A 288358-nucleotide genomic window follows, 5' to 3' on the forward strand; every position below is an offset into this window, starting at 1 on the left:
TTTCTGGACTGGTCACTCTCTGTATTAAATCTGCATGTTTTGCATACAATTTCTCCATGGAGTCCATTTTCTTCCATATCTCAATAAAAAGGACATTAAGTTACTTGCCATTTCTACATTGGTGTGTGCAAAGTGATAGACATATGTCCACTGTTGGGTCCTCATTTTAAAATACTGCTTATAGTTTACAAAGCCTTAAATAATCTCGCTCCATCCTATATTTCAGAATGTCTTTCACCTTGCACTCCAAATTGTAACCTTAGATCTTCAAATGAGTGTCTGCTTATTATTCTGAGAGCTAAACTTAAAAGAAGTGGTGAGACGGCCTTCTGCTGTTATGCACCTAAAATCTGGAATAGCTTACTGATAGAAATTCACGAGGCTAACACTGTGGAGCACTTTAAAAAAACTGCTAAAAACTCATTATTTTAACATGGCTTTCTCATAGCTTCATGTTAGTTTAATCGTGATACTCTATGTATGCATTTAATTATCAATATCATTCCTGGTGGCTAACCCCTACTTTCTCTGCTGTTCTTTTTCTGGTTTTCTGTATTGGCGATCTGCACCACCACCACCCGATCAAAGCACCATGATGTCCCTACATTGATGGATTAAAGGCCAGAAGTCCACATGACTGTCATCATCAAGTTCTTCCATGTGAACCCTGACCACAATGAGGACTGATTGAGGTCATTTACAGTTAGGTCCATAAATATTTGGACAGAGACAACTTTTTTTTAACTTTGGTTCTGTACATTACCACAATAAATTTTAAATGAAACAACTCAGATGCAGTTGAAGTGCAGACTTTCAGCTTTAATTCAGTGGGGTGAACAAAACGATTGCATGAAAATGTGAGGCAACAAAATCATTTTTTTAACACAATCCCTTCATTTCAGGGGCTCAAAAGTAATTGGACAAATTAAATAACTGGAAATAAAATGTTCATTTCTAATACTTGGTTGAAAACCCTTTGCTGGCAATGACAGCCTGAAGTCTTGAACTCATGGACATCACCAGATGCTGGGTTTCCTCCTTTTTAATGCTCTGCCAGGCCTTTACTGCAGCGGCTTTCAACTGCTGTTTGTTTGTGGACCTTTCAGTCTGAAGTTTAGTCTTCAACAAGTGAAATGCATGCTCAATTGGGTTAAGGTCAGGTGACTGACTCGGCCATTCAAGAATTTTCCACTTCTTTGCTTTAATAAACTCCTGGGTTGCTTTGGCTGTATGTTTTGGGTCATTGGGCCGGTGTTTCATGATACAGATGGACAATCAATTTGACTGCATTTAGCTGGATCTGAGCAGACAGTATGTCTCTGAACACCTCAGAATTCATTCGGCTGCTTCTGTCCTGTGTCACATCATCAATAAACACTAGTGTCCCAGTGCCACTGGCAGCCATGCACACCCAAGCCATCACACTGCCTCCACTGTGTTTTACAGATGATGTGGTATGCTTTGGATAATGAGCTGTTCCACGGCTTCTCCATACTTTTTTCTTGCCATCATTCTGGTAGGGGTTGATCTTGGTTTCATCTGACCAAAGAATGTTTTTCCAGAACAGTGCTGGCTTTTTTAGATGTTCTTTAGCAAAGTCCAATCTAGCCTTTCTATTCTTGAGGCTTATGAGTGGCTTGCACCTTGCAGTGCACCCTCTGTATTTACCTTCATGCAGTCTTCTCTTTATGGTAGACTTGGATATCGATACGCCTACCCCCTGGAGAGTGTTGTTCACTTGGTTGGCTGTTGTGAAGGGGTTTCTCTTCACCATGGAAATGATTCTGCGATCATCCACCACTGTTGTCTTCCGTGGACGTCCAGGTCTTTTTGTGTTGCCGAGTTCACCAGTGCTTGCTTTCTTTCTCAGGATGTACCAAACTGTAGATTTTGCCACTCGTAATATTGTAGCAATTTCTCGGATGGGTTTTTTCTGTTTTCGCAGCTTAAGGATGGCTTCTTTCACTTGCATGGAGAGCTCCTTTGACCGCATGTTGTCTGTTCACAGCAAAACCTTCCACATGCAAGCACCACACCTCAAATCAACTCCAGGCCTTTTATCTGCTTAATTCGTAATGACATAACGACGGACTTGCCCACACCTGCCCATGAAATAGCCTTTGAGTCAATTGTCCAATTACTTTTGAGCCCCTGAAATGAAGGGATTGCATTAAAAAAATGCTTTAGTTGCCTCACATTTTTATGCAATCGTTTTGTTCACCCCACTGAATTAAAGCTGAAAGTCTGCACTTCAACTGTATCTGAGTTGTTTCATTTAAAATTCATTGTGGTAATGTACAGAACCAAAATTAGAAAAAAGTTGTCTCTGTCCAAATATATATGGACCTAACTGTATGTTAGGTAGAATGCCAAGAGGGGGTTGGGCGGTCTCGGAACCCCTGCAGATTTTATTTTTCTTCTTCAGCCTTCTGGAGTTTTTATTGTTTTTTCTGTCTTCCCTGGCCATTGGACCTTACTTTTATTACTTTTATGTTAATTCTTCTTCTTCTTTCGGCTACTCCCATTAGGGGTTGCCACAACGGATCATATCCTTCCAAATCTTTCTGTCCTCTGCATCTTGTTCTGTTACACCCACCACCTGCATGTCCTCTCTCACCACATCCATAAACCTTTTCTTAGGCCTTCCTTTTTTCCTTTTCCCTGGCAGCTCTATCCTTAGCATCCTTTCCTAATATACTCAGCATCTCTCCTCTGCACATGTCAAAACCAACACAATCTCGCCTCTCTGACTTTGTCTCCCAACCGTCCATCCTAAGCTGACCCTATCCATCCTCGTCACACCCAATGCAAATCTTAGCATTTTTAACTCTGCCACCTCCAGCTCTGTCTCCTGCTTTCTGGTCAGTGCCACCATCTCCAACCCATATAACATAGCTGGTCTCACTACCGTCTTGCTGAAATCCGTCTGTCACAAATTACTCCTGACACTCTTCTCCACCCATTCCACCCTGCCTGTACTCTTTTTCACCTCTCTTCCACAATCCCCATTACTCTGTACTGTTGATCCCAAGTATTTAAACTCATCCACCTTCGCCAACTCTACTCCTTGCATCCTCGCCATTCTACTGACCTCCCTCTCATTTACACACATGCATTCTGTCTTGTTCCTACTGACCTTCATTCCTCTCCTCTCTAGAGCATATCTCCACCTCTCCAGGGTCTCCTCAACCTGCTCCCTACTATCGCTACAGATCACAATGTCATCAGCAAACATTATAGTTCACGGGGACTCCTGTCTAATCTCGTCTGTCAACCTGTCCATCACCATTGCAAATAAGAAAGGGCTCAGAGCCAATCCCTGATGTAATCCCACCTCCACCTGGAATGCATCCGTCACTCCTACCGCAGACCTCACCACTGTCACACTTCCCTCGTACATATCCTGTACAACTCTTACATACTTCTGTGCCACTCTCGATTTCCTCATACAATACAACAACTGCTCTTGAGGCACCCTGTCATATGCTTTCTCCAGGTCCACAAAGACGCAATGCAACTCTTTCTGGCCTTCTCTATACTTCTCCATCAACACCCTCAGAGCAAACATCACATCTGTGGTGCTCTTTCTTGGCATGAAACCATACTGCTGCTCACTAATCATCACCTCACTTCTTAACCTAGCTTCCACTACTCTTTCCCATAACTTCATGCTGTGGCTCATCAGTTTTATCCCCCTGTAGTTATTGCAGTCCTGCACATCCCCCTTATTCTTAAATATCGGTACCAGTACACTTTTTCTCCACTCCTCAGCATCCTCTTACTTTCCAAGATTCCATTAAACAATCTGGTTAAAAACTCCACTGCCATCTCTCCTAAACACCTCCATCCTTCCACAGGTATGTCAAATGGACCAAAGACTTTTCCATTCTTCATCCTCTTCATAGCTGTCCTTACTTCCTCCTTGCTAATCCGTTGCGCTTCCTGATTCACTATTTCCACATCATCCAACCTCTTCTCTCTCTTGTTCTCTTCATTCATAAGCCTCTCAAAGTACTCTTTCCATCTGCTCAACACACTCTCCTCGCTTGTGAGTACGTTTCCATCTTTATCCTTTATCACCCTAACCTGCTGAGCATCTTTCCCAGCTCAGTCTCTCTGTCTAGCCAATCGGTACAGGTCCTTTTCTCCATCCTTAGTGTCCAACCTCTCATACAACTCATCATACACTTTTTCTTCAGCCTTCACCAACTCTCTCTTCACCTTGCACCTTATCTCCTTGTACTCTTATCTACTTTCTGCATCTCTCTGACTATCCCACTTCTTCTTTGCCATCCTCTTCCTCTGTATACTCTCCTGTACTTCCCCATTCCACCACCAGGTTTCCTTTTCCTCCTTCCTCAGTCCAGATGTCACACCAAGCACCCTTCTTGCTCTCACCCTTACTATATCTGCTGTAGTTTCTCAACTGTCTGATAATTCTTCACCACCACCCAGTGCCTGTCTCACCTTCTCCCTAAACTCAACCTTCAAGTCTTCCTTTTCAACTTCCACCATTTGATCCTTGGCTCTGCCCTCACTCTCTTCCTCTTCTTGATCTTCAATGTCATCCTACAGACCACCATCCTATGCTGCTTAACTACACTTTCCCCTGCCACTACTTTGTAGTCTTCAATCTCCTTCAGATAGACTCTTCTGCATAGGATGTAATATACCTGTGTGCATCTTCCTCCACTCTTGTACGTCACCCTATGTTCCTCCCTCTTCTTAAAATACGTATTCACCAGAGCCATGTCCATCCTTTTGGCAAAATCCACTATCCTCTGACCTTCTTCATTCCTCTCCTTGACACCATACCTACCCATCACCTCCTCGTCTCCTCTGTTCCCTTCACCAACATGTTCATTGAAATCCACTCCAATCACCACTTTCTGTCCCTTGGGTACACTGTTCATTACTTCATGCAACTCACTCCAAAAATCCATTGCACACCCAACTTGTGGTGCATATGAACTAACAACATTCATCATCACACCTCCAATTTCCAGCTTCATAATCATAATTTTGTCTGACACTCTTTTCACCTCCAGAACACTCTTGACATACTATTCCTTCAGAATAACCCCTACTCCATTTCTCCTCCCATCCACACCATGATAGAACAATTTGAATCCACCTCCAATCCACCTAGCCTTACTCCCCTTCCATTTAGTCTCTTGCACGCACAATATATCAACCTTCCTTCTCTCCATTATATCGGCTAACTCTCTCCCCTTACCAGTCATACACTGCAGTGGTCGTTGTTAACCTGGGGCTCGACTGAGCCGGTATGGAAATTTGTATTGTTGTCTGCATATTGATTTGGCAAAATTTTACACCAGATGCCCTTCCTGACATAACCCTCCCCATTTATCCAGGCTTGGGACCGGCACGAAGAAACACACTGGTTTGTGCATCCTCTGTGGCTGGGTTTTATTCTATGTTAATTAATAAAATAAATAACAAAATAGAATTAGGGAAGAGTAAAAAGCTTTTATTCTATGTTAGTTACTGTTCCCTAATTCTATTTTGTTATTTATTTTGTATTTTTTCTCTTTCTTCATTATATAAAGCAGTTTGAGCTACATCATTTGTATGAAAATGTGCTATATAAATAAATATTGTTGTTGTTGTCATTTGCAACAGATGATGAATCTGCCTCTGGGTTTCCCCTCAGTGTGCTGAGATAACAAACCATCTCAACTGGCTCCAAAAGATCTGGCACAATTTCATTTTCACACTGTCACAGAGAGTGAGTGGAACCTATAGCCCTATATAGTAACCTCATTGTGCCCATTTGCACCTATGATCTCACTGTTTCAGTCAAAAGCCTTCACTGAGAACCAGCTCCAGCTTCACCATCCTGTGCAATGCCTACAATACACCAGCCTCTGCAATTCACTGGTCAAGTTCACTGCCTCCATGTTCACTTGCGTAAAAGTAAAAACACTGAGATAATATATGTATCTGCTTGTGACAACTGGGCTCACTGAAACTTACCTTTTGCATAAAAGGTGTGAGGTGATCTCATGTCAAGCAGGGACATCTGCTGGCTGTTCCCAAAACAGTTTCACCACCCATTTGGGTCTTGAGGTTTATCCAATTATATCTCATTCTAACTGAGGATATTCACCAAAAAGTAATAATCAGTTGACAGGATTGCAAAGATTATCATTGAACTTTGTCCGAGATACAATACTCTGTTTGTGATAGACAATCCATGACTATCACAGGAATTCAATAAGAATTTCAATTAATTAGACAGTATACTCCAATCGCACCTCTCTGTGTATCTTTCTGATTTCCCTTTTGATCACTGATGTCTCACATTCATACTAAAGGGTCAGTAAACATTATTTTTTGAGAGCTCAACCCATTCTAAAAAGGTTGAATTCTCTGAATGAAAATTGGGTACAATGGCACAAATAGTCAAAGCTTTCCTCTTTGTAACTCACAGATGTATTGAAGCAACAATCCCTCCTACCAGGATTTTGCCAGGAAAGCATTACCTCCTTATTTAAGACCCACTATAGGAGTCAAATCTTTCTGGTCTTTACACTTAGACCAATTTAAAATGATAAAAGAGGAAATTCCAAAAGCACAAAGTTTGTAACAACATAACTATAAGGAGCCATGAGGTCTCCGAAAACAGCAAAGTCATAATCTCTGGAGGAACCCTTTTGAGTCATTTTACAAGTAAAAAAAAATAAATTCAAACACCTACCCCAAAGGCAGTTCACAGACACATAAATGCCAAAGAAAAGTCATTCCCAGAATTTACCATCGCCCACCAAATCTCTGAAAAGGTGATGCTTTGCTTTATAGCCTCCAAGGCAAAACTGCATTTTCTTCTTTTCCTTCTTTCATTTTCAGGGGTTGCCTGTGAGTCTCAAAATGTGAGAGCTGCTGATTTTGGTTTGACCAGCTACACCCCCAATGCCCCCTGCACTACATGACACATTAATATAGACATTGCAGTAAAATAAGCATAAGAATATATCAAGGCAATAGGGGGAAATGTCAAAATTAAGGGTAAAATAATAAATATGGGATTATAACATTTAAAAATGCAATACTGAAATGTGGGTTCTGAGATTTAATATAAATTCTTTAGGGCTAAAGATACTTCATGGTGAATTGAAGGGAGTAAGCAAGACTTCAAAGAGGGAGGAGAATTTATTACAGTTGATTCCATCCTAGCAAAAGGTCAGCAATAGAAAATCAACGTTGTATAACTATATTAGTTTTATACAATTTTGTTAATGAAAAGGATATTAAATTTATTTAATTATAGTTTATTGTTGGTTTTTGAACAGAAGAACAATTTTGACTAGAACTTCAAGTCCCCAGAACTAAGCTCAGCAGCATGGGTGACAGGGCGTTTTCATCGGTGGCGCCGAGGCTGTGGAATGCCCTCCCTGATTACCTGAGAGCCCCACAGTCGACTGAGGCCTTTAAGCGAAACCTAAAAACTCATCTTTTTAGAAAGTCATTTTGTTAAAGTATTTTATAGACTCTTCTGTTCTTTTTTATTTTATTATTCTATTTTTTACTCTGTAGCACTTTGGGATTGCTAAAATATAAAGTGCAATATAAATAAAATTTATTTATATTTTATTTGTTTAGAAAAAACCTTTCAGCCCACTATATAGCTTTATGAGTGAAAAATTCACAAACAGCAAGAAAATAACTTTAACTTGGTGGGCTTGAAATTCATGTGTTAACTTTGATACTAATTTAATCTTTGGTCATCTTATTTCTATACTATCTCAGACTTATTCTTTCCATAATTATAAAAAGCACTGCACATTTTGGTTTATTTCTTTCCATTCAGAATGTAGACCACAGCAGAAGGCAAAGTCTGTATTTAAAGGGCTCCAAAATTTTGCAATGATCTACTTGCCAGTATTAGAGATGCCCCAGAGGCCTCTGAATTTATGTAAAAGAGTACAGGATTAATGCTACTGATGCTACCATTCATATTGCCTTGCAATAATGTCTGCAGTCATTATGATTGTTTGGTTACTTTATGATTTAATCTTCAAGATCATCTTATTCTATCCTACATACTATAACTATTTGGAACCTTAAGAACCTTAATTCAAAATTAGCTATGTATACTGATATACGACCACACGGTCCAGTCCTACTCCCCGGAAATTACCCTCTATCTGCCACAGCCAGGTGTTACGTGGGTGTCCCCTTGGCCTAGTCCAGCCACTCGGTTCCTCAACAAAGAGGATCCTGAAAATGGAATTGCAGCACATGGCTGAGGTGCCATAACTGACGCTCCCTTACAATGCAGGTAATGTGCCTCATTTGGGACTCTGTGAGCAAACGCTAATTTGACACAAACTCAAACCAGTGGTACACAAGGATTCTCCAAAGAGACACTGTACCAAAGGAGTCCAGTCTCATTAATTTGCAGTTACATAAAATTCATGATATAATCATATTGTAAACTATACTGCTAACATAGGAAACTGTTATACCATCTCCTCAGAATACCTGTCTGCACTGCTTACAGTATGTCACACATGAACACCCTAGGATAACAATGTTCTTTAGAAAACGTTTATCTATTGCAGACTCTGAAGTAAAACTACAGTAATCCCTCGCTATATCGCGCTTCGCCTTTCGCGGCTTCACTCCATCGCGGATTTTATATGTAAGCATATTTAAATATATATCGCAGATTTTTTGCTGGTTCGCGGATTTCTGCGGACAATGGGTCTTTTAATTTCTGGTACATGCTTCCTCAGTTGGTTTGCCCAGTTGATTTCATACAAGGGACGCTATTGGCAGATGGCTGAGAAGCTACCCAACTTACTTTTCTCTCTCTCTCTCTTGCGCTGACTTTCTCTGATCCTGACGTAGGGGGATTGAGCAGGGGGGCTGTTCGCACACCTAGACGATACGGACTCTCATCTAAAAATGCTGAAAGATTATCTTCACGTTGCTACCTTCTGTGCAGCTGCTTAGTGAAGCGACATGCTGCACGGTGCTTCGCATACTTAAAAGCTTGAAGGGCACGTATTGATTTTTGCTTGTTTGTTTTTCTCTGTCTCTCTCTCTCTCTCTCTCTCTCTCTGTCTGCTCCTGACGGAGGGGGTGTGAGCTGCCGCCTTCAACAGCTTTGTGCCGCGGTGCTTCGCATACTTAAAAGCCAAACAGCCCTATTGATTTGTTTGCTTTCTCTGTCTTTATGACAGTCTCTGCTCCTGATGCACACTCCTTTGAAGAGGAAGATATGTTTGCATTCTTTTAATTGTGAGACAGAACTGTCATCTCTGTCTTGTCATGGAGCACAGTTTAAACTTTTGAAAAAGAGACAAATGTTTGTTTGCAGTGTTTGAATAACGTTCCTGTCTCTCTACAACCTCCTGTGTTTCTGCGCAAATCTGTGACCCAAGCATGACAATATAAAAATAACCATATAAACATATGGTTTCTACTTCGCGGATTTTCTTATTTCGCGGGTGGCTCTGGAACGCAACCCCCGCGATGGAGGAGGGATTACTGTATTTGTAAAGATTTATGTAGTTTTGTGACTCCTGCTCCTTGAAGCTCAACACCCAGTGACAGTTTTCAGGAGGCTTGATCAATTGTAACTTTTAATGTAGTGTTGCTTTCTAAAACTTTTCAATCCTGCTGTACTAAACTACATGTCCATGTTTATTTGATTCCTATGCTTCCACAGAGCAATATTTTTATTGTTGATTTTATGTTCTATCCAAGCTCCTCTTCATGTATGCCTTTAATTTATGCTTTTTTAACCTTTACTGTTCTTATCTATTGTTGTACTTACAAATATTTTCTTGATACATTATTGGAATTGTATTTATTATGTAAAATACCCTTTTGATGATGCATTATTTAAACAGCATTACAGACTTTTTAAATTTTAGATCCTCCAACACACTTAAAGGATGTTTGGTATTTTTCACGTCAAAGCTATTTCTTCACAATCGTGTTATATATTAACTTCCCACATGAAATTGTGTTCTAAGCATTTATATTAAAAAAACAGCTAGTTCTTGTGTTTTGAAATGGAGCTCTCGGGGCATGAGATCAAACATGAAAACAATTTTTTTTTAATTTACCGAATACATCCACATTGAAGAGGCAAAGAGCTTGATTTAAGAAAACATGTATTGCACATTTTTGAGAAATACTTGTGACAACAAAAATATCGTGGAAGAAATACATTTTATCACTAATAGCTAATTGTCTGTGGCCTCTCCATAGCTTCAGGCAGCATATTTTCCTTTTTTTGCCTTTTCAATTCTGTTTCATCAATGGTTATGTACTACTATGGTTTGTAATAAATAGTGGTCTTCACAAAAATGTGCTGCATGTCTAATACAGCAGCAAAGCTTTCAGTATCCTTTGAAATCATCTGATCTGGTATATATCTGCCGTCAAATAATAGTTATCTTATGTGATTCAAAATGTAGGGGATGCAGGGGTACATGCATACTCAAAATATTTTTTTCTTATTCCATGTGTATTCATATCATTCTTTTTATATGCAATGCTGGTGTTCATACTGAATCCCATACAGACACGGTGGTTTAACAGCTGGTGTGCCCCATTCCATGTTGCATCGATTCTTCCAGCTACAGCCTTGTGCAGTCTTGGATCAGTATGAGCATCAGACAAAGAAAAACAAGTACTTATTGTCACATTCTCATTCATTGTCAGGCCTGTTATAAGCATGCTACCTTAACGCACTACACTCTTAAACTGCTTCTTCCACTCTGTGCTATATTCTCTTTTCTCCATGTGAAAGCTGATGCAGGCTGCCTACTAATATTGTAATGCCATTTTCAGTGATTTTATATATGGTTCTACCTAATTGAAATTTAGAACTCTGGAACCAGCAGGGTGGGAGTGGTGATACTGGCAAAGGCTACCTTTTGCCTATTACATTCTGCATTATTACATTTTCCATTGACTACAGAGTGAACTTCACATTGAGTGGCAGCATTGCGTGTGCTTGCCAAACATGCTTATAAGAATTCCATTGTGCTTTTCTACATAAGACAATAAATCTGAACTGAGACGATTTCACTACATTTCCCTTTTTAACAAAGCCATGGATTTTTGAAAGTGTCAAGGCCACCCGCATGTCAATGCTATGTTCACAATGCCAATCAACACTCAACAATGATATACTTTCTGAGGGGTGTCACGTGCATGCATAATTAAAACACAGGAAATGAAAAAGGCAGATTAAGAGGTAAGAATAAACCATGATTAAGCAGGATGAAGCACCACAAATCAATTATCAAATTTTATATCGTATGCTGATTCTCTCTTGCTGAGGATATATTAATATAAGAGCGACATCAAGACAACATTTTTGAGTGAATAAAATAGTAACTTTTACTGTTTTTTCCTGGTAGACATTCACTTAAGCTCATAATATGATAAGGTCATTCTAAGTTGTGAGTCACAGCAATTTAAATCAACTTTATTAAAATAATTAAATCCTACTGAACACCACTACTGACCCACTTCCTTGTCAATAGAGAATTCTTAAGCAATATCTATGTATCCATAATCGCCCCCTTGCTGCAGATGCATTCTATGGGCCATGACTGAAGTAAGTGAAGCATGACAGAATTTGCAGATTTATCTATGATCTTCTTCATCACACATAGTGAAGAGTGTGGGTGACTGCAAGTGTGACTTTTGTTTGGTGATTATAGTCTGTATTTACAGGCGTCCTCAGAACTGAGACAGCAATTCACTTCTGGGTATCAACATTCATCCATCCATCCATCCATTATCCAGCCCACTACATCCTAACACAGGGTCACGGGGGTCTGCTGGAGCCAAACCCAGCCAACACAGGGTGCAAGGCAGGAAACAAACCCTGGACAGGGCGCCAGCCCACCGCAGTATGAACATTCAATAATCTCAATAATAGTTCTTATAGACAATTTCTCAAGGAAAATTGTATATGTCAGAGTAAACGGTGACCCTGGCCCTGAAAGATTGCCATGATGGCAGATGAAAGGTGAGGTGAAGCACAGAGCTGAATCTCAAAAAAATAGTTTTTTTCCTTAAAATGACATGAATATGCTATTTTACAATATGTCAGCAATCTCAAGACGAGGAATAATACTTAATAACACTCTTGGCTTGAAAAAAAAGATGCAGGTTTTCAGGCTTTTGTTCTCATATTTAGACTAGTGTCCCTTGAAACCCATTTTAAACCACAAGAACAGACACAATATTATTTTAAATTTATAAAAAATGCTTCACTTTAGAAAACAAATTCTTGTGCCAAATAATGGTTGTGAACAAGTAATTTTGTCTTGAAAAATGCCAAACTCATACTTTAATGTATCCTTTGAAAAAACTGCAACATCAACAGCAGATACATCTGAAAGAAACATTGAGAGAAAAGTAACAAAGTGTGAAACAGGCTGAGGGCCTTGGCACACCAACAACTACTACACAGTCTGCTACTAGCCAATGTCCAGTCATTGGAGTACAAGCTGGACGACATCAGAGAAGGGATAAAGTTCCAGCGAAACATTCGGTACCACAACATCTTTTGTGTAAGAGTAGGACATGTCTAACTCCATCGGTACCAGATCATGTGATTCACCCTGCTGAATCTCTCTTCATTTACCATATGGGCAGAACAAAGGTGTCCAAAAAATCAAAAAGAGGAAGTGTATGCCTCATGGTCAAAAACAAGTGGTGAGACAGCAGGAATGTAACAGTCTTATCACGTTTCTGCTAACCCAATCTGGAACTCCTGACGATTAAATGCAGACTTTCCTGGAAGTTTACTTCGGTCATTGTCCTGGCTTTGTGTATTCCACCTCAAGCGGACACCTACACTGCTCAGATGGAACAGTATGAGACACTCAATTGCCACCAGAATGATAACCTAAACAATACCCTCATTGTGGCTGGTGATTTCAACAAGGCAAGTCTCAAAAAGGTAATGCTGAACTTTTATTAGGATGTTATATGTTCTACCAGAGGGGACAGGACACCGAATCACTGCTATACTCTGTTTAAAGTCAGGAAAATCTAACCATGCCACCATCTTTCTTGTTCCCAGATGTAAACAAAAGTTAAAACGAGAAGCTCCACTCTCACATATGGTTGTGCATTGGACAGACCAATCAGAGGCCATTCTTTAAGACCTGCTGACTATTGCTGAATGAAATATATTCAGGCACAGCTCTGATGATGACATCAATGTGTTTATGGGAAGGTTGACTTATTATGTTGGATTTCTCTCAAATGAGATAATATCAAAAGTCATCATCAGGACTTATCCAAACTAGAAACCACGGATGGATAAAGCCACAGTACATACGTATTTAAGGAAAGTGTCTAGAACTACATGATGCCCTGTTAATTCTCTTATATTAAGTTATTAAGTTGTTTATTTATTATGTATAGTGTATTTAAAATTGTATTAATGATTTTTGATATTTATAAAGTTATGTTATTGCCCTTTTATATTCTTCTTAAAGACACATTCATTGGAGTTGAGCAACTAAGCATTTCACTGCACATTGTACTGTATGTTTAATTTGTATGTGACAAATAAAATTTGATTTAATTTAATTCAAGCATATGGTAGTGTGCCTATCCTTGCTGTATCCTGAAACAGCCTTTGACAGGGTGCTAGTGACATTTTGTGTTTATTATATTTATATTTGCATTATATTATTATATTTGTAAATATGGACATGTCTATGGCTGTCTCAGTAGAAAGCATATGATATGCGTTGTAAAATTAAAGTATTTTCAACCAATAAAGAAGCAAAAAGAGCTGGAGCCTATCCTTGATGTAATAATACATGTGAACCATCAGATGTGAGACACCAATGTCAGGTTGCCAATCAGCCTATCAGCAAGTTTTTTCTGGTGGCAGAAAAAAACTCATGGTGGGAGAACATGCGTAAAACACCCTAGATGGGAATCAAACAGGTGTTCCAGTACTGTGGGGAAACAGTGATACCTGCCATAGCACTGTAACACACTTGTTAGCTCTTTTACTTCAAGTCAAGTCAAGTGGCTTTATTGTCATGCCATCCATACGCAGTATTGCACCATACAAGTAATGGCACGAAATAATACTCCCCAGGAACACAGTGCAACACATACATGAACAAAGGACAAGAGTAAGACATGTGAAAAACTACCTTAAATTTATAAGCAAATAAATGAGTAGATAGTAATAAACTGAAATAAATAGCAATAAATAAATAAATGAGAACAACTAATAAAAGACAACAGTAGCAACAAATGTAACAGCTGTACTAGAGGCAGATGTGAGAGGACCAGGGCAGCACAGAGTTCAGAGTCCAAACATTGAAATTGTGCACTGGTTTTCAATAAAAAAAAAAAATATTCACAGTCCAGTTATGGATATAGCAAATCACTCTAAAACTTCTTTAATAGGTATTAAACCCTAGCCTGTTAGTGGGGTAGCTAGTCCAATTATTTTATGATGTAGGGATGTCAGAAATGAGAGAGTGTCAACCTGATACAGCACAGTAACAGCAATATTTATGCAGATTACAGTGATTTATCTAAAGGCAGTACCATTACAAGGTCAATCGATGTTTTAAATGCTTTGCATATCAAGGTATTTAAAAATAAGGAAGCAACCTTTATTACCAGATTCAGATCATTCATTCATTCATGACTACATTTGAATAGCCCAAATAATTTAAAAAAGCTGGTCTGGAAAGGGGTTACAGAACTCAATATACACAGAAGCAAAATGAAGAAAGGCAGACACAAAATGTATACCCACATCTGTCTCAACCATCAGAGATCTGCTTCTCTTTAAAATGTTGTCTCTATAAACTGGCCTTGGACTCTATAATTGTCAGGCATGCAATATGAGGCACCTTACATAATAAAACACACAGCCCAAGTTATTTAAAAGGAAGAAAGACAGCAGACATGCAGACTGCAGAGAATAATTTCCTATCCGTTTTATTACTTCAACTGATACCATTCCCTACAAAAGGTGTAATATAAAAATGACTGACAGAGTAACCAATAATTGTAACCAATGACACCATGATTAGTGCTGCTGTCTCACAGCTCTGTAGTGCCCTTACCATTATTATATAATAAAGTTCTGGATTTCAAAACCTTGTTAAACATCTTCAAGAAGTGCATCTTTGAGAGTCTTTTTGATTTGACTGAATAATGTGAATTTAACATCTCCCAGAAGAATTTATTAACAGATTCAGAAAAAATTGAAATAGGATCCATTCATGGTGAAATATGCACAAAGGTTTGTTAGCTTTGCTACTATTAATGAAGGTTTCCAAAGTGTTTCAGCACCTTTGGTGTACCTGTCACAACCCTGACAACAAAGTCAACAAATATTTATTGGTTATCTGAAGCTCAAGTAGCACGTAAGACTGAAAAAATGTTGACTTTGAAACTTATTATTTAAATAGATAGACTTGATGCTTCCTTTTAACGAGAAGGTAGACTGGATGCTGGTGTTGATGTAGTATTTTTCCTATGTTGGATCCAATGGGCAAAATAGAAAGAAAAAATGAAAATGGGAAAAAAGAAGATAATTAAAACAAAAAATGGGTGAAAATGCAAAAGAAAAGGCTGTAAATACAAAGAAAAAGTGAAACTACAAACAAAAATGAAGAAACAGAAACTCAAAAGACACAAAAAATTTGTAATAATATATATGTGGGCAAAAACAAAAAAAAAGGTTAGAGCATACCAAAGGATGAAATTAAGTAATCGAGAAATAAACCAGGCAACCAGAAACCATGGGGAAATATGTTAATCAGAAGTAGAAGTCAAAAGAAAGTCAAAAGAACCAGGAAACACATCTAATGCTAGGGCCTACTTGGAAAACAAGCTAACTATGCTAAGAATATCGAGATATCGTTTCATTCACCGAGGGATAGTGAGTATTGTGACTGTGACCATATTTATAGTGTCATATCTTATGTGAGCAATGTGGTCACAATGTTTCACAGAGTGCTGCCTAAACAAAAAAAAAACAAGATGATAGCAAATTAAAACTTTGCCAAAAAATCAAAATGAAAAATAAACCACAAAATAAGAATTCTTGAGTCCCTGAGTCAAAAAACCATACATTGAAAAACATGTATGAGACATTTATATTAAATAAAATGTGAACACAATAACAAAAAATGAAAATGCAAAATAGAAAAAAATGCTCTTCTTTAAAAAACAAAACAGTGACATTCTTGAGGAATTTATTGTTTTAACTGCAGAGTATAGTGCCTAAAAGAGTACTGTATAAGTAAACACAGCTTCCATGATTTGTGATTATACCTGTCAATCCATATTCTTTAGCAGATTCCATGCACAAGTGAAAATCAACTAAACCTGTTACAGAGAAAATATAGAAAGAATCGTGGACAAACTGAGACAGTCAACTGGAATGTTATTTGCCCTGATGCAACATGGGAGTTTGTAAGGAATTAAACAAACACCTACCCTAAGCAGAGTTCTCCTTAAACACCTTCTACAGTTCTTCCACTGAAATATCTCCTCTTGAGTTTATTTTTTTCTAAAGACAAAAGGGGTATCCAAACATTATCATAGAATCTTGGGGAGCCTATTGTTATTGTGAAAGAATTGGACAACAGACAGGAATCAACCTTGGATGAGGCAGCATTTCGTAGTAAGGTATCCGCACATGCACATACACACAGATACAACGCACAGGTCAATTTATAACTGGTTTAGGACTTGTGAGGAAACTAAAGTACTTGATTGAAATCCACAAAAATTCTGTATAGTTAGCAATCAGCACAGCAATTATTCCCTGAACTTTTGGACTATGGGGCAACTGTGACAAACTGTGACTGTGCTGCTGTTTTTTCATTCAGCTAAAGTTTGTTTCATACAATGCTGCTTTTATGGGGCTGGGCCACCTCTAGAATCATTTTAACAGTTTTGTTTTAGTAAATATCTCTGCATTAGCTGTAAACACAAATTAAACACCTTGCACAGGGTAGCACAAAATGTCATCAGTAAAATGATACCAACCTGAATCTTGCTGCCTTATGTGCATTTTTTAACTAATAAATCAAACTATATATATACCTAATGTAACAGAATCAGTAGAGCAGGTTTGCACAAAAAAAGAAGTCAGTTTTCTTTGTGACAGGCAGAAATAAAGAGACTAACTAAATGACAGGTTGTTCAAACACGTCCATTATGCTAGTGGTAGGAATTTGCTGAAGGCTCTCTAGGCTCTCTGTGTCTTCTGTTAAACTTTAGACCAGTCTGAGGCATTTTATTACAGCAATACAGCATATCAATTACACATGGTAATGGAAGGGTTAAAGTCCAGCTGTCCACAAAGCTAACATTTTCTTTTTGCCTTTAAAGCTTTGGCTTAAAGAATGGAAGGCTGGACATCTCCAGTGGGTTTTATTCTGATGGGAGTATAGCTCTGATTTACCATTATAGCTTCAATGCTGCATCCGCTTGATAACTGACCTCTGGAGGAGTGTCAGCAAAATACTTCTAATGTACAATGGCAGCAACTTGTTTGATGTTCCTGTGTTGCAGAAATATTTCCTGTATAATCCTGCAAGTGATCTCATCAGTAACCTATTGTTATTGTTGATTTAAGTTTGCACAATGCTTTGTTCTGACTTAAATATAATTTTATTTTATTTTGATTTACTTACTAAAACAAAAACTTGGCTTAAATAACACAAATATTTTAGATGAATAGTGAACAAAGCAAAAACTATTTTAGAAAAATGTAATTTTAATTCTGAATTATTGGTATTGCAGTCACTGCTAATTTTCCCATAAACATGTAGTACAAAAATATTGAACTTACTAAAAAAGAAACTATATCTTTCTATTATAAAAAAAATCTTGGAAGGAGACGAAACGTGACTATCAGAGACGCTTTCACATCCTACGAGACGAGTCTTCATGCCAAGCGATGTAACTACGCCCGGGGCTGGAAGCCCCATGACAGAAGAGCTTATGCAAATAGATTTGGAAAAGTCCTGCATGGTTATGTCAGACACATTTCTTGTAGAGAGAAAGAAACGATATTCACTCACGGGTAGTTATACATTGCGTTGTCACGATGTATGTCCAAACACAGAATCAAAATTCAATGCAATATTGATGAAAAGGTACAAGCGAAAAGAGATTGAATATATCAACATATGTGATATTACAGAAGTGTGCTGCACAAGATGTAGATCACGCGGCACAGCAGCAGCAGCAAACCAGCAGCTGATCGAGCAAATAGGAGGTAAATAAAAACCTGTATTTGTTTCCCATTGTATCACCGTTTAAGAGGGGGTTTCGGAGGAGTGACCAAATCTCCTTAGGTTGCGTTCAGCCCCCCTTCTTCACAATGCGAGCAGCAGAGACACGAAGTGGCTGGCACGTAGCGCAGGCTTTATGGTCGTGCGAAGCGAGCAGGGGGCAAAGCCCCCTAGTATATATATAAAATTGTTTATATAGATATAGATAAACATACACATGCACACACATAAATATTTATATGTATATATACCCATATGTAAGAGAACAGCATATATACACTCACCAGCCACTTTATTAGGTACACCTTTTCAAACGCAAATATTTAATCAGCTAATCACATGGCAGCAACTCAATGCATTTAGGCATGTAGACATTGTCAAGATGATCTTCAGAAGTTCAAACTGAGCATCATATTGGGAAAGATAGTTGATTTAAGTAACTTTGAATGTGGCATGGTTGTTGGTACCAGACAGGCTGGTCTAAGTATTTCATAAACTGCTGATCTACTGGGATTTTCATGCACAACCATGTCTAGGGTTTACAAAGAATAGTCTGAAAAAGGGAAATATCCAGTGAGCAGCAGATCTCTGGGCAAAAATGCCTTGTCGTATCAACAGTTAAGGCTGGTGGTGGTGTAATGGTATGAGAGATATTTTCTTGTCACACGTTGGACCCCTTAGTACCAATTGGGCATAATTTAAATACCACAGCCTACCTGAGTATTGTTACTGACCCTGTCCATCTCTTTATGACTGCAGTGTACCTATTGCCTGATGGCTACTTCCAGCAGGAAAACAAACTATATCACCAAGCTCAAATCACCTCTCACTGGTTTCTTGAACATGTCAATGAGCTCACTGTACTCAAATAGCTTCCACAGTCGCCAGATCTCAATCCAATAGAGCACCTTTGGGATTTGGTATAACGAGAGACTCACATCATGTACAACTGACAGATCTGCAACAACTGCATGATGCTATCAGGTCAATATGGACCGTAATCCCTGAGGAATGTTTCCTGCACCATGTTCAATCTATGCCATGAAGAATGACGGCAGATCTGTAGGCAAAAGAGGGTCCAACCCGGTACTAGAAAGGTGTACCTAATGGCCAGTGGCCAGTGAGTGTATACAGTATATACTGTATATATACACATGTATGTGTGTGTGTGTGTGTGTATAGATAGATAGACAGACAGACAGACAGATAATACAGTATCTATCTATCTATCTATCTATTTTATTCATGATATTTGTAATACACCAAATGGTTTAAATTCAGTTCCTTCACTAAGTTGTATTTTAGCAAACTCATCTATTTTAAGAGGTCTGACAATGTTTAACAGGTGTGTAATAAGGTAGGAATACTTAACTATCCTAAACCATCACAAATTTCTCAGTTTCTTTTTTCTGCTTCCTGCAGACTAGAGCAAAATCACAACTGCAACTTAGTTTGAAAGTCTACTCATGGCCACCCAAAGGCATGACATATCTAGAGAAGAAACTGAAAGGCAGAATTCAGTGCTGCAAGCTATATTTTCTGAGCTGGAGACCTTGGACTTACCGTTAGGCATAACTTTCCGGTAGGTGCGCTAATCCGCTCCATGATGTGTGCTGTGTTATACATTCTTCACTGTCATAATATCTGAACACTAACAGCTGGATTGTTGATGAACTACCAAAAGAAAAAACTCATAAAATGCGTATGTAACGTGTATAAGGTAATGATTAAGCTTTATGTAATCAGTGCCTCTTGTTACAAAACTTGCCAGTTAATAGTAGATTGTTTTACTTTGTTCTTAGCAAATGTTTTCCAAATACTTTGGAATACTGTACACTGTATTCCAAAGTATGTAAGTACAGTACTCCATTATTTGAACCCTCTTTCTCCACTACTGGTTCATGGGGAGACAAAAGGCAAGAAATGACACAGGGCAGGGTGCAATTCAATCAAATGGGTAACTCAGCCACACACCCATACCTACTAACTTTTGAACAGCCAAAAGGATATAATAATGCAATGCTATGCTACCCATCTAAGACAGGTTGGAATCTGAGTAATCAACGTAGACCTCAGCATTAAGGTTTGAAGTGCACCATGCAATGTGTATGTCTCTGTAAAATGCAATTTGGTATGGGGTTCGTAAAAGCAGTGTTAATGTTTGTGATGCACCATCTTTGGAAATGACAGAGACATAGCAACTGGATGGACACACAGACCAACACACACAAACTTATCCTTTAATTATGTGGATTGTATATGAGTTTTTACTTTGTAATAACTATACAAAAATCTCTTTTTATTTTTGTACACAGAGCAGCATAATTACACCAAACAGAATCTATAGCAGATTAAACCATATGAAGATATGATACCAAAGAAAGGTTTCAGCCGTAAATAATAAACATCCATAAAATATTTTTCGAGAAGAACAAGCCTTATTCAACCAAACTGTTTCTCACTTGCAATTGCTTAATGATTCTCAGGGATGGTGCAGGCTAAAACCCCTACTTGGTCAATGAATTTATTTAGTTTACATATTATTTCATTTATATATTTCTCTGCGCATTCTACTTTCATTCTGTATCAAAAAGACATACATGTGAAGGTAACAGTTGACTTGGGATATAAATGGTGGGTGTGTGTGTATGTGCATGTGTGTGGGTGTGACCTGCAATGGACTGGCAGTTTCTAAAGGGATGCTTCTTGCCAGGTCAAATTTATTCTGTTAGGCTCTGACTAATAATGATTCTAAAAACAGATTAAGATGGTTTAGTAAATGGATAGATGGATAGTATTTCTTGAACAGCACTGAGTCAAAGCAAAAAATCTGTATTCTTAGGAATTGGGAAATATTTCCTCCTTGATTCAACTACATTGCAGTTTTATGAAACTAATATGTTTGTCACTTTCATACTATATTAAAGTCATGTTTGCTCTGTTAATCATATTTTAGCACTGTGTAAATAAAGATGGTTGGATTGATCATTTGATTTAATGCTAATAAATAAAAGGAGATCATTTAGACTAGAGGTCTGATTGTATTATCTAATAGATTAAGTCTGAGGTGATTCTGAAAAAGATGACAGATTATTTATGTCAACAGAATAATATGACAGTTACAGTACTTACAGGAAAAACAAAATATTTAGCCTAATTTGGCTATAGCTGCAATAGCTTTTGGTACCCTGGCATTGAATGGTCATACTTGTGAATACATCACAAAGAGTTAAGACATCAACTGCAAGTCCCTCCAACTGAGAAAGGCAAATACAAAACTCAAGGAGTGATAAGTGCTGTTTTTTTGCTTAAAGCAACAAGCTCCCTCTCTCCAAACTTCCAGTCCTAATCTAGGCTTAAATTGAGTCCAATTAGACTCACATGAGATTAAATAATTATGCTGAAGCCACTGAAAAAGTACAGAGTGCACTATAGCACTTCTGAAAACAACAACAACAATGTATTTCTTGTGTAGCCCAAAATCACAGAAGGAACACTTCAATGAGCTTTAACAGGCCCTGTTTTTGGCACTCCACCCAGCCTTGACTCTCTAAGAAGACAAGAAAAAAAAAACTTTGTAGGAAAAAAATGGACAAAACCTTCCAGGTAGGTTGGGCATGCAATGGGTGTCAAAAAATTGGGTAAATAAAGTACACAAAACAGAACACAAGTAATCCTCTTCACAGAGCTAGATGGCCAATTTGTCACTGCCACCTAGCATACAATAGCTACAAACTACTTTGTTCATGCACAGCACTCCTCATGAAGTGCAGGCACAGAGTGCTGTGACAAATATTAAGGCAAAATGCAAGAAACCTGCATGTTCACTTTGTTAAACAAGGGATAACCTTTCACAAATTGTTAAAGAATGTGGGGCAAACAGAATTGATAATTGGTAAATTCTGCTTAAAACACACCTATTCCTTTAGGTACACTTTTCACTCTTGCCTAACATTTTGTAAAGTGATTTTTCTTGTAGGTACTGTTTTAATGCCAACTGATAGCTGGAGAAAATTTGGCAAAAACTTATTAATGTTAATCCCTCCACGAATTTGATTAAAGTAAATGTTAACAACATCCCATCAAACACTAATATTCTGACTTTTATCCTTTCCATTTGAGATGTTGGAAGTCTTCTAACTGTAGTGTGTTTTGTGTTTCTTCATTCCCTTAAAGATATTATAGTAAAGTAGGAATAGAAACTAGAACTGGAAATATGAAACTTGCTAAATATGTTTCTCTATAATGGTTCGGGGACAATATACATGATATAAACACCTACTATTTATGTTTTCACAGATATATTATCCATCCATCCATTTTCCAACCCGCTGAATCCGAACAGGGTCACGGGGGTCTGCCGGAGCCAATCCCAGCCAACACAGGGCACAAGGCAGGGAACCAATCCCGGGCAGGGTGCCAACCCACCGCAGGACACACACAAACACACCCACACACCAAGCACACACTAGGGCCAATTTAGAATCGCCAATCCACCTAACCTGCATGTCTTTGGATTGTGGGAGGAAACCGGAGCGCCCGGAGGAAACCCACGCAGACACGGGGAGAACATGCAAACTCCACACAGGGAGGACCCGGGAATCGAACCCAGGTCCCCAGGTCTCCCAACTGCGAGGCAGCAGCGCTACCCACTGCGCCACCGTGCCGCCCCAGATATATTATATATATAAATAAATATATATATATATATAAACTGTATTTAGTATAGCTACCGCTTTTGAATCCTAAGAGTTTATTCACCCTTTTCTGAATTTCTTTCTTTCTTGTTTAACTTCAAATTTGTTTACTTGAATAACTATGAACGGTTTACCCTCAGATCCGTACATGGTGACTCCTTTAACTGTTCACCTTTAATGCATTTTTTTAAATTAGTCAGCCTGTCAGAAATTTTTCAAGTCTTTTGGAAATGTGATTTTTTTTTCAATTATTAAATGGTGAAACACTTCCTGTTGAAGACCAGCCATGCGGGAGTTGTCGTTGGTCTGTAAAGAACAAGGCTCCATCTGTACAAAAATGTAAAGAATTATTAAGGATGTTCAATTTAAAACTTCGCTGAATTCATTAATGTACTATATATGGTTTTATAAGTAATCAATTCCAAGTGTTTTATAATAGAATTAAAGTAAAACCAGTATTCTTTTTCCAAATTTACAGAATATACATGTTTACAATAGATAAGGTATTGAGAGGGGAAGGGAGGGATGTTAGAGAGTGAACTGATGATTTGGTGAGTAGTGAGGGGCAGGAAGTGTTCAGGATTTTCCTGTTTTCCATTAAGAGCACCTTCCCAATGCAATACCAAAACTTTTTATACAGTTTATTACAAGACACCTATTTGAAAATCACTATAAAGATTTCTTTATAGATCAGCATAACCAAACACTATGAAGCTGACTTTGGACATATGAGGCATGCATTTCAGATTGTGCAATGTTGTTAACAGACTTGTTCTTTGTTAAAGTTATCCATTATAGATAAAGAATACAACACACTTGCCATAGCCTTTGCTGGGAGCAATATGGCCTGAGAACTCTAGGATTATTACCAATACTAAAATAAATAAGAATGGAAGAAGATAAAGTTTTACAAAATATGCTGTGATATTTGCCCGGACACCACCAGTCGAAGACCACATCTTTATACAAAATATACTCTTTATTTTCTTCTCCACAACACAAACACAGTCCTGCACAACTCACAGTGCCTCTAGCCCCAGTCACCCTTCTCCTGGGCCTTCTCTCTCCTCGTCCCTGGGCCACCTATCCTCTCTCTCCAGGAGCTTCATCCTGCTCCTACTCCCGACTCCAGCTCTCTGATAGGAGGGAGGCGGCCTCATTTAACCTCACCCGGATGAGCTCCAGGTGCTCTACCTGACGTCACGTCCTGGTGTGGCAGAAGCGTCAGGAGAGCACCTGGAAGCAGTCCGGGTGACCCTGGAAAGATTAACGTCCATTGGCGTGGCAGAAGTAAATAAGCCCCGGGCTCCATGAGGCTTGGGGCGCCCCCTGGCGGTGGATACGGGCTTCCACAGACTTGAGCCTCCCTACTCCCCTTCCGTGGCCCTCTTCTGCTCCAGGGCGGTTGCCCCCTCGTGGCCCGGAGAACAAATATGCCACCTCTTGGTCCCTCCAGGTGTCCCGGCCAGGTCTGACCCCCAGCCATGTACGACAATGCCCCAATCAGGCCAGAGCAGTTTGTAAATCCTAATTCATATAACCTTTGCTATATATTGACAGTTTGAGACCCCATGTACTATCAACTAAAAATACTTGGAAAGCTATTGTATGTATTTAGAGTATGACTTGTAAAAACTGTTAAAGTGAAAAACTACATATAAAAACAAAACATTTATTTTTAAACTTTATACAATTATTAAGAGCAGAGACTCTACATGCTTCCTTCATATGCTTACTTTTTAATTTAGGTAATGCTTTATATACTGTTGAAAATTATGTTTTTTGTACTAAAATCATACAGTAGTAAACATCTCAGTGTTTTCTAACAAATCTGCCAACCCTCTGTTGCAAAGAACAAGTAAATAATGTTGCATTTGATAAGCTACACAATATATTTTCATTTTCCTTATTCATAATAAATAAAAAATTATAAATAATTAACAAAATAAACAAATGATCAGTCTCACTGCTTTTGTACTTTTTATGTTTAAGCTGCATGGCCTGATTGTTCACTAATAATAATAATATTATTATTAATAATAATAATAATAATAATATTAAAAGGACTTGCTTACTGTGCTGCCACATTTTAAAAAGTGTTTTTTATCAGTTATCTGCACAAATCAATGACAGAAAGCATCTTAAGTTAATCTGACATATGATACACGATCAAATTATACTTGTATATTAAAATGTTATTTAGATAGCAGATTTAGTGTTTGACATTTTTTTAAAGTGGATATCCCAACGTGCCTCAAATCCTACTACGTCAAATCCTCTAAGATGAAGCCGTAAAAACATAAAAAAAAAAAACTCCTTAAGAAAATTTATATTTGATAGAATGCACAGTGGGGTCTGGATGGTCTTTTGGCCTGGAGCCCCTACAGATTTTGTTTTTTTCTCCAGCATAACTGGATTTTTTTTTTTTTTTTCACCTTGGTCAACTGATCTTATCATTGAATGTTACTTAGAGACCTATAAAACCAGTTATATATTTAAGGATTCTATTTGTCTTAATTATATATCTATCTTATGTAAATGTGCATTATTTATGTTTGGATACTACGAGGGACATTCAAAACGTTTCTGCACTTTTATATTTTCATTGGAAATGGTGAAGGCTGTAGGAGTAGTAATTGGGCATTAAAAAGTTGTTACAACGTTGGGAAAGTTAAATTACAAACGAAGGTGACAATGTAGAAAAGATGTAATTTATTTTTGAAATTCTTAATAAGTAGAGTTTTAAAAAAGTGCGGAAACATTTGGAACGTCCGTTGAATTTATGGACTATTATTATCTAATTTTAATGTTTTTCTTTGCATGTAAATACTTTTTTGACATCATATGTATGAAAATGTTAGAAATAGATGCTGATGTTCTAGTGTTTTTGAATTTATTTTAAAACTATATAGCATTTTTGTTGTTAAACAGAGACAGTCATTAATAAAACAGTAGCATGACCATAAAATAGTATATTAAAATCTGACAAAAATACTGATAACAGTATATATTGAGCTTATTAGATGGAATTAGATGGAAGTGTGCAAGTCAGAAAGTTAAAAGGGTTGAAAATAGTTTTGAAAGCAGTTAAATACATTGTTATTTGCTAAGCACTGGTTAGAAACTGTGAAATCTTTAAAGGAAAACAAACTACTGTTTAATTTACAATACAGTTCTTTCTCTTTCTGCTACTAATAGTATCATTTTAGGAGTTCAAAAGGTACATTCACTTTAATATAAAAATGAACTTCATTCCTGATGTTTGAACTTGTCTTGTGAAGTCAAAAATGCTTCATTTTTAAAAGGACTTGTATATCTATTTTGCCATTTCTTATTTTATTTCAGGCTGTGCTACCTCAAAGAGTATTAAATCAAAAACCTAGATAATAATTACCAGTTTGATAAATACATTGAAAAACTCAAAAAAGATGGCATCAAAATATTAAAAATATTATTATTACAGTAGTAGTCATTAAAATCTGCCTTGGTATAAAATAAGTTCTATTGTGAAGTATATTCACATGCTGATAAACTCTTTTTATTTTATAAATTTATAGTAACACATAATTCGTCATCTGACTTTATTGTCAGATGCCACTTCTATCATTATTAATTATTCATTAAATGCATTACTACTATAAAACCAGAGTTATACTACAAGAATATTATTTTCATATTTAAAAAACTATGTATAAGTAAGTTAAAACTAACAAATATAATTAAAATATAAAAGTAAATTAGACAAACAATAAAACAAACAGAAAGAAGTGGATATCACTTAACACAAAAACAGAAAATGGGCAAATATGTATGAGGGGGTTCTTAAAAGCTGGCTTGTTTATTTGTAAGCTGATTCTATAGCAAAGCAAAAGTCCACCACTGTTTTAATTTATATTTTAGTACAGTAAAAATGTATGTTCAATGGATTATAATAATTATGTCACTTCTAAATATGTTATTAAATTTACAGTAATAATATTCTAGAAATAAACAATCCATAAACCATGGCTAACACTACAAAACCCTCTAAAGCATTAGCAAGGACGACAACTCCATTTATTATACCGACTAGCACTTTAATTACAGTATCACTGGTAGAGGACTCCTGTCCTAGCAGCATTATGCCATTGACAGAACATGAATGACAATGGATGTATGTGTGATGGTACCCTGTAACAGACTGGAAGCTTATCCAGGGCTGCTCTGTGCTTTGGGCTGTCAGGACAAGCTATAGCAACAAGGGATCTGTATGGGAATATGTGGGTTCCCAAAGTTATTTTGTGACGTTCATGTATTTTTATAAGAAAAAATAAGAGTGAAAAAATAACAAAATAAATGCATTTATATCCATCCATCCATTTTCCAACCCGCTGAACCCGAACACAGGGTCACGGGGGTCTGCTGGAGCCAATCCCAGCCAACACAGGGCACAAGGCAGGAAACAATCCTGGGCAGGGTGCCAACCCACCGCAGAAATGCATTTATATTTCTGACTAAATTATTCCAATACAGGTAATAATTTCAAGTAATATAATAAAATTAAGAAATCATATTGACATATTTAATTGATGGAGCATAAAATATCATTTCAAACATCAAGCCGTGCTAAGGGGGCATGCAGCAGAACTAGTTATAACCTCTGCCTCACAGTTTGTGGGAACTTATTTTAAATCATGGCCCAGTCATTCAAATGTCCTGGCCTAGTGTGCCTACAGACTTTCTCTTGGGTACTCTGCCTTCACAATACACTCACAGATATGTGGTATTTTTAATCTAGAGACTGTAAATTAAGTCATATAAGTGGCTATATATGAGCACCTTTATTCTATAATGGTCCACAACTGACTAGTACCTTAAGGCCTCCTTCACCAGGATGGGGCTCCTATTGACCTTGCATTAGAAAATAAATGAGTAAGTAGGGTTGTTAGGAGTGATGCTGCTAATGTTCAAAGACCTTGGTCTAAGCAGCTCAGCCTATGGCTAGGTGTATGTCTTCCTTACAAATTGTCCCCATGAAGTTCATCAGCATTGACATTCTGCAAGGCTGCTGCCTCAGCCCATTGCTATACAGTCTAAATACTTACTGACTGTGTAGCAAAGCATGAGGGCAACAGCATCATCACGTTTGCAGGTGACCCCACTGTGTGTGGCTTCATCAGCAACAAAGGAGGTCATTGTTTACTTCAGGAAGAACAATGGCAATCACACTCCACTCCACATCAACAGCTCCCACTTACAGACAGTAAGTAGTTTCGGGTTCCTGGGTGTTCAGATCACTGACTACCTTTCATGGTCTATCAACACCACCTGCAACCTCATAAAGGCTCAGAAAAGGGTCTTTTTCCTGAAGAGGTTAAAGCACTTTGGTGTGGAATCCAAAATACTAGTAAACTTCTAGTAAACTTCTAACACTGCACTATTTAAAATAGTCTGACTGGATGCATCTAGGTGTGGTTTGGTAACCTGCTTGCTAGGGTCACAAGCTCCTCCAAAAGGAGTATCTGAAGTGCTTTAAAACTCATTGGGGCTGACCTTCCCCAGCTTCATACTATCTACTTCAGCAAATGTCTGAGGAGGGCTGAATCAATCATCTCTGACACCAGCCCTCCTGTTTATCCCAGTTTCACTTCTGCTGACTGGTAAACATTACCAGAGCCTCACCACATGCTCTACCCGCTTCAGGGACAGCTTCAACTCCAAGGATATAAGATCACTGAAATCTTGTTAACCTAACCTTACCTGCCAGGTACTGTCCCCATCTGCTGGTTTATGTGTAATTCTACTGTTTGTTACATGTGTACTGCCATTTGCATGTTTCCCTCTACAGTTTAATATAATCTATATGTCTGTACAGCTGTTTTGTACTATGTACATTACGCCATTCTTCTGCTAATTGTATTTATTTATACACCAATTTATTGTCTTATTACCTGTATATACTTCCCTGCAACCTCCAATTCTGGCACAAGAATTTCATTATGTTTTAGCAGTGCATGTGACAATAAAGAGCTAAACTAATCTAATCAAGTCTGATTTACTGTGTGAGATATGGACACCCCCATCATGGATGGTCCCTGCATTGAGACCAGTGGTGCTGGCTTCTGCTCCCCACAAGTCTGTACTGTAGTGATAATATCAGTTTTGCATATGGTGAGGAAGTAAGATATACTGTTAGGACTCAGGCATTCCTTACAATTCTCCTTCAAATAATTTGACCAGTCATTGACTACACTTCTACGGAAAATATAACTGAAAAATATGTGGCGTGACTGTGCAGTGCATAGTGCTGTGTCATGTGCCCAGGATCCTGGCTGTAAATTCTGCACCTTCTCAATGGCTGTGTGGGGTTTACATGATCTCCTCTCTGTGTACATGGGTTTCTTCCCACATCCCAAAGACTACACGTTGGATTATCTGGCGATTCTAGTGGCACTGTGAGGGCGTGGAACCTGCAATAAATTCCTGCGCTTTGCTCAGTGCTACTGAGATTGAAAGAAATAAAAGGTGAATCGGATGAAACTGGTTTGAAATAACATTAAAAAGGAACTTAACATTATAACAGCAATATAGTTTCGTCGGCTATTAAAAGTGCCGCACGTTCAAAGTGAAACACGGTGAAAAAAATTTCAGATTCAGCAGAATGACCTATGTCTCCTAAACTTCAATTTACAGATGTTAACAAACCTCGGTCGAGAAAACAGTATCTTTATTCCAATACAGGATTTGCATCCCACCTAAAGTTAGCGCCCATGCACAGCTGTATAATCAGGAGGCAGAACCGTTTACGTAAGCATTTCGTTCAGACTGTGCAGCTACTAAGCAGAGAGGCTCCCGTACAATCACTTCTCACTGGACAAAGCACTGCCGATTGTCCTCTCCTAACGAGTCCTCGGGCGGAGCACCAGATGGTGACGATGACATCCCCCGCATGCCCAACACCTGCTGGACGCCGCTGCAGCGCTCGCGCCGCACGGAGTGCCTCGTGCGCCCCACCTGCCGGCCACTTGCCGCCACAACCGCATTCCCCCGCAGTGTCACTTTGTCACCGACAGAGCACAACAAACATGGCGGAGACCGAAGCCCTGGAGTACATCACGGAGCATGAACGCATCCTGCAGGAAATTGAGAGCACGGAGACCGCTTGCGTCGGCCCCACGCTACGGTATGAAGAGAAGGGTGTTTGACGAGCCGTCTCGTGGGTTAATGGCGATTGTTGTACAGTTTCCGCGGGCGTGTTTTTAATTCCTTTCCGACTCTTGCTTTTATTTATTACATATATAGGCAGGCCTTTTGTTAGCGGATGCTGCACTTCACTTCATATTACAGGTTGCAGCGGGCACAGACTTTCCTCACTTCCGTATTTAATACGCGTGGGCAGATTTATAAAAAAGGAAGAAAGAAGTAAACCCCCGCATCCCCACCCCTTCCGAAGCAAAACAGCTTAATTATAAATAAAGGTAACTAAAAGGACAACAGCAAAGCTACCTTTGCTCCAGAGCACTGCTGCTCTTTCGCATATGTGCCGCTGTAACGCCGGTCGCAGACAGCTGTCTGTGCTTCGCAGAAAGCCTTGTCTTGTTTTTGTGCCCTGCGACGATGGCCCCGTTATTCTAGACTTAGCTAAAACGTCGTCATTTTATAATGGAGTGATAATTGTGTCCTCACGTGCCGCCTGCATTCCTGGTTGTCACTGTGACATTGGAAGTGGGTGTGGCTGCAGGTTCAAACGCCTCAAGGTTGCTACTTATCTTAGCCGTGAACGTACCTGCGCCGGGATGGCAGTCACATGATCACGAGCCCTAAGAAGACCTCGCCTGCTCGATGTCAACGAAATTAGGTTAACGTGTGGATATGTAGGCCAGCCATTTCATTAAGTGGGACTGTGATATGGAGATCAGAGGTAGGCTGGAGGATGGGGAGAGTACACAGTGAAATAAGTGGCACACTAACGAGGATGCGCTCACCCCCTGAAAATAGATTTCAGTATGATGCAGGTAGTAGATTGAGATGGCGTGATGTTTGGTAGGTCAGTAGTAAGTGTGTCAGTCATTCAGTCAGATAATACAGTTCACCAATGGATACAGTGAAGAGAATATGTGTGGCAGAGTGCTTGATGTCAGATAATGTATTTCAGCAAGCGTATTATTAATAAGAGCATCGGTGGCAAATTAGTGAAATTACAGTACCATAGCTCATTTTAATAAGTGGTAGAGTGACAATGTTGTCGATAGTAGATTGGGCAGACTCACTGTCTAGTAATTCTTTTCTGTAAGTAATTGGGTGAAATAAGATATTGTATTTCAATATGTAACATAGTGATGAAGGGGTTAGTGGAAGATTGGGGAGAATCACAGTGTCATAAATCATTAGGGAGGATCAGTATACGTTATTTTAAGTGGTACAGTATGGATGTTTGTAGCTGATTGGAGTGACACTCTATAAAAATTGTTTCACTAAGCAAACAAGTAGGGATTGTTGGGGAGACTCACTGTGCCTGTAATACATGCCACTAAGTGGTATGGGCTTACTATACTATAATAACTTTTGACAAGTAGTATGCCAAGAAGAATTTCCATGTTGTATTTTTTTTGTTCTTTATTTTTCACTTTATACAATTTCTTGTATTAGTAATTTGTAAGTTTTTGCATACCTCTTGGGGTCAGAGCTTGTGGTCAGCCGTTGTACAGCACTCCTGGAGCAAGTGCAGGTTAAGGGCCTTGCTCAAAGGCCCACCAGAGTAGGATCTCTTGTGGTAGTAACAGGGATTCAAACTGGCAACCTTCCAGATACCAGCACAGATTCTTAGCCTCAGAGATACCACTCCGTTGGCATTGCTACCTGTTACCAAAATCCATCTCATTAAGTGGTATAGTAAGGTATTTGTGGATAAATAAGAAGCCTCATTGTATCATAATATTTTATTCAATTCAGTTTAATTTGTTTAACAAGTTCTCAGGTAAAGGACAGCATAGTACAGTATCAGCACAGCTGCCTCGCAAACAGGAAGTGGAGTGGAGTTTGCATTGTTTCTCTGTATCTACAGGGGTTTCCTCCAGGTATTCCCGTTTTCTCCCACAGTACAAAGATATTCAGGTTTGGTGGATTAGCGATGCTAAATTGGCCATGTGTTCTCTGTGAAATGGTCCAGCATCCTGTCCTGGGATTGTTCTTATTTTGTGCCCAATGCTTGCTGGGATAGGCTCCTGCCTCCCTCCCTGCAGCCATGCTTATGATGAAGCAGGTTTAGAAAATGGATGGATGAGTGGATGGAAGGTCATCAGTAAGATGCAATTAAAAACTTTCCAAATTACTATAGATAGTTTTTACTCAGTAAAATAAAACTGATAAACTGAAATGGAGCATAATAATATATGCTCATTAATATAAGCATTATTATTACAGTATGCTGCGGTGGGTTGGCACCCTGCCCAGGATTGTTTCCTGCCTTGTGCCCTGTGTTGGCTGGGATTGGCTCCAGCAGAACCCCGTGACCCTGTGTTCGGATTCAGCGGGTTGGATAATGGATGGATGGATGGATATTACAGTATGTTTTTTTAAGTAGTAGTTTGTGATGGAAGTTTGGTTTCTGCTTAGATGTGATCTATCTATCTATCTATCTATCTGTCTGTCTGTCTGTCTGTCTGTCAAAACACTAAGGTCTCTGTGTGTCTGGTCCCTCAGAGCAATGTTTGGTCAATTTTGCTTTGGTGATATGGTCAAAAGAGGAGGTATGAGTGTGAGACACACAAGGTGGGGTAAAGGCATGTGAGTCACACATAGAGAGTCGCCTTGAAAATCAAAGTATAAAAATGAACAGCAGGTGAGTAAGGTGCCTCAAAATATAATCTGAGAAGCAAGCTTTACGGGAATGTGATCGAGAGAGGAAGTGCCGGACAGGAGAGGTTCAGACACAAGGTACACAAAGGGCAAGAGATGGGAAATATTTTTAAATTTATTCTATTACATGGCTAGTGAAATGTAATTCATTACACTAGAAAATGTAAATGCCATACAGCTGAGACTCCCTATAGGATTTTACTAAGTGGTAGAGTAAGAAATATGCCCATGGCACAATGGTGAGAGGTAAAATTCAAGTGTTTATTTCATTAAGTATTTATAGTAGGTATTATGTCAGTAGCAGATTGGAGAGGCTTACTGTACCAAAATTAATTTCACTAAGCAGTACAGTAAAGGAAGACAACTGTGGCAGGTTGTGGAAGTTCACAGTATCATAATATCATTTAATAAGCAGTAAAATAAGAAAGGTTACAATAGATAACATTCTCAAAACATCTTAACTCAATACATGATTTTAAAGGGGGAGAGCCTGTCCTTGCAGCATTGGGTATAAGGCAGAGACCAGTCCTGGACAGGGCAAAAGTCCAGTATAAAACACATTCATGGGCTCAGGGCCAGTTTTTTTTTTCCCAGTTAACCTAACATACATTTCTTTGGGATGTTGAAGGACAACTGAGTACCCTGAGTAAAAACACATGGACACAGGGAGAACATGCATACATCACATAGACAGCAATTGGGCACAGGAATAGAATACATTATCCTGTACCCATTGAGTAGGATCACTAACCAGTTTTCCTCCTTGCCACACTGGAGGAATTTGATCCACCATAATTCATTATACAAGGTGTCTCACTCTGTAAAAATATATTTCACTAACTTGCTATGTAAGAGGATTATTTGTGGTATATTGTGTAGGCCTACATTTCTATAATTTGTTTTACTAAATCATACAGTAAAGTTGGATGGCTATACCAGATTGGTATGGGGCTCATTATACCATAGTGTACTTTGCTGCATGGCATAGCAAAGTGAATGTCTGTGCCATACTGGAGAGGATCTCTTTAACATACACTAAGTGGTATAGTAGGTTAGGTTTTATCTAATGCAGATTGGAGAAGAGCACTGTGTAATAATACATTTCCCTAAGTGGTACAGTGTGGGAAGTCCTATTATGTCATTTTTAAATCTATAAATATAATGTAAATTTGACTGACTGACTCACTCACTTACTCATCGACAAAAACTCAATTTCCCGTTTATTTAAAATGCTGGATATTTCAATGTATCAGTATTTAGGGGTAAACCCCATCACAATAGAAAAACTAAATACCCCATCCATCCTCTTCCGCTTATCGAGGTCGGGTCGCGGGGGGCAGCAGCTTGAGCAGAGATGCCCAGACTTCCCTCTCCCCGGCCACTTCTTCTAGCTCTTCCGGGAGAATCCCGAGGCGTTCCCAGGCCAGCCGGGAGACATTGTCCCTCCAGCGTGTCCTGGGTCTTCCCCGGGGCCTCCTCCCGGTTGCACGTGCCCGGAACACCTCACCAGGGAGGCGTCCAGGAGGCATCCTGATCAGATGCCTGAGCCACCTCATCTGACTCCTCTCGATGCGGAGGAGCAGCGGCTCTACTCTGAGCCCCTCCTGGATGACTGAGCTTCTCACCCTATCTTTAAGGGAGAGCCCAGACACCCTGCGGAGAAAACTCATTTCAGCCGCTTGTATTCGCGATCTCGTTCTTTCGGTCACTACCCATAGCTCATGACCATAGGTGAGGGTAGAAACATAGATCGACTGGTAAATTGAGAGCTTTGCCTTACGGCTCAGCTCCTTTTTCACCACGACAGACAAATGCATCACTGCGGACGCCGCACCAATCCGCCTGTCGATCTCACGCTCCATTCTTCCCTCACACGTGAACAAGACCCCGAGATACTTGAACTCCTCCACTTGGGGCAGGATCTCGCTCCCAACCCTGAGAGGGCACTCCACCCTTTTCCGTCTGAGGACCATGGTCTCGGATTTGGAGGTGCTGATTCCCATCCCAGCCGCTTCACACTCAGCTGCGAACCGATCCAGAGAGAGCTGAAGATCACGGCCTGATGAAGCAAACAGGACAACATCATCTGCAAAAAGCAGTGACCCAATCCTGAGTCCACCAAGCTGGACCCCCTCAACACCCTGGCTGCGCCTAGAAATTCTGTCCATAAAAGATATGAACAGAATCGGTGACAAAGGGCAGCCCTGGCGGAGTCCAACTCTCACTGGAAACAGGTTCGACTTACTGCCGGCAATGCGGACCAAGCTCTGACACCGATCGTACAGGGACCGAACAGCTCTTATCTGGGGGTTCGGTACCCCATACTCTCAGAGTACTCCCATAGGTTTCCCCAAGGGACACAGTCGAACGCCTTTTCCAAGTCCACAAAATACATGTAGACTGGTTGGGCGAACTCCCATGCACCCTCCAGGACCCTGCTAAGGGTGTAGAGCTGGTCCACTGTTCCACGACCAGGACGAAAACCACACTGTTCCTCCTGAATCCAAGGTTCAACTATCCGACGGACCCTCCTCTCCAGAACCCCCCGAATAGACTTTTCCAGGGAGGCTGAGGAGTGTGATTCCTCTGTAGTTGGAACACACCCTCCAGTCCCCCTTCTTAAAGAGTGGGACCACCACCCCGGTCTACCAATCCAGAGGCACTGTCCCTGATGTCCATGCGATGTTGCAGAGACGTGTCAACCAAGACAGCCCTACAACATCCAGAGCCTTGAGGAACTCTGGGCGTATCTCATCCACCCCCGGGGCCCTGCCACCAAGGAGTTTTTTGACCACCTCGGTGACCTCAGTCCCAGAGATGGGGGAGCCCACCTCCGAGTCCCCAGGCTCTGCTTCCTCATTGGAAGGCATGTTAGTGGGATTGAGGAGGTCTTCGAAGTACTCCCCCCACCGACCCACAACGTCCCGAGTCGAGGTCAGCCGCGCACCATCCCCACCATACACAGTGTTGACACTGCACTGCTTCCCCCTCCTGAGACGCCGGACGGTGGACCAGAATCTCCTCGAAGCCGTCTGAAAGTCGTTTTCCATGGCCTCCCCAAACTCCTCCCATGCCCGAGTTTTTGCCTCAGCAACCACCGAAGCCGCATTCCGCGTGGCCTGCCGGTACCTATCAGCTGCCTCCAGAGTCCCACAGGACAAAAGGGACCGGTAGGACTCCTTCTTCAGCTTGACGGCATCCCTCACCGCCGGTGTCCACCAACGGGTTCGGGGATTGCCGCCACGACAGGCACCGACTACCTTACGGCCACAGCTCCGGTCAGCCGCCTCAACAATAGAGGCACGGAACATGGCCCATTCGGACTCAATGTCCCCCACCTCCCTTGGGTCATGGTCGAAGTTCTGCCGGAGGTGGGAGTTGAAGCTACTTCTGACAGGGGGCTCGGCCAGACGTTCCCAGCAGACCCTCACAACACGTTTGGGCCTACCAGGCCTGACCAGCATCCTCCCCCACCATCGGAGCCAACTCACCACCAGGTGGTGATCAGTTGACAGCTCCGCCCCTCTCTTCACCCGACTGTCCAAGACATGTGGCCGCAGGTCTGACGACACGACCACAAAGTCGATCATCGAACTGAGGCCTAGAGTGTCCTGGTGCCAAGTGCACATATGAACACCCCTATGCTTGAACATGGTGTTTGTTATGGACAATCCGTGACGAGCACAGAAGTCCAATAACAAAACACCACTCGGGTTCAGATCGGGGGGGGCCATTCCTCCCAATCACACCCTTCCAGGTCTCACTGTCATTGCCCACGTGAGCATTGAAGTCTCCAGCAGTACGAGGGAGTCCCCAGAAGGTATGCCCTCTAGCACCCCCTCCAGGGACTCCAAAAAGGGTGGGTACTCCGAAATGCTGTTTGGTGCATACACACAAACAACAGTTAGGACTCGTCCACTGGGGTAAACCCCAATGTACAGGCTCCAAGTCTGGGGGGCAATAAGTATGCCCACACCAACTCGGCGCCTCTCACCGCGCGCAACTCCAGAGTCCTTGGCCCCTCCCATAGGTGGTGAGCCCATGGGAAGGTGGACCCACGTTGCCTCTTCGGGCTGTGCCCGGCCGAGCCCCATGGGTGCAAGCCCGGCCACCAGGTGCTCGCCATCGAGCCCCACCTCCGGGCCTGGCTCCAGAGTGGGGCCCCGTTGACCCGCGTCCGGGCGAGGGGAAAACGGCGTCCAAATTTTTTTATTCGTCATAGGAGGTTATATTGAACCGCACTTTGTCTCATCCCTCACCTAGGACCAGTTTGCCTTGGGTGGCCCTACCAGGGGCATAAAGCCCCAGACAACAGAGCTCCTAGGGTCATTGGGACACGCAAACCCCTCCACCACGATAAGGGGGCGGTTCGAGGAGGGGACTAAATACCCCAAAATCTCAAAATTGCTGTGCTGAGAGGGTGCTTTATGCAAATGAAGGATACAGCAGGAGCTATTGACAGGCCTCGCTAACAGCAGCACTAACCAATAGGGTAGAGAGATGATGAAGATGGGGCAGTATCCTTTACAGGATAAAAGAGACATGATTATGTTTTACATATTTGGTTAGGTGTGAAATGGAAAGAGAAAGTTTGGCTCAAGAAAGATGCAAAGCTCTATAGTTAGCAAGTGCTATAAAACTCTAGTGAGGATACCAGGTGCTGTGGCAGTGAGCGTAGGTGTTCTTTCGCTGATCCTTGGTCCAATGCTGTCAGTTTAAACTTCATTTACATTTACACACACGTCTGCATACTTTGGGTGGTGATGCCCCGTGCTGTCCATAATTATTTCCATAGACATTTGTAGCTGCAGGTTTTAAAGGGTGATCACATACAACTGACAAAAAACATGAAAGTAATACCTGAGTGAATGACATAAACAAATGAAAATAGTAAACATCTAGTAATGATAATAATATATACTCAGATTTCACATTATTCCACTGATTTCCTGTTTCACTTCAAAAGAATCTATATATATAATTCACTAAGCCGCTGACAAGTAGCCACCCATGGAAAGCACGCACCACCAACAAGTAGCCACCCATGGAAAGCACGCAAGACAGCCACGTCCACCATATATAATTCACTAAGCCGCCAACAAGTAGCCACCCATGGAAAGCACACAAGACAGCCATGCCCACCAACTCTAAGACCATTGGAGTACGACGACAACTCGCAGAGCCACGCCCACCAACTCGGACGCGACGCCTCGGAAAACACGCCGTCATTTATGTTCGTTGAGCTACAGTCCACATGCACCTCTGAGCCACGTTGACTTTTCGGTTACGACGCACGACCACGTGCACCATCACAAACTGTTTTACACGCTACATACAGCAATTCGCATCCATGACAAACATGCATCTTCTTAGATGGTCCTGCAGGAGCACGGAAAACATTTCCCCGCCCACCAACACTCCTTATTCCCCGGCCCGTGTCCACCCTCGCTCTCTAGGCATTCACACTGCCTGCTCATGTGCCCGGACGCTACAACTCACCGACCACCCCGTAAGTCGCTTTCATCTGTGCTAGGAGTCCACATGCACCTCTGAGCCATGTTGACTTTTCATTATTCTTTTCGGTTACGACACCCGACCGCGTCCACCATCGAAAACCATGGGAAAGAAACAACGAAGCCCCACCCAGAAACCGCTTCAAATGTATTTCATGGAAACCACACTTCTTTCAATGTTATACAGATTCCTGCATTAGTTAACTGCACGCGCGCTACACTGAATGGATCAACGTGTGTCTACCTGGTGCACAGAGCCGTTGAACCCCATTCGTGCTGGAAACCGGGGCTTGCATTTGTTCCCCATGAACGAGGAATTCCCAGTTAAGTGCGGGTCATACGCTCGCACTGATTACGTCCCTGCCCTTTGTTCACCCAAACATAACAACCCCCCCCCCCACTAATACCATGGTCGGGTGACACAAAACACGGCATCAATCCAGCTGTGAGCCACATTCACTATTCATTTGCCTTCCATTGCCACCGCTTCAAATGTATTTCATGGAAACAACACTTGATTCCTGCATCAGGTAACTGCACGTGCGCTACACTGAATGGATCAACGTGTGTCTACCCGGCGAAGAGAGGCGTGGGTGAGCCGTTGAACCCCATTCATGCTGGAAACCGGGGCTTGCAATTGTTCCCCACGAATGAGGAACTGATTACGTCCATGGTCGGGTGACTTGGTGGATTATATATAGAAAAGCAGCCAGAACTTCAAAGAACAATGAAAAGTCTACTTGGTGCAGAGGTGCATTTGGACTGTACCAGAGACAAAAGCGAATGAGGCGCTGTTTGGAAAATGAACAGTCAGCGTGACTCACAGGTGCATGTAGACTGTGCAAAGACGAAAACGACTCAGGTGATGAGTTGGGGGTGGGCACATGAGCAGGCAGTGCATACTGAACTAGCATGACGGAGGGGGCGGAATGGGCGTCCTTCCCCTCTCCTCCCGTTCCGCCCTCCGCGCCCGAGCGGGAGGAGAAGGCGCGACGGCGGTCCTCCAGTTTTCAGTCACGGACAATTGTATGTTGGTTCGTACCGTGCATTGTTACAATGTTACTTTTCTTGGTGGTTTATTAAATTACGGATTTTTCAAATGTTAATTTTTTCCCTGTGCTTAAAAATCATTAAAAAAGCGGCCTGATTATGCGGCGTATGTTACACCGCGGGTTGGATAGTATCATTTAATAGTTGTATTTGGCAATGGTCATCAACAAAAGCCATGTCACTAGGAAAATCAGGAATTGATCTAATGCAAGAATGTTTTACTCATGAACAATTGTGTATTGCATGTTTGCGAGTAAGCAGCAACAATTACATTTACATTTACAACATTTAGCAGACGCTCTTATCCAGAGCGACTTACAACAGTGCTTAGTAGTCTACGACTGTTCTTCAGTCTTTTTAGGCTAGGATTAAATCTACTGTCATTAAACAAGTTACCGCTGACCAAGTTGTACACAAAAACCATGCTAGAAGAAAAGAGTAAGTTTAGTACAATTTGTTTTTTTTTTTTTTAAGAGAGAAAGGGTAGAAAAAAAGTATGGGGACTTTAGTCCCCCAAGTGCTGTTTAAAGAAGTGTGTCTTCAGACGACTTTTGAAGACAGTGAGGGTCTCCGCTGTTCGTATAGCAAGAGGAAGTTCGTTCCACCACTGAGGAGCCAACACTGCAAAGAGTCTTGATGCATGTCGTCCTCTTCTTTTTAAGTAAGGGTGGTTCGAGACAAGCAGTGCTTGATGTTCTGAGAGAGCGAGAAGTGACACGCTGCTTAACCAGTGCTGATATGTAAGGTGGTGCAGTTCCAGTTTTGGCCTTAAAGGCAAGTGTTAGGGTTTTGAACCTGATGCGGGCAGCCACAGGGAGCCAGTGCAGGTTCCGCAGCAGAGGTGTAGTGTGAGAGAATTTGGGAATATTAAAAACGAGTCTTGCAGCTGCATTCTGGATCAATTGAAGTGGTCGTGTTGCCTTTAGTGAAAGTCCAGACATCAGAGAGTTGCAGTAGTCCAGCTTAGAGATGACCAAGGTCTGGACGAGAAGCTGAGTAGCCTCTGTAGTGAGAAAGGGGCGGATTCTCCTGATGTTGTAAAGAAGATATCTGCAGACCTGGAGAGGTTGCTGATGTGTGGAGAAAAAGACAAGTCTTCATCTAGAGTGACACCAAGACTTCTTGCCGTTTTTGAGGGGACGATAACTGAGTTGTCAAAAGAGATTGCAAGGTCAAGATTCGGAGATGAGTTGCCTTTGATGTACAAGACCAGTGACCTGATAGTTTTATTATTACTTGACTAATGCCTTTATCACCATATTATTACTTGACTAATGCCTTTATCCATGGTGACTTATAATGTTTGAGATACAATTGGTTACATTTCTTTTGTTTTTCCAGTTGGGATACAGGCAGGTGAAGTGACTTGCTCATGGTCACACAGTATTTCTAATAGGATCTGAAACCACAACCTAAAGTCCTAGATGCAAAGCCTTAATCATCACACCACATTTCCTGCCAATAATATTAGCTCTTGGTAAAAATCCTACAAATATTGTTTTCGAAGAAGTGCTTAGTTAGTTACATAGTACTTATGATACACCCAGCACTAAAACTGGCAGTCATTGTTGTTTGGAAGTTCCTGTACAAAGTTGGCTAACACAGCTAGTGTAGTATATTGATAAGGGCACCTATGTTGAACAGGGCAGTGAGCCTGTTTCATAATCAAGTACTTTTATAAAGATGCACAGTAATGAGAGTATGTCTGCTGGACTGGGGAGGCAGATTTTTCTATAATATATTTCATTAAGCACCATAATGTGGAGATGTGTATGGCAAGTTAGGGAGGATTTTTGGACTGTAATACATGTTTGTCAGTAGCATAATAATGAAGGTACATGAGACAGAGTGAGCAGAGTCCTTGGCAAAATAAGTTTCACTGCAAGGTATGGTAATGATAGTGTCTGAGGAAGATTACATTGCCTCAAAAGAAATAAAGAGCATATTGAGTCTATGTAATTTTTTCTTTTGTTAAAACGTACCTAAATGGATTGTTGTGCTCATCGCAATGTTGGATGGGTCTGGTACAGCCTGTCTGCTGTGTTTTCTACAATCATAATAGAAATAAAAGAGCAAAGTTCACATCTTTGAATGTTGCAGTACCTAGGTGGTAAAAGGAAAAGAGAAGGGAGTTTTTGTCTACTTGCCAAAAGAAGCACATTTTGATTTGCATTTTGAATAGTTGTATGAGTAAGCAGAGGAAAATCCAAACACCTCAGTTAATGTTGGCAGAGGTGCATGCCATTTTATCCTGTTTCATACATTAATAGGTACCCAACTGTTTGATGAGATTATACTATTTTGTATTAGCTTACCAGCTGCTTTAACAGAAACCCATTTGTCTGAATGAAGTTACTTTTTCTGAATTTGTTTAGCAGCTGCATACAGTATATCTGGAGTGGCATACACATAAAAAGTACATAGTACAATTTACATACAGTATTTCTACATTTGGAGTAATGTCAAGATAAATGAATTACTCATAATTACGCAATGACTTAGTAATGGTGACTGAACCAACATCACTGCAGTTTAAAGTGCAATTACTTAGCCGCCAGACCACACTGCCTGCATTCTTTTCATGCAAACTATCCAGAAAAAAAAGATGCAGACACTTTCACTTGTTTCTCTGGAAAATGTAATCAAGACGGTTAAAACTCCTTAATAGCACTTATTGTGCTTGCAGATCTTAGCAGTATCCTGTGCTCTGCTGTCGGCAGTTGGTTATCAGCCCACATGTGCTGCTTAATCCTCAACAGTAGATAGTCACCACAAGTAGCACAATTATCTCTTAGCATAATGGCACAAAATACATTAAATATACAGGCAAATGTGATGAGACAGATATCAATCAATCACTCTATCTGTCCCCTTTAGCACTTTTAGAACATGAAATTCATACTGTTTTGTGACAGAGTAAAGGTTTCTGTGTCTTAGATGCAGTGGTTAAGAGAATTTGCTAGGGTCACTAAAATCAAGTATTTAAATAGTACCAGTCTGTGGCTGTGGCTTGGTTACAGGTAGGCTGGCTCCAGGTACACTAAGCACCATTTATTTGTTGCCTTATTGCATTCAATTTGGCAAACAGAGCATATACTATACAGTATATGCCTTTGAGCACATTATGTAGTTGGACTGTATGTTGGAGAGATTTTTGTTTCTTAGGTAGTCTATAACAAATGTGACATATTGGCAAAGATTTCTCTTATTGGCACTCGGAAATCTTCCAATGGCCTTGATAAGCCAGGTCTAAAAGGCATCTGATCAAGTTGCCCGAATTGCCAATATTATTATTACTGACAATATTATCTTAATCCCTTCTAGTTGCCAGGCCTTCCTCACTCTGTAAGGAGAGGGTCAGCTATCGCTGACAATAGCCCCTTAGTATCCTTGCAAAGTCCATCCAGGAAATCATTATCTCTCACATTTATGCTGCCACTCATACCTAATGCTTTTCTGGATTGTGCTATAAAGCAAGGATGGGCTTTAATCTTGGCAGGGATGGATGATCAGTTACTGGGATGGGATGCCAACATAATGGAAACAGGACATTGGTGGGTGGTCATCCTAGCCATAACAGAAGGGCAGATAGAGACTGCACTGCCTTTCATGCATGGTTGTTTGGTCCCCAGATATGTCAGGTGGCAACATCCTTCTGCTGGGACTCCCTTAGGGCTGTTTGGGAGTTGTAGTACTGATGGGTTGCCCTGCAGGGTTCCTGCTAGAAGAAGACTTCTCTACTTTAAGGATATTCCATTTGACCTGGCAGTGGTTCCCAGGTGCAGTGTTGCAGCATTGGAAGTACTCCTGGATCTTGCATAAAAGAAGCTGCTATATATATACAAAATGCATGATTTCCTGAAAATAATTGATCTTATTTTATCAAATTCACATTGTTACTTTAACACAACATAAATAAATGCAGGAGAAAACACAGCTATGTTTATTGTTCTGTCAACATTCACCCACCAAATTTTTCCGACATGGCATGAATCTTTGTTAATACTAATCCTGATTATTTTATTGAGGTGCTATCAAATAATCAGTCCATCAATCTTCCTTTTGTATAATGATTTTCATAGAGCACTCCATCACATTGTGATTTTCAAATAAAAACTAGCTTGAATTAAAGAGTCAGACTTTTTGTTTAGGGTGGCACAGTGGCACTTTGGTGCTACTACCACACAGTTTTAGAGACTGCTACCATGTACAACATGCCCATATCTTGCTTCTTTCAGAATAATTAAGCAAGTGAGAAAATAAGCTTCTGCAATAAGTATTTACCTCTTTTTTCTGAAAATGTAGAAAGCAAAAATGGAAAAAAAAATCATTGTTATTTTAATGGTTGAATAATTACAACCTTAGTATAACAGCAGTGATGTGCTGGATATAAAAAGAAAGTACTGAAAACTAAAAATGATGACTCAAAACTGAAATGACAAGCAGGATCAAAACCGGACTTGCAATACATAGTGGATATACGACCAAAACCAGCAGCAGTCATTATGATGAATGGTTTGTTTAAAATAAAGACACTAGAACATCTCCATAAAGGCCCTGTGTAAAAAAAGCATAAACTGAACATATCCATCCATTCATCCATTTTCTAAATCCCCTTATGCAGAGCTGGATTGTGGGGAAGCCTTTCCCTGCAACTCTCAGTGTGAACACACACATACACACATATACACTTTATTTGACCAAATGCTGTTTCTTTGTGGATGGATAGCCAAAATGAATTAAAAATGTGTTTTCAAATTAGTATGTGTGACCTATGCCTCAGGCAAGGGGAAAGTGTAAAATGGCCCAACCAAAAGGATTGGAGTTAGCCTGTTAGTTTCTGTGGCTAAACAAAGCATATTTCTTGAGTTTTTTCAGAAAGGTTCAGAAGAATTACTCAAGCTTGTGAAACAGATACAGAAAAAATCACTATTAATGTTCAGCCTGTATTTTTTTCAGATAAAAATACTAGGGTGTTGTACAGTGTTAGCAATTATGGATGTAGTGAGAAGTCAAGCAAAATGACACCATTTATTGGCTAACTAAAAAGATTACAATATGCAAGCTTTTGAGGCAACTCAGGCCCCTTCTTCAGGTTTACATCTTACCTGAAGAAGGGGCTTGAGCTGCCTCAAAAGCTTGCATATTGTAATCTTTTTAGTTAACCAACAAAGGTGTCATTTTGCTTGACTTCAGATAAAAATAGAAATCTGAGTCTTTTCAACCCTGCCTTTATTCCATGGAGACAAATCCTTCATATTTTGTCTTGGTTAAAAAGACATTTGATACTTTGTTATTTTCCAGAAGATGGTAATTCTGTGTGATGCACTGTTCATTGTTTTAGAACAAATTGTTAGTGTTAAATATTCCAGGAGGGTATCAGAAGTCTGTTTATATTTCCTACTCAAGTAAAATCTGCTATTTCACCTGCTTTACACTTTGAAGACTTTTCTGTTTATATGCCTAATAAATAGGATATTTAACTTGAAGGCAGATATGTGTGTGAAATACATACCACCCTCCTACTATCTTAGTTAAAGGATTACTCCAAGCTAAAATTTTTGAAAACTTAACTAACAAAGTTTGTAAACAGAAGTGGAATTTCTTGGAGTATATTTTAATGCTGTCTATGTATAATAAGGCCATTTTGTATGTGTGTTTTTTATACACTTTTTACCTTACTGCTAACTAGCTATACCCAGGCTTGAAGTCAAGAGGGAATAAGACATACCACAATACCTTTCTCTTGCTATGGCTGCTAGTTGACCATTACATGAGGCCATTTGAAGTCTAAGGAATTTAAGAAGTTTTCACTTGCTACATAACATAGCATAGCATTCTGAAACCTGCTTAATACAATGTCTGGTTAGAAATAACCTGAAATTCTGTTAGTGAGGCATAACTTGACCATCCAAAAATCAGATTCATCTGTATGTTTGTTCTTCAAGTGTATTTGGCCGTCGACTTCTAAGTGGACAGTAATTTCCAGTTTTATAAGAAAAATAATTTAAAGCTCCATGTATGCTCTTTGGATATGATGGTCCATACCTTTAAGAGATTGGGAATTATGGTCAGGCCTGAGTTTTAATTCTGGTTTTGCAGCTGACCTGAATAATTTAGTTTATTAACAAGCAGTCTACCTTTAATTATTTAGTAAATGAGGATGAAAAATAATATCTGTCATTGACAGGATTGCAAAGATAATTCTCAACTTTTGTTGTATTTGTTGTTCATATTTTTTACCATTATTTTGATGATGCCGTGATTGCTGCCATTTTTTGTCTTTTATTTTTCTTTTCTTCATTATGTAAAGCACTTTGAGCTACTTTTTGTATGAAAATGTGCTATATAAATAAATGTTGTTGTTGTTGTTCATTCATCGTATGCATCAATAGGCACGTTGTGCATCCACTCTGTAGCACATAACATTGTGGCAGACATGTTACAAAATATGGCCTTGCAGTTTCAAATGCATGTGAATTTTGTTACCTCTGACTCTGAGAGACAAGACGTTCCACACGCCTACGTGGATAGGATGTCTCAAATTGGGACCTAAGTGCTGCCATGCAGCAGGCAATGCCTCACCACGACACCAGTTCTGATCCCCGACAGGCCTAATCTCATTGGCTGTCCGATGGTTTTGACTCTTCCGGGGATAGGGCTCCCGACGGCCTTCCCCCATCCCCTTCATAATGTGAGCAGCCTTCCTATGGGTGGCTGTGGCAGGACTACTCCTGCAGAGAGCAGTCATTTCAGAGCTGTGTGAAGTTTTTTTTACGGTGGCTGGAGTGCCAATCCTGCCAACAACCCCCATGACTTCCCTGCAAGTTGAGGGACTGCTTGCAGGGCTGGATGCAGTTTAGCGTTTTTCCCATTTGATTCTGGGGTTTGCCAGGGATGTGTTCATGCTTCTACTATGTTCAATGCTTGCATGGACTGGGTTTTTGGCAAGGTCGTGGGGTCCAGTGGTTATGGGACATATGTTGTGAAGAAGGATTCACTGATTTTTACTTTGCTGACGATGCTATGATCTTCATGGAGTCAATGGCAGTTCTGATCAGGGCTCACAACAGACTGAGCGAGGAGTCTGAGTGTCTAGGCTTGTGAGGGTCCTAGATAAAAAACAAGATCCAGGTCTTTAATGACCTCTTGGGCAAAGCCACAAGCAGTGTTTCTGTCTGCGGAACGAGTGTCGACCTTGTCAAGAGGTTTACTTACCTCGGCAGTGACATTCATATCTCTGGTGACTCTTCCTGTTTCCTGTGAAGTCAGTATACGGATTGGGAGAGCACAGGAGTTCATGAGGTTGATGGAAAGAGGTGTGTGGCACTCCTGATATCTTTGCAAAAGGATGAAGGTCCAAGTCTTTAGAGTCCTGGTGCTTCCTGTATGGTTGTGAGAAATGGATGCTATCCAGTGACCTGAGATGAAGACTGGATTCCTTCGGTACTGTGTGTCTTCTGAGAATCGTTGGGTACCGCTGGTTTGACTTTGTGTCGAATGAGCGGTTCCTCACTGAGTTGTATGTTATGAATGTGATGCGTTTTATATACTCTATAACATTTCAATATTATTACTGAGCTGTTGAGATAATTATTATTACTGTTCTATGAACAGTAATAATAAACTGGTCTATTATTATTGTTCTCTGCTGCAAAAGTACTTGTATTTCTCTAAATCTTGCACTTAAATTCACAAATTTAACAAGGGCTTAATAAACTCAGAAGCACTAGATGCCAAGTAATACTAAAACATGCATATCTTTCTGCCATTTGTATTTGTTTTACGTATGTAACTTATAGTTTATCATTCTTTCAAGCAATGTCAGGTAGAACTGCTATGTCTTTAAGTGTTCATAATGATTTAATTTTCTACATGAATACTGTATTTGAATGAAAGAAAACAATAATTTAAAATGTATTTAAAAAATGTCAAATTTATTAAATAATAAAAAAATATGGATATTGTACATTCTGCCCCTTGCAATCTGTATGCTAATAATTAAACACAAAGAGATGTATGGGATTGTATAATGATGTACTGTGAAATAAACTAAGCTAACAGAGACAATGTAATAGATAGCAGAGCCAACACTCAGTGTGTGACACTTTACACCTAACTTCCTGTGCTGGTTAGGTGCTGCTTCACTTTGCAATTGAATAACCTCTGTAAGAAATATTTCAGAAGACATCTACCCTCTCTTGCACTTTAAGTACAGTCCACCATTAAAGCCTTCAGCCATAACAAGCAATTATAATTGTTTTCTGTTTTTTATTTACAAAAACAAATCTTTTACAAGTAATCACAATCTATTACATTCTTACATATCAACAACTACAGTAAAACACTTTCTCTCATCTCTGTGTCCCAATCATTCCACTTTCCATTCTCACATTTCCATATCAATCTTCACATGGAAAGAAAACTGCCATTAGTGAATTGAAGTGACATAAATGTTGTGTCAAGAATTTATTTTCTAAATACACTAATGTACTGAGGCACTATACTATATAACTTTCCATCCATCCATTTTTTAACCTGCTGAATTCTAACACAGGGTCACAGGACTATATAACTTTTCATTTTTAAATAAAGGAACTGTATTAGGGTGGAAAATTAGTGATGCTCACTTCAGCTTAATCTGCCCATTACTAAAGGTTTACCACAAGATTCATTTTCTGAGTTCAATATACATTGATGCTATTATTTCACCTGTAACACATCATTATGCAGGTGATACTATTCTTTAAACTCATGGGGGCAGCAGCTTGAGCAGAGATGCCCAGACTTCCCTCTCTTCTTTAAACTCTCTTGAAATAATTTCAAATTGATGACACTTCTACACTTAGATTTAAGCACTAGACAAAAGGTCTATGATTTATTGTGGACTGGGACATCTATTATTCCTTCCTTATATGTATGTACAGTATAGCTCATGGAAGACATTAGATTTCACAAATTTGTATCTTGCCCATATATTCCCAAGCAGCGTATAGCATAAAGCAATACAACATCCTGGAGTGAATGCTGTGAATAGATCTATACTAATAAAAGGCAAAGCCCTCACTGACTGACTGACTCACTCACTCACTCATCACTAATTCTCCAACTTCCCGTGTAGGTGGAAGGCTGAAATTTGGCAGGCTCATTCCTTACAGCTTACTTACAAAAGTTAGGCAGGTTTCATTTCAAAATTCAAAGCGTAACGGTCATAACTGGAACCTCTTTTTTGTCCATATACAGTAATGGACGGCAGCTCGCTGGCCGTGGGAGGCGGGGTTGCGGGCGTTGCGTATCGCGTCATCACGCCTCACACGTAATCACGTGAACTGACTGTGAAGGAGAAAGGACGGCCTTATATGGCGTTCGTTTATAAAACAGCGGATAGGCTGTGTAAAGGCAGCTTCACAAAAAAACAGATCCTTAACCAATTGTTATTGGTATATTTTCCCTCAGTTTAAAAAGGTTTTCTTTTCTTCTTAATAAAAATTTAAAAGCAGAACTTCACCGCTGCAAAGCGCGCCTGACTTTATTGAAAAGAAACTAAACTTGCAGCGCCGCCGCTATTCAATGACACTTGCCTAACGCCTGACTTTATTGAACAGAAACTAAACTTGCAGCGCCGCTCTTCAATGACACGCCGCTATTCAATGACACTCGCCTAACGCTTGACTTTATTGAAAAGAAACTAATCTTGCAGCGCCGCTATTCAATCACGCGCCGCTATTCAATGACACTTGCCTAACGCCTGACTTTATTGAAAAGAAACCAAACTTGCATCGCCGCCGCTATTCTATGACACTTGCCTAACGCCTGACTTTATTGAAAAGAAACTAAACTTGCAGCTCCGCTCTTCAATGACGCGCCGCTATTCAATGACACTTGCCTAACGCCTGACTTTATTGAAAAGAAACTAAACTTGCAGCGCCGCTCTTCAATGATGCGCCGCTATTCAATGACACTTGCCTAACGCCTGACTTTATTGAAAAGAAACTAAACTTGCAGCGCCGCCACTATTCTATGACACTTGCCTAATGCCTGACTTTATTGAAAAGAAACTAAACTTGCAGCGCCGCTCTTCAATGACACGCTGCTATTCAATGACACTTGCCTAACGTCTGACTTTATTGAAAAGAAACTAAACTTGCAGTGCCGCTCTTCAATGATGCGCTGCTATTCAATGACACTTGCCTAACGCCTGACTTTATTGAAAAGAAACTAAACTTGCAGCGCCGCCGCTATTCTATGACACCTGCCTAACGCCTGACTTTATTGAAAAGAAACTAAACTTGCAGCGCCGCTCTTCAATGATGCGCCGCTATTCAATGACACTTGCCTAACGCCTGACTTTATTGAAAAGAAACTAAACTTGCAGCGCCGCCGCTATTCTATGACACTTGCCTAACGCCTGACTTTATTGAAAAGAAACTAATCTTGCAGCGCCGCTATTCAATCACGCGCCGCTATTCAATGACACTTGCCTAACGCCTGACTTTATTGAAAAGAAACCAAACTTGCAGCGCCGTCGCTATTCTATGACACTTGCCTAACGCCTGACTTTATTGAAAAGAAACTAAACTTGCAGCGCCGCTCTTCAATGACGCGCCGCTATTCAATGACACTTGCCTAACGTCTGACTTTATTGAAAAGAAACTAAACTTGCAGCGCCGCTCTTCAATGATGTGCCGCTATTCAATGACACTTACCTAACGCCTGACTTTATTGAAAAGAAACTAAACTTGCAGCGCCACCGCTATTCAGTGACACTTGCCTAACGCCTGACTTTATTGAAAAGAAACTAATCTTGCAGCGCCGCTATTCAATCACGCGCCGCTATTCAATGACACTTGCCTAACGCCTGACTTTATTGAGAAGAAACCAAACTTGCAGCGCCGCCGCTATTCTATGACACTTGCCTAACGTCTGACTTTATTGAAAAGAAACTAAACTTGCAGCGCCGCCGCTATTCTATGACACTTGCCTAACTCCTGACTTTATTGAAAAGAAACTAATCTTGCAGCGCCGCTATTCAATGACACTTGCCTAACGCCTGACTTTATTGAAAAGAAACCAAACTTGCAGCGCCGCCGCTATTCTATGACACTTGCCTAACACCTGACTTTATTGAAAAGAAACTAATCTTGCAGTGCCGCTATTCAATGACGCGCCGCTATTCAATTACACTTGCCTTACGCCTGATGAGCCAAGAATTAGGGCGAAACACGTGTCGCGTACTCTTTGCATTATTTGACAGTAAACTATTTTCAAACATTCTATGATCTGCTTCTCACAACTGAAGGCACCGTGGCTGATGTTAGCTGACTTGCTGGCCAACCATGAGCGTTACCTGGTAGGTAACCACCCATACAATCAGTATTTAAACCTTTTATGTTACTTTATAAAGTTATTTTACACAATGTTGAAAAATTAATAAGAAAGCTACATATTTTGGCAGCTGCTGCTTTAATTTTCAATGAAATGAAAAAAGCTCTCCAAGAGAATACCTCAATGAAGAAGAAACAGTTTGCACTAAAAAGGAGAAACCCTCATTTATAAAGGTTTGCTGTAGATGACTTAACTGAAAATAAATGAATAGTTCCTATGTGTATAATACATATTTATCTATTTGACTTATGCCTTTATTCCAGCAACTTGCAACATCTGAGGTACAATTTGTTACATTACTTTTGTTTTTTGCAGCACAGGCAGGTGAAGTGACTTCCTCAGGGTCACACAGTGGTGTCAGTACCAGGATTTGAACTGACAAGCTCCGGGTTTGCTGAAATATTACTGAAGAAAGAAAAAAAACGAAAACGGGCAAATGGGGCTATGCTTACAAATGTCCATCCATCCATTATCCAACCCGCTATATCCTAAATACAGGAGCCAATCCCAGCCAACACAGAGCACAAGGCAGGAAACAAACCCCGGGCAAGGTGCCAGCCCACCGCAGGGCCCACACACACCCACACACCACGGACAATTTAGAATCGCCAATGCACCTAACCTGCATGTCTTTGGACTGTGGGAGGAAACCGGAGTACCCGGAGGAAACCCAGACAGACATGGGGAGAACATTCAAACTCCACGCAGGGAAGCAAACCCGGGTCTCCTAACTGGCACCTTTCACTGCGCCACCATACCACCCGCATACAAACTTAAAAGGTTTAAATAAAACAGAAAGATATACCTTTATTTTTACTTCGTTAACTTGTGGAGGGTGCATCCTGTAGCAAAGCCCTAACTTTTTTCATGAAAGCCCCTTTCAGTCAATAAGCCTTAAAAACAGGTGTAAAGCTAAACTTGCAGCACCGCTATTCAATTACACTTGCCTAACGCCTCTCCTAAGGGGAGATACTGTGGGATCTGAGCATCCGTCAAAGCACCAATCACAGGCCCGATTAGAAAGCGGGAAGCTGTGATTTGTCGTCTCCCTCCCGTGTAACAATCACAGCCCGTGTTACAACGCACTATGTATGTATGTGTATATGTATATATGTGTATGTGTGTGTATGTATGTGTGTATATGTATGTGTATATATATGTTGATATGTGTGTATGTATATATATATATATATATATATATATATATATATATATATATATATGTGGATGTGTATATGTATATGTAGATATGTGTATATGTAGATATGTGTATATATGTATATGTATATATATGTTTACATAACCTCGTTAACACACTACTTCTCCGCTGCGAAGCGCGGGTATTTTGCTAGTAGATAATAATTAGCATACACCAGAATGTCTGATTTGGACAACTCACATACAGAATGCACATTTTAATTCTGATTCAGATGTGTGTTTATAACTGTAATACTGCATTAATTTTCGTGGTACATTTTGGCATGCAAGCATGAGTGCCATTTCCTCCATTTCCATTGCTCAGCAGACTTCAGATATTTTTGATATTTACCTTTGCCTGTTTTTACACATGGCCACGCATACACTGATCAGCCACAATATTAAAGCCACCTGCTTAGTATTTTGTAGACCCACCTTGTGCTGCCAGAAAAAGCTCTGACCTGTCAAGGTATGAACTCCAGAAGACTTCTGAAGGTGTCTTGTGGTATCTGGTAGGTGCAGAACTGTTAAGTCCTGTAAGTTGTGAGGTGTTCTGGAGGAGGTGTTCTGGAGGCACGAGGGGGACCTACACAGTATTAGGCAGGTGGTTTTAATGTTGTGGCTGGTTGGTCTTTATACAATAAACATTTAAGCATACAAGTTACATGTATACATAGAAGTATGTAAGCATACAAGTTATTTATCCGTTTTCTTATTCTTCTGTTGTGCTTACCACCATAAGTGTCATGTGTCCATCCACTATTGATGTGTGCTTTCCATGAATTGCAGGATGTGCTGTTATGGGTAGGAATTTTTATTCTCATCTATGCAAAATGAGGTTTTTGCCTTATCCCTCAGAAATACCTACTGTGTCTAAATTTTATAAAATGATTAATGCTAATTTAGCCATCACAGAAGTTCAAATTTATTTTTTAAGCAAATTAACAGTGAATGAATTGATAGGTTAGTGGCATGATTATATTTTTAAAAGCATACAAAACATACACTGCATCTAAAATATGTGACAGGAAATGCTGATATTTAATAAAATAGCAAATAAAGGCTTCTTATATTTTTATATAAGCCGATGGCAGGCAAATACTTGTTACTTCACTGCTGTATGAATGAACAAGAAGTCTGCAAGCAAATTCAGAAGACAACAAGCAGATTTTTTCTGTGTAAACATGATTGGCGAAACTGTAAATTCTGGTTCCTGTTTGAATTGCTTTTTGGCTCTTTGTAGTTACTTCTCTCAGTGGTTCGTGTTTTTGGTACTGTCAATGTTTTAGCCATTTTGTTTTTAATTGGCACCTGTAATTAATCATGCACCTTTGAGTTTTGATTGTTGCAAATTTCAAATATAGTCAATTGCTTGTGCCTGGTCATGGATTTGTTTGGTTTGCAAAACTGAATCTGCTTTTTAACAAAGTAGTTAGTGGCATGTTGGAGTCCTCTACATCCACTTTGTGGGCACTTAACCCAAGGTGACTCCAGCATTGTTGTCTGATAGTGTCCATTTTTCATTTTTTTTAAAATGTGTAGAGTTTTGTTATGATCCATGCTACTTCTTTGTTTATGGTTATTATAGAGTACCTTGCATTTTAGTTTTACACATACACACATTTACACCTGAAAACAGGCAGAGAGGACATTAAATTTGAAAAGGGTTATTGTCCCACAGCCTAAAATTTATATATATATATATATATATATATATATATATATATATATATATATATAAGTAATACAGCATTTTGTGTATACTTTACATAGAATAATTTTACATGTGTGTAAAAATACAATTTAAACCAATGTATAAATATAACAAAAAAAAATCACATATTAGTCTGCATAACCATTTGAAGCATAAATAACAGTGACATATTAATCATTGATGTTTAATGCAAACTACTATAAATGGGTTTAAGTATATGTGTATATACTTATACTAGCCATAGTACCTTTGAAAGACAGGTAATAGAAAAATTTATAAATAAGCACTCTTTTTCCATATATGTACCTTAAGTGCCATTCCTCTGTATTCTATGTGTGTGAACCAGTGCTGTCTTTCTCGGGCATGTTCCTGTAAAGCCTGTTTCTCAAACTCTGTCATTATTTTCAAGGCACCTTTTTTACCTCCTGTCCAGTTTTACTTTCCGTCTCAGGCATGCCTCATTAGCTTTTACTCCTCCTCGTGTGTCTCACACTCACACATCCTGTTTCGCCACATTACCAAAGCCAAACTGACCAATCACATTGCTCTGAAGGACTAGACTCCGACTTCAGTGTTTTATTATATTTTGTATGTTTTTGTTTTTGAAGTGTATATATTTATTTGTAAAGTAAGTATTAATATGTAGTGAATATTATGAATAAATATGAATTGGTGACTTTTAGCTGAGCTGTACTGTGCATATATGACGAATAGCTTATAAAAATACAATGATCATTGTTACATATGCCTTTAATGTACAGTAAACATGAGTACTGCATGCTTCCACTGAAAATGTCCTATGTTTCAAACTTACTGTTTAAAACCTGTCTCGTATTTTATAGTATATTGTAGTGTTGTGTACTCTGTTAAAGTGCTTTGTGAGGCACATAAAATCAACATTGACTAATTGATTTATTTATTGGTAATTAACTTTGATTTGCCCAAAACATGTGTGCTGCAGGGAGAATAAAATGTCCCACACCTGTATACAACAAAGAAAAAAGTTACTGGACTGCACTAATTAAACAGACTTCAAATAACATGGCAAGAGTAAACATTTTTCTAAAGTAGAAAAACATTGTAACTTCCATTATAGTCAATTGTTAAATATACTTGGCTTTATTTAAAAATTAATATGTAAAATTATTAAATAACAAATCATAGTTTTAATGCAGTGATTGTGTTGTCAAATTTTTATATAATATAATCATTATCTTAAATTAATCTGTTATCAGTGATTATATACTCCTTATGCAGCCCTCTCAATATGTAAGGATTACATAAAATTAATAATAGTTTATTAGTTAATAGCAGTTTTTATATAATTCTGCTTTTTTTAAGTTATATGAATTGTCATGTAGGAAAAACTTCATTTGCCTATTACCCATATTCCTAATTTGAGCCCCTCATTTTTGGCATTAGCATGTTCTCCTCAACTCCATGTGATCTTAAATTGGATTAAGCAGGTTTCAGAATGAGACAAGATGAGATTAAATGTTCTCCTCATGTTCGAATAGGTTTCTTCCAGTGCCACTCATTCTAAATTAAGTTTGTCAGTTTAGCAACAACAACATTTATTTCTATAGCACATTTTTATACGCAAGATGTAGCTCAGAGTTGTTTGCAATATGTCAAAAAATAGTTAAAAGCAAAGAAAAACAAATTTAAATTAAATAAGAATAACTTGGCCACCGCTACAAACTACATGGACTAAGAAACGTATAAAAACAATTTATAAAATTTTTGGATGGAGTATTATTTTAAGTTGTTTCACAGCCTCCTGTTAACACTTGTGAAACAGAGCCTCTATAGTGCCCCCATGGTTTAGGGGGTCAGTATGTCTATGGCCCAATCCTTTGCTCTCATATTGTGTACGTATTGTATTAAGTATATATTTGAATTAGGGTATTTTCAACAGTGTTTTATTGTCACTCATCACATTCAAGAATAGCAAATTATTTTTGCCAAGTGGTAAATAATTAAATAATCAGTAATATGCAGTACTGTAATGTTTGCTGTCTAGGTCATGACATTTAAGTTATAGAGTAGTCTGAGCCTTCACATTATGAAACACACAGTTCAGTGGAGAGGAATTTAATTTACCACTATGTGTCAGTGTTTTTCTAATTTTTCATTATGGTTCAGTCAACTCCTTGTGAGAGGACACAATAATTAAAAATGTGTGTAGCCATTTCCATTAGACTTGCAAGATATTCCCAGCTGAGTAGAATTTAATAATGTCAGACCACCTGATTTATGTAATTTTCAGGTGTTGTGCTCACATATCATCTTCTACTGTTATAGCTCACTGTGGAGTTTTGTTCTTTGATTCCAAACATAAAAGCTTAGAATCATTTTTAGGTTTATAGGATCATTATTGTCTCATGTATAGAGTACAGTCATGACCAAAAGTTTTGAGAATGACACAAGTATTGGTTTTCACAAAGTTTGCTGCTTTAGATCTATTTGTCGGAAGTTTCTATGGTATACTGAAGTGTAATTATACTCATTTCATAAATTTCAAAGGCTTTTATTGACAATTACATTAAGTTTATGCAAAGAGTTAATATTTGCAGTGTTGGCTCTTCTTTTTCAAGACCTCTGCAATTCACCCTGGCATGCTGTCAATCAACTTCTGGGCCAAATCCTGACTGATGGCAGCTCATTTTTGCATAATCAATGCTCGGAGTTTGTCAGAATTTGTGGGTTTTTGTTTGTCCACCCGCCTCTTGAAGACTGACAACAAATTCTCAATGGGATTAAGGTCTGGGGAGTTTCCTGGCCATGGACCCAAAATTTCGATGTTTTGTTCCCTGAGCCACTTAGTTATCACTTTTGCCTTATGGCGCAGTGCTCCATCATGCTGGAAAAGGCATTGTTTGTCACCAAAATGTTCTTGGATGGTTGGGAGAAGTTGCTCTCAGATGATGTTTTGATACTATTCTTTATTCATGGCTCTGTTCTTAGGTATAACTGTGAGTGCGCTCACTCCCTTGGCTGAAAAGCAACCCCTCACATGAATAGTCTCAGGATGCTTTACTGTTGGCATGACACAGGACTGATGGTAGCGCTCACCTTTTCTTCTCTGGACAATGTTTTTTCTGGGTGCCCTAAATAATTGGAAAGGGGATTCAAGGACAAAATGACTTTACCCCAGTCCTCAGCAGTCCAATCCTTGTACCTTTTACAAATATCAGACTATCCCTGATGTTTTTCTTGGAGAGATATGGCTTCTTTGCTGCCCTTCTTGACACCAGGCCATTCTCCAAAAGTCTTTGCCTCACTGTGCGTGCAGATGCACTCACACCTGCCTGGTGCCATTCCTGAGCAAGCTCTGCACTGGTAGTGCCCCGATCCCACAGCTGAATCAACTTTAGGAGACGGTTCTGGCGCTTGCTGGACTTTCTTGGGTGCCCTGAAGCCTTCTTTTCAACAATTGAACCTCTCTATTTTGACTCAATCAGCATGACAGAGTGATGTCCATCCTTGTCCTTGTCAACACTGTCACCTGTGTTAACAAGAGAATCATTGAAATGATGCCAGCAGGTCCTTTTGTGGCAAGGCTGAAATGCAGTGGAAATAGTTTCTGTGGGATTAAGTTCATTTTCATGGCAAAGAGGGACTTTGCAATTAATTGCAATTCATCTGATTACTCTTCATAATATTCTGGAGTATATGCATATTGCCATCATAAAAACTGAGGCAGCAAACTTTGTAAAATTAATATTTGTGTCATTCTCAAAACTTTTGCCCACGACTGTACAGTAAAATTCTTAATTGCATTTGCTAATAAACATGCAATATGTCACCACTCTCCTGTGCCATATTAGTGAACATAACAACCTTATGTCCAAATTTCTGTTTTCCATACCTGAAAAATCTCACAACACGGTTTATAATACTTTCTACCATTAGGAACCATAAGCATAATTCAAATGCTGATGACACTAACCTGAGCGTAAAAAGAGAAAAATCAACAGGTTCTAAAATTGTAACATTGACAACTGATGTATGTTTCTGCATGCTTACATTACAAATCTTTACAGTTGAATCAGTCATTTCTTGGGAAGGACAGAGGTCACTCATATTGTAAACAAGTCATGCTAGCACAGAGGAGAAAGATGCATACTAATTACTGCAAAAAGAACAACAGACTGAAAAGCTCATTGTATTCCTGTGAAAAAAGATATTCACAAACACACTACTGGAGTAAGCTTACTGCTTAGTCAATGTTGTGGATTTTGGGATTAATACAATAAAGGCAATACTGGTAAATAATAGCATTGTTAAAAGAATTCCACAGTTAAAGCAGCCATTGGTGGAGTTGTTAAACTACAGCCATTGTAGTCCTTAGCAAGAGAAGGACTGAACAGCTCTGGTTTGAACAAAGAACTTATCAGCTGTTAATATGAGATAGCAAGTGAGACCAGTAATGCATGCCTGTTTAATTTTTGTAGTTAAGTACTGGTAATGGTGGATTTTTTGGGGATGTCTAATAAAAATAGCAAAAATTGAAATAAATATTTTTAAGGTCTGATTTTCAAGGTGAATTTTGAAAGAAAGAGAAAGTAGTGATTTACACAATAATGCATAATTGATAGGCTTCTTGGTTAGAGTTATTTCTCCACAGTTTCTGGACCCCAGTTCAATTTTTAGATTTAGAATCATTTCATGGAGTTTCCATGTGTTTATAAAGGTTTCCTCAAGAATTCTTTTCACATTCCTTTGACTTGTTTAGGCTTAGACTTCAATTTATGTAGGATTCATTCTCAAAACCAGTAGGTTCAGACCAGTGGTGTTGGAGGCCGGTGTCTATCCTCGCAATACTGGAAACAAGAAGGAAACAAGTCTAGACAGAGTGTCAGTCTCTCAAAAGCTTGCCCTTGTACCCACCCACAGGGCCAATTTAGAATAACCAGTTAACATAACACATACACCTTTTGGGATGTAGGAGGAAAACTGGAATGCCTAGAGAAAATCTAACACAGACATAGGGAGAACATGCAAACTCCACACAGACAACAGCCAGGCATGGGATTTTAATGGTAGGGCACTGGATCCATAAGGTAACTGCGGTGAGTACTGCCCCACCAGGCTGCTCAGCTATGTAACCAGGAGCATCTTAAAATTAATTCTGCATGATTGCATGTGTTTATGTTCAGCAGTAAGCTAGCATTCCATTGAGGCCTACTTCCTTCTATTGCCCCACTTCTGCTGAATAGGCTTCTGCTTTATAGTTGTGACTTAATATGAGCCAATGTGGAAAAGGGATGAGTGGATTGAGAATTGACTTCAAATGCTATTATTTACCAGTATTGCCTTTATGACTTCAAATCCTTAACATTTTTGGTGAGTTGGATTATTTATACTATATACATGCAACTGCTGTAATAGTCAGTATTTTGGTTTATCCAAGATGGCTGGTTGCTCTCCAACGTACCACACACAAATTTCCTTCCTCCTTTATGTTATGAATGCTGAATGCTTTTCCTGATGTCAACCTCCTTCTGTCAGTTTTTATGACACATACAAGAGTGCTGGCCTTCAACTGACTCTATGCCAGGAGTAATTATTTATGGCAATTGGAATTAAAAACCCTAAAGACTTCCTGAGAAAAATAATAAGCTTCACGGTGGCATGAATCTATTGAAAAATTATGAGCTGTGTTAAAATGTAACTTTAACAAATACTGAGTTCATTTTCAGCATAAGATTTCATGAAACAATTCTGCTTTGTTAAAATGTGGATGATTATATCTGTGAAGTTAATCTTTTTATATTTTCCTTTGTGTAGCGTGCCTCAATCAGCAGCTTTATTCTTTTTAAGTTTAGGTTGAATTGGTGGTTTTCAGTTTGTGTGGTTTATGATTGAGAAATTGCATTGTTTCAGATCTCCTAGTTCCCAGTTTTATCTTGTTCTACAGCACCAGGGGGTTGGCAGGAAGGTACATCCTTTCAGTCTGCAGACTAAAAACAGGAAGAAGGAAAATGTGGGGCTGCTGATTAACAGCGAGAGCTTCTCTGTAGAGGATATCCATTAACTCAAGTTCTTGTTATACCTAGCTTATCCTCATATACAATGACAAGAGCATTGTCAGTACATGGGAGTACTGACCCTGGTTATAGGAAGTAATGTTAACTGAAAAACTGCACTCAGCCCTTTCCTGCTCATAGAAACAGGATACTATTAGTGAGAACAATTCACAGGATTTGAGCATACAGGAAAAGCTAAGCAAGTTCAATTTAACAGCATGCCAAGCATTAATAAAAATAATGTATTTCCACTAAATTGTCAATTTCAAGAAGTACCTTAACTATGATTAATATAACCCCTGTTTTCAAATCTTGGGGAAGAAACAGTTAAATATTGTGTAAACCTTTTTAGATATAATGTTGATACTGTCTCTGCTGATTATAGCTAAATTTATAAAGGACAAAAGTAAAGGTTGTTTTCACATTGAAAAAATACTCTTTAACTTCTTTCAATAATTAATGTTGTTCATTTGATCATTACACCTTCATAATGTTTCTAAAAATAAACCTCAAAGATAAGCATATAAAAAAAGACAGTGATAATTAGTGAAACACAAAATCCAAACTTTCTGGAAACAGCTTGTGTCACTTGGAGATATTTTTACTCTCTAGGATATTTTAAAGATTAGAGAGTTTGTTGTACCTACTTGTTTCCTTAATGGCTTGGGCAGAACACGACAAGAGGCAGCCTATGACTTAAACACGGCAGCCATTATTTAACATGTCACCCACTAACTAAAACATTTTTATTTTGTTTAGAAATGTTTCATAGTAGGCACGTTTTACCACATTATCAAAACGTGCCTGTATTAAACTAACCATGATTGTTTATCCACATTATATGGTCTGTGAGTCACTTCATGGGCTGAACAAAGCCAACTGAACAAAGGCTGTGACCCATTTGAACTGCAGTCTGGGACAGAGTGTTGTGCTGTCTTCATCCAAGGCACTACACCATAAGCGTCTGATTAGGAACACTTTCATTGTGATCACCGCTTAAAACGAATGTGTTTCATTTTTTTTTAAATAACTAAAGGCTATAAAATGTAATATCCATCCATCCATCCATCCATCCATTATCCAACCCACTATATCCTAACTACAGGGTCATGGGGTTCTGCTGGAGCCAATCCCAGCCAACACAGGGCGTAAGGCAGGAACAAATCCCGGGCAGGGCACCAGCCCACCACAGAAAATGTAATATTTCAAACCTTAATATACTGTACTATTTTAATGTTACTGATTTAATCGTTCCAGGATTGTGCCGGTTGCTGGTGTGAATTCTATTAATATTTTTCATCTTTGCAGTATTACAGTAAGTGCTGATAGCTGTCACTTATGTTGATGATATAGGAAAGAGAGGACAAGGAAGCAGGTTGTTTCCTTTTCTATTACTATAGGAGCTATGTGCATTTTTTTAAACATGTAATTTTAAAATCTCTTTTACAAAACTACTGTCAATATTGGGTCATTCCATGTAAAATCAACCAATAACCCAAATACTTAGGATTCAAAAAATTCTGAAAAAATTACCAGGTATACCCATGTTAGTTAGGAGAGATACCCTGTACATTTGTGTCGATTTTATCCTGCCTCATTTTTTCATTAAATTTCACAAGTCCATAGCTCAAGTAAACCACCGAGCAGACTCAGACTATGCACACTAGTACATTAATTGGTGTAGTATGTGAAGAAATTAAAACATTTGGCCTAAATGACCCTGCATGGTCAAAGCAGCCAGTTGAAACTGACCAAAATTTAATTTGAGTTTTTGGCTTAGCAATATTTAAGCCTCAGAAACACATATTTGTAACCAACACAGACTTTTTGATTTTTTTTTTCTCTTATTCAGATAACTATATAGGTTTTCTGAAAAAAGCAGTAAACAGAAGAGTAATTGTATCAGGGTCTGAACAGCAGACCTCTCAAATCCACAAAATCATTTTGGATTTCTTTTTCAGAGCACCCTAACGGCATGTGGGTATGTGCAGATAATATTTCAAATATTTTTCATTTACTCTACATTGTCCCATGTTTCTTAAAACACAAACCTTACTTTTCTTATGCAAATCTGTCATATTTATTTTCTATCCTGAACATACGCTGAGTGCGCGATGTGTCAATAATGGTAATAATTGCATTTTCATTCAGTAAGTTATCAGAAATGTCAAACTTTTTTTCATATCAAATGACAGTGTCATATCTCATGTTGCTGACCAGAGAATATGGCCAAAAGTCTAACTGGTACTCAAGAATACCACTGTTACATCCCCACAGAAGATGGCAAACTCAAAGTTAGCTGGGTGTCTGGTGAAGACAGTCAATTGAATGCCCGAATATTCATCACTGAAGCTGCAGCGGAGATCCTGCCTTTTCACAATCACACTGATGGATCAGATGAATCCCTCATATTAGACCAGTGTCCTATTTGAGGCTATGTTGGGTGCATGTATAATGAAAAATGTTGGATTGGTGTGATTCGTGATAAGTGTGAAGCAGAATCAGACATCCTGATAGGTTTCATGCATCCAAACTATACTGCACAATCTTTCCATTTGCCACCTAGAGACGATATTTGTTGGGTGCCATTACAGTATGTCATTGCACTGCTTACTACACCAACATCAGTCAGTGGAAGGCAGTACCATCTTGATCTCAAAGATAAAGATGCCCTACACTCTGCACTTCGATTGAAACAGAAATTAAATGGGTCACATTCTTGTTTTCCCTAGTTGGTCAACCGTTATTGGTTTTTCTTCCAAACCATGCAGTAGAACCTTAAAGAAGACATATAGTAAAATTTAAAGAAAATGGTTTAATATACTATATATACTGCAAAATTCCAACAGAAGTGATTACACAAAAATCAAACAAAAGGTGACCATCGGATAATTTGTTCTTGTGGATTATTTCTTCCATGTTCAGTCATGGCTGGTTAAATGACAGTAACAAGTATTATTATAAAAGCTGTCAGACAGCCAATGTACAATATCTGTACCAAGGTGTAATCATTTGCCTAACATTAGCTTTAATGTTTAGTCAAATACTGTATTTAAAATTTTACTATATGCAGTTATAACTAATTTCCATGAAAACAAACTGAATTTTAGAAAAATATTGATAAATCAAACAGAAGTAAAGAGTTGTGTAAATAGTTATTTCTTCTTTTTTAGGCCTTTTTGAAATTATTTATACATTTAAAATATATTTTTATTTTATTGGTGCAACCTTTTTGAATAATTTAGTTTTGGCTATTTTTATCATGTCTTAACAGCTTTGCATTTAAATCTTTGTTTCATGGTTGTTGATTATTACAAATTCTGGAAGTGACGGGGTCATTAAAACATATTCATTCTCATGTTAGACTGCACATTTGCAGGAAGCACCTGGAGCTGAATTTGTTTCAGTTTGGTGAGGATATAGCTCAATGAGTTTCAAGTATGTGAAAGTTCTTACATATTTATGCTGTCAACACTAGTATTCTGAAAAACAAAATACCATTGGAGTAACCATCTGTGGTCTCTGACAAGTTTTTTGCAACCTTTTATGTATTTGACTTTGAGCATTGTTTTCATTCCTAGTGTTTGACACATTTGTTTTCAGTATTGACTATATACTGTACATATATCTCTGCATGTTAGACATAGGCCTACAAATAATCTGTGTTTGTTCAAAATGGACATATGCTGGCATTTATCAAGTTTGGGTCTTAATTATTAATGAGATGATATCTGCATCTTTCAAAAGTAAAACATGGTATGTAGGTGATTATACATTATAATATATTTAATCAGTCAACATTCTCCTAACAAAAGAAACATATACAAAACTGTGGTTTAAAATGCTCAAATGCGGTCTTAATAAATTTTAATGGCACAAATGCACAGGGCAAACTTGAAAACTGAAATCTAGCATGGCAAAAATATTTTCTTTAACACTAATGTATTTTTGAGCAATGCTGTAATAACTTTTTTTTTCAGGAAAAATAATTGTCAGTGTTTTTTCTGCTTGTATTGCAGCTAAGATCTCCACAGCATTACTTTTTTGCCTTTTTAGCAGAAAATAAATTTTTCTTCTTTTCACAATCTCTGTGTAAAGTTATGGTCAATTGAAGTTATGACTATCTGAATTTATTTAACGATTTTAAAAAAGATATTTAAGGGAGTTTTGTGGCAATTAACTTTTATTGTACAGTAATCCCTCCTCCATCGCGGGGGTTGCGTTCCAGAGCCACCCGCGAAATAAGAAAATCCGCGAAGTAGAAACCATATGTTTATATGGTTATTTTTATATTGTCATGCTTGGGTCACAGATTTGCGCAGAAACACAGGAGGTTGTAGAGAGACAGGAACGTTATTCAAACACTGCAAACAAACATTTGTCTCTTTTTCAAAAGTTTAAACTGTGCTCCATGACAAGACAGAGATGACAGTTCTGTCTCACAATTAAAAGAATGCAAACATATCTTCCTCTTCAAAGGAGTGTGCGTCAGGAGCAGAGACTGTCATAAAGACGGAGAAAGCAAACAAATCAATAGGGCTGTTTGGCTTTTAAGTATGCGAAGCACCGCGGCACAAAGCTGTTGAAGGCGGCAGCTCACACCCCCTCCGTCAGGAGCAGGGAGAGAGAGAGAGATAGAGAGAGACAGAGAAAAACAAACATGCAAAAATCAATACGTGCCCTTCGAGCTTTTAAGTATGCGAAGCACCGTGCAGCATGTCGCTTCACTAAGCAGCTGCACAGAAGGTAGCAACGTGAAGATAATCTTTCAGCATTTTTAGACGAGCGTCCGTATCGTCTAGGTGTGCGAACAGCCCCCCTGCTCACACCCCCTACGTCAGGATCAGAGAAAGCGCAAGAGAGAGAAAGAGAAAAGTAAGTTGGGTAGCTTCTCGGCCATCTGCCAATAGCATCCCTTGTATGAAATCAACTGGGCAAACCAACTGAGGAAGCATGTACCAGAAATTAAAAGACCCATTGTCCTCAGAAATCCGCGAACCAGCAAAAAATCTGCGATATATATTTAAATATGCTTACATATAAAATCCGCGATAGAGTGAAGCCACGAAAGGCGAAGCGCGATATAGCGAGGGATCACTGTACTCTAAACATAAACAATCCATTCCAATTAATTCTGACAGATATGATATAATTTCTACTCTCAGTTTTTTGTAAGTTTGTAAAGAGTGTATAATTAATATGTTTACTATCTATATATATAAAATTCTTTTTGCGTTTGAAACAGAAATGACGTATGAACATGCGATATGGAAATTACATATTACGTATAACCACGCGATATGGAAATTATGTAAAAGTGGTAAACACAAACACGCCAATCTATCCCATACATATCTCCAGCGCTGAGCCGTCCACCGCAAGGCATTTTCACAGAGAAAACTGCCCCATTGCAACTTTTTTTTAATTCGCAGTACTTGATAGTAGAAGAGATGAACAAAACAGCTTTGCGGCTTTCTACTTTTTGACTGCGCCGAGCTGTAAACAATGTGAAGACGAGACCGCGAAGGGTCGTAAGAACAAAGTGGACGTTGGGAGGCGCGGAATGCCTGGCTTTTCCTCCGGGTCAACAGCTTCACAGTTTCGGGCAGCATCCTCTCTTCTCGCACTGTTTGTCACACTTCAAGTGCCCCGTCGGCAACTGGGATAGTGGAAATCTTTGCGAATAAGTGTAATCGGCGCTATCGAAGCGGAACTCTCTTGGTAAATTGCAGTGCATGGCTACTTACTGTCCCTTAAGATGAATTTGGGTCACTAAAACCCCGCAACATTCAAGGTTGCTTTTGTGATGAATTCTTTTAATAAGATGGAGGGTTTACATCTAAAAAGATGTACCGACCTCTTCATGTTAAGTATTGGACTTGGGAATTGTTTGGACCTTCTGCCCGTTAAGCACGGAAAGGCAGTGTTCACATTTCTCAGAATAATTTTTCTCTTAAATCACAGGCACATAGTGCAAGGTTGTCAAGCAGGTACTTTGCTCGAAACCACTACAGTAGTACTCAATGTATCTTTACTTCTTAAATTTTAATGTTTGACTGTTTAATAATTTATACGCTTCTTATATCTTCTTCAAATTCTTTTATCAAAATGTTTTACTACTTAATAATTAATATTTATATAATTTCTATGTTATTGTGAATGCTCTTTATTTCTTCAAAAATAACATTGGTAATTAACAAACATATTTTATAAATACTACATTTTAGTTTTTTTCCCTTACACTCAATGAGCAAAGCCACTGGATAATCAGCTAGTTATACATAAAATTTGACACATAGCAGAAGGCAGCATGTGGCTGGTTTGAAGTAATAGATTTGTACACCTACTTTAATTTCTTTAATTTATTAAAAAAATGTGAAAGAAACATTTTTGACAGAGATATGTAGCTAAACAGATGTGTGTACTAAACATGTTTAGTATTTATATCTTAACTACCTTGTTTTTGTAGGATAGGTAATTCTCAGCCAATGATAGGTACCTTTGAAATTAAAAAAAAATAATTCAAGTGACCTGATTTAACAACCACACAAGCAAAACTTTGCCCAAAGTATTTGTACAGTATAAAAAACAATCTGATCAGTGTTTGAACAATACATTTCAATTGAGTTACCTATTTGGCATCATTTAAGTAAATGAGAGGTTAGGAGGCCCCCTAGTGGAATAGTATTGTATTGAGCTTGTCTTCATTTTGAATGTACAGTACTCTATTGTAAAATAGTGTATGAATTACCAGAGATACAGTTGTATGCTAAAGCATTCAATCCCATTGAAAGTCATCATAATTTTCTGAGTGGAAAAAGATTTGTACAAATCTTTAACCATTCAGTATTTTTAATGGGAACTCTCATGCAGTAACAATACATTTACAAAGTCAAAATAAACAATTTTCTGTAGATACTTAAATGAAGAAGGAACACTCAAAAGTTGGTGTTTGCATAAGTATTTAAACCTCTGCTTTGGAAGATCCAGGTTTACACAAATGACAAATTAATCGTAACGGCACAAAGGTGACAGTTGACTTTCAATGGGATTTTGAATACTTTTGCATGTATACTTATATTCAAGGTCAGAATTGGTCAGAATTACCAGTACTATCATAGTAAAAAGAAGATATTGCCACAAAAATCCACAAAGAACAAGTGGGTGTTCAGTCCAGAGCATTTTAACTAGCCTGGATGAAACACCTATTAAAGTAAACGGATGAAAAGATCAGTTTATAACACACCAAACTGGCTAGTAAGTATAGGCACACAAGTGAGATCCTGGAGAAAACTTTGAGTTGTGAATTCTTGTTTAAAACAGTTTGTTTTTTTAGGGGTCATTGTCTTCATTTGTCTCGACTTGTTGAATTAGACACTATGAAAACACATCAGATTTCAAGGGAAAAAAAATCATGCTAGATATCTATACTGATATGAACTGGGTAATGTGTTAGGAATGAAAGGATGCCACATCATTTGATGGAAATGAAAATTATCAACCTACAGAGGGCTGAATTCAAAGACACCCCGAAAATCAAAGTGAAAAAATGATGCGGCAGGCTAGTCCATTTTGCCAAAATTTCATTGCAGCAACTCAAAATCATACTCAATAGTTTGTATGGCCCCAGCATGCTTGTATGCATGCCTGACAATGTCGGGGCATGCTCATAATGAGATAACAGATGGTGTCCTGGGGGATTTCCTCCCAGATTTGGACCAGGGCATCACTGAGTACCTGGACAGTCTGAGGTGCAACCTGGCGGCGTTGGATGGACCGAAACATAATGTCCCAGAGGTGTTCTATTGGATTTAGGTCAGGCGAGCGTGTGGGCCAGTCAATGGTATGAATTCCTTCATCCTCCAGGAACTGCCTGCATACTATCGCCACATGAGGCCGGGCATTGTCGTGCACCAGGAGGAACCCAGGACCCACTGCACCAGCATAGGGTCTGACAGTGGGTCCAAGGATTTCATCCAGATACCTAATGGCAGTCAAGGTTCCGTTGTCTAGCATGTAGAGGTCTGTGCGTCCCTCCATGGATATGCCACCCCAGACCATCACTGACCCGCCAGCAAACTAGTCATGCTGAATGATGTTACAGGCAGCATTATGTTTTCCATGGCTTCTCCAGACCCTTTCACGTCTGTCACATGTGCTCAGGGTGAACCTGCTCTCATCTGTGAAAAGCTCACAGCCCCAGTAGTGGATCTGCCAATTCTGATATTCTATGGCAAATGCCAATTGAGCTCCACGGTGCCGGACAGTGAGCACAGGGCCCACTAGAGGATGTTGGGCCCTCAGGTCACCCTCATGAAGTCTGTTTCTGATTGTTTGGTCAGAGACATTCACACCAGTGGCCTGGTGGATGTCATTTTGTAGCGCTCTGGCAGTGCTTATCTTGTTCCTCCTAGCACAAAGGAGCAGATACCAGTGTTGCTGATGGGTTAAGGACCTTCTACAGCCCTGTCCAGCTCTCCTAGAGTAACTGCCTGTCTCCTGGAATCTCCTCCATGCCCTTGAGACTGTGCTGGGAGACACAGCAAACCTTCTGGCGATGGCACGTATTGATGTGCCATCCTGGAGAAGTTGGACTACCTGTGCAACCTCTGTAGGGTCCAGGTATCGCCTCATGCTACCAGTAGTGATACTGACCATAGCTGAATGCCAAACTAGTGAAAAAACAGTCAGAAAAGATGAGGAAGGAAAAATGTCAGTGGCCTCCACCTGTTAAAGGGGTTCGTCTCATTGTTGCCCCTCTAGTGCATCTGTTGTTAATTTCATTAACACCAAAGCAGCTGAAACTAACTGACAACCCCCTGTGCTACTTAACTGACCAGATCAATATCCTAGAAGTTTCATTGACTTGATGCTATACTCTGATTAAAAAGTGTTCCTTTAATTTTTTTGAGCCTCCTAATCCCAATTTGTCCCTTTTAGACTTTGCCAAATCTGTTCAACATTTTCCCTACCAAAGATAAACTTAACAGTTTTGTTTTGCATTTGTGTTCTTCTAGGAATTGTATTATATTATGGTCATTTGACCATAGTGGTTCAATCACCTCTACATACTCAAATCTATCCTGATAATTACAAAATATTAAATATAGGCAGGCTTCCCCCTGTGTTAGTTCTTTCACATACTGTGTTAAAAAACAGTAACTATGTCTAAAAACTCCTGGTCTTATACTCCACTGTTAGCCCAGCTAATATTTGGGTACTTAAAGCCTCCCATGTCTATAATATCTTTCTGTAAATTTGCTTCTGTAATATTAGTAAAAAGACGTGCATTGAAATGACTGCCTACATTGAGGGGATCGATTAAACACTCATAAAATAAGGCCTCTTTCCATAATGCTTTCCAAATGAATCCAGGCGTCTTCACTAAGATGTGACTCATCATCCAACTGAAGAAGACATGCATTTAAATTCTGTTTGACATAAAAGGCTAACCCCCTTTCTGTTCTGTCTATCCTTCCTAAAAATGTGTATGTATCTATGTTGTATTCATCTCCATCTTTGTTATTTAGCCAGGTTAATAATATTGTTACAATATCTTAATTATGCTCAGCTACATACAACTCCAACTGACTTGTTTTATTTTAGATACTTCTAGCTTTAAGGCAGGCTGTTTTTAATGTGTTACTTATTTTACTTGTGTACTTAAACTTTGGGTTAGAAATTACGTGACTGTGCCTATTTATTTTTACACCATTGTTCGTCTAAAACTTGCATGTCTTAAACTCCCTACCCCACCATTCCCTGGTTTATACAATCCTCAACTAACCTACTCAATATACCCCAATACATTGGTGCCCCACCGGTTCAATTGTAACCATCATAGCAGAACAGGTCCTGCTTGTTCTAAAAGGTGTCCCAAATCTCCATAAATGCTGCAGAATGTTGCTTATTTATGTTAAAGCTCTTTTCAGTCCTGTAATGGTAAAATCAGTGCATTAGCATTCCCTTGGTGAACATGGCATTGTACTTAAGATTGTAAGTGTGGATAGTGTCATAGCCATATTTAATGGAAGTTGTTGCAGAATTTCTGTTAATATTGCTGTTGTTTAACAGTAATAGAAGATGAGAAAATAAATAATAGGCAAGTTATAATAAAATAATTTTTGACAGACATTTATTAGGTTATTTCACAGGTTAATTTAAAGCTATAAACTATTTGCTTCCCTCAAACCACAAGTGGATTATTGTGTGTTTATCAATTCTGATAATCTTTGATATACTGAATCAGTTTCCAAAGCAATTAACTTCAGTGTTCTTGTGAACAAGACAGAAATAAACCGTTGTCTGCAATGATCACACAGTTAGGTCTTCATTTTTAGTAAAAGGTTAACAAGTGAGAAAAAAAAATGTGAATGTCTTGCATCACTTTATGTGTCTATTGTAGAAACAAAGCTTTAGAATGTGCAATAAACAGCAGTTGTATGGTGTTTTACTTGCTAATTGCTTTTAGATGTGTTTACCTATGTAATCCTCTGACTTAATTTCGCTTACAAAAACTTTATTAGGGAAATCTTATCTACAGTAGCTTTGTAAGCTTGCTTTGTAAGAGCTTAGAAACCACCTTGTTGTGTGCCTTTTATTATGTGTGTTTAATGATGGAATAGCTTTCCAGGGACACTTTATTACACTTATCAACTTGGCAGCACTTCAGTCAGTACAAGGCTGTGGCTTTTGGACTTTAGCTCTGAAGCCTGTGACCAGATATGAAGAATAGTTGTTGCAAGATATTTTAGTAAGGTTATCTTTTGTAAGCTGTATCGTTTTGATTCTGGCCACATTTAGATAGCTTGTAGATAATCTGAAATCTTAAATCACAAAATTACAGATTGGCAGCATTTTCAAAAAGAGGAATTAGGACTATTACTTCCCTAAGATTTATTTGTTTTGTTTTATTATAATGTCTGTGCATTTACCATGTCAACATTGTGTGATAGGTTGGTCTGGAAAATGACCTGACCCAAGATAATATATATATTATTTTTGCGCAGAGGGGCATTTAAATCCATTTTGAACAATTTTAACAACAGAATAGCTAATAAATTGTATTTTAATTGTTCCTTAATCAAAATTTGTATTGTGTAAAATTTATAGATTTTTTATCCATCATTTTCCTGTCCTTCTTGCTACAATATACAGTTCACTAAATTAATCTTCCCAGTGAAGGTTGCGGTGATAATATATTAAGCAGAGCAGAGTAGTCTGCACTTATCTCCAGGAACAGTCTCCAGCTATTCCTGGGAAATTCCAGGGTGCTTCAAGTCTGGCAGAGAGAGTGCAGCATAATCTCATGCCTTCTTCATTGCACTCAACTACAAGATGCTCCAGTGTATAAGCAGGACCACAATTAAAGCCTTAGGTAACTCTTGGACCTATAAACTTAGCCATAAGTAAGTTTGGAGTTTATCAAGTCAGTTATTTCTTTACAATCATGATATATAGCATTTCAGAAGGTTCAGTACCTGGAAGTAAATGTCAGCTTTCCTCTCAGTCAAACCCCCATCATTTACTTGCCACTTGCTACTGCAGTTATTGAAAAACATACATTTTGTAGACTTCACGAAACTAAGCTACGCACTTCAATGCAATTGGTTGGAACTTTATAGGGCACCTTCATTGCTTCAGCTTGGTCTGGACTTCATAGGAACCCTGCTCCCCATATGGCTTTGACATGATCTGAACTTGATGGATGGAAATTTTTGCTTTGACGCAATTGTGGCTTAACAGAGGACAATTATTACTATTACTTCAACAAAACCAGAATTGATGGGGATACACCCCCAAGTTTATTTCTTAGTCATAATCAGGACAACTTCCTCCCCCCATTAAACCCTGTCCCCCCAGTTGCTTTGACGCAATCGGGACTTCACTGTTATCAAGAGCTTGTAAAGTTATCTGTTGTTGGCTTCAGAACTATTTTGTACTGGTACTGACGTCCAAAAGCTGGTATCAATTCTGAAGTCAAAATTTTAGTACCGATCCAACACTATATCATCTTTTACTAGTCTTTCATTGACGAACAAGGCCTTCTCTTCTTAAAGAACAGACTTGATTGAGATTGTTTGAGCCTACTGACGTCCAAAAGCTGGTATCAATTCTGAAGTCAAAATTTTAGTACCGATCCAACACTATATCATCTTTTACTAGTCTTTCATTGACGAACAAGGCCTTCTCTTCTTAAAGAACAGACTTGATGGAGATTGATTGAGCCTTAAAGTTTTCTGAAAACCTTGGAAAATCACAAGCCAACTATTCCTCGCCAGTGACCAGAACCAGTCTGAGGAAAGAATCCTTGCTTTACCTTTATGCAAGAAAGAGTCATGGTTTTCTGCAAGTCAAGCTGAGAAACACAACAAAACAACCATTGGCATCAACAATGGACACCACAGGACAAAGAGTGTGCACTCCATCTTGAGCACATTTCTCCACTTGAACTCAAAGCAGCAGAACTCTTCTACCATCATATGTCTCCTTTAAATACATGACATTGTAATGCTGCTATACCAGTGCTATGATAAATTAGAACTCATTTTTCATTCTCACCATGCGAGTTAGTGGCACTTCTAAACTGTAACAGCCTCTCAGAACTATAATGTCATATTTTTCAGCTTTACATATATTCATCTTGAAGGCTATGAATCTACGAGGGGGACCAAACATTCTCTGTAATCGGTTTACAAGCATAATATGTATCCATCTCTACCCATTTGGCTTACAAAGCAAAGCAGAAGAACCTAGTTTATGTAGCACCACTTTTTTCTTCTTCACGTACTGGTAAGGCAGAACAATTATTCTTTATTTGAAGTACACTGAACAGATGTATTTTCAGTTTGAGACATTTAACAGACTGAATTGAGTTAATGGATCTAATAATTTTAGGGAGGAAACTCCAAAACCTGCATGCAATACAACTGAGGGCTCTGTTACCCATGGATTATATCATAATACATTAGTGGGGGTACAACCAGATTCCCAACATCAGTGGACCGGATTGGGCAGATTGGAGAGTAGTGAATGCAAAAGGTTATGTAGTCTGGTGCATGGTCACCTAAAATATGAAATGTTGAGTGGGTTTGAGTGAGGACTCTTGCAACAAGGTTTTCAATCAGCAATAGCTAAGATAAAAGACGAGAAGGGACACTTACCAACAGAGAGTCAGCAAGGTTTGTGATGAAAGCATGGAGAAACTTTTCATTATCAGAAGACGGATAGTAAGTAGTACATGGGATAACTTGTGGAGGTGAAAGGAAATACTTGATGTGATTTATTTGAGATGAGGAATCAAAAGTGATGCCAATGTTTCTTGCAGAAAATAAAGGTATAATTGTATCATAACACAAAATAAAAGAAAAATCTTTCATTTTCTTAAGTTTAGCTTTAGTGCCAGATGGGTTGAGCTTGGTTTTGTTGCAGTCATATCTGAAGTGGAGGGACTTCTGATGAACACCCATTCTTAACACTGAAACATATCGTGAGTATCAACTGTACTAAATAATATAGATAGATAGATAGATAGATAGATAGATAGATAGATAGATAGATAGATAGATAGATAGATAGATAGATAGATAGATACTTTATTAATCCCCAAGGGGAAATTCACATACTCCAGCAGCAGCATACTGATAAAAACAATTAATTAATTAATTAAAGAGTGATAAAAACACAGTGCAAGTTAAAAGGTGCAAGGTGGAGAGTGCAAGGCAGGTATAACAGTCAATAACTTTGTATAATGTTAACGTTTACCGCCCCCCGGTAGAATTGAAGAGTCGCATAGTGTGGGGGAGGAACGATCTCCTCAGTCTGTCAGTGGAACAGGACAGTGACAGCAGTCTGTCACTGAAGCAGCTCCTCTGTCTGGAGATGATACTGTTTAGTGGATGCAGTGGATTCTCCATGATTGACAGGAACCTGCTCAGTGCCCGTCGCTCTGCCACGGATGTCAAACTGTCCAGCTCCGTGCCTACAATAGAGCCTGCCTTCCTCACCAGTTTAATAATAATTGGTTTAATAATCACACTTGAAGTTTTTGCAGGGGAAGCATGTAAAGACAGAAAAGCAGAAGGCCGAGGACAGATCAATGAGGAACTATGCTATGCTGTTGTAATGACTGACAAAATCAGGCCTCTCAGTATTGTAAAGATTTTAATTGCTGGCAAACAAGGATAGAATAATAAAGATGCTTTGCATTCTTAAATATAGTGGTTGACTGCATCAGAGGCCACGCTAAAGTCTAAATATGTATGCTGTTTTCTTCTGTCTGATGCCTGTAAAGCTAATGTCACATTACACAACTTGTAGTTGTTAGGTATGTCAGACTTGCCAACTGTACTATTTGCTGATCTCATCACTAGACCATGTCTGGAGAAAATCACAGGTCATGTCGACTTTCGTGAAATATGCGCCGACCTTCCAAGACAGTTGTGCTAGCTCATTTTTGTGACATCTAACTACATGCTGCCTGATGAACAGTTAACCAGCAATATTGCTCCCCCACACTTTTTTTTCCTTTTTTCATTCTGTCGTGGTACATAAAATACGGGACTTCAGACAGATGAGCTCCTCATCTGTTTGTGAGGTCCAAAACCTTGTAACAGCATTCTACGCATTGTACTTCTTGATGAGTATTCATTGGTTGTCATCTCTCATGCACAAAAGCCTGGCCCCATGACTAAAGACAAAATGTATCGTAGCATGTCGCAGTTTAGTTGAAGGGAATTACTGAGGAGATTACATTACATGGCTGGCTTTCACAGAGATGTGCTGTCAATTCCGATTCGCTAAGATTATGTAAATGAAGTCTATGACTGATAATTGCTAGAAAAGTCATCAAATGTGACATGTACTTAACTAACACATTACTTGGGCAAAGAGGTTTCACAACTGTGCAAGACTTTTAAGATTGTTAAGTTGGTGTTCCATATTGGTGTAGTGAGACTAAGAACACATCAGTTGAGCTGTGTAGAAGAGTACATGCAATATTTAAGGAAAAAGTGGTAACTAATGAAAATTAAACCAAAACTAAAAAGATATATGAAAAAATATTTTTAGTTGTTCATGGGATAAAAAATGATAGTTTAATAATGCCCCAATGTTGTTTAGATTGGTTTAATATTTCTGGTGTCATTGAGGCTTTATTTCTTATGGATAATTTATACCTTACACTTTATATATAATGTTTTTCCATATACTGTATAGCAAACCATTCATCCACCTGCAGTTTATGAGAATCGGTAACATCTAAAAATTGTAATGATAAGGAACACATGAAAAGCAAACAAAAATTATTAAACTCCTACCTGCCATATAAATGTAAATTAAATCTTCAACAAATATTTGGATACAACATGGTGTTCTAATTTCCACAGAAACATTTGCCAGCAAATTAAATCTGAATGTTGGTAACTGATAATAATTATTTTCTTGATAAACAACTGTGAATTACGGAAGTACTGAAAATTCTGTCTATAGTGTTAAAGACATTAATACCCTAGTCAGCAGCCAGATGATGGTATCTGAACAACACAATGATTGTCCCAGTTTTGTTTAGATATGGCATGATTGCTGTAATAAATTTTATTATATCATAATCCCAGTAGTTAGTGAGACATGCTTATTAAAGTGAATTGCAGTAATTATGTTATGTAGGGTAACCATTTGCTCCAGTGCTAAGTATCTGGTTAAATATATACTGTATAAGTGATGATATATTCTGGAAGTGAACAACCTTATATGACATTATCCAATGATACCTATTTTATCACATCTTAACTTATTGAAAAATCAATCCAGCTTGATGAAATAAAATTTTGTGAGTTGTAGGATACATTCTGCAAAACAGGAACGTTATTCTTTGGTAAATTCACAGTAAAATGTAACTGTCAGTATAATTTATTTATGTTATTGCTATTTCCCAGTATATACAGAGTACTTTCAATTATGTAATGTTCTGAAAATTATTCTCCAACTCTGGTACAAGAACATTGCCGCATACATGTATTTATGAAAATCTAATTATTTTTATATAATGAGTTGAAACGTTTGAATTAGGTGTCTTTAAGAACAGACAACAATATTTTTTATGAAAACGAGCCATTCCTTTGCCCATAAGCCATTTAGTCATTTATCATCTTCTATTAATCATGGTCATGACGAGGGCTGTGGTATGGCATCAAGGAAATTCCCCAGCAACAGTCTCCAGCTCTGCCAGGCCAGCTGAGATAGAGCATCTCTTCAGTGCATTCTGGGTTGGCTCTGGTCTCCTCCCAGTTGGCTCCTGCCTGAGACTTTTCCTGCATGTGGCATTTGCTCAGAATCACAATTTTTTCAGCTCTGACTGAGTTAGGACCTTTAAGCGTCACCCTTTTTTGTTTTTGTATTATCCATGCCACAATTGGATGTATTCCATGTATTGCTAAGAATACAGAGAAAAGTCTTGAATTGCAATGCCCTTGAGATTTCCTAGTTAGTGACAGTCTATATTGAAATTGCACAGGATAGTGAATAGGGTGCTATTTTTTTTACCTATGCCTTAATGCCCCATGTCACTCTGTGCAATGTGGTCGTAGCACTTTTTTGATAGACATTTCAGCTTGAAAAATATCTCCTGCAAATGACTGGAAATCAGCCAGAAAGCCCACTAACTCCTGTGACATTAAATGCTCTCAAAGGATTACTATGTACCGAAGCGTTAATGTAGTATAACAATATTGTTCAGTTTAAATGTCTGCCACTTTTGATCTCCAACATAATTACTTTCAAATTGACTGACCTAACAAAACTTAAAGTGTTCTTCATTCCACAGATTGTACAAATCCCTCAGTCCCAAGATATAGGAGTAGTTTGGGATTAATAAAGTATCTATCTATCTATCTATCTATCTAGTTTATTTATTGTAGGATGTTTTGTAACCAAGCCATCGGAAAGCTAACAAAGTTGCCTCCTTTTTGAGAATTAACTCCTCAGCTTGACATAAGATGTTATTTCTAAAAAGCAAAGCTTCACACGGTGCATGATTTTAAAGGTAAATAGGTACATTAAAGATCATTGTGGGATGGCCAAGATTAGTCAATTTTCTTATTCATTAACTAGACATTAAGCCCGTTACAATAACGGGCGCTAGAACAGTAGTGCATAAACATTGCGCACGGCACTGCGCGATGCGCGGTGCGGCCCCATGCATGCGCACTTCACCAGAAGACACACACACGGACACCCTGGACGCACACAGGGGTTTTATTAAAGAGGATAGACAATATGGAACCAAACATGACATAGTGCTGCCCTCTGGAGTTTGAAGTGCGCTGTTGCTTATGACTCCATTACATCAGTACACCATTGTAGAAGACGCTCCTGTGTGTTAAGCAGTGCTTGTATTCCTATACATTTTCTTATCATCAAGCCTTATTTTCTGTTGCTTTTGATCATTTACTCAATTTGAAATGTGCTGCTGTTATCCAGACAGAACTTAGAGCCTCTCTGTAGTTTTAAAAATCCTTTATTTTCCTTTTTTTTAAATCCTTTTACAATAAAGTGTGCTAATTCATATAATACACTGTAGCTACCATGTGTACAGATTTGCCAATGTGTAAGTATGTGACAAAAATGAGGCCCATGTGGCTTGAAAAAGTCAGAGTAATCTAATGCTATAGTGTGCTTCACAAAATTATAAAAAAAAGAATACAAAAGATTTTTATAATCCTTTTCCACCCTGCAATTCCACTTGCATGTGTATAACCCATAGCTAAATTCAACTGCCAAATTATAATCTGCAGAGAATGTGCCAAGGAAGTCTTACGTAAATTAAATGTCATGGCATGTTTGATTTTTGCTTCCTTTGACTTTTCAGTTGCGGTTCAAAGTGCTGCAGCCAGAGTCATGACTTAAACCATGCATACTGCATGGCCTGTGGCAAGCATAACTTCAGTTGTCTGTCATCAGACGAAATAATCAGTGTCATAACTGGCCCTTGCCTGAATTGCTTGCTGACCTACTTCTTCCTTCTCCATTCTGGCAAGTAGTACAGGACTATTAGTACTCATCCAACAAGGTTCAAGGAGAGTTTTTTGCCCTTGGGTCATAAAGCTCCTCAGTAGCCGCTTTGAACTGACAAATGCATGTGTGTGCCTGCTGTTCGTTTTTTGTATACTGTATATCGTCTGATATTGCATTAATGTGTTGATGTTGTTTAACGTGTGGTGGAGTAGCCATTGTCTTGTTTGTGTACAACTATCACTTGTTTCTTGAAGACATACAGTTAAGAATTTCATTTAACTGTGTACTTGTGACAATAAACTTGAACTGGAAATGAGACAAGCAAATCTTTTAATTAAAGTGGTACAAGATTTACAACATATGATGGAAGTACATATGAAAGCTTGAGCTATGAAGTGAAATGAAGTGAACAGCACTATCTTACTTAAGTAGATTGCTGATATTTGACAGCAGTATTATTATTAAAATGGCATGTTTAAATGACATAACTAGAAAATATTTTCTCTGGAAGCTATGCAAAATTTAGTGATTTGCAAGGTTTTGTCCTCCAATATACAAAACAGGAAACAGCATTGTTTGAGAATGACAGTAGACTGATTTTAGATATTAGATGTTCAGAGGACTGTAGCATTTCATAGAGCGAATTTTTTACAAGAATAATTATGGAAATTAAATGACATACCTGACAAGGTGAAAATGCTAGGATGCATTTACTCAAAATACAGGTAGCAGAAGAAAAAAGGGGAGAAAAAGTGTACGGCTCCCTAATTAATATTAGTGAAAATTTTATACCAACAGCATGGGAAGGAGGTTCTTGTTCAGAGCAGTGCAGGGAATGTTCAGTGATCCAGTCATTTGTCATGAAAGCAGTTGGTGGGTGTTATAGCCCTGCTTCTCAAGATGTCAAGTATGTGTGTCCTCATTGATTCACTTTAATGAGTGTGCATCTGTGGGGAGAGGGAAGGACCTGCTTGTAACATTTCATCATTAATGGCAATGTGTGGTTTTAGTCTCCAGTCAACAGATTGGCTTTGACAGGGTTGCGTTTTGTGTGGCCAGTCAATTTCATATAGGTCAAAATCACTTTTCCTCAGTAATTTTAGTAGATATTTTTGCATGTCTACTTTTCTTCTGGACTACATGCTCATTTCATGCTCCTGAAACACATTAGCTTGAGGGGATAAATAAATTGCTAATGTGCATGTTTCCTATTTTGTGTGGTGGCTGAGTGTTGTATTTAAAATTTGTACATACATGAATATAAATTGCTAATGATAATAATTGCTATAAATTTTATACTGCATCATAAGCTAAGTTAAGAATAAGAGTAAAACAGCTGTTGCCATGGCTGACTTAAGTTATTTATAAGAACAATAAGGTGGAACATTTTGCAAAATTATTATATACTAGAAACGCATGGACCTCTGGTCCTCCCAGGATCAAGGTTCCAACCTCAGCAGTTCATGAGCACCAGCGCCTAGCGTTTAGTGTGTACCAGAGATATCGTACTTCTTCCTATCACATCAGCTTTTGCAATTTGCTTCTCGCTCTGCAGATGTCGCTGCTCTTCTTTTTCTTTCTGCTTTCTGCCATGTCGCCTTCTCAGTAAGTTCCCCTATGCAATTTGACATAGGAAGGATGCAAACCCAGACAACTTTGTGGAGATCTCAGCTAGCCACATATTTCATATTACATCATATGCTATCAAATTAAGACCAAGAGCAAGGTTCTAGCCCCAGTGGTTTGTGAGTAATCGTGTGACAAACAGACATAATGCTTAGCATTTTATATATAGATATTATGCAAGAATATGGCCTGTATTTCTAAATTTATTTTAGACATGAAAGTTCAGATATATATATATATTCCATCCAATTTATAAGGTGAATTTGGTCTTTCATAAGGAGTTTTCAGTTATTGAAAGTGGCAAGACTATCCAAAATCAAGGTAAGAACCACAATATAAATGCAGAAGGAGTCAAATCAGCATTTCGATGCATCAAGCAGACACTAATACGAAAGTACAGTTTTGATATGTGCACACGTCTTCTTGATGGAGTACACCCTCTGCTGTGTTTTCTTTACTGAAAGTATTATTGTGTAAGGTTCAGTGATAGATAGATAGATAGATAGATAGATAGATAGATAGATAGATAGATAGATAGATAGATAGATAGATAGATAGATACTTTATTAATCCCCAAGGGGAAATTCACATACTCCAGCAGCAGCACACTGATAAAAAACAATATTAAATTAAAGAGTGATAAAAATGCAGGTATAACAGACAGTAACATTGTATAATGTTAACATTTACCCCCCCCCCCCCCCCCCCCCGGGTGGAATTGAAGAGTTGCATAGTGTGGGGGAGGAACGATCTCCTCAGCCTGTCAGTGGAGCAGGACAGTGACAGCAGTCTGTCGCTGAAGCTGCTCCTCTGTCTGGAGATGATACTGTTCAGTGGATGCAGTGGATTCTCCATGATTGACAGGAGCCTGCTCAGCGCCCATTGCTCTGCCACGGATGTCAAATTGTCCAGTTCCATGCCTACAATAGAACCTGCCTTCCTCACCAGCTTGCTCAAGCGTGAGGCGTCCCTCTTCTTTATGCTGCCTCCTCAGCACACCACTGCGTAGAACGGTCTGATAGAACATCTGCAGCATCTTATTGCAGATGTTGAAGGACACCAGCCTTCTAAGGAAATATAGTCGGCTCTGTCATTTCTTGCACAGAGAATCAGTATTGGCAGTCCAGTCCAATTGATCATCCAGCTGCACTCCTAGGTATTTATAGGTCTGCACCCTCCGCACACAGTCACCTCTGACGATCACGGGGTCTGTGAGGGGCCTGGGCCTCCTAAAATCCACCACCAGCTCCTTGGTTTTGCTGGTGTTCAGTTGTAGGTGGTTTGAGTCGCACCATTTAACAAAGTCCTTGATGAGGTTCCTATACTCCTCCTCCTGCCACAAGCTTGATCACAAGCTTGTCAGGTACAAGTTGTGGAATGATGGTAATCACAGCTCCAAATATAGATGGTAGAGGCAAGACTAGCGTGATCTAGAGTGCAATAAAAAGTCACTTTGCGAAATGTGGAGTAACTGCCTTCAAAATGAAGAAAGCTCTGTATAGCCACTGTATATTGTAAACTGTTTTGCACCTTCTTAAATGTTTGAGAATGCCAGACATGTTCCAGTTTTTTTATGCTTCTGTTCATTATAGACACATTAGATTGTACCAGCAGTAGCGCTCATTACCATGTATAAATTTTATTATACCATCATTCTCAAACCAACCAGACACAGAGAGAACCTACAAACTCCACACGGGCAATGTCCAGCATGGTACTTAAAGCCAGGATACTGGATCTGTGAGACATCAATTTTAACCACTTCATTACCATGCCACCCATGTATACATTTGTATTTTTTCCAATTTATTTGCTATAACAACATATTAAATACAGTGTGTAGTCTCTGTATTTTTTCCAGATCATTCCTGACATTTTTCCCCTTTTCTAACTGTGGAACATTAGATAATGAAAATCTTCGAAAGAATGCTACATTTAACGTTTACAATGTGCCACTTAGGTAACTGAGCTACATTTCATAGTGTGGTGTAGCATCACATTTTGACCACAAGATGGCAATGTAAGGTTTTCCTAATAGTAACTGGTCAGCTAGTAAAGCAGCCATTACATTCATCATTAAGGCCTTATGGTATTAAAACAAAATGAAATGCCTATTAGTGTTTTCTGGATACCAGGTTTCGTTTTGTATTCTTTTTGACTGCCAAAGACAATATTGGTAAAATAGCTTTGTGACTATGTTTACTGAACATGGCATGCAGTGTTTAAAGTCTGAAGGAAGTGGTGCTAGAATCAGATCTTTCATAATATTCAGCTTTCCTGTCAGATTTGCACATAGTTCACACTTACAAAACATTAATTTAGTAAAATATTCAGGTTCTGAATATTTAACTGCTTGTGGATTGGAATTAGTCCTGCGGTGGGTTGGCACCCTGCCCGGGATTGGTTCCTGCCTTGTGCCCTGTGTTGGCTGGGATTGGCTCCAGCAGACCCCCGTGACCCTGTGTTTGGATTCAGCGGGTTGGATAACGGATGGATGGATGGATTGGAATTAAACATAAAATTATACAGTATGTCTCGCACACTTCTTTTTGCATTTTAGAAATAAATTTCAGAGAATGTGTAGAACACTGAATGAGGTGATTTTGTTTTTGTTACAAATGTGCTTTTGTAAGCCACCTCTAGACGAACAGAATTGCTACTTTATTTTGAGTTGGTCATTAGTGTTGCTTTTTTATCAGTAAAATTCATAATATAAATGATTAAATGGTTATGAGTATATTTCTCCAATTTCTTTTACATCTAAGAGAACCAGGCTGAAGAAACATGTATTTCTTATGTAATTAATTTAAATTTTATTGAGACAATTGAAAGGTCTTTCCTTTTTGTTAGTTTTATTTTATAAAAAATATCCATCTTTTTGGTGTTATCAGTAAAACATTATTATGCAAGGTCAACAACAGAAGCATTGTCCTTTTTTAAAGTGTAAAATTAATTTCTAACATTCTAAAATTATATTACACAATTACCAATCCGGTCATATAAATATTAACAGGGCTAGATGTCGGCATAGCCCAGGAAGCCTAGTTCCAGTTGTGTGCAGTCTACACATTCTTCTTGCACCAACGGAGATATTACAAAGGTAATTTGGTTTTCTCCAAAATCTGAGGAGATGTGTAAGTTGCAGTACATTAAAAAATAACTTTGGAATTTCCCTAGTTTAGGTTATGTTCATGTGGCGTGCTGTTGTTTTACCCCAGACCACTGATTTCTTAAGTGAAGCTGCATTTGTCAGTTTTAGCCTTTTACAATTGCAGGCAGTGGTCTAAATATGAAACATAAGCAGTCATGCTGATTATTATCACCTGAAATTGGCAGAGGCCCAAGCTTCACAAAGCATTTCTTCTACATATATTTGTTATGGTGGTTAAAAAACTGAAGTTGTAAATATAGAATTTACAAGATTTTCTAAACTGTCTTTTCGGTTAGAAGAATGCTTGTTTTATTTTCCATTATTTTCATTGAAGTTACATTGTTTTAAGGAGCACATCAGGACTGAATACTCACCTGCCATGGTTGGACTTTACAAACAATCAAGATATAAAGTGTGTATCTGCAGCATTTTAGCAAGTACTGTCAGGTATACCAGAAGTATAACACATGAATGCTACCAGCTGCCAATCTAAAGATATTACAAAGAATTTACATGCGGTAAAATTTCCTTTGTCCATTTTTCCTTTTATGTCACCTTCTCCTTCTCAGTCTGTTGCAAGACTTAAGCTTTTACAGCTATCACTTTTGCTGCGAGATGCATTATGATAGATATGAAGTTATAATTTAAATTAATGTGTAGAAGTTTAAAAATAAACTCTTGATAAAAAGATAATGTAAAAGCACACAAGAGTCTCTACTCAAAGATAGTTTGTCAATGCAGGTTTTCAAAACATAGGGATTAGTAAGCACACCATGAGTGGTGGAAGAAACGATGGATTCATACAATACAAGATGTATTAGGGGTACTTGGACTATGGCAGAGTTATGCAAAAATGAAATTAACTTTTTACGAAAACGTTGTTTATTGGCTTGTTTTATAGAAGTCTCAAGAGGTAATGCAGATATAGTCTCCTCTTCAAAATATACTACAGTATACATATTTGGTCATTTTTGGACTGCTTCACCAATAGTTGACAATTGTAAGCTACTCAGGGAATGTTTTAGAAAAACTACTAGGTATAGCTGCACTTAACAGAGCCAAGTGTCTGGGGTAAATAACAGCACGTCCCAAAATCTAAACAAATAACCTTAACTTCAGAATACCAAATGTTTCCTTTAATTGCTGATTGTGAATTGATTTGGTATTGGAGAGTGTTGGTGTGAGCCTGAGAGGGCCTTTTAAAGGACTGTTGTCTCATCTGAAGTTTGTTTCTATCTTGAACTCAATGTTGCCTGCATACCCGAGTTAGGAAAATGGACAGAGACATTTACATTTTTCTTTATAGGTTATTATTAAGTGTTTTTAAGAAAAAATTGAAAAGATCCCCCGTTTTTGTAGACATGCCATTAATCCCTGACTTGCTGACTCATTGCCTTCATTGTGATGTGTTCTTCTTTATACCTCAGGGAAATGAAAAAAAAACATTCCTTTATGTTAGACCCAAAATCTTCTGTTTGTTTTATTAGACTAAGTCACAGTTTTTCAAAACTGAATAGCTTCTTATTTTATTCCAAAAAGACTCCAAACACTCATTTTTAATGCTAAAGAACACAACTGTATAATTGTAAATTCTTATGCAAAAGAATCAACATTCCTCTTTCAATAAATAATAGTTAAAATAAAACATTTTTATGCTTTTGTTTCTGATGCTCCTTTTTATGTATGTCTTCTGTTTTTTAAATGTTGTGTTGATATAAGAATTGTAATCTAAGTATTTTTAAATATTTTTATGGGGCTCACTTGTGTGACTTTATGTATCTTTTAAACATCATGCTGACTGAATAAGTAACACCTTCTCTGTCTTCATACAGTCGGTTGTGATTAGTTTTCCTTATGATTACTTATATAAGAGTTTAGAGAATGGATAAAACAAACATTTCATATCATTAAGTGTATTTTTAAAATCTTTAAATTTACTTTAAATATAAAAGAATTTCAAATGCTAGTGAAAGATATTCCTTCATGATTAACTTTTGTCTAGTGGATGTGTACCAAGACCAGACCCCTCAAATTAGTAAAGCAGGACACTTGATTTTCCTTTCTGTACCCTCCATTGAAACAAGAAACATACAATGTAAAGCACAGATGCTAATAACTTGCTGTTAACACAGTTTAGCACACAGGACCTAATCTTAGGTACCCTACCAAGTTTGCACTATAGAATACCAAATCCAGGTTTAGGCACAAAAATTTTTGATAGCTTCTTGCATATGTATGTATAAAGAATTTCCTTCTGACAGGCAGGCCTACCCCCAAAAGCACCCATAAGCTGCACCCAAGGACCCCTACAAGGCAGCCCACTAGACCTACTATTCCCATGCAGCTGTGCAGGTGTCCAAACGAGTGCCATACGGGAAAACACATGGCTCCGGGAGGCAGTCTTCCTCTATCCTTCCATTATTATGGCATCCTGGCTGGGAAATGAATCAGCAACCATTCTAGCAAGAGTGCCATTCTATCTGTGTCATCCATTACAATATATCTTCATCATTATCACCACCATTCAAATGACTATATTCTGGGTTTACCCAGATTAGCTAGTTGCCCCTTATATCTTTTTCCTCCACTCTCCACCATCCTGGGCATCCTTTAGGGTGGAACCCGTTCTTTTCAAATCATTTGACGCCATCTCCAATCATATTCTGTTTGGCCTCTTAGTCTCATCCCCTCCATCTTCATCTTGGTGCACCACTTCACTCAGCCACTCAGTCAACCTCTGCCTTTTTCTCCACATGTCCACTTGTTTCTCTTCAACACACTTACTTAACTCAGCATTGTTCTTCCTCTCACTCTGGGATACTCCACACATCCATCTAATCGTTCTTATCTCCATTCATAACAGTATTTTTCTGATTTCCTCTATTATTGCAGTTTCTTTTACACAGAATATTTTTGTGTCTTAACTAAAATTTAGTATTACATAAAGGACACTTAAGAGAACAAGTAGCATGTTTTTATTTGACCCAATTAGCAAAGTTATCCACCAATTAGCACTGTGTAAAAAATAATGCCTCCCTAGTTAAATCAACTGTATTACATGAATTCACCGAAAACTAATTTTTTTCTATATGTTACACTACCCTGTGTACTTTGTAGTGGTGGCTGACAAAAAATTTTATTTGCGTTTTTGGAGCAGAATGGAGAGAAAAAAATATGATATAAGGCAATAGTGACCAATGCTGCACAACAAATAATGTGAAAAATGGAAAAAAGAAAAAAAGAATCTCACATCACTCGTAGCATTATCCACATGCAAGTTATCTAGATGTATAATAAAACATGCAATTTTGCTAAAATATCATTAAGTAGTTACTTCCAGAATACTCAGCGCACATCCTAAACATTAAACTAAAGCCTTATGAGAGTCACATTTTCAAAGAAGACAGGACTGTTGACCAATGAGTGAATCCTTTTATTGGAAACCACTGCTAACCATGAAAAACACAAATGCTTATCTCTCATTTGCAGGAAGCACCTGGATAATATCCAGGTTTCAATAAAAGCTTTTTCTATACATGGGTACAATTATGTCATAATGCAAAGTCAGCAGTCAACAGTAAAAACAATCTGAATTGTTAAAAGTAAATGTAGGTTTGTATGATATACAGAGGTCACAGTAATAATAAACCTTGTCAACTTATGCCTCTGCAAACATCAGCAAATGGTGTTTTGGCTTTTTTTTAGTTTGTCCTGCTATATCTTTTGTTTTCTTAGGTCATTGAGTTTGTGTTGATTGTTTATTTGTACCTCTGTCCCATTTCAGTGCCTCTGTTTTTATTTATGGATATTTATGATATGGTTGCTGTGGGTAATGCTTGTACGTATGTCAGTTTGCCTTTTTTTTATAACTTTTATTGAATTTATTTATAGCATGTAACATTCCATACAATCAAGTGAAACAAGACTAAATTCAATTCAACCCCCACCCATGAGAAAGAAAGAAAGAAAGGCCAACTGCCAGAGTAAAACTTTTGAGAGTAGTAAAAGGGAACAGAGTCTTTCTCCCCAATACAAGTGCTTATTTTAAAATATTATTGATTAGATCCTTCCAGGTTTTAAAAACGTTTTGAACAGATCCTCTAAAAGAATTTGCTTTTCACCAAAACAAAACAAACAAAGGCAAATCGCTATTGTTTCTTTATGGTTGGCCTAAAGAGAAGGTATGAGCTAGTTTGATAACAGTGGAGTTAATTTAGGATGTAGCTACAGGCAAAACATGTAAATAACTTTAATTTGTTTGTTAATAATCCACTGTTAAACAACAAGTAATTCGTTTTTGCAGCATTTTTACTGTTGTAAACTCTTTCCATGTAAGACCTGTAGGTGGCAGAATGGTGCTGTGTGCTGCAGGATACTGCATTGTTCAAGATGAAACATTCTGTTGAATATATGACAACAGAATACACAAGCAACTGGAACTTTATCTTTACTAAGATAATGTAAACATAAAATAATTACAGATATGACATACCCAACCTTTAGTTTTCTCTTTCTTCTTCAGAAAGAACTGGAATCTGAACCCAGAATGTTTCTTTAGAAGTGTTTCATAGTTATTCATTTCTAAGCTTTAAATGTTTCTGTGACCTTTTTAAAATACATAACATTCTCAAACCTGTTTGGTCTTATCTGGGCAGCATCAGCCTGAAGGCAGTAATTGTGCCAGGATGGGTGATGGTCATCACAGCACCCGCACAGGTCAAATTTAGAATTGAAAATTAACCTAAGAACTGAACTTGCAAACTCAAAGAAAATCAGTAATTACTAGATTGCCAAATTTGATGTAATCGCTATGTAACCATGAAGCTTGACCTTTCAAAATATGTCTGTATTTGTTTTTCAGATGTAATACTGAATGTGAATCAACAGCTGCAGTCTTCGTTACAGTGAATACAATATTGTATTGTTATTTGTGCTGTAATGAGTTAACGCTTTGTGATAGTGAAGATTTGATAGATGTATGGATCAGTGATAGAATTAATAAAATGTGTATACATTACAGAAAAAATATTACTTATATTGGATTACATAATTTAAACAATGCACTTTGAAAGAAAATATTTAGTAAAATACATGCTCTTAATATTTGGTTAGACTGATTTCAATTTGTACTTGATACAAATATTGTTTAGCATTAGCATCCTTTATTCTTATTTGAGTTCTCATTTAAAATACATGGTGATATTATATTTCTTTTAACATTTTGCCATTTTTTTCTTTGTTTTTGTCTGTTTCAGATCTGTGTATGATGACCAGCCTAATGCCCATAAACGATTTATGGAAAAACTTGATGCTCGTATCCGAAACCATGACCGGGAGATTGAAAAAATGTGCAATTTTCATCATCAGGGCTTTGTGGATGCCATTACTGAACTCTTAAAAGTTAGAGCAGATGCAGAAAAACTAATGGTAAAGATTTAAAAACAATAATGCAAATTCATGCAATAAACCTTACCATATTTAACATTTTTTCAAACAAGCTTAGTTAATTACTACTCTATCAAAGAGTTTCTAGTTGTTTGGTAAGATTATTATAAACCTTGTGACCATCATAACGCAGAATAAATGTCAAATTAGTCAGGTCTGTAGAGAAACGTATTTAAATGAATTTCATCAATTTGCTGACAAAAGGAAAAGTCAGAAGGCCCAATAAATACGTGGGAATGGATAGCAAAATTTATAGAAAGATAGTGAATGTTAACATACCTGTATTTTTTTCCTAAATTTTTTTCTTATTTGACTATTTAGTATTAGCTGTAGAGGTAATATTATTATATTATAATGGCTTCCACATATTTTACCTTCCCTGATACTCCATCTCTTAGTTTATTTTTGAAAAGGTAAAACGGTTGTGGGGAAGATAACAAATGAGATAAAAAGTTTGAGGGATTTAGTAACACTATTTGTTGTACTTCTTTTATTAAAACCCATACCAGGAAAAATGCATTCTTAAATACAGTCATTCAGCAGAAAGACAAGTAAAGTAAATAAATCTCAATAAAATCACTGTGACACATAAGCTAGACTTCAGGGTATCTATAGATGATGCTGGCAAAATACGCTGTAACGTTTTGTTCAGAGCAGTGATTTGAAAAGGTTTAGAACAGAAAACAGATTTGTAATAAAATGCCGAGGTCAGTGCAGTTTTTTTCCCTTAGGTTTCCCTGCTGAATTACAAATCTGAAGACTTTAGAGTTAGGCATACCTTTCGTGCTGGGGTGGGAGTGCATTGTGCCCTTGTCTTTCTTCAGCCTTACCTCCTAATCCCATTGCTTAATACTCAAAGTAAAGAGTAGTCTCAGTGGAAGTGGTATCATGTTATAAAGGTTTTGCGCCCCCCACTGTGTGAGTGTCCAATTTAGCCTTCATCTGTGTGTGACCCCTGTTTAAAAGCATCATGATCCCTGTATTAGCATTTATATTGGTGAGACTGGGATGCACACAAAAGGTGCAAGTAAAATGCATTTGTACACATGCAGCCTACAGTCTCTTTTGAAACAACTTCTGAAGACCAGCATCTTAAATGAAGTCATCTTTTTATTTTTTTCCATTTTCAACAGCTTAAGAAAACTTTTTTTTTTTAATTCAGGATTTTCACAATTACAATGCACAGCTCATTCCAGCAAGCAAAAGATTGGTCTGTAATTTTAAAACTAATTAAGCTACTTGTTTGCCTTGGTGATTAAAGTACTTAATAGGTTAATTTTATATATTCATATGTAGATGCCTAGAAAACTGGCAAAAAAACAGGACCTTGATGTTATTGAACATAAGCCCTAAGAAAAAAATAGGTCTTTCTTCAAATCATTTTGAACATTTTAAAGAACTGTCAATGAGTTTAAAGTTCAGCCATAGGCCAATTCTCTTTAGCTCTCTTTACACTTCTGAAAGTAAAATATGTGCACTGAATGGTACAAGAGTAGTTCACCCAGGGTTGTAATTAGACTAGCATTATATAAAGGATATTCAGATAACAAGGGACCAAATAAAGCATCAATGAGGTCACTGAGCATCTTTGTTTGAAAATTAATGAGATTTTTAATAAACTGAAATGTGCTTCCTTATTATGATGACCTAATGAGTTACTTAATATGTGGGAAAGTCTGAGGTCGAGCTGGACCCGCACCTGCAGTATTAACATGCTGCAGGCTTGAGGAGATTTCCACATTTGATGTTAATCAACCACCCAGTGTTTGTATTCAGCAAAAAATGAATGTTTAATTACCAGAAAATTTAATTGCCATTTTATTTCAGACAAAGAGTGGCATATAGAGCTCATTGAGGTTATCAAGAAGGACCAGTGGTCAATTGGGTCAATGGTTTGAATTGTTTGACAGACCTAGATGAACAAGTAAAGTTCAAAAATCCCAAGTAAAATTGAGAAGTTTGTCACAGAATCTGTTAGAAAGAGCTGTCATAAGTGATTAAAGTGTATAAAAGCCCTCTGCGATCAAAAGTTCAAGTTCCCGCTGCAGATTTAATTAGAATTTGCATCTCTTTGTTCTTAACTCCTCATGAAGCATGATCTGATTACAAGGGTGAGCAGTTACAACAGGGAATAATGTGCTTATTTCTCTAACAAAAGTGATATTATTTTTTAGGTCCAGGTTACTGACACCAATCGAAGACTGCAGGATGCTGGGAAAGAAGTATGTCTTTTTGAAGCACTGAAAATTAAAAATGTACAATACAGTGAACATTCAATGTAATGATTAGTTTTTCAGACTTTAGATTAACTCTTGTTGACTTTGTTATGTAAGGTGACAGCTCAGACAGAAGAAATGATTCGATGCAGAGTTCAGCAAAGAAATATTGCTACTACGGTTGAAAAGCTTCAGTTGTGCATACCAGGTGAGAAAGGACTGACAGAAATGTGTTACATATATGTTTCTGTCAGAATGATTTAACAGGACCTGAAAACAAAACGATGTGATGCTGTAAATCTAAATAAACAGAATCAAGGCTTATAATTTACCTTTATAAAGCTTTATCTAGAATACTTCCATTTAGTGTTATAATTTTTGTAATTACAAGAGTTAGTGCTTCTCAAAGGTGATAAAACCATACTGTGCTATGTCCATGTTTATATCGCCTTGGTCAAGAGGCCATTACATTTATACAAGCATGAGAAGTGAAATTCAGGAATAAGTGTGAAGGAATCAGCAAAATCTAGCAGACTGGCTTAATTTTTCAGATACTTCTTATAGTAACTGTTCAGTCTCTTACAGGCCCAACTAAAATGGAAACAAACACCATTTATGATGTAGCTCAATTTGGTGTATTCTTAAGTAGTACTCTTCACTGAAGACAAACTAAAGAGTTCTTATACTGATATACATCTGCAATATGAAAATGTAAAATTCCCAAGTCCCCTTAGTTCAGCTCCGGGTCATGGGGGAGCCAGAGGCTGTCCAAGAAGCAGCTGGCACATAAGCAAAGGACAGGGCACCAGTCCAACGGAGGTCCCACTTGTGCACCCACTTAGAGTCACACTCACACAGGGCCAAGTAAGAATCATCAATTAACAATACTGTACATCTTAGTGAAAGTGGGTAGAAAATATGAACCCGGAGCTTTGAATCAATTTGTTAGCAGCTCTACCAACTGCACCATCATGCCACCCAACACATTTGGAAAAAAGTACCTACTTGTGTAACTCTTTCATACATTAACAGAAGTATCTTTTTAAATAAATAATTATAGATTTATCAATATTTTTTGAGTAAAATGGAGAAGTCATGATAACAGAAGCTAACGTGAGATATGGCCATTTGTAAATGGAAGTTCCAGTTATGAAGATTCTTGGAGAAAGTAATCCTTAAAGCTGGGAAGAGGGAGATTGAGTATGGTTAACAGTCCTTTGGGTTAAGCAAGTTTAGAGTTTGGTTGACCTAATAACTGCACTTTCATTTCTGCATATCTTACAGTATTACATACTATATGCTGAAATCCTTATCTTTAGCAAAATGTTATGGCCTAACATTAATGTTTCATTTTGTGGCGTTTGTGGTAGTTAAAGAGGTAGACATGCTGAATAAGTCTGTGCTGTAATGTTTGGCAGCATGCTGTGACTGTTTGATTGTATCATCTCTTTCCTCATGATTGGTTGCCAAGATATCTGCAATTTGTTGCAAGTAGCACAGAACGTCCTAGTTAGCCCCAAACTAACCACTATATGTCAGTTCTGATCATCTGCAACTTTATTTTTTTAATCAGTGAAACAATACTTCTTAATTCCTCAATAATGCTTCATGCATTGTGTGTTTTCGTTCCAAAATTGCAATGCACCTGCTGTACCATCAGACTCTCGTTGTTTTTTTTAGTAGTGGGCAGTTAAACTGTTTACTCCAATACAATCATTTTAATGATCTGCGAGCAAGACTGCATTTATGTAAGAGCCTGCATTCTCAGTCAGCTTGCACTATGGAGTCAAAGTTACTGGCTGTCCATAGCTCAGTTATATGTATTGTTTGATTGTTACCTGTACTACCTGATACTTGTTGCATTTTTACAGTATGTCTGAAATTTATGTTAATTTTATTTGATACATTTGCATGTTTAATTATCTTTGTTACATTTAATTGCTAAAGCTTTGTTTAGTAATTTGTATTTGATCTAAATAATTCTGTATACTGTACTGCATGTGCCTGCACCAGTGGGAGTAGCAAAAGATACTTTTCATGTATTGTAAAGTATAAGTTTGATATTCTATGGTAGAAAATGAGAGTTAATTTAATAAAAGATAATATCCCTAGGCTGGGCTGTAACCCTAATTGAAGTGTTAAACTGTAGTTTTTGATTTATTAATTGTACATAAATATGAAAAGACTGTTTTTATTTCAGTTCTGGAAATGTACAGCAAGCTTAAAGAACAACTTGAATCTAAAAGGTGAGATAAGCATTTACTGAATTTTAATAATTGCAATAATAATGAAAAATACATTTTTAATGTTGTTTATAAAAATAATAATTGTATAAATAGCAGTAATGACTTTTCGCCATCTAAAATGGATTGTCTCTTAATAACATCTGCAGAATGAGCCTTCAGAGCCAAGCCCCATCGTACACTATTAGCAGCCCTGGATTAACTACTTCTATTCACCTGTTGAGTTTAATTTTTAAATGTGTATCACAGTCGCACTAACACAGGTCTAATTTAGAGTTGCAAAATAAAAACAAACATATTATTTTGCAGTAGCAATGATCAAAACATGGTATGAGTTTTAATAATAAATGTACGAAGGTATTAATGTTATTATTTAAGTTATTAAAAATGAAGACCACTTGCATATTATATTATTATATGGTATTGCATTTAAGTTTTCTGTTGGCATTATGGTAGTGCACATAAAGTAAGTTTTAGAGTGAGAAGCAGTAACAGAATGGCCTCAGTGGGAGAAAAGTGCTCATATCTGCGTATTCATATCACCTTCCATTATATGTAATATAGTACCTTTCATTATCAATCTATTGTAGGGGGTGAGGGTAAACTTACTATATATACTTATATCTGTTTATGCTCATGTACTTGTATTTTATTATGAATTGCATTATGATTTACTTTTATATAAGTTACGTATTTGTGTAATGTTAATTAAAAACTCGTTAAGCTCTATATGCACGCCACAATGTGCCTGTTTCGTTATGTGGCAGGATGATAACCAAGCATCAAACTGTTACCATCTTATAAGGAACCACATGTCATCATTTACTTGCCAGTATATAAGGAGTAACACAGTTTTTTTTCAAATTAGAAGACAAGGAAAGCATAACTAAAGTGTATGTGTACTTCTCCACAGTGTTATGTGGGTTGAGATTTATTTGTTTAAAAATAAGGAAACCATATGAAAAAATAAAAGTTATGTTAACAGCTCCATTGTGAAAACTTCAAGTCAGAATTTTCCATGACATCTCATATCAACTTGTAGTTTTCCTTGTATTACTTTGTTTCCAGGTATGTTCTACTGTTCCATGCATTCAATATTGCAATATGACTGGACACTATATGTAATTTAGTTGCAGCACTTTTTTTTTTATTATTCAAACCATTACTGATGAGCTTTGTTAGAATTACTATAGTGAGGATTTAAATAATCAATATTCAGTACATTCAAAAGCATCCAAACTTAGGGGTTTATCTTAAATTCATATCTGTCCCAGTTTTTTGATGAATGTCATGATAGCAACAAATCATCATGATATTACAACAGAGCTGTTCAGACCAGATTCCTAGATACTAGCAATAGTTTTCAGTCCCTTGTAATATTTTTTTGGAATTCCAAGGCTAAATAAGACTTCAACCTGAGCTGAGGTCGCCTGTGGGGCTCTTTCCAGTGGGCTGTGTATCGAACAACTCCTGTTACTGACCTTTAGGCAACATGTGCCTTTTATCCATGGTCCTTCTCTGTTGTCTTGCTCTTCACCCTGTCATAATGAGCGAGTCTAGAAATCCTGTGCAGCAACCTCATTTCAGCTACATGAATACCCAACCTCATTCTTTAATGACTTTAATTTTGGGTGGGTATGTAGACTGAAAGTCAAAGGTTCAGTGTTGAGAATCAAGTTCTATCTCACCACCACTGTTCATTACCTCATCTACAGAACTGGTGCTACTATACCGTGCTGGTCATGTTCACGATTGCATTTACATGCTAACAAAGAAATCAAACAGAAGATCTTTGAATGTCTTCCAAACAAATTTATCTTTCAGGTGTTCCCAAGACACCAGTACCACACATTTGGGCCTTCTGGGTCTCTCCATCAGATGAGATGTTTTTCTGAACAAGTTTGCCAAAGGTGATCTGGTGATCATTCAACACCTCTGTTTAACTGAGTGTACAAGGCTTACAACTTCAGATCGAATGACATGACTACAAAGTCGATGTTTGACCTTTAGCCCAAGATTCTTTAGTAACTGATCTGCATATAAGCATCATTGTGTTGGAACAGGGTGTTTGTTGTAGACAATCAATGACTGACGCAGAAATCTAATAACAAATCACTAGGATTAAGAACAGACAGCTCTTCCGATTAGTGCTCCTCCATCTTACTTTTTGCCCTGATAAGGACTGGAGCCTCTGCATAGAACTATAGAGTCAGAGAGAAATACCCTTTTGCACACCAAATCTACCATTTCTAAAAGCCACCAATACGTTGAAACATTGTTAGGCACATACACAGAAATCACAGGTTCTCAAGTACAATCTTCAGTTGTACAACAACCAAATGAGAGCTTTTGATTATTTCTGTACCTACATGGGGCATTAACTCTGGGTAACCACCAATGTATTAGAGAATTGATTGACTATATCTTCTTTGAATTTTTAGACCTTTCAGGACCCTCTGTCCTTCCCCTCAACAAACTATACACCATATTATAAGAGTCAATGAAAAGGTCTACAACATCTGATCTGTTACACACATACCTATAACTTTACTGGTTTTGCAATTGTCTCCTAACACCTTGCCTTTTTGCCAGATGGCTGCTTATTTGGTCTTTTTTTAGTATCATGTCACCAAGCACTTAGATATGAACACCAAGTTAGGCCTGATTCCAAAAGTGGTCCTTATGTCTAAGTTCTGAGAAAAGTTCAGTTAGATTTACAGAGAACTCTGATAGTAGTCTAAATTTGGGGTTGCTGTTTCTCTGGCCCCTTCCACTTTGATCAGTTTTCTCAGGTAAACTTACTGATGGATAAGAACACAAGACTCCTAACAATGTAAATGTAATCTTTTGGGGATACTGTATAAGCCATTTCTTTCAGAAAAAAGTAAAAATGTATTTGATCAAGTAAGAAAGAAGTAAAAGCATACATGATCTGACAAAGTTTGATAATATTGTGAAATTCAAATAAATACATCAGAGTTGTATGTAAAATTATTTTCATCCTTGCAATTGTGAATGATGCTGTGTTAAAGATTAACTCGTTGATTGACTGGTTAATAATCAATGAAAATGCAGGCTCCTATTATAGAACAAGTATTGAGCAAGGGAAGCACATTTTCTGGGAACTGGTTCCTTAAAAAGTTCAGCTCTAGTAAAACCACTAAATCTCTTTCCCAGTTTCCATGGCAGAAATGTGGAGACTGGGAAATACGACAATATGTAATGAGGTCTCTGACAATTTTTTGTGTCCTTGTCAGGGAAGAAAAAGGCAGAGACCATTGTTAATACTTTTTCAAGGACTGACATGCTAATCTACGTAACACTCATTTACGATCTTTGTATTGGTTATGAGCATACATTGGGAATTCCGTGTCCTCATTCCTCCCACATATATAAGCAGCATTTATGGAGTTAGAAAACTTTTTTAGCGATTTGTGCATTTAAAATTTGGCCTGCTGGAAAGTTCAAACTGGTGCTTTTGGATGAAGTGCCTCTGCATGTTCTTTTTTGCAGTTATACCTCCTATAACACCATGCCTTCCTTATATATGCCATTTAATACTAAGGCAGCTAAAATATATTTTAAGTTGTCACTCTTATTTCAATCTGTTTTGTGTGTGCTTGTGAGTGTGTATATACAGTGGTGTGAAAAACTATTTGCCCCCTTCCTGATTTCTTATTCTTTTGCATGTTTGTCACACAAAATGTTTCTGATCATCAAACACATTTAACCATTAGTCAAATATAACACAAGTAAACACAAAATGCAGTTTTTAAATGATGGCTTTTATTATTTAGGGAGAAAAAAAATCCAAACCTACATGGCCCTGTGTGAAAAAGTAATTGCCCCCTTGTTAAAAAATAACCTAACTGTGGTGTATCACACCTGAGTTCAATTTCCGTAGCCACCCCCAGGCCTGATTACTGCCACACCTGTTTCAATCAAGAAATCACTTAAATAGGAGCTGCCTGACACAGAGAAGTAGACCAAAAGCACCTCAAAAGCTAGACATCATGCCAAGATCCAAAGAAATTCAGGAACAAATGAGAACAGAAGTAATTGAGATCTATCAGTCTGGTAAAGGTTATAAAGCCATTTCTAAAGCTTTGGGACTCCAGCGAACCACAGTGAGAGCCATTATCCACAAATGGCAAAAACATGGAACAGTGGTGAACCTTCCCAGGAGTGGCCGGCCGACCAAAATTACCCCAAGAGCGCAGAGACGACTCATCCGAGAGGTCACAAAAGACCCCAGGACAACGTCTAAAGAACTGCAGACCTCACTTGCCTCAATTAAGGTCAGTGTTCACGACTCCACCATAAGAAAGAGACTGGGCAAAAAACGGCCTGCATGGCAGATTTCCAAGACGCAAACCACTGTTAAGCAAAAAGAACATTAGGGCTCGTCTCAATTTTGCTAAGAAACATCTCAATGATTGCCAAGACTTTTGGGAAAATACCTTGTGGACTGATGAGACAAAAGTTGAACTTTTTGGAAGGCAAATGTCCCGTTACATCTGGCGTAAAAGGAACACAGCATTTCAGAAAAAGAACATCATACCAACAGTAAAATATGGTGGTGGTAGTGTGATGGTCTGGGTTGTTTTGCTGCTTCAGGACCTGGAAGGCTTGCTGTGATAGATGGAACCATGAATTCTACTGTCTACCAAAAAATCCTGAAGGAGAATGTCCGGCCATCTGTTCATCAACTCAAGCTGAAGCGATCTTGGGTGCTGCAACAGGACACTGACCCAAAACACACCAGCAAATCCACCTCTGAATGGCTGAAGAAAAACAAAATGAAGACTTTGGAGTGGCCTAGTCAAAGTCCTGACCTGAATCCAATTGAGATGCTATGGCATGACCTTAAAAAGGCGGTTCATGCTAGAAAACCCTCAAATAAAGCTGAATTACAACAATTTTGCAAAGATGAGTGGGCCAAAATTCCTCCAGAGCGCTGTAATAGACTCATTGCAAGTTATCGCAAACGCTTGATTGCAGTTATTGCTGCTAAGGGTGGCCCAACCAGTTATTAGGTTCAGGGGGCAATTACTTTTTCACACAGGGCCATATAGGTTTGGATTTTTTTTTCTCCCTAAATAATAAAAACCACCATTTACAAACTGCATTTTGTGTTTACTTGTGTTATATTTGACTAATGGTTAAATGTGTTTGATGATCAGAAACATTTTGTGTGACAAACATGCAAAAGAATAAGAAATCAGGAAGGGGGCAAATAGTTTTTCACACCACTGTATGAGGTGTGACTGTTTGACTTTTGGAACAGCCGTGTAGTGTTGCCCATGTTATAAAGTGCTACAGTAATGTTGGTGCTGTTGAAAGTGGTGTATGGTTAGGATGCTATGAAAAAGTTAAGTGAGTTTGAATGGCATAAGAGATTCAAGGTGGTGTAAGAAGATGTGAACAACAATGCCAGAGGTGGATCATCCATCAAGTCAATGCCTCAAGCCATGATGCACTCAGTGTTTGCAACTTCCTGGCTGAGAAATCAATTGCCAAATTGGCTCATCCACGCTATTCACCTGATCTAGCGCCTTGTGATTTCTGGCTCTACCCAAAAATGAAAAATTGCCATGAAAAGGTGAATATTTTCAGACATTTCTGACATCCAGCGTATCATAACGTAACAACGGAACTCAAGGGTATTCCAGAAACAGAGTTCCAGGCATGTTTCTAGCAGTGGCACCATCATCTAACTAAATGCATAGCTGCAGAAGGAGATTATTTTGAAGGTGTCAACAGATACACATATGTTTTTTATATAGGTTCATTACAAGAAATTAAATTGTTACACCTTGTGTACTGTATATATTTATATATACATGCACGCATACAGAAACTCCAGAATAAAATATTATTACTGAATATGCTTACTCTTCTGCTCTGACTGAGGCATACATTAAGAATTTTATATAAAGTTAATACACTGTGTATTGTATTGTAGTGTATTGCATGATTTGTCTTATAAAACTTAAATGATGTCCATAGCAGGCATCTTGTGCTATACCAACATTTTTTTAGACAACCTTTGTTGATGATAATCCATATATCAGTGTAATTAAAGCTGAATGAAAGTGTTCCCCTCTTAAGTTAGTGTAGTATCAGTGTTATCATACAGTTGTAGCTCAGTCTTGAAAAAAATCAAAAAATAAAGCTCTTCTGTTATATCTGTGTTGGAAAAAATGCTGAAGTTTTTTTTTTTTTTTTTTGAGGTATTATACTTCAAAAATATTTGTTTTCAGTTGCCTGCCAGCAAGTACAACCTGTCTTTATGGATAGATCACTCATTTGCTGCATCTCCACACTGATCTTACAAGTGTCAAAAAAATACCAAACACTGCTTTTGTCTTTTCTAGTGACGGGCTTCCTGGCCATCATCAAGAGAAGGAGGGAGGGTGAAGGTGCTCTTCTTGCCAATGATTGATTACTTATGTAGCCATCAGTCGAGGTGGCAGACCTTTCATGAAACTAGATATGTTGATTCTTTAGTTTCTAAGGTTGAAAGTAACATAGTAGCACTTTTTGATTGTGTGGTATCACAATAAAAACTGGACTTCTCTGTCTTCCCAGCTTACTTATGCCATGTTGCCTTTTTGAAAGAAAAAAAAAAGTGTGCCAAAAAAAAAGCATTGAAGGCAAAGAGTCAACACAATTATTCTGAATAACACATATCAGCCATGCTTAACAGACACATTAGGAGGCTATCTGAGCTTGGGGTGCAGGAGGCTTTATTACATAAACATAGGAAGCTATTTGGTCATTTTGATGAGAATTAGTATGTGTTTAGCTTTAAATTATGAGCTTAGGAAAAAAATCATGCAGGGTATCATTACAAGGGTAGAAATCTGTATTTTATCTAACAAACTGAAGTAGAAGAAACACAAATTGTTATCTCAGCTTGGATTATCTGAATCCCAAATGCAGGCTGGAATGTGTGTTAGCTGCACAGATAACTAACTCTTTTGTAAAATATGTAAATAAATTTACAAAACATTGAATTAAACAAGTAGTGTTATTAAATAAAAAAACAAAATTATAACATACACCTTCAATTCAGACATACTGTTGAAAGCTAAAACACTGCAATTATAGAGTTAACTGCAGAGTCTGAGGTTACTGTAGACTTTGCATCCTTTAGTAGTTTTATTTATTGTTAGAATTTAAAGCATGTTATAATTGCATTGTACATTCTGGAATATTTACATTAATAAATTCAGTAATTAAAGTGGGATCACTGCAGAGTCTGAGGACGCTATACATTTTGCATCCCCTAGTAATTTTATTTAATGTTAGAACTTTAAACAATATCATGATCACACTGTAAATTCTGGACTACTGTATTTGGATGAATACATTCAATAACTTATGTAGGGTTTAAGCCATTTATCAATTAATAAATTAACCCTTATTTTTTAAATTTGCTCTAATCTTATCTGGAAGTCAGTGCTGCATTTTAACAACTTGTGTTATGTCAAACTTCTTATTGGTATGTTATGATGCTTCCTTAACTGTTTTGAAGTTATTGTACAGGAAAAAAATTAATGATTTGTACAACCCGACAGTGAAGCATTAAGGCAGTCAGTTCTCTTTGACACATATGACTGAACTCTTTTTTCTAGATTTACAGCCAAAATTTTCACTCCTCCATTCCTCACCTTCACCCCAGCATTTGCTTATTGACATAATTGAAGAAACATTTGGTTACAATTGATCATTACATCTGAGTGCCATCACAATATCAATGAAACATCATTTTTCTGGAAACCTGATGGATTATGTGGATCAAAGATCACTACAGGCACACATGCATTATCAATTAAAACATTAGGATGAAAGGATACAAACAATTACATTTAGAAATTGCTACTCCATTCAGTCAGTCAGTCAGTCAGTCAGTCAGTCTTTGTCCAACCTGCTATATCCTAACACAGCCAATCCCAGCCAACACAGGGCACAAGGCAGAAACAAACCCCCGGCAGGGCGCCAGCCCCACCGCAGGACACACACACACACACACCCAAGCACACACTAGGGGCAAGCAATACACCTAACCTGCATGTCTTTGGACTGTGGAAGGAAACCCACGCAGACACGGGGAGAACATGCAAACTCCACGCAGGGAGGACCCAGATAGCAAACCCAGGTCTCCTTACTGCGAGGCAGCGGCGCTACCACTGTGCCACTGTGCCGCCCCGCTATTCCATTCATTTATTTTAATTGTCTTGCATATAGTATTATTGCCATTCATTTCTTTCTTTGCTATAATCAATGCATTGTTTATACTGCAATGTGTCTGATTAGCCTCAAGATGTTTCTGTTATTAAAGAAAAGTAGTAAATAGTTAATTGAATCACAAATTTCACAAAGCTATGTTTTAGATGTAAAAGGTTTATTTTAGCTGAGTTAAATGTAATACAGAATTAGAGCTGGTTGAGAAAACAATAAGGAGCCAGAATTTTAAGGTCATTGATTATGATTTTGGTGTTGCAACTGACAATGTGTTAACATTCTTTGGAGTTAATAATAATAATAATAATAATTCATTATATTTATATAGCGCTTTTCTCAGTTCTAATATCAAGTATTCTCGTAACACATGTATGCAGCTTGATTTTAATTTTTTTGAAATAATGGCTGGATTGTTATTTTATTATGGGATTGAGTGGGGGTGAGGAGCATTGTGGGAAAGCAGTAGTTAAATGTAAATTTATTTATACTTAAGAATATGACAGCATACTGGTTTTATAAAAAGTTGTAAAAATAATTACGGATAATATACAAAAATACTTTAGAATTTTCCAAAAATCATAATATTCTGATATGTTCAAAGAAATGCTTTATAAAATGTCATGATTTTAGCAACCTAGGAATGATTAGTCACATCAGACAAAATATATTTTATAATTTAACATTTAATCTACATCAGGAGTAACATCAGTGGATTCAAAGTAAGTATTCAAACCCATTCACTTTCTACACACTTTATTATGTCATAGATTTAATTTTAAATAGATACATTTGCCATTCTGACCATCAGTCTACACTTGTAATGACAAAGTGAAAACATGTTTTTAGAAAGGTTTGCACATGTATTTAGAATCAAAAACTGAAACCTCTCATTCATATAAGTATTCAGAACCATTATTCAGTAATTTATAGAAGCCCCCTTAGAAGCAATTACAACTTTGATTCTTCTTGGCTAGGTCTCTACAAGCTTTGCACACCTGGATTTGGCCAGTTTATCTCATTCTTCCCAGCAGATACTCTTAAGTTCTATTACAGGGGTATCCAACACGTTGCTTGCAAGCTACCGGTAGCTCGCAACCCATTTCCAAGTAGCTCACCAAAGGGTTAATGAATTCTACATAAATTTGAAAACTTGATTAGTCAAATTAGGGGTGGGCAATCTTTCCAAAAAACCATATCACGATCCTTTTAACACAAAATCACAATCCACAATCTGAATTGCAATCTATCTTTTCAGTATGACATACACTTAAGAGAATATCCGGACTCAAATGCATCAAGATCTAAGTAACACTTTATTTTAAATATCAAACAAAGTTGAATTCAATTGTTCTCTTGTTTGCTAGCTAAGCAGAGTTAAGGAACACGCCCCGCAGCTGGCGAGTGAGTGAGGAAAAGCCCCTCCCCTCGGCCCGCTGCATGTTTTTTGGATTTGTGTAAATAAATCGGTACCGCAAGTGAACTATGAGACATAGCGAAATGAGAGAAGTCGCAAAATCAACTGGAATGTTCAAGCAAATTATAGAAAAAACCCCAATCTAAATCCATTAAGTATTTCTCCCATGAAAAGAGGACGGACAGACATACATTGGATTTTATATATCATATATTAGTAAACCTTCAAAATAATATGCAGTTAAAGTCTCAACAGCCTTCTCAGCATTTCTGGAGCTTGGTAGAGCCAGATAACTATAAGAATCTTCACCAAGCAGCTCTGAAAATGTCTGCTTTGTTTGGGTCTACATACCTCTGTGAGTCTGCCATTTCTGACATGAGTGTCATGAAATCAAAGTTCAGAACAAGACTGACAGATGAACATTTAAATGACTCCATAAGAGTGAACCTAAGTGGCTACACTCCACCATACACCTACCTCTCTTGTTGACTCCATGTAGTGCCAGTCATCTCACTAACTAAAAAGCACATCACACATGCAACTGGACATGTGAATACTCTTGTGAAGTGAAACAGTGACATGTAATAAAATAACAAATGAATAAGTAATATCTGTGTATTTGTAATTGCATTGTTTTGTTCTGACAGCATTCATGCTTCAATTCAATAGTGTGAGATACACTAGAAAATGCATACAGACATACAAAATGCACTTGCAGTTGAACTAAATTTTTTTTGTGATGTTTTAATGCAAAATGTGAGTTGTGGACACCAACATTTTGTAAATGTTCAGGCAAAACAAGCTTATTCAGATTGTTCGGTTTGAAATAAGCTATGAGAATAAATGTTAGAAAACATGAGTAGCTCTCGGCCATTTTCAGTTTGTAAAAGTAGCTCTCGGGAGAAATAAGGCTGGAGACCCCTGGTCTATTAGATATGATGGGAAGTGTCTGTAAATTGCTGTTTTCAGGTCTCTCCCCAGATGTTCTATAAAGTTTAAGTCTGGGCTTTGGCTAGGTCACTCAAGTGCAGAAGCCACTCTAGTGCTGCCTTGGCTGTATGCTTCAGGTCTTTGTCGTGCTGAAGGGTGAACCAATGCCCCAAGGTGAGGCTGCATGCACTATGAGACGGGTTTTCTTCAAGGATCTCTCTGTATTTGGCTGCATTCATTGGACTGCTCCCAGTCCCTGCCACTGAGAAGCACCATGCTTCACCTTAGCGGTGGTGTAAAGCAGGTGATGAGCAATGCCTAGTCTTCACTTGACATACTGCTTGGAGTTCTGCTGAAAGAGTTTCATTTTTGATTCAGTAGACCAAAGTCCTTTAAATGCCATTTTGCAAACTCTAGGTTGGCTGTCATGCCTTTTACTCAAGAAAGGCCTCTATCTAGCCACTCTGCCATAAATGCGTGATTGATGAAGTACTGCTGAGATGGTTGTCCTTCCAATGGCTCTGGCATCTGAGCAGAAGTCTTCTGAAGCTCAATTATAGTGACCATTGAGTTCTTGGACACCTTCTTGCCTTACTCAGTTTGGCTGGACAGCCAACTCTAGGAAGAGTTTTGTTGGTTTCAAACTTCTGCCATTTTACAGTGATTGAGGCCACTGTACTTCTGGGAGCATTTAAAAGTTTAAGAAATTGTTCTATACCCTTGCCCTGATTTATGTCACATCACAGTTTTATCACAGAGGTCTACAGTGAGCTTCTTGGACTTCATGTGTTAGTTTTTGTCCTGACTTGCAGTGTGAATTGTTTGGTCTTATATACATAGGTGTGTGACCTTCTAAACAATGTCCAATCAATTCAGTTTGCTGCAAGTGGACTCCAGTGAAGTTCTAGACACAACACAAGGAGAATTAAATGAAACTGGTTGTACCTGACCACAATTTGGAGTGCCAAACAAAGGGTCAGAATACTTTATGTGAGAGATTTCAGTTTTTGATTTTTGATAAATTTGCAAACGTTCCTAAAAACATGTTTTTACTTTGTCATTGTGGGTTATTGAGTGTATATTGATGAACAGAAATGGCAAATTTATACATTTAAAATTAAATCTAACATCCAATAATGTATACAAGAAGTGAAGAAGTCTGAATACTTCCTGAGTCTGTTGTTTTGTTTCTTATTTTCATGGGTTACCTTTTCAGCATTTAAATGATATTTTTGCCTTGTTTGTGAAGAAAGCAAATAATAAAACACCTTTTAAAGAATTCAGTTAAAGCTGACATTTTATAGCCAGGATTTGGAATGTTAGCAGTAGAATGCTACTAATTTGTAATAGTTTATATTGTTTATAATCTTTTTAATTTTTGCATCTTAGGTACTATGCTGCCCTCAAAACAATGGAACAACTTGAAAACGTTTATATACCTAGAGTTGGCCAGTATCGATTTTGTCAAATTATGGCAGAAACTCTACCCAAATTGCGTGAGGAAATTAAGGACATTTCCATGTCAGATCTGAAAGACTTTTTAGAAAGCATTCGGAAGCACTCTGACAAAATAGGAGAAACAGCAATGAAGCAGGTAGGAATACATAAATCGCATTATGTGATATTCTTAAGAACCCTATTGTTCTTTTGGATGATTGCCTTTAAAACATGGAACACATTCTCCTATTGTCACTCTTTGTTTCTAACCTGCAACAATGACAACCATATAATGCTTAATTAATTATTGTGGATACTGAGGTTATTTTGTTTTTAAAGAAAACATTTGTCCCTGCAGTGTTAACTATTTAATTTTCAAAAATGTGTCGTTTATGAAAATGCCTTGATTTTTCAGCTTCAGTGTAATTGTCTTGAACTTTTTATTTCATTTACAATTTGCATAGGGGACTATATGATATGTTTTAGTTTGTACTTATGATTTCGTTCTTCCCAGTTTTATATTTAACATTTAGTAAGTCATTACTAAGTCATACTAAGACTGAATGTATGGATTTTGCACATTCTCACTGTGTCTCTTCAAATCTGTACAAGTACAAGTACAAGTCTTTGTGTATGTGTTAAGTGTCTTTCAATAGACTAGCTTCAGATTCATGTTGTTTCCCATTTTATGTCTTATAAACCTGGCTTCAGTTCTGCACAATCCTGTAATGTTAGTTTGCTTTAGTACACCGATGAATCAGGACTGAGAAAGTAGATTTTTTAATTAGAGGATGCCTTTTACATTTTTGGCCTAAACTAGATGCTTTATAGTTGTATTTTTTTATCAATAAATTTCACTGTGTTAAAAGATGTTTTCAGATTCATTCCATGAGGTGCCGGTCTGGATAGATTACAACAATATGGCTTAAAGTTTTAAGACTTGGTCTTTAGCACATGTCACTTATAATAAGTGTGTTATATACATAGTGTTTTTTCTGAAAACATGAAGTTAACTACATAGGAAATCTTATATGCTGTTTGTTTTGTAATAATTTTCAATCACTAATTAGTTTTATGGGGTTATGAAAAATGTTTCTACCGTTAATTTTGTGCTAAATTGTTTTGCATTGTCTGTTTTTGTTATTAAATTATTTAAGTTACCTGGTTCCTAAAAATGCATTTAATAATAAATAATGTTTAAACAAATTGTATTTATGTATATTCTTAAGATAACATAGTTTCTCAAACCATTCATTCTTCTACATTTCCAAACTGAATAAATGATATGATATCCTGTAGATAATTTCTTTACATTAAAATCACAATTTTTAATAGGTCACTTTTCTGGTTGATGTTAATGATTTTGATTTCATTTTAATATTTTTTAGGCCCATCAACACAGAACATTTAACAGTGCTGTACAAAAGCAAGCCAATTCAGTCTATTGCAATCCTCCTTATATGTTCAATGGAAAAGCATCCAATCAAGACAATGAATATGGAGTTGATGAAGATTATGAAAATGATGAAGAGGTAAATTTAACTTTAGCAGAAGGTTATAAGGTAGATATATATTAGCATATATATAGCTTTACATTTTCTTCTTCTACATTCCGTAAGCATGTAGTGTAGATTACATGCTGAGGTATCCATTTTTTTAATCTTTTAGTTAAATTCAATTAAGAAAATTAATTTAATTCAGAAATCTAGAAATAGAAAGAAATGTACTTAAAATAGAAAGAAGTAAGACATCTACCCCTATCCATCAAAATCACCTTAAGGAAATGTCTACTAATAATGAGTAATGGTTTTACAAACAGTGGAGTACAGATGCAAAAGTTACCTGTCATTTGAAATTAATACACTAATTCATATTTAAGTGCGGTTTCATTTGAAGGATGTGCCCTGCTTTATTCTGACTAACTGTGGGCACAAAGTTTGTGAATAAAATGGAATTCCAACTTTAGAATGTACATAATTAGCATACTAAAAGGAAAACCTCTGCAGAAAACTAAACGTTATTTATTGAGGAAACAGAAGGAAGCTAAAGCAGCTAACAAAGAAAAAATAGGCTTACTTTTGTCCTCGTATTCTAAATATATGATACTAAAACTGAAAACTGATGGAGTGGCTTTTGCCCTTATGCAATGTGATTGAATTGATTGTTTTGGCTTTTAAAGCATATACATGTACAGAAGATATTAAAATGTTTTTAAAGGGTGTTACATACAATTGTTGCGTCATATAGTTTTGTCATCAGTTTATTTAAATAAAAAATTTCATATGTATGTAAAAGTGTATAGTCCAATGAATTTTGTAGTATGTTGTTAAAAATAGCTAATCTCAAATGCAGCACTGATTGCTCAATGTACGCTTTTTCAAAGCAAGTGGTGTCAAAGGTGTTTCAGATCAGCAGTAACTCTGACACTTTATTATTTGGAGGAAATCAGCCAATACTCACTCGGTGCATCTCTGAGCAGTACAGTACGCTCATATGCCTAGAATGTTATAGTTTAAAAGGGTAATTTAATTTTTTTCAGTTTCATAAAATAATGCATACATAGAAAGGCAGACACCTTAGCATTCAGCATTTAATATGCTGCCATTCCCACACAGTAAGGTTGTTGCTGTTTGCCATCTTAACAATAATACTCCTACAAAAAACATTCCTTATAGGCAGCCATCGCTTTTATTGCTGTATCGGCAATAACTACAGTAACTGTAACGTCAGCCTTACAGTTTCAAGTGCACCACACTAGCAGTGTCAAATAGCACCCTTCCTGTAGTAACTGTGAATTTATTAAATAACTTATGTAATACAAAACATTTAAAATATAATAACTTTGTTTATTTACTTTTTACTTTACTTGCTGACCTAAAATAGAACCAATAAACCTCAAATTTCACTACATGCATTAAAAGTTCAAAATATTCAAGAATTTTGAAAGCACCAGCTTGGCTTGGCAGTTGCAGTGTGGCAGTATTTGCAACAGATGGATGCTGCAGTACTGGTAGCTGAAGTCTGGGGCACAACTGGGACATTCTAGTCACATGTGGCTTATTCAGAAAAAGCCTTCTCTGAAAAAGCGAATTTCATAGGCTAGGCTTAAAGGATCACTTCACCCAAAAATGATAGTTCTTTATGATACTTACCCCATATGGCTGTGGCCAAGAAAACATAATAATAAATAATAATAATAATTCATTACATTTATATAGCGCTTTTCCCAATACTCAAAGCGCTATCCACACAGGGAGGAACCGGGAAGCGAACCCACAATCTTCCACAGTCTCCTTACTGCAAAGCAGTAGCACTACCACTGCACCACCTGTGAGTGGGTCTAATAATCTCATATTTCCATGAAGAATGGAGATAACAAACTTTATGATAGAACTGGCATCCATGTAGACAAAATGCTTGGATCACAGCAACAATATAAACCATCCATGAAACAAATCACATTTTACTCGTGTCACATAATCCACATGTCACATCATCTAGTCACATGCTCACAATGGGTAAAAGCATGCATTTTTTTCTAGTCAACCCTTGTCAGTACTTTAAGGTTGTGGAATTTCTGATTCAATTCAACAATTTTAGCTATAATTATTGGCAAAACTAATAAACTAAACATACATATGTAATGTCATTTTTCCTAGGTTCTAACTGCTCAAGATCTAGTGGATTTTTCACCCGTATACAGGTGTCTTCACATTTATACTGTTCTGGTAAGTAAATGCAGTGACAGAAATTGCAAGTATATGTTACAATGGGTGCAGTAGAGTTAATGTTCACTGACCCTTTACAATATTTGCAAAATTCTTTCTGTAATATTTTAAGTGTGCACACATATTTGTACTGTAGTCTTCATTATGTTTCATTAAACTTTGAGGTTAAAACCATTACTCTGAAGTTTTCTCTGTGAAATTGTGAAGGAGCAAATAAATCTGTATCGGTTTATTTTTTTAATTTTGTTTGTACTCTTGCAATTTTTATTAATATTGCAATATTTATTAGATTGCATCATAAAAATGTGAGATTGCAAGTTACATCATTATTGTCCCAATAATGTAAAATATTATGGAAGTCTTGCTGCTTAAAGAAAGAAAATTAAAAAGGCTTTAATCATGGAGTGGTTGTATCGCAACTACAAGAAAGATGAGATGTGATGAGGAGATGAGTGGCATATTAAGACACGACTGAAGTAGCAGGTTCCTTTAATCTGCGTTATGACAATGTTAGAAATCTTGTTTGAACCTTAATTTGTAAATTATTCTCTTTTTAAGTTTGACTTTTGCCCAATATTTTATTCACTTACTTTAGATAAAAAATGATATACATATTACAATTAGAATTAAATTACATAAATTATAATATTCAAGGCCATTTAATGTACTGGTGCTCTGCGCAGGGCTGCAATCTGCTTTGTGCTCTTTCTGTCAGGATGTGCTCCATCCCCAGCATGACCCTGTGACGATGCGGGTTCAATCCATGTTCCCATCTGACTTCTGGGAGCTCTTGAATCCTGAACTGGATTAAGTGAGAATGAATTGGATTTTAGGATATGCAATACTCCACAATGACTATTTTACAAAACTTAACTTTTATCTCTAGTGCTTAATTATAGCGTGGCACAATGCGTAAAAATGCAGCCTCACAAATCCAGTATTCTGGGTTTGAATCCCACTTCAAGGTGGTTGTCTTTGTGCAGTCGACATGCTCTGTTAATTCTGGATATTCCTCTAAATATGCCAGATTTCCTCTCAAATTCCAAATAATATATGCATTAGGTTAATTGGCAGATCTAAATTCTGATGGACTGGCATATTGTCCAGGCCTGTTTCCTAGCTTGTACCCAGTGTTCCTGGGATAGGCTCTGGGGCCAGATACCCTGCATTGGATCAGGTGAGTTTGGTAATGTTATGTGTTTAATTATATCAAACTTTTTTTGCTACTTTCAGTGTATATCTCTAGTACAATCCAGTTGAGTTCAGAGTAATATCCAGCCATTGTCGAACCCAGTTAATCCATTTCAGGAGAAATGTAATGATCAGTAACTGGAGAAATGTAATAGTCAGTAATTATAATTTTTTCTGTAGTGTACATTTGTTTTATGGTCTTCAATGCAAACTGAGTTATATCTGTAGCCATTCTTGCTGATTTAACTAAACACATTTTTTTTCTTCAGTATGTTTATTTAAAGAGAACAATGGGATGTTACTTAATCTGCTTGGTGTATAGGCATCAGTGATGGTGCAGATCTGTAAGTTAATATCTGCTAAGGCTTTAGTGAGAGCCATAGATAACCTTTCAACATTTTACTACATACAGTAAATCCAAATAGATTAATGAATGTTTGTTCACTTTTGTTAAACCAGTCACCATATACTTTAATACTTCATAATATGAATAGCATAAAGAGCTTGACAACTGTGTAATTCTGTTGTAGCAGGCTGATGTAAATGTACTTGGCCATTTCTGTTAATGTAAAACTGGATGAAGCTATTTAAATATTAAATATGATTATGTGATTTAAAGTCAGCTAACCATCTTTGTTGAGACTGCTGTTTAGGTACCTTTCCATGACAAGATAAATTTACCATGTAGAGCTTAATGACTGTTTAAATATGACTTCAATACATTACAGTTAAAGTTACTTCATTATGGTATCTTCAAGAACTGAAATCCTTCTGTTCACTTGCACTAATCACACTCAGCCTCCTGGCTCCAGACAGCTATGCATCTCCCTGTCATGACTGTAAATATAGTGCATGCTGATTTTGCTTCCTACTTCTTTGTATACATGGAAAAAGTAAAAACAATTAAAATCATATTGCTTTATAGAATATTATTTCATTCAGTGCTGTGTCCATTGTAAACATGTTTAATTGTGTGACCACCTACATAAAATGTTATGTATGCTGAGTCTTTGTACACAGGAATTACAGTGACAATGAAAAAAACACAGTAATCAAACATGCTGAGCCATAGCCATCTCACGCCCAGATCAGTGTTATTGGTATGGAGGATCAGCACAATAATGAGCCCATTTGACCTTCCTGATGCCCTGTGCAAACAGTGTTTGCCAGAGTCTTAAGTTTTCTGACTTGTGATTCACTTGACAGAATTTTAAAAAACAGCTCAACATTAAAAAGACTTGGTTATTGATGACTTGTGACTTGGCTTGACTCAAGATTAATGCTTTACTAAGTCACGTTATAGCACCACAATTAACATTTTTGAAATTGCATTCTTTTAATTTACATTCCCTTAATGTAGCCTTAGTGCTGCATGCCTACATAAGTAATTGGGACTGATCAACTTTTTGGAGGGGTTATCAGTTTTGAATATTTTTAATTCACTGCAAGCTACACTGCAACAAATTGAGTGGCTGTCTGCAAGAGGTTCAAAAATGAAAGACACAACAACATCCTCAGACTTTGCCATTTCAAGATTCATAAAAACAGTTATATCTTGCTAGACAGCTGACAATAAATACTATAATGTGTCATTGTTCCAACTAAGGAACCACTTAGGCTGCAGAACCTGCACTCTGTCTCCTTAACTTCATGTCAGCACTACTAACCCCATTGCATGCAGACCCTCCCTAACGTTGATCCATAACCTCCTGCATGTATTCAAATTGGACAGTCTTCAAATTGGGCAGGAGTGCTACACACTGTGCACTTGATTTCCTATCTCCATAACCTGTCGATCCAAGTGAGGATCTGTACCGCCGCCAAACCAAACCACGCCAAAGAAAGGTACAAAGAAGCATCATAAATACTTTTTCATATATAGTAAGAGATCCTCCCTTAAGTGCTATTTCCTAAGTGCTGTGCAAGGGTACTGGTTTTATCGCCAATGTCAAAGCCCTGCCTTGCAGTATCAGAGTTAAGGTTGCTTTAACTCTTTAGTTAAATCTCTCCTCTGTGGAGAGATTTTATTCGCGACCCTACTGTTGTTTCAATGTAACTTGACAGCTTTCATTTGTTTACTCAACATCTTTTAACTTTTGCAATTACCTTCACTATTTCTATATACTTTAATTTACTAGAGATGATCATGGGCACAAGTGAGGGCTGTTGTGAGTTAGGGATGTTTACATTGTACCAGTCAGTAAGTCATTGTCAAACCCACTTAGTCCTGAACTGGCACCTACCCCAGCTAGCAAATATTGCAAGGTGGGAACAATCCCTAGACAGGGCGTCAGACCATTGCAGGGCAAGCACACATATACACACCCTAATCACACAATAGGACCAATTTAGGATTGCCAGTTCACCTAACCTGCATGTCTTTGGACTGTGGGAGGAAACTGGAGCACCCAGAGGAAACCCATGCACACATGGGGAGAATATGCAAACCCTGGTCTCCTAACTGAAAGGCAGCAGCACTACCACTGTGGCACTATGTTGCCCCGCACTGTTTGGATATCTGTGATAGTCAAAAGAATCTAACTGACTCTTCCTCGTTTTTAAAAGTGGCAGTGAGAATACCGGCATTGCCTACATCCAGTTATCTTGTTGATCAGGTGTTCAGTCATGAAGGCGTGATAATGTGGCCACAAATAAGTGATAAAGCTTGATCCTCTAGGATGGAGGATTGTTGAAATACTTAGTTAATTAATACCTACAATATGCAAACTGATGTAAAGAAATTATTTTAAAACGGGAGATGAATGTGTAGCAGTTTATTAATCTCCCGGTTTCTCTCTATGTGGTGTTTGCATGTTCTTCTCGTGTATGATTGGGTTTGCTTTCACAGTATCAAAGACATGCATGTTAGGTAGAATGGCAATGCTAAACTGTGTCTGTGTGTTTGCTGTGCCCTGTCCACGGACTGTTCCTGTCTTGTGCCCCTTGCTTCCCGGGATAGACTTCCACGACCCTAATCCATGTATTACAAGTTTGGATACTCTGAAGTGACACACTTCACTTATGAGTAAACTCTGTGAATTCAAAGTACGGTATTTATGCAAATTACTTCAAAGTAAAACAATTATTTTATACAACAGTTGCATTTACTTTTTGTCCAAGAAAGTCTGTTAGCTTAGCTGTTAGTATATGTCACAAATTATCATAATTAGATTAATTGCAGATTGTGATGAAAATGTAAGCACTTTTTTACTCAAGTCTTCTTAACTGTGTCTTGACTTGACTTGCTTGAATACAACTTGGGGACTCGTTTTGACTTGCTCGAGTGCTATCATCCTAACTTGAGACTTGACTTGAAACTTGAAGGTTATAACTTGTAGCTTACCAGAGACTTGCATATGTAGGACTTAGTCCCATCTCTGGTATGTGCACACACAAATATTTTATGTACTCATATTTCATAATATTACCATTCAAGCTCCATTAACCTTGATATAAGGCACAAATTCTAGAGACTGTGTTGCAGGAAAATCCCGACAGAACAGCTGTTTTATAAGATACTGGAACCACCATCACTGGCACCAGCAGTCATACTATGGTCAAAATAAATTGAATCACTTGTCTTACCTTTTAAAATGTTGACAGTGTTTGCCTGCTACAGTTTTATGTATCAAGTTTCAAGTGACCGATTGTTTGAAGTAATAGTTATTTAAGTAATGTGAGGTGTACCCAATAAAGTCGCCACTTAGTGTATATTTATTTAGGCATAAAGCCGCCAGATTTTTGATCAGCAGGGTCTTCTACCAGTGGAGCATCAGGCCCTATGAGACCCTAAATTAAATACTGTGGGTCAATAGAGGTTAACTGTTTTGAAAAATAAGAGAACTGTTGAGAACTATTTGAGTCCAAAAAGTTGTTAGAGGACAGTGTGGAGACCTGCAACACTATGATTTAGTGCCAGTAATGGTAAAGTTAAACTCTTTTGGATAAAAGTTGTGATTGTTTTCTCCACTGTGTGTGGGACTTTATGTAATCCTTTATACTGTATCTAATCATATTTAAATTAAATTCCCGCTTTATTTGATCTTTTGGCTCCTTGAAAAGCATTTGTGCTCAGAGTAAGGTTTGTGACCACTTCCTGCACTTCACAACATAAACTACTGATTTGAGACTTATCTTTAACAATACCGTACATAGTATTGATTAATTAATATACAGTATATGGAAGGAAAAATAAAAAAGCAGGCTAGGATTACTATTCACAAAACTGAGATTTAAGTCAGAGCAAGTCTATATTGTTACACTATATGGAACCCTTACTGTATGGAGTTTTTGTTTTGCTGTCCTCTGTGGTCAGCTTGTCATAACTTAAATATAATATGCAGAGGGCTTGTGTAAATTCTCTGAGCATGTAGTTAGTAAAAAGCGCTGGACAAAAATGAATTGAATAGTATTGTGATGCTTTATACATACATTCATTAGGTAATAATGTGTAAAGTTAGACAGTCATATATATTTTATATGTTTCATATAGGTGAACTTGGAGTATGTTGTTAAAATTAGCCAGCTGTCACAAAAGTAAATAAATACATACATAAATACAACAATTAGGTAGGCTCCTCGGACATGCTGCTTATTCACTTAGATATTTTGCAACAACAATAAGACAAGTTAAAGAAAGCAGTATGTGGTAATAAAACGCTTAACTGGCCCTATTTATGAATGCATGTGTTGCTAACCTGCTACTGCGTTGATAGATGTGCAGGCTTAGCCAACTACTGTAGCTCTTACTGAGTGAAAATTAAGCACCATAGTGCTGAAGACAAGAATGATGCAGGAAAGTAAAAACCATTCTGTAAAACAATGAGTTTACATGGAACAATTAAGAGCAACTTCTAAGTGCGACTTTTTAAAAAGATATTTGTAAGGCTACTTTTAAATACTGATAATAGTGACTACCATGGCATGGCATGTTGACTCAGAAGACCACATCTGCCACATCATGTAGCCCCCTCTCATTTTTTTTTTCAAAGGATTGTCAGCATTTTGCAGCCATCTTGCATCCTGGATCTAACAGAAAATTTCAGTTTGAAAAAAACTAAGTGAAAAGAAAAAAAGAAATGAAACAGTTGCACACAACAACAGTGCCAAACTTTACTCAGGAAGTTGTAGAATCTAACAGATAGTGCTTGCTTGAGTAAAATGGTATGTTTACAGAAAAATTAGAAAATGCATTTGCGAAATATTTTATTTTAATCAATAGCAGAAATATTAGGATAAGATTTACAATTAGTTCACCAGCAGTTATAATCTTGTTTTTAAAGCAACATACTATAGCAATAACTATTTTTTTTCATCAAAGTCATCTCCATTACATTGCATTGAATGAACAAATCATTTATTTCTAATTTTGTTCTTCACTGTGCATATAAAAAAATGAAATTCATAAGGATCTCTAAATCTGCGTGCAGTCCATAGTTCTAGATATCAAATTTCGAAAATCAAATGTTAAAAGGGGTTTTTAGAACATTAGAACACTCTAGACGAGAACAGGCCATTCAGCCCAACAAAGCTCGCCAGTCCTATCCACTTATTTCTTCCAAAAAAACATAGAGTTTTGAAAGTCCCCAACGTCTTACTGTCTACCACACTACTTGGTAGCTTATTCCAAGTGTCTATCATTCTTTGAGTAAAGAAAAACTTCCTAATGTTTGTGCAAAATTTACCCTACCCAAGTTTCCAGATGTGTCCCCGTGTTCTTGATGAACTCATTTTACAATAACAGTCTCGATCCACTGTACTAATTCCCTTCATAGTTTTAAACACTTCAATCATGTCGCCTCTTAATCTACTTTTGCTTAAACTGTATAGTCTCAGCTCTTTTAATCTTTCCTCATAATTCAACCCCTGTAGCTCTGGAATCAGCCTAGTCGGTCTTCTCTTCTCTTTTCTAGCGCTGCTATGTCCTTTTTGTAGCCTAGAGACCAAAACTGCACACAGTACTCCAGATGAGGCCTCACCAGTGCAGTATAAATGTTGAGCATAACCTCCTTGGACTTGTACTCCACACATCGTGTTATATATCCTAACATTCTGATAGCCTTCTTAATGGCTGTTGAACACTTTCGGGAAGTCAATAGCTTAGTGTCCACTATGACTCCTAAATCCTTCTCATAAGGTGTATTCTCGATTTTCCGACCGCCCATTGTGTATTCATACATTTTTACTTCCTATGTGTAATACTTTACATTTACTGACATTAAATTTCATCTGCCACAAATCTGCCCAAGCCTGGATGCTATCCAAGTCCTTCTGTAATGATATAACGGATTCCAAATTATCTGCTAATCCACCTATTTTGGTATCATCTGCAAACTTAACCAGCTTGTTACTTATATTCCTATCTAAATCATTTATATATATTAAAAATAGCAGCGGCCCTAGCACTGACCCCTGTGGAACACCACTCTTAACATCGGCCAGTTCTGATGAGGTTCCTCGCACCATCACCCTCTGTTTCCTGTGTCTGAGCCAATTCTGCACCCATCTAAAAACAGCACCCTGAACTCCCACTGCTTAACTTCCCACTTTTTAATTCTAATGGCCAAAATGCCAAAATTCTTGTAAAGGCACATCCCCTTATTTATGAAAATTAAAGTTACAACTAAATTATGTTGTAATTCAATTAATAATACCTTACATTCTACAAAAGAAGGATAAAGTGCCCCCATGATAGAGTTTGTGTATGTATATCCATCCATCCATTATCCAACCCGCTGAATCCGAACACAGGGTCACGGGGGTCTGCTGGAGCCAAACCCAGCCAACACAGGGCACAAGGCAGGGAACCAATCCCGGGCAGGGTGCCAACCCACCGCAGGACACACACAAACACACCCACACACCAAGCACACACTAGGGCCAATTTGGAATCTCCAGTCCACCTAACCTGCATGTCTTTGGACTGTGGGAGGAATCCGGAGCGCCCGGAGGAAACCCACGCAGACACGGGGAGAACATGCAAACTCCACGCAGGGAGGACCCGGGAAGTGAACCCAGGTCCCCAGATCTCCCAACTGCGAGGCAGCAGCGCTACCCACTGCGCCACCGTGCCGCCCTTGTGTATGTATATATTTTTTGTAAAAAAATCTGGATTATCTTAATTAGATAGTTCTTCTTATGGTACTTTGTGTCAATGAACAATATTGCTGTGCTTGATTGCCTTTTACCTGCCTTGTACTTTTCACTCACCTTGAATCTCTTTTTAGTATAAAAGGGTTCCCTCCACCTTTTGTGGTTTGAGTTGATTTGGAGCAGCTAAATTGCTGCCACTATTTTCAGTTGTGTTTTGCATCAAGGTCCCCTAAGGTTTCTGGAGGTCTGCAATAGTTGGAGGCTTTAGTTCAAATCACTGACTTCCATTTCCTACTACTAAAGTGTAAAGTCATTTAATTAGATATTTACTTCAGCTTTAAATTTTATCTTTTACTAATTACTAACAGTGTAAACTTTTATTAATTTCTGAAGAATGTTCAAATCAGTGTTTTCAGCCTTTCTTTTCTTCACCTTAGTATTTTAGTTTGTGGAGATCATTTTTGGCAAACAATGTACAAATCATGATTTTAGTTTTCTTCTAATGTATGCTGTGTTCACAGGGTGACAGAGAAACCTTTGAAAACTACTACCGAAAACAGAGAAGAAAACAAGCACGATTAGTATTACAGCCTCAATCTAATATGGTAAGATTCTTTTATTTATTTTTGTTTTCGTTGCCTCACACTTGATGCAGCTTTAGCAAATTACTCAAATTTTAACACACCTATTTGTGTGTTTGCTTTATTATAGCATGAAACCGTTGAAGGATACAGGAGATATTTTAACCAGATTGTTGGGTAAGATTTTTCAAGAAAAAGGGTTATTTTACTGAAAACGTCAAATTAAAAAGAAACATCTGTGACTGGTTAAAAAGATGACAGTTTCTCATTGGGAATGTTTATTTTAGTTTTTTTGTAGTGGAGGATCATATTTTGCATGCAACCCAGGGGTTGGTAACCAGAGCCTACACTGATGAATTGTGGAGTATGGCCCTCTCCAAAATCATAGCAGTTCTACGAACACACTCGGTAAGAAAGGGATCCCTTTTGTGTGGACTTTATCGTGTCTTTGAAAAATGCAATGCATTTCCCTGTTTTGGCTGCTTTTTAAGTAGTTTTAATTTATTAAGTGTTATGTGTACTGTAGCAATTTGTGATTAAAGGTTACTTAACTTTGGGCGGAGCCGTGCAGAACTTTTGTTTTTGCCAGAAGGATCAGGCTGTGAGTCACAGCTGTAGGCTATTTACATAATCCACTAGTAATTTACAACTGACTAGGCCCTACAAACATGCTCTTAGTCCAACGGTTTAGAATATGTAGAGTTAATCTGCTGTTATTGTTGCAATCTGTCCCCATTAGTCTTAAGTGACCTCTTCATTAGATCAGATTGAATAGTTCAGCACTGAAAGCACCACCAGGAAATAGTTGCTAATTATCATTCCAAACACCTCTGTTTCCAAAATAAATAGCAGCAGAAGTAAGCTCTTGGTGTCGTTTTTGAGGAGCACCTCCTGTATCTGTAGCACAGTGACAATGCTATTTTGAATAATTAGTTTGTAAGTTTTTACTTAAATGGTGACTTCGATATGGTCATTTGTACCTTAATCGAAAATTTGAACTTAAACTATCAGTGGTTTAAGTTGTTAAAGTTCTGTAAAATATAAAATACACTTTGTTGTTATGGTTTGCTTTCATATTATGTGTCTATGTGGGTGTGTGCACATGTTTTAGGTTAATTTACTAAAACAAATTTCCCTGGTTTGGAATAACTCATGAATACACACCCACAGTCTTTCATCAAAGGGCTTGCATTTTGCCTGATATTTTGTCCATACACGAGTAAAACATGTTCATCCTCTTTTGGTGTTTTACTTTACAAAACAAAATGAAGAGCCTCAGTAGCTAATTGGCTATTGTTGCACTCAGTGTGATCTTACCGAATAGTGACTGTTGCATGTCTGCGTGCAGGTCCTACCCATTACAGAGGTGATTTATGGATTCAGCATTCATGTAATCAAATGGCCTGATTATCAAGGTTGGAGGTTGTAACAAGAAGCTGCATGTAAACAATGTTCAATAAACTTGTTTATTGCAGTTTTATAAGGGAATTCAAGATACTGATCATTTTTAGAACATATAGACATTATTTTTTATTTTTGATTTTGTAGATGAATTAGATTTCCAAATGGCAAGTTTACTGTGGAACACCAAATATCTCATTGTAGTACTGGTACAGTACTTGTGTAAATCATTTCAGAAGACTTAAAGTATAAAATACTATTTTACAAAAAAAAACAAAAAGTATTAGTATTACAAAAAATGAAATGTTCCTGCTTAAGTTTACTTAAAAAGCATACAATACCTGAAAAACAGTTTTTTTACAGCAGAAGAATTTAAAATTTGTAGAAAAGTATTTAATCTAGTGCAACTAATTTAGACATTTTGTATAAGACATGAGCAGCACTAGATTACGAAGCAGTCATTTTGAATAATGTTGATGTAGTACCCATATGTTTAAATAACCAATATTTAATGTAATTGTAATTAATTATTTTCTTTCATCTTCTATTCCACGTGCACTCAAAATAACACCCATCTACAGATAACTCTGAAGGGCTCAGGGGCAGTTTAACATTTATCATTTTAGTGTGCTCCTTTTAATACCCTGGATTATAGTTATATTTACGTCAGTCTCAAAGTCACCATATGTCTAATGTGAATTCTCAAAGATTTTGGTTCACCTTGCTCCAAGGTCTTAAAGCAGGCCTGATTTTAAGTGTGACCAGACACATTACCACTGACCACTACAAAAATAATTAACAAAATCAAGACACTATCAACTCACTGGTATTACCACTTTAATACTTGCATTGTCTCATGGCACGGTATTCACTCTTCAAAACCAATGCAAACTGAAGGCTTATATAAATTAAGGTATTTATTTATTAATAACATTGGGTAAGGGATTATCAAAAACTATACAAACAAAATAATAAAACACCCCTTATCCGCTGTGACTTGCATGTGCAACACTAAGATCATACTGAAAAAGGCTGAAGAGAACCTCAGCTTTATGAAGTGCTTGAGGAAATGTAGGATGATTAAATGATGCTTCTTACTGGCCTTCAGAAAGCATTTGGACTAATGGTGTCCATGTTCTGGTAAAATAGCCACACAGAATAGTGACATCTCAGAAGAGTACAATATTTTACCATAAATTGTTGCATTCAACAACAGAAGCTGTCCAAATAAACCTTGTATCATAATACAATACTGCAACTTGCATTACAGGAATGGAGACACCACTTGTCAAAATGTTTACTGCAGGGCCCAGCGCTGTTTTTTGCCACTTTTTGTGTGGGCCATTTTAAGTTTTTGGACAGAGTTCTGATCTGAATCATTCCAGACAACAAACTCTGATCTTTCCTCTCTCCCAGTAGCATCCCAATATGTATATGGGTATGATTTTTGAAATACCCTGTGTTTATCATGGGTCCCATTGACTGAACACTAAAATCTTTTTCTGGTACTATAGAATATATAATAACTTAGATATGAATAATTTGAAGTCTTTGCTTTCCAGTACTGACTGTAAAGAGCCCTCTATACTCTGGCACAATATTTTCTTGTAACTCTGTATTGGTCACTATTTAATTACTAACACTATAAGCTGTTTTTTATTTTTTTTTCAAGGACCCCCTTGATTTTGATATTCAGGGTTTTTAGGCAAAACCCCGAGGTTTATTATGGGATCGCAGACCCCTTAGGCCACCCCATTTTGTGCTTGGATAAATAGCATAGGCAGCGTGTACTCTGCCTTCCAGTTTGGTTATGCTGAGGTGGCAAGATGCCTTGTTTCAGCAGCAGAGGTTCTTTCTTCTTGTGTTGAGAGACCTTATACATATGTATATATTTTTACTAGAAAGTATTCAGACTAATTTATATTCTGCACACTTTGTGTTGTAGATTTAATGTTAGATGGATACATTTGCCATTTTTGCCCATCAATTCACACTCAATAAGCCCTAAATACAAAGTGAAAATGTTCCCAGAAAGGTTTGCAAATTTATTAAAAATCAAAAACTGAAATCTCTTATTTATATAACTATTCAGACCCTTAAATCAGTGCCCCTTTGGCAGCAATTCCAACTTCTAGTCTTCTTGGGTAAGTCTACAAGCTTTGTTCACCTGTATTTGGGCAGTTTATCCCATTCTTCCTGGTAGGTTCTCTCAAGCTGCATTAAATTGGATGGGAAGCTTCTGAGAAGACTAAATGACTGGGTCAGAGTGTCTCCAAAATGGAAGGTCTTGTGGGGTCTTTCTGATATACAGTGATTAATACCTACCAAAAGTGGTCCAAAGAAGGACAACTGGTGGACCTGCCACAGGGTCATGGAACAACAGGACACCTTCAGAGATCTTGAAGACTCCATGTCTTGACAAGTCAGAACTATTTTGGGAACCTACACAATATTATGGAGGAGGTTTTAATGTTGTGGCTGATCGGTGTAGATGCAGTTGACAGCAGTGCACCCCAGTCAGTAGTTATAACAGGGCTCTGCATATAGTGCAGAAGCTCCATATTCAAACCTGTCATAGAAGGTGTGGGTTCCACCTCATTAGCACAGTTTGTTTGAACTAATCAACATCACAAATAGGCTTGGCTATGTTACAGTCTTAACCAGATACAGCTTTACCTACTGCTTTCTTCATTTACTTTGTACTTTCTTGTGAATGCATTTGATTAATTTCCTTTAATTTTCCACTGTTTTCCATTTATGTTCTTAACCATATGTACTATGAAGCTAAAGCAGTAAACAGTACTGTATATTAAACTAGATCATTCTTTCATTACAAAGCACCATTCAGCATTGACACATTTTGTAACAGTTTTATTTGTTTCCTGCAGTCTTATTGCACTGACCCAGATCTTGTCCTGGAACTAAAGAATTTAATTGTTATATTTGCAGATACTTTGCAGGTTAGTATGACTACTTAAAAAGTATAAATAGATAATGATTGAATTTACACAGTTATTATATCCATAATATGATTTAACTGTTTGTCAAAACTTGTCTTTCTTCTTCATCTAAGTTGTCAGTATTTTAATTTACATTAGCAGAACTTTCATACATAGTCCAAGTTTTAATTCACTATAAATGTAAGCCTGTCTCACTGTTATTCAGCTAGATTTACCACCCAGTTCCCCTCTTCTTTACCCCTTAATTACCACTTCCTGGACTTTCTTTACATTTGCAACGTATGCTGTATGTTGTTTGTGAAATTCTTCTGGAACTTTTGAATTATCTAAATTGATTAAAATTCATAGTTTTTCAAGGCATGAAGAGTGGGTACATATACTTTTCTTCTTATCACGTATGATATTTCTTCCTTATTATGGATGAGTTTTTACAATAAACACAATATGTGTAAGAATGTTAGTTCTTTTAATGATTTGGACAAGCAGTGAAACACTAGATAGTTTGTGGTCACCTGTGGTGGTTAATTTCCATAGAATAATATCTATGCTGTGTAATAGTGCAAAGTTTACTTCATTTTTAATGGTAATTACATTTATTTAAGCAGCAAAAAATTTTTCCAACTGCTATTTAATATAAGATTTGAGGTAATCATAAAAAATTATGTTTTGTATATTTTTACTCTTTCAAGGGTTATGGCTTTCCAGTAAACAGACTGTTTGACCTTCTTTTTGAAATAAGAGATCAGTATAATGAGACTCTTTTAAAAAAGTGGGCTGGAGTTTTCAGGTAAGTGAGTTGAATTAAAAAAAGTTTGTTGGTACAAAAGCTTTTTTATTTTATACATTGTGGCCTGTCATTGTAATTCTCTGCTGTTTTTCTTGTTACAGAAGTTCTTATGCACTATTTATTGCATCAGCTGAATGCATACTCCAAACCTGACAATGTTAACTGGTAGCACTTTGATTTAAGTGTCAGTTATAAGCAGAAATTAAAACATAGCATAATACTTTCCTAACACAAAATATGACAGTAACATACAATATTTCAGAAGTCTATTATATTTAAAGATAATTTGTTAGTGTTAATATCATAGTTAATTAAATTGTATCCACTGCTTTTATAATGGATACCTAAAGTGTAACCTGTGACCATCCAGTTATTTAATTATTTCCATTTAAATATTAACTAATAATGAAAAAGGCTAGGTGAAACAGAGTAAATGAGTGCACATAGGATAAGATGAAGCTGCTAGTAATCTAAAGTAGCTAATACTTTGATAGCTTAAGCAAGAGGCATTGAGACAAGAGGCAGGTCTTCAAGAGGTGCCTGAAGGTCAGTAGACATATTATTGGAAAGCTTATTCTGCCACTTGGGAGTAAGAAGTGAAAATGACATATCCTTTCTACTGTGCCTGGAGATGGGAGGCACATTAAAGGAGCAGGCTAATGCAGTACAGACCATTTGTGAGGGAACATACAGAGAGACAAGAGTTTTGAAATGGATCGTGGCAGCAGTGGGAATCCTATGATGAAAACAAAGTAGAGTAGCAGTTTAAGCGTAGTAAGGAAAAATATACCAGAAGGGCAGAATAAGCAGGAGAGGTCAGATAGCAGCTGTAGGGAGTCCTAAAAGCACAACTATACAGCAATAAAACCAAAAGGGAGTAGGGACCTAAACAAGGAGATGGGTTGCATAGTTGGAGAGGAAGGAAAGGATCTAATGGATGTTGTGGACGAAGAATTAGTAACAGTAAGACAGTGAGGATTTAAGTGTAAGCAAAATAATTACCCAGGGTCTCACCAAGCTTCTTGGCAGAAGGTAAAGTTGAGTATTAAACAAGAACTCACAGAACACAAAATGTTGTTGTAGATTTCTTTACAAAACTTTGGTAATAAGAATATAATTAGAAAAACTGTCAAGTGAATCAAAATTCATAAAGATATAAATCTTTATATATATATGTTTTTAAACTTTATTTAATAATTTGACTGCCCATTTGAAAGACAGGCGCTCTGTTCTTACCCTAAGCCCAGTAAATCCTAGATTGGTTTCCACTTTGCACCTAATGCTTACAGGATAGGGTTTGCCCTAGAATTGAATTAAGTGGGTTCAGCAACTAGATGACTGGAAAAATGGATGCAATTACAGTTGCCAATAACAGAGTCTTAGTTTTCTGTAATTCTTATTAAAAGATCAATAGGTATACCTTGCTGGTACTGGGTTGGACCCCCTTTGGTCTTCAGAACTGCCGTAATTCTTCATGGCATAGACTCAACAAGGTGCTGGAAACATTCCTCAGGGATTTTGGTTCATATTGACACAATAACATTGCGCAGTTGCTGCAGATTTGTCAGCTACACATCCATGATGCGAATCTCCCATTCTTCCACATCCCAAAGGTGCTCTGTTGGATTGAGATCTGGTGACTGGGGAGGCCATTTGAGTGCAGTGAACTCATTGTCATGTTCAAGTAACCAGTCAGAGATGATTTCATCTTTGTGACATGGTGCGTTATCCTGCGGGAAGGAGCCATCAGAAGATGGGTACACTGGAGTCACAAAGGGATACACATGGTCAGCAACTATACTCGAGTAGGCTGTGGCTTTTAAACAATGCTCAGTTGGCACTAAGGGGCCCAAAGTGTGCCAAGAAAATATCCCCTACACCATTATACCGCCATCACCAGTCTGCACCGTTGATTCAAGACTGGATGGATCCATGGTTTCATTCTTTTGATGCCAAATACAGACACTTCCATCTGAATATCACAGCTGAATTCAAGACTCGTCAAACCAGGCAATGGTTTTCCAGTCTTCTATTGTCCAGTTTTGGTGAGCCAATGCAAATTGCAGACTCAGTTGCCTGCTCTTAGCTGACAGGAGTGGCACCCGGCGTACTGTCCTGCTGCTGTAGTCTGTCTGCTTCAAAGTTTGATGTGTTGTGTATTCTGAGATGCACTTCTACATGCCTTGGTTGTAACAAGTGGTTGAGTTACTGTTGCCTTTCTATTAGCTCGAACCTCTGGCATCAACAAGGCATTTTCACCCAGAGAGCTGCTTCTTACTGGATATTTTCTCTTTTTTGGACCATTCTCTGTAAACCCTAGGAATGGTTGTGCGTGAAAATCCCAGTAGATCAGCAGTTTCTGAAATATATAGACTAGCCTGTCTGGCACCAACAACCATGCACATTCAAATTCACTTAAATTCCCTTTCATCCCAATTATGATGCTTTGAACATCAGCAGGTCATCTTGACAATGTCTGCATGCCTAAATGCATTGAGTTGCTGCCATGTGATTGGCTGGTTAGATATTTACATTAACAAACAGTTGAACAGGTGAACCTAATAAAGTGCAGCGGTGAGAGTGTGTGTGTGTGTGTATATGTATACAGGGTGAGTCAAAATTATGTTAACATTTGAATAGCGGAAACAATTTATTCATAAAACATACTTCATATGTGCAAGATGATTTACAGGAATGTCTCAACCTGGTCACCATCGTGTTCAACACATGTACCATATGTGGCACATAAATTGCCCACAAAAATTGTATATAAATATATACATAGCAGTACCATTAGTGTTAACATAATTTTGACTCACCCTGTATATATACTGTATATATATGAGAGAGAGTTATTTATAATCATTAATGCAAAGACCAACTTTTTAAATATTTTTGAAATCGTAGCCATTCCAGTACAATTTTATCATAAAACAATGAAATTTTGATAGCACATATCTTAATGAATTTCAATTATTTATCTGACTTGACTGGCACTTACTCCATTACTAAGGGTTTTATTGTAAAGTACCGTCTGGCTCTGTAGTGATGTGGTAGAAAATGTCAGTTAAGAAAATGGAGACGTGGAGCTGTATTAAGTCAAAAGTGATGTCTGATGATGTCTGTGATGTATAGCTCATTGAGATATGTCATTTTTTGGTATATTTTATAAAATTTTGTACTGAACTATTGTAAAGTGTACACTTATTTGGCATGATCACCAGATACTGATTGACATAAGACCTAGAACCTCATATTTTACTTTGGAGCAAAGGAACTTACATTAACATATTTTCCCAAGAAACATATGCCAATGCTGTTGATAGATAGATAGATAGATAGATAGATAGATAGATAGATAGATAGATAGATAGATAGATAGATAGATAGATAGATAGATAGATAGATAGATAGATAGATAGATACTTTATTAATCCCAAGGGGAAATTCACATACTCCAGCAGCAGTATATACTGATACAAAAAAAAAAAACAATATTAAATTAAAGAGTAATAAAATTGCAAGTAAAAACAGACAATAACTTTAATGTTAACGTTTACCCCCCCAGGTGGAATTGAAGAGTCGCATAGTTTGGGGGAGGAACGATCTTCTCAGTCTGTCAGTGGAGCAGGACAGTGGCAGCAGTCTATCACTGAAGCTGCTCCTCTGTCTAGAGATGACACTGTTTAGTGGATGCAGTGGATTCTCCATAATTGACAGGAGCCTGCTGGGCGCTCGTCGCTCTGCCACAGATGTCAAACTGTCCAGCTTCATGACAACAATAGAGCCTGCCTTCCTCACCAGTTTGTCCAGGCGTGAGGCGTCTTTCTTCTTAATACTGCTTCCCCAGCACACTACCTCCTAGAAGAGGGCGCTCACCACAACCGTCTGATAGAACATCTGCAGCATCTTATTGCAGATGTGGAAGGATGCCAGCCTTCTAAGGAAGTATAACCGGCTCTGTCCTTTCTTACACAGAGCGTCAGTATTGGCAGTCCAGTCTAATTTATCATCCAGCTGCACTCTCAGGTATTTATAGGTCCGCACCCTCTGCACACAGTTGGAGTTGGAGGATAGAAAGGGCAGGCAGCACACTCTTGAGGTTCAGATTGCCACTGTGTAAAAGCATGCTGGCAGACATGTAGTTGTTTAACCTGAGGATGATGAATAGCAGTACCCCAATTGATTCAAAATGGAATTTGACTGCTGCATGCTATTCTTTCAAGAAAAGTGTGAGAGACCATGCATTACTGTTACAGAGCTTCCAGTGCTTGAAGTCACTTTGCTTGAATTACTCAGCGGATTTAGGCAGAACGTTAGTGGTGTGTAATTTTTGGTACACACATGTTGAAGTTCTTTTCAAATTTTGCTTCTCTTAACACCTAGTACTTTATAGTTAAGTGCTGGCCTTGTTAAGGGTGTTTTCCTTGTTGTTATGAGGGCTGTGAGAATTCAGCTGTAGGCTAACTCTGAAGTGGTCCTGAAAAGATCCTTACATTGCTATCAGTAAACATGTACAGTACCTGGAGGCTGCGTTCATCTTAGTGGATGACTTCAGCCATTGCAATTTTAAGAAAGTGCTCTTGATGTACTTTCAGTGTGTCTCACTTATTACCAGTGGAAATAAAATCCTGGAGACCACTTATTCCAATGTTAAAATGACAAACAGCTCAGTGGTTTGCCCTCAATTTAGTAGGTCTGCCAACTGCCTGCACTCTAATGGAACTGCAGTGCTAATCAGAGATAGAAGAGCAACAGCTAATTGACTACTTTGACACAAGTAAATGAAAAACATTTAAAGACATGTGAAGTATTAGTGTTACTGAGTCAGTAACATCCTGTATTAAATTCTGTTTGGACAGATGATCTGGTAATACACACATACAAATCCCTTATTAAAAATGGTATACAGTATATAATAACTAAAAATAAGAATATTGCATATCAATTGGTTAGTTCCATTATGACTTTGAGAAAGCTAACACACAGGTAAAAAAGATGCCACAAGAACAGACAAATACAGTTTGAGGGCAAAGTACAAATGACTAAAACGTGAACTATAGAAATTATAAAATGAATGGCAGGGAATTTACCAATATTCACTATCTGAATACATTTTTCATTATTTTTGAAACTTTAATATATATAGTTTTCTCTTAAGGCTCCCAGTGACCTTGAGGGATTTCAAGCTTCAACATCATAATCATGTTAAGAGTAATAAACCATTAAAACTTCTGACACAGGTGATATTTTGTCAGCACAGATAAGTTAACCAGTTTAATCATAGACATTTTTCTTGTTTCACCATACTTGACTTTCATACATGCCTCCTTTAAAAAAAATATAACCATACATTTGTTGTCCAATAAAATCAAAATAGCATGACTAAACATTTAATAATTCAATATATAACATGCACGGTGTTATCTCTTTGAGACTACATTTTGCCCTTAAATATCAAGAAGGTAGGAACACCTATTTTAGTATACTGTTCACTTATGTATGGATGCATAGATTGTAGGTTTAAAAACATTAAAAACAAATAACATTTACCATGTAATCCAAAGAAACTAGTGATTATACTATAGAAACAAACTGTAAAGTGTGTTTTTAAAGAGTTTGCTACAGGGAAGTTTCTAACCTTCAGAAGCTAGAAGACTTTATTCCAGTGATAACAAAGTGATCGGGTCATCTCTGGTGCCTATACATTTGTTAGCTCAGCGTGCATTCCAGGGAAATTAATGGCAGCAATTATACAAGACAAGACAGAGAAACAAATATCTACTTCAGAGATTTTAGCAAACAGTCATTATCTTTACATATATGCCAGTTTTATGAAGAAGCAGCAAAATCATTTATTTCCACTGAAGTTTATGATACTGTTTGATTTTATTTTCAAACAGATTTTGATAAGACACCCAGAGAGAGGTAAAATATCAAACTACAACAGGACTGGATCTGTTAGAAATGCTCAGATATGTGCAGAGTTAGAATAACTACAGAAAATAATAGATTATGGTGCAGATAACTTTCTCTGATTTGGGTGTGGTAAAATGTGCATTCTTGCAGTGGTTAGTGCTAGAAGTCTGATAAGTGCTCACCCTTCCATTAATAAACCCACTTAATCCTAGTCAAGGTCACAGAAGCTGAAGCCTATCCCTGCAGCACTGGACACAAAGCAGGAGCCAACTATGAACAGTTGTGTTAGAGCTCTGTCATGCACACACTCACACTCACTCTCATCCACACCAGTCAAATTTACAGACACTAGTTAGCCTAACTTAAATGTCTTTGGATTACCCAGACAAAAGGTAGAAACACATTTCATCACATAAAGGGTGCATTGATTGCGATTCAAAATATTTAAACAAAATTTACAATATGACGTGTGTCCAATTTAGTGTAATGTAAATAAATATATACAGAAATGAAAATGTTAAATATAATTGCCCAATTAGAGGTTCAGAACTAGAAAGTACTAATAAAGAGAATGGCTAGTCCTAGTGGACTTTGCACTTTTAATGTGTGAAAATGCACAGTGCCATACTCAAGCAAAGAAAGTATTCATGATAAATACAAGACTGGTGATACTGTCTTGCAGGAGGCAACCTCTGAAAGTAGGGTTTCCATTGGCATAACACTCTTATCATCTGGGCCAGTGGTTTTCAAGGTCGGTGTTAGAGACCCCCTGTCTCCAGGATTTTTGTGTCATTCTTAGTCAGTGGGTCATCTTTACTTTGAATTGATTTCATTTAGAACTTATCTGGTTTACAAATAATTCTAAGAAATTCATAAATACAGCCTTTGTATTCTTTTGACATTTTCTTTTTAATTCAACATGTTGTGTAGAGTTTGCTCCCTTATTTATATGCAGTTAACAATGATTACCAATGAGCAGTGCAGATAAACATGCAAAAAAACACTGAATGCTAATAAGCAACAATCACTTAACTGTCATATTTTACTTGTCTGTTCAATTATATGGCAAATGTGAGAAAAAAAGAAAATTGTAATGTAAACTAAAGTATTTAAAGTTTTGGCAAAAATACAGATATTCCAGAATTTCTTAAAACAAGAGAGTAAAAAGGACAGCTCACATCAATTAAAAAGTAAACATAATGTACTTATTGAGAAATTGGCTGAACACCGCAGGATTGAACTGCGAAATCACTGGTCAAGGTGATGTGCAGAAGCAATTACATGTTATGTTATGCTGTAAAAACTGCTGAATATACAGTAAATCAAGGGATGTTATGCTGAGTCTGTATACCATGCTACAAAAAATGGCATAGCAGCACTACAATTTGTGCAGAAAAGAGCAGCCAAGTACATCTCAGGATTAATCTGACAGGATTTGGGAATTAAACCATTTTATTGAAAATTCTCAAAGGCATTCATAAAAGTCAGCAGAATTTCAGTGCAACCATGAATCACATATTCAGGGAGACCAGTGGAAATTAAAATAAAAATAAAAACCTGGGGTCAGGAAGCATTTCTTTAAATAAAGAGTCTGTTGGGGATGGGGTTGGGTCATGGGGTTGAAGAAGAAAACTTCACAACAATTTAAATGTATCTGTGTGAGATGCTGGAACAACTTAGCTATTATCTTCTATTCTTATGGCTTTATCAATACCAGCAGTCAAACAATGTAAAATATTGATTAAAAGATGAACAGAGTGCAATGTCTGATGATACAATCCTCTGTGTGTAGAGTAAAAGTCAAAAGAATTTAAACAAGTTGCATAGCAAACTTGTGACACCACATATAGTATGAAGCATTGTGAGTGATTCTGGTCTCTACATTACAAGAGGAATCCCAGAGAAGTTCTAGAAGACTGATTCCAGGATTGCAGATTTTGAGCTATAAACAGACTGAACAAATTACAAAATTTCCAGCTTTTACTAATTGAGAATAAGACGTAACATAACACGATATATTCTCAAATCTGATTAATCCAATTCATAGAGAAGGCTGCATCCTATCCCGATGAGTACAAGGCAGGTTAGAAGTGTTTAAAATTATGACAAGAGATTGTATTGTAGGTGATATATATTACTTTAACGTTGGTGTTCAACAAGAACACAAGGCCATAGGCAGAAGATGTCCAAAGTTCCATTTTATATTTATGTGACTAGGAAACACATCATTAAATGCCTATCATTATAATGCTTTTGTAAACCTATTAAACATCTTCACATTTAAATGTTTAGTATACTTTCTTTGATTATGACTGTTGTTTTATGTTATATTTTCTAGAGAAATATTTGAGTCTGACAACTACAGCCCTATTCCAGTAGAAAATGAGGAAGAATATAAAAGTGTAATTAGTAGATTTCCATTCCATGATGCAGAAATTGAAAAGGTTGGTATAATAATAATTCTGTTGAGGGTTGGTAAGAAGCTTGGAATGAGAAGTGTTATGTTATACTATCTATTCTTTTGCTACTAGGGTTTGTACATTTTATGTTCATTATGCAGGATTAATCCACATGGCTTTTTGTAGGAAAATTGTTGAAAATAATGATTTTTTTTTCTTTATTTTAACAAAGTGGTGTAGAATATATTATAATGAATAAGTGACAAATTGATCTGTGTTTACCTTACTGCATGGTGAAATGACTTTTCTTTTAATAATATTTATATATACAGTATATATATATATATATATATATATATTTTTTGTTTTTCTTGGTTTCTTCAGGGCATGCACAGGACTTCATTAGTAATTTTGAGTTCCAGCATTGACATTAAGTATTTGTAAAGTTGCATAGTATAAAGACATCTTAAAAACACAATTCCATAGTATAAGGAAAATGAGCCGTCACTTAACATTTAGCATACCATAATACTAACTGAAGCAAATGTTAAGTGAAGTCAGTAGTTAACCATCATTATAGTTAAAATATATGGCATATAACAGTAATATGTTCAACACTTAAAAGTCTTGAATCCAACTAATGTTTTACTCAAGAATCTAAGCAGTTGTTGTAATCAAGGCGTTTAGCACTGTAAAGTCACTCTGCGTATGCAAACATACTTCTGCAAATACAGATGCTATGAGCTAATTACTTGAATCTTTAAAAATCCACACCAGTGCATTCACCAAGAAGTAGTAATGATTTTTTATGATCCTTGCAGAAGAGCATCATTTCAAATTAACAAGATGTTTAAAATGAAGATGTAAGAGAAAAAATGCTTCAAAGCATGCACAGATATATACCAGCTTTTTCATCCTTTGCATTTTTCTTCTTCCTAATCTGATGCAGCACTTGCATAAAACCTAACTTTACCTATATGTTATAAATGAAACTTTGGTGATTTATACTAATTATCTTTGAAATGTGTGCAACTCACTTTAAAAAAAATTGTTTATAAAAGTTTTTGAACATAACAGGGACTTTAAAATTTTCAGTGTTTTCCCTTATTAAATAGCACTATTAAGGCAAATATTCAGAACAAGTCTTAAAAAGAATGTATAGGCTCTCCTCTTTCTTTGTCAAATTGATTTCTATTAAGCAAGCATTGAAATTAAAGACAGTGTTTGTTTTTGACAAACCAAAGACTTCATGCTTCCTGAAACTTGACCACTGATTTGGTTTAATCTCTTATTTTTCATTACACCTGTTAGGTTTTTATGGTAAATGTTTACTTTATACAGTCCTAACAACTTGAGAAATTGTCCTCATCTGAAAATTCCAGTCATAGCAGCTTTAGTTTACTTTGAAGGAGGAGACACAATGGAGAGTTTTGGAAAAAAAATCTGTATGTGCACAATTTTACATACGATCACCTTTTTAATAGATGTTTTATAATGGATTTTTAAAATTCTTATAAATAGATAGATACTTTATTAATCCCAAGGGGAAATTCACATACTCCAGCAGCACCTTACTGATACAAAAAAAACAATATTAAATTAAAGATTGATAATAATGCAAGTAAAAACAGACAATAACTTTGTATATTGTTAATGTTTACCCCCCTGGGTGGAATTGAAGAGTCACATAGTTTGGGGGAGGAACGATCTTCTCAGTCTGTCAGTGGAGCAGGACAGTGACAGCAGTCTGTCGCTGAAGCTGCTCTTCTGTCTGGAGATGACACTGTTTAGTGGATGCAGTGGATTTTCCATATTGATAGGAGCCTGCTGAGCGCCCTTCGCTCTGCCACAGATGTTAAACTGTCCAGCACCATGCCAACAATAGAGCCTGCCTTCCTCACCAGTTTGTCCAGGCGTGAGGTGTCTTTCTTCTTAATGCTGCCTCCCCAGCACACCACCGCGTAGAAGAGGGCGCTCGCCACAACCATCTGATAGAACATCTGCAGCATCTTATTGCAGATGTTGAAGGATGCCAGTCTTCTAAGGAAGTATAACCGGCTCTGTCCTTTCTTACACAGAGCATCAGTATTGGCAGTCCAGTCTAATCTATCATCCAGCTGCACTCCCAGGTATTTATAGGTCTGCACCATCTGCACACAGTCACCTCTGACGATCACTGGGTCCATGAGGGGTCTGGGGCTCCTAAAATCCACCACCAGCTCCTTGGTTTTTCTGGTGTTCAGGTGTAGGTGGTTTGAGTCGCACCATTTAACAAAGTCATTGATTTGGTCCCTATACTCCTCCTCCTGCCCACTCCTGATGCAGCCCACGATAGCAGTGTCATCAGCGAACTTTTGCACGTGGCAGGACTCTGAGTTGTATTGGAAGTGCAATGTATATAGGCTGAACAGGACCGGAGAAAGTACAGTCCTTTGTGGCACTCCTGTGTTGCTGACCACAATGTTAGACGTGCAGTTCCCAAGACGCACATACTGAGGTCTGTCTTTAAGATAGTCCACGATCCATTCCACCAGGTATGAATCTACTCCCATCACTGTCAGCTTGTCCTTAAGGAGCATAGGTTGGATTGTGTTAAAGGCGCTACAGAAGTCTAGAAACATAATTCTTACAGCACCACTTACTCTGTCCAAATGAGAGAGGGATCAGTGTAGCATATAGATGATGGCATCCTCCACTCCCACCTTCTCCTGATATGCAAACTGCAGAGGGTCGAGGGTGTGTTGAACCTGTGGCCTCAGGTGGTGAAGCAGCAGCCGCTCCATGGTCTTCATCACATGTGATGTCAGAGCAACAGGCCGGAAGTCATTCAGCTCACTAGGACGTGATACCTTTGGGACTGGGGTGATGCAAGATGTTTTCCAAAGCCTCGGGACTCTCCCCTATTCCAGGCTCAGGTTGAAGATGCGCTGTAGAGGACCCCCCAGCTCCAATGCACAGACCTTCAGCAGTCGTGGCGATACTCCATCTGTACCCGCTGCTTTGCTTGCACGAAGTCTCCTCAGCTCTCTGCTCACTTGCGCTGTTATAATTAAGGGTGGTGATGTCTCTCCTATGCTGGTATCAGCAGAAGGATTCGTGGAGGGTGCAGTACTCCGAGGTGAGAGTGGGTTAGGGTGTTAAAGAAGTTGTTCATTTGGTTTGCTCTCTTCACGTCTCTCTCGATGGTGGTACCCCGCTTCGAGCTGCAGCCAGTAATGATCTTCATCCCATCCCACACTTCCTTCATTCTGTTATTCTGCAACTTCTGCTCCAGCTTTCTCCTGTACTGCTCCTTCGCCGCCCTGAATTTATTTATAATATCATAGTATTATTTTAAGAAACACTACTTTGGGAATGCAAAGATTTGCAGGGGAAAGTCAACATGCCTGTATTTAGTACATACAAATTGGTGTAATGTGGTCTGTTTTATCATGGAAGCTTTTGGGGTGACCCTATCCTAGAGCACAGTCCCCATTCGAGACAATACATACCTAAAATCTCAGCATTTGTCAAGCTTCTTCGAGAGGTATGTGACTTGCACAGCCAAAATTACTGAACTGAAGCAGAGCACGACTTTTGCTGTTAGCATTGATGTTTGTTCCTATTGCTGGCATGCATGAAGAGCAGACTTTGCTATTGTTCTTGGCCTTTAAGAATAACAATTAACATCAATGCAAGTATACTGTGATGCTGTATTTTATTTTTAAGCATATGTTTTGCACTAAATGATACAGTAATATATGTCTCAGGCTATTTACACACACGATATACAATATTTAAGTTCAACCAAGGCTGTCAAAAGTTGTTCAGCTTTTTGGTTTTTTATCTAAAAATTATACATTTCTTTTTCCTGAGAATATAGTTGGTTAATAGATCTTATTAACAATGGAAATTTTTTTTTGATATAACTTGCCTTGATTTCTGCTTTTACATAAACAAAAGCAAAAATTTCAATGAAGGTTTATAGATTTTGATATCATTGTGCATGCCAAAGTTAAAATACTAACTTTAATCACTTTAGTAGAATGATTTGTATAAGAAAATATAGGTATAAAAAATGTGTTTCTTACAAGAAATCAGATGAGCAATTTGTGGGCAGTCTATTTCAGTTACGTAGCAGTTTATAGCAACTGAGGTTAGCTGAAGCTTGGATGTCTGTTATGGTTTTACAGTTTAAAAAAATAAAGTCCTGACACATTTATATTAGGTTTTATACAGTATACCGAAAGATATTCATTTTAAAATGTAGGGTAAGCAATAACGCTGGGATGGTATATGTGCTTCCCTTTGTACCTATAAAGGAATCGTTACTACGTACATAAAAGCAGGTTCAATTAAACACATCACTGGCATTGAATCCTTACTTTCCAATAACCACACCGGTATATTTTATTTTTTCTTCCCATCATCAGTAGCAGTTTTTTACAGTTGTGTTTTGTACAGTGTGATGCATTAATGTGAATTTCTGTTAACCTTTGTGAAATGTACAGGCTGTGTAAGAAAAAAGACCAATTAAATGTAAAAATGTTTGGGGTAATTGCAGCTAACCCTGTTTTAATAGTCATTGGTCTAAAGAAAACAGACAAGTTATTGAGTTGGACAACACCTTAGCCATTCAAAACTGTGGTAATATTCAAGACCCAGCAAAGTTTAGATTTCAGTTTTTCATTTCAATACATTTTCAGAAATCATTTTTTCCACTTAAGTTTTGAAAACTTAGAAACAAGTGAAAAGCCTGTGTATTTAAATTGTACTTATTTGTTTTATTTGTCTTATTTTAACAGCAACAGTTTCCAAAGAAGCTTCCAATGTCTCAATCAGTGCCTCAAATCTACATCCAGGTGAAAGAGTTCATTTATGCAAGCCTTAAATTTTCAGAATCACTTCATCGCAGGTAATCATTAAGTGAAATTGTTACTGAAAGAACACTTGCTTTTTAGCCTGATAATTATTATTTATAAAATTCTATAACATGTTCATATAAAGAATGAATAATTAGTAGTAAGTCAGAACAAAACATTCTGTAACTCTTATTTAAATGAATACTCTTTCCAAAATTAATTTTTTTGTAAGTTACTTATCCCCTTGTTGTTTGCAGTGATAGTTGAGAAAAATTTTTAAGCTCATGTTTTCATCATTTCATTTCTTAAAGAATGGGGCTTCTATGGAAAGCAACGCTGTATGACAGCAAACAATGTAAAAACATCCATGAAAAAGTCTTACATTACATTTTACACATAATCATGTCACGTCATTAATTCATATGCCAAAACATTTGCATTTTTTCACAATATGTTGTTAAATAAGTACTTTTGGAAAACTGGAACAGAGCACCCAGAAGAAACGTGTTAACGTGGGATTCAGCTTTTGAAATGAAGATCTGCTTTTCGTCCTCATTCATTGGTCAACAGTTCTGTCTTCAATTCAAAACCCCATTCCCATATGAAATGGTTGGGTGATCCGATTTATTGATTTGTAAGAAGATTCAAACAACAACAACAACATTTATTTATACAGCACATTTTCATACAAAAAGTAGCTCAAAGTACTTTACATAATGAAGAAAAGAAAAATAAAAGACAAAATAAGAAATTAAAATAAGACAACATTAGTTAACATAGAAAAGGAGTAAGGTCCGATGGCCAGGGTGGACAGAAAAAACAAAAAAAAAAACTCCAGACGGCTGGAGAAAAAAATAAAATCTGCAGGGGTTCCAGGCCACGAGACCGCCCAGTCCCCTCTGGGCATTCTACCTAACATAAATGAAATAGTCCTCTTTGTAGTTCGGGTTTTTCACGGAGTCACTTGATGCTGATGGTCATACAGATTTCTGGCTTTTAATCCATCCATCATTGTTTGAACATCATGGTGCTTTGAGTAGATGGTGGTGGCTTCCGGAAAAGGAAACAGAAGAGAGAGTAGGGGTTAGTACAGATTTTAGAGCCACCATGAATAGTTGTTATAATGAATTGGATATACAGAGTATCAGGATTTAAATTACAGTGAAGTTATGAGAAGGCCATGTTAAAATAATGTGTTTTCAGCAGTTTTTTTAAATGCTCCACTGTATTAGCCTGGCGAATTCCTATTGGCAGGCTATTCCAGATTTTAGGTGCATAACAGCAGAAGGCCGCCTCACCACTTCTTTTAAGTTTTGCTCTCGGAATTCTAAGGAGACACTCATTTGAGGATCTGAGGTTACGATTTGGAATATAAGGTGTCAGACATTCCGATATATAAGATGGGGCAAGATTATTTAAGGCTTTATAAACCATAAGCAAAATTTTAAAGTCAATCCTGAATGACACAGGCAACCAGTGTAGTGACATCAAAACTGGAGAAATGTGCTCAGATTTTCTTTTCCTGGTTAGGATTCTAGCAGCTTCATTCTGCACTAGTTGCAAACGATTTATGTCTTTTTTGGGTAGTCCTGAGAGGAGTGCGTTACAGTAATCTAGTCGACTGAAAACAAAAGTGTGAACTAATTTCTCAGCATCTTTCAGTGATATAAGAGGTCTAACTTTTGCTGTGTTTCTTAAGTGAAAAAATGCTGTCCTAGTGATCTGATGAATATGTGATTTAAAATTTAGATTACAGTCAACAGTTACCCCTAAGCTTTTTACCTCTGTCTTGACTTTTAATCCTAATGTATCCAGTTTATTTCTAATAGCCTCATTGTATTCATTATTGCCAATCACTAAGATTTCAGTTTTCTCTTTATTTAACTTGAGAAAGTTACTATTCATCCATTCTGAGATACAAGTTAGACATTGTGTTAGTGAATCAAGAGAATCGGGGTCATCAGGAGCTATTGATAAATACAGCTGTGTGTCATCAGCATAGCTGTGGTAGCTCACGTTGTGCCCTGAGATAATCTGACCTAACGGAAGCATGTAGATTGAGAAGAGCAGCGGACCCAGGATAGAGCCTTGTGGAACACCATATAGGATATCCTGTATCTTTGACTTGTAATTACCACAACTAACAAAGAATTTTCTCCCTGCCAGGTAGGATTCAAACCAATTTAAGACACTGCCAGAGAGGCCCACCCATTGACTAAGGCGATTTCTAAGAATATTATGATCAATGGTGTCAAATGCGGCACTCAGATCTAAGAGGATGAGAACAGATAAATGGCCTCTGTCTGCATTTACCCGCAAGTCATTTATTACTTTAACAAGTGCAGTTTCTGTGCTATGATTTGTTCTAAAACCTGACTGAAATTTATCAAGAATAGCATGTTTATTAAGGTGCTCATTTAACTGCATAATGACTGCCTTCTCTAGAATTTTACTTAAGAAAGGAACACACAATATTTGCACTAAATCCTATTCCAAAGCCCATCCAAAGGTGGCAGTATGCTGTTCTTCTGGAACAATAGCGTTGAACACAAAGAAAATAGTGGAAGCAAGGGGAGAAAGAGACCAGTGCCTTATATACCACTATAATGCCTGGGTTTGATCAAAAACTATCTGCAGAATTTAATTGAGGTGAACATCCATTACATACATTGGATTTTCATCTAGAGCACATATTCATCCCAAGGGAAGATTAAGTTCTGGGTCTGATTGATGCAGGATTAATTTCTGTCTGAGTGTAAATATTCCTCTGAATCATACTATAATAGATGAAAGACTTTCAAGCAAATATAGGTTTAATTTTGTTGTATTTTATTAATAGAGCCTGTTAGGAAAAATTATTGTTTAAGAAATTGCAGTGTCTGCCCCCATTTAGCATAGTGGAGGCTCTTCTAATGTAAATTTCTAGCCTGACGCAAGCTCTCCAGTATAGTTTTGTCAGTCCATGTGATGAAAGAGAACTGCCCTTCGTCTTTTTCCATCTCTTTCATACTCCTATCCATGTGACCTGAAGGGCCACACCTTTCACCTGGGCTGTTAGCTTTTGACAAAGATACATCACAGTGAAGTCTATAACATCAACACTCAAGAACTACAAAGTCCTGTTTCAGGCATGTCTGCCTAGACCAGTGTTTTTCAACCAGTGTGTCATGGCATAGTGGTGCACCAGTGAGAGCTACCCAGGTGTGGCATGTTAATAATAATGTAGTGCACCTGGGTCTGAACCTGAGAGGGACATGCTCCGCAGGTGGTCGAGACCTTTCTGAGATGGACAGGACTACTTGGAGAAGCTGGCATAAAAGCAGCTCTGCGATCGCTATGTTTTAGACACAGAACTTAGACCACTTTGGTTGCGTCTCTTGACTGCTACAGTGTAGAGTCCATCTGCCTGGGTGTGTGGTCGCCAGCAAGGCCTCACAGATATTGGGCATATGATGTGCCTCTCTGGCAGATGGGGATGGTAAAGGGACAAAGCAGCTGAGAGATGCCAGCAAATTCTCACTAAGTGCTGTGTCTGTGAATGCTGATCTCAGACCTGCTTTTTCACCGGCTTCTCCAGTTGCCCCAGCCATTCGGACAATTGAACTCGTGTATGAGACATATAATGTGTTTGTGGTTATTAAGATAATGGTGTTCCTTGGGATGTTTTTGGTTACAAAAATTGTGCCACCACAGAAAAAATGTTTAGAAACACTGACCTAGACCATAAAATAACATGAAAAATCCAGTGCCATCAACATGTAGGCTGAACACAAAGCTGTCTGGAAATCTTTGAAGGATACCTAAGGCTCAGGAGTCCAAACCACAGTTTTAGGAGTCTGCTACCTAGACAGTTAAATGAGTGATGCTGTCCCCAGTTAATGAGGTATGAACCAAAAATAGTATGTCTCTAGACCCAGGAGGCATGCACTTACCTCATGGTTTCAGGTGTGGATCAATTTAGTATCACATTTATCTTGGACATTTTGTTTTAAGCTGTCTATCTCTTTATAGCATATCCTAGAAAATTAGTTTAATTCATGCCAAGCTATCAATTTGCTGGGTTAATGTAGAGCCTTTATCCCCAAATATTCAAAGTGGTCCTTGTACAGTGGAACCTCGGGTCACGACCGTAATTCGTTCCAAAACTCTGGTCGTAACCCGATTTGGTTGTGACCCGAAGTAATTTCCCCCATAGGATTGTATGTAAATACAATTAATCTGTTCCAGACTGTACGAACTGTATGTAAATATATTTTTTTAAACATTTGAAAAATCCATAATTTAATAAACAACCAAGAAAAGTAACATTGCAACAATGCACGCTACGAACCAATCGCCGTAAACAGAAGTGAAGTGGAGGTTAAAATCCAATAGAAAAAACTCTTCATTAAATACAACGAGGTTAAAACAGTGCTCGAATCAGTCTCTTTAAAAACAAGCCCGGTGCATCCTTTAACTGCCTTCTCGGCCGTATGCGGCCAGCCCTCGCTCTCTCTCTCTCTCTCTCTTGCTTTCTCTCTCTCTCGCTGCACAGAGGGGAGACTGAACACGTGCGGAAATCATCGGCACCTACAAACCGGAAGGGAAACTGGCTTGTTCGTCACCCGAGTGTGTGGTCATGAACAGATGCAAAAGTTTGCCAAACTTTTTGGTCGTAACCCGATTTGTACGTGGTCCGAGACATTTGTGACCCAAGGTTCCACTGTATTTGAATGAGAAGATGACAGTTTCATCTATATATGACACAGTACACTGTATATGGGTCCTTTTCTTTTAAACATTCTGTTATCAAATTGAAATGACTACAGTAGTGCACACAAAGACAGAATTAGGCAATGTGATACTAAATGTAAAAGATGACTTTGAAAATTCAGATATTATTGTCTATTTTGTACTTCAGGAAGTTCATAAAATCATTACTACTAATGTTAAGAGTGATTTTAGTTGTCATTTTCCAAAATAGCCACAGTCTAAAACAGCACAAAAAGGCTGTTTCTATTTTCTATTATCTATTAAATTGGACTAGTACCCAAAACTACAAAGTCAAACAGCATTCTTCAACATTTTACCATTGTCTGTCCATTCTGTTTGGTAATATGTTTGATCTCCATCTATGCTGTAATTTCTGAATATTTTTTGATTAATTATAAATCTGTTAGTTATATAATTTAATTTTGAGGGTAGTTACTACATGAGGGTATAAAAACTGTGATCCTGGAGTGCTACTGTGGCTGTAGTTTTCATTCTAACCATTCTCTTAATCAGTGAGCAGTTTTTGCTACTAATTACAGTAACTATTTTAACCTTAATTTTAAGCAAGCTGCTATTTAAAACTCAGATACCAAAACTGTTTGAAATGAAATACAAAAAAGCCAACACATGTCCAGCTAACCAACATCCATCATACAATATTTGAAAATAAAGAAAGGTGAAGGTCTCAGTAATGTTAATCTGTTCAGGTCCACAAAATATTTTGATGGCAATGTTAGAAAATCAACAGTTTTGGAAATACCTGGTGTGACAGATGAAAGCACCAACAAGCCATGGAATTAAGCAACAGTTTTAATCAACAACAAGATCTGGCTTCAAATTAAGGAAGTAGTTGGAATGGAATTGGTTTGAGTTTGAGACACCACTGGTCATCTTTTGTCTTCTTGACATTTAAGAAAAAAGAAGTGGACCGAGTCTTGCAAATAACTGAATTAAAATGAGGGTTATTTAAGTAACTTAACAGCAGAAATTGGCCACTGATTAAGAAAGTTACAGGAAGAAAAATGTGTAGCCATTGTGGAGACTTTGATTGGTACTGTCCTCTAGAATAAGGCTAGAGTTTCTCTCCATATCTATAAATTTTGATGTAGTGTTGCACTCTAAAAGTCACACTTTTCTATTTTTAAGCTGTGAATTTAATGGCAAGGGAAGGAGCAGATCAAATGTAATTAAATTGTGATTATAGATTATTTAAATAGGAGTGAGAATTTTGAATTTTAGTGCAAATAATAATTGAATGTAACATTAGAACAATCTAGATGTGAACAAGCCATTTAGCTCAACAAAGCTAATCAGTCCTATCCGTTTAATTCTTCTAAAAAACATCAAGTCTAGTTTTGAAGGTCCCTAAAGTTCTACTGTCTACCACATTAATTGGTAGCTTATTCCAAGTGTAAAGAAAAACTTCCTAATGTTGTGCTAAAATTACCCTTAACAAGTTTCCAACTGTGTCACTGTGCTCAGACTTGATCCACTGTACTAATTTCCTTCATAATTTTAAACACTTCAATCATGTCTCCTCTTAATCTTCTTTTGCTTCAACTGTAAAGGCTCAGTTCTTTTAGTCTTTCCTCATAATTCATCCCCTGTAGCCCTGGAATCAGCCTAGTTGCTCTTCTCTGGACCTTTTCTAGTGCTGCTATGTCCTTTTTGTAGCCTGGAGACCAAAACTGCACACAGTACTCCCCAGTGCATTATAAAGCTTGAGCATAACCTCCTTGGACTTGTACTCCACACGTCGTGCTATATAACCTAACATTATATTTGCCTTCCTAATGGCTTCTGAACACTGTCTGGAAATTAATAGTGTTGAGTCCACTACAACTCCTAAATCCTTCTTATAAGGTGTACTGTTGATTTTTGCATCTCCCATTGTGTATTCAAACCCAAAATTTTTACTTCCTATGTGTAATACTTTGCATTTACTGATATTAAGTTTCATCTGCCACAGATCTGCCCAAGCCTGTATGCTGTTTTAAGTCCCCCTGTAATGATTAAATTGATTCCAGATTATCTGCCAATCCACCTATTTTGGTATCATCCTCAAACGTAACCAGCTTGTTAGTTATATTCCTATTCAAATTATTTATACATATTAAAAATAGCAGCGGCCCTAGCATTGACCTCTGTGGAACACCACTCTTAACATCAGCCAGTTCTGACAGGGTTCTTGCACCATCACCCTCTTATTCCTGTGTCTGAGTTAATTTTGCAATCATCTGAAAAATCACCCTGAACTCCAACTTCTTTTAGTTTGATGTCCAAGGTCTCATGTGGCACCTTATCAAATGCTTTCTGAAAGTCAAGATAAATAACATCACATGCACAGTTTGATCATACAATTTTGTTGCTTCTTCGTAGAATTCCAGTATGTTAGTAATACATGACCTCCTTCTTCTGAACCCATGCTTGACTGTTCAGTAAAACTCCTGTTTTTGCCATGTGCTGCTCAGTCTTATCCTTAATAATTCCTTTCATTAATTTTCATGTGATTCACATTAATCTTACTGGCCTATAGTTGCTTGTATCTACCCCATCACCCCTTTAATATAATGGGATAATATTTGCCATTTTCCAGTCCTTTGGAATTTCCCAAGTGCACAGTGGCTTTCCTAAAAATAGGCGTCAAGGATTTATATATGTACTCGCTAACCTCCTTGAGGGTAAATATAATCTGGTCCTGGAGATTTATTTGATTTCAGCCTACGGTGTTTAATCCAAGCAGTATGTCTCTATCTATAATCTCCAAATCCCTCAGTACCTCCTTAGAAGTCTTACTGCTGGGAGATTATCTACTTCCTCACTTGTGAAGACCTCAGAAAAATGCGAGTTTAGAGCATCTGCTGTTTCACTGACAGTATTTTAAAATCCTCTTTACTTTTCCTGAAGTACTTTATCTCCTCCTTGACTCTTCTTTTACTACTAAAATACTGAAAGAATCTCTTTGGGTTGCCTTTCACCTTATCCGTGATATTCCTCTCCAACTGTCTTTTAGCCTTTCTAATATCCCTCTTAATGGTTGCCCTCATGTTTTCATAAACCCTATGATTTAGTCTTATATGCCTAATAAAGCATTTTTTTTCCTTTTTAGCTTCTTTTTAAACTGTTTTTTAACCCACTGCTGAGTTTTTTTTTCATTTCCTACTAATTCCAAATTTAGGTATATGCCTGTCCTGCATTACATGTAATATGTTTTAAAACCTATTCCACTGCTACTCACCTGTCTCCACACTTAAAAGCTTATCCCAGTCTAACCTCTTTAGACTTTGAGGCATTGGCTCAAAATTTGACCTACCAAAGTTGAACTTAACAGTTTTAGTCAATGCATCCACACTCTTCCAAAACATTGAGAATTTTATTATGTTATGGTCACTTGACCCTAGTGGTTCAATCACCTCTATACCCTCAATTCTATCCTGATTATTACAAAATATTAAATTTAGACAGTCCTCACCCCATGTTAGTGCTTTAACATACTGCGTTATAAATCAGTCACTGATTACTTCTAAAAACTCCTGCTCCTGTGTTCCACTACTGTCCAGAATGGAGAATATTCTGGGTATCTCTGGCACTGCCCTCCAGTGGTTTAAATCCTATATAACTGATAGGCAAGAGTTTTTAGTCTTGGCTCTGTCCTTGGTCCTCTGCTCTTCTGTATCTATATGCTTCCCCTTGGCCATATTATTTGTAGCTATGGACTGGGTTATCATTTTTATGCAGATGATACTCAACTCTACTTCAATTTCAACTCAGACTTCATCATGCCTTCTCAGCTAACAACTTGCCTCAGTGAAACTGAAACCTGGATGGAGCAGAACTCTATAAAATTAAATTGCAACAAAACTGAACTCCCGCAATTTGGCACTAAAGCGCAGCTTAAGAAAATGAGCTCCTTCTCAGTCACTCTTGATGGTGATCTCATTAGATCTTCTATCACAGGTGTCGAACTCCGGTCCTGGAGGGCCGCAGTGGCTGCAGGTTTTCTTTCTAACCATCTTCTTCATTGGTGACCAGTTTTTGCTGCTAATTAACTTCTTTTGCCTTGATTTTAATTAACTTGACTCCGCCCCCTTAGTTGTCTCTTTTTCCTTAATTAGCAGCGAAACAATAATGAGACACAAAACAAGCCGCCACATCACACAATATCTGAAAATAAAGAAGAGTGATGGTCTTGGTAAGGTTGATCTCTCAGGTCACCAAAATATTTTGACGGTGTTCTTAGAAAAAACAGAAAAATCAACAGTTTTAGAAGTGTCTGCTGTGGCAGAATGAGAGCAACAACAAACCAATTAACAGCAAGAATCAGCTTCTCATTAAGAGATTGGTTGGAGTTTGAAATCCCAGCTTAGCTGGTCATCTGTCAGCTCGTTTCACATCTCATTTCTGTTTAGCTGTCACTTAATGAAGAAAGGAATAAATTCAGAGGACTGAATCCTTAAAAACAGGGCTATTAAAATGAAGGGAAAAGAAGTGAATTAGCAGTGAAAACTGGTCACTAATTAGGAAAAAAGTCAGAATGAAAACCTGCAGCCACTGCGGCCCTCCAGGCCTGGAGTTCGACACCCCTATGCAAGGAATCTTGGTGTCGTCTTTGATTCCTCCCTTTCTTACTCCACCCACATAAACCACATTAAGAAACTTTCTTATTTTCACCTTCATAACATATCCCATGTTCTCTCATTCCTCTCCTTTTCTAATGCTGAGAACCTTGTCCATTTTTTATCACATCCCACATTGATTATTGTAACTTCCTACTGGCAGGTGCTCCTTCTAATCTTATATCACAGCTCCAGTTGATTCAAAACTCCTTACATGAACCAGCAAGAGCGAGCACATAACACCCATCCGGCTTCGCCTCAACTGGGTCCCTGTGTCTTAGAGGACTGAATATAAAATTATGTTATTAACCTACAAAGCTTTAAATGGCCTTGCGCCAGACTACATCAGTGGCCTTCCCCATCACCATACTCCTGTTCACTCACTAAGGTCCTCCGATTCTGGCAATCTTGTTGTGCCCCACACTAACCTGCACTCTACAGGCGACAGGGCCTTCAGCTGTATAGCACCCAGACTTTGGAATGATCTCCCTAAATTAATTAGATCGGCTGACTCCATTCACTTTCTTAAAAAACAGCTTAAAACTCATCTGTTCAAAAAGGCTTTTAACTTAACCTGACGTTCTGCCCCTTTATCACTATCTGTCCATATACTCAGTATAATTTGTGTGTGTGTTATATCACAAATGATATTATTTGTTTGAGGCATTTCTTTTAGTATTGAACTTAATATTTTACTCTGGTTTATTTTTTTTCTTTTATTCTATTTAATGCATTGTATATCCTATATTTATCTGTTTAGTGTTCTATGCATAAAATATTTATATCCAGTGTTACATGTTACCCTGCTGTTTCAATAAGCGCCTTGAGCATGGGAAAGTTATTTGCAGTTTTTCTTGCTTTGTCACACATAGTTAACTCAAAGGGCACTTTATTATGTAGGATGAATAATAAGTGTACTGTGAAGATATAAGTGAAATATACAAATAGATTTCAATTTAAATGTTAAAGGTTTTTAAATATAAATTGTAGTACTAGGGTGTTGTACTGTGTTAGCCATTATGAATGTAGTGAAAAGTCAAGCAAAATGACACCTTTTATTGGCTAACTAAAAAGATTAATTACATCTTGCCTAAAGAAGGGGCCTGAGTTGCCTCGAAAGCTTACATATTGTAATCTTTTTAGTTAGCCAATAAAAGGTGTCATTTTGCTTGACTTTTCACTAAATATAAATTGCAAACAATTAATTAATTTAGAACAGGAGAAGTAAATATGTAGGTAGTTTCATAAACAGAACTAGTGGTACAAATCACAGAACAAATAATCTGTCTAGTTAGTAAAGCCTTTTTTTCTTTTGTTTACACCTTCTGGTCTTCTGCTTACCCATTAATTAAGGAAAATGATGCTCCTAATTGATTTTTGTGTACAGTTTACACTTGTTAATTACTGACCTCATGACCCCTTTTCTAAATATTTATTTATACTCCCTCTAAACATGTGATTTCACACATAGTCCTGTTATCAGTAGAAGAGGATATCAAAGCTCAGTAGTAATGCAAATACATGTTGGTTTATGTGTTTTATCAGAAGGTGCATGGAAGAACTTAAGCAAATTTTAATAATTTAAGTAACATTGTTTTCTATTTTTCTGTGTACTGAGTTCACTTTAATTTATCTTAGATAAAATGCATATATATAAAGACAAAGATGAAAATTATATTAGGGTGAAAAATGTTAAACATCTTAATTATTTACTGCTGTTTCTGAAACTTTATTAGATACAATTTGTAGTTTTGTCAAACACATTTATTTGTCTGATATCTTTTAAAATCACAGTTGTTGCCATATTTCTTTAAATGGAGCACTGTCAAGTTGATCAACTTGCTCAAGGTCAAAGTAAAATGGTTTAGGGCTTAGCAGACTTGTGCTTTCTTGGTCAATGCCTTATCTGTAAATATGTGTGGAATTATTATGTAAAAAATATGTAATTAGTAATGTTTTGTACTCATGTACATGGTATCATGTTTCCTTGGCTTAATATACTGTATTTAAAAGATGAAAACTGAATAGTTAAGCGAGCAATGATTTTCTTCCTAATGTTTTTTTGTAATATAAAACATTTTACCACTAAAAAAATAATTTGCAGTGCTTTGAAAAAATATGTATAACAGAGAGTAAAACTTCCCTGAAGGATATTTTATTAAATACAATAAGATAATTGGTCAAGGGTCTACATACTTTTGCTGTATACTGTGTACTTTGTTACACATAGAGTTATTACTTTTATTTTCAGCTCCACTGAAATAGATGATATGCTTCGGAAATCCACAAATCTCCTGCTGACCAGGACTTTAAGTTGTTGTTTGCAGAATCTCATTAAAAAACCACATATAGGATTAACAGAGGTAAGTGATCAGTGAAAGCACTGGTGGTACGATATAAGTGTTAAAAACATTTGTATTGAATTTGGAATAATTTAATAATAAAGTTTGTATCTGACAATATGAATAGAATAAAAATTGATATATATGGAAAATAATTTTTGTATTGATTCATTAAAAATGTATTTTTCAGTACTGAATGGACTAATTTTTCTATTTTTGTAATTTTTTTATAATCTAAAAACCTATACAAAATCAATCTTTGTTTGGGCAGAAACAAAAACTTTAAGTAGGGACAGGCTAAAACTGATTTTAATTTTCTGCTGAAATTGTATTTATTAGTAAATGTAACATATTTTAATGCAACATTCTCAGAACCACTTAATCCAATTCAGTGTATCAGGGGGGCATCTTCTGTCCTGGCCACACTGGGCATAAAGCAGGAATTAGCCTGTGCATTGTAGGCCCACTTACATCCATGCCTGTGCGCATGCTCACACATCGACAATTTAGAGTCGCCAGTACAGAAGCCTCCATGTCTTTGAGGATTGGGGAGCAAACTGTAGATCAGGTCAGAAAACTTTTGCAGACATGTAGTTAACAAGTAACGACCATTTGGTGAAGGATTCAAACCCAGAACACTGGATTCATGGGGCAGCAGTAATTATGTTACCTGTAACCAATGCCAAAAATAAGGCCAAAAATAAAAGTCTAGTTCTGCATTTCAAGAAAAATGACTAAAAACTGCACAGAGCTACACTGCATATATAGAATAAAAAAAAAAAAACTTTTATTTTTAATGCAACATATTAACGTGTATTTTTTGCTCTTTTTTTTAAGCATGCTCGAATTTCAGCTTATGTTTAAGTAAATGTTTGGGTCTGTCTACATCAGATTTTAAAGAAATACATTCCACAGAAGCATAGGTTTTGTTGTTGCAGAACCTGAACACCAAGTAACACAGGCTGTAGTGGAAGGAATGTAAGGATCACATTATTACTTCAGGTTACTGAAAATGTATCCTGTAGTATTGCATGGAGTAGCATTCCAACATTGTAGCTTTACAATATTTACAGTACATGTGCTACACAAGTAGATATAAATCCATGGGTCACTTCGGCCCATCTTCTCCACTCAGAACCAAACACCCAGCAGCCTGCAGAACTCTTAGGAAAGATCATGCAGCTATTGCACTTGTTTGGATCTTTTGTAAAAGAAGTACAATATTAATAACATATCTTTTGTGTTACTTCACTGGCAGAGCATTTTAAAGGCTTAATTTATTGTTCTCTAAAATAACTTTCTTTCACTAAGGCTTCCCCTTATTTGAAAACATAATAATCATTCCATACAAATAGATCAATTTTTACAAAAAATAGGATTGATGGAAAACACAATTTAAACAATGATCGAGCGTGCAGCTTAAACCTAAATAAGATGGCCACCCTAATATTACACAGCCATGTAGAAGTACCTCCTAGAGTAGCAGCATGGCATCATGCTACTAGAATCCAAGGTGGTAGAATAATGACATCATTTTCACAAAACATTTTAAAGGTGCATTGTTCGAATTGGCTTGTGGAGGAATATAAACAGCTATCAGAGTACTCCCATGGAAGATAAAATGGGTGATACTTGATTAGTATATATTCCAGTTCAGGAGAGCAATACTTAAAGACAATTTTAACATTTGTACAAGTGTTTTGCACCATAAAACACATGCCTCAGTTCAGTCCAATCCTCATGAATTTGAGTAAAGCCAAACAACGCTTATTATGTTCATTTAAATATGCTGTTATTTTAAATATGGTTAATATTAATTTTTTAGGTTATCATATTTTATTATGATGCAAAAGTTTTTTCAGAGAGTACAAAAATAAATTTAATTATACTGAAGGACAATGTTGTTGCACAATTGTGTATATTCTGGTTGTGTCCATAAAGCTTACTTTCTGTTGCCCTGTATTCTTTTGATTTGCTAAAATAATTTTTTCAGTGACTCTTTTATTCTTGAGATATAGTCTCACCTTCCATCACAGTGCAATCCACCTATTCCTTTTCTTAATCTGCTTTGACGAAGATGGGGTCGTACAAGGTTGGGTGCAAGCCAGGTATCGGGCATGGATGAGACACCATTCCGTTCAATGCATACTCTCACAAAGGCACAAGTCATATTGTGTGAATATACAGTAGGTCATCAGTTAGCCTAACTCACATGTCTTTAAGGTATAGTAGGAAACCAGAGAATGTCCTGGCAGATATGAGGGGAGTGTGCAAAGCACGCACAAATATTGCCAAGGTCCAGAGTCAAACCTATAAACCTGGAGGTTTAAGGCAACACTTATAATCACTGGGCCATTCTGCCACTTCATTCAATTATATGTTTTTAAACTGATTTCTTAATTCTAATATGTTCATGTCATTGTAGGCATCTTAAAAATTAACATTTATTATCTAGACAGTAGATGTGATCAAGCTGAGCTCTATGACTTTAGTTTATATAACCATTGGTAATACACCATGGTTTGGATGTATTATATGTTAATGTACTTCTGCAAAAGGAAAAAATATGTGAATTTAAAGAAAAAAGCAACCATGCCTTTAAAGATTGTGACATGAAACAAATACATGTCAAAATTAATAAAAACAAACTTCTTCCATGACAGTGAATTAACTGACCTTTTACTTGCCATAGATTTCTCTGGTCTCAAAAGCTGAGTCCTTTTGTGATCACCAACATCTCGCATAGTGCTGCACTCATGAGGTTATTTCATGGCAGTGCCATTGGTTGGCTTTAACTTGTACAACACCTGTAACTTCAGCTTTCATCTCTGAAGGGGTCTCTTACTTGCTTTCTGCCTTTCCTAAAATGCACGCCCTGAGTCTTAGTCTGAAGTGCTTAATATGCATATCTATAAATATATAAAGCTTTTGTAGCACCCCTAAGCCACTGTTGGCTGAGGAAATGTTTTTCACGTTTATTTTTTAAAACATCCACAACAAAATTCTATTTCTAGTAAGTCATGTATTGAATTTCCGTTCCGCAGTCCTGAGTAAGGAGTCAACAGTTTTTTACTTTTAATAAAGATGTTCAAAAGATATGGAAGAAGATGATCTGCTGTGGCAACCCCTAACAGGAGCAGCCGAAAGAAGAAGAATAATAAAGATGTTCAAAGTCTTGCAGTTTAATGGTGCTTAGTCACATGAAAACTTGTTGCAATCACTGCAGACCCTCAGGAACACTGAAGCTTCTTAGGACCCATAGAAATGATATATCAGTTTTACTTCTTATACAATGTATTTTTTTGTAAAATAAAGGTACACCCATAGTAAATTACAATCACAAATAGGAAGTTTTTAAATAGCTTATAAAAATTGGAAATTCATAGTTTATTATTAAAATGCTTTTCTTTTACAAGTGAAACACAAAAAAATATTTATATTTATTTTACTTGTATTTCAAAATAATGAAATAAGTAATGTTTAAATACTGTTTTCTATTAAGCTTTGTTTTTAAAGGTACGGAAAATACAGAATATTTCTTTATAACTGTGTTTCAATTTTTTGCATTGTAGCTTGTACAGATCATCATTAACACAACACACTTGGAACAGGCATGTAAATACTTAGAGGATTTCATTACAAACATCACAAATGTTTCTCCAGAGACCATTCACACTACCCGGCTTTACGGACTTTCTACATTCAAGGTATTTGAATATAAAAGTAAAATTGCCTTTATTTCATGATTTTTGCTCCATGTGTACTGTTGGGTCCATTTTTTTATACAGTATAGTATTAGTAATGCAGAATTTAAAATAATTTTTTACCTATGACTTTTCCTCTAACAGTCACTCCGATTGCCAGTTGTTTTATGTTAGTATCTGAATAATTATAGTGTTAAAATGAATTTAATATGCCTTGTTTGTTTTTTCATATATGTTAAAGTTTTCTAAATAAATTTTCCAAAGTAAAAAATGACTTTACTGAATTTTAACATACAGTTCAATAACATATAAAAAAAATTAAAGTCTTAGAAATATGAATCTGTTCTGGGACACAAAATAGACAATCAGCAGTTTTGGAAATGTCTAGTATGACAGAATGACAGCACTACAAATCTGTGCAATTAAATATCGAGTTCTTTAGCAGTGAGGAATGGTTTCTAATTATGAAATTGGTTGCAGCAAGAGTGGTGGCCTCCAGGAACGGAGTTTGAGAACTCAGAGTTAGCTGGTCATTTCTTGGCTCACTTTGTAAAACATTATAATTTGGCTGCTACTCAAGGGGAAAAACGATTAAGGGTTGTTGAATCCTAAAAAGCAAGATAATTAAAGTTAAAGCAAAAGAAGGATGGTCCATTAGCAGCCGTAATTAATTTCTGGCTGGATTGAAAATGTGCAGTTACTGTGGCCCTCTAGGGTCTGAGTTTGACACTCCTGCAGTATTTTGAGATTTTATCTAATCAACAATACTGCTTATACAGTTTTCTGCATCCAAAGTCTTGCTGTACTTCAAAAACAGACAAATATATTTATGCCCTTTATAAGTAACTAATTATTGAACTGAAATATTTTTACGGTTATGACTTACATGCCACTTGTGAGGTGGGCATCACTACTCAGAGCTGATCTGGTTCCTAATCAAAGAAAAGGATCCCTGAAATTTAATTTCATATTTGTTTTTGTAAAAATTAACTTCAAGAACGAGCAGTCCTTTAAGACAGAAATGGTATAGTAACTAGGTACGAGAGTAACATGATACAATATTATGTCAATGTTAGGGTCTCTGTATATTGCATTTGTTTTATGTTTTGCGATACATTGCGTATCATGATGTAATTATGCAGTTTATTCCAATTTGTTGTTCTTTTTTTTTTTTTTTTACTTATGTTCAATTAAAAAAATCCTTGCATGCAGAAATGTGTCAGTCTGTTCTATCAAATATTAATACTTGACTCCATATATCTCAGTTATTTTTTTTAATAAATATAATTGTGGAAGTGAATTTCAAATATCTCCACAATCTCCATAGTAAAGCTGAGAATATCTTGTTATCTCAGACCACTTGTTCAGGTGAGGGTTGTGGTGGCAGCAGCCCAAATGGGTGAACCCAGACTTCCTTGTCCTCAGCCACAGATTCATGCTTTTCCTGGGGAATTCCCATACGTTCCTAAGACAGCTGAGAAATATAATCTCTCCAGCGTGTTCTGGGCCTGCTCCTGGGTCTCTGCCCAGTGAGATGTGCTTCAAGCAGCTCCAGGGGAGCTATCACGGGGTATCCTTATGATATTCCCAAACCACCTCAACTAGCTTCTCTTGATGTGGAAGAGCAGCGGCTCAAATTAGAGTGTACACCCAGTGACCCTATGAAGAAAGCTCGTTTCTGTTGCTTGTACTCACAGTCTCATTCTTCTGATCATTGCCTACAGCTTATGACCATAGCTGAGGACAGGGATGTAGATTGACAATTAAATCGAGGGTTTTGTCTTTTGACTCAGCTCCTGCTTGACCACCACAGACTGGTACAGTGCCCACAAAAGAGCTGCTGTTGCACCAGTCCTCTTGATAATTTCACATTCCATTCTTACATAACTTGCTTACAAGATTCTGAGATACTTGAACTCCTCAACTAAGGGTAGTAGTCCACCCTCCGCTGGATAGAGCAGGCTTCTCTTTTTCTGAGAGAGAACCAAGACATTAGACTGGAGGTACTGATCCTCATCCCTGCCACTTCACAATCAGCAGCAAATCAATTGAGTGCATGCTAAAGGTCACAGATGAAGCAAATAGGACATCATCATCATCTATATAAACCAGTGATGCTACCCCAAGCTGAAGACTGAAAAATCATTGCCTATGTAACATTTAGCCATTGTGTGACAACCTTCCAGAACAGTCCTGTATGCCCCTTTTTCTGATAGCCATCAGCATGCTGCCTGACAGAGTTTGTGCTGTTCAAAGGTTAAGAGGTACAGTGAGTTCAACCACAATCTCTGCCCTTTGTTTTTCTTTTTCCATTCTATCATGAAATGTAAAGCACAAGACATCAGATAGAAGAGCTTCTGTTCTGTTTGTGAGGTTCAAAACACCTGTGTTTCTTATTCCTCATTGTTACACTGTATTAGTTGTACTTCCGGTTGAGCATTCTTTGCTTGTCAGCTCTCATGCATCCAGAGCCAGCCTCTATGATGAAAGACAAAATCAAACGCTTTTGAATATTTTGGAGCAAGACGCAGACTAGTTAGAGTGAGTCACTGGGTTTTCCACATTATCGCTGGCTTCACAGGAAAACGCCATTGGCTAAATGAAGTTTATCACTGAAAATTGCTGGAAAAGTCACATAATGTGACAAAGCAATTAGTGGCAAGTATTCTGACACAACTCTTGTTGCATTCATATAAAGAGCAAATAGCACACAAGAATGGCCCTGTTACCATTATCCTGCAGCACCTCCCACAGCATATGCCAAAAGACAATCATATATTTTTTCCAAATCTAAAAACAGCATCCTGGCATAAGGCTTACCTGGAAAGCTGAGGAGTATGATCCCACTGTAGATGGAACACACCGTGTGGTCACCTTTTTTAAATATGGGGACCACCGTACCCATCTTCCTTTCATGTGACATTTAATTGATACTGAATAGACTGAGAATACCTACTGTAGAATTACATTTTCTAATCTTAGCTGTGGATGGTTCTTTGTCAGATAAGCCTTCATGTTGGTAGTAGAGCAATTAACCAGTAACTGAGATTAGAATGTAGTCTTGACTCTCTGGAGTTGCACTAACAGAAAAAAGAATGTTGAATAGCCAGGTGGTTCTTATGAACATCATTTCACACCCTCTGCATGACACTCTGATCAACCAGCAGAGCACTTTAAGCAGAAAGCTAATTCTACCACAGTGCTCAAGGGAGCATTATCATGTTTCTTTTTTACCAGCTTCCATTAGACGCTTTTATGTAATGTTATTATATAACCCCTAGCTAGACTATGAATTTCTGCAGTTTCATTATGTTAACTTTATTTAGACTATGGATACAGCTATTTATTGTTATTTATAATATTGTTTTATCCTGAGTATATTTTGTGTAGTTTTATGTGTCTACTGCTTTAACATTGCAGTTTCCCCCAGGATCTATCTATCTATCTATCTATCTATCTATCTATCTATCTATCTATCTATCTATCTATCTATCTATCTATCTATCTATCTATCTATCTATCTATCTGGATTTATTTTAATATACATGTAAATGTGTATTTAAAATTTCATGAGCTATTGTACATATAAGGCACTGAAACATTAATGACCTGTGTTTGATAAAGCTTATTTCATGCACATGTTAACTGACCCTTATATTTTGTCAGCACCTTGTCCTCCACAGGCCTTGAGTGGCAGAGCTCCAGGTACTTAAGGAAATAACTTTTGCTGCCTTTTAAGAAAATATGTTGTCTTTTGTGAAAAATTGGCATGCAAAATATATACTTTACAATAACAAAAATCATGACTTACATTTATGTATGTTTGCATAGCATCTACTGCTGTTGATCCGTCTGCCTGCCTGGCTGTCCGTCTGTCTGCATGAATCAGCTTGGTTCATAGTGGACAGTTGAAATTTGGCACACTTATTCTTAAAGAAAAAACCAGGACAGTTACTTGTTGAATAAAATGCACTGTGCAAATTTTTAAAATTTCTAAATTTCTGATTGAAAACCACATTTGTGAAATCAGAGAAACATTCAGTGCAATGTCAATTATGGTTTAGTTTACTGCTTCAAATTAACCTTACACTCCAAAACCACCAATAACAACAAGACATCAATCAACGCCATTTTTACATTACTTAAATTGAAATCTGCTTTCTAAGATACAAGTAGCTATTAAGCCACCACAATCATGTTTAGGCATTTTTATATTATATGGTAAAGTATCGTTAAAAAGCATCCATTTAATGTAGTCTGTTAACATACAGTCATGGCCGAAATTATTGGCACCCCTGGAATTTTCTTTGAAAATGCACCATTTCTCCCAGAAAATTGTTGCAATTACAAATGTTTTGGTATACACATGTTTATTTCCTTTATGTGCATTGGAACAACACAAAAAAACAGAGAAAAAAAGCCAAATCTGACATCATTTCACACAAAACTCAAAAACCGGGCTGGACAAAACTATTGGCACCCTCAACTTAATATTTGGTTGCATGCCCTTTGGAAAAAATAACTGAAATCAAGCGCTTCCTTTAACCATCAACAAGCTTGTTACACCTCTCAACTGGAATTTCTGACCACTCTTCTTTTGCAAACTGCTCAAGGTCTCTCAGATTTGAAGGGCGCCTTCTCCCAACAGCAATTTTCAGATCACTCCATAAGTGTTCAATTGGATTTAGATCCGGACTTATTGCTGGCCACTTCAGAACTCTCCAGCGCTTTGTCTTCAACCATTTCTGAGTGCTTTTAGAGGTATGTTTGGGGTCATTGTCCTGCTGGAACACCCATGACCTCTGACGCAGACCCAGCTTTCTGATACTGGGCCGTACATTGCGCCCCAGTATCTTTTGGTAGTCTTCAGATTTCATGATGCCTTGCACACAGTCAAGGCATCCAGTGCCAGAGGCAGCAAAACATCCCCAAAACATCTTAGAACCTCCACCATGTTTGACTGTAGGTACTTTGTTCTTTTCTTCGTAGGCCTTATTCCATTTTCTGTAAACAGTAGAATGATGAGCTTTACCAAAAAGCTCTACCTTGGTCTCATCTGTCCACAAGACATTTGCCCAGAAGGATTTTGGCTTCCTTCAAGTACATTTTGGCAAACTCTGTTTCTGTGTCAGCAGTGGGGTCCTCCTGGCTCTCCTGCCATAGAGTTTCATTTCGTTCAGATGTCGACGGATAGTTCGAGCTGACACTGTTGCACCCTGAGTCTGCAGAACAGCTTGAATATGTTTTGAAGTTGATTGGGGCTGTTTATCCACCATTCGGATTATCCTTCGTTGCAGTCTTTTATCAATTTTTCTCTTCCGTCCACGTCCAGGGAGATTAGCTACAGTGCCATGTGTTGTGAAATTCTTGATTATGTTGTGCACAGTGGACAAAGGAACATGAAGATCTCTGGAGATGGACTTGTAGCCTTGAGATTGTTGATATTTTTCCACAATTTTTGTTCTCAAGTCCTCAGACAATTCTCTGCTCTTCTTTCTGTTCTCCATGCTTAGTGTGGCACACTCAGACACAGAAAGGTTGAGTCAACTTTTCTTCATTTTAACTTGCTTCAGGTGTGATTGCTATATTGCCAGCACCTGTTTCTTGCCACAGGTGAGTTCAAACGAGCATCATATGCTTGAAATAAAACGAGTTATCCACAAATTTGAAGGGTGCCAATAATTTTGTCCGGCCCATTTTTGGAGTTCTGTGTGACATGATGTCAGATTTGGCTTTTTTTCTCTGTTTTTATGTGTTGTTCCAATGCACATAAAGGAAATAAACATGTGTATACCAAAACATTTGTAATTGCAATCATTTTCTGGGAAAATTCCAGGGGTGCCGATAATTTCGGCCATGACCGTATGTATTACATTCTGCTGTATAAATGTTTTTATTTTTGAATATTACTCATTGTTATAAAACATTTAATAAACAAAAATGTGTTACCTAACTGTTTTGGTTAATTAATTAAAATATGTAAAATGCTCCATCTTTCAAATCAGTTAATTAAGTCCCTGAATGTTACGCGCACACATTTTCTAACTTGTTAAATTCATATACACACTTTTAATCTGATGGGTAGTTTTGGTGACATTTGTAACAGTTTTGCCTTAAACTGTTCTCGACAAAAAGGCTAAGTCTATACCTCAATTTTATTGCAGTGAGTATAGAAAAACCCACAGTCACAGAAGTTAGTGGTTTAGAATGGCAATGAGAACTTCACAGCCACATTTCAGCCTTCTATATATTTAGCATGTAAAGTTAACCAGTGTTTTTTGTTGAAATTCACTATACAAGTCACAAATTATTTTTTGTTTGGTTGTTTCCTTGGCGATTTTCACTGGGGGGGGGGGGTATCGAAACTAGCTGAATGGAATCTCTCCTAATTCCTATGTAATCCTCGTGTTTTCAGCAGCTGTGTCAGGCTTGCTAAAGGTAGCTGCACTGGAAGATTTAGCTTTAACTGACGTTAAATGCAAGTTCACACTGTTTCTGAACTTAGCTAAACCAAACAATTTTGAAGTAGATATAACTCAGACCGGAAAATGTTTTCTGCAGTAGCAAAAATTAATTAGTCATGTTCTTTTTTCTCATTGGACCATTTTAAATAAAATGTCAGCTTTGAGTTTTAAGTGGTTTCCATTTCATGCTGCACACACAAGAGGAGCACATAAGGGTCAGTAAGAGAAAAATAGTGACTAAACAAGGAGAACAGTGCCCATGTTTATCAAGCGTCTTTTGGAGTAAGAAAATGGCCCTAAGTGTCTCAAAAATCTAAGAGTGATGCAAATTTGGTCGTACTCTCAGGAATAGGAATAAAAATATTTTATCAATTTTCCAAATTTAGGAAACTATTCCTAACTTCATCAGGACTCAGTAGAGCTCATCAGCTTTCCTAACTTGCTAGGAGACAGCATTCAGACAGAAATTGGCACATAAATCCCAAGAAAGGTTGACTGTTTTGGAAATGCTGAACAACAATGTCCTTGTACAAAGATATCTATCGTACAGAGATGGAATAATTTTCATAACAAATCTTCTATATTATTTGATCTGTTATATCTTTGCCTGGGTTCCTCTTCTGCCTGTGCAGTGTTGTGTCCTTTTTTTCCATTGTTATAGTTGTTTATCAATGTTAATGTAACTTGCGTTAACTGTCTGTTGAATTATCTTAGCCTGTGTTATGGTCAATGTGTTTTGCCCAAGAGGCCGGGTCACCTGCCAATCTATATCTAATATAATCAATATATATAAAAATATAGAGCTGGATTTGATGGTTGTCCCCTATACTGGGCATTTTTGGGACTACGTGGTTTAAAGTTCTTTAGGGCTTGAGTCCTAATAATAACTTGATTGTTCCATCCATATGGAGAAACCATGTGCTGTCAGCTGAAATTCAAGTGTTGGTAATATCATGTCATAACCAACCATTTCTGAATTTTGCACCAAACTTTGAACGTCCTTACAATACATGAGGTAATAGATAGATAGATAGATAGATAGATAGATAGATAGATAGATAGATAGATAGATAGATAGATAGATAGATAGATAGATAGATAGATAGATATGCAGATTTATATAGTTCCCCACAGCTTAAAACAAGCTGAGTTTATGCAAATCATCATGCAAATAACGATTATTGCCCCAAGTGTAGATGAGCATGTATATGTGAATTGCAAGTGATATCACAGCATCAACACGCAGGTGTTCATGATGTAAAGTATTATATTAGCCAGCATTGTAACCCTGAAGATAAGTAGGACCAGATGGATGATAAACAGAAAAATGTCACACAGGTACGCTGAGTTCTGCATTCCGTGAACCCCTGGAACATTCACATTATGCTTACCAAGCCCTGGAAGATTCAAGAAGGTGGGCGGAGACTCCCGGGATAAATACAGCCTCGCAGAAGATAAAGGGTGAATGACAGAGACCAGGGCATGCCACAGCACTCTGGAAAATAAAAAAAAAATCAAAGCAAAATTAAAATTTATTAACTGTCCTTGGAAACATCTATACACAACTTCAGTTAACAACAGGAAGGACTGAGTCATGGCTCAGGTTCGAAGTGTCCATTTAACCTAAAATAAGCACTGGCCCTTTTTCTTTTTCAACACAAAAGAAAACAAAATGCTAAAAAGTATTGTCCAGAGAGAATGTTTGCTCACAGTTCCTCTGTTAATTTTGCTCTTTTTTTCTCCGGGACTTCATGGTAAAGTCCCGACACAATAGTTGACCCTTGAACCTGGGTTATAGGAAGTATGTTTCAGTTCCAGACCTTAACTACTGTTATGCTCAGCTACATACAAGTTGCAAATACTCACCAGTGCATTTATAGTTGGTACTTTCTATTTTCCACTAGACTGTGTATTTTAAGTTATTTACCTGTTCTGCAGTTTCTTCCTTTTCATGTTGTTTTGATGTCAGCCCTAGAGTGGTAGGCTTGCAGAATAACACTCTTATGACTCTGTTGTGACAGCAAACATCTGTGGGTCCTTACCCAAAGAACTCACTCATAACCGTCAGCAGCTCTTGCTATCTATGTCAGCTCTTGCCTCCCTTTCTCTCTGTTTTGACAAAACACTCTGCAGACTCTTGCCAAATACCATTCTAAGGATCTCACTAACACTCCTCTTTGTGACAGTTCCTGCAAAACATTACTGACTGATGACAGTTCTTTACAGTTCTTTCTGTCTCTTTTTACAACTTACTGTGCAACTCTCTGTGAAACACCTTGTGAGAGGAACGTTCTACAACTCTATTTTCAAAAACAAACTCTTTTTTTGACTGTCTGACACCTCTTATAGCCCGTTACTCACTCCAGGAACTAGCCTGCAACTCCTGCTCACACCTCCTATCCTTTTTTAGAAATTCATCCTCCTCAGCCCATGCTTCTCCACTGGCAAAGAGCCAACTTAAAAATGAGACCTAAACAATGGAAAAATATTAAGTTGTCCCAATTTTGCTGTTTCATTAATTTGTCTACAAAATTACATATACCATTCTGTGGCTTACACACAACAATACTGATGCAAATTTCATCTTGTTATCTTCATTCCCATTGTTATGGTTTTGAAGGCTTTTTGTTTTTGTTGTTAATCTAAAGATTTAGAATATGCAGAATTAATTTCTGTGCTCATTTTGTGTTTTTGTTTTCATTTTATTGTTATTTTTTCACATTATAATTTATTTTAAAGTATTACCATTTTCTTTCGTATGGACTTGTCATTTTGAGACTTAGAAAAGTTTATTGTTGTTGTTGGCAGTACATCTGTTGCTACCTCATGAAAAACAGAAATCATGTGTTGTGACATCATTACCACGACAGTATAAAGGTCAGTGTTGCATAATGTGTCCAAAATTTTGGATATGAAAACAAATCTCTGCTCAACAGTTAACTTTTTAGATTTAAGGTTAAAGAAATACAGTGTTTTCTGACATCAAGTTTGGTCAGTGTTTGAGGCTTGGTGAATGATCTAAAAGTGTTTTAGTTTTAACCCCTGCTAGTCATAGGTTACATTTTCATCTCCTGTTCCTTTTCTCTCAGTCGTCATGGTGTGCCAGTTTTCCACTGTTGGTAGAACACCCATTGCTAAGGACAATAACCCTTTAACCTTTTGTGTGCAGAGCTTTATTGTAGGCCAAAACAGAATTACATGCAGAGACTAACTTTGATCGATCAAGATGAACGTGAATAAAGTGCCTGTATGACATTTATACACAGTGCAGCTAAATGTGTTGAGGAATTACAGTAGAGATTTTTCTTTATCTTTGATTGCATTAGGCTGTGCACATGAAGAATTCAAAATACAGCATATTTCGGCCTTCAAATGGTTCTATCAGCTGGAGGGGAGAGACAGTCCTAGTTAGTAGCATTATCGAATTCTCCCTTGACAAAACTTGCAAATTGCATGCTTCTTATGAAGTTTTTGTATCCCTGGAGCATAGTGAAAATGAAAAATGAGTCCAGACTGAGCTTAATTTAGACATGGTTAAGAGTACTTTGCATCATAACCTCTACACCATTGTGCAATTTCTGTGGGAATTTAAAAACCTTGTGTTTCCTTGGACATGGAACAATAAAATGCATTGCATCGAAATTCACAAAAGTGCTCCAAAAAGTGTAAGAAAAAATAAAATCCTAGTATTTATCCATTATGCATCAAGGATATATTGTGATGAAGAATAATGCAATACTATACTGTTTGGATTTTTTTTTTCTCCATTAACTCAAATAGTGACTATGGAACTCATATTGTTCATATTAATAAGAATAGTTCTCATGTGTTTTTGTGATCTTTTGCAGCTTTCTTTGCTGGAGGAACACAACACAAATTTTGTGGAGCAATATTTAGTCTTTGTAATTTCCTATCAATTTAATAATGTATTTTTAATGTGCTTAGGATGCCTGCTTTATCACTTAGTTGACCTAGAAGAAATGTGCTTTTTTATATAAAAACGTTGCATTTAGTCATTTGAGCAAGACTGTTTCAGTCAACTTCTGTTCACAAAGCTGAGACAATCTGCATTGCATTAATATGCACCCCACTTTGTGAAAACTATTGTCTTACCACATCCATGTTGTAGCTTTAGTATTTGAATAAAAGAAGGTTTACAGTTCTGCCTGAGGGCCAAGCTTATTAGGCGGATGCGAGTGTCTAAATGGTAACATTTTTTTTAAAAGAGAATCTTTTTGGCAGACATTAATATAGTTTTAAAAGAGCAGTTTTTGTTGGTGTTCTTAAAACAAAATTTAACCTTTTTTAAGCTTTATTCTTTCTTATTAATTATAAAATACTAAAACATTATTAATATATTTTAGGATGCAAGACATGCAGCTGAAGGAGAAATATACACTAAATTAAACCAAAAGATTGATGAATTTATTCAGCTGGCAGACTATGAATGGACCATGTCAGAATCTGATGGCCGTGCTAGTGGATATTTAATGGATCTCATAAATTTCCTTAGAAGCACATTTCAAGTATTCACACATTTGCCTGTAAGTATACAAAAAAGATTCAATGCTGGCACTAAACAATGTCTAATTTTCTGTTAAATCCATTTTTTGGTATTTTGGATAAACATGCTGCTCATTATTTCTTTTTTTGCCCCTATGAATGATTTTGAATGTGATTTGAGCAGTCTGGTGCCAGATTAATAGAGTTCAGGGGTTTTGTTACTCTTCTCTCCTGTGAGGCATTTCTTATTCTAATGAAAGATATTCAAAGCTCTCCAGCTAGCAGAGTGTTTCAATTAACTACATAGGTGGCTTTTAATCCAGTTAAAAGAATTCCCAGTAGGGGAAAAAGACAATTATACTATTAAGATTGCATTACACTATACTTCTGATCCTATTTGCAGATTTAACTCATTAGATAAGCAGAGGAAAGGAAGTCTTAAGGTACTGAGCAATGTGTTAATCTAATCTTGAAAATATTTCTGTACAAAATATGATCACTTGGCTATCTCAGAGTTTTCCTGTCTTCACACAGTGGCTTTTCAAGATAATTAAGAGTTAGGTTTATTGACGTTTAGAGATTATGTATTATTTAAATGGGCAAATTACTGTTTATAGTTTATAGGCTTTCTTGCACTTAAATCTGTCTTTGGTTTTTAAATTCCTTTCTTTCCATTTATTATTGCCATCCTTTCTTTCCCTGTTTACATTTGGTTTTTCATTTCCTTGCTGGGTTCTACTCAGAATAACAACAATGACCATGCAGCAATGTCGGTAAGTAAATGCTATAAAAAAAGCCAACAAGCATGCCCATTTTAATACTATGAACTGCCTGCAAGCTTATTGCTTTTCCCATCAGGAAGTAGAGTGGGTAGGTTACTTTAATGCTTACAATATTGTACATATCTCTAAAGTCACGAATTTGGAACACTTTTAGGTCAGTAACTTCATTCTAAAAATGTTATGCTTTTTACACTTCATGATATAAAATCTGGAGAATACATACATTTAATACATTTATATGTAAATAAACATATTATTGGGTGTAAGGGTTTTTGATCAAGTATTTTTTTAAGATTTAACAGTAACTACATTCAAAACTAGATGTCTGCATCATTACTTATAGTTCCTTTTTTTTGATAAAATGCCAGAGCAGAATCAACTAATTCTTTTAACAGCAACTATACAAAATCTGTGTTGTCCCAAGCATATTCTATCCATAAATGATCTTAGCTCTAAATATTGAAAATGTGACTCATTAATGCAACTCTTTTTAATTTCTGCACACAATCCAACAGTATTCAATAAACTAATAATGTTTAGATGATGGAGCTCAGCGTGAATGGTAGTAGATTTTTCCGTATTCAATCACACCATATTTTTATGTAATCATAATTCCATTGGTATTTATTAATGCAAGTTTTACCACTAGAATTGATTTACAATTTAAGAAAGTGTCCCCCTCATTGTATTCTACAGCTTGGGGGATGGGCTAGCTATAGTTAATTGTCTTAGTGATTGGCAGGTGAAGTTCTAACTCACAGCTGGCAGTGAGTTGCTAGTGGGTAGCAGGATACTTGTCTGTACAAGCAAGATTGAAAATATGTCAATCAAAAGCCAATATAGGTTAGTCAAAGAATGGTCTCACTTACTAATCTCACCAAATGTCACCTCATGCTGTCTTTGATTGGCATAGCCTGGCAGGGAGGGATGGATGAATCTGTCACCGGCTAGTTAATTGTGTTGCTGGTCTTGCCTAACAGCAGGCATTTGACTCTTAAGTGGATCAATGCAAAACAAATTAGCAAATTGTAGTCATATTTCTCATTCAGTAAGCTTTGACTTAGCTGAATACAGTCCATAAATCATATTGACTGGCATTCTTCTAAAAGATGAAAGTTTCTTTTCAGAGAAGTAGCAAGGATCTTAAAAATAGGCAACTTTTGTGACGGAAAAAAAAGAAGTGTGGCATGAAAAGATTAATTTAGTTGACCCTTGTGGGAGTTTCCTGGGAGTGAAATGTTTCTTTGTTCTAATTATTCTAATATTTAGAAAGGTCTTCTATGCAGTCAAGAACAGATTTTATATGTCAGATCTTTGAAGAAACTTGTTTTTAAAGAGAATGCCTCATTTAAATGCTATGGCAAAAGAGGACTACCTACTAGGTAGTATGTGCTATTAAATTTAAGAGTAAGACGTATTATATATTGCTTTATTTATAACTTAAGAGATCTGAGCCAGTCTGCTCACTACCTGGCTGGAGATTCTTCCCATTTTTATGTAGATCTTCTCCTATTTCCTCCCACATCTCAATAACTTGTTAGGTCAATTAGCAACTCCAAATTAGTCCACTACAAGTGTAGTGTTTAATCCAAGGTTTCATTTCTGCATCCTTTAACTCAAAAAACAGCTACTGAACAATGAAGGAGGGATTTAATGAAAGATAATGTAAAAAAAAGTATTGAGTACTGTATATACAGAGCAGAACATGATGTAATATCCTTATTTATTTGTTTTTCTAAATTGCATGGTAATTAAGGATTTTGAAGAATGTGTTAAGCACATACTGTATGACATTGTTATCATGGTAGTTTTACAATCAACTTTTATAAATAGCATTAACAAACAATGTCATGCATTGTTTGTTAAATACATTGTTTCACCTTTCTTTTAAACACATCTATCACTATTTATCAGTAAAACAAGAGCTTAAAGTTTTTGATGTAGATTAAATTAGACACACTTTAAATATTTAAAAAATATAGCAGAGTTATAGTTTTACGTTTATCTGACTCAATACTTCTGATGTTAAATACATATATAGTGTGTATGCTATATTGTAATATGCTGTTGGCCATTCAGATAACTACAAACTATAAAGATGTGGCAAATTTCATAATTAAGATGTGCTTTATCTGTTAGATTAATTTAACAATATACAACATTGCTTTGTGAACTACAGGTATATTCACTGTTTGTCTATTCACTTGTAAAGTACTTTAGTTGTTTTTTTTACTTTTTACTAGCCCATCATAACCCACATATAATTGTCTGTGAGAAGATCATTGATTATATTTAGAGCTTGGCTGTGACCTTTATTTATGTTCATTACAAAGCTTAATTCACCCTATCAGCCTATTTAACTTGAAAGTGTGTTATGATTGGTATGTGCGTAATGAAAAACATTTTTGTGAACACATTTAATGCAATTACAAAATAATAGGGATTACAAATCATTAATCTTGTTGCATTATGTACTGATAGGATATCCATATATTTATCTGTGTTTATATATAGGATTTTTATAAAATAAGATTCAACAATATAAATACATGTAAAGCTACAATATGAGAGGGGAAAACAGTGTATTTTAATGTGTATACGGTTATTTGTGTTAAAGTGAGAAAAATATTTTTATTTTCGCAAAAATGCCAATGATTGTAATGAATATTACATGAAATAATAAACTCAAAAGTACAATATGAGTTTTCATATTTTGATTGTATTTCTTTATTAAATATAATTATTATCAAAGTAAAAAAAAACAACTTTATAGATTTTAAAATGAAAAAGCTAGATGTGCTTAAGGCCATTAATGCTTTTAACAATAATAAACCTCAAGACCCAATTGTTGAAGGAAATTAAAATGTTATTTGTAAATATTTATTAAGTATATTCCAGCAATCATTTCACATGTGGGAAGTATCTAATGGCTGGAAAATTGTGACTCCAGTTCACAAGAACAGAGGTAAAATAGATTTCAGTAATAAATCATGAATAAGTCTTGTTTCCATCCTGTTAAAAACTATGGAAACTATACAAAGAAATCAATTAGAAACATAGTTAAAATAATGTAGTATAGAAAATAACAACTAGAATTGATTCGTGAGAGAAATATTCAGTTAGCCAAATCTTTTTGGCTTTTTGAAAAGGTAACTGCAGTAGTAAAAGCAAGCTTTAAAACTTAATTTAATTTATTTAGACATCCAAAGAGTCTTTGATGCAGTACTGCACCGAAGATTAATTTTGAAACTAAAATCAAGTTATGTCAGATGTAACATGCTAACAGGCCAGAGACGAAGAGTACAGAGAAGAATGTTCCACATGGGCTGAGGTCATCAGTGGAGTGCTTCATGGTCAGTGCTTGCAACATTACTTGTTCCAGTTTATATTAATGACACTGGTTCTGATATATTTAATAAAGTTGAAATCTAGACATGGCATTAAAATTGGAAGATTCTGAGGTAACAATTAAAACAATTCAAAAAGATCTGGACAATATTTAAAACACTTGCAAAATACAATTTAAATATACAGAAGTTCAAAGTGTTCTATGTAGGCAAAAGGTAATTATAAATTCAAAATGGATGATGCTGACCTGTGTAAGAAAATACAAAGACAAATATCAAGAATTGAGGCACTTTGTAGGCAAACCCCATATAACTGAATGAAAAAAAATTCCAGAAAGGCAAAAAGCTTTTAGGTCTTTTCAGACAGGAGTTAAAATAATGACTGGAGCAAAGATGGCAGTGCTGCCCCTTAAGAAGAAGCCAGACTGGAGTGGGCGGGGCTAAGAGATAATAAGTCAGAAGTGGAGTGACTGTGCCTGACAATCATCTGAACTGTAGGAGAAAAAAGGAGGAGAAGCCTTAGGCAATTCTGCCAACCCTCGACTCGGGTGGAATTACAACTAGATGAGCTCTAAAATTGTTTCCAATCGCATGACTGTGACAGGGCCACCCCACTTAGCCCAGACCCATTGGATCAGGTGTAACAAACTGAGAGTTCATATACCCTCCAGAGAGTGTCAGCGTTGACATGGAGGGATCCCTGGCAATGTTAAACCTGAAATTTATATGGCTGAAGGTCCAAGAGCCATCATGAGACATGTGGATTCGACTCCTTGTGTAGGGTCTTCCACTGTAATGGTGCATGGTCCATCAACAGAGTAAATTTCTAATACGAGAAATCGTATAAGACGAAATAAAGAACAAAAAAAAAAAAACTCACAGCCAAGAAGGTAGTATCTTAGCTGCTGGATGGCCCATTTAATCACCAGAGCTTGCCATTCCACAGTGGCATACCTGGTCTCCCAGGCCAACAGCTTCCAGCTCAGGAACATTATTAGGTGTTCAACCCCATCAACGCTTTAGCTCAGCACAGCACCTAGACCTGTGTCCCAAGTGTCAGTTTGAAGGGTGAAAGGGAGAGAAAAGTCAGGAGTCATCAATATACAGTAGATGCCGAAGTGAGGACCTGCTTAAGGTCACAAAATGCAGTTTTGGTTTTCTCAACCCATACCACTATATTAGGGGCACGTTTTTCGTGAGATTTGTCAAGGGCGTGGCTCTTTTGGAGAAGTGGGGCACAAACTGGCGGTAGTAACTTGCTTACCCCAAGAAAGCCTTAACTTGCCTCTTGGTTTGAGGCTGGGGCCAATGCAAGATAGCAGAGATTTTAGAACACTGCAGTCTAACAGATCCCTCTCCCCCAACTATTTGGCCTCCGTTAGTCCAAGATAACATTTCTTAGAATTAATCCTGAGACAAGCTTCACAAAGTGCTAGAAGGACAGCTCGAACATGCATCACATGATCTTCCCATGTGCTGGAATAGATGACAATGTCATCAAGGCAGGTGGCACTATAGGTGTGTAGAACCATAGCACTCTATCCAGCAGACGCTGGAATATGGCAGATGCCCCATAAAAGCCAATGGGAGGACACTATATTGCCAGTGTTCTCTAGGGGTACTGAATGTGTTTTTTTCCTTGGCAGATTCCGTTAAAGGAATTTGCCTGTACCCTTACGTCTTGTCAAGTGTAGTCAAGAATTGGGCTTTTCCAGGTCGCTTGAGGAGTTCATTCACTCAAGGCATCAGATACAAATCAAATCAGGAAAATTGATCAAGTTGACAGAAGTCACAACAAAAGCTGCCATCTAACCCATTCCTGAATCTGTCACAATGTCATGTACAATCAGAGAGGTCCTGCCTGGTTTTTCATCCACTACCTTCAGGACAGACTGGATGGCTGCTTCAAGCTCCAGTCTTTGCAGGGATGTTAAATTAGAACTAAAATTTAAATTTTCCCTATCCTATGGATAAAGAGGAAGCACGGCTGCTCAGAGCAAGGGTCTCTTTCCTTCCACGAATTCAGCAGATTGACATGATAAATAAGCTCAGTTGGCTGATGATTCAGTTGTTTCACCAATTATTCCACCAACCCTATTCTTTCTTTTATCTCATAGGGTCCTTGCTAATGGGCTACTAATTTATAGTGTGAGGTAGGGTTTTGGGGTGGGGGGATTTTTTTGGGGGGGTCGAGCCTCTGTTATATAAACAGGCCTGTACTGATTATGCACAGTATATATTTTCTTTTAAAATAAGTCGAATTTTATTGAATCTGTTGTGTAACTGTGCGGTATGTTCAAGAATATTGGAAGAAGGGAGTGGCTCATCTTCCCAACTTTCTTTTAGGATGTGTAATAAACCCCGGGGTTGTCTTCCATATAAAAGATACAATGAGGAGAACTGTGTGGAGGCTTGTGTGGGATTTCCCGATAAGCAAAAAGTATGAGGTGAAGTAATTCATCCCAATTCTTTCCATCCTCACAGACTACCTTACTTAGCATTTGTTTGAGCATCTGATTAAATCACTCAAATACAGCATCAGTTTAGGATACTACACTTAGGTCTTTAACTGTTTTATGTGGAGCAATTTGAATGTATCTGAGATAAAAGGCGTCTCTTAGTCTGTGAAGACTTGTTTAGGGATGCCAACATGTGAAGAGACCCCTACTAACTCCCAAGCGATCTTTTTCGAATTGGATTGTCTCAAAGTGATAGCCTCAGGGTATTGTGTAATATAATCCACGTGGACCAGAATGTATTTATGCCCTTGAGCTGAGGGTTCAAGTGGACTATTGATATCTAATTCTATCCATTCAAATGGTATATCTATGAGGGGTACTAGGGCAAGAGGAGCTCAGCCCTTTGTAGGAATTTGTTGTAATTGATACTCTGGGCATGAGGCACAAAAACAGCGAACCTCCTCATTTATCCCAGGCCAAAAAAAAACTGAGTTTAATCCTTTCTAGTGTTTTATTGGACCCGAGATGGGCAGCTAAGAGATGGACATTAGCCACTTCACAAACCTGCCACTGTTAGTCTTTTGGGACTAACAACAGTGATCTTACCTCTCCCTGGCCTCTGGGGCATGGGAAGTGTGGTACATTGCCCATCTACCAAAACTACTGTATTTTCTGCAAATTTCAGGGAATCATCATCCCACTTTTCCCATTTAAATGAACTTGCCAGATGTCTAAACTGAAAGTATAGTTCTGAAAGCGGATCTGGAGTGACTTCCCTGGGCGGGGCATAGCAACGTCATTAGTGTGCAACATCGTCCCAGCCCTCATCTCCCATTGGGTGGATGCCTCCGTACCTCTTTCAGCCGGGATAATTCACGGCGGGGAGAAAACATGGGACGAGGATTCCCCATCCACTGAAAGGCCCAACAGGTGGGTTTACTGCTTTTCGGCTTTTGCTATAGGGCCAGGCCCACAAAATATGACAGGGTAGGGGGGATTCCACACCACAGCAAGCATGAGGGAGCGGGTCTCCCCCTGAAATGTAATCACACAAGTGATGGATTTGTACCAACGGGCTTTCCCTTGTATACATGTCAGATTGGTCCTTCTGGAAGCCCCACTTTTGCGGAAGCACACTTTGTGAGCAACAATGGAAATGTTACTCCCCGAATCAATCAGCACAGAGATTTTATAGCCATTTACCTCCACCACACCTGTACATGGAGACAAAACAGGGTTGACAAAAGCACAATACCTTCCTCCCTGAGCCCAGCTACAGTCCATAGGCTTGTCTAAGTGAGGGTAGTTGGGAATGATGTGCCCCACCTGCCCACACTTGTAGCAGCAGAAGTAAGGAGAAGATTTAGGCTCTGTATTGTGCTAGTGGGGCTCATTTCTTTTGTCACGATCCCGTCAAGGTTTTTGACGATCATCTAGCTGTTCCGAACCCTTGATTTGCATGGACAACACGAGACGTTCAATTATCTCAATCAGAGAATTCATGTTTTTCCACGCTTGTCTGCAGAACTATTGGGCAAGACACTCAGGGAGCGAATTGATTGAATAATTGCAAGCGGCCGTCTCTATGATTTGCTCAGACAAATTAATTCCCAGCTTTAGCCAGTGCCAGAGCTTACCCCATAGCTCATTTGCTTGCCAGCATGTAAGTTGCTCCGGACCAAATCACCACTCACGGCACCGTTTAGCCTTCAGGTCCACAGTCATGCCATAGTGAGGATCTCTGACAACGGATTGTAATCCCTGGCTACTCGCTCATCGAGGTCATTCTAAGCCATCTGAGCCTCATCTGTCAGGAAATGAGCCAGTATGTGCTCCCAATCCCTGCGTTCACAATGACGCCTTACCACCATTTGCTCAAAGGTGAGGAGGTATGGCTCAACATCACCCTTGGGACAGAGGGGTAATAACACTGGGAGGGGCCCAATGATGTTTCCTCACAGAGTGCCATCCGGATAGTTAGCTGGTTTTCGGACTCTGCCAGTTGAGTCCTCTGGTTTCACACCTGAATCCGTAAAGCCAGGACCTCCTTTATCAGGGCAGCTACCAACATTGTCAGGTCTACTGGTTCTGACATCTCCAATAAAGATCATGCCGACTGTACCACTGTAAGGAAATACAAAGACAAATATGAAGAGTTGGGGCACTTTGTAGGCAAACCCCATATAACTGGATAAAAAAATAATGCAAGAAAGGCAAAAAGCTTTTATTTCTTTTCAGACAGGAGTCAAAATAATGACTGGAGCAAAGATAGTGGCACTGCCCCTTAAGAGGAATCCCGACTGGAAGGTTCAGGGTAACCCAGAAGTGCCGTCAGTGTGACTGACAGTTGTCCAATCTGTAAGAGAAAAGGGAGGAGATGCATTAAGCAATAGCACCAACCCCAACTCCGAGTAGAATTACAACTAGATGAGCCCTCAAGTTGTCTCCCAATTGCACATGTGTGACACCTGTTTGAAGCAATATTTACTGGTTTACATAACATTCTGATTGTCTAGGGAGTGTGCGGAAGCAGTTAAGAAGACAAAAAAAAATGCCAGGTTATATTGTGAAAAATGTTTAATATTAATTAATCTAAGGACATTATTTCACATGCACTAGTAAGAACAGATCTGGCGTACTTTGTGCAGTTGTGTGTGGTCTTGAGAACTCCATAATAGTTATTCTGTCCTAATGCCTCATCCAGTTAATTTTGAAAAGGTTGCCAAGGTTTCTGCTTCAACCACATGACTCAGTAGTTTGTTCCAGAGTCCTTCAACACTTTGTCCAAACAAGTGCTTCCTTTTATCTGTCTTAAATGCACTTCCCTTTAATTTACAGCGTCTACATTATTCACTATATAAAAACTTGGCTGGATTAACTTAGTCAAGGCTGTTGAGAATTTTAAAGTCTGTATTACGTCCACACTCTTAAAACTAAAGAGCTTCAAATGCCTTTAATTGTGCAACATGCTGTTTAGTCCAGGGGTACAGATGGTTTCTCCTTTCTGAAGTACATGTGCAGCTGTCTTTTTTGCAGCATGGAGACCAGAACTGCACAAAGTTCAGTGTTTTCCACAATATTACCTGACTTTCTCTTTGCCTTTTTAACTTCTTAATTTAGCTATTATCTATCCAAATAAGCTTGATAAATTGAAAGATCTATGAAAATTCTTATGTACTGTAACAGATACGGTATGCTTAACTTTGCCTTAACATATAAAAAAGTAATATTTCTTTTAGTCAAACAGATGTATAAATGTAGATATTAATACTCTAAACTCATCCTGGCTCTGAGCAACATTAAAACATTTCATGCTCAGGTGACTTATGCTACATTTGAATATGCCTGTTGTGCTTAAACTTTAAATTGTGCTATCCACACTTTTCACATATACACCATCAGGTATTTATTGTTGAGAAGATACATATTCTTTTAAAAGGGAGTGATCTCTCCGTTAACAACCAAAATAACTGCACATGCCAGAGCTGTAGATATTACATTTAGCTCCTTTAATTAAATACTAATGTGCTCAATGTTATTTATGAATTTCTCTTATAAGCTAAAAGCTGTACAAAGATAAACATTAAAATGGCAATTGTTCTTTTTCCAATAGTGAAACCTCTGTGTTTTCCATGAGCACATCTTTTATTTCAGTTTTCTTTGCAAGACATAAGTGCTAGTTAAAAACTACTTTAGAGATTAAACATGTATTCATTCATTTTATATTAATCATGGTATATTTATCCGCATTTAAATAAATTGAACATTAGAATTTTGCTTGACAACCAATTCATCTACAAATACTGTTATTGCATTACAGTGACAGAACAAGTATAGCATAGAGCTGATTTGATGGATCAGTACATTAAACAAAAATGCAATACTTAATCCATTAAATTAAACTGACATTTCCATCAAGTATCCCAGCCCGATTACACTGTAATTAAATGAACTCTGGATCATTCTTTATTTTATCATTTTTCCATCTCATATTGGTATTGCCTTGCTTGGGGAAAAGAAAAAGCAGGTCTCTCAGTGCAGTTACTTTTGAAATTGGGGGACCTTTAAGCATGCTTGCATTGCTTTATTGCTTATTTCATTTTTACCAGTTGCCTATTGACATCTCAAATCTACCGTTTATTTGTTTCTGAGTTTAAGCATCTTATTTAAGTATAAAGTCCGTTTTAATGTACTGACTGACTATCTTTTTACAACATTTTCTGCTTGCCTTTCTGAATAACTGATGAAGAATATTTCAGGTGTTAATCTTTGTCACCATTAAACAGTTATAGTCATACTACTATGTGTCTTTTCTCAGTATTTGCTTTTGCCTGTTCTTTCCTGGGTGACACAGTGGTGCAGTGGTTAACCCTGCTGCCTCATGGATCAGTTGTCCTGGGTTTGAATCTCATGCACGATTGCTCTCTGTGGGTTTCAGCCAGGTACTCCAATTTTCCTCGCACATCCCCAAACGTGTGCATGTTAGGTTAACTCATGATTCTATATGGACTCTGTGTGATTATGAGTGTGTGCAATGAGTGACTATTTCTCACCTTATTTATGCCCAGTATTCCTGGAGTGGGTACTGGCCCCTTCTGACCCTGATTTGGATTAAACCTATTTAAAATTGTTATATTCATATTCCCTTCCCCAGAATAATATTGGTAAAGCTTGAAAGAATCCTCACAATATCGCACTTAATAAAATAGCTTTTTATGTCTATAAAAATTTCCATAAGAAACAAGCTATAATAACTAAGTTTTATTAAGATAAAATACATGTTTATCTTCAGGGGACAATTATACTGTTTATGCATTTCTGTTAACATTGATTTTTGTTTATGAATTCTGTATTCCTTTTCCAGTAAATATGGTACTATATATACACTCATGCACTAAAACACTGCAAACATTTAAACTGTATGAAATAAATCAAACAAAACATTGTACTTTGAATGTTGTATCCTGAATGCAATCCTGTGGTGCTTTACAAGTTTATTATCTTACATTTGTTTGATTATTTCTACAGATATGCTACTGGCAAATTAAGAAATTTCCTTGATCATAAAGTGGGTCAGGGGTGGGGAGTAAACCAGCAATCTTGGGACTGCTAAGCCACACTTGCTGCCACAAAAGTCTTTTAAGTTATACATTTTATAAGATAATAAACATAAGGCAAACACTGTATGTGCTTAAGATAAAAAAAACAGTTTTCTTCACATTAATCGCCATCAAACACCAACATCTGAAAACACGATCCATAAATTTGTAAATTATTGTTGCAGTTTAATGTGTGAGTTAATTGTAGGTATTGTTTTGCTCCTGTAAAAGAATAAAGTATGTGTATTGAAATCAAAATAAGACCTATTATACCCTTATGGCCTACTTTTGTGTTTTTAAGCATTTCAACACTAAGTGATACATTGTTTTATATCTTTATCTTTCTTTAGGGAAAAGTAGCACAAACTGCTTGCATGTCTGCTTGCAAGCATCTGTCCACATCATTAATGCAGATGCTCCTCGACAATGAACTGAAACAGATAAGCATGGGAGCAATACAACAGTTTAATTTGGACGTCATACAGTGTGAATGTAAGTATGAATTTGTAATGCAGAGCAACAATGAAACTTAAATAGCATGCTCAAAAGAATCCCATCACTTGTAGCAACTGTTTTCTGTTTTACAAACTTAAGAACATAGTAACTAACTATACTGCTAGAGCTAACATAGGCTAATCCTCCTGGTCAAACAAACTGCAGTGCACATATTGCAGGTCCAACAAGAAAACGAAAGACAAGTAGCGTTATAATAACACAATGATTCACAAATTTAATGTAAAATCAATACAAAGTAATAAAAAAATTAATGGCATAGTATAAACTTAAACAATAACCTTAAACCTGAACTTTTAACAAAATACTACTTGAGCAAGTACAACCTGAATTTGAATGACATCCTAAAAGGCAAGTTGAAAAGAATGCAAAAAGAAAATAAGGCCAATGTATTAATTATCAAATTTGCATAGCATATTAGACACAGAAATGTCATAGTAAGAATTAAACGATCGAAGCAACTGGTAACTTTGAATGGACTGCTGAAGACTGATTTAAATAAAAGAATAAGCATCTCTTAAATGGGCATACATAAAACTTGTGTTAAAACTCCATAAATACTATCCTCAATTGTTCATCACCATCAACAACTTGATAATTATACTCTATGTTGTCCTCCTGGTGTTTAGAAACTAAGTCCTGTTTTTGGTCTTTGAGTTCTGGTTTCTGAGTGGTGTGATTTTTGATTTGACCTTGGCTTGTTCTGACTATATTTATCTCTCAATTCTTGTCATTAAAGAATACATGGGTCCTTGGGTTTCTGTTTTTTCCCCTTGTATTTGTTTTATAAAATCACATCTAGGTAACTGCTATACAGAACAACTTAACATACACTAAATACTACCATGTTTTATGTTAAAATCAACTTTAACACCATCCACAACCTTTCTGGAGAGCTATGAACCTACTATGTAGTTTTCACTCCAACGTACTCAAGCTTCTTAAAGGTTAAAAGAGGTCTAAAATGCTTACATAAGGAGAAAAATTAATATAGTGTTATAGTGAGTGAATTATTATTTTTTCAATTAAAAATAAACAAGCAGATATTGTATATGATACCACATCATATTTTTGACTGCACAATATTACCCCTTCTGGTAATTCTCCTCTACTGTAGGTGGATTAGGAGTAATAGTGGCTTGAATACACTTCAATACAATACACTACAAGGTACAATACAAGGCACAATTTTTTCCCACTAAGGTCTGAGTGTGGAGCATTTTCAGAACCATGTGATGAGACAAACAACTGTGCTCACAATTAGTGTCTTGACCTGTCTACCCTTTATACAAGTCAAGAGAATTAGGCACAGTGTTGTATTTTTAATTGAATCTCACCATAATACAAATACTCATAAGGAGTATTTATATCTTGTCACTGATCGAGCTTCATTCTTCACCTAAAGTCTGACTGAAATATCATTTTTCAATGTTGCCACAAATCACCTAAGATTGAACATTTTAGAAGAGAGTGGTAATGTGCAGAAATGTTGCATATATTTACATTCTTGCAAGATAGTGTGTAGTTGATAGTAAAATTAAAGTAAGATTAGGAAGACCTGGTACTATCGTTTAACAAAATATTTGACCTGAATAAAATAGAAGAAATGGATTGCTGGCAGACCGATTTTGAGATGTAAATATCTGAAAGATGTATGTATTGTATATTATCAGTAAGACATCCGTAAAGGTCCCATTGCTTTAAAAAACTCATTATGTTGTGAATATTTTAATTTAGGGCAGCACGGTGCCTCGCAGTTAGGAGACCCGGGTTCGCTTCCCAGGTCCTCCCTGCGTGGAGTTTGCATGTTCTCCCCGTGTCTGCGTGGGTTTCCTCCAAGCGCTCCGGTTTCCTCCCACAGTCCAAAGACATGCAGGTTAGGTGGATTGGCGATTCTAAATTGGCCCTAATGTGTGCTTGGTGTGTGGGTGTGTGTGTCCTGCGGTGGGTTGGCACCCTGCCCGGGATTGGTTCCTGCCTTGTGCCCTGTGTTGGCTGGGATTGGCTCCAGCAGACGCCCGTGACCCTGTGTTCGGATTCAGCGGGTTGGAAAATGGATGGATGGATATTTTAATTTATTAGTCAGGTTTTTTTTAATTCTGCTAGCTATTCATCTGGTCATATGGCTTTCTAGTTCACAAACTGTCAAGTGCTTGAATACACAGTACATTAAACTGTGGAGATTTTATTTAATCAGAATAGTCTTTGGTAAGAGCCTCGTTTTCCTTTTGGTGAGAGCCCCATATATTTTATATATTCCTTTATGTAATGATGATAACATCTAAAACAGGGAAGCAGGGTTATTATTAATAAAAGATAGATAGATAGATAGATAGATAGATAGATAGATAGATAGATACTTTATTAATCCCAATGGGAAATTCACACGTAGCCAGTTCAGGAATAACTATTGCCTTGGATATGGAAAAGGAAATCTCCATGTGTTAGACATGTTACGGTCCTTGATAAAAATGAAATTATCAAGGCCGTCTCAGACATTTCAGGTACAGTTAGAGAAGCTCTACAGTATCTAAAGCAGGATTTAATAGAGAATTAAGTCTGGTGCCATTATGAGCTTTTGAGTGGTTTATATTAGGTATTAAAGACAGAATGAAAGTCTTTATCCTCCCTATTTGCTGCATATATGCTAGCCAAGATTAATTAGTTGTATGCATTTTCCCATTAATTATAATGTAGCATCCCTTTGAATAGTAGATTACCTCAGTAGTTGTGAATCATTATTCTAAGTCTTCTAGTTTTGTTATAGTTGGAGTGAAATACTTGGCCAAACCAGCCTAGACAGAGTTGTAAAAATGGATCTCTTGCAGAAAGAATAATTTTGACATCACTATGATCATCAGTATGACTAAATGTGATACTACTCTCTGATTGAGAGTTTTAATGTTTCAATGTGCAATGTGTAAAATGTAATGATTTCTTCATGTTATCAAATGTTGTGTTTTAAAGTACATATTTTTTCATAAAAGAAAATTAAAACATTCAAGATGCTGGACTTGATGTAATCTTGATGTTAAACACAATGAATGTAGTTAAAGTAGTAGTTAAATGAAGTAAAGTTAAATGAATCTGTAGTCAAGGAGTTTCATTTGACTTTAGTATAAATGTAGTATCTGGAAGGTCCAACTTGTGGTAGTCAGTATGGCGACTTAACATACACAATGAAGATACTGTAAAAGAACAATTCAAGCATCTCTGAAAAAAAGTGACTGAAAAGCACAAGTCAGGGGATGGATACAAGAAAATATCCAAGTCACTGAATATCACTTAGAGTCCAGTCAAATTAATCATTAAGGAATGGAAAGCGTATAGGACAGGTGTAAATCTGCCTGGAGCTGACCATCCAAAAAAATGAGTGAAGGAAGAAGACTATCAAGAGATAGACCTATGATAACTCTACAGGAATTACAAGCTACAGTGGATAACATTGGCAAGACAATGCAGACAACAACTGTTGCTCAGGTTCTTCCCCAGTCACAGCTTTAAGGAAGACTGGCAAAAAGAAAGCCACTGTATATCTCAGAAACTACATTTTTAATCTCATCAAGATTAATTCGACGTTTTGTCTTTGCCAATCCCCAAAGAAAATCTCCAAATTTCCAAAGAAAAGTAATTCAGATTGGATAAGATTTGCCTAAATTATTGTTTGCCAAAGCAAATTTATTTAACTCATGGTATTTCTGTTTTTAGGATTTCGTTTATCTCTAGAAAAAATCACATTTTCTAACTTTTCAATGAGCAGACTGAAGTCAATTGGAAAACAAATAGTTTTCATTTTTTGAAGGAAGTAAATCACAAATCTAAAGTTTCTGATCTCTAAACCAATTTTCAATGTGATCAGAAAAATGTTCTTTTAATTTGGAACATAGAAGCAAAATGTAAGCAAATATAGCTGTGTGCTTTGAGCTGAATGTAGTATATTAACAAAAACTGTTGAGCCTATTATTATACAGACTAGATATGTTTATTATATTTTCCAAATCCCTGGTCCACAAAGATTTTCTCACTCTTCTGCTGGCCCACGAGTCATAAAAACTACTGCTGTAAAGCACATATGCTAATAGAACTAACATTTTCAAGCTTACACTTTTAATGGGCACGTGGCATTATATTGGGTTGAGCAGGTGTATAGCAGGTAAATATAATCACCGTGAAAAACTGGAATTACAATATGTCCAACAAAATTGTATCACTGATGATGACAAATTGGAAGGTGTCTCATTTTTTTCTGACCATATATGAGCACTGCATTTTCAGATGAACAGTTTTAATTTAAAGACATTATGAGTTACTTCATATCTCATACCATGGAGGTCACAATCATAAGACTCCATCATGTCTTTCACAGTTTTGACATCAAAGTGCCATTTCCATCTGAGCACTGCTTTTCAGACAGTTTTCTCCTTTTGGTATTTAAAGTTATGGAATGGGACAATAATTTAATGAAAAAACTGTGGTAGGAAAATTGCCCAGTTTCTTGTTTTTTGCCAGCAATAACAGTAAGACTGACATACAATCACTAGTTATGCAACAACCAAGCAAATTATGTTTCACTTTTAATTAGGTATTTTACCTGAAAATTGAAAATTATAGCTTATGTCAATAACAAAGTTCAAACAATGAAAATAAGTGACCTGGAAGTCAAAGGAGACATGTGATTTATTATAGTAAAGTATACAATTTCAAATGCAAGCTTTGTTAATAGTGGATTTCCACCAGACGATGTAATTATAGCTTTCAACAAAGTAAAATAAACTGATACACTTCTAAGTCCCAGAAGAAAATCTGACAATCATTTATAGTAGTAAGCTGTAAATACTGATATTAAATGGAGTGATATTTAATCACTTCACAGAGATCAGATCTGTGGTATAAAAAAAAAAATCTGCAAGCCTAAATTAGCAGTATGCTGTTATCTTATAGCTTTAGCCACCAGGGTTTCATTTTTTGCTTATGTCAGTTAGAGGTTTTTTTACATCCTCCATGCGTCTGTATGGGTTTTCTCTTGGTACTGCACTTTACTGTCATGTTAACTTAATTAGCAACTCTAATGTGTCCCAGTATAAATGAGTGTGGACATGTAGCTAGTCTATAGGGTCAAATTGTTTAAAAGATAAAAAAGGGTAAAAGGATGAAGTTCTTAACAGATTCAGTTCATTTAGTTAATTCAGAAAGTGTTGAGATTAATTTTTTTGTGTTATGGAAAGTGCATGTACTAAAATGTTCTACAGCATGGCTGTCTATAGGTTAGGTGTGTTTGGATATGATAGATTGCTTTTGCTTCCAGTAATAGACAATATCATTATTTTTAAGTGCTTTTGGCTTACATGTATATCCATATGTGATTTACAAATACTACACATTTTTAAGGGCAAGCCTGTAGCTCCAAGGGATATTTTGGTTATGGTAACATGATATAAGACATGATATATAAGACAAGTATGGTATAACATATTTTTTATTTTACCAGGTAAAATATTATTAAATACATTACTTATGTTTAAACATAGTTGAAAATCACAAACTTTTTATTGCCTCATCTCCAATAATCTACTGTAAATCTCTTTATACTAAGTAAGACTTGTTGCTGTGCCTTTTGTATTTCGAACATTAAGTGAATTGTGGCTTCTTTATTGTAGGGGATGTTCTTAAAACATACATTTTTTTAAACTAAAGTAGAGGCATACCAAGGATTGGCTTTGTTTTTAGATTTTCATTCACAAGGTCTGTCAGAGAAGCATTCCAGGCATCACCATTTTAGCTGTGATTTATGCTAAACTCTTTTCCCTCCTCCGGCCGTCTTCTGTGACATTCTGGGATTAATGGTCACCATAGTGACATTTCCATTAGCACTCAGGGTGTGCAAATAACTCACCAGTGGCAGGTAGCTTCCTACTGTAATTGATAAATGAGTTTAGGGGTTTTACCAACTCTGGAAGGATGATGTGCTGGAACTTACCATCAATACAAAGGCTGTCACTTTATATACAAAAGGATTTTACTTTCAAAGGAAACACTACAACCCATTTTGAGTGTACCACTTCAAATAAGTTCGTGATAAACTTTAGTCATCATTTCATAATATTTTGGAAAATATTTGATATCAAAAAATAATACTATAAATAAAATGGCAGTATTAATTTTTATGTCTTTTGCAGAACACTAACGTATAACCTCTGTAAATTTATTTTAAGGGTAAATAAGGAATGTTCTTTTTTATACAGTACTAAAAATAAGTAATTTTTAAGTTTTTGGTTTAATGTATTAGTGTTTTATATTCAGAGCCATACCTGAGATAGTGTCTTACTAGTACAGCATTTGGCAAAAAAATGTTTCTTTTGTCTAATATAAGCAAACAAAAATATTTTACAAGATTTAAAAACATTTATATACGTTAACTAACATGCCTTCCAATGAGGAAGCAGAGCCTGGGGACTTGGAAGTGGGCTCCCCCATCTCTGGGACTGAGGTCACCGAGGTGGTCAAAAAACTCCTTGGTGGCAGGGCCCCGGGGGTGGATGAGATACGGCCGGAGTTCCTCAAGGCTCTGGATGTTGTAGGGCTGTCTTGGTTGATACGTCTCTGCAACATCGCATGGACATCAGTGACAGTACCTCTGGATTGGCAGACTCAGGTGGTGGTCCCCCTCTTTAAGAAGGGGGACCGGAGGGTGTGTTCCAACTACAGAGGGATCACACTCCTCAGCCTCCCTGGAAAAGTCTATTCGGGGGTCCTGGAGAGGAGGGTCCGTCGGATAGTCGAATCTCGGATTCAGGAGGAACAGTGTGGTTTTTCGTCCTGGTCGCGGAACAGTGGACCAGCTCTAAACCCTTAGCAGAGTCCTGGAGGGTGCATGGGAGTTCGCCCAACCAGTCTACATGTGTTTTGTGGACTTGGAAAAAGCGTTCGACCGTGTCCCTCAGGGAATCCTGTGGGGGGTGCTCCGGGAGTATGGGGTACTGGACCCCCTGATAAGGGCTGTTTGGTCCCTGTACAACCGGTGTCAGAGCTTGGTCTGCATTGCCGGCAGTAAGCCGAACCCGTTTCCAGTGAGAGCTGGACTCCGCCAGGGCTGCCCTTTGCCCTTTCTGTTCATAACTTTTATGGACAGAATTTCTAGGCGCAGCCAGGGTGTTGAGGGGGTCCGGTTTGGTGGACTCAGGATTGGGTCACTGCTTTTTGCAGATGATGTTGTCCTGTTTGCTTCATCAAGCCGTGATCTTCAGCTCTCTCTGGATCGGTTCGCAGCTGAGTGTGAAGCGCCTGGGATGGAAATCAGCACTTCCAAATCTGAGACCATGGTCCTCAGCCGGAAAAGGGTGGAGTGCCCTCTCAGGGTTGGGAGCGAGATCCTTCCTCAAGTGGAGGAGTTCAAGTATCTTGGGGTCTTGTTCACGAGTGAGGGAAGAATGGAGCATGAGATCGACAGGCGGATCAGTGCGGCATCTGCATTGATGCAGGCTCTGCATCGGTCTGTCGTGGTGAAAAAGGAGCTGAGCCGAAAGGCAAAGCTCTCAGTTTACCAGTCGATGTATGTTCCTACCATCACCTAAGGTCATGAGCTATGGGTAGTGACCGAAAGAACGAGATCGTGAATACAAGCGGCTGAAATGAGTTTCCTCCGCAGGGTGTCTGGGCTCTCCCTTAAAGATAGGGTGAGAAGCTCAGTCATCCGGGAGGGGCTCAGAGTAGAGCCGCTGCTCCTCCGCATCGAGAGTTGTCAGATGAGGTGGCTCGGGCATCTGATCAGGATGCCTCCTGGACGCCTCCCTAGTGAGGTGTTTGGGGCACGTCCAACCGGGAGGAGGCCCCGGGGAAGACCCAGGACACGCTGGAGGGACTATGTCTCCCGGCTGGCCTGGGAACGCCTTGGGATTCTCCCGGAAGAGCTAGAAGAAGTGGCCGGAGAGAGAGAAGTCTGGGCATCTCTGCTCAAGCTGCTGCCCCCACGACCCGACCTCGGATAAGCGGAAGAGGATGGATGGATGGATGGATATACGTTAATTGATTCATTAGTTTTCTCAAACTACATATTTTACTCGTGAAGCAAAGCACTGGTCACAGTCACTCACACATATGCGTGTTTATTATTTATTAATTCAGTGTCTATCAAGTGTGACCAACCTAACCTGCCTACCTTTGGATTATGAAAGCAAACCCAGGTAGGGAAAAGGCCAGGATTTGTACCCATCTTTTTTTTTGTTCTTTATTTCTCTTTTTACAATTTCTTGTATTAGGAATAGTTTTCGCATAACCATTGGGGTCAGAGCACAAGGTCAGCCATTGTTCAGTGCCCCTGGAGCAATTGCAGGTAACCAAGGGCCCAGCAGAGTAGGATCTCCATTGGCAGTAACAGGGATTCGAACTGGCAACCTTCTGGATACTGGCGCAGAGCCTTAGCCTCAGAGCCAACACTAGTGCTATGAAGCAGCATCACTAAATACTGTACCACTGTATGTTACCCTTCAAAAAGTATACAACATTTTAATAACCCATTTAATAATCTTCAGTACACTGAAAGAGTCACAAGAAGTCAACCATAAAGGGAAAAAGACAGGAATCAATCCTGGATTTAATGTATGTCTATCGCCAGGCACATACACTCATTCAGTCAAGCTACCTCACAGCTGGGCCATTTCACAGTCTACACTCAGCAGCTGCTGAATGCTGGGATTGCATGCAGACTCTACATAGAAAGCTGTTATTATCAGAAATATTTCAGGTTTTTACCGTCTTACTTGGTGACATATAGATATACAGTATATATAGATATGGAGAAATCCTTATTACAACAGTCATCATTTAAGTGGTTAAAAATTTGTTCAGTGTTTGCAAATTACATTTTCAGTCTCTATTGTAGGACTAAGAATATAATCCAGAAATACTTTAGGAAAATAATAATGAATTCTCAACAAATTGTAAATTCATATTTCTAAATTTCAACTTTTGTAAAAAATTCTTGATGACTTAATATAACTATAATAAAATAAACAATAATCATTTAATGTAGTGTAGCAGTCTTCTTTTCATGATACCCGTTGGCATGTTTGTATGACCTATTCTAGTAATGAGCTAAAAAGTAAATTTTTACACATCCAGAAGTACCATAGTTAGAAAAGCCAAACAGAGAGCAAATCGCTGACAGATGCTATAGAAATGAGCATTACCCACGCTACTAATAATGTATCCTTCCAGAAGAAATATAGGTCAGCTGTCAAGATTTTTAGCTAGAGCTGACACTAGAATATGGTAATAGGTTGATGTGTAACACAGAGAACTGTAAGCTAGCTTGTCTAGAAACTGATACAGGGAGAAAGAATTATTTGGGATATGAAAAAGAGGCATTTTGAGAGTTTTGATGTAGGGTGGTGCATGCTGGAGACTGGAATATCAGGGGAAGTAGAGTTTTACTTTTTTATACTTTGGTTTCTTTTGCTTTTAACATATTATGCTTCATTCAGTTGTGTATACAACAAAATGTTTTCCATTAACTCAGATCACATATTTACTGATTCTAGTTAATGTTAGTTCATTTAGTAAAATATTTACTGTTTTTTTTAAACAACAAAATAACATTTCAATAATTGATTAGGTTATGGTAGAGAAGTTAAAACAGTCACAATATATATGAAAGGTGCAACAGACATCATACATTAATATTGTAAAATTTACTTAACTCATTAGTGAGATGACTTATACGTTGCTTAGGTTCATCTTTTACAACTGGAGAATAGGCAGCTCAAATGAGTTGTTCAGGGTCATTATTTATTCATTTTTAAATAACAATTAAAGGGTACTGTTGGGAAATTTCTAATAATTCATTTACAAATAATAAGCAACACATGGAATACCTATATTAAGTTTATATACAAATTATTAGACAGCCCACAGGAATGCCTATGGCAATGTGAAATCTGTGTATTTTGACCTAATTTTATGATTTTAAAGTGCAAGTGTTTGATTTCATGCTAAAAGTCCTGTTGTATCTTTAAGTTTTTAAATTTATATTTAGCTTTTCATAATTCATAAGAAAATATATTTATTTAGACAAAATACATGTGTGTGCTCATAATGATATTACAGTGTATTATTAATGTGTCTTGTGGTTATTTTTTTCCTACTGTTATTTACCTCAAACTTAACCTCAAGCAGTGCTATAATTTAGTCTTTGAACATTAACTCAGATAGTGAAGCTATAATTAACCTATTGCAAAACCCTACTGACATTAGGGAAAGTTGGTTTCCTTTTGTTGTAATTCATTGTTTAAAGTGATACCTTTTGCTATAATAAGTACAGATATATTAGTATTGAAACTATTAAAACTGTCATTTAATATGTTAATTGTATTTTTACTAATTAAATCTCTTTTGAAGTAATGAATGGGTAATTTAACAGTCCAAGGTGCAGTTCAACATTCGTTACACAATACCTTAAGAACATTATAATATAGTGTTTCAGTTTTGTAGTATGTACAGCAGAATTTTGGCCATTTATAAGTCTGATGATTGAATGACATATTTATATCAATTTAAATGATAAAAACTTGCATTTGAGTGGTTGGTAAATCAACCATTTGTATGTGGTTCATATTTTAAGTATGGAGACCTCTCATGTATCATGCTTTGTTGACCCTGTTTTAAACTTCTAAACTTTCTTAAAGGAGCTACATTCCATCAACAAAAACTTGTTAAAAGGCATGAACAGACATTCCAGTCAAACAGTCATTGTGGTGCTTAGAGCATTCCACCTGTTGTCTGCATGTTAAGCTAACTCCCACCCTACTGTCTGTCTTTAATTGCTGTTTGGCTAGAGGTAGGATTTTTATTGAGCAGATGCTGTAACAAAAGCAGATGTTTAAAAATATGTTGACAGCCATGGAATTGGTGTCCTTTCAAAATACGTTTGTAATATTTTTTCTGTAGGGCATAAATTGTAAAAATAAAATTACCTATATGAATATAGCATATGAGAACTGGTAAACTTTACACAGGGTATCCCTAATAACTTTATTGTAATAGAGGTTTCATATAATTGTACAAATTATACACAGTCCAGAATTATTTGAATTTTTGTGGTATAGGGTGTGGAATTAATTTTAAGGGTGGTAATTGCCATTTAATGAAGACAAAAATCCCTGCCTCACTCCCGAAGTCAAGATGTACTCATAGTAATCCTTATTTGCAGTGGCATGTAGAGAACATTTCTTCTGGTTTATTTGTCGGTTATGCATAGCTGAAATTGTTTAAACGTTTTGCCTCAGAGTATATGTTTTGTGATCTTTGATTGCAGTGTTTGCTAGCTCTGAACCTGTGCCAGGATTTCAAGGGGACACCTTACAGTTAGCCTTCATTGACCTCAGACAAGTAAGGATTTATGTTTTTTTTATAATAATGTCCAACATTTAGACTTTTGTAAGATGGCTTTATTGGATAACAAATTTATATACTGTGATGAAAACCAGTGCTATGGTTCTTATTTTCAAAACAAATGCACCACTTTAACGAAATCCTAAAATTGCCTCTTAGATTTTTTTTGTTTTTTTGTTGTTCTAATTTTAAATTGAAACACCTTCTTTCCATTTCCTTTAATTTCTCTATATGCTATCACATTTGCCTAGACTTGTTAAGGAGTCTGGAGTATTTTTACTTTTGCCAAATTAAAGTCATTAGTGTTTTCTAGCAAGTGAACAGAAACATGTAGAATCAATTATCATCTGCATATTATTCAGAATATGAAATTTATATTAATTGCATTCTTGTAATTAAACTTTATTTTAAATATTTTCAAGCCAGGAACAGAACATATTATAATAATAGCTTTACTTGTAGACACTGTCAAATCTGATACAACACATGTCTTTGAAGTTATTATTGAAAAAAGTTTTGGTTTCTGGGCATTTGCACTGATTATTTCTACTTCAAATAGATCAATCACAAAGTTTTTGTTAACAATAAAGTTTTTATTTCGTATCTTTGAACATATGAAAAAAGTCCCTGCAGGGTTCTTTTGGAGAAGGGTAGTGTTTCTGCATCAAAGTTTGCTTTAAGCAATTATAAAACATTGTTGCACGTAAACCTGCAAGTTGTTTATATTTAATATCACTTAATTTATATCATAGTAACTTGTCTTTCAGATGTCTCACATTGATTTTTAAATTCTTCTAATTAAATTATACCCTTATCTTAATGAAGTTTGAATGCTACATGGATGTCTGTTTCCTCATATTAGAAGTTTTAAATATTTGCATTCTTGTCTGTACAATATGGCCGTGGATGTACTGTATATATTTTTTTAATTTTTGAAAGAAATGTTTAGAGTGTTTTCTCCACTGTTTAATTATTTTTTAAGTGTTAGAAGACCCTTCTTTTCAGTCTTTTTGAAAGGAAACAGTGACTTTTCAGGAAGCTCTCCTAGGGGGTCATGGTGCTTTTGTCTGAATTTGATACTGTTCTGTACTTTGGAACCTATGAAAGATAAGGAAGTTAGCCCAGTGGTCAGATTTTACCTCCTCACCCTGGTTGCACCCTGGGGTCAAACTCTCTGCACTTGCAGTGCTTTCCGGAATAGCTGATGACAGGTAAAGGCCAATACAAGAGAAAGCTTGAGCAAAATCAAAGCTAAAAGGCAGGAGACATGGGATTCGGTGAGAGACTGTAGCTAAAAGATGGATCAGTAGGGCTGCCCTTTTTTGAAAAGAAGCTGACCCCAAATGGAAAGATCACAATCTTCCTGCCAATCACCTGATGTTAATGGAAGCCAGTTATCTCAACAATAGGTTACTTTTTCTTTGCTTTTACTTGCTTTAGAAAAATATCTTTTTGGTCTCCTTTGCTTTGAAATTCTTTTCAAGTATACTTCTCTCTTTTCTGTAGGGTTAACAAGGCTGAAGTGTTAAAAGATATTTTTCTGAAACCTTAGTTTAAATTATAAAGAGTGAGTTAGTTTCTGAAACAGAGTAAAACCTTCATTATTAATTAATACTGTACTTTTTGCTAAGAAGAACATAACTATTGAGTGAATTTTATATACATGTATATCTGAAAATAATTAAACAGCAAATCTGTATATTGATTGCAGTTATAAATACAACCAGGCTATACATTGAGGCATTTAAAAATAAAAGGGTTAGTACATCATTGTTTATCCTGAAAATTATTATTTATGATATGACCATTTTGAAAAGGCACAGTCATCTTGGCTGTGTACCAAGTGTTTTATAATTGTTGTTAAACACTTTTAAAGCCCTTACTTCTATATAAATGTTTTTTATATCCCTTTATGGAATAAAGTTAGAATATTATATACTTCTGAGTACTGCTTAAAGATTTTAATGTAGGCAGTGTAATTCTGAGTAGATATGACTTTTGAGAAGACACTGCAAATATCAACATGGAAGGTCTTCTAAAACATACTTAACTGGATCTGTCCTTAAATCCTATAATGCTTTTTAACCCTGGAAGCAGTTGTTTTTTGAATGTCTACCTTTTATTTTTTAGAAATGCAAAAACAGTTGAAATGTTTATCTCACATCCGGAACAGCAGATAGTCTTTTAATCATTACTAAAACTATTTGGTTATTTTTCCAAAACCTTCCCAGAACATTTCCCTTTCTATTTTCCTTTCACTTATAAGAGATTAGTTAAATGGCACTCCTGAATTAGATGTTATTAATGGTGAGTATGCTTTAAATGAGTGACCTACGGTATCTGTAGTGCACATGTAAATGGAAAAGACAAGAAGATTGATTGGTAAAACTTCAGAAGGAGTAATTGACAAGCCTTGCTAGTTGAACATTGATAATCAATGTCAAAAGCTGTTTACAAAAAGTGAGAGTGCTAACACTCAACTCTGTAAACATTATCAAGTGTCACCCAACATTAACTTAAAAGGTAGAGTTAGACAATGTTTCTTATTTAATAATGTTAATAAAACGGGCTTCACTGTACTTTTTATATTTTCTGTATTCTGTAATCATGTTATATAACACATACTGTTTATGAAATTATTTTTGTCCGTTTAACAGCTGCCAATCAAAGCCACTGAATTGCCATTGCAGTAAACTGTGTACTTCATTTATTGTGTTCCACACTAGGAATTGGGTGTTTGAAACAAACATAATTCTGACACAGCCCCTACTGTCAAGCTACATTTTAATTAATTACTTACATTTATTTAGATGTTACAAGACAACATTAACTTAGAATACAACAATGGAAGTAGCAGACCATTTTCATTTATAAAGTTTTCAAGAGAAGGTCAGCAATATATTAATATCACTAGTAAATGTAAAGTGATAAATGATTTTTGAAATCCATACGAAATTTTGAAGTCAGGGTCATGAGGAGCCAGAGTCTATTCTGACACTATCAGATGCAAGGCAGAAAATAACCTTGGATGCAACAGCAGACCACTACAGTCCCAAGTCACACATACATACCCACAAAGGATTCATTTAGTATTACTGATAAACCTAATATGCCCATCTTTGGGATGTGGAAGGAGAACCAGTTTAGCTGTATGAAAACTGGAACAAATAAACCCTGAACACTCCACACAGACAGAAACCAGGCAAAGGATTCAAACAAATGATGCTGGATCCAATAGGCAATAAGACTAACTACTGAGCCATCTGATGCTAAAAAATAAAAATGCTCAGATCAGACAGTTTTAACACAGGATCACTCAAATTGAGTGTGTATTACATATCTAAATTTATCTGAATGATCTAATTAAAAATGTAGGTAACAAATAAGTTAAAATGTAGGAGAATTAGCATAGTCCCTACAGAAGGTCACACACAAATATTTAGATATGGGTAGATAAGAGGTAAAAAAAAATACACATAAAACCTTACAGATATGAAGTAAAAATATTCAGCATGATTTCACAGTGCAGTGGGGTCTAGAGCTAGAAAGTATTTACCTTTTCTGATAGAAACGTCACTATCCTCAAATAGACCATGGATTAGATGAGGTAATAATCTACATAATTTATTAAGACTGGTAACAGATTGATGTGTACAATTATTCAAGGGAGGCTCTACTCATAACACACTTGTGAGGCTACATTTGGAATTTTGTGTTGAATTGCCCATAATTCTGGGTGAGCATAAAAAAGTCCAGAGAGGAGCTGGCAGACGTATTTAAAAATTTCCCCGACACATTTTGTTTAAGTTGCCTTTTTATCTTCATGCACATAAATGTACAAATCTTATAAATATTACTTTACTTTAATATCATATCTTTAATATTATTATTGTAGCTAAGTTAATCTATGCAGTGTATCAACTTTTGCAGTCGGTTAACAGTACTTTGTGGTATTTTTGAGCATTTTTTCTATTAATTTTCTTTGCTTTTCATATTGCATTGCTTGTCTGGTCATCTCCTACAAGTTAGTTAATTTCAGACCAATACATTTGTACATTTAGCAAATTCTTGTGGGTTTAGCTATAAGCGTTTTCTGATTTAACTCATTTTTATAAAGTTAGCAATGAGACCTGTCAGAGTTTTAACACCATGTGCTGTTTTATTTATTCGCACAATCTTAAAAGGATTTTGAACTTACACATTTTGTATAGTATTCTTGGTGAAAAATGTATCAGTTTAATCACTACAACATGCTTTCTTATCATGTTTTTGCACAACAAATCCAAATATACCTATATATATAAAATCCCTATGTGCGTCCAGGTGTCCGTGTGTGGGTGTCTTCTGGTGAAGTGCGCATGCGCGGGGCACGGTGCGATGCGCGATATTACTGTCAGAGAAAGTTAGAGGCGTTTTACGGAAATACAAACCAGTATTACTGCGAGAGGAAATTAAAGGTACACAATACAGTGACGCATATTACAGCCACATACAAGCCAGTATTACTGTCAGAGGAGATTAAAGGCATATTACCGACGCGCACGCCTGTATTACCGCCAGAGAAGATTAAAGGTATATTATGGACGTACAAGCCAGCGGATGTACAAGACGGTATCCTTCAATAAGGGCGCGCACAAAAAGGCGAGCCTCAAAAGGGCGACCTCAATTAGGCGCAGCGAATAAAGGCGCGCGTAAATAAAGATCTGCACCTTTGTTGCTCTTCACATATTCCAGAGCCATTTGAACTAAATTATATACAAATGCCTTTATTCGCCGCGCTCAATTGAGGTTGCCCTTTTGAAGCTCGCCTTTTTGTGCGTGCCCTTATTAAATAGAGTCGTACAAGACAGTATTACTGTCACAGAAAATTAAAGACACACAATACACAGCGGCAGCCCACGAAGAACGGTCAGCTCAGCAAGTAAACATCAACAAAAGAAAGGCTTAAAGAAAGAAAAATACGACCAACAAAAAGAATGAGGTCAAAGTCCCTTGCCATTTAATATTGACTGTTCCTACTAATGTTTATGCACTACTGTTCTAGCGCCCGTTATTGTAACGGGCTAAATGACTAGTTATTGCATAACTCTGGTAACTTGTAACACTTGATGTAAAATAATTCTGAAACCATAATATCTTATTATTACATTTAGTGCAAGAATTTCACTCACACATTCAAGAGCATTGTAATAATGATAGACTTTGAATGAAGGTTAATATGTTTATTAGACTATAAATTTGCACATTTATGAGCATTTTGTTCAAAAAGCTTATATTTATTTTCTCCTTTCCATTTTATTACCGTTTCAAAATTTACTATAATACCAAAAATATGAAAACTGATCCCCATCCAAGTCAAAGTAATCTGACATTTCTTATAACTAGACATGCGTAACTCCAATTTACTTTTCAAAAATATTATTAGAACAAATTCCATATGTACCATTTAATTATACAGTAGGTGACAGTATGGTTATGTCAGAATTGATAAGAAACTGACAGGTAAATCCCAGAACATCACTTGTGTGTGTATTTTGGAAATACTGTATCTCTATTAATACTGTGATAGAATATACTGAGAATGCCATTATTTGAAATGATGGCTTTGCAAAGCTTTATACTTTTTCAAGCTTTACTTTCTGTATTTATGTAAGAGGAGTTGCGTGGCGTAAAGGTTTAAACATTTTGATCAAAAATGCAAATCTGCCATGATACTAATTATGTGATATTTTTGCATTTAACTATGTAAGTTTTTAAACAGTGACATTTAAGCCTTTCCATTTACAGAAAGCAGCACATAGTGGGAAAAGAGAACAAGGCAACAACATGGTACTGGAGAATAATAGTCCCAAAATACTGATTAAAATAGCTTTAAATTCAAATGTGCAAAACTGATGACATCACAGAATAATGGCAAGTATTGATCACACTTTTTGTTAAAGTTTCATGGAGGAAAATATTTAAAATGTATTTTCCATCTTTAGAGAAAACTATACATGTAGTCTACTTCTTAAAAAAGCATGTAAACACTTAACATGTATTTCACAAATAATTAAAACAAAAACCTGAACTATAGTGCTTAATGAAGGTAATCTGAATAATAAACACCCACATCACATGTATAGTTTCATTATTTATTACATAAAGCATGTTAATTTAAAGAGATGGTGCACTGGTTAGCACTGTTGCCTCTCAGCTCTATAGTCATTAGTTCATATCCTGGCCAGGGTTCTATCTGTGTGGACTTTGCAAGTCCTCCCCATTCTACATGAGTTTTCAAAGATGTTCTTGTTAAAGGGGGATAGATGTACATCGACACTATATGATAGTCGGGGTGTCCCTACCCAGGGGTATTTCCAGCTTTGTGCCCGATGCTGCCAGGACCCTGCCTAGCCTTGAACTTGACTAAGCAGATTAGATAATGGATGGATGGGTGTTTGCTTAACAAAATCGCATCATTTTTCTGTAAAAGTAAGTGACTCTTTTCATTTAGTAAGTGCTGGTGAATCCTTTAGCAGCTATAATACCTAGCAAAAACATCCTGTTTACTAAGTTACTAAACAGACTCACAACTGCATTGTAGAAACTTTAATACAATTTTCTACAAAACTGTAACAGCTACTTCAGATTTTTTGGTTGGTTTACAAAAACAGATCACTTTAGATCATATCAGATCAATTCAGCACTTTATTGAGATCTGAGGTTGTTTTCCATAACACGTTATACAGCTAAGAAGAAATACTGGCAAGAAAATCTTGTGCAAGTGTCACTAGTTCTCTATATATTCTACACAAAAGTTACCTTGCATGAAACTGAAAGATGGTGCATCTCGTACTCACTATGGAATCTTAATCATTAGTATTATGTCACTGAAAATACCTTGACACATTCACCTGTAGATAAAAATGGAAAACCAAAATATGTTTACAATGCCAAGTGAAGACAGCAACAGTATTTAAAGACTGTACTAAAAAGTTATATAATTTTAGGTAGAGTAGGTTAATGCACAAAGTGATGAACTGCCACCCTATCCAGATGTGGCGTTTGCCTTGTGTATGCCTCCCCACAATCCTGTAAGTAGAATTTCACAAGGGCCTGTTTGGAAAATCGATTGACGGAATGAATGTAAATGTTAATTCCATCATCCGTTTACATTTTCCAATCACCAGTATAGCAGCTGTGCACTCTCATATGTTTGCCGTTTTTTGTTAGTCTTCTCTGATTCTTTATGATCATATATACTGTATGCTCTTTCATGTGTAAGGTGTTTAGGTGTCAAAGTTTTCCTCTTTACAAATTCTATTGAAATTTCTGTTACAAGCTAAATTGCTTATAATTTATTTAATTTTTGTTATTTACATATCAGTATATGGTAAGATATATGTTGTGTGAGTTTCCTGTTTATTGCTCCATTTCATTATAATGTACATTTTTGCATGTTAATTTTTTGTGTTTAACTATTGGTATATTTTGTATGATGATAAACAAAGAACTCCTGTGTCGCTCACTGTTTCATACAGACACAACTGTTAAAGGGAAAGGGAAAGCTTTTGTCATTTTAGCCTAGTTTATATATCAGCCAGCAGGTTTTTTTTCATTTGTTTAATAACTAGGTATTCTAAACTATCCTTAGACAGATATATTCTTGTACTTGTAATGCGTAAGATTTTTACTTTATATTATTTTTAATTTTGCATAGGATAAAGAAACAATAGGCATGTTTACACTCCAAAGTCAGACGTGAATATGCAGCCATGTAAAAAAGTTAGCAAAACCTTGGAACAGTGTACAGTATCAAGAACTTATTAATGCAACCTTTTATACTGGATGTTTTAAAAGAAATTACTTGCTATCTTAAAACCTGTCACAACAGATTATTCCCCTATTGTGTAGTCCTCGTTTATGTCTGCTTCTTTTTTAGGTTTTGATTCCAGTAAGTCTGTTACATATAAGCACACAAGTTCAAACTGTTGAAGCAATCCAGAAGCCAAAAGAACAATGCCTGAAAAATGATTATTTTCCTTCTCAATTCATACAATGCATTACAAAATCAAAAACTTTCTATACATAAAACATTTGAAAAATAAAAGACTAAAATATTATTTTTACTAAAGTATCTTTTATCTTGACTTTTCAGCTCTTTTGGCAGTAGCACTGTACCTCCCTTGGAATTCCCATGATTTTTTCCTTTTAAATTTACTCTGATATACTCTTGTTGAGGAGTGTCAGTGATTTGCAATGATACAGACTTTTTCCCTGATTTTTCATTGTGCTTCAGAAATGAATTTTGGTTGGTGAATTCAGGACAGTTCACCTCCTTGTTTTGAAACATCCCGTATTGCCTGGCTAAATTTTGTAGTTGGTCATTATTCTGGTAGGACGTACTTCTTTGCACTAGTTTAGGTTCTTGTGGAAATAGTTAAAGTCGTGTTGATTCCCAGAATTGGTCACAAAACAACTAAATTGGCCATGCTTATTGTCAATCCAATCCTCATACAACAAATCCTAAGAGGTTTTCTTGGCAGGCATTAATGTATCTGTGCATGGTTCTTTATTGGTCTGTAATTAGTGAATATATACATACAAATACACATATGTATACATATATACATGTTTAGATACTTTTTTTATTGTCTCAATTATTAGTTTATTATTAGAATTTGGTGTTTACTGTCAACTACATCAGCACTGCCATTTTGCCTTAAGTTCTCACACAGTTCTGCTCTCATACATACTGTTTATTCGGTTCTGATTTGATTAAACATCCACACTGTATAATACTAGTGCATACTATATAATGTTCATTTTTGAACAGACTATAATATCACTGTATCCAGTTCAATAATGTTTTTAATCGGACTTGAAGGTGGCATTTGTTTCAGCAGCCAGGACATAACTAATAAGAATATCCATTTTCTTTGGTGGCTACATGCTCAGACCATCTCAAGTCAAGTCTTCACTTTTCCTCTGCATGCTCAGTTAACCACCATTAAGTAAGAGGCTGCTTGTGAATGTATATGACCCAGATGGTACAAAATGAGAAGATGGTAGTACTTCTTAAGATTGATAAGTTGGACAACTGGACAATGTGTAGATATGAAAAGAACAGTCTAAATTCAATGGCAAACAAAAAAAAAAATCAAAGAAGCACTAGAGGACATAGTCATAAACATTGGCAATAGGATTCAGGGTACAAATTGGAAGGCTATAACAAAAACAATTGACCAGTGGTTCAAGTCATAAAAGTTCAAGTCATAAAAAAACAACAGATAAAGAAAAGACTTGACACAGAGTACAGAGAACTTTGTAAAAGTGACAATGACAATAAAGATCGATCGATCTATCTATCTATCTATCTATCTATCTATCTATCTATCTATCTATCTATCTATCTATCTATCTATCTATCTATCTATCTATCTATCTATCTAAAACTGCAAAGTCTAAGTGCAAATGGTTTTCTAAAATATAACTGCAAACAGGCTCAGATGGCTTGAGATTAATGGCATATAATTGGTAGAATCAAGTTGCAATGTTGGTTGAAATCCAAACATAAGATTCTTGACTGCCAAAGGTCAGGCAGTATAAATAATTCAGGAAAATGTGCAAATACCTTCTAATAAATTTTGATGTAATGCCACATTACTGAAAATCTTAATTTTCTGAGGAAAGATTATTTAAGATGACATACTTTTTCACCTTAGCTTATAGTTTTATTATATATTTTTACAGGATTTCTGAAAACTAAAACATGGTATATTGTCTGTGCATTCTTATTAGGTGAACTGCTGTCTCATAAAGTGCAGTACAGAATTTTGTTAATGAATATGTTTATTTGTATTTTCATATTTCTGCATTTGTCTCATGAAATAACTGCATAGGATCTTTGTATATGATTATTAATGATTATTCTTGCTGTAAATATCATTCAATGCTCAAAAATCACTGACAGTCATACTGTACACACTTTAAAGCCTATTTATTTTTATACTTCATAGTATATGGTTATAATCAATGCATAATTCATTTTACATCGTTTTTTCCATTCCTGCACTTTGTTTTTTACAAGCTACTGCATGCTAATGTGATGTCTGCTTATAGCATTTCCTTAGGTATTTTGTGTCCTTAGCTGTTAAATTTATAATGGGATTTGCTAAACATCTAGTCTTGGGAATGTTGTTACCATCACAGTAAAAAGCCCGTAAACAGTCCCTGAGACATACATTTCCCACTTCAAAGTCTTAATTTGACAGGAGTGCCAGAGAATTAGGAGGAGATGCATTTGGGTTCACTATAAGAAATGACAGGCTCCTTATGCTGTTTTAACTTGAGGACTTGGTTTCAGAAAAGTATACTGCCCTGTGGGAGAAAGAGGTTTAAAAGGATTAGTTTGAACCCAAATAACTTTTGACTTCTTCCTGGCATGCAAGTCAGTATAGTTTTAGTGATTGTTCTGTGGCAATTTATTCATCAATTATTAAAAAAAGAAACATAATTAGAATTGTAGCTTAGTGGAAAGCTTTTAAAAGGAAGTTAATGAGTTTTTAATGTTTTAAGGCCGGTAACAAAACAAACACAAACAATTTAACATATTTCAATTAAATCACTCATAGAACCGTGGAAGCAAATACCTTTATGTGCATAATGATAGGCTTTAAACACATTTCAAATGACAATTTCCATTTTAATAACTGTGTGAATGAATTTATTCTGCACATTTTTAATTACAGTATAGGGTCATGGGGGAAACTACTTTTCCTCTGTCTTATTTTGACAAGCTTTACAGAGGCAATATTTTTCTTTTTAAGATGTGTTAATATGAAGATGCTGAGCTACCGGTAATTAAAAATTGAAATTCTACTGTGTATACCAAACATTCTTTAAGTATCTGAATTATTGTAAATTCTACTATTTTTTTAGATTCAATTAGAAAAACGTACATTCATTGTGTTTTTACTTGTCTTGAACAATATGAAGACAACAGAGTGCAATCTCAAATCCCAAGCTTCTCATCTAAATGTTTTGAGAAAGTAAACCTATCATAATTGTATCTATTGGCCTAACACCTAATAGATACATAACATTGTATTGTATAAATAACTCACAGTAATGCAGCGTCTGAAATCAGAAGCATCATTTTCCATTTCTGCTCAGTTTGTTTTATACACCTTCAAGTGTAATACCTGCTCAGTATTTTAAAAACTATTAAAATTAGTACATTCCAGCATACTGATTGTTAAACTAAAACTGTATGTTTTGATTCTTCTCCAAAAAAAACATACATTTTGGCTCCACCTCTGTAGGTACACGTAGAACTGGTGAAAACAAAGTGCAATAATGAATTCCTGCTGGATGTAAATGCAAATACGCTTGTTGGTACAGTTTGCCACTAAAGTACACTGGATATGTACTGATGGATTAGAATCTACAAGACTTGATTTGAGTCATTTTCAGAACAACGGCAAACATAGAGGCATCTATAGTCCTTCACTAGATCTACTATCTATTGTCTTAACTTTCTGTAAACATTAAACATAATGGATATTAAAAATATTTTAAATTTTGTAAACAGATATAAAGAATTACAGTGTTAAAAGAAGACATATATGCAAATACATACTTTCTGAAACCTGCTTATTTCAATTTAAGGTTGCAGGGAGCCAGAGAAGCACTTGGCCTAAGGAAGGAAACAGCTCTGGCAACCCAAACACATGCGTCTTTGGGAATGCAGAATGAATACCCATAAAGGAAATGATTGGGCATGTTCGTTAATAAAGAAATATAATTAGGCAGTTGCCACCATCAATATCAAAATACAGCTTTTACTACTATATTTTGTCAGTAAATGTAGGAAAAATCCAATGAAAGCTGCAACATCCAGTACTTAATAAACTGGTTGCCTTCATAAATGTACCTTTCACAAGGTAAGTGTTTTGGGGGCAGCCTGAAAGAAAAAAATGAAACCAAAGTTTGACACTTCATTGGTTTGGTTTGCAAGGTTATTAAACTGCAGTGTTTGGGTATAAAAAGTTGTTGCTCCTCAGTGAACTCAAACCAGTTTAACAAAATAGGTAGGGTAATCTCTCCAAATAATCTGGGTAACAATCAAACATGTTTAAGACAGGCTTGCCTAATTTAAATCTGACTAACTTTAGCCTTTACTGTCAAAATGAAATTTTCAGTATACTGGTTCAAGAGGCACATAATGCTACAGTGACTTGAGATTTGTGATAGCTTCCAAAAAAAATGGTCATAGCTATTAGTCTAGAAGGAAAATCCACTTCTATGGCACTGGAACTCCACAAAACCACAGTTAAAGCCATAAAGTCTTACTATAGGTGATGGGGACATCATTCAATCTTTCCCAGTTGCATATCTTCCCATAACTCTCCCAAAGTTATACATTTTCCATGAAGTCGTAAAAACCCCTTGAATAACATTTAAACATCTGTAGATTTTGTTTAAGGTCTTTACTCAGAAATGCACCATAAGAAATACACTGGAAAAACATGGAATCCATGGTACAACAGCACCCACTGTTAGCTTATAAAATAACGTGAATGCTTTTCTCAAATTTGTTAAACTGTATAAGGGTAATAATCATCACTCCAAGGAGCAAAATTTTGGCCTTTACACTACAACAAAGTAAATTCATACATGACAAGGATTATACAGATTATACCAATAGCAACAACAAAATTTAGCTGTCCATTTTTTTTACCTGTTTTGTTCCAGTTAATGGTTATTGGGAACCAAGGCAGGGAGCAGTCCTGGATGGCATGCCAGTCCACCTGATGGCACACTAATGCCCGTGCATATTCACACAGGTATAATTTAGAGTCCATAAGTGACGTGGCAGGCTAACTTCGGAATGTCAATGAAAATACGAAAACCAGTCTAGCCAGGGTCCAAGTGGTGTGAGGATGCCAACAGCAAACATCAAATGTATACAGTCTTCATTTGGGATGATTGGGAAATAACGATTGTAAACATCAAAAAATGCTCCTAGTCCAGAAAGATTTGCCTATATAAATAGGATTTCTGTCCTTTAGAAGAACTAACACTTTTGTTTTGAGAACAAGAGTTTATGTTTAAAATGGACAAGTTTTATTTTTGTCATGTATTTTTTAATATTTGAAAAGGGAAGTTTCAGTTCACTTTCTAACTACATATTGACTTGATAAATAATTATAATTATCACCCAATAACAGTTACCTACTGTAACTCTGGTTAAAAAGTTACACTTACCACTATTACATGAAAAATGTGTATCTGCACATCATTATATATAAAGCTAGTAGAACACCTCTCAAAATGAGATGAATGTTATTCTTGAAAAACATTAATATATTAAAATTATATTCACTGTGGATATCCCCAAAAACAAGTGTACTGCACATTATACTTTTAACTCTTTGAGGGCTGAATAGTTTTTCTATTGGAAAAGCACACAGAGCAATGGCTTCACATATAAATCAACATAAAACGTCTGTGGCTGCTGTTTGCACCTGTTTGGAGTCTTTGACAGCAGCACCTGCGCATTGTAATTGGTGGTCCTCCCAGGCGAACGTTGCTGTAGGCCCATCAGCTACAGATCATGTGCATCAAAGTCAGAGTCATATTTTGCTTTGTGTGTTCGCTTAGGTCTCCTGCCAGATGTTGAGGTTGGTTGCTTTTCACTACTCATGCACATGCAAGGAATCGAAAAGCTAACTTTCCTTCTAGCAAAGAGAGTCGAACTAAACCGTAAACTGTGAGTTTTGCCGCAGTTTACAGCTGATTACCATCCCCTACCCTTGAATTTCGACAAAAGTTGACATCCGCCCTGAAAGAGTTAATGAGAGAGAGCTTATATTTTATTTGTTGTTGTTGACCTTTACTGTTGAACTTTTTGATTTAGTGTGACAACAATGTTTGTACATACTAAGGTGAGGTGTAAAAACAAACAGTAGTGACATCATGTTCTTAACACTCTTTAAGCTCCACATGTATTACAGAACAGTGAGCAACAGGCTAAGCAGTGTGATTGCCTTCTTATTTGGCAATAGGTTAATCGCCTACACTGGTTATATGGAGGTCAGATGGCGATGTTTTTCTCCTCTGCAGGCCTTGTAGATCATCTTCTATGTGTTTTAATAACAGCCTTCTCTGCAGTGTTAATTATCCCTATAGGCTGTGAAAAAACACCATTTATCTGTTCTAAGTGTCCTGACATGTTTATCAGTCAAACTGAAGCTAACAGAAAAGTAATTACACATACAATTAGGTTCAGGAGTGACGGGGCGATTAAGAGTTAATTAATTGTTTAAGATACTTGGGACTTATTTTCTAAAATCTAATTAGGCCACGTTTGCCTCTATTCTAAATCTAATTTACATAAAGTGTAAAAAATAAAAATTAGAGTCACTTGAATTACCTCTGCTGAAAAGCCATATTTGTCTTTTAAATTTAAATTAGTTGTAATGTATGGAAATAATGTTCCAGTACAACCAAATGTATATTTTATAGAAGGAAAGATATTCCTGATTGCTTAAATGTATTAACTATGCTAAACTTATTTAGCATCAAGACATTAGGCATTTTTAGAGATCTTTACCCTAGTTGCTGCTTTGCAAATTTTCCATTTCCAGATCTTTATGCCATCTTAAGGGATTAGCCATGTAAGACGCAGAAAAATGTATTTTCTGTCAGTCATCTTGATGATTTTAACTAAGCTGTTTAATGACTACTCTTTTACCAGTTCTGTCTTTAAGACTAAGCTTTGCATTTTTATCTGGTTTAGAATTAAGTTAAAAGCTAGCTTTTTATCTTTCCTTTTTCCACTTTTTTCATGAAAACATCTTAATCATACAATTACTGCTGAATTTTACCTTTAGCTCTTTAATTGGTAAATTAATCAATCCCTGAGAGAGCAGTGCAGATGCATTTTTGAGCTTTAATAAAGACCATTTTAATTTGTAATTAAATATCAACTACAAAATATTTTGTATAATATTATTTAGTATTAGTTTCAGCACATTTTTCTGTTTTTGCCAGTCTCTCATGCACTTTTCTGAAATTCAGATTTTGAGTGCATGCTTTATAAGTAGAGTATACATTTGTAGGCTTTGCAGAGATTATCTTTTCTTAAAGACAGTTGCCATTGTTTATTTCTTTATGCCAGACATTTTTTGCTTTTGTATGAATGTAATAGTAAAATCATTTTCTCACAACTGTACAAGTTTTCCCACTAACCAGCGCTAAAAACACATAAATAGCATAAAAATCAGTTTTAAAGTTCACCTTAATTTTATTGTACTGATTTTGCTGAAGTATTTATTTTGCCATTTACCGTCTCCATTCTCCCATGTGTGACATTTTTAAAGTTCACAGTAATGTACTTCTTATGCTTATGTGAAAGACCATGTACATTTTAATGTACTATGAACTTTACACAGAGCAGGCTGCAGGAGATTTGTCCTCCAAGACATAAAGTAATGGGACCATTCACAAGTGTGATTTTATTTTTTGTATGCAACATCACAGCCTTTTTGGGATAGTTGACCAGCACAGAAAGGGACCTAATTACAATTTCCTTCCAGTGTATCATTCTGCATCGTATTATTTCCTTGTTTATGTATTTACTGTCTCAATGCTGAAACTTTTTAGTATGTGAAATAATTTACTGGAATTTTCTGTATTATATTTATGGATGTATTTTGTTAACTGCACTTAAGATTTTACCGATTTAACCTTTTCAGAATAGGTATTATTCAGGTAGTCACTTGATAATGAGCACTCAAATCCAAACAGAATTCAAACAAGAATAGCTCCTCTTTAGGAAATATTGTTATTTGCACTTGTGTTTGACTGTTTCTGAATCTGCGGAATGGGAGCAAAAGTAACACTTATTAGCAAATAGAAGAATATCATACATGTTCAAGGACAGAGTTTAGATGAACCACTTATAAATACATATATATTGTTCTTTGCATTTATATATTGTCCCTATAATTATTGGTGTATTAAAATCAAGCTTCGAAGTGATACATGTGCATTTGTTAAAATGGCTTTAGTGGATTAAAGAAATTAATTAAATATATAATTGGAGTTAAGTTAAAGAGTATTTCCTCCTCGAGGATTTTATGCGACTTGGCTTAAGTTTCTTTAAATTGCTGTGACTGGTTTGATGTTTGGCCTCAGTCAGAAAACTATTCTTGAAAAATGGAGAGGTGGGGCAGGGGGTCATGCTTGAGCACTATGACATCCTCTTCACCACCTGCCAGGCACCATGCTTTGCTTTGAGGAGGTCCATACATACACTTCAAAAGCTAATCACAGTTACTTTGTTTTAAAAAATAACTGATCTTGGCTTCTGTTATACAGTTTTTTTCTGAGGTAATGACAGTGAAAGCGATGTTGTGATTTGCTCTTACTATTGTGGCCAATTCAATTTGCAAAGGCTGCCATGGGAAGGAGTAGAGTGGACTTATGTAGTGTGCAAGATAAATTTTGATATTAAGCAGGTTTCTCTGTGTTGGTGCGGCACTTACATCAAAAAGATTGAACCTCGTAAGATGGTATGCAGACTCCTATAACTCTACTTTATAAAAAGGTAGGCCTTTTCTTGTGAGACAAGGTGTAAATTGTACTTAAGAAATATTGTGAGGTAAGGCACATTTTGAAGAATTAAATTGTGACTAAAATAAAGTTTGAACACCACTACGATATACCATTTGTCACAGATATGGAACATTAAACTGTTTACTTTTGTTTTTGAAGTTAGAGCACCATACTTGATTTTGTGTGAACGGGCCTTTTACCAGCAACGTTGAACTTTCTGAAGTAAAACAAACACAAAGATCCCCATTTTATGTAGATGGCCAGTTAGTAAGCTGAGCCTCTGGACACCGAGATACAAATACAACAACAGATTCTTATGCTTTATATAACTTGTCATTAAACAACAAATTATATTAAATGTATGTTGATTATAAATCTAATACTGAACTGAACATATCATATACTTATAACATTTATATTCACAAAACTATGTAACAATACTTTGTAAAAAGCAGAACTGTGTTAGAACAAGGAGGAGGAAATCAGACATAAAGAGTAGTAGAGTAGTTAGTTCTTCCTGTGATAACTAGAAGAATATGATATATAATATATATAATTCTGCTTTAGTTATCTTATACTGTTGTGAGAGGAGAATGCTCACACAGCACAACACTTATTGACCAAATTAAATACAAATAGCAGTTTATTAATAAAGTAAACTCAAGCTGAGAAATGACCACAAAAACAAATTGGGTGAAGTGAAGCGTATCAGTGTGGCTCCCTCTCTAACCCTGTGCCATCATGAAGGACTCTTAGCAATCCGAGCCCATTTCTTTTGTGCCTTTGTCCTGAACACCCCTCCTCACTAGTGATGAAAGTGTTTTAACATAAATATGAAATCTGCTTGAGTAGCCCAGATATTTTTTGAATTGAATTATTTATCTTCAGTATCTGTATCCTCACATACACTTGCCATCAGTTTTCTGCCATTATTTGTTCAGCTTTTTGTTCAGTTTAACAAAAAAAGCCTACAAATAATAAAAAGATATACAGTAAATAGGAAACTAAAGATGTTGATTTTTTGTTTTCCTGATGTTTCAAGCAATTGATTTTAAATGATTTAAACTACTTTATGATAATTAAGTGTTTTATTTTCAACAGTATATCAAACAGCCCTGAAAGGTTCACCAATCATCTCACGTTCACATGGATTTCCTCATAGAACTCTTATGAATCCTTCCTAGCAATGATGTACTGGCCGTTTGCACTTTTATTAAAGAGCTTGGGCAGCCCTGGATAAATTGTACATTTCTCCGATTGTCTTAAGTTAACACATACTGAGTGCATACTTAAACATTAGCTCTGCACATTTTAAATTTACTCTATATTTACTTGATTTTAAGTTTAAAGTTTAAAATAATAAAAAATGTTATGTTATATGCAGATGTCAAGCAAATTTGAAAGTGTTTTTTATTGTTCAGGTAAGAGCTTTCTGTTCTTGCTTTAGGATTTTCCCCCATTCTTCCTTGATGTAGTCTTTCAGCTAAGAAACCATCTTTCTGAATTCAGTGCTTCTTTTAGGTCTTCCTACAGATTTCTAATAATATTTAAGTTAGTTTACTGTGATGACCATTCCAGAATCATAACATTTTGTTTCTATAAGTATTTTATGGTTATTTTGAGGTAGGTTTTGGATTGGTATTTTGATGAAGTGTCAGTCATCTGTTCAGCTTCGACTTTTTCACTGGCTCAGAGACATTGTATTGAGCTGAATCCATTGTTAACTCTGTCAACACAATATTGTCGATATCACTGGCTGACGCACTGACCCAATGCACAACAGGACAGCATAATGTTCTTTTTCAAATGTTTCATCTGTTTCTCTCCCAAAGTATGTATGAGGCTGTGACCAAAAAGTTCAAATTTTATTTCATTAGCCACAACACTTTGTTAAAAAAAAAATGCTTAGTCTGTCCTTAGCCTTGTTATTTTGCATGCCTCAAAAGAAGACTTGTTCTGATAAAGTTGTGTGAAAACTTTCTATGCAGATCATTTTTGTACAAGCACCGCAAGCACAAGCACAGCGGATGTGTGGACTACTGACCTGGACTCAGTTAACCCTCTCCATAGGGCCTGTGCAGTTCAGTTAAACTCAGTTTAATTTTATATAGTGCTCTACACCCCAATAAATAACACCTGTGTTTTTTCTCTATTCACAACAAGTAGTTATCATCTGTTCATTCTTTTAATTCAATGACACAATTATTTAAGGACACACAAGGAGAAATGTGATTTGGTCTGAAAGAAATCTATAGCAAGGTGTTGCGTACATACAGGTGAAAATGAATATTATGTTTTCCAGTATCTTTGAGTGGAAGCATATAAAAAAAAACAGTCTGAGCATTGAGCCCTATGAGACACCATGTCTGACTTCTGAAGATAATGGAGTATTGTGAAAACATTTGTGTACACGCTAAAATTGATTTAATATGGATGAACTAAACCATGCAGGGATGGTGCCTGAGTGCCCAACATAATTTTCAAGCCTACATTATATAACCGAATAGCATGGCCATTGGTGTTGAATGTGCTTACATTTAACAAAATAATTGCTTGACATTTTCATTCATCAAATATTAAAATGTAATATACCACATAAGTTAATGCAGCTTCTGTACTGTGGCTAGCAAGAAAACTAGAATGGAACTTAAGTAGCCTGAAAGGTGTTATGTGGCAACTAGTTTTTCAAGTACTATAGAAAGAAAATGTAAATCTGAAATAGGTCTATAATTGTTATGTATATTGTGGTCTTGTTTTTACTCTTTTAACAATAGCCCGATGACTGACACTTTTAGCGCATTAGGAACTGTGCCAGACAGTAATGTTAACAATGGATGCTGCTGGGACAGAGATTGAGCTTTTCAGTAGTTTTGTTGGGACTGGGTTTAAGAAATTAAACCTATTACTTCCTACTTTATTATCAAGTTAAAGTTAATAAGGTGAGAAATACAGATTGGCACTACAAGATTTAGTTTGCAAGATGACTTTGAAATTGGGATGATATTTGAGCTCAGGTTTATACAGTATGTCTGACCAGTTTCCACGCAATTCCTTACTTTCCATGTACTATTAATGATTTTTCTTCCAGCGGAAACTTCAGGCTGGATATGTTCAGATCAGTTTATAGCCTTCCCTGGCTTTGTAAAATCCCTTATCTTCCTTTTCAAATCCTTAGTCTGATGTTTAGAGCAGACTGGGGTTACATCATCCTTGGAGGTCAGGAAAGTCAGAGTATTTATTGGGCTCAACAACTGACTTCTCTTGGCTTAATTTAACGTCTAACAAAATACATTTTACTGTGTAATTTTTGGTCATTTGAATTCAGCATAAAATAGGAATTGTGCATTAATACGTGTAGAAACATGTAATATCTAGTTTCTAGTTTTTATCTCTCAAGAATCACTGATAGATGCATTTTGACTAAGGATTCCCATGCTACTGCATACAGCTGGCTGGGTAGAAAAGATAGATGTTACTATTGCAGACGAACAGGTGGGAGAGAAGTGAATCCCTGGACAAAACAAGCACAAACCCACCTCATTTACCCCTACTGAATGGCATCACTATACTATAGCTCCCTTAGTGGCGAGGGATCCACTCCTATGCCCTTCCATGCTTGTCCTCAAAACAAGAAACATGTTTCTTTTAGAACTAAAAACTTTTGCTCAGTTAACAATTTTTTCTTCAAAACAAACACAACTCTGTCATTTTGCTCCACAATAAAAAAGTTTGTGTTTCCTTTTATTGTTTATTCTCTCTTTCTAAATTTTTACTTCTGATGAGCAGCTTCCCACTTTGACTTGTGTATTTAACGCTCCACCAAGGAATATGACCCTACTAAGTGTATTGATACCATTGGTGTCTTTGAAATAACAACATCATACATACTGCATCTGGTATTACTGACATGTGACAGCTGCCAAAATGCTAGCAAGTGAAACAACAAGATGAAACAGATATCCCAAAAAAAGGCAAAGACTTCCAATAATGGTCTGAAAGTGCAAATCAAAGCTCCAACATCATAACAATAACCTTGTTTGCATGTCATCTGGCTATGTCTTTGCCCTGGTTCCTGTTTTTGACCACCACATATACTGACCTTAAATAAGCTGCATCATGTTTCTGTGTCCTCTGACTTTAATGTCTTTGGAAAGCAGTTAACCGTGAGATCACATGGGGAGGTGAAAATGTGACGTGAGATGGAAGAAGCTACTTTAGGCTACATCACGGGGAGGTGAAAATGTGACGTGAGATGGAAGAAGCTACTTTAGGCTACAGTGGTGCCTGTCCCATATTGACCCCTGCCATGTGCCAGAACAGGCAGACTCCCCACAATTTTGAAATGGATTATCAAGTTAGAAAATGGATGGATGGAAGAACATGCAGCTGCAATAATGGTGTACATTTTGTAGTTCATAATTTTCTAACATGTTTTACTGAACGGAAATTACTTTCACCCATCCTGACATTAGGATTTCTCCAACTCACACACATTGGCATTGCTGATGGACTGCAAAGGTTAAGCTCTTCCACAGATTCTTCATTGGACTTTGGTCAAAACTTTGATTTGGACATTCAAGAACATTTATATTTTGTCCTGAAGCAATCCAATGTAGATAAGGCCATTTACTTTGGACTTTTCTGCTGCAGAAGTGCTGGTGGTGACAGTATAAATATTAGTAAGCGGGACAAGGAAACTTAAAGAACAGGATAATTCAGTAATGCAGTTTCACCTATAAACAATTAGTTTTGAGAATGTGACTTTCAAATAAGCGATTATCTGTACAAAAATGTAAAAACGGCACTTTAAATCAGCCCAACATTTTCCCTTCTTATCTCTTTATGAATACACATTCGGTATATTATTAAAGCTGGATGATGAGTCATGGAGAGCAACTGTCAACTCCTCTCTTATTTGTACCTTTGAGTACTCTTTGTCATTTTCAAATGAACAGTTTTAAGGAATCAAATTAAAATGCAACATTGAAAAAAGAAAATGCAATATTGAGAAGTATGAGACACCTTTAGAAGTAATAATGCCGATTTATAATTTCTTGCAAAAGATATTTTTTATAAAAATGTGAAGGCCTGAAAAGCGGTAGTGAATGGCAGTGTCACTGCAAACAGTAATACAATTATAATTGATTTTAAATGTTGTAATTTTACAACACCTTATTTTGTAGTACAAATAAAACAGTTTGACACACAAATTTTGATTAAATTGCTAAACCTCTCACATAATACGTTGTTCTTGTTTTTCAGCTCCTTGACCTGTTTATGGTTTGGGACTGGTCCACGTATCTAGCGGACTATGGACAGCCCACCTCCAAGTACCTACGAGTAAACCCTTCTACTGCTTTAGCACTACTGGAGAAGTAAGTTCTTCTAGTTTATGAAAATAGTGTATGATGTTTTGATGCTGTTTATAACAAAACAAAATAGACTTACAAAAAAATCAATAAATACACACTACATGAATGAGGCAGACACTCCTGTTCAAATTGTGAATTATATCCTTCTCATAACTTTCTAAGGTAAAGTATCAAATTTAATGTGTCAAGGGAGTGTCTCTTTTAAATAGCATGTGCCTTTGCAAATTTTAACCAACAAGACATGAAATATGTGTGAAAACTTTTTTTTTTATTAGATTCTCTTCCGTTCTAAGACCAAGTAATCTCCACTGCACAAAGACCGTCTTATTGTCTTCCACACCATATTGTACACTTGCACAGAAAACATACTGGTTGGATTTTTAACACTTAGTGGCCACATATCTAGGAGCAAGAAGAAGAGCCCAATTTCTTTCAGGCACGGATTCAACAACTTGTTGGAAACATTCCTTAGGGCATTTTGGTCTTTGCTACCTCGAGAACACCACACAGGTCCATCAGAGTTTCCTGTCTCACACCCATGCTACCAACCGTGTCTCCCATCTCATTAAGATGTTCTGTCAGACAAAGGTCTGGGTACTATGCAGGTCATTGAGGTAAACTGGCATGTCCATGGATCCAGCTTAAGATAAAGGAATGCATCATAAAGCATGTTTGAAAAAGGGTAGACGTCATTTTATGTGTACTGTCAACAGCAATTCTTATGTATGCTGTGACACTGAAATAAGAGTGAATTGGTAATAAACCATTTAATGTGTCACAAGAAAGCATCTCCCACATCAGTACAGTACCACGCAACGTTTACTGTTGACACAAAGGAGCATAGATTCAGAGATTCATGCTGTTAACACCAAATTGTTGCCCTTCTATATGCATTTTACAACAGTTATCTACATATGTCAGATCAAGCAACAGTCAGTTTGGACTATTATTACCTGCCCACTGGTGTCTCATCTTCCTGTTCTTCGCTGAAACGAGTTAAGCCCAGCATGCCTGTGACACTGCTGTAGTTAGTTTTGTTCAGTGTCAGGTATATTTTGCTTTCAGGGCTGCCTTTCAGAACACCACTGTTGTAAAAATCTGTTATCTTAGTATCTGTAGCATTTTTCTTTTAGTTTCAGGGTGTTTGCTGTGGAAATGTGTCATTATAAAATGAAAGTTGTTATTTTGAAAAGGGCGCAAACGTTAAACCTCACATTCAAATAAGCAGCGTGTTTGGAAACATGCCGAGCTCTTCCATTTCTGTCTCTTTGGGAAAGCAACATTTTACAGAAGGTTGACTGTTGGAAAATTGTTTGTCTGAATGTGAAGCCTAAATGCACACAAAATCTTTATTGAAGGGAATGTAACCCACTTCATTGATTTTTATGAAAAAAACACATCAATTATTGTTTTTATTCTTCAGAAAGTATGGACAGTGTACTAGTGATGCTTTGTTGCTTAATCCCAGCAGACACTTTCTACCAAGAAACAAAATAAGATATTAAACCTGTTCAAATGGAAAAAATGTACAAGAATACACTTTGCTTAATGCACTGTAGTCTTTAAACATGCACATCATCAGGGGTCAGTCAGTGAATATGAAAATAAAATTAGTTTAATATTAATATTAGTAATGTCTGTTCCCACCCATTATCGATCATGCTTTACCTGGGTCAGGGTTGCAGTGGTGCTGTGTACATTACGCATTTTGTTTTTCTCTTTTCTTTTGCAAGACAGATACACTTAGTATGAAGTGCCTTTTAATTTTATTGTTGGCTTGTTAAAATATCTAATTTAAGATATAATTAGATTCTGTTTTTCACCTGCATTATTATCTTTCTTTAATTTAATATTATTTATTGTATTAGTATGCTGCTGCTGGAGAATGTGAATTTCCCATTGGGATTAATAAAGTATCTATCTATCTACCTATCTATCTAAGATAACCAATTTATTAAGCCATACTTAAACAAATCTTTGAAAAACAGAAAGCCCAGTTTAAATGAAAACCAAAGTTTATTACTTATTTCATTTTTAATAGCATGCATCGTTATTAGATAACTTAACAATAATGTGATTTCTCCAGCCAAAGGGAGTTCAGAACGAGACAATGGGGTACACGGTGTAACTTTTTTGCTGTTGTCTATGTCTTGGTCCAGAAATTAACATGATTGAAACAATGAAGCATTACTACTGTATCAAACGGGTGTTACTTTTATTTTTAACTTATAGTTTTGCACTTTTTGGCTCATGTTGTACCTGTCATAAGCTTTATTACAAATTGAGAATTTTTTTTTGGTTTTGGCTATATAGTTAAGCACTGAAAAGCAGCCCCTCAGCTAAAATTAAATTAAAACTACCTGGGATAGATTTCCAGAGTCTAGAAGCTGACAAACTGAAACAATTCAGATCTTTATCTGTAGTGTAAAGTAATCCTGGAAGTCATTTGGTTTTATTTCTGAAGCTCAGTAAGAGAGTGCTTTACCAATATCACGTTACTCACCTTTTGACTTTGCATTTATTGTTTCTTTGCAGAATGAAGGACACTAGTAAAAAGAACAACATTTTTTCCCAGTTCAGGAAAAATGATCGTGACAAGCAGAAGCTAATAGAGACAGTGGTGAAGCAACTGAGAAGTTTAGTGAATGGGATGTCACAACACACCTAACATCCTTAAGATTTTTCCCTTGAGCAATTTCAGTCAGTAAATGGATTTTTTTTTCCCTTTTTCGGTGGGATGCAGTGTAAATACGAACTATGAACAATTATGAAAGACTGAAACATAAAAGCAGTACAATGTTTTTTAATGTATTTTTAATGGATAAGAACTATGTTTTGTAAATCGTGAATGTGCACTGATTGTACCTACATGCAAAGAGTGTTTCAAAACAAAATTAAGAATGTATCTTCTTAGGGATAATGAAGTCACAACCGACTGATATCTTAATAAATATTTATAATGTCTCTTCATGCCGGATTTAGTTACGCACATGTCTCTTATTGTCTTTTTAATCATTACGTTATTGTGGCCAGTGACACACCTCGATAAATCAGGCCACATTGTAATCAGAATTCCAGCTTGTTTTACTTATGGCTGCTTCTCATTCACACACAACAAGAAGGGATAAACAATAAAAGAAAGAACAATACAGCAGCAAAGAAGGGTGCAAAAAGGTCTCTAGCAGGATCTATGAATCTGAGCCACTGTGGCAGATCCTACCTGCACCCTTCTCCCTCTCCAAACAAATCTCACTGTACTGGAAAAATGGTAGCCTCTGTATAGAACAGCTGGTAAGGCTAGAAAATGCAGAATTAAAAGAAATACATAAAGCAATAATTACCATTTTGAACCTTGCAAGACCACCCCTTCAATATGTATACTTGTTTTAATGTTGTACCACACACACATGGAACACTACCTAAAATTATCTGGTAATCCACCAAATGATATAGAAAACAAGATGGCAAAATAATAAAAGATTGTGTGCCATACTATGTGGAACTGGATCCATTGAAAGCTTGATGTAACATGAATGAAGGCAGATTTAGGACTTGGCAAATTATTTCTTTATATTATTAGTAGTGCTGTTATTCATTGTATGCCGGTCAGGCCTGGTAGTCCCAAACGTGTTGTGAGGGTCTGCTGGGAACGTCTGGCAGAGCCCTCTGTCAGAAGTAGCTTCAACTCCCACCTCCGGCAGAACTTCGACCATGTCCCGAGGGAGGTGGGGGACATTGAGTCCAAATGGGCCATGTTCCGTGCCTCTATTGTTGAGGCGGCTGACCGGAGCTGTGGCTGTAAGGTGGTCGGTGCCTGTCGTGGCGGCAATCCCCGAACCCGTTGGTGGACACCGGCGGTGAGGGATGCCGTCAAGCTGAAGAAGGAGTCCTACCGGTCCCTTTTGTCCTGTGGAACTCTGGAGGCAGGATGGATGGATGTTATTCACTGTGGGGGGGATTTTCCTTTTCTTTCTTACATGGTTTCTTGATTTAGGATAATTAGATGCAGGCAGAAAGTTTAAACCAAAAAAATGGTTTGTTGAACTAGTGATGACGATTAGGTAAAGGGTGGATGATTTGTTTGGAAGGTAAAGATAATCAAGTTTAAGAAGTGTACTGGACTGCTGGGGTGGGCAAATAATAATAATAATAATGTTGAAAATGTAATATTCTGGGTAGTTATATCATGTATCATGATCATTATAACATTAGTCTTTCACAAATTATTTATTGTGTGCCTACAGCACACGTACTTCTGTGTGTAAGCCCATCATGCATTGTGTACTAGTGACCAAGAGTGGCCGGATCAGTCAACATGTGATTAAATTGACCAAAGTAAGCCAGACACTGAAGCAATAATGCATTTGAATAACAGAGCTCAGAGCTGATGTTTTAAAGATGCCCCAATCCCACAGCAGAGCTACTGTAGCACAAATTGTTGAAAAAGGTAATGCTGGCCATGAGAGAAAGATGTCAGAATGTACAGTACATTGCATCATATCTTGCTACATATGAGGCCGTGGAGCTGCAGACAGGTCAGAGTTCCCATGCAGACCCCTGTCCACTGCTGAAAGCACCTACAATACTCAAGCAAGTACCAGAACTGGACTATGGAGCAATGGAAGAAGGTGGCCTGGTCTGACGAATCTCATTTTCTTTTAGATCATGTGGACGTCTTGGTGCATTTGTGTTTTTTTACCAGGGGAAGCAATGGCAGCAGAATGCACTATGGAAAGAAGGCAAGCTGGCAGAACTGTGATGCTCTGAGCAATGTTCTGCAGGAAAACCTTGGGACATGGCATTCATGTGGATGTTTCTTTGACATGTACCACCTACATAAAGATTGTTGTAGACCACATGCACCCTTCATGAAAATTGTATTGCCTGATGGCAGTGGCCTCTTTCAGCGGGCTAATGTGCCCTGCCACACTGCAGAAATGGTTCAGGAATGCTTTGAGGAACACAACAAGAGTTCAAAGTGTTGACTTGGCCTTCAAATTCCCCATATCTCAATCTGATCAAGCATCTGTGGGATGTGCAGGAAAAACAAGTGCAATCCATGGGGGCCCCACCTTGAAACTTAAAAGCCTTAAAGGATCTGCTGCTAACATCTTGGTGCCAGATACCACAAGATATGTTTAGAGGTCTTGTGGAGCTCATGCCTCGACGAGTTAGAGAAGTTTTGGCAGCACAAGGGGGAACTAAATAGTATTAAGCAAGTGGTTTTAAGGCCGTGGCTGATCAGTGAATATATACATACATACATACAGTATACATACAATATACTTATGGTGGATTCAGGAAATATTCAGACTGCTTTACTTTCTGCACACTATATTATGTTGTTGATTTAATTTTAATGAATAAGTTTTGAACATTTTACCAACCAACATAACATAATGACAAAGTAAAAACATGTTTTAAGAAAGGTTTGCATATTTATTAAAAATCAAAATTGAAATTCCTGATTCATACAGATATTCAGATCCTCAATTCAATGCTTTGTAGAAACCCATCTAGCAGCACTTACAGCTGTTCTTCGGTAAGTCTCCACAAGCTTTGCACACCTGGATTTCGGCAGTTTATCCCATACTTCCTGGCAGATGCTCTCAAGTTCCGTTAACTTGGATGGGAAGTGTCTGTAAACTGCCATCTTCAGGTCTCTCCGTAGAAGTTCTGTAGGGTGTCATGCATGCGTATGCCAGGGAACTTCCTTCCAGATTTTGAGGAGGTAAGCAGTATTACCCCAGGAAGAGAGGGGGCACTGACTCTTACATGATCTTCTTCTTTCTCTTCAGCATTGAGCCGCTGCACAAAGGAGACACGTAGCCACGCACACAAAGCCTCAAGAAGGCCCCATCCCTTCCAATCCTCTCAATACATAAAGACGTTGCACCTGGAAGGTGGCATTGCATTCTGAACCGACAATTGAGGACGGAGCTGTGACCTTATTTTATTCTTAGGAGAAAAGCACATTATTTACATTTGTTATTTGGGTGCTAACAGCGGCCTTTTTTGTTTCAACTAAACAGGGTGACCTAGTTGGTACGCCAACTATTTTCTAGAGTGTTCTTCTCTACTTCCCAGCCGCAGTATAGAGATTTGGCTGGGCCACTCACAAACAGCAGGGGCTTGTCCTGAAATCTTGGCTGTATGCTTCAGGTCATTGTCATGCTGAAAGGTGAACTGTTGTTCCAGTCTGAGGTCATGTGCACTCTGGAGCAGGTTTTCCTTAAAGACCTCTCTGTATTGGCTGCATTCTTCATTCTCTCAACAGTCTCCCTGTCCCTACAGCTAAGAAAGAACCCCCATAGCATGCTACTGCTGCTACTATGCTTCCACATAGAAATTATGTTAGGCAGGTGATGAGCAATGCCTAGTCTTCACCAGACATAGCTCTTGGAGTTCTGCTCAAAGAGTTCAATTTTCGTCTCATCAGACCAGACTCCTTGAAATGCTGTTTGGCAAACTCCAGGCAGGCTGTCATCCGTTTTACCTCTACCATAAATACCTAAATGATGGAGTGCTACTGAGATGGTCATCCTTCTGACAGGTTTTCCCATCACAGCATATATAAAGATCTGTTGGAGTGACCATTGGGTTCTTAGTCACCTCCAAGACCAAGACCCTTTTTTTTGCCTGGTTACTTAGTTTGGCTGAATGGCCAATTCTAGAAATTATTGAGGTAACTGTTCTCCTAGGGACACTCAAAGATTTAGAAATTGTTGTATACCTTTACCATGATCTATGCTTCACCACCATTTTATCACAGAGGGCTAAAGAGAGCTCCTTGACCTCCGTGGCTTACTTTTTGTCCTGATGTGCAGTGCGAAGTCCTTATATAGATAGGTGTGTGCCCTTCTAAACTATGTGTAATCAATTCAATTGGTCACAGGTGGACTCCATATCCTAGACACAACACGAGGAGAATTAAAGCAAACAGGATGCAGGGAACGACAATTTGCAGTCTGTGATCTGAATACTTATATACATGACAGATTTCATTTGTTGTTTTTTACTGAATTTGCCAGCCTTTCTAAAAACAGTACAGATTGATAGCGAAAATGGCATGTTTAAGCCATTTAAAATGTAATCTTCAACACAATGAAGTGTGCAGAAAGTGAAAGGATCTGAACAGTTTCTGAATACATACAGTACATATATCCATCCATCCATTTTCCAACCCGCTGAATCCGAACACAGGGTCACGGGGGTCTGCTGGAGCCAATCCCAGCCAACACAGGGCACAAGGCAGGAAACAATCCTGGGCAGGGTGCCAACCCACCGCAGGACGCACACAAACACACCCACACACAAACACACCAGGGCCAATTTAGAATCGCCAATCCACCTGTGGGAGGAAACCGCAGCACCCGGAGGAAACCCACACAGACACGGGTAGAACATGCAAACTCCACGCAGGGAGGACCCGGGAAGCGAACCCAGGTCCCCAGGTCTCCTAACTGCGAGGCAGTAGCGCTACCACTGCGCCACCGTGCCGCCCATATATACTGTATATAAATAATGTGATAAATGAGCCAATAATGATAAGATGATATTATAATGTGATTAAACGTTAGAAAAATATTAAATCCTGGGAGTAGGCAAATAATGCCCATGGCCAGGAGCTGATGGCCAGCGGCCTGAGTGAGTCAGTGCAGGCACAAGACTTTTCAAATCCTGGGTATCTTCAAAACCAATCTGCAGGATGAGCACATCCTTCTAGATGCCTACTTCAGAAACCAACTCCCTTTTTTCTTTCTTTTTTGCATTTTATTAATTTTATTAAAATCAAACAACATTCCATACAAGCAAGTCAAGTTTAACAAAACTAGGTTCGAAACAAATCAACCCCCGCCCATGAGAAAGAGAGCTAGAGTAAAACATTTAACTAGTAAAAATAAGTAAATAGACAAATTAATAAATGAATAAAAATAAACGGAATAAATAAGAGGGGAGAGGATCTGATTCCTCAATTTAAAATGCTTATTCTAAAATGTTAAGATTTATGCAATCCTTGCCGAATACCCAAAAAGGACCCACTTATGTTGGATGGTGAGTAGCCAACCCCAAATCCTATAATAACATATATGTGGTATGAATATTTGAGCTGTTGTTAAAAGCTGTTACAATATGGCACAAAACTGACACTTTCATTGTACTGAATAAAACTGGCTGTGAATTTTGGCTAAACCCCAGAAAAGCCGGAGAAAGGGCAAAGCCAAAACAGAGGCAAACCAAAGTAGCAAACAAGGCCTATCGTCGGCTCTTCTGTTTGGAATGCCTCCATTTTTTAACATTATGTTTTCTTTCATTGGTGTACATCTGTTCATGTTGAAAAACTGAAAGTTGGAATTGTAGTTATAAAAATAACAAATTCGGTCTGTCTGTGCAGTTACTGAAACTGGCTAAAATTAAAGAGACTGACTGATATCATCTGAGTAACTGTAGCTAACATACTGATGGACCTCATAGAAGACAACTGTGAAGAAAGGCTCCAAAGTAGAAGACCCAGCACTTAATAACAATCATTTTTGCTATAAAGTTCCATTTAATATCAGTCTCCTTCATTTCATGACAGGCTTCCAGGTACAAACTTGAAAGTAATTTACTCAAACTCACTGACGACATGCATTTCAAAGAACATTGTTTCGTTGTACTTTTATCTCAAAATGTGATATACAAATGATGATTTTATTAATTGTATTCTTTTGATACTGCAAATAGTACCACATCATCTGCGTGCGGCGGCATTAACGAACAGGGTGTTATTAAGTCGCATCTGTTATTCCTTACACTAAACTTGTTAGGTTCTTTAAAAGAGCACCCTATGCAGTAACTTAAAGCAACTTGTTGTGACTTTCAATATTTCTGGATACATTTATGTAATGTGTCCCTTCTCATACAAATGTTCATGTTTAAGATAGAAAAAGTCCAGTTCCCGTGGGCGCATTCATCAGCTCATCCCCATATCTCCATTTCAAACCAATTAACTGTTAAATGCATTAATTTGCGGCACGGGTTTTCTTTGAAACAAAATATTTTTATAGTAATGCCAGCAACCACAGTACATTGCCAATAATCAGTATAACGGATGATGTCTTTATTAGAGGCTGACACAACATGGCACCTGAGATGCCGTTCGATAATTAACGCTGATGGGGGGGGGGGGGGGGGATTTGTCAGCAGATCCCAGGCAGAGCGTGGGGTGCAAATCCATTTCCTTAAGCCGAGTTATGCAGCTCTTGGTCGCGGGGAGCCGTTTCGTTTTAACACGTGCACAGCTGGAATGAATCCTTTAGACGAGCTAAATGAACGTTGACAATCAGCTTTAGTGCTCGTCACGGATAAAACCCACGGGATTGCCTAGAATAAAAGCATTTAAAAACTTGTTACTATCTTAATACTGTATTAATCTATCAAAAAGGAGTTGGAAAAATATTGATATTCAGCTGCCTTCACAAACCAAAATATTAAAGGCCCATAATCCATCGGTCTACACGTTATACCTAAACTGTGTCTGCGGAAGGAGTTTGGATTATTGAGATTTCATGCCCCTTAGCATAGATGTGCGTCTGCGCTCGTGGACTTCGACGTGTGGGGAGCTTCTTCGGTTTCTGCTGGTTAACTGTCGAATGTGCCCTAAGCTTTTGAGAACAAAGAAGGCGATGGCTCTGGGGAGTTAAGACCATTCAGCATGCTGCGACTTCCCACTCGGCCACCTACGGCCATTACCATTAACATCCCCTCCAGATCAAACAGGTCAGCATTGAATCGTGTGACGTTCGGATACCCTCTTCATTTGTGCATCGAGGTAAAGCGGTGTGTTCTTCATTAGGGCAAACACGGATGCAAATATCAAATCCAGTTTTGTCAGGCAAGAAAATAAATTGATTAAATAACGAATGAAATGAAAATGAGGACACTTAGAAAGGTGGACCTCAAAATATGACAAAATACGACTAAAGCAGCGTTAACGGTAAACCTCAAGGCAATTAAAATATGGATGACTTAAGTGCCCTAATGGCCGCTGACACCGTTGATCTTTCATAGATAAAATATTTTGTCCAAATTAGTTGTCTCTTTGTATTTTTATTCATGCTGAATGTAGAGAAAAGCCAAGCAAAATGACACCTTTTATTGGCTAACTAAAAAGATTACAATATGCAAGCTTTTCAGGCAAGAAGGGGCCAGAGTTGCCTCGAAAGCTTGCATATTGTAATCTTTTCAGTTAGCCAATAAAAGTTGTCATTTTGCTTGGCTTTTCTCTACATTCATAATGGCTAACACAGTACAACACCCTAGTACTATTCATGCTGAATAAAGTTTTACCTTCCTCTTCTCGTCTTTTGACACATTTGTCATCTGACAGATCCAAGATCCCTCAAGCTTCTCGAAGGTTAGCGATGTAGCTGCAAGAGGTGCATTCCTGATATGTACCGTGTCTAACTGATGTTACTAATAATAAGAATAATTAGCGCATGCCTGTGTGGTCGGAGTTTGCATATTCTCCGTGTATCCATCTAAATTATTCACTGGACACACCGGTTTTCCTTCCACATCTCAAACATATAGGATACGTTAATGGGTGACCTTCAACTAGCAAGCTGGATCCAGGGCCAGTTTCTGTCCAGTGTTACCTGGACAGTCCACCACTCCCAACACTTAAAATTGGATTGTGTGGCTTTAATGATGGATGGACTTATAACAAAGATTCCATAGCGTACAGTAAATAGGTGTCCCCTTTGCAATAAGGAGATTATGGCTTCGCTTCCCAGTCCTCCCTGCGTGGAGAGGGCTTTGAGTAGTGAGAAAAACTTTATATAAATGCAAAGAATTAATTATTATTAATAATAATAATATTATTATCTTGACCACGTGCTGGCGGTACAGTCAAAAGCTAGCTCTTGTCTTGAACCCAATGCTAAATGTTTGGCTTCGGTCTCCGCAAACCATAGATCAAGAAAATCTCAGGCATGTACATGTGGTTGCGTCTCGCGTTAACAAAAATAGTCGAAACGCTTTTGGTGAAGTGGCGTGGACGCCTCTGTCCGCCCTTCGGGCCCCAAAGCACGACCTCAAATGGATACTGACTGTATGAAGGCCTGGAAGGCACCTGGACTTGCGGGCCTGTCGAGCCAATGAAGATGAAACTTAAGGACACATCACGCTCAACAGGTGTCAAGTCAAGTGCCACCATACCCTCCAAACCTGCATCATTAAAACTATTAAATAAACTAGATTGGCTCAGGTTCAAATTGTCTACACGTTTTATTCAACTCAGGAATTAATTTACTGTGATCTAAAACGGATTTAAAGTTACTCTGTTTCACATATAACAAACACTAAAAACTAATTAATATGTATATACTTGTCTAATACATACATGTAGTTCACACCACAAATTTTACTGTAGTTCATATTTTCGTTTTCGTGTACTGTATAGAAACGAAGGTGAGAAAATTAAAGAAAACTAATACGTAAGTATCCGGAACTGTAACTAAAATGTGTTTTTTTCTCGTCTCCTGAAAGTTCGAAAGTATCTTGTTCATTTTTACGGCACTGTTTACTGCATGCATTGCTCAAATAGTGTTTAGTTCAAAAGTTGCTTTTACCAATTTGTGCATTCGTTAGAGATAAAAAAAAACAAATAAGACATGTTCTGGAATTAATAAGTAAATGAACGCCTTGTCTTGTATGTCCATGTTCTTCCTCTATAGAAAACGTGTGTTTTCTACATTCTTTCTTTTTTTTCTATTGACGATACCAGATCCCGTTATATTATGTGTTATCAAATAGGGCACTTGAAAAAATAAATTACATAATCAGCAGGAAAAAAAACTGACCCACGTGGTATGGGCTCCGGCTCCCGGCGTTCCCAAAGGTTGATTCAGCGGGATTCGGACAACTTAAGGATCATTTGATTTGATTCATGAAAGCATTTTATTTTACGTTATTTGTAAATGATTCCTAAGATGTGTAGCTCTTGTGTGTGTGTGGTCTTCTGGTAGCAGGGAAATCCCACTCCAATCCAATTATTAATGAGGACATAGGTTTTAAAAACTCGATTCAACTCTTCTAGTAAAGTGCAACTTGTCACAATCCAATGTATACTAGTTTACAGTGAATCGGTTAGATTTAGATAGGCTCCGATTTCAATTAGCCTAACACTATTATGCATAAAGGCAAATAATGTAAAAAATATTATGGATGACAAAAAAACGAGGACTACCGACACCTGCATCTGTTATATAGCTGCTCCTTCTGGAGAAGTGGACCGCGCGGTGGCAGCGACAGCGAAGTCGGAGGGCCGGGGTGTCCAGTGTCGCTGACTGAAGCTGGATTACCAGGCTCATACTCAAAGAAGGCTGAGCTCCCGATTCGAAACGATTTCCTGTCATTGGTTACCTGTGTCTTCAATGAGCTGCTATTCGATCCCACAGTCGGCTGCTGTCTCTCTCCCTCTCTCTCTTTCTCTCTCCCTCTCTCTCTCTCAAAACCCCTGTGCTCCCCACTCTCTCAACTTTAGCGCACCTAATCACCACCCAACTAGACTGAAAAGCCTCCTGGTTTATGACGTCCTTTAAAATATTCAAAACTAAAAAGGCACGTCACTCTGAAGGTGGATCATACATTTTGGTAATATGCATATAACTAACTCTTCGCAAGGCACGACATGCTAAAAGAAGATAAGATCTCGGAATGAGGTTATTACTGGACAGTAGCCAGTCAGGAGACATGGCCTTCAATTTAAGGCAGTGTAAGTATGCCATGCTTCTTTTCAGTTATGAATAATTTGACTAATGTAACAAAAGTATGCAGAAAATTAACAGTGTTGCCCGTCAAAAAATAACACTGTGCCGCAAAAATAAATTAGTTAGAAAAGTTTAGTGTTCACTGTAATTACAGGTATTGTCAAACTGATATTACTCAGATATGATAAAGTGTATTACTATGTGGAGCACTCTCCTAAGGTACTCCACATGTTTACACCTACTACTACAACTTCAATGCAGTTAAAATAAAACACCATTAACAACAAAGCCAACAGGACCCGAGCAACTAGCGCCGGTCTTAGTAATGTCAGTTATTCACCAATAGACAATGTATACAAAAACCCGATTGTTTGTTTTAACATCTAGTAAAAATACTGTATTTTTTAAATTACTGTTTTATTTTCAGACCACTGAAAAGGATGCAAGCTACCAGCGGACAAAACATTTCCAAGGCTCCATGAGGAGTGCAACTTATCATTTGCCATCGCAGATAAAAAAAATATATTATTTAATACAGGAGGTTGTTTCCCAGAAAAGAACAAAAAAAAAAAAAAACAAAGACTACTCGATCGGCCGTTGAAGATGTCCCTCATTGAGATTAATCCCTTTTCATTGCTGGCAACGACCGTCACATCTGTTTTATCTGTGCTCCTGCTTTTGGCCGTATCCCGACAATTATGGACACTTCGCTGGACTCTGACACGGGACAGGACCTCTGTGCTGCCTCTTCCGAAGGGGTCGATGGGATGGCCTCTTTTTGGGGAAACCTTCCACTGGCTGCTTGAGGTACTGCAACGTTTAAATGATTCTGTATCTTCTCTACAATATTAGTTTGGTTTTCAGACAAAATCCTCACAGTATAACTGCCGTTTTAAAATGTTTATTTATTGCATTGACGTGTATATTATACATATTATATAGTACATATAATCACTGTTTATTGGCATCAGTGTCCGCGCCACCGGAATATTTATATCTGCTTTCAAATGACGAACTCTACGTGATAATATGATGAACGAGCTAATTGCCTCTACCTGACTTATTCTCTGGCCCAACTGGAGACGCATCTGAAGCACAGTGACCCCCAGTGCGGTCCTAGTAGTCATTTCCAAATGAACCACAGCGCATAATTCATTGGTATACCCGTGAATTTAACACCTCTTTTTTATGGCAGGGTTCAACTTTTCACATCTCTCGGAGAGGAAGATACGGAAACGTTTTCAAGACCCACCTTTTAGGCAAGCCTGTAATTCGTGTCACAGGAGCCGACAACATCCGGAAAATACTACTGGGAGAACACAAATTAGTGAGCACCCAGTGGCCCCTAAGTACCCGCATCATCCTCGGTCCTCACACACTTATAAACTCAGTTGGGGAGCATCATAAAAGGAAACGAAAAGTAAGTATGCAATGCCTGTAGATAGCAAAGATGTAACTCGAATCAACCGAGATATCGAAAGTATACATTTTCTTGAGTCATTACGGGGCGCTAACAATCTAAACGTTATACAGTCCCTATGGTAACCGTGGAACATTTAAGATTTGGTCTTACTGTTTTAGTAACAATCAAATGTAAACAATGAGCACGTGGGTCACATCATTCTACTGCCCACTCGGGCCTTTGTTTAATCAGAGACAAATAAATATTAAAGTTTAAAGCAAAGGGTGAATATACTATGTGTCAACAGCCAGGTTCTCTGTCCCAGTCCTGCAGGCGCTTATAACCTCCTGATGGTCTGAAGTCACTTTGAAACCGCTTGAACTGTAAACTACACAGTAAAAGGCTCAACTCATAACAGTGTGCACAGTGGTTCAAACTTAATGGGCTCCAGTTGGATAAAATGTATTTAAATGAAAGACACTACATAAAATGATTCTTTAGCATCATACAGGTTTACAGATGTTCACGCAGGTGGAATAGGGTTACCCACGAGCAAAAGTATTTAAAAAGACAGAAAACTGGTGTATAATTCTTCTTCTTCTTTCTTATCCTAGATATTCGCGACAGTTTTCAGCCAGGCAGCTCTGGAGAGTTATATTCCTCGCATCCAAGAAGTTGTCCGCTCAGAGGTGGCAAGGTGGTGTTCAGTGTGCAAAGCCATCAATGTCTACTCTGCGACCAAAGCGCTCACCTTTCGGATTGCAGTGCGCGTCCTCTTAGGCTTCAACATTGAGGACGCTCAGTTAACGCATCTATCCAAGACTTTTGAGCAACTTATGGAGAATTTGTTTTCTCTGCCTCTGGACGTGCCATTCAGTGGTCTTCGAAAAGTAATTAATGACCTTTTCCTCCTCATGCCTAGCTTAGTATTTACAACATGCTAATAAAATGAATATATTTAGAGAAGTGAATTCGTTTCGGGTAATGATAGTTAGCGCATTTAATTATAGAGACCAAGCTTCCAAATGACTCGTTGAAGATGAGATGAGCAGCTTTCCGCTCGTGTGCAATTTAAAGTTATCGCGGAATGATTTGTCTAACTTTTTAACTTTAAATGCACACTAAAAGGAAAAATGATTCATGGATAAAATGTTAACATGGTTGAAATGGTTAGATCAATCGAAAGCAAAATGATAGAATTGTTTCACTGCGAAAAAGTTCCTGATAAATGTGTTGTAAATAATTCTGCAGCTACAAATTGCAATATACAGCATTCTTTTTTGTGATCTCTCACTGTTACACAAATAGTATCCTTATTATGTATGACTAACTTGAGTGTCGGTTAAACGTTATTTTTGTAAGAAATTTGTAACAAAAAACAGAAAACATAGTCTGTAACGAAGAAATGTTTATCTGTTCTTCTTGATATGCAGAACTAACCTATACATTGTTGCATATTTTTTATTTTATTTTGCTTCGTTCTAAAGGGGATCAAAGCACGAGATATACTACACGAATGTATGGAGAATATAATTTCTCAAAAGCTGCGTGAGGACCGATCTGAAACGTATAGCGATGCGCTCGATTACATGATGAGTAGCGCCACAGAAAGCGGTGAAGAACTGAGCATACAAGATCTAAAGGTAAACTGAAAACATACATCGTAAATTGTTTCCGCTTTATAAGCTTATGTGATGCCTTGGGATTACCGCTTTGAATTTTGCTACTTTAAAGCTTCATTGTGGTGGAAAACAAAACAAAGTGCCATCCTGGTTAGCAGCCAATCCGAGATTTGGTCTCATAAGTAATAGCTAGACACCTGTGGTAGAATTTGCCTTTTCTTTTAAAACATTTCCACCCCTTCCCTTGTAGGAGTCTGCAGTTGAACTCATTTTTGCAGCTTATTCTACCACCGCCAGCGCCAGCACATCTCTTGTCCTCCAGCTTCTCAAAAACCCGTCTGTGGCCGACAAGGCGGCGCAGGAGCTTTCATCCCAAGGCGTCATCTGTGCCGAGCACTGTGTACCGAGCAGCGCACTTCCGGAGGTCCAAGAAAAGAAAACGACTAAATACTTCAATGAGACGAGTCGCCGGCCGGAACTTAGTTTGGAGAAGCTGGACCGACTACGTTATCTCGACTGCGTAGTGAAAGAAGTTCTGCGGATCCTTCCACCTGTTTCGGGAGGTTACAGGACAGCACTTCAGACCTTTGAACTGGACGTAGGTATTGAATAACCATCCTAGGAGACTGAGCCTGTCATACTACAAACCTGGTCAGTGAAAATGCACGTGCCAGTAGCTTGTGGAAGATAACCTAGGTCATAAGAGTGGGACCAATGAAGGACTTTAAAACACTGGATGGGAATGGCAAAACGGGCGTCTCATATGCATCTGATGCTGCCCCCTAGTGGCAAGTTATTAGAGCCCAAACAGCATTAACGTACTGTATTTTCATATAATAAACGGCTAATTTTACCCTGCATGTAAGCGTTTTTGTTTTTTGGAAAACACGTTTTTTAGAAAACACACTGATCCAATATACATAAAACCATAACAGCCCCTTTCATAGCTGGGTCCATGATATTAACCATTATCGTTATCTCTTCAAAGTGCATTGCGTTCAAAGTAATTTATTGGGTATGTTAATGCTGCCTTTGTTTTGGATTTTTTTAATTACAAAAAGCAGTGTACGGTACAACTGTGTGCTATCACATAACCGAGTGAAAGTCGAACAATAAAAGATTAACATCTATCTGTCTTATCCACAGGGCTATCAGATACCAAAAGGCTGGAGCGTGATGTACAGTATTCGAGACACTCAAGAGACTGCAGCTGTTTATCAGAACGCATCTCTGTTTGATCCAGATCGTTTTGGTCCAGAAAGGGACGAAGGCAAAGCTGGACGGTTCAATTACATCCCATTTGGAGGGGGAATCAGGAGCTGCATCGGCAAAAAACTAGCCCTCATTATCTTAAAAACTCTAGCCGTTGAGCTACTTTCTGTGGCAAAACTGGAGTTGGCTACCGCAACTTTCCCTAAGATGCAAACGGTCCCTATTGTGCACCCCGTTAATGGACTACACGTTTATTTTAATTCCTTGTATACGGAGGCTGAGAAGTCCGACCAAGCATAAAGAGACGGTCTTGTGTCTTCGTACGACAGAAGAGTACACCTAATCTATTGCTGTTAAGTTTTCACGAGAAAGAAAGCAGTCTATACTTAAACTTAATTTTCTTATTTAAACTTTAAATTATTTTATATATAGTTAAAAATGACACTTGGAATGTTGTCTCATAGTAGTGTCTAGAAATGTAAAGAACTTCGGTATGTGTTTATTTAATGGCTGTTAGACCGTGGGAATCAAATTGTTAGTAAAATATTCTGCGCGATAAATGTATACGTCTGTGAACATCACCGTTTGAAAGGTTCTTGACTTGTGCAAAATGTTTAATAAAACAACGTGACCAAAAATAATGATTAAATGTATGATACGGCTACAGCTTTTATAGAGTGCCGAAGGCCTGAATGTAAAACGAATAGTGTTTGCATTGGTGTCTTCCAGCTCCCAGAATGCACGGAGCCTTGCCTTCTTCGGTTATCCTGTTTTGAAGAACAGAATTGTCATATAAAACTACTAACAATGAAAACGTTAGTCTGACACTTTCATGAAATTTGAAATAATGAAAGCAAACAGAAGCAGAATATTTGGGAGTATATCTTATATAGCACTTTTCACCGGTACTGTTTAGTGTTTTCCACAAAATGGGACAAAAAAAATGCAGATTATTGCAGAATACCCGGCTTCTCCAAGTGTGTAAATCCCTCAATTTTTTTCCTTCAGTTGCGTAACTTGCTTTAAACCGAGTCCCGGAGCATTCTCTGTGATGGCCTGGCGTCCACTCCCTTGCTTTGTGTCTGATATTCTCAGAATATATCTTGGCTCCCCGCGCCACAGGAATTGCTTCAATAAATGGATAATCTGTTTTTAAAACAGGTACAGTACAAATAATTACAGGAATGGCTGTGTTTACGCGGTGGATTAATATCGTTTTGCTATATTTATGTAAAAGATGTAAGCAAATAAAAATTGACCGCTGTTTTCGAGAAGCAGATCTACGACAATCGCTTCAAGTCTGTGGTAGGTGATGTATATTTCTGGTAACTGACATAGTATAAATAATAAAAAAAAGGTTATGTTCCTATTTAAGAGCGACTTTTCGACTTTGTTTGTGATTCTGTGGTAGAAAGCTGATTCTTAAATATTTCCCTTGGTTTTAAGTCAAACAATATTGTTCCCCCAAGTGATTTTTTCTCAAGCGAGGGGGTGAACCTGCAAATGAGGAAGGACTCAAGTGTGATCTGACTCGTGTTGGCAGGGTGACCCCTTTGTGAACCAGAAGACATGCACTTCTGACCTTGCCTAAAAGGTGAATCTTTATTGACAATACTGGTAAATCCGTAGGCGGTGAAAATATGTGTCAATGACTAACTTTAATTAGTCAAATTCTCAAAGCACTTTAAAAACAATTAGCTCCTGAATAGATTAAAAAACATAAAATACCTTGTAACCAACAACAGAAGTGATTACCAGCTATAAAATACCACAGAAAACCGAGGAATCGGGGCATCGGGAAAACAGGTAAAATGTCATCCCACTTGGAATTAAATAAACAAACTAAGGTTAGAAACTTACATTTTCGATTTTGAGCCTTGATACACCTGATTAAGGCTCATTGGTCGTCACGATTTCTTTTAATATTCTTTTATATGGAAATACTCTTACTTTTTTTTCGCAAATAATTGAACTGTGTAACTTAAGGATTATACATGGGGAATCGCCATTAAACACATGAAATCGGGAGGCAATCGCTCCTTGGCAAACTTTGGATTATTCTACCGCAAAAGGGGCCTTACTTGGTTTCTGTGGTTAATTAAAACTCTCTATTTGAATTGCGTACTCTTTATCTCTTGACCCAATTACCAGATCAGTGTAAGTGGTTTTAATCATGCTTTTTGGAGATTGGCAGTAGCTGTGGGGAGATAATAGCGGTTTCCTGCAGTAATTATTGGTGCTCAGGCTCCCGTATCTCGTTATTTGATGGACAGTGAACTTGGCGAGGTTTCCTTCAGAGTTCACCCAGATGTCACGGTCCGTGTTGTAGGTCACAAGCAGGTCAGCGCTTGGGAATGGAAAGCACCCCCGGGGAAGCGCCGTGCACTCCGACACTGATCGGGGAAGCAGTCGGCAGTGTCTTCTCCATCCAGCTCGCATGCATCCCATTTCGACTTGGTAAATTATACAGTTTGTGCACCGTTGTGGACGGGTGGAGTCAAAGATCGGCGTATTTTCTTCCGTGCCTTAGTAAATGGGCTTGCAAGTATACTCTTATTTAGTATTCTTAGAAGTAGGCAACTTTGAGTTCGATGCGCTGGGAGAGCTTCAGGAGTTTATAAAAATGCGCAAAAAATAGAAAGCCATTCTCGGGGAAGCATGTGACTCGGGTGCTATACAGCAGCAACAATCAGTAGGAGGAAAGCAATTTACTGCATATATCTTTTGTGAGTGCTTCATATCCGCCGCATGAAGCACCTACGCCAATTCTCGACTGTCTGTAAACTCCAGTTTCGTCATCCTGTTTGAATCTTTTATCAGTAGCTTTACAATTAAAAAGTAATGATACATATGCTGATGACATGGATAAAATGCCTAAAGAAGCAACGAAGGTGTGCAAATTGATATAAAGTTCAGTTTATTTATTATAAAGCACCCTTCTAAACATTTACAGTACCCAAACAAGCATAAGTCCTTAACAGACACTTCGTCAGACATTCAAAATGGAAGTTTCTAAGTTCCATACAATCCTGCTTGACAAGTACTGAAGTGTTTGAGTAGGGGTGTTGTCTAACTCTAAAACAAGATTTTGGATAATTGCTTTGGACAGCTTTATGCATTTTACGTGAACTGCTATTGAACTTCTCGTAGCACACGCCCATCACTTTCAGCATCTCGAACCTATTCGAATTCCCTGCCGGCGTCAAATCCATCGATCTTTAAACACCAGAAGCTGCACTTTGTTTAATTTTGTAATCTTGCACGGTTAGTGAAGGATTCTTTCAAAAGGAATCAAAGCGACATGTGATCGCAGCATTGCTGCAACTGTCTGCTCTAATCTGCCAAACAGCTGAATCAGTAAATAAATCAAAAGCGCGGCGATGACAGCAATACAAGCGACCATCACAATAAGATGCGTGATTAACGATGGTTGTAAAATTGTATAAGGGTCATCCCAAACGTGGGACACCATATGCTTTGAATGGTTGTGTGTCGCGGACCGGGCGCGGAAGAATCAAAGGTAAACCACAGGGCACCATGTCACGTGGCACAACAGTGAAAAGTGCGACCCGACAGGCGCACAAAAGCGGGGGGAGAGGGGGCGTTCAATGGGTGGAGGTAGAGGTATGCCGATGCTAAGTGGGACGGGACGGAGGCGCTACCCATTCTGAATGCAGACGAGCAGCATTGCGTGCGTTGTTGACCTTACAGCAGCTGTAAACGCGTCTCCTGATGCTTGTGCATGCCATTAATAACAGGGTTGGCTGTTTACTTCTTTTAATATAACCTATTGGTGATTCCATTTTTTTTAATCTGACCCAAGTTTGAACCTGCAGTTACAGCAGGATATCATAATTTTAGAATCTCTTAGCGAGCGGACACTGCCATCCTTTGCCTGCCCACTCCGGGGGTTAAAGTCAGGCCAGTACTGTCTATTTGAATTTAACAAGTCCCGAAGGGTTTAAAAATATCCTAAATAATTGAAATCGCGCCCAAGTTGCAGCGCCGAGTTATCGTTATAACAATTTAAAGTCTAAGTGAGAACTAATGCAATGTTCGCACACACTAGGCTTTTAATTATTTCTATCGAATCTAATAAGTAACTCAAACTGAAACTCTTACATTTGCAGCACACAAGTCTTTCACCGCAAAATGAAAATTAGTTTACAAAAATATCAGAAAATGGATAAACCCGCCCCAGGCATTAGCACCAACACCTTCAGTGTACGCTAGCAAAGTGCTTCTTACAAAGAACCTTCAATGCTTCCTATTGTGCTTGGGCATTAACACCTTTTCAAAGTTAAATCCAAAGGATTGTCCACATACTACAGGAGGTAGTATTAGAATGCGCTTATAACAAATGGTTAAGGATTTTGGAGAGCGTCACCATGTGGGCGGGGTCAGTGAAAAGGCACAATCCACAATTAAAGATGAACTTTCTGTGAACTAATTTATCTGACCAAGGTAAAAAAAAAAGAGGCTGAGACCTGGAAAGCGTATAAAAGGAGGCATAAAAAGGATCAAACTCTGTCGACAGCAAAACCTTTCAACAGTTTTCCTCCATCACCTTAGTCTAAACACCAGCATTGCTGCAGCTACTTTCAGAACACAATGGTTTTGTACACGCTCTTTGCGACTTTTTTTTGCACCCTCGTGTTGCCACTTTTGTTATTTTTAGCTGCAGTTAAACTATGGGAAATTTACATCGTAAGTGGAAGAGATCCTACTTGCCTGAGTCCTTTGCCCCCCGGTACGATGGGGATACCGTTTCTTGGTGAAACTCTTCAGATGGTTCTTCAGGTAAATTCATGTCTTATTTCTACTGTCCGCACCATAGCTGGAGTTTTCAGTGCTGTCCTCGACATCATTTAGGCGAGATGAATTTATTTCACCTATGCCAAAGTGCAGCAGCGCCACCTTCGTGGCGTCGTGTAAGAGCTGAATCACCCTTGCCTCCGTGTATTGCTTTATGCATTGATGATTTTGGATGGCTAGGTCTGGTATTAGGTTCCCTTATGTTTTAAAGTTGCACATAAGTTCACGTTTAAACGATCGTTGTGGTTTCTTTAAAGGAAAACAATTGTAACACTCATAAATTACTTCTTTACAGAGGCGAAAATTTTTGCGCATGAAGCGCCAAAAATACGGCTTTATCTACAAGACACATCTTTTCGGGAGTCCCACCATTCGGATAATGGGAGCTGAAAACGTGCGACAGATTTTGCTGGGGGAGCATAAGCTTGTATCCGTCCAGTGGCCAGCGTCTGTGAGGACCATCCTGGGTTCAGGCACTCTTTCCAGTTTGCACGACTCTGAGCACAGAAACCGCAAGAAGGTAGGGCGTATATTCGAATATCACCTGCTATGACCACAAATAACCGAGTTAGCTTTCAGTTAACAGCATACTAACGACCAGCTGAAGTTGATGATTTTATATATAACGTAGCACAGAAATGATTGAATAAAATTATGCCGCATACCGACCTACTTTTGGGTTTCTGCAGGTGATCATGAGGGCGTTTTCCAGGGAGGCTCTGGAATACTACGTTCCAGTCATTGAGGAGGAGGTGAGATGTGCAGTGTCAGAGTGGCTGGCAAGTGGCTCAGGAGTTCTGGTATATCCGGAGGCGAAGCGCCTCATGTTCCGCATTGCCATGAGGATACTCCTCGGGTTCGAACCCGAGAAGACTAAACGAGACGAGCACGAATTGGTGGATGCCTTTGAAGAAATGTCTAGAAACCTGTTCTCTCTGCCCATTGATGTTCCCTTCAGTGGTCTATATCGGGTAAGTAACTAATTCACTTAAAGACAGTTTATTAAATACTCAAGTGCCAAAAAACGTTGTGATTCGAAGGCATAGTTTGTTTTAATTACACTATTTAGGCCGGCGCTCTTTCAATATCTGTTTTGTTTCCGCAGGGACTAAAAGCTCGCAATTTCATCCATGCCAAAATCGATGAAAATCTGAAGGAAAAGATTTCCAACAACAACTTCGACAGTCAGCACAAAGACGCTCTGCAGCTGTTAATTGAACATGGTGAGAAAAACGGAGAGCGACTCAGCATGCAGGTAATGCTGTGAACAGTATTCAAAAAACCCGCGTGTAGCCCCCCACAGTCCAATCGCAGTGACTGCACTCTTGCGCTTTGTTTACAGGAGTTGAAGGCATCAGCCACTGAGCTGCTGTTTGGGGGCCATGAAACAACAGCCAGCGCTGCCACCTCCCTGGTGATGTTCCTGGGTCTGCATCCAGAAGTCGTGGAAAATGTGAGGAAGGAGCTCTATGCTAAGGTAGTGAACGAAGTGCACCGTCTCGTAGGTTTTAACACAGTGGGTACCATTGTCGTGGCTTTCCCTGACATAACGTAAAATTCTCTCTTTACTCTGCAATTCAAGGGATTTCTCGGAAGCAGCAGCTCGGACAAAAGGCTAAGCATCGAAAATCTTGAGCATCTTAAGTACACCGCGTGTGTCGTCAAGGAGACATTGAGAATTAGTCCATCGGTACCGGGGGCTTTTCGAGTGGCTCTAAAAACGTTTGAATTAAATGTAAGTAAAATTTGCATAAGTATTTTAATAGCTATTGGCGTAATACGACACCTGAATTTCTATTTTTATATAATCATTCATGATGAAATAAAGTCCGTTTTAAATTGCAATTTGCTTTTTGCCCAGGTCCCTACCCACCAGTTACAAGACAGTTCAGTTAATACCTGTCAGTGTACCAAAATAATTATTAAAATTACATACAGTGCAGCTACTCGAGGCAGAGATTATTTTTAAGAAAAAGTTTAATGATTCAAAAAGGCACCAGTATTAAATAAGTTATTTCAGACAACTCAGCCATTATTTTCTACATTTTAATATTACAACGTTTTTGTCCCAGCACCACCAGATATATGGTTGTGTCCTATTATGCCAGATGGAATGCCAAACCACTACACCTTACACATGCTCATTCATGTTCTTAGAATTTTAGAGCTGCTAATTATATTAACACCATAATCTTTATGATCGAAATTTAGCCTGGAAAAGACCCACTCACTCAATTGGAGAAAGGGGCACAGATGGTGACCAGTTTGTAAATTGAACTTGGCTCCCTGAATATGCGAGGTAGCATCTCCAAACAATCCGCACCTCCCACTCTCCAACTATTTTTGTCCTTGTGATAGACTTTTCAGTTTTTGTGGCATGTATTTTTAAGAATAAACAATTTAGTTTTTATTATACACTTCTAATAACCTTGCAAACAACTACACCTTTTTACAATAACTACATTCTCCAAAGTATACTGCAGGTACAGCCCTGTTTTTTCTAAAGATTTATATGCAACTTTATTCTTCAAAGGACAGTCTGTTCTTAACTTAATATACACATTTCCATTCTTGTGTTGGAGCCTTACAGCCTACCCATTTTAGTCAGTTTTTTTGTTCTAAGATCCTAAGTTAAGTTTGAAGTTATTTCATATGTCTGTAAACCATTAAGAATGACTAAAAACTATTTCTGTTGTTAAAGTCCACTGTTCGCATATTACAAGCAAGATAAAATATTCAATGGAATTTGTTTCAGACATACGGTAGTAAAAAGATAACATTTGCATACTATAAATAACGAGCTTTCCATAAGCACAATTAGTCTCATTTAAAGCGATGCTTGTGTTAAAGCCCTGGAATGTGTGGTTTACTAGTTAAAATGAATACTAAACTCAGGGAGGGTGCTCAATAAGCAGTCATTGATCTATTAAGCAATTGTCTAACAGCTGGATACATTTATTCAATATGTACATAGAATTAAAGAGTCCACAGGGTCACATAAAACAGCAGTCAATAAACTGACAATTTGCAAGCAATTTCATGCTTGTCATTTAGCTTGTAGCCTCTTAAGCAAGTCCTACAATCATTCTGTTCATGTTTACTGTTTTCCAGAGGTCCTGAAACATTTGTATTTCTTGTGTATCTTTTTATAAATATGTCCATTGTATTTATTAGCATTCAAATTTTTTTTTAACAGGGTTATCAGATTCCAAAAGGTTGGAATGTTATTTACAGCATTTGTGACACACATGATGTTGCACCAATTTTCCCCAATAAGGATGAGTTTAACCCTGATCGATTCATGACAGATCTTCCTGAAGATGCATCAAGATTTAATTATATTCCCTTTGGCGGTGGTTCAAGAAGCTGTGTTGGCAAAGAATATGCAAAAATCCTTCTCAAAATATTTTTGATAGAACTTGCAAAGAGTTGTAACTGGACTCTCTTAAATGGACCACCCACGATGAAAACGGGACCAACTGTATACCCGGTGGACAATCTCCCTACAAAATTCAGCCATTTTATTGACAGCTACAAATAGTCTGCTCTATAGTTGTCATTTTTTTTAAGTTTCTGTTTAAATTTTAAAACATTGTGTTGTCATGTTTTGTATTTAACTTGTGTATTTATATGTCCTTTTAAATGTTTTTTTGTAAATTGATGCACATGATGTGCATAAAACATGTACTTCTTTAAGCACTATTTGTGAAATTAGAATTGTATTTTCTTTATAAATTTAACTATTCTATTTAAAGTAACAACTAAACATTAGCGTTGTAATATTTAGTATGTTTACTGCAATTTATTTAAATTATACAAACTGTATGGGATTTTGGAAATAAATATTTTTGAACATAAATTTAATCATTTTTTTTTCCCCCCAGACAGTTGGTTAGATTTAAGTAGCATATGAAATGATGACTGAAGCCTATTGAAAAACCAAATATTGGCTGTTCTAAACCTACCCATGTGTTACCATGAAATTGCTGACAAAAATATGAATTGCTGAAATTTGCAATGATTGTAATTTGTATGCTCAGGTTACCTACAACAGTGGGTAGTATTGTTAAATTTATTGCTTTTGAACTGGATAAACTGTTTACAACATGGATAAATATGGGCCAGTCACTGATATTCGTGCCAATTTACGATTGAAAGTAAGCATTTTCAGGATGTACAATGAAAGCTTGCATACATGAGAAATACCCACATCGAGGTAAGGGTCCTCTGGAACTGGGAGGCAGCAGCACTGATCACAGTAACACTGTGATGTCCCAAGAAATACAAATATTCTTAAATTTGTGCACTGACTTGTCTCTCATGTTTTAAACTGAGATATTATCTGGTCAAATATAAAAATGAAATCTTGATTATTTTACACTCCCTGTAGGAACAGTTTTAGTTTAATAAACCAAACTTTGTTCAGACCTAAAACATCAAAGGACAATGTTAAGTATTCAGAAAAACGTTATTATTGTGTAAGGACACACCATGAAAGTGGTAAAACCATTATAATAGATTTCAAAAAGGGTGGAGTAGGTGATTACAAGAAAATCTTAGATACTTTAGACATCACATTTTTCTTTAAGCTGCCCTAAGGGTTAGGTTGTTAGGCTTAGGACCTTACATACTGAAAGTCAGTCTACCTTAAGTTAAATGATGTGTACAAATCTTCAGCACTGTCATCATGGATCACATAGGGTCTTGTTTCCTTGAGTTCTGCAAACATATGCAATGGACACTCTTATATCAGGTAAGTTAAGTGAGGCAGCACCTTCTGATCCACTGGGCTACATTTATGCCATGACTTGTGGCTAAGTTCAACCCATGAACACAGTTGGAATGGAAATGTTTCAAAATAATCCACACAAGGTTCTGAAACCCATTTATTTTTCAAACATTCTTATTCACACAGGGGCAAAGCTTATCTTGGTAGCATTTGGTGTAAGGTAGGATCTAACTGAAGGCAAAGCTCCAGTTTACTGGAAGGCACACATCTTACACTCGGGTAATTTAAAGCAACCAATAAATTTCCCTTGGGGATTAATACAGTATGCCAAATTTGTGTGCCTTCCTAAATTCAGTTCAATGAAAAGATTATTACAGATTGGCAATTACATGGTTATGTCTACTTGTCCATGTACAACATCAGCAAGCACTAAATAGTTCTATTAAAGAAAGCAGTTATTAAAATTTCTCTGACAATATCTCACATACTGTATATATAAAGTGAAAGGAGTGAAAGATGCTTTTTGTTTAATCTTTATCTCTAGGACTTGGCTCTTGAACAAAATGTCTCATTATGAGAAAATGAAGTTCAGGTTAGATAATTTGAACTTCAGGTTGTACAGTCGTCAGCATATTGTACAGTATTTTATTCATAAAAATAATACACTACCCTTGGCAGAAGCTTATGTACATATTGAAACAAAACATCATAATGTGATAAAGCTTGGGTTATCAGAGGTCAAAGCACATTAACATGATGTGATTGATAAAATGGCCCAGCCATGACCCTGTGAACCTTAGCTAACCCTGGGTGTTGCTTTCCAAAGCTCTGTTGATTTCTAGCGTGAACAAAATACTATAGTAAAAGTTTGTGCCATATATATTGCTACATATAATGTAAACAGACAAAATTAAATGAAAAATTAAAATCAAACATTTTAATTTTGGGATTTGTTTAAGTAACAAATCAAAACATCAGCTTTATCAAAACTATTGTATCTGTTTGGATGGTGGTATAAACATTTTGGACCTGTTGAAACATACAGAATTTGTGACACATGATTGTGTGTACTTAGATATTACAAATATTAAATGTGAATAAATCTCCAAATATTCCAAACATTTTCATCAAAAACTAGAAAATCAAACATACCACATTTAAAAACATTAAAGCAATTACCAAAAACATACATGGTCTCATGACTGAACCAAATCAATCCATTGCTCCAAAAATGATGAGCTTAATGCTTTTCCATTTGGACAATCATATAATAAAATTCCAATGGCACCTTGATGTACCAAATCAATCAGAAAATGCAAAGTGACAATATGAATGATATACCATAAAATATTTATGCAATAAAGTATAATGAATTCATTGAAAAAAAAAATAATGGTGCGGATAAATTGCTAATTCTACAAAACCCGTATTTTTTTTCCAAATGAGGAAATTAATTTTCATCTATTTGTCATATTTGTTTTATTCTACTCTGGGTTTTGGGAGAATGTGTCCTGATTGGTGGATGTTACTCTGGTATAGGAAGCAAATTAGCACAACTCTGCAAAATACGGAATTCAGAAAACTTATTTTTTTAAGTTACACCTTTTCCTAAGCTATATTTTATAAAAAATAAAATTGACAAATTCATTTCATTAAGTAAAATTGACAGTCCTGCTGCTGAGAACAAAAGAGTTTGTAAAATATGTGAAATGCTTGCTGCTATTTTGCTGTGTTTTGAAATAATAAATATTTTGTTAGCTTTATTTTTTTCTAAAATGAAGATTGAGCAAACATTTTGTTGAGTTTTAGTTTAATTCTGCAGTACCCATCTCAGTTCAAATAGAAGCATAGGCCACTGCACCATCGACAGCAGCATCTGCAGCTGAAGCAAGAAAAAAATCTCTTGTAGTTTTCTTAAAAACAGAACTAGATTTTCAACATTTGCCTTTTTTGTAACTATTCACCTACTACTCCATTCAATGAAACTTTGTTTTCAAAAGAATAAATGCCTATTTCTGTAAGTCATTTCTCCTTTTTTAATAAAATATTTCCATTTTAAATGAAGCCACATGAGTTTTCCGATAATTATGTTCCCAAATCACTTCCAGTATGATGACAAGACAATATACTGCATTTTTTCACCTTTAGGACTGAATGAGATCCAAAAACAGGGTGTCATGAAAGTTGCAGTGAATAACACTACTGACTCTTAGCAGTGTTCATGTGGACTGTCTTTGGATACTTCTGTTTCTTCCCACCTCCCAAAAACATACAGTGCATCTGGAAAGTATTCACAGCGCATCACTTTTTCCACATTTTCTTATGTTATAGCCTTATTCCAAAATGGATTAAATTCATTTTTCTCTAAGTTTACTTGAGGTTTTTGCAAATTTATTAAAAATAAAAAAAAAACTGAGAAATCACATGTACATAAGTATTCACAGCCTTTGCTCAATACTTTGTCGATGCACCTTTGGCAGCAATTACAGCCTCAAGTCTTTTTGAATATGATGCCACAAGCTTGGCACACCTATCCTTGGCCAGTTTCGCCCATTCCTCTTTGCAGCACCTCTCAAGCTCCATCAGGTTGGATGGGAAGCGTCGGTGCACAGCCATTTTAAGATCTCTCCAGAGATGTTCAATCGGATTCAAGTCTGGGCTCTGGCTGGGCCACTCAAGGACATTCACAGAGTTGTCCTGAAGCCACTCCTTTGATACCTTGGCTGTGTGCTTAGGGTCGTTGTCCTGCTGAAAGATGAACCGTCGCCCCAGTCTGAGGTCAAGAGCGCTCTGGAGCAGGTTTTCATCCAGGATGTCTCTGTACATTGCTGCAGTCATCTTTCCCTTTATCCTGACTAGTCTCCCAGTCCCTGCCGCTGAAAAACATCCCCACAGCGTGATGCTGCCACCACCATGCTTCATTGTAGGGATGGTATTGGCCTGGTGATGAGCGGTGCCTGGTTTCCTCCAAACGTGACGCCTGGCATTCACACCAAAGAGTTCAATCTTTGTCTCATCAGACCAGAGAATTTTTTTTCTCATGGTCTGAGAGTCCTTCAGGTGCCTTTTGGCAAACTCCAGGCGGGCTGCCATGTGCCTTTTACTAAGGAGTGGCTTCCGTATGGCCACTCTACCATACAGGCCTGATTGGTGGATTGCTGCAGAGATGGTTGTCCTTCTGGAAGGTTCTCCTCTCTCCACAGAGGACCTCTGGAGCTCTGACGTGAGTGACCATCAGGTTCTTGGTCACCTCCCTGACTAAGGCCCTTCTCCCCCGATTGCTCAGTTTAGATGGCCGGTCAGCTCTAGGAAGAGTCCTGGTGGTTTTGAACTTCTTCCACTTACGGATGATGGAGGCCACTGTGCTCATTGGGACCTTCAAAGCAGCAGAAATTTTTCTGTAACCTTCCCCAGATTTGTGCCTTGAGACAATCCTGTATCAGAGGTCTACAGACAATTCCTTTGACTTCATGCTTGGTTTGTGCTCTGACATGAACTGTCAACTGTGGGACCTCATATAGACTGGTGTGTGCCTTTCCAAATCATGTCCAATCAACAGAATTTACCACAGGTGGACTCCAATTAAGCTGCAGAAACATCTCAAGGATGATCAGGAGAAACAGGATGCACCTGAGCTCAATTTTGAGCTTCATGGCAAAGGCTGTGAATACTTATGTACATGTGCTTTCTCAATTTTTTTATTTTTAATAAATTTGCAAAAATCTCAAGTAAACTTTTTTCATGTTGTCATTATGGGGTGTTGTGTGTAGAATTCTGAGGAAAAAAATGAATTTAATCAATTTTGGAATAAGGCTGTAACATAACAAAATGTGGAAAAAGTGATGCGCTGTGAATACTTTCCGGAGGCACTGTATACAATATGTTAGGTTTATAGGCAGATTTAAACTTGCCCAGTATGAGTGTAACATGTCCCATTCAGTGTTGGTTCCTGCCTTGTTTCTGATGCTGCTGGGATAGACTCTAGCTGGTATAGTAATAGAACATAGAGATTCAGGAAATGGATGGACTACTACAGAATAAAGCAAACAAGAAATAGATTCAAAATAATATTGTTTTCATTTATCTCCTGCTCAGGTAATGCTAAACAGAAACACAGATTCACATATTCCACATTAAAGATTTTGCACATTAATCCAGATATCTGTCATTATGCAGCATAGCCAGTCCATAACAGATCCTTAATTCATCTTTGGTATTCACTGCTAACTCTCAGCTGGGTCCTTTGTGAGCATGAAGATCTCTATTAAATATGGAAAGACAAAGTGGTCCACAATGTTATTAAAGTCAAGTCAAGCAGAGGTCACCCCAAAAGTCGCAAAACGGTAATATAAGTTCATATCCATAAAAGAGAAAGTAACAGTGACGGCAGGAAGCACAAACAGTCAGAAATAAGATCCAGGCTATCAAAACAAAAACATTAACATTACATGGCAGAAGAAACTGAATAAATGTGTACAAATGTAAAATTCAGAGCATTTTTATCCATTAGTCAATGAAGTCATACAGAGCTCCAGGTAATAAGTAAGTAATTTGCTTTAACAGGGAAAAACAAAGAGAAGGCCTGCTGGTCAAGCTACACATGGAAGGTGTGGTCAGTGGCACATAGTGATGGTCATGTATGAGGTTAAACAAATATATATACAGTGGTGTGAAAAACTATTTGCCCCCTTCCTGATTTCTTATTCTTTTGCATGTTTGTCACACAAAATGTTTCTGATCATCAAACACATTTAACCATTAGTCAAATATAACACAAGTAAACACAAAATGCAGTTTTTAAATGATGGTTTTTATTATTTAGGGAGAAAAAAAATCCAAACCTACATGGCCCTGTGTGAAAAAGTAATTGCCCCCTTGTTAAAAAATAACCTAACTGTGGTGTATCACACCTGAGTTCAATTTCCGTAGCCACCCCCAGGCCTGATTACTGCCACACCTGTTTCAATCAAGAAATCACTTAAATAGGAGCTGCCTGACACAGAGAAGTAGACCAAAAGCACCTCAAAAGCTAGACATCATGCCAAGATCCAAAGAAATTCAGGAACAAATGAGAACAGAAGTAATTGAGATCTATCAGTCTGGTAAAGGTTATAAAGCCATTTCTAAAGCTTTGGGACTCCAGCGAACCACAGTGAGAGCCATTATCCACAAATGGCAAAAACATGGAACAGTGGTGAACCTTCCCAGGAGTGGCCGGCCGACCAAAATTACCCCAAGAGCGCAGAGACGACTCATTCGAGAGGTCACAAAAGACCCCAGGACAACGTCTAAAGAACTGCAGGCCTCACTTGCCTCAATTAAGGTCAGTGTTCACGACTCCACCATAAGAAAGAGACTGGGCAAAAACGGCCTGCATGGCAGATGTCCAAGACGCAAACCACTGTTAAGCAAAAAGAACATTAGGGCTCGTCTCAATTTTGCTAGGAAACATCTCAATGATTGCCAAGACTTTTGGGAAAATACCTTGTGGACTGATGAGACAAAAGTTGAACTTTTTGGAAGGCAAATGTCCCGTTACATCTGGCGTAAAAGGAACACAGCATTTCAGAAAAAGAACATCATACCAACAGTAAAATATGGTGGTGGTAGTGTGATGGTCTGGGGTTGTTTTGCTGCTTCAGGACCTGGAAGGCTTGCTGTGATAGATGGAACCATGAATTCTACTGTCTAACAAAAAATCCTGAAGGAGAATGTCCGGCCATCTGTTCGTCAACTCAAGCTGAAGCGATCTTGGGTGCTGCAACAGGACAATGACCCAAAACACACCAGCAAATCCACCTCTGAATGGCTGAAGAAAAACAAAATGAAGACTTTGGAGTGGCCTAGTCAAAGTCCTGACCTGAATCCAATTGAGATGCTATGGCATGACCTTAAAAAGGCGGTTCATGCTAGAAAACCCTCAAATAAAGCTGAATTACAACAATTTTGCAAAGATGAGTGGGCCAAAATTCCTCCAGAGCGCTGTAAAAGACTCATTGCAAGTTAACGCAAACGCTTGATTGCAGTTATTGCTGCTAAGGGTGGCCCAACCAGTAATTAGGTTCAGGGGGCAATTACTTTTTCACACAGGGCCATGTAGGTTTGGATTTTTTTTTCTCCCTAAATAATAAAAACCACCATTTACAAACTGCATTTTGTGTTTACTTGTGTTATATTTGACTAATGGTTAAATGTGTTTGATGATCAGAAACATTTTGTGTGACAAACATGCAAAAGAATAAGAAATCAGGAAGGGGGCAAATAGTTTTTCACACCACTGTATAGGGTGTACCATAATAATAATGACTGATTAAAAATGCTTACACTTTCAAAACTACTGTGGACATAGCAAAAACTACTCTATAATATTTAGGAAAAGGTTTCAAGCTTATGCAATCATGTCCTTTCTGTTGTACTTCACAACTACAAGTGTACATCAAATATATGGGTAACAAAGGTGGAGAATTACCTTCAATATGAGAAATCCTATGATGACAGTGAGGAATTATACTCATAGCTACCACCAGATTGCCATTCAACAAGATCACCATTAAAGAAGACAACCAGACAAGTTTGGATTACAGTGATCTAAAGGCTATGAAACTGCAACAAGGGGACACCAAGAATGCCTCCATAACATGTTCATCAGTCGTATGAACAACAGAGTGTCATTGGTCTTAGCGAATCAGGGTGATGAGTCTGGTGTATTGGAGTATGTATTACATCATGTACAGAGTTACGGGTGGCCACAGCCATTACCCAGTTGGGATGCCAGCTGGATGGAGGGACCAGGGGAGAGAAAATATACAAGGCACTACCTCCGCCGGGACGTAAGTGGGCAGCCGTCCTGGATGGCTATGGCACCATGGATTCCTGCAGGGAAGGCTGGGAGTTGGAGTTTGGCACAGCCCTGTTGGGTTCCGTGGGGGCTGCCAGGGGGAGCTGCAGAGCCCTACATTAGGCTTTCACCATACCTGATAGTGATTCCAGGTCTGATTAACAAGCCACCTGGAACACTCCCAGGACCAGCTTAAAAGGAGCCACCTCACTCCATTCAGGAAGCCAGAGTTAGGAGGAAGACGGACAAAGCTTGCCAGAAGGAGCGAAGGTGGTAGGAGACAGAGAGAGAAGGAAGACGAAATGCTGCGTGCATTGGACTGTGTTTCACTGGGCTGTGTACTGAGCTCTGCAGGTGGGAATGAGTGAAAAGTGTTTCCCACTATAACAATAAAGGCTTGTGGTCTGTTGCACTTTGGTCTGTGCCTGCTGTGTCTGGGTTGGGGCAGCTGGAGTGATGTGATGTCTGCCATCAACTGACATATCCATCAATTGACATACCCAACTCATTTGGATAGCTATCAGGCTCAAGTAGTCTTGAAAGTCAGAGAATAGACTGGTTCATCCTTCTTCCTTGGGGCTGGTAATAATGAAAATCATGTACACAATGGCACATTCTTGAAGTTATATTGCTAGAGTATACTGCCAGAGTAGTGGTTATCAAAGTGTGGGGCATCATTGCCCATGAAAACAAAAAGCCTCTGTTTGCAAAGTGTGATTAAATCTTATAATAAAATGTCAACAAGTTTACATAACGTAATGTATAGAAACAACCTTTTGTGGAAGGCCTGCCTAATACTTTCTTCAACAGAAAAAGTGTGAATCTACACGTTTGTCATTTATTGGAGATGCCTGTGTGACTTCAATATCCTTCCCTCACCGTCCATGTCCCAAAACTTGTCTCCAGTTGAGTATGTGTGGAACATTGTAGAAAGCAATCTACAGTCTGCACCATTTCTTCTGTCAAGTGGAACAGGAAAGGTACTTATATGATTCATGAAATTACACAGAGCTGCTTAAATGGCAAATATTGGGGATAGCACACAGTATTAACAACCCTCCAATCTTTGCTCTGTATGAAATACAAACATGATAACTAATAAAAAATAATTGTGAAAAAAATTGATGCCATGAGAGGTGGCATTCTGAAATATATAGGACTGGAATTAAAAGAGCCACTCGGAAATGTGTCATTTGGATAAGTCACATTGGTATATACAAAACAGTCTTTATAAATATGGCCATTTTGATGTAAAACCTGAAATAATTAAATCTAATGTAACTACTTCATTGAAACAATATAAAATGAAACTGTATTTCATCATGATTAGATGACTTTTTTTTAACAATTTAATGATTCATTTATTTTGGATCGCTGCACTTTTTCATGTGATTATTTTAGGATTGCCATTTTATTTATTTAATTTTACACAAATGAAATTCTATATTTTTGAATCAATGCACATCCACCGCATCTAATTTTTTTTCAAACAAAATAATTAAAATCAGTTCATGCAAACAATAACACCATTTATACTAAACTGAACTGAAGCAAAGTTTTTCCTTGAACTAAGAAAGATAACAAAAAATATTGACATCATACTCACTAAACATTCCGATGTAAAGTGGGAAAGAAAAAAACAAATGTGACATAAAAAAGACTTAAGTTCTACTAAAGGTTTTGAACTTTAATTTAGTATATTCATATATGTCCAATTATATTGTATCTGTCCTCATCCTACAATGATATAATACATTTGTTTAAAATCATCAACATAAACCTTTTCTTTCTACTTTATACCATAAAAAGGCCTGCAACACCAAAATAAGCTTGTTAAAGTTGTACGCTTCTAGTGCATTATGAAAAGCAGAAGACAAACATTTGCCTTCTGTTTTACCAAAATGTTAATTGATATGAAGCTGGTGGTTAATGTTATCTTTTCATAGTTAAGCCTGGTTGAAAACAGAGCCAAAGACTGATAAAAAGGTTACAGAAGAAACTTGTTTTAAGGTTAAATTCCCCAGAAGCCTATTAATAATGAAAACCTCTGCACGTGAATGAAATTATTCATGTTCAAATAAGAATATTAAAGCCATGTGTACAAATTCAGTACTGATATTGTAGTAAAATGAAATTCAATTACTCATCAGTAGCCCTGTAGCAAAATAAGTTTTTGTTCCAATTACATTCATTGCTCAATTGCCGCATTTTTGGCGAGCTAAAAAATAATCCCACAGTTTAATTGAAAAGCCAATGGCTATTTCTACAATTAAATTTACTTGAACAAGTTATACTTGTTAATGTTTGTCCTCCTGAATCAAACAAAATTTATAAGAAAAGTGGTAGGCATAATTAAAGAAAGTCAGCAGTCTATCAGTTTCAACAGAATATTAATTTTTGCCCAAAGTAAATAAACAGACCAAAAACCTATATGCATATCTAAAAAAAGCAGATGCACAACCTTCATTTAAGAGTTTTAAACTACCTTTAACAATTTGAATCCCTAGATATACTGTAAGCAGGGCACTAAAGACAAAAAGTATTCTTATTGTTGCAATCAGAATGAAGAAATTAAGCCTTCAACATAGTTTAGCAGGCTCACTCTCAGCACTAAGTGGGGAGTTTTTTTTGTGTTCCTTTTTTACGATGCTTTCCAGATGGTGTAATGAAGAGCAGTAGAAAATAAACTCACAGATGTCTCGCTTCAGACCTAAGCACTTATCATTTTATTCTCTTGGCAGCAGTGTCAGAACTAGGCAAAACATATAATATTGGGGGTGAGATTTTAAAAAGACCAGAAATGTGTTTTGGGGCTTGTACTGTATATCTTTGTTTGAACAGCCTAGTTGTTGTTCAAATAGTACTGTATCAAATAGAACCACTATTTCTATGAAGGAAGATTGAAAAAAATACATAAAATATAATAAAGAAATTAACACAATGATTTTAGGCTACATACACAAAACAGTAGGTTAACATTCAATGTACTGTAAGTGAGCAACTGTTATTCAAGCTGAAATAAAAGTCTTGTTTTAATTTTATTGCCAAACATCTAGAATAAAAGTTACTTGGGTACTTAAAAATTAAATCTCTGTATTAAGAGCTAAACCAGCCTCACTCCTTACAAACGTGCTTCATGCAGACATTTCAGGGTCATGTAAAGGTCCATGTCCTTGTACGACTTTCAGAAACAAGGCAATGGGGATGTTGGCAGATGCCCTGCTTTTCCATTCCTGTGCTAGCGCCACTAACCCTGATTTACTACCCTACCAGCCTTGCCGTTGACACCTTTATGTCCCTCCCTCCTATCCCAGCAGGTCTAGGGTCTATGATAGATGCGCCTGAACTTTTCCTCCTATCACCTTCCAAAGAATGCTCTCTTAATCTATTGTTTCACATTGCTGTGGAAAACAAAACTTTTTTTTTTAAACTTTCAATTACCAGCCATTTTGCCCTAACTTAGAAGGGATATACAGAATTTATTACAAGAGAGTGAAAGAAGTTTTAAACTCAGTTCTCTTTATTCTACTCACTGAACTGAACATGGTCCAGAGTAAATCAATGTAATTGCTGCTGGACTTACATTGTTGCAGGACTGCTTTACACACTGTGCCATTAGTTATTTAGTACATTTAATTGAAAATCCCAGTATAAAGGGATCAGAGCTACAGTTAACCTCTAAACGTTTGGTGCTGTATGCATATCTAATAGAAATGCTGTTTAATAATATATGAAGAGAAACGGTGCTGAAGCATTTCTATTTAAATATACAGTGTATGAATCACTGCATTAAAGTGTCTTTTATTTTTTATTAAAAAAACTTTTATAATTAACAGCAATACCTTAGATATGTACCCTCTCTTTCTTGATTCATAATGCATATTGCTCATCTTTTTCTGTTTCTGTTACTGGTGTCCTGTCTAGGGATGGTGTCTGCTTTGCACCCAATGTTACCACACTATGCCCTGGCACCTGTGACCCTGAACTGGGTTAAGCATGTTTGGGAAAGCTACATTATCAATTGATGTTTTTTCAATGTGACATTCTTTAAAAACTGGCAGTAGCAGGACCATTGGAAACAGCAGCACAAGAATTAGTAAAAGAGACAATGCTTACGTTTTGATCTTACAAAATAGTGTTTTTTGGCATTACTTTTTTAGTCTTAAAAATGTAATTGTGTTTAATGAAGGTGCATAAAGAAGTACTTTTATGAAGTAAGCACAATTTCAGTACTGTCTAGATTCCATAGCCTATGGCATATCAATTACCTCTGTTTACTGCTTCATTTAATAAACAGTATACCTGTGATTTAGCCTCAAGGTTTTTTATTCAAAATGTACAAACAATATTTTTTGTTTTGGAACATTAGTTTAAACACTTATCGGATAATATGACTATTGACAGTCAAGAGTTGTAGCTCTAGGGTTCAGTTGTGAACTCAAAGCTAAGAGTGTTCAAAATCTTTTTTTCCTTTCTGCGGTTTTAGTCAGGTGTTCCTACTATGTATGTAGCAGGCTGATGTAGCTCTCTTTATTTTTTCTTCTTCTTCTTCTTCTTCTTCAGAGTGGCATAAATTTCCCCACACAAAAAACAGACTTGCCTATTAGCTACATGGACAGAACATTATTAAACACTGTGAGAAAATTCACCAGCAACATAAAACACAAAGTCATAGTGCAAAACTGTAAAATTTAAACAGTCCAAACTATTATAGAGGTAAAATACACAGAACTATACACATAATATATACTGTGTACACGTCACGTAAGTAAGTAAATATAAACTAGCTACAACCTAAATCATGGCACAGCTACCTTTCAAACAACTGTCAGTTACACTGCTGTGGTGATGTGTGATAACGCGAGTTAAATTCATTTATGTACCCTGCAAAGGACTGGTGCTTTCTCAGAGGTTACTTCCTACATTGCAGCCTGTGCTATAGGCACAGGACTCCTACAACTCTGAACTACATAAACAAGTTAGAAAATGGATGGATGGATGAATAGATGGCAGTCATGTATGATAAATACTTGATCAATGAAATAAAAACATTTTTTTAGTAAAAAGAAAAATACTAAAAATCTATCCTTTCATCTATTAATTATCTGAAATATTTTTTTCTTGCAATGTTACAAAAAACAAAGAAACCCAGTAGCTCTGCAGAAGGTAAAACTAAATCTGTCCCAAGTCCATCCTAGAGTATACATCAACATTCACTCAGACTGAGGCAGCTTATAATTAAACTATTGTGCACATCTATGGGATGTGGGGGTAAGCTTGGTAAAAAGCAGGTGAGTAATGAAAAAAAATGGGAAGTGGATAACATATGGATGTAGTAATATAATTTTTTTTTAATTTAACCTTAACAAATTGTTTAACAAACACTTCTCATATGAAGTAATTAATATTTCATGTGGTATTTCTCATTTATTGTAATTCTTTCCCAAAACACCTTATAGAACTGTCAAAAAATAACTACAACGAAGAAGGAAAACAAAAAAATGTAAAAACAGCAAAAAATAAAAAAGGAAGAAATATACAGGTAGAAGTGTAGGATAGAGCTTAGAACTGATAAATCCAACAAACTATGTTTGAAACACATCAGTCTCTACTGTTGTAGACTCTGCATGTTCTCTCTGTATCTGCATGGGGTTTTCTTCAGGTACACTGGATTTCACCCCACTTCCTAGAGTTACATATTAGATTAATTGAAGACTTTAAATTGGCCAAGTATGAATATGAGTATGTGCATCACTGTGGTCTGTAATAGTCCTGCTTTGCACCCACTGCTACCAGGATAGCCTTTGGTCTACAGGTGACCCTATAACAGCCAAATTACAGTCAGAAAATGAATAGAAGAATTTCTAGAGTGAATATATGCAATGAATACATTAATTATTTTTTCCAAGCCTGTTAATTCCAATATAAGGTGTAGTAGCCCAAACCTCCATGGCAGTATTAAGTATAAAGCTAATTCAGAAGTTGAATCCATTCTTTTACAAGTCTTGTGCAATCATGTACCCAGAGTTATTTAATCCAGATCTGCATAGAACAGCTAACCAAAGTAGCCTGTTTGTATTTAGAAGGAAACTGAAGTAACTGAAGAATGTACAAGAAGAATGTACAAATGTTGCCCAAACAAAATATGGACTGGGATTTAAACCCAGGAATCCTGAGCTGTGAAGCAGCAGCACAAACCAGTGTGCTAATTTGCCACCCTTCAGGGTATACATGTAAATCTTAAGTTATCTGCACATCTTTTAAGGCAAAAATAGCTTTGGATGAAAAGAAGGTTCAGCTAAATACTTGAGAAATTATCACTTGCATAAAAATGAATAAAATAGCATGTTCAGTGATAATATATAGAAATAGCCTGCCACACAAATATTAACTAAGACTTCCACAGATTGGCAGTCATAAAGCAAAAGAGTACCCACCTCAGCAACGGAATTACATTTAGGAATATATACACAGGCTTAATCAGGATAAGCAGCCTAGACAGACATAGAGACTTCAAAAATTTCTTTAGTGCAGAAAATTTAACAAAATTTTATCGGTGAAATACCAATACCACTCTGTAACATCAATGTGCAAAATAAACACATTTTTTGTGTTGTTTATGAATGTCAACTAATTAATAAACATTATAATCATTTATTTTGTAAGGTATGATTGTTTCTAAAGCAAAAATAAAATGCTGTTTTTGACTTCTTGTTTCTCTTCTTAAGCTTTAAGTGCTGACTGCACTTCATCACACATCTTTGAAATGCATTTGTCTGCTTTTGATATGCCAAAATCAATTCACTGCTTACTGGTTGTCATGTTTGTTTTTCAAACATAATCTCTTCTCCTAGACAATGAGCATATATTCTCTAAATGCCCAAAGGCACCGATTCCTAAAACCAAAGCCGGCTTGAAGGCTGCCAAAAGAGGAGGATCTAGTGATACAGACCTGGCAAATGCTGGTATCATAGTGGGTGATACATTGGAACAAATGTAACTGCATTTTTATATGCAGTAAACTGTAGTTTCCCACTAATGCAAGTTACTTCATGTTTTATTAGGAGATATTAGCTCCTCACCAGACAATAACATAATGATACTAGTAATTTTAGTAATTTACAATAAATGAGAAATGGTTTCATTCTGAGTAAAAACTGCAAGACAGATGAAATTTAAAAGAATATAATTGAATTAATATAACGTGAATTAATGTTAATGCATTTCATCAATTGTTATTCCTAAGACCTTCCTTGGGGTATACTACATTTTTCACCATGGTCTTAAATTATTTTGTTAAAAAAATCTAGTTTTGTTTTTTTGTACTGACAAATCTCATTTGTGACCAATAAACCAGATTTGCTGGACTCTTTTATGGTATAGGATCCCTTAGAAATTATTAAGTTTAAAGAGAGATAGTTGACTTTCTATAAAAATCATTTATGATGAATACTGTAAATAGAATATTGTGAAAGTACAGTAAAGTGGCATGTTGAAGCAGTTTAGAGCTAATTGCTAACAACCCCAGTGACCTACGACTTTGTATCACTGTGTGTATGTTTTCGGGTTTCTCATGTGTCTGGGTTTCCTCCTACATTCCACAAAAATAATATATTAGTATAATTGGTGATATAAATAGGGCAGCATATGTTACTGAAAGTGTGTGTTTTGAACTTCTTGGGACTGGCATCAAATTAGAGGTTCATCTCTGCCTTGTGCCTTATAGCACCAGGATATTCTCTGGCTTCAGGTGAATCTGCAATGGTAAAAGTAGATTCAGGAAATGCTGCCGTTAGGAAAGACTGGTGTAAGCTGAAGCGAAACTTGGGCACTTGAATTTGGGAGAATGACAGTAATTTGTACCTCATTTTTCTTCAGTGATCATATATTGATGATCTGCTGCATTTTCAAAACTGGGCACAGGTCCAGGCACATCAATAACATTAGATTGGACTACTAGAAAAAAAAAAACAGGCACTTTAGAGCCATTTATTTTTATTGAAATAAAACATACACCCTTACTCATTTTACACTTTTAAAATATATGTAAAACATTGTAAACCAAAAGAGGGAGTCATGTTTACGCTTTGGTTAGTACTGTTACTTCACAGCTTCAGGAACCTGGACTGAAATTGTATAGAATCTACACCTTCTGCTCATGTCAAAGTGAATTTTCTCCATGTTTTAACATTTCTGACCACATTCCAAAGATATACACTTTAAGTTGATTGGTAACTTTAAATTGGCACAGTATGAGTGAATGTAACTATGTGCATAAGTGTGCTCTGTGCAGAACTGGCATCCAACCAAGGATTAGTTCCTGTCTTACAACTGATCCTGCTCGGACAGAGTCATCCCCTCAATGTGCAAAATAACTCCTGCTGCCTGCGCTTGGGAAAGCAGATCATAACCTGGTTCTGCTTCAGCCTCACTACAAACCAAGAGTGAGGGAGCTACCTACAACCACACACTCATTCAGGAAGTGGTGCCCTGAGGCAGAGCAGGCTCTGAGAGATTGCTTTGGAACTACGGACTGGGATATCCTGCAGGGGTCACATAGTGAGAACATTGAGGAGGTTGTTGACTGCACTACTGACTACATCAACTTCTGTATGGACATTGTAGTTCCAGTAAGAACAGTACGCTGCTATGCTAACAACAAGCCATGGATTACAAGTGACATCAAGAGCCCTTTGAACCAGAAGAAAAGGGCTTTTAAAGGCAGAGATCAGCATTAGCTCAAGCACGTGCAGAAGGAACTCCGAGTCCAGTTCAGGGAGGCGAAGGAGCAGTACAGGAGAAAACTGGAGAAAAAGTTGCAGAATAACAGCATGAAGGAAGTGTGGGATGGGATGAAGATCATCACTGGCTGCAGCTCAAAGCGGGGTGCCTCCATCGAGATAGACAGGGAGAAAGCAAACCTGATGAACAACTTTTTTAGCAGGTTTGACCACCCTAACCCACTCTCACTCTCACCTCAGAGTACTGCATCCTCCACCCATCCTTCTACTGATACCAGCATAGACGAGAGTTTTCCCCCACCCACAATTACAGCAGCCCAGGTAAGCAGAAAGCTGAGGACACTTCGTGCCAGCAAAGCAGTGGGTCCAGATGGAGTATCGCCACGACTGTTGAAGGCCTGTGCGTTGGAGGTGGGGAGTCCTCTACAGTGCATCTTCAACCTGAGCCTGGAAAAGGGGAGAGTCCCGAGGCTTTGGAAAACATCTTGCATCACCCCAGTCCCAAAGGTATCACGTCCTGGTGAGCTGAATGACTTCTGGCCTGTTGCTCTGACGTCACGTGATGAACACCATAGAGTGCCTGCTGCTTTAACACCTGAGGCCACAGGTCCGCCACGCCCTCGACCCTCTGCAGTTCACATATAAGGAGAAGGTGGGAGCGGAGGATGCCATCACCTACACGCTACACCGATCCCTCTACCACTTGGACAGAGGCAGTGGTGCAGTAAGAATTATGATTCTGGACTTCTCTAGCGCCTTCAACACCATCCATCCTCTGCTCCTTAGGGGCAAGCTGACAGAGATGGGAGTAGATTCGTACCTGGTGGCATGGACCGTGACCTATCTTACAGACAGTCCTCAGTATGTGCGTCTTGGGAACTGCAGGTCTGACATTGTGGTCAGCAGCACAAGAGCACCGCAGGGGACTGTGCTTTCTCCTGTTCTCCTGGTCCTGTTCAGCCTATATACATCGGACATCCAATACAACTCGGAGTTCTGCCAAAAGTTTGCTGACGACACTGCTATCGTGGGCTGCATCAGGAGTGGGCAGGAGGAGAAGTATAGGAACCTAATCAAGGACTTTGTTAAATGGTGCGACTCAAACCACCTACAACTGAACACCACCAAAACCAAAGAGCTGGTGGTGGATTTTAGGAGGCCCAGGCCCCTCACGGACCCCGTGATTGTCAGAGGTGACTGTGTGCAAAGGGTACAGACATATAAATACCTGGGAGTGTAGCTAGATGATAAATTGGACTAGACTGCCAATACTGATGCTCTGTGCAAGAGAGGACAGAGCCGACTATACTTCATTAGAAGGCTGGCGTCCTTCAACATCTGCCATAAGATGCTGCAGATATTCTATCAGATGGTTGTGGCGAGCGCCCTCTTCTACGTGGTGGTGTGCTGGGGAGGCAGCATAAAGAAGAGGAATGCCTCACGCCTGGACAAACTGGTGAGGAAGGCAGGCTCTATTGTAGGCATGGAGCTGGACAGTTTGACATCTGTGGCAGAGCGACGGAAGCTGAGCAGGCTCCTGTCAATCATGGAGAATCCACTGCATCCACTGAATAGTATCATCTCCAGACAGAGGAGCAGCTTCAGCGACAGACTGCTGTCACTGTCCTGCTCCACTGACAGACTGAGGAAATCGTTCCTCCCCCACACTATGCGACTCTTCAATTCCACGGGGGTAAACGTTAACATTATACAATGTTATTGACTGTTATACCTGCCTCACACTCTGTACCTTGCATTTTTTAACTTGCACTGCATTTTTATCACTCTTTAATTAATATTATTTTTATCAGTATGCTGCTGCTGGAGTATGTGAATTTCCCTTTGGGGATTAATAAAGTATCTATCTGTCTATCTCTCTATCTATCTATCTCTCCTGTAACTCTGACAATAAGAATTGTTTCAGAAAAAAGGAGAATTGATGTACACAGTGTCGCAATAACCAGACATAAGAGTCATAAAAAGGTTTGAGGCAGCCACTCGTATATACCCGGGATTTTCACTCACTACCTCCAGGACGGACAGAATAACTGTTTCCAGCTCCCATCGTTGTCTGGGACTTAAATCTGCACCGAAGTTAAGGCTAGTTGTGTGTGCAAAGAGTGAGCGGGGCTGACCGGAGGAGGGATCGGGATCCCTGTCCTTCCACGGTTTAAGCAGATTTACATGATAAACCCGCTCCCTTGGCCGACAATTGGGTTGACTCACCAAATAGTCAACGAGTCCTTTCCTCTCCTTAACTTCATAGGGACCTTGCCAATGGCAAGTAACTTAGAGTGGGAGGCAGATACTAGGACCATGACGCAATCTCCCGGGCGGAACTCCCGGAGAGACATGCCACGGTCATCATGGACCTGTGCTGCTTGTGCCTCTTCCATGTGACTTTTGAGGAGGGGCCTAATTTTACCAAATCTATCACGTAATTGCGCAATATATTTCAATATATTTGTAGAGGGAAGCGCCTCTTCTTCCCATCCTTCTTTTAAGATATCTAATATGCCCCGGGGTTGTCGCCCATACAATAATTCAAAAGGGGAGAACCCCGTGGAGGCTTGGGGGACTTCCCAATAGGCAAAAAGGACGAGGAGGAGGAGCTGATTCCAGTTCCTTCCATCCTCGTTGACCACCTTACGAAGTATTTGTTTGAGAGTCTGATTGAATTTCTCTACCAAACCGTCAGTTTGAGGATGATATACATGATATACCGCGGTCTTTAGATGCATTATTTTAAGTAACTTGGTAGTCTCCTTGCACGTCTCCGAGGTAAAAGGCGTCCCTTGGTCCATCAGGACTTTCTTAGGGATGCCTACACGCACAAAGACCCCTACTAATTCCTGTGTGATGGCTTTAGAAGTGGCTGAGTGCAACGGAACAGCTTCGGGGCATTTGGTAGCATAATCCACGAGGACTAAAATGTACTTGTGTCCGACTAAATCGACCCCAATTCTGTGAAATAGAACATCAATTAGGGGAATAGGAATGAGAGGAGCACGGTCCTTCCTAGGAATTTGTCGCAATTAACACTCTGGGCAGGAAGTACAAAAGTGATGAACCTCCAGGGTTTTCTTGGTGCCCAAATGGCCACCTAGGAGGTGGGCGTGTGCTAACTTACAGACCTGCCACCGGAAGGTCCGCGGGATTAGCAGTTGCCTCCTCTCCTGCCCATCATGTTCTGCTATGCGATATAGAACGTCACTTTCTAACACAAAGTGAGGACCCTGTGGCATCAACTGGTGAGTGCGCTGACCATTGACCGGGAACACTGCATTTTTAGTAAACTTAAGGGAATTGTCATTCCACTGCTCTCTTTTAAAAGAAGCCAGCGTTTCTCTAAATTGAAACTGCAAAAGGGAGAGAGGGTCCGGGCCGACCTCAAGGGGAGTTGCCACATCACTCAGGGAGGCCGCTTCGTCTCTCTCCGCCGGGTGGTTACACAGTGTGGAGGCAGCTTGAGACGGCTCATCCCCATCTACAACTAGGCCTAAGTTAAACCCAGGAGTGATATGTGTCTCACCGCTTTTTATTTTAGACCAGTCCCACCCCAGTATCACCGGATGTGGTGGATTCGGGAGGACGGACACGGTTAATTTCCGTACCGATCCTCCATAACTGATGACACAAGTGGCGGACCTGTACCGTGGACACAGGTTGCATTCCTCCTCACTCCCAAGTGGTTTGCACAAGCTCTGGGTTGTTTGGGGGTGGGGGGGGGGGATTGTGCTAGGTTTTGGGATGTACTCTGGCTGAGTTTGACTAAGGGACAAACTCTCAGATTGTGAGACCGTCCTTTGTGTCTCCAGGAGCTCTATGGGCTCTGCCATGTTTTGAAATTGTTTACCCCAGACTGGCTGGGCGAAGCCACGGGGTAGTGCTTTCAGGAGCAGGTTGCAGGCCACCTGGCTCTATTACTTGGGAGGGCTTGTTCTCCTGAGGCCATAGCCACTGCCCTTCCTTTGCCCATAAGGACCAGGCTTGTTGAGGAGTCGGCCGCTCTGGGTCGGACCTCCAGTTTCTCACTATAGTCACCTGCCAGTCTGGGGCACCCCTAGGTGGAAATCGGGGCTCTGGATTCACAGGGAGGTGGGCACTCTCCTCCAAGAGAGCATAATAAGCTCCTTTTGCCTCCCCCCTCCGGAGCAGCCCAATTCTGTGAGCCTCTCCCGCACACTCCCTGGCCTGCCTAGGTTGTCTAGTGAAGTGTGCCGGGAGCAGAGCTCGTACCAGGTCAATTCAAACCACGGGACACCATCCCCACCTGAAAATTCGGCCCCGGTACGCTCCCACCTGGGTACATTGCAGGTCCTGTCCCCTTCTCTTCCGGGACCTTTCCATCCTTTCCAACCTTTCAATGCCAATGTCGCAAAAACCAGACATAAGAGTCATAAAAAGGTTTGGAGCAGCCACCCGTATATTGGTATTCTGGTTGCAAAGTTGCAAAATGTATAACAGCACTGATGTGCACAAAACCAAGTCCAAAACAGAACTGAGGGTATAGGGAAAAGGTGGAGGCTTTTAAAGGGGAAGACAGGAAGTGAGGTCAAAAGGGTCGGGCTCATAAGGGTCTTCAACCATAGGCTCGAGCCCGGACATGATATCACAGGGGCTGGAGCCGGCAAGGTCTTCTTCCATAGGCTCAGACCCGGAAGTGACGTCAAGAGGACCAGGTGAAATCTTCCATGAATGGTCTGCAGGAAAGGGAGAAAAAGAGTCAGTGCACTCTGTCACATCCTGGTCTGATTCGGAATTGCCCTTATTCAAGCCCTTTAGCTGTGCATGTGTGTGACAATAGACAATTAATTTTTTCTTGAAACTTCCTTGCAGATGTACAGGTGCTGGTCATAAAATTAGAATATCATGACAAAGTTGATTTATTTCAGTAATTCCATTCAAAAAGTGAAACTTGTATATTAGATTCATTCATTACACACAGACTGATGTTTAATCAAATGTTTATTTCTTTTAATTTTGATGATTATAACTAACAACTAATGAAAGTCCCAAATTCAGTATCTCGGAAAATTAGAATATTGTGAAAAGGTTCAATATTGAAGATACCTGGTGCCACACTCTAATCAGCTAATTAACTCAAAACACCTGCAAAAGCCTTTAAATGGTCTCTCAGTCTAGTTCTGTAGGCTACACAATCATGGGGAAGACTGCTGACTTGACAGTTGTCCAAAAGACGACCATTGACACCTTGCACAAGGAGGGCAAGACACAAAAGGTCATTGCTAAAGAGGCTGGCTGTTCACAGAGCTCTGTGTCCAAGCACATTAATAGAGAGGCGAAGGGAAGGACAAGATGTGGTAGAAAAAAGTGTACAAGCAATAGGGATAACCGCACCCTGGAGAGGATTGTGAAACAAAACCCATTCAAAAATGTGGGGGAGATTCACAAAGAGTGGACTGCAGCTGGAGTCAGTGCTTCAAGAACCACCACGCACAGACGTATGCAAGACATGGGTTTCAGCTGTCGCATTCCTTGCGTCAAGCCACTCTTGAACAAGAGACAGCGTCAGAAGCGTCTTGCCTTTGGACTGCTGCTGAGTGGTCCAAAGTTATGTTCTCTGATGAAAGTAAATTTTGCATTTCATTTAGAAATCAAGGTCCCAGAGTCTGGAGGAAGAGAGGAGAGGCACAGAATCCATGTTGCTTGAGGTTAAGTGTAAAGTTTCCACAGTCAGTGATGGTTTGGGGTGCCATGTCATCTGCTGGTGTTGGTCCATTGTGTTTTCTGAAGTCCAAGGTCAACGCAGCCGTCTACCAGGAAGTTTTAGAGCACTTCATGCTTCTTGCTGCTGACGAACTTTATGGAGATGCAGATTTCATTTTCCAACAGGACCTGGCACCTGCACACAGTGCCAAAGCTACCAGTACCTGGTTTAAGGACCATGGTATCCCTGTTCTTGATTGGCCAGCAAACTCGCCTGACCTTAACCCCATAGAAAATCTATGGGGTATTGTGAAGAGGAAGATGCACTACGCCAGACCCAACAATTTAGAAGAGCTGAAGGCCACATGGGCTCTCATAACACCTGAGCAGTGCCACAGACTGATCGACTCCATGCCACGCCGCATTGCTGCAGTAATCCAGGCCAAAGGAGCCCCAACTAAATATTGAGTGCTGTACATGCTCATACTTTTCATGTTCATACCTTTCAGTTGGCCAACATTTCTAAAAATCCTTTTTTTGCATTGGTCTTAATTGATATTCTAATTTTCCGAGATACTGAATTTGGGACTTTCATTAGTTGTCAGCTATAATCATCAACATTAAAAGAAATAAACATTTGAAATACATCAGTCTGTGTGTAATGAATGAATCTAATTACAAGTTTCACTTTTTGAATGGAATTACTGAAATAAATCAACTTTGTCATGATATTCTAATTTTATGACCAGCACCTGTTTTTTGTTTCTATGCATAAATGGGAAGCAAGCTATGCTGATGTCACAAAGGCATATGTCACTTTTGCTTATAACAGGATATGTACAAAAGTTATCTCTTTTTTAATATTTCTCCTTTGCTTTGCTAATGTTGTTTCTCTAAAGTAATAAAATATTACTGAAACCCTAATGCTTGATAGTGCGCATACATATTTGCAACACACCAATGCTACTATAAGTTTTACTACATTAAATGCTGGTAAAATCAAACTATAAATCTGTGTTTATAAGCCTGTCATATCATGTAGCTTTTCAAGAGTGTTCTAATGGAGATATTGAATACTATCTGGGAACAACTAGCAGAGAACTAGTGAAATCACACTGGTGCGAGCATTCTGCATATGGGTCATCACACTGTAGCAGCTGCAGCCTATCAATGTGTTCTATTTCTGTGTCTGAGACAAAAAGGAGAGGCCTTAGAGGTGTTTTCATGATAGAACATAGAGGTTGTAGCAATGGATAACAATGTGTGAGTAAAAGTTCAGGTTGATAATAAGGCTTACTAAAGAATGCCTGTGCATGTACAGATATTGATTTTACTGAGATAGGTTTAGGCTTTGCATTATCCAGGAGAGACTCTGCATGCAGCACAGGTGTGGAAATGAAATTTAAATCTGATCGCAAAATTCAGCTTGAAGAACATGTCAACAGGAAGGCTGTGGGGTACAGCTGTTACTCCCAGGGTGATCAGTCTGACACTTGAGAACATTCAACCTTTCTCTCAAGAAATCCGAAGCCTAGTTAAAAATTATTAAGTTTTATTTAGGTGTCACAGTGTTTATGTGTTAAAAATGTCATGGGACTAAAATAAAGCTAAGGATATTTCAAACTTTAGTAAGGAAAAATAGGTGAAATCCTGCAAAATTTAAATGCAAATTCCTCATTTAATGATACTGTTTGTAAAGAATAGACTTCCTGCATATAAAATACTGCGGGTCAACCAGTCAATAAAATATTGCAATCAAATAGCAATATATGCCTATTAAATATTCTAGTATGCTTATTTTTATAGTTAAGAAATAGTACAACATATGTGATTCACTTTCACTACTGGACAGTTCATAAGAATGAAATGAGACTGCGGAGTCCAGCCCGATCCTCCGGTAAGTTAGAAAAAAGTTTTACCAAATTTTGCAAGATACTGTACCTATTTTATCTACATTACTGTAAAGTTCTGTGGTTGTTTCTGTCTGAAGTCTGCACATTTTGCCATTGTCTGTCAGGTTTTTCTCTGAGTAGTGCAGTTTTCCTCCCACATCCCAAAAATAGTTATGTGTAGATTCTAAACTAGCTGTTTGTGTGTATGTACTGTCCAGCACACAATCTCTCCCGTGTGATGCTGAATTGAACTAAATGAGACTGAGAATATTCTACAGTATTATGCTACATTTGCTGGCAATCGCTTTTTCAAAGCCTTTAAATTACACATACATACACCATGAATTAGGACTGTAAAATGTCTGTCTAATGAGGACATACTATTTAATCAAAAAATGAAGACTGAAAAACAATACTCAATCATCCATCCATTTTCTTAAATTGTTTTGAGACTCCACATCACAAGTCATGGTATACGCTCACATACGCAGTTATGCAAATCCAACTTGATAACAGTAATCAAACTACTGTGGGAGGAAATAGAAGCACCAAGAAAAAGCCCATGCAAAGAATGTGCAGACTCCACTGAAACAATGATCTGGCGGAAATGAAGCCAAGGCCCTTAGAGCTGTGAAGCAGAAGCACTAAACTCTGCCACTGAGTCACAGGAAAAAAGATATCTATTTACCCATTCATTAAACCCATTTTTTCAATTGAGGGCCAAAGGGAATGAAGACATTATTATTAATTAAATTCCTTGATGTATTTTTCAATCATGCCATCTCAATTTACTCATAAATGACTAAAAATGCTGCCTCACAACAATATGGATCTGGTTTTGATTGCTAGATATGTAACCTGTTTCTTCCAAAAGTCTTGATTGGCAACATTTGAGTGGGTCTGCAATGAACAGGTGTCTCACCTGGGTTTGCGCCCTGCATTGAACCCAGTGTTGCTAGAATAGACTTTGGTACTGTGCATTCCCTGTATTGGATTTAGTTGGATGGAAGTACAGACAAAACAGTGCGTTTAAAATTAGAATGATTGGGAGGAAATCATTAATTCACCATATCACTGTCTGAAATCCCAAACTAAGACCATTTTGTGTCCGCTTGTGTTAGTAAGCTTTTCATCTTTACTGCATCTAAATTCTAATTACAAGCATTCATTAAAAACTGAAAAACAGTCACTAAAAAGAGTGCTGTTGATGCAAAAACTGAGCTTCATTTAGAAATTTCTAACTGCATGTATATGCAGAACAGATCCACACAATAACATGATGCTTTTTTCATTGTCTTAATTAAGCCAAATTTAGAAATATAGAAGTGTAGAAAGAAATGTTTTTACAGAAGTTACTGAAGACAATTTGCACACACTGGTAGTAAGTTACTCTGTTAGCAACTGTCTGAACTCTCTGAGGAATTTAAAGGCAGATACAAGGAAAATTCTAAATAAAACAAACATGACAAAAAAGAACAAACACATGCAAACATAAAAACAATGAAAGTGATCCTGATTTGCATGTCTGGCATACTGCTGCCCTCCTTCTGAACTATGTTAGACCCTAATACTCTCAATCAGATTACCTATTATCCAAGCCATTTACTATTATTTATAATCAACGCAGGCTTTTCGAAGGTTCACTGGGTCAGACAAAGTTCAGTGATAAAAAGCAGCATGTCATCATTGCTGCATTGTTTTTACATACTTCTAATTCAATAGAGGTTTTTGTTTTACCTGCAAAGCTAAAAATAACAACAAGGTCACTTTACAGACCACTTTCACAGGCAATTGTGAACAAATAGCCTTCCTGGCCATTTTCACTTGCGCCCGAATACAATGCCTTTTATAGCAGTTGGCAGCATCACCTAAATGTCTGCCTATGCTATGAAAAAGGAATAAACAACGAAGACTGAAGCACCTGGACCATGTTTTTCCAACTAAATGCCAACAGCCTTGAGTTCACTGTGCAGCTGTAGCACACTCTTTGTAGAGTGAAGAATTAAAAATATTATAGACCCATCCAATATTAATGGCCATTTCCTTATTTGCTAAAATTACTAATATGTAACTCTCAAAGTGGTTCCTTTAAATATTTCTATTATAGCCTTGTGCCCTTGCATTATTACTGTTTTTTTTTTTGTTTTGGTTTCAGATTTTACATTTTAACTAATAGAGAAGACAATACTAATAATAATATAATTGTTTATAATAATACAAATAATGATAAAGAAAGAAAACTAGATTAGTGAAAGGTGTTTAAAAAACCATTAATTGGAATAAAAAAATACTTTTGAGATTCCAGTACATTACATTATACAGCACCTATACCTACATTTGACAGACCACATCCAGTTTATTCATGTTGTGATACTGTTTACCACTTAGGCAAAGATAGGTAAAACGGTTGGAAAATACTAAAAGGAACATTTTTCATTAGGCCAGTGTGACAGTGGTCCTTAGACATGTATGCCTTCTCTAACAAAAATGTCCTGTTCCAAACTTGAAGGGACTGAAGTATGAAGATGAGACATTTTAAAATTGCCAGGAAAGTAAAAATGTGCTCAGTTTTAACTGGCAACAAATGGATGTTATATTTAAACTTTTTCTAATACTACTATTAATAAATTTCACTTAAATTACATTACAGCATGAAATATGTATATCAATAAAGACTTCCAAAAATAACAGGTAAATCAAAGTTTTGCTTTTCATTAAGAATCAAATAAAGGGTTCCTAGAAAAATTAAGAACCAGGATAAGGCATTTGTTTAAGGAAAATCACTGACAACAACTTTACTTTTTAAAATATTTAATGAAAAACATTTTATGATTAACCATTTCAAGACTATTTAGTTAATTTCCGGGCTGTAAGGAGATGAAACTTACCCTGACAGTATTAGACAGTAACCAGTTCTTTACAGGGAATTAATCTATAGCATGTTACGCTTATGCAAAAATCTACGGTAAATCCACACTCAAAAGAGAACAACTCATACTTACCAGTTGACCTTACACATGTCTTTAGGATGTGAGAGGTAAACTGAGGGAGAAAACTCAGACAAGTACAGAGAGAATGTTGAAACTGCAGATTCACAGTGAACGGACTGGTAATTTGAAAGCAGGTGCTGTGAGGAGGCAAACCACTATGCCACCCATGTATAATACTATTTGTTAAAAAAACAAAAGAAATTATACTGTATTCTGCGTTGTCTTACATGTGGGGTGTTTCTTAAATTAAAAGGTAATTTTCAATAAAAATATTTAGATAGTGGTAGCTCAATTTAGCAAATGTTAATGTTTGTTAAAATTGCCATAAATGTTACACAGAAATAATGGCTTATGGTGACTAAGGTGGTTTCTTAAGAAAGGAAGCAAAATCATCCTTCAAAAAATGAACAATAAATTTTAAAAAAATGATGGGTTTCAAGTTTTGTTTGGATAGGGGTAGAAAGACATTAATTAAAAATTGGATTTTGGATTGGCTTCCATCATGCTTATCCAAGCCACCCCAAAAACTCCCACCCACTCTTCAATCGAATGGTAGTGTCTCACGTTACTCCAAGCTCAAGCTCCACGCTCCACACTCTTGAAATGAATAAATCAGTCTTAAATGTAGGGTACCAGCATTTATGTGTATCCACTTCAGGCATTGAGCTTTGCTAAATGAAAAAAAATGTCTGATAAAAAAAAAAAAAAAAAGAAAAAAAAAAAGATGACTTAAACTAAATTTTAAAAGAAAGTGAATGTTGATAGCATCTCAATATACATTAATCCAACATGGATTCTTCTCTGGGTGCTGTATTTTCTTCTCTAAACTCTAAAGATGCTTTTAAATAAATTGATATGCAACTCTAAAACAGCCTGGTGTGGATGTAGAAGAAACATGCTCTGTCACAGACTGGCTCCCAAGACCATGAAATGGAATAAATATATTCAAAGACTGAAGGAATGAATAAAAATAACAACAATAGCTCAATAGACCAACTAATCCTCCAATGAAGTTAGAAATACCTCCAAGTAAAAAAATATCCATCCAAAAAAGTCTTACATTTTTCTTAGTTCATGTTTAGGAAAAGTCTCCAACATTTCATTATTTCAATCAAGCTACAATATTCTGAGAAGAGAAATGCATTTTAATTTGAAATCAAATTTTGTCAAAATGTATACATTACAATTCATTTTTTTCATTTAAACAATGAGATGGAATATGATTTAGACACAGGCATTTAAATACTGGCTTATGTAAATAATACTGAATGCAAAATATTGACCTCATTTAATCAATGATTTACATATACACAAAATACAGAAGTACAGCAAAACAGTTGTGAGGAGCACCTTGTCCATGGTCAACTACGAATGCCTTGTACCAAATATAACTTAGATAGGCTCCACTTCCACAACCTTGCAAAGCGTTCAGATTTCACCAATTTCTTTCACTGAACTACATCTCTTTCATTATCATTATTTTCATTGTCAAGCTTATATCAATAAAATATCAATAAAATACAAACCTGGTAATTTATGTAGTACAACAGCAGTATGCACAGTTGTGCAATAGGTTAATTTGTATCAGTATAAAAATATGAAATTTGCAAATGGTGGTCATCCATCCATTTTCCTAACCTGTCATTTTAATTACGGAGTCACGGGGAACTGAAGGGAACTAAAGTCAGAAACAAGCCATGGCCAAGACACCAGTGCACTGCATGCTACTTGCACAAACACACATCCCCCTCAGTCAGGCATACTGGGTCAATTTAGGGTCACCAGTTAATATTTGGGATGTGAGAAACAACTTGAACCAACACTGACCAGGCCAAGAAATGAACACACATCCTTCTACCTAAGAAGCTGCAGCACAGCTAATCGGGGCACCAATGTATTGACCTTACACACAGCATTAAAACAGAAATTGAAATCATTACACGATAAAATTAGCTAACAATATTACATGCTGCTCTGGTAATGATTATTTTAAATACAGACCAAGTATTTAATTTTTTTTCATACATCAAAATTAAAACACTCTTTGTTTCACAACTAAGACATACTGGACAGGGCATTTTTCAGTACAGATTGGTGAAAGGTATTAGCATTTATTAGTTCACCACTCTAGATTACAGTACAGTAATATTGCAAAAAGATCCAAAAATGTACAGACTACCATCTTATGCTTATCCCAAATTCAGTTCCAAGAGTCTTAACTGTGCTTTAACCACATGAGTCAGCATCACTCCTTTGGCTTCAAATTCTTTTCTGAATTGATTTTTAAAATTCTGTCAAGGAATTAATGACTTATAAATCCATAAATGGTACACTCCAGCCTTTAGGAAGAATCTAATGTGTAGCAGGGAATAAACTATTTTCTCTTAATACTCAAGTTTAAAAAGTGGTGACTCATGTAATTTGGTGTGGAGCTGAAATAAGACGCCAATCCATAGATAATATAATACACTCTGGCCTTTTATCAGATGTGACAGTAGTAATTTAAAAGAATTTATAGAATGTCTTGGTTTTTCAATTAAGCCCTTCCTCCTAATTTGCTAACATAGTGGAAAACACACACATATTTTAATAATTTTTGTTGTTATGTTTAGTTTAATGCTTTGAGATGCCAACTGACATGAATTTCTGGGGAATAATGTTGGTTATTGCTTTCAACTATGTCTCCAATGTCACTTCATACAGTGTTTAACTGGATAGAAACTCTAAGATTACTCATCTGGGATTAGGCATGTACAGTACACGTTCTGTAACGGAATCACATAACCTAACTAGCCAATTCCTCAGGTTTATACAGTACATCCGGAAAGTATTCACAGCGCATCACTTTTTCCACATTTTGTTATGTTACAGCCTTATTCCAAAATGGATTAAATTCATTTTTTTCCTCAGAATTCTACACACAACACCCCATAATGACAATGTGAAAAAAGTTTACTTGAGGTTTTTGTAAATTTATTAAAAATAAAAAAAACTGAGAAATCACATGTACATAAGTATTCACAGCCTTTGCTCAATACTTTGTCGATGCACCTTTGGCAGCAATTACAGCCTCAAGTCTTTTTGAATATGATGCCACAAGCTTGGCACACCTATCCTTGGCTAGTTTCGCCCATTCCTCTTTGCAGCACCTCTCAAGCTCCAACAGGTTGGATTGGAAGCGTCGGTGCACAGCCATTTTAAGATCTCTCCAGAGATGTTCAATCGGATTCAAGTCTGGGCTCTGGCTGGGCCACTCAAGGACATTCACAGAGTTGTCCTGAAGCCACTGCTTTGATATCTTGGCTGTGTGCTGAGGGTCATTGTCCTGCTGAAAGATGAAGCGTCGCCCCAGTCTGAGGTCAAGATCGCTCTGGAGCAGATTTTCATCGAGGCTGTCTCTGTACATTGCTGCAGTCATCTTTCCCTTTATCCTGACTAGTCTCCCAGTCCCTGCCGCTGAAAAACATCCCCACAGCATGATGCTGCCACCACCATGCTTCACTGTAGGGATGATATTGGCCTGGTGATGATCAGTGCCTGTTTTCCTCCAAACGTGACGCCTGGCATTCACACCAAAGAGTTCAATCTTTGTCTCATCAGACCAGAGAATTTTCTTTCTCATGGTCTGAGAGTCCTTCAGATGCCTTTTGGCAAACTCCAGGCGGGCTGCCATGTACCTTTTACTAAGGAGTGGCTTCCGTTTGGACACTCTACCATATAGGCCTGATTGGTGGATTGCTGCAGAGATGGTTGTCCTTCTGGAAGGTTCTCCTCTCTCCACAGAGGACCTCTGGAGCTCTGACAGAGTGACCATCGGGTTCTTGGTCACCTCCCTGAGTAAGGCCCTTCTCCCCCGATCGCTCAGCTTAGATGGCCGGCCAGCTCTACGAAGAGTCCTGGTGGTTTCAAACTTCTTCCACTTACGGATGATGGAGGCCACTGTGCTCATTGGGACCTTCAAAGCAGCAGAAATTTTTCTGTAACCTTCCCCAGATTTGTGCCTCGAGACAATCCTGTCTCGGAGGTCTACAGACAATTCCTTTGACTTCATGCTTGGTTTGTGCTCTGATATGAACTGTCAACTGTGGGACCTTATATAGACAGGTGTGTGCCTTTCCAAATCATGTCCAATTAACTGAATTTACCACAGGTGGGCTCCAATTAAGCTGCAGAAACATCTCAAGGATGATCAGGGGAAACAGGATGCACCTGAGCTCAATTTTGAGCTTCATGGCAAAGGCTGTGAATACTTATGTACATGTGCTTTCTCAATTTTTTTATTTTTAATAAATTTGCAAAAACCTCAAGTAAACTTTTTTCATGTTGTCATTATTGGGTGTTGTGTGTAGAATTCAGAGGAAAAAAATGAATTTAATCCATTTTGGAATAAGGCTGTAACATAACAAAATGTGGAAAAAGTGATGCGCTGTGAATACTTTCCGGATGCACTATATATTTATGAAAGTAAAACATCAGGAATCCTACGTGTACCAGCAGCAACAAAAGCTGAAATAACTTTTTTTTTTTGCTGATGCAACTGATTAACAGAAATCACATACAGTGGTGCAAATATAAATTAATTTCTGAAGAACAATGCAAATTGCCTGGTGAGGGAAAAACCCACACAGCTATCTGAAGAAACTGTAAACTGCTATAAGCATAGGCTCTGCCTGGAATAAGATTGATCCCAAAACTCTAGAGCTGTGAAGCAGAAACACTAACCACTGCCAGTAAATAAATAGCTTTGCGTTTAAAAAAAATCAAATTATCATTGTAATACAAAGAACAAAACAGAAATGGGATCAATAGATTGCAACTGATCAAAATCAACTGTAGTTTGTGTAATGGCTTGAATACTGAAACATACACTCACCAGCCATTTTATTAGGTACACCAGGTTGGACCCCCTTTTGACCTCAGAACTGCCATAATTCTTTGTGGCGTACATTTAACATGGTGCTGGAAACATTCCTCAGGGATTTTGGTCCATATTTACATTACAGCATCACACAGTTGCTACAGATTTGTTGGCTGAATATTCATGATGTGAATCTTCCATTCCACCACATCCCAAAAGTGCTCTATTGGATTGAGATCTGGTGACTGGGGAGGTCTTTTGAGTACCGTGAACTCAATGTAATGTTCAAGAAAACAGTTTGAGATGATTTGAATTTTATGACATGGTGCATTATCCTGTTGGAAGTAGCCATCTGAAGATAGTTCACTGCGGTCGGTATGGACATGATCAGCAACAATACTCAGGTATGCTGTGGCATTTAAATAATGCTCAGTTGGTGCTAAAGGGCCCAAAGTGTTCCATGAAAATATCCATCCATCCATTGTCCAACCCGCTGAATCCGAACACAGGGTCACGGGGGTCTGCTGGAGCCAATCCCAGCTAACACAGGGCACAAAGCAGGAACCAATCCCGGGCAGGGTGCCAACCCACCGCAGGACACACACAAACACACCCACACACCATGCATACACTAGGGCCAATTTAGAATCGCCAATCCACCTAACCAGCATGTCTTTGGACTGTGAGAGGAAACCGGAGCACCCGGAGGAAACCCACGCAGACACGGGGAGAACATGCAAACTCCACGCAGGGAGGACCCGGGAAGCAAACCCGGGTCCCCAGGTCTCCCAACTGTGAGGCAGCAGCGCTACCCACTGCGCCACCGTGCCGCCCCTCCATGAAAATATCCCCCACACAATTATATCACTATCACTAGCCTGAACTGTTGATACAAAGCAGGATGGATCCGTGTTTTCATGTTGTTGACGCCAGATTCTGACCCTACCATCCGAATGTCAGAGCAGAAATCAAGACTCATCAGACCAGGGAACGTTTTTCCAATCTTCTATTGTCCAATTTTGTTGATCCCATACAAACTGTAGCCTCAGTTGCCTGTTCTTAGCTGACAGGAATGGCACCTGGTGTGGTCTCCTGCTGCTGTACCCCAGGCCTAATGGGATTTTACCAGTATTGTTGAAAGAAAATGAAATATATTATTGATATATTAATATGGTGTAGTCTTTATAAAGAGAGATGAAATACTGTAGATCGCAGCAATTACAGATCAATATGCCTTATATCTATCCTATTAAAATTAAAAAAAAATTAAATGAGAAATGAATGAATAAAATACTTTTACAAGAATAACACACTCAACTGCAGCTTGCATGTATTCATAAGGGGATGATACTGCTAAACCCACCTTTTAGATGTTTGTGACAAAGTTGCTTAAGAGGCCTGAGTTTACAGAAGTACAGATAAGAGAAGAATGCCCTACAAGGGGTGATGTAATTGGTGGAGACAGTAGGCTTATAAAATTACATTAGATGCCAAAAACTAAGTTAAATTAAATATTGAGAGGCAGCAAAAACAATTAAAAAAAACTTCAAAGAGTTCAACAATCTTTAAAACTGGAAAAACACTTCAAAAATACAATTTAACATAAATATGAGAGGGACAACAATGACCAACAGTAAGACACCTCTGAAAAGCAATTAGGGGTTTGCATTGATGTAACATTCACATCATCTAGAAAATGTGCACAATCCATTAAAAAAGTAAGTAAAATGTGAGGATAGCATAAAAATTAGGAGCCTTTATTTACAGACCACATCTGAAGCACTGTGAACAGTTCTGGCAACCAATCAATGAAAATGACTTTGAAGCTCTAGTGAAGAGGAACACAGCCAAAATATATCTCTGAACTAAATGGCATGTTCCACACTATCAAATTAAACACCTTCAGTCTTTAGTAGAGAAGCCTGCATGGAGACCTAATCCAGGTCTTCATAATACTCAAAGACACCAATACAGCTGATCCTGCATAATTTGTTTGGTTTAATAGTGAATCAGATAAACAAGGACAATGCATTTGCATTTTAGACAGAAGTCAGAAAAATATACTTCTTAACTCAATGGGTCTGGGAATCCAGAACATACTTCAGAGTCATCCTGACAACTTAAAAAGTAACTGTATGAGATATTGTAACAACTAATTATTAGCTAACCAAGCAGGCTTGATACACTAGATTGGCCTCTCTTTTTGTTAATTAAACTTCTTAAGTTTTTTATGTGTACAATACATCTACAGATGGATAAGCAGGCTCAGAAAACAGACGGATGAATTTAATAAGCTTTGTAAAAAATGCACTTCCTCTTGTGAACCAAGGTACACCTCTATTCATATTAGAAGCATGTTTTACTTATTTGCAACCCAAAGATCTATAGGATATGTGCTTCCAGCAGGCTTAATATACAGTTATGTACTGTCCTATAGTACCTGTGTGCTGTGCAATTATTTTCTGATGTTTTCTTTACTTTGAAGATTGCTTTCATTCATGTACTATGTTAGGTCTTTGTTTTTAATTGTAAATTTCTAGTGTATGCTTTTAATTTTGGGAAAAGATTACAAAGTATATTCTCCCAATGTTTCTATTGAACTGCACTTTGTTGCTGTTTGGTTACAATAGTCAAAGTCATTCTCTCAAGTGGATGTGGAATAAATGGTGTGAATAGATCTGCATTACTACTGTATAATACTTGGGTGTTTCATCTATGTTTATGTTCTCATATCTTCTGAATAAGAACGTTAATTACTAAGTAAATGAGTACCCTGAGCCTGTCAAGCTAAGAAGCATGACACTCAAAAGATTTTAGGCCTGAACAATCTTTGCATATATAATAGTAAAAAATGGTAAATGGAATTTAAAAGTAAACAAAACATCAGTACACAGATATTGCAGAGAGGACTGACAATGTCTGGTAATTCCTTGAGAAATACATTTTAGACTGTTGGGCTGAAACAGAGTAAAGTAACCATATCTATAGTCACAATAATAACTTAAATTACAGTATTTATCTTGTCTGTTTTCTGCACTTTCTCAAAATACCGCATTTGAAATTTGCACCTCCAGTCATACAGTCCATAGATAAATTGTGCCAAAATGACAAACTGTTCCCAACATTTTGAATAATGACAAAAAAACCCTGCATCATTTAAAGAGATGGGCTAGACTAAAAGGGTACAGAGAAACTGGGGTTATCCTAGTTACATCAGGTATGATTAGAGCAGGCTTCAAAAACATACAAACATATTTAGAACCAATACATCTACAGGAACCTTCAGGAAACTAGAAATTATATTAAAATCAAATTCAGTGCACTGCAAATAAGAATAGTTTATCTTGTAAGGGAAATTTCAAGATCTAAAATGAAAGTGAAGGTCAGGCAATTTTAATTTTAAATGGGAGAAATTCAGATCCTAACTAGCATCTTCCACTTTTTTCTAACAATATTTTTTCTTTTCTTATGGACATCTCCTTGTGTCCTTTGGCTATCATAATTTCCCCCGCCCTCCCCAATTTTGTGGGAAAGTAGAAGTAATGCAAGAGAAAGATTATGCTTATGAAACAAAGTAGCATGACAAACAGAATATGGAAAGAAAAAATAATATTTGTACATTGAAATGGTTATTCATATATCCTTATTAAATGACAAAATGCTAGAATTTTTTATATTTGTTCACCAAACATTTGTATGAAAATTAAAAAGCTATTCTACATGTAATTTAACAAACATAGCTTTTTAATCTGGATATGGAACACACTCAGAAATTACATAAATACAGAAGTAAACTATACATGGGTTATTTTATTGATGTTTTGGAGAGAGTTTTGATACAAGAAGCATTCAGATTTCTCCTTACAAAGATACAACTTATGATTATAGCTTTAACCTTAAAATGTAGAATTTAACTGACATTTATGATCAAGAAACAGTGAAATCAAGTGCTGAGGCAGCTTCGTTGAAATTTTACAATACAGTAATAAAACCATATTAGTTGCATTGTATGCTAGTGCAGTATGATCAATACCATTCCACTAGAAATTATCCGGGGGAAAAAAACAAAAAAAAAACAGCGTCTATTAGGACTAATAGGAACATCTTTCATTATCTTTACTACTCTGGCATGATTTGTTCAAGGCCTAATTCAGAGATTTAAAGTACTTAAGGGCATTAATAAAGTGCATACAGTCTAATAATTTTAACAAAATAGTAACACAAGAGCTTAAGCATATTGATGGAAAATAAAATTAAGTGTATTGGACAAAAAATGGGCTATACTGCCCTGTCTTATTTATTTTAATATCTTGTCCCCACTTAAGTGTATGAACATTAGGAACCTTACTTATGTACTAAAGAAAGATTAGGTCATTTTATTTTGTCAACATAACAACAAAACACAGAAAGGTTAAGAATCATTGATACTTTATGTAATCGTGTTATTAGTTAAAAAGCTACTAAATTAAACAGTCTATAAAATAAAATGCTTTACTACCACCACATTCCAAATAGCACTTGGTTTACAACTTTTTTTTATTGCATTTATTTCCACAACTGCATATATCCATCTATATACCCAATTACATAAGTCTCTTAATGTATTTTCTTTAGAGTTACAGGGACTCATGACCCAACGTGTACTGTACACATAATGAAACAAATACAGAAATAATAACAAAATTTGTTGGACTATCGTACACAAAGGGGTTAAAATTATCAATAATTTTACAACATTCCTTCAAAAGGAATTTCTCCAATTCACCTTGTTTTGTTGGAGAAAAAATTTGGATCTTTGACCTTGCAGTCAACCAAATATTCTGTGGTGCTAAAGTCTTGGTATTGGCATACATAAAGTAGTGTTACCCAAAAAGATTTTCACTTATTGCAGCAAAAAAGAATTGTTTCATTATACAATGGAGCCAATCACACATACTTGATGGTAACATACTGTAACAAACTACTATATCAGCAGAACCTTTGCTAAGGGAATCAAACAAGCTACATGTTATAAAGAGTTAAAGGATGATCTAATTGTTTCTGTGACTACTGTTGGTTCCCCTTATTGGAAAGTAGACTTTTCAGTTGGAGCTTGTTAAGCAAGTTATGAGGCAGTAGTAAGCACCTGCTGTACCCTGTTAAAGAGTGAGCAGTCATAGGCAAGAAAGGATTATTTGTAAGTTCTGTGTCAAGTGTACACCAGAGCAATGTTACGTTAATAACCATGTCCCACTATTTCTATTAAACAATATGTACTAATTACTGTTTCATTAGTTTAGCAACTGGATTTTAACTATGGTCATAATACACTTGTTTTGTTTCCTTTCTTTAAAGCAAGACTGCTAAGGGGAATATTCACCTTTGGTCAGCACATGCCCATGTTTTACAGCAAACATGAGTGGTGGGTCCTATGTCAATTTCATTCTTACTTTTTATTGTATAAGCCCCTTAATTATTCTAATAGCATAAACAGTTAGTGAGAACTTTGGGTTAGATGTTAATCTCACCAGAGGTTAGAACAGTTTTTAATAGTCTATTTTTTATGCCCTTCACTCTCCAGACATGTCTTTGAGAGTACATTTCAGTTAGAACAGCACTTTGTAATAAGTATCTACAGGTTCCCAGTGTTATGTGTCCTATTCCCAAATGTTTCAAAGTGAGATAGAAGTACATTTTGTAATAAGTAGCCACAACTTCACAATGGTATCAGTCCTGGACCCAGATCTTACAGGGAAGAAAATCCCTCAAATTAGAATGTCTCAGCTAATGCAATATTTTTCAATATTCCTGTGCTTTCTTTATGTTTCTCTACACATACAGCTGACTTCAGCTTGCTTTATAGTATTTTCTGATAAATTGCATCAATGTTATGGTTACCAGGAATAATTTACCTTAGTTCAGTGTATACAGTATGTTTGGTAAGGTATTGACCAAGTGGAAAATTGGAAATGTTCATACCAAGTTGATCTAGCGTGTTCCTAAGAGAGTACTGTATGAGAGGCAAAATCATTTCAGTGTAATCTGGTGGCATCCAAATTAAGGAGCATTAAGTGACGTTGGGGTACGATTGGCCATTTAGAACATTTTACATAGGCAGGGACGCATATTATCAACGCAAATGCCTTCTCTCACCAAGTTTTGTAACAGGCCAAATAAAGGAATGAAGTGAATGGTCTGCATTCCTACCAGGTTGCTGCTCTGTCTTGGCTAAATGTTACTTCTACTTCTTCTTACTTTTATGATAGTTGTTTCAGGTAAAAGGTACTTAGGCATTGAGAGGAAAGAACTAGGAATATGCCCAGGTGAGAGAACCCATTATTCAAACAGTAATGGATATTAAGAGAAAAGGATTGTTTTCTGGTAGGAAAGGAGATACATTACAGCAGTTACAGAAGGCAAGAGCTTCAGTATACCAGCTGATCCTTCCAGCCTCTCAAAAGTTTAAAGCATGGAAAAACTGCAATATGTGTGCACAACATTTAGGCATAGAGAACACAAAACATTGACTTTGACTCCAAAGTTTCTGCATTTTCTGCACAGTAGATGTTATAAATAGACTAGTGTGTGAAGACAATTTGAGCCAAGAAAGCCAGAACACCTCTACAATCAATAGAAACTACATTCTTATTAGAGGCACAAGCCAGAGCTTCAAGTGTCTGATGTATATTGGTATACCAAAGCACTTGCTGTACCATTATATTCCTGGAGTATCCCTAAGGGAGAATAGCAAGCTATGGCTTTGTATCAGAATAAGATTTTATTAGCTCAGACCCCTAAGATGTGACAATAAAAGATGTGACATAACAGATTGTGACATGATTGGAGTTTTTCCCCAAATCCTATGGGCATGCACATTAGGTTAACTGGGAATTCTAACTTTACTTTTCTGAGTGTGTATAAGTGGACCATAGGATGAACAAGCACCTCATAAAGAGTTATTTCTTGCCTTGTGTCTTATGCCTTGCCTTGTACTGCTAGGGTATGCTCCACCCCCATGCCTGACTTGTATATAGCAGATTTGAGAATGATTAATTATATCTCTCTTTTAATTTTTTCAGTACTAGACAGTGTCGCACAATTTTCACCCAACATTCCAAAGTAATCATATAAGAACTAAGTAATTAATAATTCAACAATGTTACCAACTTTTATGGTACTACCAATTTTCAAAACTGTGTTACACAAGTGAAAATTTCATTCTTAAATCAAATCACACTTTAAGGACCCTATAATTCTTGATTACACTCTACTCACTTTTTCTTACAAGCATTTCAAAACGTTTCCAAAAATGCATTTAAAAGTATTTAATTTTTTTCAAAAATGTAGCCAGACTCTGGTCATCTTACATTAGTTTAATTTTTAAGAAGTATGATCCTAAAAAGTATGTTTTGAAAATTGTAGACTGCATCAGGATTCAGACAAGGATTTATAACATTCACTTTAAGGCTGGCACACTAATTAGCTTGGTTTTCTCAAAATTCCACTGCTCTGGGTTTGATCCGTCACCCAATCACTGTCTCTGTTGAGTTTGCACATTTCTTTATGACTTCAAGAGTTTTTTTTCTTGCTATTTTGCTTTATATTCTTGCTTTTCAAAGATATATGGCAACAAGTCAAGATGGGGAGCATGCACTGATAGATTGCATTGCCACACCCACCATACAACGAAACAACTCGGGATCATGGTTGGCAACCCCTCCAGGCAGACACGTGGTCCAGTCCCACCCTCCGGAAATGACCTTCTATCTGCCACAGGCAGGTGTTATGGTCCATCAGCCTCCCTGACTGCGACTCTCTGAGGAACAGATTCGGATGTGCGTAATGCTCTATTCCTCTGTAAGCAAACCGTGGGTCGCTAGACCATAGATGGTGTGTCACTTGGTCACAGATTCCTATAACAAACGCCTCTTTAACTGCCCTCAGTGCCCTTGCAGCCATCCTTCTCAGTTCCTGGTACAAACCAGAGTAGCCATCGAGCCGTGTGTTGTGACTCCTCTCGATGATATCCCAGGTGCCCTGCGAGATGAAACACCTCCTTCACCCTCAGCAACCTTCAGGGTCTTGTCACAAAAGGTCTCCCACATCACATTAGGATCAGCAGTCGCACCCAAATCCACAAGTTCCTCACAAAAACTGCAAGCAAACTCATTAGAAACAGCCTGGTTTTGGAGTCTGGCCAAGTCCAGGCTCATTTTCCTAGTAGGTGATAACTTAAAGGACCTAAGTTGGATCATCAGAGTAGCAACAGCAAGTGTGTGGTCAGAATTCACAAACTGGGCACTTCTGTAGACCCTGCAGTTTTGCAAGAGTCTCCAGTGTTTGCCCTCGAGGATGTGACAGATCTCATTCACCGCACCACCAGTATTGGAGTACCAAGTCCAACGATGCGGCTCAGGGCGCTGGAACCAGGATCCAGTGATTCTCAGCCCCTGACTTTTTGCAAAGTCAAGGAACATGGAGCCACTTTCACCACGGTCATCAGACCCATGGGGACTGAGACAATCCTCATAGCCAGTCTTGTCAGTGCAAGTGGTTGCACTGAAGTCACCCATGACCTGAGGAGTGTCACCTCGTGGGTACCCATCAACCACCAAGCAAAGTTGCAAATAAAATGGCTTCCTCACCAAGACATCACTCACCGTGGTCGGAGCCTACACCGAGACAAGAGACAATCTGCTACTGCAACAGCTACTCCATGAGTATGACAGCCATCAGAGCGACCAGACCAATAAAAGGTGTATCCACCTACAGAGATCTGGCCAGTTCCAGGTCTGCGCACCTCAGAAAGTGCCACCACTGAAATGCGGAGTTTAATAATAATAATGATTATTTGCATTTATATAGCACTTTTCTCACTACTCAAAGCGCTTAGCAATTGCAGGTTAAGGGCCTTGCTCAAGGGCCCAACAGAGCAGAGTCCCTTTTGGCATTTTATGGAATTCGAACCGGCAAACTTCCGATTGCTAGTGCAGATCCCTAGTTTACACAGCTCATCCAACAGCAGAGGAAGATGATCATCATGCCGGAGGGACAAGACGTTCCACGTGCCTACCCGGATGGGCCGCCTCAAATTGGGGTATGTGGCAACGGCATTTCTAAATTGACCAAGTGTTACTGAATTGTGATGTACCCTGAGCTGATTTGGATGGAAGTAAGGACTTTTAGTTCATTCATATTCTGACTTCTATGAAATTTAAAAGATCTTAACAATATCTCAGCATTCACCTGTGGTTTCTCTTTAATTAAAATTATCATACCTTTTTTAATAAAAATTACCATACTATTATTTTATTTTTTACTGTATTATTGTTTGCTTTATTGTCAACCTTGTGAATGATGACATTATGAACTGTTTTAGCCTTGCAATGCAGCCTATTTAGCTGTAAACTGAAAAAGGACTGCAATATACAGTAAATCCCAAAATACTTCACACCAGTTGATCATGTACAGCAACCAAATATGCCTGCATGTGGTACTCAGATATTTCATTTTCTTTGTCCATTATACTACGTATGCATGCTGGCCTGCTTCATGAGAAACAACATGCACATCACTGACTTACAAGAACATCGATCACAGCCATAACTTTAGATATACAGTATACACAATTAATGCTGTTACTTTGAAACAAATGTACTGATCCAAGCAGTGTAACCAGTAAAAGTAATAGGTGACTTGAAAATTGTTGTGTTTTTACTTTAAAGAAAGAAAAGAAAATTGCAGTGCGCTATAATTGTTTCCCTCTTCAGCAAAATATTCAACCGTGTCAGATTTCAACTAAGCACATTCTAAAAAATAACCCATTAAAAAAGGTACGCTTAAGTTTACTAATGTTGCTGTGCTAAGCTATAGTCAACACTCTAATTCGAAGTGTTTAATATAGAATATATAGGAATAAATCTAACATTTTTCACACAAGGAAAATAATCCAGATGCCAAATATACACACACACATTTCCAACAACCACATGCCTGTATTTGACTTGAATGAATATTATATTATATAATACATATTATCTTTACAGTGCCTAGATAGAAATTTATATGAAAGTGAAGTGAGGTCACAATGCATGGAGTTAGTGTTGCATGCTTCCTGGTTGTCCAACATTCTGGATAAAAGACAACAAACACTTTTTTCTGTGTTAACACTGTTGGTTTAAAGGCTTTAGACTATTTTCATGTTTTTTTAACATAATTCTAGTTGACATTTTGGGCTTTATCCTCTTGGTATTTTGTTGACTTTGGTGGCAAAACCTACTATGTTTTTTGACCTTGCCTATTTGGATCAACCATCTATTTTACAAATCTGTCTCTGTGTTTTTTCATTCCTGGCATAACATGCAAAAGTTTGTGCTCCTCTAAAATCCACATACAAAATTAATTTTGCTACTCTTCATTCCAAAATTCTTACTCATTTTTGTAAGCACAAACTGCATTTTTCACTTTGGCAAGTGAAGACAACTACCTGTAGTAAGAAAGGAAAACATTGATCATGAGGAAATGTCCATAAGTATTATCCCAGAGTTGAATTTTGGATAGCCTTGGTTAAACCTCATTGCAGACTAGATATTGCTTTTAGAAAACAAACACATTATATTCAGCTTTCCAGAACTTCTGGTTTACACTGTAACACAGAACATGTCACTTTATTGCTCTGCACTTCATCTGTGTGAACACTTATACTATACATGGAGAACAAGTTAAGAGAGTGTGCATTGTGAGGGATGCAAAGCTAAATACCATGTGAAAGTGGCATAAGGCTACCATAAGTATGCAGTCAGGACGACAGTTTGAGGCAAAGTGCCAGGATCAAGAAAGACCAAATGAGAGAAAAAAGAGAAAAGTGTGCAGTGAGAACAGAACTAATTGCTGCTACTCAGAAAGCAGGCAACTGGGTAAATTTCTTGACCAGCAAGACAATATTTGAATTCCATGTAGTTAGGCCCAGTAGCAGATATTCTTCTTCATTTTACTTTGCTATTTTCCTCCCATGATCTTTCCTCCTTTGTAATTATTCTTTTAATAAAGGCACTTTTTAAAACATTTTATTTCCCTAAAGTTATCCCAAGATCAAACAGCTGACATCAGAGCCCCTAAGTTACTATTACAAAAAATTACACAACTAAAAACCTGGGCATATCTGGGTGATTTTAGTGTGTTTCTTCAATACAGTATATGGTTTTTATAGCACACCATCATGTATAAAGAGCAAGAAAATGCAGTGGTACAAGGACGTTTATCCTTTTACACCGAATGAGGTGAAAAAAATATATATTTCTGAGATAACTTCAGTCAGTGACTTGATTACATTAACAAATCTAAATTTAAAATATTTTTGATTTTGGTCTTTTCCGTTACGGGAGACGGACGTCTGAGGCAGAACTCCATTAGCAGCGGTGTTATTTTTTCTCTTTTTTATCATTCTGAGGTATCCTGTATTTACTCAACCCAAGGGCGTTCAATTACAGTATATGCAAGCATATATAAATATGAGTGGCAGAAAAAAGGCTCAGAAAGAAATTAAAAAGACAGCTAAAGCTTCATACAAGACTAAATTTAAGACATTTTTACTGGGAAAAAGAATTTCAATGATTGTCAGTGCTAATATGATTTATGTTAACATTAACAAAACTGACAAACATGAACAAAGTTCAGAGAGGCAATTGTATATTTGGGTCAGTTATGACTTATTCAAAGAATAGTAGAACATTAGAACATTTGAGTAATCTAGATGGGAACAGGCCATTCAGCCCAAAAAAGCTTGCCAGTCCAGTCCACTTAATTCTTCCACAATAACATGAAGTTTAGTTGTGAAAGTACCTAAAGTCCTACTGCCTACCACATTAGTTAGTAATTTATTCCATGTGTCTATGGTTCTCTGTCGAAGAAAAACTTTCCATCTGCGTCCCCTTGTTCTTGTTGAACTCCACTATACTATTTCCCTTCATAATTTTAAACACTTCAATCTTGTCACCTCTTCATCTCCTTTTGCTTACACTGAAAAGGCTCATCTTTTTTAATCTTTTCTCATAACACATCCCCTGTAGCTCTGGAATCACTCTAGTCACACTTCTCTGGACCTTTCCTAGCACTACTTTGTCTATTTTGTAGCCAAGAGACTCAGAGTACACACAGTATTCCAGAGGAGGCCTAATCGGTGTATTATAAAGCTTAAGCATAACTTCCTTTAATTTGTACTATACATACCTATAACCTGCCATACAACCTAACATTCTGTAAGCATTCTTAATGACTCTGAACAGTCTGAAAGATGATAGTGAAGAGTTCACTATGACTCCAAAAATTCTTCTTATAAGGTGTACTTTCAATTTTCAGAACCCCCATTGTGCATTTAAACCTAACACTTTACATTTACTTACATTAAATTTATTCTGCCACAAATCTGCCCAAGTCTGTTTTACTGTCTAATTCCCTATGTAATGATTCAATGGATTCCACATTATCTGCTAATCCACCTAACTTGATATTATCTGCAAACTTAACCAGCTTTTAATTCATATTCCTATACAAATCATTTATATATGTTTAAAAATGGCAGAATCCTTAGCACTGACCCCTGAGTGACAGCACTCTTAATATTATCCAATTCCAATAGGATTCCTTGCACCATTACCCTCAGTTTCCTGTGTTTAGCCAATTCTGCACCCATCTACACACTGCACCCTGTACATACTTCTGTTAGTTTGATGCCCAGCTTCTAATGTGGTACTTTATGAAATACTTTCTGAAAGTCAAGATAAGTAATATCGTATGAACCACTTTCATCATGTTCTTTTGTTGTTTCCTCATAAAATTCCAGCATGTTAGTAAATTACGACCTCCTCATCTGAATCCAAGCTGACTATTCATTAAACGTCTGTTCTTGCCATGTTTTGCACAATTTTTCCTTAATAATTCCTTCCTAATACATGATAAGCTTAAGGCGAATAGTTGCTTGGATCTGCCCAATCATTATTTTTATATATCCAGTACTTAAGAATTTCCCCATTGCACAGTGACTTTCCCCATTGCACTGTGACTTCCTAAAAATATGTGTCAAGGGTGTATATACAGTGGTGTGAATAACTATTTGCCCCCTTCCTGATTTCTTATTCTTTTGCATGTTTGTCACACAAAATGTTTCTGATCATCAAACACATTTAACCATTAGTCAAATATAACACAAGTAAACACAAAATGCAGTTTTTAAATGATGGTTTTTATTATTTAGGGAGAAAAAAAATCCAAACCTACATGGCCCTGTGTGAAAAAGTAATTGCCCCCTTGTTAAAAAATAACCTAACTGTGGTGTATCACACCTGAGTTCAATTTCCGTAGCCACCCCCAGGCCTGATTACTGCCACACTTGTTTCAATCAAGAAATCACTTAAATAGGAGCTGCCTGACACAGAGAAGTAGACCAAAAGCACCTCAAAAGCTAGACATCATGCCAAGATCCAAAGAAATTCAGGAACAAATGAGAACAGAAGTAATTGAGATCTATCAGTCTGGTAAAGGTTATAAAGCCATTTCTAAAGCTTTGGGACTCCAGCGAACCACAGTGAGAGCCATTATCCACAAATGGCAAAAACATGGAACAGTGGTGAACCTTCCCAGGAGTGGCCGGCCGACCAAAATTACCCCAAGAGCGCAGAGACGACTCATCCGAGAGGTCACAAAAGACCCCAGGACAACGTCTAAAGAACTGCAGGCCTCACTTGCCTCAATTAAGGTCAGTGTTCACGACTCCACCATAAGAAAGAGACTGGGCAAAAACGGCCTGCATGGCAGATTTCCAAGACGCAAACCACTGTTAAGCAAAAAGAACATTAGGGCTCGTCTCAATTTTGCTAAGAAACATCTCAATGATTGCCAAGACTTTTGGGAAAATACCTTGTGGACTGATGAGACAAAAGTTGAACTTTTTGGAAGGCAAATGTCCCGTTACATCTGGCGTAAAAGGAACACAGCATTTCAGAAAAAGAACATCATACCAACAGTAAAATATGGTGGTGGTAGTGTGATGGTCTGGGGTTGTTTTGCTGCTTCAGGACCTGGAAGGCTTGCTGTGATAGATGGAACCATGAATTCTACTGTCTACCAAAAAATCCTGAAGGAGAATGTCCGGCCATCTGTTCGTCAACTCAAGCTGAAGCGATCTTGGGTGCTGCAACAGGACAATGACCCAAAACACACCAGCAAATCCACCTCTGAATGGCTGAAGAAAAACAAAATGAAGACTTTGGAGTGGCCTAGTCAAAGTCCTGACCTGAATCCAATTGAGATGCTATGGCATGACCTTAAAAAGGCGGTTCATGCTAGAAAACCCTCAAATAAAGCTGAATTACAACAATTTTGCAAAGATGAGTGGGCCAAAATTCCTCCAGAGCGCTGTAAAAGACTCATTGCAAGTTATCGCAAACGCTTGATTGCAGTTATTGCTGCTAAGGGTGGCCCAACCAGTTATTAGGTTCAGGGGGCAATTACTTTTTCACACAGGGCCATGTAGGTTTGGATTTTTTTTTCTCCCTAAATAATAAAAACCACCATTTACAAACTGCATTTTGTGTTTACTTGTGTTATATTTGACTAATGGTTAAATGTGTTTGATGATCAGAAACATTTTGTGTGACAAACATGCAAAAGAATAAGAAATCAGGAAGGGGGCAAATAGTTTTTCACACCACTGTATGTATTCACCAATCTCCTTAAGCACACAAGGATAAATATTATCTGTCCCTGGAGATTTACTTGATTTCAGCCTATTTAATCTAAACTGTACTTCTCCCTCTACAATTTCCAAATCACTCAGTACATCCTTTGTAGTCCCTGTTACCGCTGGGAGGTTATGCACTTCCTCACATGTGAAGACTTGTGAAAATGTGAAAATACATATTTCACTATTTCACTGACTGCATATTTTAATTCCCTTTAACTATTTCTGATACACTTTACCTTCTCCTTGACTTTTACAACTAAAATACTGAAAGTATACCTTTTAAGTCATCTTTTGCCTTTTCTACTATATTCTTCTCCAATTGCCTTTTAGCCTCCCTAATATCCTTCTTAATGGTTGCCCTCATGCTCTCATACTCCCTATGATTCGCATTGGAGTCATTATTTTCATATGCCTTATACAGCTGTTTTGTCCTTTGCAGCTTCTTTTTTAACTCCTTATTAATCCCCTGTGGAGATTTTTTTTAAATTTCCTATTAATTCCAAATTTTGGGATGGACCTGTCTTTCATTATATATAACATTTTTTTAAACGTATTCCACTGCTCGACTATCTCTGCACTGAAAAGCCTATCCCAGTTAAATTTAACAGTTTAGGACATTGCATTTGAGTTCTTCCAAAACACTGAGAATTGTATCATATTATGGTCACTTTCCACTAGCGGTTCAATCACCTCTATACCGGCAATTCTTTTCTGATTATTACAAAATATTAAATCTAGACATGCTTCCCTCTGCGTTGCTGCTTTAACATGCAGTGTTAGAAAACAGCAATTGATTATGTACATAAACTCCTGCTCTTACAATGTTACTCCAATTAATATTTGGTTAAAGTCCCTTATGACTATAATATTCCCTTGTAAACTTACCTTTGTAAAATAAATAAAAAGATACGCATTGAAATTTCTTTCTGCATTGGGTGGTCTATAAAATAATGACTCTTCCCATAATGCTTTCCAGACAAATTCAGTCATCCTCAGTAAGATGTGGCTCATCATTTAACTAAAGAAGACATGCATTTTAATTCTGTTTGACATAAAAGACAACCAACCCCCTATTTTGTCATCTTTCCTAAAAATGTGTACCTATCTATGTTATACTCATTACCATCTTTGTTATTTAGATAGGTTTCTGTTATTGTTATAATATCATAATTATGCTCAGCTACACACAACTACAACTCACTTGTTTTATTTTTGATACCTCTAGCATTAAGGTAAGTATTTTTAATGTGTCACTTATTTTACTACTGCACTTAAACTTCAGGTTAGAATTTACACTATTATGCATATTTATTTTTACACCATTGTTCATCTCCTCAAGCTAACAGTAGCCTGTCCTAAACTCCCTGCCCCACCATTTCCTAGTTTAAACCAGGGGTGGGCAGATTCAGTCCTGGAGGGCCGCAGTGGTTGCAGGTTTTTGTTCCAACCCAGTTGCTTAATTAAAAAACAATCCTTGTCAATTATTTAATTGCATGGCTTGCTAGTGCTTTAACTCTGCCATGTCAGGTCATTCTCATATCCTAGATTTATTTTCCTTTCTAAGGATAGCCTCCAAATGATTTGAAGTCTAAAACAGATGAGTAATTCTCAGTGCTTCACTTTTTTTCTCTTCACTTTCCTTCCAAGTATTTAATTAAACCAAATAGTGCGTGATAAATACACACAGGTATAAATGAAAACAAGCTAAATGGAGAAATGCTGGTCTCTTTTGTCATTTGCATGGTATTGCTAATTAGGAGCAATTAAAAACCAAGAATACAGCTGTTTGACTAAAATAAGCAATAAGTGTTCAAAATCTTAACGAGCGAGACAACTAAAGTGAAGCTGAAGTGTTACTTGAGCAATAAGGACTTCTTATTAAGCAATTGGGTTGGAGCAAAAACCTGCAGCCACTGCGGCCCTCCAGGACTGAATATGCCCACCCCTGGTTTAAACAATCCTCAACTAATCTACACATACTCCTCCCCAACACATTGGTGTCCCTCTGGTTCAATGTATCCTGTGATGGTGGAACAGGTCCGATTTGTTCAAAAAGAATTCCCAATGCCCTATGCCCTTCTATCCTGCACCAAGATCTGAGTCATGTGTTAAGCCATCTGATTTCCCCAGTCCTACCAGGACTAGCGCATGGAACAGGCAGAACCTCTGAGAAGACCACCTTGTAAGTTCTGCTCCTCTGCCTGGCCACCAACTCTTTAAATTTGGATTGCACAACTGACAGCCTGGCACTAATGCTTTAAATTTGGATTGCACAACTCATAGCCTGGCACCGACGCTTTAAATCTAGATTGTACCAGTGACAGCCTGCCATTATGTACAGTATGTCATTTCTTCTAATATGAATAATAAAAACTGCATCCACCCCCACTCTGGCCAAAAACCTATCCACCCCACCATGGAGGTCTCTGTCTCTGGAGCAAACCTGTGCTTCAATCCCTCTAATGACCGAGTCCCCCACTAACACAACCTCTCTCTGAATAATATAATATAACTTTTTCTTCTTTTGGCTGCTCCCATTAGGGGTCGCAACAGCGGATAATACTTTTTCCCTATGTTCCTGTCCTCTGCATCTTGCTCAGTTACAAACACCACTTGCATGTCTTCTCTCACCACATCAATAAACATCCTCTTGGGCCTTCCTCTTTTCCTCTTTCCCTCTTACCTGGCAGCTCCATCCTTAGCATTCTTTTCCTATTATATCCAGCATCTCTCCCCTACACATGTCCAAACCAACACAATCTCGCCTCTCTGACTTTGTCTCCAAACCATCCAACCTAAGCTGACCCTCTAATGTACTCATTTCTAATCCTGTCCATCCTTGTCACACCCAATGCAAATCTTAACATCTTTAACTCTGTCACTTACAGCTCTGTCTCTTGTTTTTTGGTCAGTGCCACTGTCTCCAACCCATATAACATAGCTGGACTCAGTACAATCCTGCAGACCTCCCCTTTCACTCTTGCTGATACCCATCTGTCACAAATCACGCCTGACACTCTTCTCCACCCATTCCACCCTCCCTGTTCTTGCTTCTTCACCTCTCTTCTACACTCCCTGTTACTTTGTACTGTTGATCCCAGGTATTTAAACTCATTCACCTTCTCCAACTGTATTCCCTGCATCCTCACCACTCCTCTGCCACACATTCACACACATGTATTCTGCCTTGTTCCTACTGACCTTCATTCCTCTCCTCTCTAGAGCATATCTCCACCTCTCCAAAGTCTCCTCAACCTGCTCCCTACTCTCACTACAGAAAATAATGTCATCAGCAAACACCATATACCACGGGGACTCCTGTCCAATCCCGCCTGTCGACCTGTCATATAATATAATATAATAGACACCTTTTGCCTTTTGTTGCTACCTTGCCTTTTACCTCTACTTTAAAAACTCCCCTAATGAAATAAACAGTGAACATCTATATTAACTGCATATGTATTACTCCAGGGGGTTCCAGTCTGCTATCCATTAAAAAGAATGCAGATTGCCAATACTACACATGGGATTAAAAGCTCCTCATCAAGAAAATTTCCCCATAGATTTTGACCACAGAAACCATCTGCAGAATAAAAACCATCAGAATCTGAAAAAAAACACATGAAAATTGTATCAAACTGTGATGACAGAAACAGTGCTTTTTCTAAATGCAATTAAAATGTCAACTATCACTGAAGTTGAACAGTTGCATCAAAAAGCCTTCAAGTACATGCTTGCCTCCATAGTTTCTTGCAAAGTCTCAAAAAATAGGAAATCTCGGGGTGTTCTCTCCCTGTTTACTTTTTATTGCACATACTGAAATGTTGTCCTTACATCCTTACCTCCCTTATCAGAAATGCTAATCTACCTTTATAATGGAAGCATTGCCTGTTCATTATTCTTCAATCTACCTAATTATTGAAGCATTGCCTCTTCATGATTCTTCAATACAGGAACAGAGGCTCTCCTTCTTTGGATCAAGAAGATATGTAGTGAGGATGACCCCATGACACCATCCAAGAGAAGTGTGCCAGTAATGACACACTAGGAATAGGCACAGGGTATTAACCAGGACACACTTTAGGGGTTATACAGTAGCTCTCAGCTAGCCTGGTAATTACTGGTAGGAAATTGGAGTACAGAAAGAACTTCATGTAGAGAAGAAGAAAATGTGTTCTTTTCATGTCAACAGTGACAATGCCATAATCTAAAACTGTGAGGCTGCAGATATAACCACTGCACAATCTGTTTCATTAAAATAGTTTCATATTATAATATAGGATAATTTATTATATATTATTTCCATATTACATGCAAACATTTTTATGAATTACTAGGAACCAACTCTAAATGATGTGCCTGACCATTGAAGAGCAAATTTTGATCTTTACTTGTAATGAAGACCACACACTATGTTTCATTAAAATTAAATGAAAATTATAATACTACCCCACAGACTAGTCCTCTTTAATAAAACCCCTGTGTGCGTCCAGTGTCCGTGTGTGTGTGTGTCTTCTGGTGAAGTGCGCATGTGTGGGGTACGGTGCGGTGCTTTGAGCAGATGCTTCAAAGGCCGCCTGACGCGTCACACAAGACAGAGAGGGCGGGACCTATAAAATATCGCGCGGTCGACCCAATCGGATTTCTGTAAATGAGGTAAGACTTAAAACAAAAGGCACGAAAAATCCAAACGGGTACTGAAACGAGGAGACCAGCTTCCCCAAAGAGGTGGGATTAGCATTTGTTGTTGTGCAAGTGTTCACTCTGAGGATGTCAGATTTGCGATTAAGAAGCCTGGCCCGGTAAAGTGTAAAGTGTCAGTCGTTGGAGGGGTTTTCCTAAATATACGAATTTTCATGATATTACAATAGGATGACTTTTAAAAGTAGATTTATTTTCGCGCACATAAAATCCATTGCTGGGGAGACGCCACACATACAATAATCAGCTGCAAGCCAGCACGGATTAAAATACTTGGCTGGGGAACTGCACAGTACTTGCTGGACAGACGCCACAAGCACGATTATCAACTGCACGCCACACATTACATCAGTTGCTGGGGAGAATCTGCTGATTGCCCACTGTTGTGACAGAAAATTAAACGCATATTACGATATCAAAGCCAGTATTACTGTCAGAGAAAATTACACGCATTTTACGGAAATACAAACCAGTATTACCGCGAGAGAAAATTAAAGGCACACAATACAGTGACGCATATTACAGCCACATACAAGCCAGTATTACTGTAACAGAAAATATTACGGATGTACAAGCCTATATTACTGTGACTATCTACTAACAACATGCCACCTAAAAAAGAAGAAAAAGAAAATGAGCGTCAGAAAAACGCTAAAAGAGAAAGACTCAGAAGAGCAAATAGATCTATAGAAGAAAAGGAAAATGAGCGTAAAAAAAATTATCAAGAGAATGCACTACTGTTCTAGCACCAGTTATTGTAACAGGCTTAATGTCTAGTATTAAATAAATTGAGACACTGGTTGGACTAACAAGAAAACTATTCACATTTAAATAATCATCCAAAAATTAGATAAATACATAATACTAGGGTGTTGTACCGTGTTAGCCATTATGAATGTAGAGAAAAGCCAAGCAAAATGACACCTTTTATTGGCTAACTAGAAAGATTACAATATGCAAGCTTTCGAGGCAACTCAGGCCCCTTCTTCAGGATTACATCTTGCTTGAAGAAGGGGCCTGAGTTGCCTCGAAAGCTTGCATATTGTAATCTTTCTAGTTAGCCAATAAAAGGTGTCATTTTGCTTGGCTTTTCGATAAATACATAACAATATCTTGTTTTCATTTTTTCAATATACTTCACCAAAAAATGAAAAATTCAATGGCTAAATTAAAGAGGATAACCAGCATATATGCTTTGGAAAAAAAAATGAATACACAACACATAAAATCATGCAGAAAATATCATTTTATTTTTCCAAGTTTTTTTATAAATCCAGAAATACAATGTTTTAATAGATTTTTTTTTACCTTTAGGCAAAAAAAAAAAAAAAAAAAAGGCTACGCCTGTAAAATTAAAGCAGATGAATTCAGATGGCAAGCTGTTAAATCTGATGCAGACGTTCTGGTCAACTCCTTGCCCTGAAGCATGTGAAATAAGATAGGAAGCTTCATTCGTATCACAAATGCTGCTATGACTTGTCCCAGGGAAGCCTTCAATATGGGGTCAGGTAGAGTTCACTGAACTGTTAAACCAATAATACTAATTTAGCTTTTAAAAAGGTGTTGTTTTTGTTTGCGTTCATGCACATCTTGCCACTGAAAACCAAACTTTTTAACTCTGTCAACAGCCTTCTAGAAAGTATGTTCATATTTGAAGTAATCCTGACTATCACTTTTAACAAACAATTAAGAAATAAATAAATAAAGACATTTGCACAGAGTTCTGTTAAGACTGTACTGAAGTGTCACATACCGTAATAAGTTCAAAAGTTCAGTTTAACCATGAACTTTTGTCATTGCACAGCAGGCAGTTCCACTAATATAACCAAAAAAGGGAAATACAAAAAATCCCCACTGAAAATTTACAGACTATGACACGTAAACCATTTGTCTCTTATGTTGCTCAACATTTTCTTCATAGGAGTGAAAATAAATTCAAATGCAATGAAAATCCAAGTGAAATGTTTGCTCTGTAATTTTGAGCAAGCATATTTATTTTACACAGTTGTGTTGAGGCAGTTTAAACATTTACAGTGGGAATGCACAGTTACTTTAGGCTACTTAGTAAGTTCAAGTAGAGGACTTGCATGTGTTTTTGTATCTTCTAGTACAAGTCACAGTTCGTCACTCTGTCTGGAAAACAGGGTGAGAAAATCAAAACAAAGGGGTCATGGCTTTTATGTATTTGTTTAAAGCAGCAATATGTGTCACCTCCTGATGGAGTCTTGACTAGGCTATGCAAACCACTTCTAGGCATAAATGATCCAGGAATGAAAACAAGCATATTATGTTATTTCAGTCTCTGAATCTCTGTATCTAAAAGTGTTGTAGTAACAATTTAACCCAATAAGAGGGATTTGTGTTGTGTTTAGGAAAAGAACAACTCTGTTCAAAAACTGTACATCTCTTATGTTATAGATAAAGAAATTCAAAGTAATTCATTAAAAGAGTGATTGTCAGACCATTGTATATCCTAGTTATCCATGTTCAATGAGCACATACAAACGTGACAGGATTGATTTCAGGCATCACTGTGCAGGGCAAAAATATTCCATTCCAGACCTTTTTTCACTGTTGACATGACACTGTGTACAAGCTTGAGCCTGGCCTGCCAGTGTAGTTTAAAGTCAGTGAAGCAATTTCACTTTTCAGTGGCTTATGTCATTTTGTGACAAGGAGCTAAAAGAAACAATTGCTAGTGGCAAAATATGGAAGGTACTGCCCTGCTGCTTTAACACATCTTTCAAGAAAAGTTCAGGAGTAAAAGAGAAAGGACATCATTGTCTCATAGTTGCTAGGGCTAAACCACATGTTGCATGGTTATTTCCGACCACTCACTGTTGTGGCCACAATAAAGCTGCCTACCCTGTACAAGCTCCAGCTCCAGTTGTAAAGTACTGTACTATGATCCTATAAAATCACAATGTGAAAAGGCATCCACCAAGTAAGCATACACATTACAATTACAAAACAAATGATTATTATGAAGGAGAAGATCCTCAGATAACTGAACTAAGGCTGGTTTTACAGTTTGTTTAATCTGTGGGGGATCTTTGCCAACAATGTCATAGTGCAGATAATGGCCATACATGTCCCATTACAAACATTTTTGTTGTGATGTGTATCCTTTCAGACAACACTCACAACCTGTCCTTTAAAGAGAAATTTCAGCCTTTTAGACATGTGAGCTCATTTTAGCTGACCAGAGTCAGTGTTGATAACTGAAGGCATAGAGGATCAGTGTCCAGTCTGTACAGAGCCTGAATATTTTTCCATGTCCTTACAGTTTTTCCCCCCAGATTGTTTAATGTGTTTCTATAAAGTCAAGCTGATAGGGATAGGGATAAATTAACTTTAATTGAGTGTGCTCTTAATGGACTCATATCCCAGGCATAACTGATTACCTCTTTGCACTTAATGCTGTCAGGAAAGGTTCCTCATCACCATGTAAAAAGAAGGCAACATTTAAAAAATTGAAAATAAAAATGCACAAATAATCTAAACAATGAACATAACTTGAACACATTGTTGATTTGTATTTCACACAGTTTTCTGGTATTTAATGCTAAAATTTGTAATTAAGTAATGGGTTAGAGTGGTACAGCTTCATATTACCAGACACAATTGATACTAATAAATCTGTACCATACATCAATCCATATATTCATCTATTCATTCGTGCCTGCTTCCTTCCATCTGGGGTTATCAGAATCAGAGCTTATTGAAGCAGTATCTAACACAAAGCAATACCTGATAGGACAGCAGTCCATCACAAGGTACATTAATGCACATACCTGCAGTTACACATATTGGTCCAATTTAAAGTCAGCAGTTGAAAAAACCCATATGTATATGGGATGTGGGGGAAAAACAAAGCACCTAGGGAAAAAAATGAATTGGAGAACATGAGTTCTTCATACAGATATTCATTGTGTGTGGGCTTTGAAACCAGGGCTCTGGAGCAGTTAAGCAGCAAAGTTAAACAATCTGCCATCCACACCTACAGTTAAAAAGACTAAAATCAAGTAAATTTCCTGGACCAGTCAATATTAACAAAGTATTTCAAGACACTACTGTTTATGCAGTATATAAACTTATAACATGTACTTTTCTGAAATTACCATATG

At 37.4% G+C, this 288358-nt stretch overlaps 3 protein-coding genes across 8 annotated transcripts; all 3 read left to right on the top strand.

The window, feature by feature from the left end:
- Positions 1-29841: 29841 nt before the first annotated feature.
- On the top strand, positions 29842-210264 carry exoc6 (exocyst complex component 6). Of its 3 annotated transcripts, XM_028795360.2 has the most exons (23): positions 29846-30158; positions 87769-87940; positions 90133-90180; positions 90292-90382; positions 92375-92420; positions 104401-104605; positions 105837-105980; positions 108108-108176; positions 116981-117064; positions 117171-117217; positions 117328-117448; positions 121330-121401; positions 122091-122188; positions 130446-130551; positions 135291-135400; positions 146967-147078; positions 150630-150764; positions 161590-161769; positions 162472-162501; positions 173766-173907; positions 185237-185310; positions 207178-207290; positions 209823-210264. In XM_028795360.2, the coding sequence occupies exons 1-23, from the start codon at positions 29902-29904 to the stop codon at positions 209953-209955; spliced, it is 2589 nt and encodes an 862-aa protein (XP_028651193.1). In that variant the 5' UTR covers positions 29846-29901; the 3' UTR covers positions 209956-210264. The 3 variants fall into 3 exon arrangements, with proteins under 3 accessions (XP_051778793.1, XP_028651193.1, XP_028651194.1); XM_028795361.2 differs by lacking the exon at positions 162472-162501; XM_051922833.1 differs by lacking the exons at positions 185237-185310; positions 209823-210264 and having other exon boundaries at positions 29842-30158.
- A 9406-nt stretch (positions 210265-219670) lies between these two features.
- LOC114646942 (cytochrome P450 26C1) lies at positions 219671-225658 on the top strand. 2 transcript variants are annotated; one of them, XM_028795363.2, is made up of 7 exons: positions 219671-220047; positions 220470-220849; positions 221238-221462; positions 222059-222334; positions 222932-223087; positions 223317-223668; positions 224213-224427. In XM_028795363.2, the coding sequence occupies exons 2-7, from the start codon at positions 220646-220648 to the stop codon at positions 224302-224304; spliced, it is 1305 nt and encodes a 434-aa protein (XP_028651196.1). In that variant the 5' UTR covers positions 219671-220047; positions 220470-220645; the 3' UTR covers positions 224305-224427. The 2 variants fall into 2 exon arrangements, with proteins under 2 accessions (XP_028651196.1, XP_028651195.1); XM_028795362.2 differs by having other exon boundaries at positions 219677-220047; positions 223317-223664; positions 224213-225658.
- Positions 225659-225998: 340 nt separating this feature from the next.
- On the top strand, positions 225999-232952 carry LOC114646944 (cytochrome P450 26A1). Of its 3 annotated transcripts, none has more exons than XM_028795365.2 (7): positions 225999-226084; positions 229389-229613; positions 229783-230064; positions 230199-230348; positions 230436-230570; positions 230676-230828; positions 232290-232952. In XM_028795365.2, exons 2-7 carry the CDS (start codon positions 229407-229409, stop codon positions 232632-232634), a joined length of 1272 nt encoding a protein of 423 aa, XP_028651198.1. In that variant the 5' UTR covers positions 225999-226084; positions 229389-229406; the 3' UTR covers positions 232635-232952. The 3 variants fall into 3 exon arrangements, with proteins under 3 accessions (XP_028651198.1, XP_028651199.1, XP_051778798.1); XM_028795366.2 differs by lacking the exon at positions 225999-226084 and adding an exon at positions 226513-226735; XM_051922838.1 differs by lacking the exon at positions 225999-226084 and adding an exon at positions 227550-229078.
- Positions 232953-288358: the final 55406 nt, after the last annotated feature.

This window comes from Erpetoichthys calabaricus, chromosome 2 (assembly GCF_900747795.2).
Source record: "Erpetoichthys calabaricus chromosome 2, fErpCal1.3, whole genome shotgun sequence".
In the NCBI taxonomy this organism is placed as follows: domain Eukaryota; kingdom Metazoa; phylum Chordata; class Cladistia; order Polypteriformes; family Polypteridae; genus Erpetoichthys; species Erpetoichthys calabaricus.

Coding starts and splice junctions, on each gene's coding strand:
- LOC114646944 (XM_051922838.1), top strand. CDS start 228,890: ATGGTTTTGTACACGCTCTTTGCGACTTTTTTTTGCACCCTCGTGTTG. Junction 230,571..230,675: donor GGAAGGAGCTCTATGCTAAG/GTAGTGAACGAA, acceptor CTGCAATTCAAG/GGATTTCTCGGAAGCAGCAG. Junction 230,829..232,289: donor TAAAAACGTTTGAATTAAAT/GTAAGTAAAATT, acceptor TTTTTTTAACAG/GGTTATCAGATTCCAAAAGG.
- LOC114646942 (XM_028795362.2), top strand. CDS start 220,646: ATGTCCCTCATTGAGATTAATCCCTTTTCATTGCTGGCAACGACCGTC. Junction 221,463..222,058: donor ATCATAAAAGGAAACGAAAA/GTAAGTATGCAA, acceptor TTCTTATCCTAG/ATATTCGCGACAGTTTTCAG. Junction 222,335..222,931: donor CATTCAGTGGTCTTCGAAAA/GTAATTAATGAC, acceptor TTCGTTCTAAAG/GGGATCAAAGCACGAGATAT.
- exoc6 (XM_028795360.2), top strand. CDS start 29,902: ATGGTGACGATGACATCCCCCGCATGCCCAACACCTGCTGGACGCCGC. Junction 130,552..135,290: donor ATGATGCAGAAATTGAAAAG/GTTGGTATAATA, acceptor TTATTTTAACAG/CAACAGTTTCCAAAGAAGCT. Junction 162,502..173,765: donor ATGACCATGCAGCAATGTCG/GTAAGTAAATGC, acceptor ATCTTTCTTTAG/GGAAAAGTAGCACAAACTGC.